The sequence below is a fragment of the Oncorhynchus mykiss genome, chromosome 30, assembly GCF_013265735.2.
Source record: "Oncorhynchus mykiss isolate Arlee chromosome 30, USDA_OmykA_1.1, whole genome shotgun sequence".
Classification (NCBI taxonomy): domain Eukaryota; kingdom Metazoa; phylum Chordata; class Actinopteri; order Salmoniformes; family Salmonidae; genus Oncorhynchus; species Oncorhynchus mykiss.
Genome location: NC_050570.1, coordinates 16,904,209 through 17,192,566, shown reverse-complemented (window position 1 = coordinate 17,192,566; position 288,358 = coordinate 16,904,209). Strand labels below are relative to the sequence as shown.

The 288,358-nt window shown below is 43.3% G+C and overlaps 10 protein-coding genes, 1 non-coding gene and 1 pseudogene across 29 annotated transcripts in view; 8 read left to right on the top strand and 4 right to left on the bottom strand.

Moving 5' to 3' along the window:
* tmek (MAPK /ERK kinase) overlaps positions 1 to 3,657 on the top strand; it is a 9,597-nt gene extending 5,940 nt beyond the window's left edge. The window contains exon 12 of one of the 2 annotated variants that reach the window (XM_021598370.2): positions 2,322 to 3,657. In XM_021598370.2, coding sequence (XP_021454045.1) covers positions 2,322 to 2,432 — 111 coding nt within the window. In that variant the 3' untranslated portion in view covers positions 2,433 to 3,657. 2 annotated transcript variants of the gene reach the window in all.
* Positions 3,658 to 5,169: 1,512 nt separating this feature from the next.
* LOC110521437 (zinc finger and BTB domain-containing protein 7A) lies at positions 5,170 to 24,164 on the top strand. 2 transcript variants are annotated; one of them, XM_021598982.2, is made up of 4 exons: positions 5,170 to 5,584; positions 15,450 to 16,001; positions 16,682 to 17,598; positions 21,420 to 24,164. In XM_021598982.2, exons 2-4 carry the CDS (start codon positions 15,528 to 15,530, stop codon positions 21,835 to 21,837), a joined length of 1,809 nt encoding a protein of 602 aa, XP_021454657.1. In that variant the 5' UTR covers positions 5,170 to 5,584; positions 15,450 to 15,527; the 3' UTR covers positions 21,838 to 24,164. The 2 variants fall into 2 exon arrangements, with proteins under 2 accessions (XP_021454657.1, XP_021454658.1); XM_021598983.2 differs by lacking the exon at positions 5,170 to 5,584 and adding an exon at positions 5,778 to 6,775.
* A 17,187-nt stretch (positions 24,165 to 41,351) lies between these two features.
* Positions 41,352 to 69,704, top strand: LOC110521434 (transcription factor E2-alpha). 8 transcript variants are annotated; one of them, XM_021598974.2, is made up of 21 exons: positions 41,352 to 41,856; positions 45,079 to 45,180; positions 46,626 to 46,698; positions 55,164 to 55,237; positions 55,708 to 55,780; positions 56,376 to 56,416; positions 56,681 to 56,816; positions 58,666 to 58,712; positions 64,126 to 64,225; positions 64,393 to 64,550; positions 64,692 to 64,833; positions 65,032 to 65,090; positions 65,205 to 65,283; positions 65,462 to 65,538; positions 65,648 to 65,854; positions 66,017 to 66,128; positions 66,296 to 66,437; positions 66,732 to 66,794; positions 67,361 to 67,596; positions 67,864 to 68,015; positions 68,107 to 69,704. In XM_021598974.2, the coding sequence occupies exons 2-20, from the start codon at positions 45,100 to 45,102 to the stop codon at positions 68,007 to 68,009; spliced, it is 2,046 nt and encodes a 681-aa protein (XP_021454649.2). In that variant the 5' UTR covers positions 41,352 to 41,856; positions 45,079 to 45,099; the 3' UTR covers positions 68,010 to 68,015; positions 68,107 to 69,704. The 8 variants fall into 8 exon arrangements, with proteins under 8 accessions (XP_021454649.2, XP_021454653.2, XP_021454651.2 ...); XM_021598976.2 differs by having other exon boundaries at positions 41,354 to 41,856; positions 64,722 to 64,833; positions 65,645 to 65,854; XM_021598973.2 differs by having other exon boundaries at positions 41,354 to 41,856; positions 65,645 to 65,854.
* A 15,348-nt stretch (positions 69,705 to 85,052) lies between these two features.
* On the top strand, positions 85,053 to 98,721 carry LOC110521432 (methyl-CpG-binding domain protein 3). 7 transcript variants are annotated; one of them, XM_021598970.2, is made up of 8 exons: positions 85,053 to 85,227; positions 86,679 to 86,756; positions 88,745 to 88,904; positions 89,154 to 89,291; positions 89,420 to 89,510; positions 90,183 to 90,360; positions 90,515 to 90,658; positions 93,357 to 94,985. In XM_021598970.2, exons 1-7 carry the CDS (start codon positions 85,214 to 85,216, stop codon positions 90,651 to 90,653), a joined length of 798 nt encoding a protein of 265 aa, XP_021454645.1. In that variant the 5' UTR covers positions 85,053 to 85,213; the 3' UTR covers positions 90,654 to 90,658; positions 93,357 to 94,985. The 7 variants fall into 7 exon arrangements, 6 of the variants coding, with proteins under 6 accessions (XP_021454645.1, XP_021454646.1, XP_036825078.1 ...); XR_005040944.1 differs by lacking the exons at positions 85,053 to 85,227; positions 93,357 to 94,985 and adding exons at positions 86,044 to 86,344; positions 91,822 to 92,695 and having other exon boundaries at positions 90,515 to 90,703; XM_036969183.1 differs by lacking the exons at positions 85,053 to 85,227; positions 93,357 to 94,985 and adding exons at positions 86,044 to 86,344; positions 95,080 to 98,721.
* On the top strand, positions 95,396 to 103,050 carry LOC110522751 (annotated as a pseudogene).
* A 699-nt stretch (positions 103,051 to 103,749) lies between these two features.
* LOC110521433 (unconventional myosin-Va) lies at positions 103,750 to 109,533 on the top strand. 2 transcript variants are annotated; one of them, XM_036969184.1, is made up of 6 exons: positions 103,750 to 105,204; positions 105,346 to 105,567; positions 105,845 to 106,067; positions 106,170 to 107,347; positions 108,641 to 108,685; positions 108,867 to 109,533. In XM_036969184.1, exons 1-3 carry the CDS (start codon positions 105,037 to 105,039, stop codon positions 105,929 to 105,931), a joined length of 477 nt encoding a protein of 158 aa, XP_036825079.1. In that variant the 5' UTR covers positions 103,750 to 105,036; the 3' UTR covers positions 105,932 to 106,067; positions 106,170 to 107,347; positions 108,641 to 108,685; positions 108,867 to 109,533. The 2 variants fall into 2 exon arrangements, with proteins under 2 accessions (XP_036825079.1, XP_021454647.2); XM_021598972.2 differs by lacking the exons at positions 108,641 to 108,685; positions 108,867 to 109,533 and having other exon boundaries at positions 106,170 to 106,917; positions 107,233 to 108,192.
* Positions 109,534 to 112,684: 3,151 nt separating this feature from the next.
* Positions 112,685 to 199,816, bottom strand: LOC110522750 (protein unc-13 homolog A). Its single transcript, XM_036969182.1, has 42 exons — positions 198,759 to 199,816; positions 185,250 to 185,279; positions 185,050 to 185,149; positions 178,528 to 178,645; positions 173,708 to 173,831; positions 173,305 to 173,375; positions 173,015 to 173,066; positions 170,829 to 170,858; positions 170,450 to 170,657; positions 169,343 to 169,462; positions 164,745 to 165,509; positions 163,050 to 163,140; positions 160,188 to 160,234; positions 154,770 to 154,854; positions 150,228 to 150,233; positions 149,789 to 149,863; positions 149,433 to 149,652; positions 148,355 to 148,582; positions 147,360 to 147,501; positions 146,744 to 146,913; positions 146,381 to 146,496; positions 144,834 to 144,997; positions 144,470 to 144,623; positions 144,107 to 144,175; positions 141,441 to 141,530; positions 141,060 to 141,194; positions 140,251 to 140,384; positions 138,647 to 138,732; positions 138,343 to 138,469; positions 138,001 to 138,097; positions 137,015 to 137,158; positions 136,818 to 136,895; positions 136,606 to 136,683; positions 136,364 to 136,452; positions 135,991 to 136,140; positions 132,751 to 132,874; positions 123,137 to 123,193; positions 122,931 to 123,011; positions 121,968 to 122,115; positions 115,795 to 115,887; positions 115,466 to 115,625; positions 112,685 to 115,264 (listed from the first exon to the last, which is right to left on the bottom strand). The coding sequence occupies exons 1-42, from the start codon at positions 198,778 to 198,780 to the stop codon at positions 114,976 to 114,978; spliced, it is 5,367 nt and encodes a 1,788-aa protein (XP_036825077.1). The 5' UTR covers positions 198,781 to 199,816; the 3' UTR covers positions 112,685 to 114,975.
* A 375-nt stretch (positions 199,817 to 200,191) lies between these two features.
* Positions 200,192 to 210,277, bottom strand: hmg20b (high mobility group 20B). Of its 2 annotated transcripts, none has more exons than XM_021598962.2 (9): positions 210,074 to 210,277; positions 206,784 to 206,964; positions 205,812 to 206,015; positions 205,386 to 205,506; positions 203,564 to 203,619; positions 203,379 to 203,448; positions 203,066 to 203,281; positions 202,609 to 202,741; positions 200,192 to 200,798 (listed from the first exon to the last, which is right to left on the bottom strand). In XM_021598962.2, the coding sequence occupies exons 2-9, from the start codon at positions 206,913 to 206,915 to the stop codon at positions 200,786 to 200,788; spliced, it is 945 nt and encodes a 314-aa protein (XP_021454637.1). In that variant the 5' UTR covers positions 206,916 to 206,964; positions 210,074 to 210,277; the 3' UTR covers positions 200,192 to 200,785. The 2 variants fall into 2 exon arrangements, with proteins under 2 accessions (XP_021454637.1, XP_021454639.1); XM_021598964.2 differs by having other exon boundaries at positions 206,863 to 206,964; positions 210,074 to 210,271.
* An 8,388-nt stretch (positions 210,278 to 218,665) lies between these two features.
* On the bottom strand, positions 218,666 to 230,523 carry LOC110521428 (elongation factor 2). 2 transcript variants are annotated; one of them, XM_021598960.2, is made up of 13 exons: positions 230,386 to 230,523; positions 225,260 to 225,474; positions 224,971 to 225,152; positions 224,501 to 224,712; positions 224,114 to 224,292; positions 223,128 to 223,233; positions 222,575 to 222,827; positions 222,282 to 222,477; positions 221,730 to 222,096; positions 219,854 to 220,207; positions 219,555 to 219,737; positions 219,159 to 219,291; positions 218,666 to 219,019 (listed from the first exon to the last, which is right to left on the bottom strand). In XM_021598960.2, the coding sequence occupies exons 1-13, from the start codon at positions 230,386 to 230,388 to the stop codon at positions 218,826 to 218,828; spliced, it is 2,577 nt and encodes an 858-aa protein (XP_021454635.1). In that variant the 5' UTR covers positions 230,389 to 230,523; the 3' UTR covers positions 218,666 to 218,825. The 2 variants fall into 2 exon arrangements, with proteins under 2 accessions (XP_021454635.1, XP_021454636.1); XM_021598961.2 differs by lacking the exons at positions 225,260 to 225,474; positions 230,386 to 230,523 and adding an exon at positions 224,811 to 224,860.
* Positions 222,929 to 222,997, bottom strand: LOC118945928. Its single transcript, XR_005041081.1, has one exon. It is a non-coding gene; the product is annotated as a small nucleolar RNA SNORD37 (small nucleolar RNA).
* A 6,168-nt stretch (positions 230,524 to 236,691) lies between the features above and the next one.
* Positions 236,692 to 255,172, top strand: LOC110521427 (cyclic AMP-responsive element-binding protein 3-like protein 3-B). The gene is made up of 10 exons (XM_021598959.2): positions 236,692 to 236,868; positions 242,551 to 242,664; positions 242,832 to 243,072; positions 243,382 to 243,515; positions 243,820 to 243,930; positions 244,042 to 244,148; positions 252,436 to 252,504; positions 252,601 to 252,685; positions 253,175 to 253,265; positions 253,854 to 255,172. The coding sequence occupies exons 1-10, from the start codon at positions 236,848 to 236,850 to the stop codon at positions 254,177 to 254,179; spliced, it is 1,299 nt and encodes a 432-aa protein (XP_021454634.2). The 5' UTR covers positions 236,692 to 236,847; the 3' UTR covers positions 254,180 to 255,172.
* Positions 255,173 to 258,235: 3,063 nt separating this feature from the next.
* On the top strand, positions 258,236 to 260,683 carry LOC110521426 (relaxin-3 receptor 1-like). Its single transcript, XM_021598958.2, has one exon. The coding sequence runs from the start codon at positions 258,476 to 258,478 to the stop codon at positions 259,679 to 259,681; it is 1,206 nt and encodes a 401-aa protein (XP_021454633.1). The 5' UTR covers positions 258,236 to 258,475; the 3' UTR covers positions 259,682 to 260,683.
* The last annotated feature ends 27,675 nt before the right edge of the window (positions 260,684 to 288,358 follow it).

Genomic DNA, 288,358 nt, shown 5'->3' with positions numbered 1-288,358 from the left:
TGGAATAACTAGATAATTTCTTTGAGGATTACTTTTAAATTCAGAAACGTTTGCAAAGAAAAATATTTCACATTTCTGTTTTCTCAATGACATTCAAATCAGCATTGAAAAAAGGCCCAAGTTTAAGTTTGTTCCACCTGAGTGTGTCTGACCACAAGTCAGAAAGTCAGAGAACACTGATGTCACACCAAATGTGTTTAATGGATCACAGCAAAAGAGCAGGAATAGGCTTTTTTAGGCTACAGTCCAAACTATGTCTTCCAATGGTACAACTGCTGTTGGCATCCAAAGATTATCCAACTTGAATTAACGCTTGGAGGTAAGGATGACAGCAGTGGTGTAGTCTACGGCGATACGGATATCACTTATTATTGATGTTAATCACACTGCTGCGCTCTCATTTAGCTATTTGCGCCTTACGAATTGTGGTTGTTGTGGATTGCTGTTCACAAATCTAAATGTGTATTTGAACCCAATAACGGTTGAATTCAAGAAGTTTAAGCTGCTTATCAATCATCGTTTTTAAACCAGTGGACAGTCTGTGAAAAATGCGCTCTTGTAACAGCTGCACAGTGAGGATCCCAGCCTATGGAATAAAAATTGGGATTTCATTGCTCAATCTAATTCATGCTGATAAAAAAAAATTATCCATTGGCTTAATGGACACATGTTCCAACTCACACACTTTTGATAGACGTAAAGGTGCAATTTGTAGGTGCTGCATCCATTTTTGGACTTGTAAATTATATATATATCCATCCATAGATTGATTCTTGAAGAATATAACTTATAAATAAATGACTCATGAGCTTAGTTCAACTGTTACACTCCACAAGAACCCAAAATATAAGCTTGTTTTTCTCCAATGTTTGTAAACATTGTAAATGTAAACAACCACTATATAGCTTCATAACATGGTTAAAACAATCATTTTGATATAATGGATGGTCAGTCCTTGCATCCATAGCTCTGTCTATTAATTTGAGAGTGGTAACATTTCTCCAGGCCCATCCCTCAGCTTTTTACCAAAACACCAACAAAAGTTAAAAAGGCCTATAGCAAATGCAGCATTAATTTTTCACATGTAAATAGCACTTTGCAGTAGTGTTCAAAGCATGCCATTCCATGAGCGCAGCATTTATTTTTCAACTCAAATTAATGAGCCCAATTAGTCCTCCATGACAAAATCATAAACAACAGAGTAGGGCTGGCTAATAAGTCCTTAGTTTTGGGGTTATTCTCAGGTAAAACAATTTGGCTAATCTATATTTCCAAGTCCTATTCTTGAAGATCAAGGGGTATAACATTTTTTTGGAATGACTGGAATTCTGATGGATGGGTTTTTAATGTAAAGATATAATTGAATCGTATTATTTATTATATGTAGTAGAAAGCGATGGGTTAGAAGAATCCTACATAACCAATCCATAAAGTAAAATTTAACATATGGCCAGCCTTGTAAACTTGAACATTGATTTATCCTGCAATAGATGTATATGTTACCAATTGAAACACATTTGTCTTCTTCTAATTACTCTCTTAAAGGGAAAGTAATCTAAAAGTAATGGAATGTAATTAGATTGTCACTGAGTTTGGGTAATCTAAAAGTTACATTACAGATTACAATTTTGGATAGGTAACTGTAATGGATTACATTTAGAAAGTAACCTACCCAACCCTGCACAAAATACGCTAGTGCAACAGATTCGGCAGAAAATTGCTTCATTTTCATTAGATGACAACATAAGTGCAATGCACACAAGAAAATTAGTTTACAATGGAAAAAGCAAGGTATTTAAAAAAAAAAAAATAAATATTAAATGCAAAAATGAAACATGGCCATCATATCTAATGTTTGTCATAGGACATTTTAGCTGGCTACATTCTAATGTTTTGCTTTAAATTAATCTATCATTTTACCAGAGAAAAATAAGAGAAAAGTACTGGATAAAAGTATCTTCACATCAGTCAAAGCACTGTCAACTGATGGAATGCCTGTTCGAGAATGCAGGGATTTGATTGGTCTGATGATGAGAGCAAAGATTTCTCATCTGGTGGAGAATTGCAACAGAATCACAAAATTAATCTGAAGCCGAGCAGAAATTACAATAAGAAGCATTTCAGATCTACTTTGACAATAGGCAGCAATATATTTCTTATGCGTTTTATCTAAAATAATTGTGTGGAAAAACGCGTAAATTCTGCGTTAAAGCGACCACTGTGGCTATGTTACCTATCTACTGTAAATGCCCTTTGATATTAGCCATGAACTAACTCTGATATATTAACTAACTTGCGTTTGCTGTTTTGTTATTGTTTAGAACCACACGTTTATCAAGCGTGCTGAGGTGGAGGAGGTGGACTTTGCTGGCTGGATGTGTAAAACCATGGGCCTCAACCAACCCAGCACCCCAACCCGCATCACAGAATGAACAGCCCAACGCCAAACTGTTTCCCACATTAGGATCCATGGTGTCTCACTGTCACACACACACACACACACACACACACTTTGGCACCCTTTTCGTCTTGCTCTTTAAAAAAGATTTCAGCACTCTCTCTAAAGTACATATCATCAACAGGGCCAATTGACTCAATGTATGACCACACATTTTCCATACCAGTGGCAGGGTAGATCTACACACTAGTCATGATATTTTTCTCCCATCATCATATTAAAGAGAAGGTACAAGGCATGAAAGGGCTGCCAGGTTATAATTTAATGAATTGTCATTGATATCATCTTACCACATTTGTATTGATAAATTCTGTATTAATATTGACAAGAGAGTTGTTAATGGTTTGTGCAACTGCATATTAGTGAAGGCTGTAGAGGGGCCATCTTTGACAAAGAAAAGGTGTCCATGACAGAAATCACTGGAGTCAAAGTGCTTTGTATTCACAGGAGGACAGCAAACCAAAGAAGGTACTCATCGTGACTACTAATGTTTTGCATTTAATGCCTTATCAAAGTACTTCGTTTTGTACATTCATGACCAGTACAGTTTTGTGAGAGGAGTACTTTGAATGTTGACATTTTTATTTGACTATAATAGTAATTACGTAGTTATCAAATGTGCTCATTTTACAAAATGACATAATTTGCTATCTTATATATTTTCCAGACACTCAAGATCATGTTTTTGTTGTTGTTTTTTACTTGTATCTGTATCAACTGCCTGAAACGCACACCTGTGTCAAGTCAGAATACGTCCAACACCTTGACTAGAGACGCTCTGAAATGTTCCGATTTTTGCCAGTCGACTCAATTTATTCCCCCAAGTGTTTTTGGTTCTGCTCGCACTGTTCTGCTTTGCGTGAGTAAGTGTAACCTACACGCCAAGCTTTCTTTTGGTGAATCCGTGGTTACTGGCTCTGGTGGGGGTTGGGGTAGCATGTATTAATTAGCCTGTCGTCTGTAAGAGCCCCTGTGTATATATAATCTGCTTCTGGCTGACCTTTACAATTTCCAATAGACTTGCATTCGTTGCTAACAAAGTTAATGCTTTGTCGCCTGTATGTGTATAAAGCTATATAAACTGTACGCAAGTGCTATTTTGACTCGTTTAGACAGAAATGTAAGACATTTCGTTTTATCTAAAGAAAATGTGTTGGATATTGTTATAATGTAAAAAATAAAACGTATTTGTGAATGTATATGGCAATTTTGTTTTATGTGGGGAGAGTTTTGTGGTTAGTTATGGAACAAATGATAAATAGTGCTTTCTATTGGGCGAACTGAATGGCTTTGCCCTCTTGCAGGAGCGTTTCTTTAGAAACTGGACACTACCTGATACTTACGGAGGAAAGACGGGATGTAAGTGCCAAATGATGCTCTTGACCCAGGTTATGACACGCTACACATCCAAGGAGTCTTCAACTCTCGAGTCACGTACTGTAGTTATAACACAGCTCCCCGTTAAACTATACTCTGGATACTTATTTTAAAACCAAAACACTTTAGGAGATACATTCAATATTGCTCTTAAGTGTTTGATTAAAATTTCTCGCATTTGGCCTGAATTAAGTCAACCATGACTCAGCCACAAATGACAAAAGCAGAGTTGCTGGTGGGTGTTTGTGGTGGGTAAGGCTAGTTTATATTGGACTGTATTGTAATAAAAATGGCTGACATCATTTGACCTGCCAACCAGAAGGGAAAATTAACCAGTCTGATGGTTCGCTAATTATTTAAAACTTGTATAAAAACTGTATAGTTCAATCGTTCAGATGTACAATGTATTGGATGTTAAACTGCAGTACTGTTGGCATAGATTCATTTATTGATTTCTAGCTGTTATTCTAGTGTAAATAGTTTATATAAATTGTCCGTATAGCATGGGTATTCAAAAACCTAATGGTTTTCTGTTCTACCTGATAATGAGGTGCACCCACCTGGTGTCCCAGGTCTAAATCTGTCCCTGATTTAAAATGGAACAAATCCAGTGGAACACCCTTCGAGGTCCAGAGTTGAGTTTGAGGGATAGAATATAAAAAATATATACGTGTTTTGTCTGATTGTGAACTATCTCTGCTACCTGCTGTAGTGCTGACACTGCCCTCTAGGCTGGGTGTGTGTTACTGCCTCCCCCATGCTGTCACAGCATGCCTAGCCTAGTTCTTCTCACAGTGCCAAGCCATGCCACACTGTGTGGGGTGCAACAGATTCCAGTCAGACCAAGGAGACACCGGTCATGGCTAGCTGTTTCATCACAATACATAAGGTAAGCCATTTCACTTCATACATGATAATGTGTTCATACTCCGTGTGATGCCTGTTTAGAGTATGGAAGATCTCCATCCCACTCTGACTGACTGTCCAGGTGTGCAGTGTAGAACATTTTAAAAAAGTGCGTAGGCATGTTAGAAATCAGTCAAAATGCGTTGTCCTTATAAGAGATATAAAGCCGAACAATTGGATTTTGACTGGTGTCTTACACGTCACCTAAGAAGCGTTGGTAAAAGTGGGATTAGTAGGACGAGGTGAGGCATGTTCTGTGTAGTCTTACCTGTAAAAGGTACAGGTATTCTAGTACAACGTGAGAAGGGGGAGGGAGAGATTGAGAGTCTAGGGGGTTACTGGCAGCCCCTGTGTCCTGGAATGTACCAAGGCTTGTTTTTGGGGTGGGACACTATGACCTCAGGCTATGGGATGGGTGGGTGCGATTCGTTAGAAGAGAAAAGACTAAGGTAAGAACTACAATCAGTTCATGCCCAATTAATATGGACTCTGTTGTCAACTGTACCCACAGCAAGACGATGAAGTCAAGTGCTCATTTTGAATTATGTCATTGAGATGACAAATGTCCATTCTTGATCGCAGACAAATCTCTCTCTTATTTTTCTCCCCAGAGAGGAGAGCAAGAGAAACATCTAGTGGAATGCTGTTTCTTTAAGAGAGAGAGAGGGTGAGAGAGAGCGAGAAAGGGAGGGACCTCTTTGCCCTCCAGAAACCAGGAAGGGAATTGAGTTGATCTGCTGGCGCTTGGTTAGCGCATATGGGGCTTTGAGCAGCACGACAGTTAGAGAGAGAGGGAGGGAGAGGAGGGCTGACCCATAACAAGCACCACCACGGCCATCGCAGGTGAGCTAAAAGCACCCCCGCTTACACCCCGCTGTCCGCCCAGGGCCTGTCGACCGGAGGGAGCAGGCACAGAAGGAGAGGAGAAAGGAATGAGGGAGGGGGACAGAGAGAGAGAGAGGAGAGAGCAAGAGGGGAGGGGAGGGGAGGGGAGGGGAGGGGGGGGGGGGGGGGGGGGTTGTCGCAGACAGTAGTTATGGATATGTTTTTATTCCTGGTAAAATACTTATCTGATTCCTGCTTTTACCTTTTTGGGGATGATTCCGTTTCATTTGGTGTGTTTGAGGCATTAACTTTTTGGGCAGGTGGAAGCACTTAGAGGATGAGGTGGATGGGATGTTCAGGGGGGGGGGGGGGTTCTGAACAAGAGAAAGGAGGAACCAAAAATAATTATGTAGAACAAGGTACGATGACAAGCAAATGACAACTTTTCAGAATTTGTCATTCACTAAGAAATCATGCTTGGAGGGAAAAGTTACAAGCAATGTGTTTAAATATATTTTTGCTGGGTTGGTCCTTTCCTCCTGGTTTGGAATTGATCAGAATAGAAATGAGTCTTTAATTTGGTCAGGCCTCTTGAAGTGTGTTTAAAACGTAGACAGAGGGGTAGTCTTACTGAATACAGTGTTTGACTGTGACGGTTCTGGCCGAGAGCCTTTTGTTAGTATGCAGCACGGCCCTGTTTGATGGCTGATCTGTACTTTTAATACCTGGCATCCTGCTAGCAACATACTGTAGTGTATAATTCTGCCCTGAGTGCTTACGTTGGAACAGGCTTGGAGCAGTGGGGGTGGCGAGGGACGGAAAGCTGGGACTCGTAGTTCACAGCAAGGGCTGTGTAGCAGGTCAAATAGCATTTAAGGACTCTACATCCCAGAGTGCCTTGCCCTTGGCCATACAGAAAAGGGAACAGCTGCCAGCCTATCCCAGCAAGGAGGTGTGGTGAGTGAGCGGCTGTCAAGCCAATCACAGACGAGGAAGATATGCAAGAGCAGTGGGCTGAAAATAGAGGGGGGGAGTAGGTGTCTGCTTGTGTGGAATCAGGCAAGGGCTTGCCTGTATGACTAGGGCCACTCGGAAGTTTCCTGTCTGCAAAAGCTCCAGTACTGAGGCAGCAGGCAGGGCCCTACCCAGACACGGAGACAGGAGAGCCGGACAGGGCCTGGGGAAGGGACACGTGCTTCTGCCCAGCTGGTAAGAGCTCAAACTGCACTCTCTCCCCTGACACTGAGGAAAGAGAAAGGAGGAGGAGAGCTGAGGAAATAAATACCAGGTTCTCTCTCTCTGTGTGTGTGTGTGTGTGTGTGTGTGTGTGTGTGTGTGTGTGTGTGTGTGTGTGTGTGTGTGTGTGTGTGTGTGTGTGTGTGAGAGAGAGTGGGATGGGGCTTCAGAGCTCCTGACCCACTTGCAGATCATTTTTTTAAAGATGGTAAATAGGGCACTGTTCAGAGCAGGTAGATCACATCATGTTTATAGAGACTGTTGTCTTAAAGTTTGGGGAATACACACTGTGACATTTTAACACTTTCCTTACTGGGATGATTTAAAATGAGGATGATCTAAAATAATGTGATTGTGTGTAATGTTAATGGTGTAATGGTTATTAATGGTGTTATTAATGTAATAAGTGAGTCTGCTACAGATGATATCTCCCTCCTTACCCTCAGGCACAGCTGTGACATGATGGAAGAAAATGTGACACCTCTTGTGGACAATTTCCCCTCATTAGTGAAGTGTAGAGAATGAGCCGCCACTGGAAACTTTGCCCACTGCCCTTGGGAACTCCTGTATTAGTTTATTAACTTTCAGTTGTTCTTTTCCCCGGCTGCCCACACCCTCCTTCAGTTGTTCTTCTCCCCGGCTGCCCACACCCTCCTTCAGTTGTTCTTCTCCCGGCTGCCCACACCCTCCTTCAGTTGTTCTTCTCCCCGGCTGCCCACACCCTCCTTCAGTTGTTCTTCTCCCCGGCTGTCCACACCCTCCTTCAGTTGTTCTTCTCCCCGGCTGCCCACACCCTCCTTCAGTTGTTCTTCTCCCCGGCTGCCCACACCCTCCTTCAGTTGTTCTTCTCCCCGGCTGCCCACACCCTCCTTCAGTTGTTCTTCTCCCCGGCTGCCCACACCCTCCTTCAGTTGTTCTTCTCCCCGGCTGTCCACACCCTCCTTAAGTTGTTCTTCTCCCCGGCTGCCCACACCCTCCTTCAGTTGTTCTTCTCCCCGGCTGCCCACACCCTCCTTCAGTTGTTCTTCTCCCCGGCTGCCCACACCCTCCTTCAGTTGTTCTTCTCCCCGGCTGCCCACACCCTCCTTCAGTTGTTCTTCTCCCCGGCTGTCCACACCCTCCTTCAGTTGTTCTTCTCCCCGGCTGCCCACACCCTCCTTCAGTTGTTCTTCTCCCCGGCTGCCCACACCCTCCTTCAGTTGTTCTTCTCCCCGGCTGCCCACACCCTCCTTCAGTTGTTCTTCTCCCCGGCTGCCCACACCCTCCTTCAGTTGTTCTTCTCCCCGGCTGCCCACACCCTCCTTCAGTTGTTCTTCTCCCCGGCTCACCTCAAGTAGCCCTCTTGGCATTGTGTGATTTGTGTCACAATGTATTTTAGCCTACTGTCTGTCTCTGTCCTGTCCGTCTGTCTGTCTGTCTGTCTGACTGTCTAAAGACGTTGCAGGAAACATAACTCATTCTAATTCACGGATGCATATTTCTGGCAACCCATACTTGTTGGACTTGTTTTGAAGTGTGTGGGTAAGAGAGAGAGGATGGGGCATATTGTATTGTAATAAAGACACCCACAACTGAGAGGTGTTTAGATAGCTTTCAGAGGCAGTGTTTTTAAAATTATTCATCTGTCAAATGTCAAAGTGTTCTGATGTTACTTTTGCTACCCCCGAGTACCAATTACAAAAGGCTGCACTTACTTTCAGCCTGAATAAATTCCACTAAAAGGTTAAGTCGGGACGCTCCATGTTACCCACAATAGCATCCAGGGGAATTGCAGGGGACTTCAGTGGCTGTGGGTAGGCCCTAGACACCACCCATCAATTTGGCGGTGAGCATGTTGAATACAGTTTGATATTCTTGTATGTTGTGCACCATAATGCCCCAAACTAGCAGGTCCACAGTGACAGGAGGAGACAGGTTGCATGCATGCTTACTGACAGTCTTTGGAAGGCCTCATTTTGGGGTAATGTTGCTTTTGGGTGGTGCACTGAACTATAATCTGCCCCATTTATTAAGGGGGAACTCCCCTTGTCAGCAGCAAAATGTCCCACTGTTCTTGTCCCAAGTAGACAGGCACACAGACATGGCTCTGTCTGTTGTGTTGTTGTTGTGGAGTCTGGGGGGAGTGATAGGGGCTGTCCTGGGCCTGCTGGGTTATGAAGCAGCTCACATAACCTGATCAAATTAGAGGCTGAGATGCAGCCAGGGTAAGAATAGACCGTTGTGTTGTGAGTGGGACTTCACTTTTTACACTTTCCTTTTACGCGGTGGGTTGTCTCCAAGATGTCACACATTTTTGTCTGAGTAATCTATTGTCTGAGTAATCTATTGTCTGAGAAATCCCATGTTGACCTTGGTACTACGTATGGAGAGAGGAGTGGAGCTTATGTCTCCTGTGATCAGAGGGTAGCATATGACAATCTCATGGCTGGTGAGTTCCTGTCTCATTTCCAGACGTTGTTCTAGCCTTCTCAGCAGGCTGAAGGGGATGTGGGCGATGTGGTTGGCCAGCAGGGGCACAGCGCAGTGCAGTGTCTGGAAGAGAGAGAGAGAGGGATGGTCATCTGATAACAGAGCGGGTTCTGTTACACGCCTGTCACAGACACACAGGAAGTCCTCTGCACACAATGCACAGCCGCCTGCACAGAATGGCGCAGGGCTGAGGGCTACTGCTGCTGGGCCTGGCTCTACTAGGGGTGCAGCTGATTTTTGTGCTACTGTGAGTTTGGATCCACTACTTCCTGACTGACAATATGGCAGCGTTAGGGAAGTATAGTTCCAGCAGTAGAAGAGGTTGTGTCTCTGTTTGAAACGGTGCTGCCAGATTTGCAAGTCTGTTTCTGGACCAGCTAGCTCAGGCTGGAGGAGGGAGGCAAGGAAAGCCAAGTAGAGCCTTCACTTTGGTTTACTTTACTTTGCTAGGAGAAGGGGGATGGTACTGTAAACCCATACAATAGTCAGTTATTGATTCCCGACAGTGGCTCTCCAGCTATCTCTTGATCTCTGGGGTAATGGTACCCTTAAAGAACTTAGACCTTTGATATGAAATCATAAAAATCTCCCTCTTCCTCTTGCACTTAACCTTTATTGACAAACATGATATAAGGACTTTATATAATGGTGTCTAACCCCTCCTGCAGTGTGAAGGGTTAGTTTCTTACAGGGGCTAAGAAAAGGTTTCTCGAGTCTCAGACACTTTCGAAGTGCATTAAATGTACAGTATTCCTTGGGCTGATGTCACGGTTGTGAGTTTGTTTAAGATTGCCTCGCCCACTACCTTTCAGTCAGGGGCATTGTGTCTGATTCTTGGCAGCCGTCTGCCGTGTTTCAAGTTGAGCAGCACAGCCCCACCTCCAGTTTTATCAGTTGTTCGCCCTCTTCCTGCTCAGGACCTATCAGGCTTGTTATCCCGGGAAGCCTGGCAGAAATGATTCACACAGCCACACTAGGCCAGGCTCAGCCTCAGTCAGAATCATGTTCTTCTTGGAACTGGCCAGCCCCTGCCCCCCTCCTCCCCATAGTATTTCTGATTATCCTGTAATATCCTCTGTGACATGACCTTGAACCCTGGTGACCCCGGTCCAGTGATTCCCTTTCTCTGGGCTCAATCAACAGGGGGCTGGTCTTAGCCCGTGACAGTCAGCCAGGGAAAGACAACCTGTTTGCACTCTTGCTGTCTAACTATATCACCCACCCTATGCTTCTATGAGTTATACCCTAGTCTACTGTAATTGTTCCAGTGTGGTTGGAGTTAAATTATTCACAGATATACCACTGATCCCCCACACACTTGCACTGCTTGTTCTGCTAAGGATGCTTGTTTTCTGGTTTCTGTGTTGCTCCCTTCAGCAGGGAAACAAAGAAGTGTACGGTTGACTGCTCTTCAAAAGCATCATAGCAAAACACTCAGTTTCAGCGACTTTCATTTTGGTCATGTAAGGAACACCTGAGCTTGTTGTGGGTAAGGATGATAGTCATTTTACTCCAGGAATGAACGGTATGTGTCAGACAAAGACTGTAGCTTCTTTGATCCTGGTCCCTGTTGACCTGAGATTATATTTCCAATATAACGCACCACCCAGTGTATTACAGGTTTTATAACTACCAGTATAACCACACGGTGTCACTGTATTGGTCATTAAATAAGAAGGGTTCTATCTAGGACAGAAGCCCATTTATCACAGTCAAGTGTTAAAAGCCAAATAGACAAAGTTCAATAGAACTGAAACAAAGTCGATGTTCAGCTCAGTGTCTTGCATGGGATCGTCCCCGAAATCTAATCTTGATAGCTGTTCTCCACGTTTGCTGGGCACGCATGGTGGTGGTGGTGGGGGGGGGGGGGGTGTATGCAGCAGTAAGTAGTGGTTTGACTTGCAAAGCAGCACCCTGTGCGTGCAGAGTAGGATCTAGTGAACTAGGCAGGCAACGCTGGATCGGTGGTGGCCCTGGGAACTGAGACGTTGGGGACACCGTGTGGCACTGTGGCCGCTGTCACCCACAGCCATGAATAAGTGATAAGGAATGTTTCAAGCCATGAGTAGGTGTCAGGATCAGGTTTGTTTGCACTGTTGTTTCCTCCTCTTTCTCTCTGTGGGGCTCTCTGTAGGTTCATCCTGGCCCCGGCCTCTTCTCCTCTCCCCCTAGCTCCTGTGTACGAGACAGGACACCTGCATGCCTCAATGGTGACTGGGCTGTATGAGGTAGCCTATGAGACTGTTTTTAACTTCTCTCAGCCTCCACAGATCTGCGTGTGACCCAGGGTCGGGCGTGTATGTCCTGAGGATAATGTGTAAGCAGGTTTGCACCAGGGGCCAGCCCAGCAGCTTGGTGCAGTAAGCAGCAGCATCAGTGAGAGCAGGTTGACTTGGCTGAGGTCTCTGTGGGCTCACCCAGGATCTATTTCCACACTGTGAAGGACATGACCGTTAACCCTGCAGTTGCCTTCTCCGACTCTCTCTCTCTCTTTCGTCTCTCTCTCGTCTCTCTCTCTCGTCTCTCTCTCTCTCTCTCTCTTCTCTCTCTCTCTCTCTCTCTCTCTCTCTCTCTCTCTCTCTCTCTCGTCTCTCGTCTCTCGTCTCTCTCTCTCTCGTCTCTCTCTCTCGTCTCTGTCCTCGCTCCCCTCCCTCAGCATATTCAAATGAGAGGTGGAGGATAATCAAATGTTCCCACGTCAGACAGGGCAGTTTTATCAGAAAAACAATGGGAGAAGTTGTAGTGGCGGTGTGGTCAGGTGCATATAAAATAGTAGGGGGTTGAAGGAGAAAGAAAGTGCTCTAACTTGGCTTGAGCCGAAATGAAAGGGCATTGTGTCATCAATAAAAGACACAAACTACTCCACATGGAACCAAGTGGGGCAGTATTATTTCCATTTGCAAGCTTGTTTGTTTTAAGATTACTGCAAGACAGATGTACTGGTTTACCATAGTAAAGCATTTAAATGTCACACATTATGAGGTGGCATGATTGACAGGTCTTGTTAAGGATTTTTCCTCTTTGTTGAAGGATTGGAGTTAACATCAGAGAAAGTGCAATTAGGTTTCTAGCACTACCCAGAGTTGACTTTTCACAGAGTGTTACCGGAGTATGACCTGTGGTTAGTGTTGCTGCGGTGCCAGATCTCTAGGTGTGGAGAGAGGCGTTGCTTTGTGAGGAGGTGTGGGAGAGAGCCAAGCAGGCGAGAGAAGAGGCAGCCAGGTTGAACACAGCTAGTGTATATACCAAGAGGCTTAATCTGAAGGAATGTCATTTGAATGCGTTGCTCTTATAGAGAATAATCCCACTTGCCTCACCCCCTGCTGGGTCTCCCTGGCAGATGGAGAAGGGTGGGGGGGCTTTATTTAATGTGTGTGTGTGTTTGTCTGTGCTTGTGTAAGTGTGTTTGTAAATGGACAAATCAGGAAGGACTTGCGTTGCCGAGCCCCCCTCCCCCGCGCAGTGCAAGCTGCAGTCGATCATTTTAATCTTACCCACCCCCCACACACACACACACGTGAGCGAGGGGACAGCCTTCCTGAAACTTGGCACACAGTAAAGGGTGGGGTAACCGGCTCAGACCGGATTGACAACCTCCCTTTTTAATACCTTTCCCTCGCAGCTTGTGCATGTCCTCCTCCTCCAGTGAGGTTTTTCCACGGGGTCTGTAACCTCCGCCCCACTCCTCCCCCTTTCCTAACTGACACAGAGCGACGCACAGGCTGCTGTACAGTCCCGGCCCTGCTCCTCCTCCCAGCATGCACTCTGATCCTCCCTGCTCTCCCTCAAACGGCCCTTCACTCTCTCTCATGGTAATAGGTTCAGCAGTGGGCCAATACATCCAGCATTACAGATACAGCATGGATGACAGCTGTTTCAGCACTATGTATGGGAGATGTTGGCCAAAAAGGATGTATGCCATAGCTATACTGTAGTTTCTATTAGATTGGTCTGTGAAGCCAGTATGTCGGCTGTTTGTCAGTGAAATCAATGGTATCTGTAGTGTTTGTATGGTGGTGATGTTACAACATGGCTCACCTCCAGGCCCTTCAGGCTCTTTAATGAACTCTGGGGCCTGGTGTTGTAGAGGACTGTAGTGATGGGCTATTGGCAAGAGAACTCAGCCGTTTTGAAAACTTTCAGTTCTTCAGCTAAACTGGCCAATAGGAACTGACATGATTTAATTTAATTGATCAACAGTATCAACTTTTATACCACGTTGGTTCTAGGGCTGTGAAGATACCAGCATCGTAATGTTTTTTCCATGGCAAAAATGAAAACACGAAGCAGTTCACTCTTTGGTCCTTTTAAAAACATTTTGTGGGCTATAGTTTGGAAAATAATTAATCTGACTCTGGATGACAACATAATGATGTTTGTTTCCAACATTAGGGTTTTTTCCTAAAAAGGTCCTTGCCATTACACATAAACGAGCATCGCAATACTGGTATCGTTCCGGACCTAGTTAGTTCAACGTAATTTAATTGAAAGGACGTGGAATAAACACTAATTCAACCAGTGTGTGCCCAGTGGGTATTAATGGCACGCCACATTATTGTGGCATTAGTGAGCAACATTTCAACACAATATTATTTTCATCTATACTCTCAGGTGTGAAGGCAATTTAAATTACTTTCTTACACGATTTCTGAATAACCACTAGCCCTTACCCTGAGGCACTTCTTATATATCTGGGTGGATGGAAAAATTACAGAGAAAAGATCATTTGAAGATCATTTACTGCGTTTCTATATAAGGAGAAAAGAAAACGTTCAAATGCTGTTTAGAGAACAGCAAAAACAAGCTAGTGTAGGTTCATTCACCTCAGTCCATCTAGAAACACACAGCCTATTAGGAGAGCAGGCATGGTGGGAGGAGCTATAGGATCATGGACTCATTGTAAAGACTGGAATGGCATAGATGGAACGGTATCAAACATATGGAAACCACATTGTAGACTCCGTTCCAGTAATTCAATTCCAGCCATCACAATGAGCCCGTCCCCCTATAGCTCCTCCCACCAGCTATTAGCTATACCACTGTAATGTTATACTCCTGAAATATGAGAACTGAATCACACTGACACCTAGCATCAGCGACTGTTCAGTCAGTTGTAATGATGAATTGCATAAAATCATCAACTCTTTACATATCTCTTTTCTCAAATTACGTAGCGTTCACATTTGTATTCCGAGCCATTACTAATCAAGCTCCGCACAGACAGACGTCAATGGAGCACATAGATGATCGTATTATCAATCATTAGACTATTACTTACGGGGCCTCCAAAGTGGCGGCGTGGTCTAGAGTAGTCGCTACAGACCTGGGTTCGATCCCAGACTGTGTCCCAGACGGTTGTGACCGGGAGACCCATGAGGCGGCACACAATTGATAGGGGAGGGTTAAGCCGGCCGGGAGGTCCTTGTCCCATCGCAGTCTAGTGACTCCTTGTGGCGTGCACGGTGCATGCACGCTGACTTCAGTTGCACAGTGTTTCCTCTGACACATTGGTGCGACTGGCTTCCATGTTAAGCGAACAGTGTGTCAAGAAGCAGTGCGGCTTGGCAGGGTCGTGTTTCAGAGGACGCATGGCTCTCGACCTTGGCCTCTCCCGAATCCATACTGGAGTTGGACATGACTGTAACTACCAATTGGATATCATGAAATTGGGGAGAAAAAGGGGTCAACAAATAGAATATTATTTACGATTCTGTATTAATATCAGCGATGTGGTGGTAAAAAATGATGGGTAAACTATAAACTCCATGTGCTGCTAAAATGGCAAATCCGGGGGCGCAGGCGAACATAACGAGCAAACCACTGTTCATGATTCCATTCTTTTGCAAACAAGCAGGCGCGATTAGAACTCAGTCCTATGAAGAATACAAATGTTCTGAGCTTTGAGCAATATTTAGATTGATTTCCTTTAATACAAATATATATTTTGTACACAAACTTTTTTTCAAATTTGAAAAAAATACAGTGGTCCGGACCTCGGTGTCCTCAAATGTTTGTAATTATGGCCATGTACGTGGTGCTATTACCATATTGCTACTGTAATACCTACCAAATCCCTAGGACTTTGGGCTAGGAATTGAATTGGGCATCTGTGTATTGTGTTTTAAAGACTGAGAACTGATTCTCCCCTCCTTTTCTCCCCCTCTTCTTCCTCCCTCAGACAGGCAGACGGACAGACGGCAGGACGGACACGCGGGCGGCGGCTGTGATTGGCGGCTCTGCGGCAGGCTGGTGGAAGATGTCGTTGGGAGCCGGCGGAAGGGGCGGGCGGCGGCTCAGGGGCACTGGGGGTGGAGGAGGAGGGAGAGGGGAGGTGGCGGAGGAGGGCCTGGTGGGCATCCCCTTCCCCGAGCACAGCGCAGACATCCTGGGCAGCCTGAACAAGCAGCGCCTCAGCGGCCTGCTGTGTGATGTGCTCCTGGTCAACCAGGAGAAGGAGTTCCCCGCCCACCGCTCGGTCTTGGCCTCCTGCAGCCCCTACTTCTACAAGCTGTTCACCTCTGGTCCAACTGCCGACCAGCAGCACGTCTACTCCATCGACTTTGTGGCGGCCGAGGCCCTAGGCGCCTTGCTGGACTTTGCCTACACAGCCACGCTGACCGTCAGCCACAGCTCCGTGGGAGACATCCTGGCCGCCGCCCACCTGCTGGAGATCTCGCCCGTCCAGGAAGTCTGCACTCACCTGCTGGACACCAAAGTGCTCTCCCCGCCGGTAGGCTGGTCATCATGACAACGCTAACTTACCAACACTCCGTCAGCAGTCTCTGTCTTACCATTAACAGTCTCTGTCTTACCATTACATCACAGGCCTCGCATCAAAATATGGTCACTTAACAAACCTTATCCAAAGTTTCTGAAAGTTAAAATACATGTATTCAGTATGGCCTCTGTGGAAACTAGTCGAACCACTCTTGTTTTGAGTTGTTAAAACTATTGTGTTGCAAGTGCCATTCTGGAGCTCCATCCAAATGCGCCACCACAGACCACGTACCACACAACCTCATCGCGTCACGCTAACAAACTAACACTCAGTCATCGGTCTTTGTCTGGCCATCACATCATGCTCTTTATTAGTGTGTCTCTCTCACACACTGCCAAACACACATCCACACCCTGGGGTCACAATAACACTGACCTCAAAACATTTACCCATGCTAAGCCAACCTCAGTCTCTGAGTCTCAGGACAGGGTGCACTTTCACAAGCTGCATTCTACAGACAAAACCTATCGCAGTTAAGCTACAACATTTGCATGGCGGGGAGCGTGTAGAATAGCAGTAGCATGGCCATGTTCATAGTCATATATGTTTCTGTTGTGTGAATATGATATGCATGTGTCCACTCACATTCTATTAGACATTGTATGAGTGTAATGGAATCCTGTTTATCGTAGGCGGGCAGTGAGCGAGGAGAAGAAGAGGATGATGATGAGGAGGAGGGGAAAGGTGGAGGAGGAGAGGTGGAGCAGGGGAATCGGCTGCGGGCCCAGGAGTATCTACAGTACTTCCAGAGAGGGGCCCACTGGAGCAGCAGCTGCAGCACGCCAGAGCTCAGGGACATGCCCACAAACCTGCACTTTAATCATGGCAATGGGGCCCAAAGCAACGGGGCCCCTGGGGGCCCCAGAGAGTACTACTCTCCCCTGGACCTCGCCCTGACCCAGGCCCCCACACAGGACCCTGAAGATGAAGAGGATGAGGATGAGGAGGACGAAGGGGAAGTGGAGCACTCTGAAAGTGGCAGGGACATGCTGGCCTGGGCCAGGGGTAACGGAGGGGGGCCAGGGGCCTCTTTCTACGTCCCAGCCCAGAATGGACATTTTTACCTCCCAACGAAGCCCAAACTGGAGACGGAGGAAGAGGGGGAGGAAGAGGGGGGGCGGGATGGAGAGAGGGGCTCGGCCAGCGCCCTCCTGCAGAAGATGATGGACTCCATCGAGAGGCAGAAGGAGCGGGCCGCGGCCGGGGAGGAGCTGGGGGAGGGAGAGGACCCGGACGTGGAGTTTTACTTGAATTACTTTAACAGCACGCAGCACGAAGATGCCGCTGCCGCCGTCTCACAGGGACTGCTGCCCCTCTGGACGGCACGGGGCGGCTCTAGCCGAGAGAGAGAGAGGGGGGGAGGAGAGAGGGGAGGAAAGGGAGAAGAGAGAGGGGGCGGAGGGGAGAGGAAGATGCGCTCCAAGGCCTTCCAGAAGTGCCCCATCTGCTCCAAGGTCATCCAGGGTGCAGGCAAGCTACCCCGCCACATCCGCACGCACACGGGAGAGAAGCCCTATGAGTGCGCCATCTGCAAAGTGCGCTTCACCAGGTACGCCCCAATTAATGCATTGACCACCCATGTCACATCTACTCATGGTGAGGAGGCGTGATGGAGCAAAAACAAGACCACTGTTGTCCTACAGCCAAGGACAGTCTTACTTAGCATGAGCTATGTTAGCTTAGCCAAATGTTTGCTCTCTGTCAATTAATTAATTTACTAATTAATGTACTATCCTGAAATTAAAGTGAGAAACATAGCTGAAAGCATAGTAAGTCAGTTAAGAACAAATTCTTATTTTCAATGACGACCTAGTAACAGTGGGTTAACTGCCTTGTTCAGGGGCAGAACAACAGATTTTTACCTTGTGAGCTCGGGGATTCTATCTTGGAACCTTTCGATTACTAGTCCAACGCTCTAACCACTAGGCTGCCTGCCGCTCTGATGTCCCCTATCTATGTGGTAATGTAAATCATTTTGCCAAAACCTTTCTGGAAAATGTTAATCAGAGATGAACATGTTTGATATTTCATCTAGTGGAGGGAATCAGGGTGTCATGAAGACGTGTTTTATGAAGACATGGCTCATGGCAAAGTCCTGGAATGTTAACAGGTGGTATAAAAGAGGGTTGTGACACGTTATCTAGGAGGAAGCTGCTGTAAAGTTTTCTGTTCTGATACTGACGGGGATTACAAGCCGAGCGGTGCCCTATCTGTGCCAATGCCGGAATTTGAACTTGTGATCCCTGGTTTTGTTGATTATTGCCCACGACAAAACCGACTGGACCTCTCTCTCCTCTCCCAACCGACCAGCCCTCTCCTTCTCTCTCCCCTCCAAACCGACCAGCCCCCTCCCCCTCTCTCCCCTCCCAACCGACCAGCCCTCTCCCTCTATCTCCCCTCCCAACCGACCAGCCCTCTCCCTCTCTCTCCTCTCCCAACCGACCAGCCCTCTCCCTCTCTCTCCCCTCCAAACCGACCAGCCCCCTCCCCCTCTCTCCCCTCCCAACCAACCAGCCCTCTCCCTCTATCTCCCCTCCCAACCGACCAGCCCTCTCCCTCTCTCTCCTCTCCCAACCGACCAGCCCTCTCCCTCTCTCTCCCCTCCCAACCGACCAGCCCCCTCCCTCTCTCTTCCCTCCCAACCGACCAGCCCCCTCTCCCTCTCTCCCCTCCCAACCGACCAGCCCTCTCCCTCTCTCTCCCCTCCCAACCGACCAGCCCTCTCCCTCTATCTCCCCTCCCTCCCAACCGACCAGCCCTCTCCCTCTCTCTCCCCTCCCTCTCCCAGTCCTTAGCCAGCTAATGAAATCTGTCTGCTAACAGTCAGGCTGCCCAGCTAGCTACAGGCCAGGGTGGACTGCTAGATTAGCGCGCTGTGTCGCTGGTCTCCCTGTATTTTAAGAGCACTACCTCTTCCTTGAATCTATCTTCTTAATGAATGAGTCAATGGACTTGCATTGGAAATAGATGCACACTGGAAATACCCAGGACTAGGGTTGCAAAGGGAGGGTATATTACTGGAAATGTTTGAAGTTTACCAGAAAGCTACCAGAATGTTGGTAACTTTCAAAGAATATATTTAATTTTATCAAATGACATCTAGTGGGCTTTTGGGGTACTTCAGATTATCACAGGTGTGTGTAATTATCTCTGGCTCTCTTGTGTGGCCTTATCACATGTAAAATATATTTTTTAAATAAATACAGAATAATGACAAAGCTATAATACATTATTCTGAATATAAACCATCACCTTAGAATTTAATATGAGGGTTTCCACATGACATATCCTTTATATATACATATTTTGATATACCCTTTGCGCAGGCGGGCGAGCCTGATCTAAATGTGCTTGCTTCTAAATGCAGCCTATCGGCAGTGAAGTGGGAAGCGGGTGTTGTAATCTTAATCCTATTTGATCAGGGTTACGAGTGTGCTGCTTTCGCACTGTAATAAACCACTCCTGTCCTTTAAATATTTCACCCTGTGTCACTGTATGTGTGTAACCATGGTAGCAGTAGTGCCCCTATGTGGCTTGTGTGGGTGCTAAGTAGTTCTCTTAACTCCGGAGGTTTGTTTAGGTGCACTCTGGGTGCTAAAGGGCTGGATGGCAGAGAGACAGATATTATGACTGGGTGGGTAGGTGAGGGAAGCTGAAGGACTGATTCAAATCAAATGTTTTATTGTCACATGCGCTGAATACAACAGGTTTAGACGTTACTGTGAAATGCTTACAATGCTGTTCAAGAAATAGAGTTTAGAAACTAAAGTAAAAAATTAAATAAAAAGTAACACAATAAAATAACAATAACATGGCTATACGTATGCAGGGTTACCGGTATCGCGTCAATGTGGGGGGGTACAGGTTAGTCGAGGTAATTTGTACATGTAGGTTGGGGTAAAGTGACTATGCATAGATAATTAACAGTGAGTAGCAACAGTGTAAAAACAAAGGCGGGGTCAATGTAAATAGTCCGGTGGCCATTTGATAAATTGTTCAGCAGTCTTATGGCTTGGGGGTAGAAGCTGTTTAGAAGCCTTTTGGTCCTAGACTTGGCGCTCCGGTACCGCTTGCCATGCGTTAGCAGAGAAAACAGTCTATGACTTGGGTGACTGGAGTCTTTGACAATTTTTAGGGCCTTCCTCTGATAGCGCCTAGTATATAGGTCCTGGATGTCAGGAAGCTTGGCCCCAGTGATGTACTGGGCCATACACACTACCCTCTGTAGTGCCTTACGGTCGGATGCTGAGCAGTTGCCATACCAGGCGGTGATGCAACCAGTCAGAATGCTCTCGATGGTACAGCTGTCAACCTTTTTGAATATCTGGGGACCCATGCCAAATCTTTTCAGTCTCCTGTGCGGGAAGCCTCAATTAATAAAGTAGAGGGGCCTGAACTTGGCACTAGTAAGGTGTACAGCTAGCTGTCCTACTTTTACAAGATAGCACTTCTACAGACTGTAATCCTAAAGTGTATGTTTTGTCTTCTAATTTAATTTTACTGAAAACTTGCTGTTGATGTTTTAAGAGGAGCTATTGACCCATTGATTAGTCTCTGACCCATTGATTAGTCTTACTTTTTTGGGTTTGTCCAAAAAAGTGACAAGAGAAACTAACGCTTCTGCAACCCTTAATCTAAACTAAAGGTTCAATAAAGAAAATATACAGTTTCGTTCACAAGCATTTTTGTTTAATTGAGTTTATTTCCACTTTCCAGTGTTATATGTGATATTCTTTGAAGGTAGCGGCACCAGAAATAGATCTCCCCTGAACCTAGCCACACTGTCTGTGAACGTTGAGCTCCGGGCCAGGTCTCTACATGTACTTTGAGAAATGGTGTAGATAACTGTAAGTGAAAAGTGTGAAGGAAAAAATAAAGTAAAAAATAGTTCTACAAGCAAAGAATCCTCAATTCCAGCATGGCTGGACCTTTACGAGGCCTTTCTTCCACAATATCCACACTTAAGACCGTGTGACCACTACTATTATTTTCCAAACTTTTGTATTTATTCCTGGCCTGTCCTCAGATGACCTTGCTGCCATGGCAGAGTAAACAACCTGGAGGAGGTCCATTAGGTGTTATAGTGAAGGAGATAGACACAGGGAGACAAACACCCTACTTTAAGATCACAGAACAATATGTACTGTAGCCTATGTTGCAAAGTAGCGGAGCATTTTCTATTTTGTTTCAATGTCAACACAGACATGTTTTAAATGGACATTTTTCAAGATTGTGATTCTTAGCCTATCGTTTGGTTAATGGTTGTAGTTTGCTTCTTATTTTAACGACCCTTGTTGCTATCGGAGTTCCTACTGTACTAATCAATTCTGTTGTTTTTCTGTACTGAGCCTCTGTGTTCTTCCTCCGCAGGCAGGACAAGCTCAAGGTTCACATGCGTAAGCATACGGGAGAGAAGCCTTATTTGTGCACGCAGTGTGGTGCTGCGTTCGCCCACAACTACGACCTGAAGAACCACATGCGCGTGCACACAGGCCTGCGGCCCTACCAGTGCTCCAGCTGCTTTAAGACTTTTGTGCGTTCAGACCACCTGCACCGCCACCTCAAGAAGGACGGATGCAACGGCATCCCCTCCCGCCGCGGCCGCAAGCCTCGTGTGCGGGACCCCGGGCTCCTGGAGGTCCCTGTGGGGCTGGCGGGCCCCGGCCCTCGGAGTGGCAGGGGGAGACGGCGCATGGAGGCGGCTTCAGCTGCGGCGGTGGAGGGGGCCTCCAGGGCCCATGCACACAGTCCTCAGCCCCAGGAGATGGCAGGGGAGCCGGGGGACTGAGACAGGGAGGGACGCTGGACGCCATATTCATACTGGGACCCTGAGGGGCCGCCACCGAAACCAAGGGAGAAAAGAACACGCTATGAACAACGGCAAACAAAATAAACACAACAACTAACTATTCCTCTATATACCAAATCAGGGTGTCACCAATCTAATATTTTCCGTTTATTTTATCCCTTTGCTTTAGGAAACAGAGTAGACACACACACGAGTCAGCGTTCTGTTAAAGAGCAAAGAACGCTTCAAATCACACCTCCATGATGTCTCCTTTCTGGGTCATTTCTGTCTCATCTGGGTTTCTGTTCATTTGGCAAAAGTGCTTAAGCTTATGTATAACCAAACAACAGAAAAACCTGAGAAACTATGCAGTTAAAATAGATTCTATTGGTTTGGACTTCATAGCCTTTAAACTTTGAGGTGTCCCACATCTATTGGCTGCTGCATTGGTGAACGGAGTGTGATCTCTCATATTCAGATGGAAAGCAACCGATCTTTTTCTATTCTTTTGCATTTCTACAATGTACAGTTACTATAGAAATAGTAGTATTGTCAGAATATGACAATATATGCAAGATTAACTCAACCACACCTCTGATGCAGAAATAATCATTGTTTTCAAATGCTCCAGAAAGAATCAGACAAGGATTTGATTTAAGTGTCACTTACTCTTTAAAATATATTTTTAAATCTATGGTTAATCTTTTTAAAATGTTAAATGTCGAGTTGAATCCACGTTTGGGGGGGGCTCTTCCATTGCAGGGGTAAGGACCGCAAGAGCAGGGGGTGTGTTTCTAAAGCACTACTATGGTCATGTTGCCAGGTGACCACGTCGTTGACTACCAATCACAACCCTGACATTTCAGCCTTTCTATTTTCTTTTTGATTTGTCTTAATTTTTTTCCGTTGTTTGTTTCTTGTTTGAGTTGACTGCTTTGGGTACTTGACACTTTACAGTTGTATACATGTAGATACGTTAGGCGCTGATTATATTGGTCCCTTTTTAATGCTGAGATATATTAGCCTACCAATTGGGGTTTCCTTCAGCTTGATGTCAGATTTCTCACAGAGTGAAGCTTGTGGGTAAAAGAGAAAAGAAACTGTATGAATGTTAGAGTATATTGAATTGAGAAACCCATTGGTCCTAAACGTAACACTTGATTGAGATGTATAGAGTTACTGCCCAAAGAAAGAAGAGTTACTAGCTATGTGCTTAACTTTGTGCAGTTCTGACAGAATCTTCCCTGGTTTGAGGAGAGATGGCAGTGTCTAACCAACAGCAGGTTGAAAGAGACCAAAAGCAGGGATAGACAGAGATGAGATGAGCACCTTTTTTATACGTTTGCACAGCTTTACTAAAGATATCCAACAGAGAGATGTATATTTAAAGGGGGTCGTCAGGGAAAGGAGGTGTGTAATAGTGCGTATTCCAATCTTTTTTTTGTCCTGGGGACCACGAAAACCACGAGGCAACCTGTGTGGTGAAGAGAGCAATAAATACCTGTCCAAGTTGGGAGGCCAAATAAGTGCGCAGCTGGGTGTTGGGGGATGGGTGGCGAGGGGAGGGCGAGTGGAGGGGGATTTCACAATGTCTGTTGCATTCCAAAATATAATCTCCTCGGCACAGCCATGTTTCCAGGCAGAACGGGTTCAAATCAGGCCTTCTCTCTCCCACTTTAGTCCTCCAATGCCCCAAAACCAGCCTGTGGAGTGCAGGGTATTATAGAGCCCTGGGTAGAGAAGGTCTACTCAGTGGCTGACTGGACTGCTGCTGGGTGTTTGTGTGTGTGGCAGCCAGGGTCTTTTCTCTGGCCACATCAGTGCAGTGTGACTCACTCACAGACGGGCTGGGAGTGTCAGCAGCTCCTCCAGTTGTGGGCACGTTCAAACACGCTCCCCAAACTGCTGGCGCACTAAAAACCAGGCAGACACTAAAGTGGGCGAAAAACACGAGGGCAGCCACTAGGTGTTGCTCTACAGACTTATGACGTGTGTTCGGTATGGGCCACTGGCTCACATACATCTGGACATGTTTGTCTTGGTCAGTACACTCTTAACCACACAGAGGAGAGGGTGCCGTGCCAGTGACTTAGATCCAATTCCCCTGCCATTGCTGCAATGCGGTGTCCTGAGTATCAGTCCTTTGCACCTTAATGGGAAAGAAGCAGGTTCTGAATGCACTTTGTTACTGAGAAGGGCACTTTTGTCAAAGAAACGGGTACTTTGAAACAAAGTAAGGCGAATGAGCTTAATATCCCCAACGCAAGTGCTGCCGTTAAGCTTGTTTTCTGGTTTTGTTCAGTTTTTGACGACAAGCTGCCAAAAAAGAAAGAAATGTATGTGCGTTTTGGATCTTAAGAGAATTCCGGCGGGTTCAGAAATGAACATGTTGGGTTTTGTGACCATACAAACTTTTAAAAATACAAAATAACCCCATGTAACTGATTGCACTTGAAGTTAAGTTTTGGTTAAAAAAAAAATATATATATATATATATATATATATATATATATATATATATATATATATATATAGTCTATATTCATGTCTTAATGCAGAGCAGGGGACGAGTGGAGGGGGTGGGGCCGGAGTGTGTGTGAGTGGTTGTGCATGGCTGGAGGGTCTCAGGGCAAGCCTGGATAAACAAACTATCTCCACCCATCTGTTCACCAGCTCCCCTCTCATAGCTCCACATATTATCGCAGGGAAGAAAACACAGTCAGACACCAACTCCAACTGCACGGCAGTTCCATCATACACATACTATTTTCCAAGTAGTGGCTAACTAAGGGGTGTGGGAGTATACTTGAAACATCCACACACCCTAAACCATCTTTTCCATCGCTTTTCACCGCTTTGTATTCTGTTGCAATCTTTATTTCCCTGGGATTTGTTATTGAGCAGTTTGACTCCTTTTAGATGAATGTATTCATTAGTCTGTCAGTGTGGACATCTACAATGATCAAGTCAAATACTAGGAGGTAGTAAGGGGTGGTTGATATGTATAGCCTGAATGCCAGGAGCTCGGTGTAGGGTCATGTATATGCACAGGTCTGATGAAAGCCATAGTTCGGTAAGGTGTTAGGCTTCTAAGTTACCCCTCCCAAGCATATGTAACCATTTAAACGGGTGACATTCTTGGGCCTTAGTATTGTGATTTCAAGTTGTATTCCTATTTGATTTCTTTATTCTTTGGCTAAGCCAAAATTGACCCAGATTGCACATAGGACACACTTATAGAGATATGCCCTAGTTGCTCTTCATGTCTGGTGTATAATATGAAGGTATGAAAGTAATCCCAGACATTATATCTAGAATGAGACCGCCTCTGACCAAGCCACACACCAACGAAGCCCACCCCCTCTATGTATGCAGCAAATTGTGTGGAATCATACACAACATTTACTTGAGTTCACATTTCTCCCTTTATTTCTGTGGACTTTACAATGGTGGAGATGGAATAGCTTGTCCTTTATGTCTTTATGTAAAAAAAAAAAACATCTTAAAGGTTCTGCTACAGCATTCCTTCTTTTTCTAACCAACTTTATGGCTGTTTTTGTGTGGGTGGGGGTCAGGGTATGGGATGTGGTTTAGGGAGGGTGGGGTATTTTATGAAGTCGGGCAGAGGGGTGTTTTGGGTGGGGTTGGGGATATAAAGCCTGATAGCACTGGAAATAGTGCTATAGCTGAGACAACAAGAGTTTGCACTAAAGTCATGTCCTTGTCCTGCTAAGGGTAGGAGGGCATGAGACCTCAGCAAGGCCCTTGAGTTTCCATGAGCACAGAGTGTTACACACTCAGCGGTCCAACACACAGAGGTCATCCATTCCCCTAACCAGCAGACTTGATCATGTAAAGGTTCTTCTGAGAAGTATACCAACATTAATTAACCAAACCAAAGCAGAAAAAGACTTTGATAAGTCATTGCACATTTAAGCTGTCTTATCATGTTGAATGTATACAGCAAAGCCTAAAGGTGCTTTGAAAGTTGTAGAATAGTTCACACAGAGGAGACAAAAGTCATGTAACTACAGCGAATCTGAAACTCTCCCTCCATGTTTGAAATGTTGTAAACATTCAGACCCTATATATAACTTATATAGCTACCTCTGGGAGGTAGTATGACAACCCTCTGAGCAGTGTGTTCAGCAGCAGTGTCTAGATAAATTCAGGTGTCCTTTAGGTAGAGTGAGTGTTCTCTGGGACTCTGTGGCCTTGTCTGAGGACTAAGCTTTGTTTAATGGGTCGAGTAGCAGGCTGGGCTCTGTTTGTCTGTCTCGCCAGGTGGACATGGGATATGGGTGAGAACGTGACTTAAAACAGAAGGAAAGCAAGAACCCCTCCCTCTTTTTAATTGTAGAACACCTTAATCTAACTTCCTAATGGTCAGTTAAAACATGTGGATGTTGAGGAGTGTGGCTGAAAATCTCTGGTGAGCCACTCTCAATCAAACTCTCACTGTATTGTTTGATCAAACTACTATGACTTACTTATAAATGGTGAACCTATGACCTAATTGTTCTACTGGTTGATGGTGTGGTGTAGTTCTCTGCTACTTCCTTGCCCTATGTTCCCATGGTCCTACTCCTGGTGAGACCTCCCAGGCTCAGCCCCTGACCTCTGTTACTCCGACACACGCTACACTGACAAGGTGTCTCACAACTCCTTCAAGAAAAGACTTATTGTTGGTGTTTATCCAAATCGTCCTGTTTTGTTCCTAAGTTATTAAGAAAAAGAAAAGAACATATCTGAAAGCATTAAAAACTACGCAAAACATTTGATAACAATTATAACTGTAATAATCATAGAACAGGAGTGGGTAATGGTGGTGGAGGATATGTTTTGTTAGTGGTGCTGCACACCTGAATGTCCAGGCTGGTGAAGCACAGCAAGCTGAGGATGACATATGTAGTATGGCACAATGCACAGCGTGGCTCTGGCACTGGTACAGCTATCCCTGGGGCCTATCAGAGGCTATTGGCTGGTTGGTCGGCCAGTTTACTGTAGGAGTCACTATCTACGTCAGTGGGGTACAATGGTTTGCAAAAAGTGGGAGAGACCAGATCAGGGAAGTTGTGCTGTGCAATGGTTCAGGTTGCCCCTTCTTGTTGTGTTTCACTGGGAATTATATGATGTAGCAAAATGGTGGACGATATAGGGGAGTCACAGAATTGGTGATGGGGAAATGATCTACTTTTCTGTTAGTGCTTCTCAGGTGGAAAGCAACACTGCAATGCATTGCGTTTCAATTTCTGTTTCTGTTCAGTTTGTGATTTGACCCCAGTAACATCCATTTGTACAATTGCCAAATTGTACCAATGTTTAACAAAATGTTTCCCAGAACGTAGAGCGGGGAAACATTTGGTTCCCCATTGCCATGTGACTGTGACCCCTATTGCTTTACCTAATGTTGATTCAATGGCTTGTCTGTGGGAGGGAGAGTGCTGAGAAGTCTGTGTTAATCAGGTTGAAACATGCATAAAAGTATCTGGGTATGAGAAGCACAGAGGGGAGGGTAGAAGGGTGGGTTCTCTCTCCAGACCCTGGTTTCCATATCTCTAAAGACAGGCCTTTGATTAGAGATCACAGGCCCTCAGCAGGGGAAGCTGAGGGAGGGAGGGAAAAAGAGACTCACTCGTGGTTTAAAGCCACCAACCAATAGAGGATACATTCCATAACTTCATACAGTAATTCCCGCTTTTGAGTCTTGGCGTGGGGAGACGGAGGGGGTGGAGGGAGAGGAACAGTCAGCGTTTTACAGCCGAGTGTTTCAATCTGTCCATTCCACCTCCTACCACCCCCAGTCTGACAGACAGACAGACAGGCAGGCAGTGAGCTCGGCCTCTCGAGGCTTGGCCGTCCGACTGCCTGAATGTCTCAGCTTCTGCGATTGTAACAAAGCACTTTGCGAAAGGCCATCCAGAATATTGTTTGCTGTTTTTTGGGGGTTATTACTATTGTTATTATTGTTTATTCTTGTTGATATTTTTATTTCATTATGGATTTTTATTTAAATGCAAAGCTACATGAAAATGAGAACTTGAATATTTGATATTTGGGTTGAAATCCATTCGAGCTACCGCCCCACTAGGCCATACATACACCTCTGGCATACACACAGTCTCAGCTAATAGATGCAGCTCAGTGGGGATACACTCGGAGTGAAAGGGTTTTAAGGCAAGGTCTCCTTCATCTCCACATACAATCTCTTTGGAAAACAAGTCATATAATCTCATTGGGAGAGTTGCGCTGCACAGAAACTTCCATAACAGTTGAGAAGCTTTCTGAGAAGGCTAACTGGGTAGTTCTACTTAATGTCAAACATGCAGTACTTTGTAGGTTTAAAGCTCATTTATTTGTATCTCTCACGTCACTTACACATACTGGTTCATTAATGTATGTGGTGTCTCTTTGCTGTACAATAGTGCCCCTTGTGTAGCTAGAGTAAATTGCTGGATCTGGTATCCTCAAATCATTCTGAGACATGAAAATAGGAACGACCAAATTTTTCAGTCAAATCAAAATTAGTTTTAGCAAAATAGAGTAGTATGCAGACATGTAGCAGAGGTGTGAGGGAGAAGAGAGTGACTATCCATTGTAGATTGATTTCTAACTGTAAAAATCACTATCCATCCATTCTAGTTTAAAACGCAGGGGCAGCAGAGTATTCCCTGTCTGTCAGGCTTGGATGCTAAAAACGCTGTCCTCTTCAGAAAAGTCCTTTTCATTAACATTGTCTGTCAGTGTATTTTGGAAGCTATACAGGGCTATGCAGGGGATAGGTGGTTCTGGAGAATTTGCACTTTTGGCTACAAAAATAAATTGTATTGTATATGAGACCACTAAATCCACACCGTCTAAACCATATAATTCCATTTGTTTTGTTCTGTTTTTCTCTTTGTAATATATCCCAAAATGTCTGGCGTCCTTGGTTGAAAGAAAATACGATCTTTCTATTAAAAAAAAACAATGGTTGTGACTTGTTTGTCTGCATGCACATGTTTGTTTATAACTAAGAATGGACACTAGCAAATGCATTCAAGAGCAAGCCTCTGGCGTTTGTCATTTTGAATGTCAGGCAAATGGTTTCTGTCTCTATTATTTTGCCCACACACTAAAACCACATCAGATAGCCTTCCCAAGTATAAGTTTCTCATCAAATATTATCTAAAAACAGCTAATAGTACTGCAATAGTTTGCATAGTTAATGAATATGTATTTGTACATTCAGAATGTTTCACTTTAAAATCGTCCCACTGAAAAATACAGCAATCCAACCTGTTTGTGAATTTTTAATAATTAAGAATATTAGAAATTACACATGTACCTTAACTATCAATGTAATGTCCGAGAAATTATTGCTATCTTTTACAGTATTTTTCAATCGCGTTGGTGCTATTTTCACACGTATGTTGTGAATTATCAAAACTCTTAGTACAAAACTCCAAACTGGTAACACTTGTAATGCAGCAAGTCTCATATTCAAAACTTTTTCACTATTGAACCAAAATATACATTTACTGTGGAATACCATGAGCATAAAACAATGATATCTTCTCAAATGTTTTTCTTCTTTTAACAAGTTAGTTTTTTTCAATCGCTTTTGTGTAATTTTCACAAGTATGTGGTCAGTTTTCACAACTATTGTACAAAATTCATCTAGAAATACAGTTTTCACATTGCAATACATGTTCAAAAAAAGTCATTGCCTTTTACAATGCAATGCTCACATTACTTTTGTTATGATTCTTTTCTCATTTGTTAAAATACATTTTATTACTTAATCTGTTAGCTCTTAATTGATAATCACTAAATTGAACACAGTGGCCTCCATCATTCTTAAATGGAAGAAGTTTGGAACCACCAAAACGCTTCCTAGAGCTGGCCACCCGGCCAAACTGCGCAATCGGGAGAGAAGGTCATTGGTCAGGGAGGTGACCAAGAACCTGATGGTCACTGACAGAGCTCTAGAATTCCTCTGTGGAGATGGGAGAACCTTCCAGAAGGACAACCATCTCTGCAGCACTCCACCAATCAGCCATTTGTGGTAGAGTGGCCAGACGTAAGCCACTCTGTAAAAGGCACATGACAGCCCGCTTGGAAAAGGGCCAAAAGGCACCTAAAGACTCTCAGACCATGAGAAACAAGATTCTCTGGTCTGATAAAACCGAGATTGAACTCTTTGGCCTAAATGCCAAGCATCACGTCTGGAGGAAAGCTGGCACTATCCCTACGGTGAAGCATGGTGGTGGCAGCATTATGCTGTTGGGATGTTTTCCAGTTGCAGGGACTGGGAGACTAGTCAGGAAGCAAAAATGAATGGAGCAGAGAGATCCTTAATGAAAACCTGCTCTAGAGCGATCAGGACCTCAGACTGGGGAGAAGGTTCACCTTCCAACAAGACAAAGACCCCAAGCACACAGCCAAGACAACGCAAGAGTGGCTTCAGGACAAGTCTCTGAATGCCCAGCCAGAGCCCGGACTTGAACCCAATCGAACATCTCTTGAGAGACCTGAAAATAGCTGTGCAGCAACGCTCCCCATCCAACCTGACAGAGCTTGAGAGGATCTGCAGTGAAGAATGGGAGAAACTCCCCAAATACAGGTGTGCCAAGCTTGTAGTGTAATACTCAAGAATACTCAAGGCTGTAATTGCTGCCGAAGATGTTTCAACAGTAGTACTGAGTAAAGGGTCTGAATACTTATGTAAATGTGATATTTCAGTTGTTTTTTTATAAATCAGCAAAAATGTAAAAAAAACTTTTTGCTTTGTCATTATGGGGTCTTGTGTTTAGATTGACGGGGGAGGAAACAATTTAATCAATTTTAGAATGAGGCTGTAACCTAACAAAATGTGGAAAAAGTCAAGGGGTCTGAATACTTTCTGAAGTCACTGTATATACAGTGCCTAAAGACAGATTAACTAGCATGGCTTGACCAGCTTAACCAGCATAGCTACCTCAGCATTCTACAGCGATACACCACCCCATCTGGTTTGTGCTTAGTGGGACTATCATTTGTTTTTCAACAGGACAATGACCCAACACACCTCCAGGCTGTGTAAGGGCTATATGACCAAGAAGGAGAGTGATTGAGTGCTGCATCAGCTGACCTGGTCTCCACAATCACCTGACCTCAACCCAATTGAGATAGTTTGGGATGAGTTGGACCGCAGAATGAAGGAAAGCAGCCAAGTGCTCAGCATATGTGGGAACTCCAAGACTGTTGAAAAGCATTCCAGGTGAAGCTGGTTGAGTGAATGCCAAGAGTGTGCAAAGCTGTCATCAAGGCAAAGGGTGGCTACTTTGAAGAATCTAAAATATGTTTTGATTTGTTAAACCATTTTTTGGTACCAAAATGATGCTATATATAGTAATGTGCTTATTATAGTGATAACTATTATTAGTTTAATTCACAGTAAGTTTTAAAAAGTCTGATATTGACAAGATCAGATATGCACTTCATGTAACAATGCATCCCTTATACAGTAAACATGTATCCAAAAGGAAGTTGCTGGGGTGAGATTCACACTAAAAGTGTCTGCTATGTAAATGGCATATATTATGGCATTACAGGACTGTTTTGGCCAATGCAATTTTATAGTAAAGCAGTGTGAATCACACCCCAGGAGCTTCATTTTGGATACATGTTTACTGTATTGGGGATGCATTGTTACATACAGTACATCTCTGACCTTGTCAATATCAGATTTATTTTAATTTACTGTGAAGTAAAATTATAATAATCCTCATAATAGAACATTACAGTATACAGTGCATTGCGAAAGTATTCGGCCCCCTTGAACTTTGCGACCTTTTGCCACATTTCAGGCTTCAAACATAAAGATATAAAACTGTATTTTTTTGTGAAGAATCAACAACAGGTGGGACACAATCATGAAGTGGAACGACATTTATTGGATATTTCAAACTTTTTTAACAAATCAAAAACTGAAAAATTGGGCGTGCAAAATTATTCAGCCCCTTTACTTTCAGTGCAGCAAACTCTCTCCAGAAGTTCAGTGAGGATCTCTGAATGATCCAATGTTGACCTAAATGACTAATGATGATAAATACAATCCACCTGTGTGTAATCAAGTCTCCGTATAAATGCACCTGCACTGTGATAGTCTCAGAGGTCCGTTAAAAGCGCAGAGAGCATCATGAAGAACAAGGAACACACCAGGCAGGTCCGAGATACTGTTGTGAAGAAGTTTAAAGCCGGATTTGGATACAAAAATATTTCCCAAGCTTTAAACATCCCAAGGAGCACTGTGCAAGCGATAATATTGAAATGGAAGGAGTATCAGACCACTGCAAATCTACCAAGACCTGGCCATCCCTCTAAACTTTCAGCTCATACAAGGAGAAGACTGATCAGAGATGCAGCCAAGAGGCCCATGATCACTCTGGATGAACTGCAGAGATCTACAGCTGAGGTGGGAGACTCTGTCCATGGGACAACAATCAGTCGTATATTGCACAAATCTGGCCTTTATGGAAGAGTGGCAAGAAGAAAGCCATTTCCTAAAGATATCCATAAAAAGTGTTGTTTAAAGTTTGTCACAAGCCACCTGGGAGACACACCAAACATGTGGAAGAAGGTGCTCTAGTCAGATGAAACCAAAATTGAACTTTTTGGCAACAATGCAAGACGTTATGTTTGGCGTAAAAGCAGCACAGCTCATCACCCTGAACACACCATCCCCACTGTCAAACATGGTGGTGGCAGCATCATGGTTTGGGCCTGCTTTTCTTCAGCAGGGACAGGGAAGATGGTTAAAATTGATGGGAAGATGGATGGAGCCAAATACAGGACCATTCTGGAAGAAAACCTGATGGAGTCTGCAAAAGACCTGAGACTGGGACGGAGATTTGTCTTCCAACAAGACAATGATCCAAAACATAAAGCAAAATCTAAAATGGAATCGTTCAAAAATAAACATATCCGGGTGTTAGAATGGCCAAGTCAAAGTCCAGACCTGAATCCAATCGAGAATCTGTGGAAAGAACTGAAAACTGCTGTTCACAAATGCTCTCCATCCAACCTCACTGAGCTCGAGCTGTTTTGCAAGGAGGAATGGGAAAAAATTTCAGTCTCTCGATGTGCAAAACTGATAGAGACATACCCCAAGCGACTTACAGCTGTAATCGCAGCAAAAGGTGGCGTTACAAAGTATTAACTTAAGGGGGCTGAATAATTTTGCACGCCCAATTTTTCATTTTTTGATTTGTTAAAAAAGTTTGAAATATCAAATAAATGTAGTTCCACTTCATGATTGTGTCCCACTTGTTGTTGATTCTTCACAAAAAAATACAGTTTTATATCTTTATGTTTGAAGCCTGAAATGTGGCAAAAGGTCGCAAAGTTCAAGGGGGCCGAATACTTTCGCAATGCACTGTATATATCACACTTTATATGTTTCTACTTTACAGACCTACATTTTCATTATGTACTTCTCAAAATCTTTAGTAGACAAACCGGTTTAAAATAGGGTCACCAAGTGGTTAAGTAATAGTAACATTTATTTTAACAAATGAGAAGAGAATCATCAAAAGTAAAATGAGCATTGCATTGTAAAAGGTAATCATTTTATATGAAAATGTATTGCAATGTAAAACATGTATTTCTAGACAAAACATTGATTAATTAAGGATTGGACTCTTTTTTTCTCCAATTTTCGCCTAAATCTCATACCCAAATCGAACTGCCTGTTGCTCAGAACCTGAAGCACAGATATGCATATTCTTGATACCATTTGAAAGGAAACACTTTGAAATTTGTGGAAATGTGAAATGAATTTAGGAGAATATAACACATTCGATCTGGTAAAAGATAATGCAAGAGAAAGGCCATAATATACTATTCCAGGTTAGGCGCCATTTAGATTCTGGCCACTAGGTGGCAGTAGTGTATGTGCAACTTTTTAGACTGATTCAATGAACCATTGCATTTCTGTTCAAAATGTTGTATCAAGACTACCCAAATGTGCCTAATTGGTTTATGACTACATGTTCAAGTTCATAACTGTGCACTCTCCTCAAACAATAGCATGGTATTATTTGACTGTAATAGCTACTGTAAATTGGACAGTGCAGTTAGATTAACAAGAATTTGAACTTTCTGCCCATATCAGATATGTATATGTCCTGGGAAATGTCCTTCTTACTTACAACCTCATGCTAGTCACATTAGCCTATGTTAGCTCAACTGGACACTGATCCCGTATAGGTTAAATTAGGTGAAAAAAGTGGTTGTATGATTTTGTGTTGTACTTAGTCAAAAGAAGAAAAAAAACAATATTTAACAATTGAAAAATAAATAGGATATTCTGGTATTAAGAGCTCCCACCTCAACTATATATTTTCCACATGCAGTACTCAGGACATCAGTTCTGCCTCAAGATGGCAGTATCCTTTCTAGAATGACCTGAATACTGAAGCTACATCCCAGTGGTAACTTGCTACTGCACACACAAACATGCTGCTATTCATTCTGCTGAATCCACCACAGAGGAAGCCGGCCCAGCCATCAAATCAAATACATTGTTATTGGTCCAGTACACATGGTTAGCTATAGACGCTAAGCAGACCATGCTGAACATTCAAGTACAGTACTATATTTTTTACCCACTTAAGCAAATGCATAAACACACCACCATTATGCTTCTTGATGCTTTCTTACGTATTCTGAAATGTGTGCACTTTGACTCTTAACTTTAATTCCTCAATTTTTGCTAAGATCTTGTACTCTTCCCTGTCCACTTACACAGTTGTGTGTGTGTGTGTGTGTGTGTGTGCACGTCTGATTCCCTCAGGGTGTCCTGTGGGGTGAACGGAGTCACGTGACGGCTCCCTCCACTCCCCTCACTTCAGGCCCTGCTCAGCCTGCCCCCTCCCACCACCCCACAAACACACACACATCTAATGCTCTACTAATGACAGTTAAGAAGACTAAGAGTCCACTTTGTGAGTTGCATATTCCCACAAATGGTGTGTGTGGGTGCTCTCTCGTGTGTTATCCATGTGGTTATAAATGTTTCCTAGCTCAGCCTGTGATGAGAAGGCATACTGTCGGGAAAGTGTCCAAATTTCCACTTATTCTTCATCTTCACTGAGATAACGTCTATTTGTGCATGTTTGAGTATAATGAATCTAGTATTTTTGGTGAATACTTGAAGCTAACAATCTATTTTCAAACAACAAAACATCATGAATGGAGAACACCTACATTATACATGACTACAGTGAAGTGCAGAATGTCTTTAGGCTTGACACAATGAATAAATGTGTTCGGTATCTCCGACACAGTAGGATGTGGTGTTATTTTCCAGGTTTAGGCCCATGTATTGTAGTCTAAACATATTGGATAAGATGCACAGTAACACTGGGGGGGTAAGAGATGCCTGGGAGCTGTTGTCTACCGTCTCTGGTGACCACTTTGTGTGTGTGTCGTCTTCGTTATGACCTGAGGTAGTTGGGCACCCTGCTGTTTTCACAATGAACACACACAGAAGACATGTGTTCTTTCTTATGTTGATCAGGGACAGTGACCCTTGACCCCTGAACCCTGCCACCCTCTGCATCTACCCCCACTCTGCCCAACTCCCACCAGGAAGTATTTTGGGGACGGGGAGGCTTGGAGCCTTGCCGCTGGCCATTCCCCTCCCTAGAGGAGAGGACGGAGGTGCATTTAAACCACTGCGGCAAAAAACCCACCAAAACTCTGCAGTCATTAATATGCAAAAATGCAAATGAGGAGGTAATTAAGAGCCTGAGCTCTCTGGAGGCTCTTTGATTGCTAATTAATTCTAATCTGCAAAGAAAGGGGGAGGGGATGCAAAAAAAGGATGGAAGAATATAAAGATATAATGAAAGAGGGTCCAATACCTGAATTTCTTACATTTCTAACTTTAGAAATCAAAGTTATTATCTGGGGTCATACGCTTAAAAATACCCTAGTCATTTCAGCCAATAACAAAATGGTAGATATATAGGTCACAAACATTTTGGGAGAATAGCAATATGTACTTGATTCTTTTCGAAATAAAGAAATATAGTCTAGGCATTATTGTTATATTTTGCTGATGTAATTTTTACCTAAAGAGAGATTATGTTTTGAACAGAAAGGGTTGTGGTAAACAATAGAGTATCAATGTAACGGGAGAACGTTAGACATACTGAAGCAGATTAGAACACACGGATAAACACACTTATGGCCTGATGTGTGTCAGGGAAAAAACAGAAAAAGGTCAGGTATCTTGGCAGAATGTGTTCTACTGCTGCAGCAGCTGTGTTGTGGAGTAGAGGAGATGTCATTTCATCACGTTTGCAAGCAATAACACCCCCCTCTTCTATGCTCTTGCTCAGACACATGCACACACGAACACACACACACACGCAGGCACTCACTCACACAGACACACACACACTGCTGTTATTGTTGTTCCAGTGCTCCCAAGACACCAACAATCTCTGTCTCCCTCCCCCACTCGCTCCCATCTATCTCCCTTTCTCTACTTCTTTTCCTCCTCTTGTCCTGGATCTGCCTGACATGCCTGCTCCAATTGATTTAGAGTCAATTCAAACCTTGATCTGATTGTAATCATATGAATTTGCCCTCCCACACTTCCTACTCAGTATGTGACTATTACATTATATTTACAAAATGTCAAGCGACCAAAGATTGGGAAGTGTTGATATTGCCAGGGACCTCTCTCTCTCTCTCTGTCTCTGTCTGTCTCTGTCTCTGTCTGTCTCTGTCTCTGTCTCTGTCTCTGTCTGTCTCTGTCTCTGTCTCTGTCTCTGTCTCTGTCTGTCTCTGTCTCTGTCTCTGTCTCTCTTTCTCCGTATTTTGTTGCACTACCACATTTTTGCTCTCCTTCTCACTCATGGGACCGCAAGTCTGTTCCGTGGTGGGGGTTCTAATGTGCCTGCCTGACAGTGTTCTGTTCACCGTACCTGAAGTGTGGGTTGCAGAACAGGGGCTACCCATGGAATTACTGCGCAATAATGGGATTTCAAGATGGCAGGAGGGGTGTCAAAAATCACAAGAGAAAGGTAGTGGTCAGGAATCCACCTCATGTTAAAATGGGACAATAGGGTTTGTTGGGCTTTGTTAATAGACAGTTGATTTGTTTTTGTCTGTGACATACAGCATTATGTTCATTTTAGCTTTGGGATGGTTATGAGATTCATTTTAAAGTCAATCCAAAAAGCTCTGTGGGAATTATAGTTTCAGTCAAATGCAATATACTGTATTGGAAGTATAATACAGAACACATTTGTGTTCACATTTAACTTATTCTTTGTGTACCATGGGGGTACTTTGTGTACCATGAGGTTATCTACGAATTATTTGAATTTGAGGTGTCTTCACATCACATACAGTCTTAAACTTGTCTTTCCTCATAGCTAGCTGGCCTTGTAGCTTGTTAAACACTCTTCTCTGTGCACCTTGCTGATATTACACAGGTGGGCATCTGAGCTTGGATAGTTTCTGCTCTGTGGGGGTCAGTTTACCATTAGTACAGAGAGCACAACAGATAGGTCCTCCTCCCCTCCCCCTTTCTTTCTGCAGAGATAGACTCAAAATACAGGCATCCATCCAACGCTATCAATCTATCCCCTGCTACCTTCAGCCCCTTTCATTGGAGCAATGCTTTCAAGGGGTACGGAAATATGAATATTTGCCCAAATACATAAGGTTTATTCTCTAAACACACATGTTGTGGACCAAATGCTTTTTTATGTCTGGTTAATGACATTCTCTCAAGGGATTGTCTTGATCCTGTAACAAGTTGCAGTGATGGGAGTGGCTAGCGTTTGAAGTGTTGTCGGTCTTGGCCTAGTTTCTTGTGTGATCAGAACCCTATGCACCTCTGCCCTTCCCCCACAACCAATCCAAAGCCTCTACCATTACTCAGTCATTGACTGTTAGGGGCTCAGTGTAGTGAGCAGCTTGTCTCACTGCTGTGTGATATAACCTGGTGATGTGGTTTGCATGAGTGGCTTTCTATAGACTGAACAGAGAGGATGCTGGGGAGGAGGGCTGGATTTGAAAAAAATATGTAAGAGACTGTTGAGACAGGTAGCAGCAAACCACAAAACATAAAGAGGAAAGGTACATGCTGCCATTTGTTCAGTGTAAAATGGAACAAAGAGAACATTGGCCCACAAGGCTTTTTTCCTTGTTCTCCCAGGAGTGGTGAATCCCCCTTTGTTTATTTGTTTCTGTTCTTTACATAATTAATTTGATAAATACATCTAATATTGCATTATTTGTACACTTAGTACACAATTATTACTTACATGAATTGGTCTATATTCAAAGATTTGTATACATTTGAATATTTTATACATGTGCCCAAATATATGACCGATTAGCACCAATGTGCAAAATATATGCTAATTTTTATACGTGCATCTGGGGTTAATTACAGAGAGGAGGCAGGGAATGGCTTGGAGGAAGTAATGAGGGCAAATATGTCACTTTCTCGCTCCAAATACATTCTGTCTTGTCTATTGTACTATTAATGCATTTGAAGATTGTATATTAAATATACAGTATTTTGGTATCCATTTGTTCTTCCAGTGACAATGATATATGATTATCATGATCTGGGGCTGCCAGGCTACCATTCTGCGACCTGTTAATCATAAACAACCATTGCAATATGACGGATGGTTAAATGATGTGATTTTAAATCATACTTGTCTATTTCCCTGGCACACACATTATTGATACAACATTTACAGGTACACTTAACTCAAATCAATACTCCATTTTATGTTTCAAGTTCTATACAATGTCCCTTCCACTCCACCTTTATTTCTTGGAGTTCACTATCCACTCCAATTTTCTATGAATTCATGTCTTTGATCCTTTAGTTAAAGGTTTTCAGACATTTTTTTTATTCCCCCCCTCTCTTCACTCTGGCTGCCCTTGTACATGCTCTCCATGTCAGGCCCAGCTGTTAATACAAACTACTTGGAGAGCTTACAAGCCTCATTGCTAACACTGACAACAGCACTATTCTTACCCAGGGCCCAATAGTGGAAAAATATATTTTTTCTTCTGCCAATTCCTTTTCAAACAGATGTTTCCATCTGTTCAAATTTTTATTTTTGATGAATAGATACCTTAATTCCAGATTTTTCAAGTGGCTGTCAGATAAGTGAATCAGATGTCCTTTTTTGACAGCAGGGATAATTTTCTGTGTTTTTTCTCCCTGCCTTCCATCAATGTGTTCAGTGTGTTAGTAAAGGTATTTATGGCCCATATGTGCATTTGTAGGCAATAACCCCATTACATTCCACAGATGGTCCCTGGGACTAATTAATGCACTGTGCTGCCGAGACTCTCCTACCCAGGGGACACCGTGATTATTTACCTATATATTCTATTGGCAGCCAATCCCTCTCTCTCTCCTGGCTATCCTAAGTGAATGGACAGTTAGATATTTAGTTGATGCTTTTAATAATTTCCATACAAAATCTTTGCTTTCCAACTGTAAACTTTGGCCACAACTTGGACCACAAACACAAATGGTTGTCATCATCCTCATCCTAAACATCATCATCACATGTTTATCTACCCATTAGCCAGTCTGAACTTGATGTTGGTCATTGCATTCCTTATCGCATCCTTGCTTCATGGTTGATCTAAAGGGTTTGTAGTTTCTACACGCAATGCTCTCCAACCCTGTTCCTGGAGAGCTACCCTACTGTTTCGCTCCAACCCCAGTTGTAACTGAGCTGACTCAGCTTATCAACAGGCTAAATATTAGAATCAGGTGTGCTAGATTAGGGTTGGAGCAAAAACCTACAGAATGGTAGCTTTCCAGGAGCAGGGTTGGAGAACCCTGTATGACAAGGTTTAAGGCGGAGCCTCTGACATTAGTTATAAAGCAGCCATTAGAATAACATAAGACCAGCTGGAGTTGGTCAGCTGGTCTCAACACATAAGACATGCTATAAGAAACATATAAGCTGATTAAAACATACATTTCCAATAGTGTGTGATGCGCTTAGAGTTTACATATATATTGCCCTTCAGTGTCATAACATTTTGTTTTGTTTTATTAGGGGAAGTGAATTTGATTTAAAGTCATTGACATTCCAAAGCTGTGTATCTTTTGTAGTAATTTATATAAAGATTCAATCTAACTACCTAGCTATTAAGTCATATCTTTAAAAAAAAATTCTTAACTTCTTAATCACCAAAACGTAGACTTCAATATATGCCTCTTCGTCTCTCAACACATGCTCTCTCTCTCTCTCTCTCTCAGTCTCTCTCGCGCTCTCTCTGCAGCCAGACCTCCTCCCCTCCCCCCACATTCATGCTCTGTTAAAATCCTGTACTCTGTGATCCCATACTCTTTTCTTTCCCTCCTCTCTCAGTGGAGAAGACCAAGGAAGTTTAGTTTTATGGTTAAGGTTCAGCTTTTGTCAATAAATATTGTGTCCACAGTGAAAATAGCACGTAATCAATCAACATTATTTAGTGTCTAGAGAGTTTTCCCTGTTCATATCACCAGGTCAAGAAAAACTCAGGCCCAACAATAACATAGTTATCTATTATCTTTAAAAAAAATATTATTCATTGATTGGCAAACATTTAGTAAAAACGGGATAGATAGGCTTATCAATGGTGTGAGCAGTTTTAAGGTGAGAATTGAGAGGGAAACAATTGATTAGGTAAGAAAATTGTCAAAAGAAAAATGATTAAAGTCTAACGTTGTAATACTGTTAGACATGTGGTGTCTATCTGACCTTAAAAAAGAAAGACAAAAATTATAATAATATAGAAACTATTCCTATTACTCTGAGAAAGCATTGCAATACACCCACAATAATAGCTTTTTATTTATTTTAGCTTTATTTAACTAGGCAAGTCAGTTAAGAACAAATTCTTATTTTCAATGACGGCCTAGGAACAGTGGGTTAACTGCCTGTTCAGGGGCAGAATGACAGATTTGTACCTTGTCAGCTCGGGGATTTGAACTGGTAAATATGTGTGTGACCAATACAATTTAATTTGATTAAAGGCTAGATCATAAGGTCTGACATAACAATTTGGTGATGTCCACTCTGTTGATACTACGGTGCACATAGCCTATAAACCAATACAACTAGTATAGTGTGTGGTTGACATAGGCAATGAATGTTATTTATTTGACCATTTCACCCATCCGCTTAGAGTAGGCTAGGGCTACGCTTCCAAAATGTAGAGCGAGAAAAAAACGATAACCACAGCATTAAAATGATGTCAGAGTTTACACTGTAGCCCCCCTCACAGCCTTCATTATCACACAGCAAAAGCAAGCGTCAAGAAGAGGGAGGTTCCAAAATGTATTTCCGGTCGGCTATTGGCCTCTGTGTCTGCTTGTCACTCATACCTGCTTTTCTATTGGCTATGCTCTTACGGATTTATCAATCCATCTCGGGAAACTGCTGTGTAATCACAGTGAACTTTCCTACAATAACCTTCCGCTGAAAGGCGTAGTCCATTAGATCTCTTTTATTTTAAAGAGAACACCATAAACTGTTGACCAACGAACTAACATATGCGGTTGTTACATCAATGTAGATCGTTATATCTAATATATTTTTATTGTCCTATGAGAAAATAGGTTGTCTTTCTATAGGCGTTTGAAATCGGACACCGCTGGCGTTGGGGCCCTCATTTCATGCGTAGGGATACGTTGTTGCTTTTGACAATGTGGACGGAGGTGGTTAAGATGTCTACTAGAAGAATGAAATCATCTTAATTGTAACAACAAAAAGGAAGACGTGAGATTAATAACTAGATATTGTTTGGATTCGGACTGGTTACATTGTACTAATGATGTGAGTAGTGTAACAGAGCAAGGTTCAAGAGGAATAAGGAAGACATCTACAGCGATCCAATGTGTTTCACGCGCTGAGGTTGAAATTCTCTTGAAGTTTTATGTTTTTTCCCCCTACGATACTCAGCCTTTCTTTTTACTGTTGGATGCCAGACATTTGAAGATTAAAGGTAAAAATGTTTCTGTTTCACACTCGCATATAGTCGTTAAAATGCACGAATTCATTGTACCTAATGTAGGCCAATTGTAGGACGTATGACTCTACAATTATCAAAAGTTTTGGGAATGTGTGGTTGGAGCAGGGGGGTGTAAGTTTTTGTCTGGTTTCTAGTAAGGTGGCGAGTTCAGCCATCAAGTGTGTGATGGTCTCCGCACCAACCGTGTAGTGAGGGAAATTAGTCCTTTGTTCACCATAAATATATTGTTAGGTTATTCTGAATATGACACATTTTGATGTTTGCCAGCCTCAATTTTCCAATAAAGAAGCCTGTTATGTGGTTATGACGAAAAACGAATTGACTGTAGCCTAAATAATGTTGAGGGGCATTATAAACTTGTGCTTTCATTTGTTCACCCTGCCATTTTAAAGGTTCATAACAAATGTAAAGCAAGTAACAAACCTTTCTATAACCAATAATACACAAAACCACCAACCCTTAATTTAATGAAAGTGGTTAAGCGGCTGTTCACAGGCTAGACTTTAATTTATTTTATTGCACATTTGGCAGGAAATTCCTTATGCCCCCACCATCTCTCTGAACGAACTCAAATGCAAACTAACCTTGAGTTGTATTTTGTAATATTTAAAAATAAGCAACATATTTATTGCATTATTTCAAGGTCTTTCGCAGTTATTCAGAGGCCACTTTTTTTCAGTATCTTTCAGAAGCCCTTTTCATAAAGGTAAATCATTATTTTAAACTTTGTGTAGCTGGATATTCCACTACATAGAGCATTTTGAACCTGAATATCCTCCGGCTGAAAAGCATCCCTTTTCAGTATAGCTATATAGGACCTAGACGTGGCCTGTTATCATTGGAAACGGATAGCTGACTGTTTAGAAGAGTTTATAATCTGGAATAAATATTTACGTTGTTTCAGTCTTGGAAACTACGCGGAACAATGTGGGGTGAAATGTATTGTAACGAACTATCGTTGGACTGAGCTGATTTGTTTTTATACATTTGATCATGATGTCCACACTGCTTGCTTCGATTTCTGTCGCTGTTACATTCTGGTTGGCTACATTGACATTATATTCTGTTTCTAAGAAGCAACAGTTGAATTTAATTTATTTAAACTCAAACATAAGCAATTTGTTATGATAATAACACAACTATCCAAAGCTCACATTCTACTTACTAGTTGGTGATTTGGCTTCAAATTGCGCGAATATTTTGCGAAGTACGTTATCCCAATGGATTTTATTTTGCTGTTAGATCTCAAATATTTGAGGACTATTAGGTCCGTTTTATCGAACGTGTGTATATATTCATTTTTAGAAAAATGTGTTCCCTTTAGAAATACATTCTATAGGCCTAGTTTTGCACTTGGAGGACTTATTTCATTGTCTGTCTCGCATGTGTACAAGGCAACCATAGACGTAATCTGTTGCAACCGAATATTGTTTGTACGGTCAGTAGCAAAATATGCAATTCTGCATTACAAAATGTGTGTATCCACAAAGTCCTTTTAACTATCATGACATACCCACAACATTTTGGAACAGTAAATGTTTTTATGGTTTATGTTTGGCAAGGTTTGTGTATCCTTGGCCTACCACATTATCCGAAAGTCTGGCAAAACAACATTAGGCTTATTTACACTTGGGCCTAGTGTTATATTAGGGCATTACATTTGTTTTATTCAAGGTTAGGTTATGTAGACCTAACCTGCCTTCACTTTCAATACAAAGGCCTATTCCTGGTGGATCCTTTGCATGGTATATAGCCATTTGTATGGTCAAATTTGATCTCCTTTTGAATCTTTTTTACACAGGTATTCTCAGCCTTCAAAGAATATATTCAAGTTTCAATATGCTGAAGCATCATTTGCTGAAACTCCAAACACATAAATTCCTTGATCCCACAGTGTGGTCTTGGCTCTAAGGAACTAGGCCCTATGTGTGACAAATAAGAAGAAAGTAAGAATAGCTTTCATTTTGAAATGGATGTATTGTTACAAATCTGGTCTTTTACCTTTTACTTCTGAGAAGTTGCATTTATTTTCTGGTTTAAGCCCCTAAATGGTTGATTACAGCAAATTGCACTAGTAATGGATTACAAAGAATGTGGTAAAAGTACACCACCTGTTGGTGCCCTAGTGCTTCTTTCCAGTTGCACTGGCAGTGTTTTTGTGTGGCATGTACTGCTGCTGAGCATCCAAGCTCTACCCATGAGGCCTCAGGCGCATGTTGGAATGCAAAACACAGGGTAAATCCAGTATTCATGCTTATTTTTTTAATATATTTTTTCATTTGACAAGGTTCCTCTGCGCTGACATATGGTAATTTGGTAATGACATGTTTGCATACATCCATTAGCTCTGCCTTTCACCCCTATTACCCAGCGCAAACAATGGTCCCAATTATGTCTAATTGTAAACCTAATATACTTTACTTTCATATAGAATTGGATGATTGACGTGCGTGTGATTTGTTGTGGAAGCATCAGAAAGGAAGACATGGTCTCAGAAGTCTGATTACTCTTGCTAAAGGTTGGATAAGGGATACAAAAACTAAACAGGCCTATATGTTTCACATAGAAAGTCAGATTCTCTTCTTTGCAGCCTGTGTAGTGAGCCTCACTATTAGTAGCTTATTTGGTCATGCCCAAAGGAGTTGACATTCTCTGGTTGTTCTTTAGGTTGTAGTTGTTCATATGTTATTATTACCAATTAATGAATGCACTGGCCTAACTTTTAACTCTGTTACAACAAAATAGTGTTTCCCATTTTTCCGGTCTATTGTTTGAACAACCGTGTCCCATATGCCAAAATAGCCTTGACACCTCACCCACGTCTGACGACAATTATTACCATGAAAAAGTCAGAGGCGATCAGGCGGCAGTGTTAAGGTTGTAGGGCTTCTGGGAAATCATTTAGTAAGAGGGGAAGGATCTTTAACTATTAGTCTCTGTACTCAACTTCCGCCAATTCTATACTCATCTGTGTCCATAGATAGTGGTAGGTAAGGGTCAATGACAAGGCCGAAAAAGCAGTATGTTAGTATGTTCACTCATTTTCACAAGTGATAGAACTCTGAATTCTTTAGTAATATCAGCCAGTAATATCTAGTGTGATATTTTTTTTCTCAGTCACATTCAATGTGTTTGTACTCTCTAGTCTGGTTCCATTAAAAGTCAGTCTATCCTATTTGCGAATCTCTCTCGTAGGGTTGTTAGAGACTGAGGGGCATGAACGAGCAGCCGCAGCAGAGAATGGCTGCAGTGGGAACACAAGACAAGGAACTCAACGACCTCCTGGATTTCAGTGCGGTAAGAGAGAGTGGTCTAGGGGTCTGGGGCCAGGTCATAAGGGCTGCTGGGCCGGGTGGACGGTAGGGTGGACGAGAGAGATAAATGGGGAGGGACGGGCCCGTTACATCGCTCACCTCATGCTTTTTTTTATCCTTTAACTCCTGCATGGCAGAAGTAGCTTAATTTCCCCCCAGACGTTGTTTGGGGGGAAAATAATCTGTTTTACCCCATCCCACGTCAAAGTAAGGTCACCTGAATACAACACAAGTCCAAGGTGTTTATTCATTGGGTTTTAAATCAGTCTTTGAACATGAGAGAACATAATCTGCAGTAAGGTTGATTTATGGTTTGGGCTGACCTGAATGCTGAAGATTTATTTAGACTAGATGCATTTGATTCCTATGTTTGCAGTTATGTTTATATTTTGCTCCGAGTTTGGTTTATCTTATTTTGTGCACAACCTTGCAATAGTTTGATTGCTGATAAGTTCCAGGACTTTTAAAGGGATGCTCCATACTCTTGAGTGGTTCTGGCACTCTCAAAGTATACACAGCTGAAAAACCTTACATCATATTCAACTCGATACATGCTGTGTGAAATGGGGTAGCCCTGTCATTTGTGTCTCTTGAATAGCAGGTCTTTATAAATGGTCAGATGAATGGGATTTTGGTTAGGATTTTTATCCACTTGCTGGCATCGGCCTGTTTTTTTTTTTTTCCCCCCATTCATTTTTACCATATGATTTCTGTCTTGGGCTTTTGAGTTGACATTCATGTCAGTGTTTCTCTCTGAATAAATGTAATATCCTTAGTAAATCCATTGTTATGGAAAATTACCTTATACATCCATGGATTCAAGACCAGGAATTCTAATTAAGGTAAACGCTTGTCATCAGACTTGATGTCCCACATTAATTGATATCCCTCCACCAACCACAGCTTACTAATGTTATCTGCCCATGTATTTGATTTCCTCTCCATTATTTTAGCCTTATGATGTGTAACATTGGGAAATTCCATTGGTTCTGTTTCCTCTGTCAGTTAATGGGCCACTAGTGTGTGGAGCATCAACTATCATGCCCTCAATCAAGACCTTGGTTTGCTATGCACATCATTTGTGTAGCCACCACTCAAATCATAAACGCGTCCATGGTTCTATAAGTAGTAGCTAGGGAAGGAATCTAAACCCACTAGAGACAAAGGTGTGTGTGTGTGTGTGTGCCGTGCCGTGCTATGCCAGGATTGGCTGAAAATGCTGCAGTATGGCTGTCGCTGGCCCAGATGCCAAAGAGGCAGAAACATACAGTGGCTCATGAGATGGCATGTTAAACAAGCCCCTGTAACCAGGGATTAGGATACTTCACTCTTATCCGTGTCCAGCCCACATTTCATATCACAGATTATCTAGTTTTACTGTATGTTCAATGAAGGTGTATTTATGAATTTATTTCCCACCTCTTCTAGATGTTTGCACCACCTGTGGCTAATGGGAAGAACAGACCGACGACACTCGCTAGCAGTCAGTTTGGTGGATCAGGTAAGATTCTATTCAGAATGCAAGATCCTGTCATCCTGAGCCTTGAATATCCTGCAGGGCCATACTTAAACTGTATTGTATGAAGCTTTAGTTTTTTTTTTATAAGGTCATTAAGTAATGGAGAATGGTTATGTAACGACAAAATATTTTGGTTGGAAGTACTAGGGCAGTGGTTAGTGCTTTGGTTCTATTGCACTATGCCTTCACCCATTCACTTGGTTATATAATAAAGATGCTGTATATGGGGCGGCAGGTAGCCTATTGGTTAGAGCGTTGAACTAGTAACCGAAATGTTGCAAAATCAAATCCCCGAGCTGACAGGGTAAAAATCTGTAATTCTGCCCCTGAACAAGGCAGTTAGTTCTAAACTGACTTGCCTAGTAAAATAAAAATATAGATTTTTTTGGATTGACCTCTTACATCCTCTGTGTGCGGACACTATTTCATCACCTTTTAGTGCTGGTAGTAAGTTGGCCAGATCTAGTTACTTTGATCCGAGTTCTCCTCTGGAAACGTGAGAGCCTGCTCTGTCCCTCCATGTGTTCACATTTCCCCTCTTTGATCTAACCAAGATTATTCATCTGTGCTGAAGCTTCAGGACACTGTTGGTGCCTTTGAACGCTGTGTTGTTGGATGACACTTAAGAGAAAAGCTTTCTGGAGTTCAGCAGAATGTCTTCATTTATGGTTGTTGAATGAGACTCATCTTTTTTTGATGGGGTGATGAACAAGCTATCTTGGTAACCCTTTTAATTGATGGCAATATCTCAATTTAGGAAATGAGATCTATATATTTTATTTTCATTGCATCTTTTTCTAGCACCAATATACAAAAACTTGCTTGTATTTTCCCACCATAAACACCTGAAACCCCTGTGTAAGCTAGTTGCTTTTGCTGAATGTTATTAGTAAGTCATGTTCCTTCCCACTGTCACCCTGCCAACCTGCAGTGTGAAATGGAGTCACACTGCGCGGCCCCCAGAGTGAAAACTCTGCCACAGAGGAACAAAGACAGAAAAGGGCTTATGGACTTGAAACGACTCCCCCACCCCGAAGTGTAAAACACTCCTCCCCCAACTCCGCACAGGACTTTTCCCCCCACTGGTTCACAGGAAATGGCTTGAGCCTGAGACAATGCCCCTCACCCCCAGCTCTGGGGCACTTAACTGGCCCAGCATGGAGCGCTGGCTAGAGTAGGAGCCCTCTGAATGGGGATCAGTGGCAGGACTCAGTGTTTGTTTCTATTACAGCAGGCAATTACTTAGCAGTGAGGAGTTAATTCCTGCCCCCGTCCTAAGTGTGCCCCTTGGTCATTGACACCATTCGAATGTGATACTTCATGCTGTCACATTTAACTTTCAGAGAACTCCAGGTATCTCGTAATAGCATTTGAGTGCCACCGCACAAACCTCCATAGATGCCAACCTCTAGAGAATCTATATGAGATTGAGACAAGCCTATCAATCCATGGAGCAAAACAGGGTGTCCATAAACAACAATTCAGGCTTGTGTGTAAACTACAAAGTATTGCACTTTGATGTTTTTATCAGTCATGGAAATAAAAGTGCTGAAAACATGTTGGCTCACTATTTAAAAAGATGAAAAACAAGTTGTAGGATGAAAAAGTAGTTTTGTTGCAGTTACAGCTGACTAGCGCTAGTTAATGCTACCTAGTCCAAAAAATTACAAATTGGAGTCAGAAGTATCGCAATAATATTGTGATGTGTTACTGTCGATTTCTTTATTTTTTTTCCATCCCTCAATCCCCTTGTTATAAAATCAAATATAAAGTGCCTTCAGAAAGTATTCCTACACCTTGACTTATTCCATATTTGTTACAGCCTGAATTTCTCACCCATTTACACACAATACCCCACATTTATTGAAAATAAAATACAGAAATATCTCATTTACATACAGTACCAGTCAAAAGTTTGGACACATACCCATTCAAGGGTTTTTCTTTTTACTATTTTCTACATTGTAGAATAATAGTGAAGACATAAGCTATGAAATATCACATATGGAATCATTTAGTAACAAAGTGTTAAACAAATCAAATTATATTTCATATTCTTCAAAGAATCCACCCTTTGCCTTGATGACAGCTTTGTGAACTCTTGGCATTCTCTCAACCAGCTTCACCTGGAATGCTTTTCCTTCACTCTGCGCTCCAATTTATCCTAAACCATCTCAATAGCCCTTACGCAGCATGGAGGTGTGTTGAGTCATTGTCCTGTTGAAAACGAATGATAGTCCCACTAAGCGCAAACCAGATGGGATGGCGTATCGCTGCAGAATGCTGTGGTATCCATGCATTTGAAGTGTGCCTCGATTTCTAAATAAATCAGTGTCACCAGTAAAGCTCCATCACACCACAACCTCCTCCATGCTTGACCGTGGATCATCCGTTCACCTTCTGTGTCTCAAAGACACAGCGGTTAGAACCAAGAATCTCAAATTTGGACTCATTAGACCAAAGGACAGATTTCCACCGGTCTAATGTCCATTGCTCGTGTTTCTTGGCTCAAGCAAGTCTCTTCTTATTGGTGTCCTTTAGTAGTGGTTTCTTTGCAGCAATTTGACCATGAAGGCCTGATTCACGCAGTGTCCTCTGAACAGTTGATGTTGAGATGTGTCTGTTACTTGAACTCCGAAGCATTTATTTGGGCTGCATTTTCTGAGGCTGTTAACTCCTATTGAACTCATCCTCTGCAGTAGAGGTAACTCTGGGTCTTCCTTTCCTGTGGCGGTCCTCATGAGAGCCAGTTTCATCATAGCGCTTGATGGTTTTTGAGACTGCATTTATAAAAAACGTTCAAAGTTCTTAATTTTCCACATTGACTGACCTTCATGTCTTAAAGGTTAAAGTAATGATGGACTGTTGTTTCTCTTTGCTTATTTGAGCTGTTCTTGCCATAATATGGACTTGGTCTTTTCCCAAATATGGCTATCATCTTTATACCACCCCTACCTTGTCACAACACAACTGGTTGGCTCAAATACATTAAAACGGAAAGAAATTCCACAATTTAACTTTTAACAAGGCACACCTGTTAATTGAAATGCGTTCCAGGTGACTACCTCATGAAGCTGGTTGAGAGAATTCCAAGAGTGTGCAAAGCTGTCATCAAGGTAACGGCTGGCTACTTTGAAGAATCTCAAATATATTTTGATTTGTTTAATACTTGTTTGTTTACTACATTATTCCCTATGTGTTGTTTCATAGTTTTGATGTCTTCACTATTATTCTACAATGTAGTAAAAATAAACAAAAACCCTTGAATGAGAGTAGGTTTGTCCAAACTTTGGCTGATACAGTATATATTCCCACCCCTGAGTCAATACTTTGTAGAAGCACCATGGGCAGCGATTACAGCTGTGAGTCTTTCTGGGTAAGTCTAAGTGCTTTCCACGCCTGGATTGTGCAACATTTGCCCATTCTTTTCAAAATTCTTCAAGCTTTGTCAAATTGTTTGTTGATCATTGCTAGACATCATTTTCAGATTTTTGCCATAGATTTTCAAGTAGATCGAAGTCCAAACTAACTCGGCAACTCGGGAACATTCACTGTCTTGGTAAGCAACTCCTGTGTAGATTTGGCCTTGTGTTTTACGTTGTCCTACTGAAAGGTGAATTAATCTGCCATAATCTGGTGGAAAGCAGACTGATCCAGGTTTTTCCTGTGCTTAGTGACTCCCCAGTCCTTAACAATTACAAGCATACCCATAACATGATGCAGCCACCACTATGCTTGAAAATATGGAGAGTGGTGCTCAGTGATATGTTTTGGGCAAATCCAACACAATACAACTCTTTGTATTCAGGACATAAAATTAATTTCATTTGTTACAGGATCACTTTGTGCCTTGGTGTAAACAGGATGCATGTTTTGGAATATTTTTATTTGGTACAGGCTCCCTTTCTGGATGTCAGTTAGACATTGTAGTTACTGTATAATACTATCACAGCCATTAAACTCTGGAACATGTTTTAAAGTCACCTTTGGCCTCATGGTGAAATCCTTGAGCGGTTTCCTTCCTCTCCGGCAACTGAGTAAGGAAGGATGCCTCTGTCTTTGCGGTGACTGGGTGCATTGATACACCATTCAAAATGTAATTAATAACTTCACCATGTTCAGTGGGATATTCATGGTCAGCGTTTTTGAATGAATATACCAATATGTGCCCTTTGCGAGGCATTGAATAACCTTGCTGGTATTTGTTGTTGAATCTGTTTGAAATTCACTGCTTGACTGAGTGAACTGTGGGTTACAGATGTCATTAAAAAAATGCATGTTATAAACACTATTGCACATGAGTGAGTCCATGCAACTTATTATGTGACTTAAGCACATTTTTACTCCTGAACATATTTAAGCTTGCCATAATTAAGGGGTTGAATACTTATTGACTCAAGACATTTGTAAAAAAACAATTCTAAAACCATTATTTCACTTTGACATTATGGGGTATTGTGTATTATAGGCCAGTGTCAAAACATTTTAAATGTAATGCATTTTTAAATTCAGACTAACACAACAAAATCTGAAAGTCAAGGGGTGGGATACTTTCTGAAGGCACTATACAATCAAAGGGGAGTAGCCTCAATACAGGGATAGAATTGCAAACTTTAGCAGTTTTACATCAGTTTTTCCTCCTGACAGTGGACTTTTATTGAAGTAGGCAATGTTTGTGATTCATGTTAACTTTTTCCCCATGATATTTCCCCACTTCTTCCACTTTGTCCTGAAATGACAACTTTATTTGATTTATTAGGATATGTAGAGGCGGGCCTACACACCATACCTTAATGTCAAAGTGGGATGTTTTTAGAAATGTTAACAAATGTAATACTTTTTTTTTTTACTTGAATTGTCTTGAGGTATTCAACCTCTTTGTTATGGCAAGCCTAAATAAGTTCAGGAGTGAAAATTTGCTTAGCAAGTCTCATAAGTTGCATGGAGTCACTTGTGTGCACTGTTTTATTTTTTTTTTATTATTATTTATTTTTTTCCCCTTCTCCATTATGATAGGATCACAGGGCCATAACAAAGAGCAGCCTATTTTGTTCTTTATTGTTCTCCTGGTAACTTGTGTCAACTTCCTGTTTGCCTGGGCCAACTGTATCCCGTGACATCATGGCTTCAGTGTGCCTCTACTAGTAGATGACCCAGCGCGGGAAAGGCATAAGCAGAGCTATTCACCAACACAAAAGTACTCAGAGGGGTACTAATTGCAAAGGGAGCTCTATCAGGCGTCCCCTCACTCACCTCTGCAGCTGCTGGCCCCCGTCACCCAGCCAGCCACCCACCCAGGACAGCCCCCCCCCCCCCCAACCACAACAAACAACCCCCATTCACACGCACAGACAAATGCTCGTGCACGCACCCCCACACAAATATTTTTTCAGATGATTGTCATGGGGTGTTCTGATGTGCCCTATACTGCTGACACTAGAAAATGGCTGCTCTACTAGGTCTATATCTTGTTGTTAAGACATACGCAAGAAACAATCCAGGCTGCCTTTTGGCGGCATATTAGATTTTGCCATGTGAGAAGGTTTTGTGCCTCAAAATATGATTATTTCTTCAGTGGCTGGTTGCTCCTGTGCAGTGTTAGAATTGCCCTCATGGCCTTCACTAGATTCTCATTACTGAATCAGGTCATAAAGTTGAGGCGCAATGTTTCAACAGGTACAGAGTGAGAATAAAATGCAATTACACTTATATTATAACAGCATTACACAAACAATTAAATTAATATTTTCAAAAGAATGACGAGTGAACTTGGAACAATGAAGTCTGTCCTCTCGTCTCACACCGCTGTCCTTCTCTCCTCCCTGTGCCTTTTACTCCCTCTGTTCCTCCAGTCGTTCACCCTTGTCCCTCTCTCCTCCACTTGTCTTGTCTGTTTCTCCTCCCCCCTTCTTGTCCCCCTCTCCTCCTTTCCTTCAGTCCTTTACCCCTGTCCTCCCTTCCTCCATTGTGGCAGTAGGCTCAGTGTTTGGCTCCCACTTCTTAACATGGCTGGCTTTGTCATCTCAGCAGCTCCCCACCTTGTTTAATTGCCTTTGAGTTAATTACTCCACAAAGTGTGAACAATGTTGTCAGAGTTGTCCTCAGTAAGGCGATTCTATCTCAGACACTACCCACTCGTCAAATGAAGGCCTTTAAAAAAAATTGTAATTGTTACATTTTACCCCCTTTTTCTCCCCAATTTTGTGGTATCCAATCCAATGAGTAATTACTATCTCGTCTCGTCGCTACAACTCCCGTACTGGGTCGGGAGAAACGAAGGTCGAAAGCCATGCGTCCTCTGAAACACAACCCAACCAAGTCGCACTGCTTCTTAACACATCGCGCATCCAACCCGGAAGCCAGCCGCACCAATGTGTCGGAGGAAACACCGTGCACCTGGCTACCTTGGTTAGCGCGCACTGCGCCCGGCCCGCCATGGGAGTCGCTGGTGCGCGACGAGACCTGGGCGCTAACCCAGGGTCTCTGGTGGCACAGCTAGCGCCGCGATGCAGTGCCGTAGACCACTGCGCCACGCCTCAAATGGAGGCCTTTCTAAGTGGTGTAGGTCTAGGTGGGCACCAAATACTATTATTGAGTGGCTGCTGGACCAAAGCCATTGTAGACACTGGATAATGGAAAAGCTTGTTTTATAGACCTGGGGTTCCTCTTATTTGATCGTGTCTCAGTGTTGAGTAAACTAACTCTGCCAGCAAGGCTGTTTTAGATGAAGTGGTGTCCATGCAAAGCCTGTCTTACATATTTCGTTGTCCATCACTCCTGTGTGCTGTTGTGACTATATGTAGCTGTGTTAGGAGTGTGGCCTTTCTGCCCACTGACAGTGACTGAGTAAGGCTGATCTTTGGAGGTCCTGCTCCCCTGCTTCTCCATGCCAGTGGCATCAGCTCCATAGATCATGGCTGTCATAGCGTGTGTAGGTGCTTGCACCACTCTGTTAGCCTAATCAGTCATTTTTACTCGTCAGTCGCTCATCTCACCCAGACCCCCTCTCCCTCCCTCCCTCTCCTCACACTCTCCCTCTCAAGCACACATTTTTTTAATTAGGCAAAAATCAAAGGAGAAATATGAATATTCATAAGGCAACTACATTAATATGCACAATTATGCAAATTAGTATGCAATTAAGCCCTGTGTCTCCAGAGAGGCTTGGTAGCATTAACGGATAAGACTATGGGAGAAGGGGGTATTTGGAATTTCTGCTCCGCCAATCTTTCGAATCCTTGTTTTTCCTATGCCACAGCCACCACTTGTGAAATAATTTAACATATTCATATACGTTTTGTGTACTGAATATGTATGTTATTGGTTGTTTTATGGCTTAGCGTATGATGGCATCTGCAAAACTGCTGTGGAACGAATTTCAATGAGAAGCTGGACAATGACACATTCTGTTTATAGTTTGTTTTCTCAGCCAATCAGTGAAATGACCCCTCTATTAGACTGGTGATTTTCACTTTGATGTTTTCACATGGATATGTATGGAATCGTTCCTCAAAGGGATAGTTCACCCAAATGTACAAATACATATTGATTTCCTTACCCTACCTTAAATAGTCTCTGCCTAGATCTTTGGGATTGTTTACACTGCTTGTGGAAAACTGTCTATGGATAAGGTATGACAGCAATCCATGCTTTTATTTAGTTTCCCTGGCACTGTTTCCACATGCTAACATTTTAGCATTTGTGGCACAAATCCCTTTCAAGTCATGGGACCAATATTAACATTTTTTATGCATCATGTTCAAAACCTCTAAGTGACTTTGAGCTTCACAGTCAATTTTGAATACTTTTGGATAATTTGGAAATGAGGTGCTAAAAATGCTAATATCGGTCCCCTGACCTGAATGGGATTTGTGCCACAAATGTGAAAACGTTTGTATGTAGAAACTGTGCCAGGGGACCAATATTGCATGGATTTCCATCATACCTTGTCTCTAGACTGCTTACAAGTTGAAGAAACCAATGCCATGTTGTAAATTGGGTTAACTATCCCTTTAATTCAACAATGGCAGATTCTCTTAAAGATGACCTGTTGTCCCAGTGGCTTTGCCTTTAAACCAGTTAACTGTTGTGAATGACATACATTGGCTCACGGCCCTGCACTGCTGACAAGTTCACCTGAGTGATGGGTGCTAGCTTGTATTATGGCTACATGCCTACAGATAGGTTTGAGCTATAGGACCCTACCTCTAACTTCACTGTTGGTCGACGGTATTGCCCTGCTGCCACTCGATCCCACTGCTGACACCAAATGAACACTTGCACTAGTACTAGGAAGGAGGAACATGCCCACGGTCTTAGTATAATTTGTCCGGATCTAGTAGTTTAATGGAAGTTGTCTCTTCCATGTTCCAGCCAACCTAATGTGTGTTTTTAAAGCTGTCTATCTATACCAGTCAGTGAGTAACCCCACCGTTTCTCTCATCCAGCTCTGGACGAGCGCAGTAGCTCTGGATCCTGGGGCCCTGGAGAACAGAACAGCCCCTCCTTCAACCAAGGACGGGTAAGCATTACCAGGGACTCCTCATAGGCTCTCAAACTCTCTCACTCATACACGATAACAGCTGAGTGTGTTGGCAAACTTTAGATTCAGACTGGTAGTTTTTACTTTGTACCTAATGTTTTGGATCAGTGTCAGGTGTTGGCAGGCTCTGCGCTAAACTTTACATCTGTGGAAGCCCAACGGTAATTGCAGCTTCACAGCCACGGTAACTGTCTTGGCTCATTTCGGTGTAAATTTCAGGAACGGGGTATAGGGGGTGAAGATTGGCTGCAGCAAACTGTGATTACTGATTACCACAACTTGATGATTATGACATTTCTAGAGCCTGGATTCTGCACATTTCCTGAGCTCGCATGACAGTTTACAGACTGGGATGAACCAGTGCACTGGCCATGGCATGGAAGGACTTCAGTGAACTCTGCTGACTTGGACTCCAGTCCTCATCATGTGTTCTTCCTGTTTTCCCACAGGGCTACGGAGATAGCTCCCACTACAATGAGCATGAGGGCCTGTCATCTCCCTTCCTCAGTTCAGGAATCGGAGGTAGGCTACACTCAGTCTGCCGGCTTGTCTCTTTGTGTCTATCACTGTTGTAATGAAGTGGTTCCCAACCTTTTTCAGTTACTGTACCACCAACTGAATTTTGCTCTGCCCGGATACCCCTGAAGTTACCCTCTCGTGCATTTTTACCAGTAGGGCTGTGGTCTCATAAGTCTTTTCAAGTACCCCCTGTGGATAGGCCAAGTACCACCAGGGGTCCTAATACCCCTGGTTGGGATTCACTGTTGTAATGGGGATAGGTTGTAAATAAGTAGGGGAGGTTACTGTTGGTGTGTACATATTTTGTTATGACCATGAAATTGTTATCTGAGCGACAAAGTGCCAGAAACTGTGTGTGTAATGTGTATTTAGTGGGTGCTGGGGATGTTAGGAGCACTGAAGCAGAAATGCTCCCTTGGGGTTTGTCTGGCTAGCAGCTGAGCACTCTGAAAGGGGGAGCCCGCTTTTATCACTACTTTTGTATTTTAAATGGCTACTAAGAATTTTTTACTTTGTCATTTTGAAAAAGTACTCTGAATACCCAATGTGTAACTTCCATTCCATAAGGAACCTGCTAATTGTACTTTTTGTCTTGCAGGTAAAAATGAGAGGGTACCATACTCTTCGTTTGGAGGCCAGGTAAGAGTACTGCTGACCCCTTTGCTTAGACCCTGTTATGATCATAGTTTAGGTTGCCCACATCACCAATTCTAACTTGATTTGAGCAAAATTCATAGTCAGGTTTCAGTATAAGGAAGACCCTGTTTTCTCACTTCTCTTTTCACCCGAAACACATTGAATTAGAGCGTTCTGGATTTCTCAGAACTGTGCATTCATGTGTTTTTGTATGCATTCCTGCATGTGTTGTTTGTTAACCCCTTGCTCTTTGTGTTGTTCTGCCAGCCTGGCTTCCTACCCAGTGACATCGCCATGCCCAGTCCAGATTCCATGTCCCCCTCTGGGCTAAAGTCTGCCTCTCAGTTCTACCCCGGATCGTACCCCAACAACCCCAGGAGGAGGCCTCCCGATGGCCAGCTAGGTAAGAGAGGTGGATTCGGGAAAAGCTTTTCTTTGTAGAAATGTTTTTCAGGCTCTTCCCTTTTTATGTCAGATTATAGAACAAGTTGTCTCAGCCAAATATATGTGTAGCTTTAACCTTTTTAACTGGGTGAAAAATGCTAACAATACACAATAACAACGTTAATATGGTCAAATAATATTTTATTTTCAAACAAGACACTAACGGCTCTAATTTAATAAACCTAACACAATGGCAAATATTAGTGCTGGCGGAAGCGCTATAGGTCTGGGGTGTGCCAGAAATATTTGTGCTATTTTGACAGCAGGAATTATGAGCGCATTAACTGGCGGTGCTGCGAAAGGACTGGGTTTTGATGAATAAATTAATTGTAGGTGTGACAAGGGCTTGGCCACTCACTGGCAAATGAACGTGTTTCATGGCTTAATACTGCATGCCATTGTCTCAAATTCTGTAGGTTATTGATGGTCTTTGCGTTGTCGTTCAATTTGGCTGGGGGCAGGAATATTCTCGTCCTAGCCCCTTGTGGATTGATGCTACAGTTTATTAAATAGCATAGGCTACATAAACTGGTAATACCTGTAAAAAAAAAAAAAACATTCAGTGTTTGGAGTGTTGACAGAACATTGTTGTAATTGACTTCAATGAGTAAAGGCCTACATATCTTTATGCATCGCTCTTATTTCTTCTCTAACAAAGAATACTAGGCTTCTGTAAATTGTATTGTGTGAGGCACGTTCTCAATAAGCAAGATACATCCTTGGCCTACCGTTGATATGGCGTTATAGGACTGAATAATTTGAATACGTTTGGAAATGGGCTTCTTTGGTAACTAGACGAGGTGCTCTTTGGAAATGAGGATGGATACAACCTGATTGGAGTATGCACTGCAGGTAGGTCTATGTGAATAATGCAAAAGCATCACGAGTAAATGTTTTTGTAACCTTTTATGGATAGGCTACTTGGCTAATGCATGGCCAGGAAAAACACCTGGTGAATTGCTTTTGAAACAGCTGATTCTAATTCTAGTAGGGTAAGGGTTTCCTACTTTGTGCTTGTTTTGTTATCAAATGGAAGAGAAAACAAGCAATTGTTACAAGAAAATAACTTAAGTTTCTAAATACAATGGTCACCGGCATCATCTCAGCTCTCATTCTGTTATGGGCATATGGACATGTAGCCTACATTGAGTGTTTTTTTTACACACATCCAAAATAAAACAGGCGCTGGCTAAAATAACGTACATAGATACAAAGGGGATGTCCGCTCACTGTTTTTCTGCTTCAGAACGTGTTCTTCTAATAAAGCTTTGGTGATTGACATTTATTTCAAAGTGGTGTCACGAGCTTAACCCTTTATCGATAGTCTTGACTACTTGGCGAATGCATTGGGACAGACAAAAAAACCTGCCTTAGTCAAGTGAAACAAAGTGAGAAAATATTGTTTTGATGTTTCTCTACGAGGTTTACGGGAACAAAAAACATGTTTTCCTTGTACCATGTGCATAGGGCACTGTGTGGCACGCGTTATCATTAAGGCCAGGTTTTGGTTGGTCTTAAATATTCCCACCAGCGCTGTCTGAAATTGGCACTTTGGCGCATGTTTTTAAGAACATGCCTCAGATATTGCCACCCCTCCCACCTTGGCGCAAGCGAGCTCATGTAAAACAGTTCAATTACCAATCCTGGCGCAAGGGCTGGAAAATAGCAGAGCGCCGGCTTTAACAGGTCAAAATTTCCAACGAGCGTGCGTTTGACAATTGTGCTGTCTTAACACCAGCTGAAAATAGAGCCCTAACAGTCAACCTTTATGAAGCGTGCTATCTGATTTACCTTCTGTCTCCCTGTAGACACCCAACCGAAGAAGATCCGGAAACCCCCTGGCCTGCCTTCCTCGGTGAGTGTTCATTCTGCTCCCCTTCACTTCTCCCCACACTAACACTTACCACTCTGTCTGTCTGCTCCAGAAGCTCTCTGACAGACAGACAGGCAGGGCCAAAGGGCCTCTGCTCACTCAGACAAACAACTGGCAGGCGTGTGAGAGAGCTTCCAAACAAACATTTAGTCTCTACAACAGTGGGCTCAGACTACTGACAGAGTACCAAATGAATAACTTTAGTCTACATTGTGCTCCACTGACAAATGCTACAGATGCTGAGCAAGCCTCCAAATAACCAACAGTAGTAAATAACACTGTAGAGTTGTTTTTGTTGAACTAATGCTTGAGATTGCATGCCGTGTGGTATTTGCTTACCATGCCCTGTAAGATGGTCCAGTGTGTTCAGGGTGCCTGATGCCTTTTTAACTAATAGTGGAAGGCCCCCTGCCAGGGATCATTAAAATGATATATTGCCATTACACAAACATTTTCTGTAACCCAAACCATGGGCACATTCACTCTCCTGCGCTCTCGTATATGCATATATGACACCGCGGCGAAGACGGTCATAGTGAAACCTCTGTGGCCAGGGTTCGTGACTGCACCACATAGGCAAAATTAAACACCACCTGGGTTTGAGGCCCGTCTCTCAGCCGCTCCCACAGTTTGAGCGATGGCCATGTGGTTTTAGTGTAAATTAATGTAAAACCCCTGGCTGCCCCCCTCAACCCGTCCGCTTACGCTTCGCCACACGATGGTCTGGGAGGCCTCCTCTTATGAGTGACCCAGTTGTGAGGCGTGCTGCTCGCAAGTCCTCTTAGCCTGTGTCTGAGCCCAGATTAATGACTGCTGATGATCCTGTCTCCCTCACCCTGCTCTCCCTCACCCTGCTCTCCCTCACCCTGCTCTCCCTCACCCTGCTCTCCCTCACCCTGCTCTCCCTCACCCTGCTCTCCCTCACCCTGCTCTCCCTCACCCTGCTCTCCCTCACCCTTCTCTCCCTCACCCTCCTCTCCCTGCTCTCTCCCTCACCCTCCTCTCCCTGCTCTCTCCCTCACCCTGCTCTCTCCCCTCCCTGCTTCCTCTCCCTTTGCACCCTCAGCTCTGTGGTAGCCTAGTTCTAGCTCTCCAACCCAACTGCCAGACCCCTCAACTAAACTTCTAATACCTGTACATCAGGTCCTGCCCTAACCCCTAACCTCCATGTCACACACAACACAGGCCATTCCTCAGGCGTATTGTTACCCCTTAATATGGTGCCATCTACACTACATGAAAAGTATGTGGACACCTGCTTGTCGAACATTTCATTCCAAAATCATGAATATGGAGTTGGTCCCCCCCCCCTTAACTGCTATAACAGCCACTCTTCTGGGAAGGCTTTCTACTAGATGCTGGAACATTTCTGCAGGGACTTGCTTCCATTCAGCCACAAGCATTAGTGAGGTCGGGCACTGATGTTGGGCGATTAGGCCAATTCCCAAAGGTGTGAATTATATGGACCTCGCTTTGTGCACTGGGGCCTAACCCAAACTGTTGCCACAAAGTAGGAAGCACAGAATCGTAAAATGTTGTCATATGCTGTAGTGTTAAGAATACCCTTCACTGGAACTAAGGGCCCTGAACCATGAAAAACGGCCTCAGACTGTTATTCCTCCTCCACCAAACTTTACAGTTGGCACTATGCATTGGGGCAGGTAACGTTCTTCTGGCATCCGCCTGACCCAGATTTGTCTGTCGGACTGCCAGATGGTGAAGCGCGTTTCCACTGCTCCAGAGTGCAATGGTGGCGAGCTTTACGCCACTCCAGTCGATGCTTGGCATTGCGCATGGTGATCTTAGGCTTGTGAGCGACTGCTCGGCCATGGAAAACCACTTCATGAAGCTCCGGGACGAACAATTATTGTGTTGGTGTTGCTTCCAGAGGCAGTTAAGAAGTCTGTAGTGAGTGTTGCAACCGAGGACAGATGATTTTTACGCACTAAGCTCTTCAGCACTCGGCGGTCCCGTTCTGTGAGCTTGTGTGGCCTACCACTTAGTGGCTGAGCCGTTGTTGCTCCTAGACGTTTCCACTTTACAATAACAACACTTCCAGTTGACCGGTGCAGCTAGCAGGGCAGAAATTTGACAAACTGAAAGGTGGCATCCTATGACAGTGCCACGTTGAAAGTCACTGAGCTCTTCAGTAAGGCCATTTTACTACCAATGTTTATCTATTGAGATTGCATGGCTGTGCTCGATTTTTATACACCTGTCAGCAACGGGTGTGGCTGAAATAACCTAATTCACTAATTTCAAGGGTTGTCCACATACGTTCTTTAATACATGCATACAGTACCAGTCAAAAGTTTGGACACACCTACTCATTCAAGGGTTTTTCTTTATTTTTACTGTTTTCTACATCGTAGAATAATAGTGAAGACATCAACTATTAATTAAATCAGAGACAGTGTCACCAGCAAAGCACCATTACACCACCACCTCCATGCTTCACGGTGGGAACCACACGTGCAGAGATCATCCGTTCACCTACTCTGTGTCTCACAAAGACAAGGTGGCTGGAACCAAGATTCTCAAATTTGGACTCATCAGTCCTGAGGACATATTTCCACCGGTCTAATGTCAATTACTTGTGTTTCTTGGCCCAAGCAAGTATCTTCTTATTATTGGTGTCCTTTAGTAGTGGTTTCTTTGCAGCAATTCGACCATGAAGGCCTGATTTCACGTAGTCTCCTCTGAACAGTTGATGTTGAGATGCGTCTGTTACTTGAACTCTGAAGCATTTATTTGGGCTGCAATATCCGAGACTGGTAACTCTATTGAACTCATCCTCTGCAGCAGAAGTAACTCTGGGTCTTCCTTTCCTGTAGTGGTCCGGATTGACTGACCTTCACGTCTTAAAGTAATGATGAACTATTGTTTCTCTTTGCGGCAGGTAGCCTAGTGGTTAGTGTTGGGCCAGTAACCGAAAGGTTGCTAGATCGAATCCCCGAGCTGACGAGGTAAAAATCTGTCATTCTGCCCCTGAATAAGGCAGTTAACCCACTGTTCCTAGGCTGTCATTGTCAATAAAAATGTGTTCTTAACTGACTTGCCTAGTTAAATAAAGGTTAAATAAAGCTGTTCTTGCCATAATATGGATTTGGTCTTTTACCAAATAGCCCTATCTTCTGTATACCACCCCTACCTTGTCACAACACAACTGAATGGCTCCAACGCATTAAGAAGGAAAGAAATTCCACAAATTAACTTTTAACAAGGCACACCTGTTAATTGAAATGCATTCCAGGTGACTACCTCATGAAGCTGGTTGAGAGAATGCCAAGGGTATCCAAAGCTGTCGCCATGGCAAGTGGTGGCTACTTTGAAGAATCTCAAATGTAAAATATATTTTGATATAATAATTAATTTTATTACTACATGATTCCCTATGTGTTATTTAGTTGTTTTGATATCTTTATTATTCTACAATAGTACAAATTAAGAGAAACGCTAGAATGAGTAGGTGTGTCCAAATCTTTGACTGTTACTATGTGTATATGTAGTTCCTTAGACCAGCGTTTCCCAAAGTCTGTTCTTGGGACCCCAAGGGGTGCATGTTTTGGTTTAGTTGATTATTTGAATCGGCTATGGCGTGCTAGGGCAAAAAACAAAACTTGCACCCCTTAGGGTCCCGAGGACCGAGTTTGGGGAAACCGTAATTTAACCTTTTTATTTAACTAGGCAAGTCGGTTAAGAACAAATTCTTATTTTACAATGACGGCCTACCCCGGCCAAACCCTTCCCGAACCCGGACAAAGCTGGGCCAATTTTGTACAGCGCTATGGGACTCCCGATCACTGTGATACAGCCAGGGATCGAACCATGGTCTGTAGTGATGCCTCTAGCACTGAGATGCAGTGCCTTAGACCGCTGCGCCACACAGTGGTAATAATACAGACCTACAGTGGTTGTATTATTAATGTAGAGGATATTTTCTCTTAAGTTGATATTGCTTTCTACTAGGCCCATTCTATTGTCATATTATATCACTTGATTTACAAATGCTCACACAGTCAGAACCTGAATTACATTAAACCCCCATTAGTGAGAATCTTCCACAGAAATCCAAATTCTTTCTTCCTAAGAACACAATTATCCACCCGCAATCATTGTTTCATTCCCCCACACATCTATCTAGAGCAGAGGATTCGCTCAACATTGTTTCCCCTGAAAGACAAGCCTATTGTTAAATGAAGCCATCTCCGCCTTGTTCTCTCAAATTAACCGTGATGGTAGTAAAGCCCCTATTCACACACTGACTCCCCTGGCCATATCATGCTTTGTTTAAGTCATTTAGATTACCTTATTCTGTCCCCCACCCCAGCCTTATCTCTGCCTATTTCATAAATCATCAGCGCCTTAATTCCCCCCCCCCCCCCCCCCCCCCCCCCACACTCCCCACTCTTTGCCCCCGCCCCCTCCATTGCAACCTCGCTCTCTCTCGCTGACTGGCACCCAGCCCCCGCCTCTCTCAGCCCTCTCCCTCTCCTCGGCTCTCCTCAGCCCAGCTGCCTGTGGAGTTGGACCAGGTCCAGGAACAGGCAGATGGCTCTGTAATTAGAAGTGCATCTCTCCATTCCCTTTCCACTTCTCTCTGTTAAATCAAATTACAGAAAAAAAATCTGTTTTCTGGTTTAGCATTCTTTGCAGCATAGCCTCTCTCTCTTCCCTCTTTCACCCCGTACATGCCAGAAAGCGTGAGTGATGGGTTATAGTGTCAGGAAGCTGGGATCTTTGTGTCCATTTGAATTTTAGGGGAGTGATTTGATGTTTCTGACACATGCAGGGGAAAAAAGGTTTGGAATGGCTTGCCATTTTCAATGTAGCATTCATTGTGGTTCGGAATAACTTGATAGGACCCTTGAAGGGCCATTTAACCAAATGGCTATTAGAGTATTGGGTCACGGACCCATATCACCCCTAATTCAATAAATACAAATTCAATACATGCGTATTATCTATGCCCCTTCAGTTGTGCATATCTCAGTGTGTGAAAGGATAGCTTGAGGGGAGGCGCTGCAGGCTCTAACCTTGCTATGTCACTGGGCTCCTGGGAGAGAGGAAGTGCTGGCTGTGCTGTGGGATTGTAACCGTCACTGTGCCCAGCATGGCATGGCCACACTGTGCTGCTCTCGCATACGGCATAGGCAAGGGAGGCATGCCAGCCTCACCCTCACCACCTCCTGGCTGCTTAGTGCTACAACTGTTAGCTAAACATTAAAACCATTGATTAGTGGCAGTTGTGTATTTGTTATCTTGGCAATTGTAGATGTAAGGTGCAGACACCTTTTATTTTAGGGGAGGCTGACTGTAGGTATATATCATGGCACAAGTGTGCTTTGTGTTTTGTTGAAATGACGGCTAATGTGAAATTTGTTTGACCCATTAGGTGTATGCCTCTTCCTCCGGGGATGAGTATGCCCGTGACAACGGAGGATATCCTGGCACCAAACCTGGCTCTGTCTACCCAGGCTCTTTTTACATGCAAGGTAACTATGTTAACCACTTAAGCGCTGGAGTGATGACAGTCTATCCTCTTTTTTTATGTTAACTTAATGATGTAAGGTATATGAAAATGTGTTTTGAGTTCAAATGCACTGGAGTGAGTCATGTTTGAGTGAGTAAGTCCATTGCCTAACCCTGTTGTTGTTAACAGAGGGACTCCACCCCTCCTCTGACCCTTGGGCCTCCTCAGGACCTTTGGGTCAGTCTGGCTACTCTGCCATGCTGGGGAACTCTCCCCACATCGGCCAGCCCGGATCCTTCTCTGCCATCAACCCACAGGACAGGATGGTGAGGACAACCCCACACTATGTAATATTTCATATAATTTACATTCAAGTAACTGTTGTATTGAGTTCTGTGTTCTTTTTTTTTTAATGCTATTTCTACTCTCTGACGAATCCAACTTCCATACAAGTTGCTCTAACCCAAGCTGTTCTGTCTTCCCTCTAGAAGCGTCAACCCCTGCCTCTGTCCCCACAGAACTACCCTCTCCACGGCAGTGAGGTGAACGGCAGTCTCGCGCCCGGCTTCCACTCTGGGTCTGGGAGCTACAACCACACATCCTCCATCAACGGCGCAGACAGCATCATGGGTACAATAAAGGCTCACATGACAACTGTGCATTTTGTTAACCAGTTACCTTGTCCTTCTCCTGTTAAACATGTTGTGTTGCCCCTCGGTTTAACATTGTCTTTAAAGTGGTCTCACTAGCTTATTGGAGACTTTTTATATAGTAGTTGCTGCCTTTTTAAATAATGGGTGAGGTCAATAAGCTGTCGTTTCTCCACAGCCAATAGAGGCACCACTGCAGGGAGCTCAGGGGATGAGATTGGGAAGGCTCTTGCTTCAGTGAGTAATCCTCTCAACAACAAAAATCCTACAAACCTTTTGATTGAACTGCATTGTGTTCTTTCAGTGTTCTGCTGTTCACTGTCTAAAGACACTTTGTCCTGTGTGGGTTAGATCTACCCCTCGGACCACAACAGTAACAACTTCTCCTCCACACCCTCCACCCCAGTGGGCTCACCCCAGGGAATTGCAGGTATACATACTGGATTATATCTGCATCTGGTAGCTTGTATTAGTAAAGGGTTTGAATGGATCTCTGGAGCCCTGAAAATGGTTCTGGAGCTCCATCTACTGTTGGAAATCAGAGCTGTCATTTTGTTGGACAGGATTTTCTGTGTAAATATGGCACTTCTTCTATTCTCTCTCTGCAGGAGCGGCATCTCAATGGCCAAGACCTTCAGGGCAGTCTGCCCTGTCACCCAACTATGAAGGGCAACTGCATGCCCTGGTGCGCCCTCTTCACTCCAAATAATTTCAAAATGTATTATTTGATGTGATCGTATAGTAGTCAACATAGTGACTGAGATTTGCCCTGTACATCTGTCTCCTTGCAGCAGAACAAAATGGAGGACCGCCTGGAGGAGGCCATCCACGTGCTGCGTAGCCACGCTGTCCAAGGCCCTCCCGGCCTGGGAGGAGGAGCCCACTCTGACATGCACAGCCTGCTGAGCGCTGTGTCCTCTGTACACAACGGTGGCCTGGGAGGTCTCTCTCAGGCCTTCTCCAATGCTGGCCTTGCCCTCAGCAACAGACACCCTACCATGGTGAACACACCCTCTGACTCCAAGACTTAGCCCCCTGTTGTCTTACATTAGAGATTATGATGATGATTTGTATTGAACTTTCCAAGCAGCAGGTTTAATAAAGCTTTTGCCATCGCGTTGCATGTTGTGCTTGATGTCTCATGTTTTGTTACCGTTCTCCAGGGAGGGAACCACCAGGAGGAGCCCACAGGCCTTCCTCCCAGCAGTACCCTGTTGCACGGTCACCACGCCTCCGGACCCCCACAGTCCACTGGACAACCAGAGGGCTTCACCAGTGAGTTACACACTGATTCACTGCTCATCCCCCACATGACCTGTGACCTTTACTCCTGTTCCCTGATTTAATGTATAAAACATGGCAAGCCGTTAAGATAATGGGGCTACTTAATTGTTCTCTAAATCGGACATACTGAAGGTATGTGCTTCTGTGCTGCAACACAGGTCTGCCAGGAAGTGTGGCCCGCTCCACACACTCGTCCAGCGGCTCGGACATCAAGCGGGAGGACAAGGAGGACGACGAGAACTCCTCCATCGCTGACAAGTCTGAGGACGAGAAGAAAGAAACCAAACGCATCAGAGCAAGGTAGGTGATCACCAACCGTCTCTCACCCCGACTATTGACACTGGCAACTGTCAGATAATGCATTCCTGTGTATTACCATTGGTTGATGAACATACTGTAGACTATTTTATCCCACATAGGTGGAAATGTTGTAAAATTATGTTAGTGAAAGAAATACGAGGAGAAATGCATTACATTAGCCCTGATGTAGATGCACAATTTCAACTGCTAGTGAGCTGTGTTAGTTGAGTTGGTCACTAATTGAATTGGTAGCTAGTTGTGTAATGCCCTCCCCTCATGTCCCATTGTTTTCAGAAAGGAGGCGTTGACCCTCCAGATCCTCTCTGGCCTCTCAGGCCTGTCAGACCCGGGAGATGAGTAAGTCTCTCCATCCATAGGCCATAGTGCTTTGTGTGCTGAAAGCACACAATTGGGGAGCCAATACTGTATATCAAAGTCTACCGTTCTGCAAAGCCTAGCACATACATTTTCATTTGGTTTGATGGTAATAGACGTAAGTTGGAAAACAAAGCAACATTGAATAGCATAATCGTAAAAGATAACAACATTTCCAACCCATGTGGGATAAATCATTATTGTGTAGTATTTTTACCAAATAGTCTTATAATGCGTTTCACTGCAATTGGTAACTTATTTTCCTAGTCTTGACTAAATTAAATGTTTCTATTCGGATCAATTGTATGACTTAACAATGTATCTGGAGCTTCCTTTTAATACATTTACTTTCAGAACTACATAACTTCCTGGTGCTACCCAGGATTCTTTTAGAATGACAGCTAAATGCTTAGGTGTCTATGCTGCTTCGCATGTTTTGCTGAGGTGCAGCTGGCACATGCGGCCCAACTCTTTGAAAGTCTAGTTGCTTGGTTTGTGAGTGCCGTCCTCCCGTGGCTTCATTCCTCTCCGTGTCTTCCGCCTTCTAGTCAAGAGGATGAGGATGACGAGGACCTTCCTCCTGAGGTAAAGGTAGAGCGTGAGAAAGAGCGGCGAGTGGCCAACAACGCCCGCGAGCGGCTGCGAGTGCGAGACATCAACGAGGCTTTCAAGGAGCTGGGCCGCATGTGCCAGCTGCACCTCAGCAACGACAAACCTCAGACCAAACTGCTCATCCTGCATCAAGCCGTCAACGTCATTCTCAACCTGGAGCAGCAAGTCAGAGGTAACGCAGGGCTACTGTGGCCATATCTCTTGTATTGTCACTTTTTACATGTTGACCTCTGTATTACTTTGTCCCCTGTGTATATTCTTTTCTCAGTGGACCATCGAGAACCATCCCGAATATTTCATCCAGCTATTTTTCACACCAGAAAAATCTGTTTTATGTGTCTTTTTAATAAAGGATTGAGTTTTTATAGCACAGTGGAAGGTTGGATAAATGACTTGTATGCAATGTAAACTTTTATTCCCTGCTATCCCCTCTTGTCAGAACGCAACCTGAACCCTAAAGCAGCGTGTCTGAAGCGACGGGAGGAGGAGAAAGTCTCTGGGGTGGTGGGGGAGTCCCCCATGCAGCTCTCAGGAGGCCACCCCGGCATGGGGGGAGATGGCCATAACCCAGTCAGCCATATGTAATACCAGGTAGGTATCTCTTCATCCATATTTCATCTTTGTCAGTAATTGTAGTGCTTTCAAGTTTAGAAGACTGACACTATTGTATTTTCCTTTGCAGATCTGGTGGAATTCCTTTGGCTCTCGGAAGATGTGGCCTTGATCTCTTCTTCCACCCATTCTTCTCAGTGTGTACATATACTGATGTGTCTGTGTATTGTCATAATTCAGTTTCAAGACACACATTCACACACCCTTATCCACACATGCATACTGCCAAAACTGACACAGCCAATTTGCCGCACTCCTGACCATGACTACCAGCGCAAATGTGAAGAACCTTGTACTTTCTTTTTTTTAAAAATATATATATACACATGTATTTTTTTGCTTCCGTAACATGATGGATCACCGGAGTACTAGTGTCCGGCCACAAATGGGACTTAAAACACTGCCGAGAGGTGCTCTGTGAAAGACAGAAGCCTAACAAACTACAAATTTACAAAGGATTTGTGCCTAATTGTTACATATTTTATGAGACATTTAAGCAAATGTGTGGAACGTTTTGTTTCGGGGTTGCTTGTATGTATGAGCAAGTGTAGATTTGTCATTCCCAACTTAATGGTACAGTCTTACATATGTTATGTAACCAAATCCATGTGATAGAGAGGGCAGTTGACCTGCATCGTGGGACAGAGTTGAGGTCCCACCCCAGCTCTGTGGGCCCTGGGCCCAACATGAGAGGAGGCAGAAGGGGGAGGAACCTCACCTGCCTAGTTGTCATGTTCAGGGTTGTAGAAGACTCCAAGGCTTTTCTTCCCTGCCATAAACTAAATAATAGTATTTCAGACTCCAGTATTGTTTCAGCATCCCCTCGGTGTAGGTTAATTGGGAGACACCTGGCCAGGGGTAGAAAAGCAGTTTTACAGCACAAAAGAAACAGTAATTTTTCATCCTGCGTCTCACCCATTGGTTACTATTGATGCCATCAGAAACTAGAGAAGCTTTCTGGAAAGCTTGTGGCGTTAACCAGCCACTCTGTTCCGTCTAGTCATGAGACTGGAGGCTTGGTTTGGAATACTCTGATGGGCATCTTATGGCCATATTGTGTAGTGCCACCCTTTGAGTTTCAAATCAATTGACCCTGAACTCATGCCCCATGCATTGTCATTCTTAAAAAACTAACACTAGGCGCCAATTTGCAGGATCAACCATTGATACCCTTAATGGAATGAAATATCCTCTTAATACCAGATAAGCAATTTATTTGAAGTTCAGTTGTCTATTCTTAAAATTGAAGCTTTGAGCATTCCCAATGAACGACACTACATGGCCAAACGTGTGTGGATTCGGTTATTTCAGCCACACCTGTTACTGACGTATATAAATCGAGCAAACAGCCATGCAATCTCCATAGACAAACATTGGCAGTAGAATGGCCTTACTGAAATGCTCAGTGACTTTCAACGTGGCACTGTCATAGGATGCCACGTTTCCAACAAGTCAGTTTATAAAATGTCTGCACTGTTAGAACTTCCCCGGTCAACTGTAAGGGCTGTTATTGTGAAGGGGAAACGTCTAGGAGCAACAACGGCTCAGCTGTGAAGTAGACCGTATATGCTTACAGAACAGGACCATGTAGTGCATAAAAATCATCTGTCCTCGGTTGTAACACTGACTACAGAGTTCCAAACTCCGGAAGCAACGTCAGCACAGAAACTGTTGATCGGGAGCTTCATTAAATAGGTTTCCATGACCAAGCAGCCACACACAAGCCTAAGATCATGTACAATGCCAAGCGTCAGCTGGAGTGGTGTAAAGCTCGCCGCCATTGGACTGGAGCAATGGAAAAGCATTCTCTGGAGTGATGAATCAAGCTTCACCAATCTGGGTTTGGTGGATGCCAGGAGAAAGCTACCAGCTTGAATGCATAGTGCATTGGTGGCAGAGGAATACTGGTCTGGGGGCTGTTTTTCGAGGTTCGGGCTAGGCCCCTTAGTTCCAGTGAAGGGAAATCTTAATGCTTCAGCATTTATTTTATTTCACCTTTTTTATTTAACTAGGCAAGTCAGTTGAGAACAAATTCTTATTTACAATGACGGCTTACCCCGGACGACGCTGGGAAATTGTGTGCAGCCTAATGGGACTCCCAATAATGCTTGGTTGTGATAAAGCCTGGAATCAAACCAGGGTCTGTAGTAACTCCTCTAGCATTGAGATGCAGTGCCTTAGACCGCTGCACTACTTGGGAGCCCCAGCATATAATGACATTCTAGACAATTCCGTTCTTCTAACTTTGTGGCAACAGTATGGGGAAGGCCCTTTCCTGTTTCAGCATGACAATGCCTCCATGCACAAAGCCAGGTTCATACAGAAATTATTTGTTGAGATCGGTGTGGAAAAACTTCATTGGCCTGCACAGAACCCTGACCGCAATCCCATCGAACACCAGACCTGATCGCACAACATCAGTGCCCGACCTCACTAATGCTCTTCTAGCTGAATGGAAGCAAGTCCCTGCAGCAATGTTCCAACATCTAGTGGAAAGCCTTCCCAGAAGAGTGGAGGCAGTTATAGTAGCAAAGGGCGGACCAACTCCATATTAATGCCTATGATTTTGGAATTGAAAGTTTGTTGAGCAGGTGTCCACATACTTTTGGCGATGTAGTGTAGTAAGAGCTCATGCTGTGTCTTGACTATATTGTTAAAATGTCTGCATAATGAGACAATCTGATTTGTAAATCCACCTCAAGCATAAATTCAACTAAGGATATTGTTTCAAATGGAGCAAAATTAAATGCATATAAATATATATTTGTCTATACATTGTAGATTTTAAATCCATGACAATGTTAGTTTGAAGTTTAGAGTATCGTAGTTGAGCAGAATGAAGAGCTGATATTAAATCTTAATGTATTTTCAAAATGAACTCAAATTGGACTGTCAGATTTGCCACTAGAGAGGAAAGCTTAACTTAAACAAGAACACAGGCTCAGAAAGAGAAACGAAGACTGATGGGGTCAGTTGTAGGCTTAATTATCATTATGTATTTAGTGGCCATTAAGCTGTCAGTCTTTGGTGCATCCCATTTTGATGAGATTGAAACATTTGACAAAGGGGTACAGTGGCCTAAAATATTGATATTGTTCCTGTTTTTGTTATATATATATGAGTAAGGAAGTTTCTTTGTTCATTACCCAGATTCGTTATTTCTTTTCAAATGGGAACGTGTGGATGGAATTTATGCCACTGACTGTCCTATTGAAGTGTTCTTACTGAATGGTCATGTGGCTTCACAAAGCAAAGTCTATGAAGACGGGCACTGTCTCGAACAGTAATTATGCAACTGGTTTTGAATGTAACATTCAAATGTGGATTGCCTTCATTTTCAAGTACATATCCAGGTTTTGTCCGTCGGTTCAATGTTATTATTTTCTCTTCATTTCAAACGTTCCATTCTATTCTCTGCATTCGTCCACGTGGTCGTCAATGTGCAGCTACATTGTCCTGACATGTTATTTTGGAGTTTGTGTTTGGATGGTCTGAAAAAACAAGTGTTAATTCCTGTTGTAAGTTAATATCATGGCTTCAGACATGGTATAGCACCGACCTCTAACCACAGAGGCAGAAATGTACATTGTTACTTGTTGGTCATAGTATTGAGAAGGATTTAAGTTTACTTTGTAGAAAGTGAGGAAAAGAAAAGAAAAAGACAGTTTCAAATCAATAGTGTGGCCTTTTCATTCTCAAGACTAAAGATGTCATTACTGGAGAGTGATGCCTTATCAGTGCCTGAACTTGTATTTTCATTAACTATAAAGACAGTTCTTTTTTTAAACCATAACATTTCATGTATCGCCAAGATTAGAGGTACATCGGATGAACCACCCCAACCCTCCCTTTTCACTTTTCAGGAAGAAGTTGAACATTTAAAAAAATCAAACATTCTATGTATCTAGATAAATAAACATTTTAACTTTATGTAGATCTCTTGTTATTTTTATTTTTTTATTCAACTGGATTTGACCATACTACTGTTATGTTGTGGCTGTAGGTTCAAGTCCTGGTTTTGTTTGTCTGTTTCCCCCCCCCCTATTGATAAACCACTCAACACTACTGGGTTCTAAGATATGATGGGTTCTGCCCTTGTGATCTGCTTTTCGAAGCACCTCAAACTGTCTATATATGGCTTCAGCTTTGAAGTGGGGGGCTGTGTTATTTTGAGCCATGACAACTGGAGCTTTTTGTCACTAGAACTATCATTTCTGTGTAAAAGAGTAAGTCTCCTCCATTTACTTTGAGATCTTTTTTTTCTGATATCAATCTCCTTATTGACTTTGACAGTGACTTACTGTAAGGGGTATTGATGTACCTCTTCAGAGTTGATTTTGAATATTTGTTTCTCTACTATTACAAGGTGAAATATGTGTAGGCCTACTAAATATTGCAGATTTGTTCTGAGAAAATTTACTGATCTGATGTCATTACGTATTCTGTGAACATCCCACAATGACAAAATGTACAACCTGTATTCTGAAGTTGTTGGATAGGGGGAAAGATGGAGGGTCTTTTCTGTGTGTCGACCTGAAAATTGACACCGGCCCTGTTTGAATACTTAGAAGTGCGTCCATCCCGCCTCGCTTAATGACATGACTGGATAGTGTGAGTTGTATTGTCAACCTGTTTCAAATCTGACATGAATATAACTTTATTTGATTTAATTTCTTATATGAAAGAACCTTGCTTTCACCTACCAAATTATTTCAGACCATAGATCAATTCAAGGAGGAGGGCACTACTTTTTTTAAATTCAAGTATTCAAATGGGGCCACTCACTCACTGCTACAAAGCCTGGCATCTTACACTTGCAGCGAGGACACAATCAAGACTGAGCAGTGTTTTCAGAGTGCCTCCAGTCCCGGTCTTTATTATAATTTTTTTTATATATATAAAGTAGTTATTGAGAACTGTCCTGTATATAACAGTAATGTAGCAATAAATGTGCCATTTTTAATAACAGAATTATACCTTTTTCAATGTCTGGCTTTTGAATCTTGTAAACATGAAAGGAAATAAAGGAAAACATTGTAATAAAGGGTTTATCATAGCTTGGCAAATGAATGTCTCCTCTCAATGATCTCCCATTGGTGAGAAAGTATAGACCACAAGCCCTAACTAAAGTTTTCCAAATGGTTGAACTTGGTCTTCAATGTGATGTCCCTTAAGCCCAGACAAAGATAATGTTATTTACTAACCAGCCTCTTCCTCTCCGGCTCAGATTTAAAAAATAAAAAATCACATTAGAGATTTAGCCAAATTAGGCAGTCATAAAACTAGAATCTAATGGCATTGATTGATAGGGAAATATTGACCATCTAGTACCCCACTGTAAAATGAGCACTAAAACAACAATCATACAAACCATTCGCTATCTATAAATCAAGGCCTACTCACAATTCCAGTATGACTATCTGTACACAAGATTATGTATCTAATATATATGAAAAAATAAAATAATTTTATAGCTATATGTTGAATAAAAAGGAAATTGTGGCTTAAATAGTAGCCAATGCCGTAGTATTGGTATAGTCTTTGTAGCGTATGTATTTGACAACAATGGGTCAACAACTCAGGTTAGCGATCAAATCTCATTGTTATTCAAATGATAAACTAAACTGTACAAACAATTGTCACTACCTAATATTTTAAGAAACATTATTTTACGATGTTTATACTATTTGGAAATACTGTATTCCTTATGATGTATTTTGAAAGCTTTTTGAAACATGAATTTAAACAGACATTCCTGAGGTCCTACAAAGCAGCAGCCATCTGCGACGGAGGTGAGAATGGTGCAAGTGATAAACGAGTTAATGGGGGCAAAATACATTGCCATCGCCAGGACGTGGTAAGTTGAAGTCTGTATCATAACTTTGTGAATATTTATTTGACTTTAATAAATAGATTCTGACAACCGTCCAATGTGTCTCCATGAGCCATCACTCAGTTGGCTAGGTGTACTGATCTAGCTAGCTAACTTTACTGGTCTTTGCAAATCTGTTATCCAAAAGAGTTAATCTCGCTAACAATCTCAGGCCTCTGATTTAGATATGGCCTCAGTATTTACAAATTCCACCTTTTTGGAGTTTGTTTACTTTTACGAGTAGTAACACTAGTTACTGTAACTACCTAGCTAACGTTAGTTCCATAACAGAACAATGAGGCAGATGTTTCACCGGATGTACACATCTGAAGCATCCGGTTGGCGTTTATTTTCTGCTCGCCGCCAAATATAGTGATGCGAGGAAGCCCAGGGGCCGGCAGTGAGAGAAAATCGACCTAGATGGATTTTGGACGATATTCTGCAAATGTTTTTACCGATTAAACATGTAATCTCAATACAGTTCTGTTACGAACATAGTGGAGTACGTTTTGCAGACTCTTTGCCAAAGTAAAAAAAGTAAAAAAATTAAATAAGTGCAATTGTTGTTATTGCACGCGCATTTCACAGAGTAGGCGTTCCCTAACGTTCCCTAATATGCAAATACATGCAAGAACGGCACGTAGGATAGGATCTCGCTAGCTCGTGCTTGGCTCTCCCACTCTGCTTGTTCTGCCCACTGATTTTTATTTTATCTTTATTTAACTAGGCAAGTCAGTTAAGAACAAATTATTATTTTCAATGACGGCCTAGGAACAGTTGGTTAACTGCCTGTTCAGGGGCAGAACGACAGATTTGTACCTTGTCAGCTCGGGGATTTGAACTTGCAACCTTTCGGTTACTAGTCCAACACTCTAACCACTAGGCTACCCTTGCTCCAATTGCAAACAACATATTAACATATTTTGGTCTCTCTTGGAACAATTACCAACCAAGTGATTTATGGCCCTCATTAGCAACCTATTTTGAGTAACTTCCTTCTTCATATCTAATAAATAATTTATTCGGTTCTAGTCAAGAATGCCAGTAGTTTACAACATGAGCCTTATATTCTTATCTGTCTAAATAACTTTGGCTTTGATTCTGAGACTGACCACTGTTTTTGATTTGGCAGGCATTTCAATACAACTTACACCACTTAGTGATCTCTAGGTTTAGGGGTCAAGGGGTTAAATACTGTGAGGAAAAGATGATGTTGGGACTTGACAGCAGTAGTGAAAACTCCTGTAGTAGGATACTTGACTTCAAATATCTCCTCATGTTATCATTTGTCCAGGGTTCCCACGATGGTTGGTTGGGGATCAGTGGGCGGAGTTGCCCTTGTCCACTTCATGGATTGGAGGCTGATCTTGGATTGTGTCCCCTACATCAACGGAAAGTTCAAGGACAACTAGAGTCACCTCTGGCTCAGAATTGTAAGTGAACATAAAGCAACTGAACAACCCTTTCCGGGCCTGTAGTTGTAGGCTATTGAGTGGCCAACAGATGGCACTGTCGTTAAATCACTTTTCAGTTGTCCCCTAAGAATATAGGCTAGCAAATGAATTAATAAATGACTGGACCGCTAATGACTGGACTGTGTGTCTGTTTGCAGGACTACAACTTGGGGAAGGGAATGGTGGAATGCTTGCTCTTTCTGCGTTGCGAAAGTGTAATGCCCTGACACACCTATCATTCAGGGCTTGTAGAAGTTTTCCCAAAGGGATGTCTAGTTAGATTGTTCCAATGTTATTTCATGTGAATAAATATTTAATTTACTTACTGTCTGTCAAATTATTCTACACATTGCCAATCATTCCAAATATGTTAATGCAATGTTACCAGTGTGTGAAATTGTTATTTTGAGAAAAGGCTCTCAAAAAGTTGGTTCTTAATGCATAAAGTATTTGAAATCAAATGTTATTGGTCACATACACATGGTTAGCAGATTTTAATGTGAGTGTAGCGAAATGCTTGTGCTTCTAGTTCCGATCTAACAAGTAATCTAACAATTCCCCAATGACCAAGACATTTGATGTGGGGGAAAAAAGCTTTAAATACAGTATATTAGTTAACATAAGTACAGCACCAAATAAGTTAATAGTGTTTTTTGAATAGCATTTCATGCAAATAAATTGGTTGAAGTCATTAGTTAGGTTACCATCCAATTGGTGACAGATTTCCATGTGAATATGCTAAAATCGGAATAAAAACTATGCGCACATTTTCCCCCCAGAGATGTTGTGCGTGATGAGGAACTGCACATAAACAAGTACTTTGTGGTTAAATTCCAATTGACCGGATAAAAAAAAACTTGTTTAATGGGTTTCTATTGCATTTTCAACTCAACTGATGGTTTTCTCACCAAAACATGTGGGTTATATAGTGAGTGTTTTAAAAAAAAAATATTTAACCAGGTAAGCTAGTTGAGAACAAGTTCTCATTTACAACTGAGACCTGGCCAAGATAAAGCAAAGCAGTGCGACACATACAACAACACAGAGTTACTCATGGAATAAACAAGCGTAAAGTCAATAACACAATACGGTGTGTGCATATATATATATACGGTGTGTGCATATGGTGTCTATATACAGTGTGTGCAAATGGCATGAGGAGGTAAGGCAATAAATAGGCCATAGTAGCGAAGTAATTACAGTTTAGCAAATTAACACTGGAGTGATAGATGAGCAGATGATGATGTGCAAGTAGAAATACTGGTGTGCAAAAGAGCAGAAAAGTAAATAAAAACAATATGGGGATGAGGTAGGTATTGGGTGGGCTATTTACAGATGGGCTATCTACAGCTGCAGCAATCGGGTAGCTGCTCAGATAGCTGATGTTTAAAGTTAGTGAGGGAAATATAAGTCTCCAGCTTCAGCGATTTTTGCAATTCACTCCAGAGTGTGCCCACTCTAGTATTAGCACCTGTGCTCTGGCCAACAGCTTGCAGATACAGTGCAGGTTTAGCCTACATGATGAGATTATAGACAAAAGAGTGAGATTTTGTATTTGTCAAACGGCAGTCAAGCACCGTTCATGTCACCAGAATAGGACCTTCAACATTTATTGGAAAGGAGCATCAAGCTCATACTGTGCGTTTTCACCACCCTGTGAAGTTATTATATCTGTAGCCTAATAAACTGCATGGTTTCCTGAATCGTAGTGGGAGGACCATACACCATGTCATTGTGTGACTCTTAAGTTTACTTCTATTATGGTTATATCAATATTTGTGCATAAAGGCATTTCTACCGCAATGTTTTGCATAATTACACTGAAGAAAAATATAAACGCAACATCCCATGTCCCATGTTTCATGAGCTGAAATAAAAGATCCCAGAAATGTTCCATATGCACAAAATGTTTATTTCTCTAAAATGTTCTGGGATCTTGTGTTTAGTAAGCATTTATCCTTTGCCAAGATAATCCATCCACTTGACAGGTGGCATATCAAGAAGCACCTTGTGCTGGGGACAATAAAAGGCCACTCTAACATGTGCAGCTTTGTCACAAAACACAATGCCACAGATTTCTCAAGTTTTGACAGAGAGTGCAATTGGCATGCTGACTGCAGGAATGTCCACCAGAGCTGTTGCCAGAGCATTTAATGTTAATTTCTCTATCATAAGACTCCTCTGACATAGTTTTAGAGAATTTGGCAGTACGTCCAACCGGCCTCACATGTAGACCACATGTAACCATGCCAGCCCTGGACCTCCACATCCGGCTTCTTCACCTGCAGAACCGTCAGAAACCAGCCACCCGGACGGCTGATGAAAATGTTTGCTGAAGAATTTCTGTACAAACTGTCAGAAACCGTCTGTAACGGCTGTTGGAAGGGGAGGACCAAGGTGCAGCGTGGTATGTGTCCATATTTATTTAATGAACACAGCAATCACACCGCGAACGCCCGAAACAGTTCTGACTGGTGCAGACACAACAGAAAACAACTACCCATAGTAGGAAAACAGGCTGCCTAAGTATGGTTCTCAATCAGAGATAACGATAACCAGCTGCCTCTGATTGGGAACCATACCAGGCCTAAACATAGAAACACAACACCTAGACATACAACCTAGAATACCCACCCACATCACACCCTGACCAAACGAACACCTAGATATACAACCTAGAATACCCACCCACATCACACCCTGTCCTCACCAGGGTCTTGACCTGACTGCAGTTTGGCGTTGTAACCTTTGATGGCCACTGGCAAGCTGGAGAAGTTTGCTCTTCGTGGATTAATCCCGGTTTCAACTGTACTGGGTACATGGCAGACATCGTGTATGCTGCTGTGTGGGCGAGTGGTTTGCTGATGTCAATGTTATGAACAGAGTGCCCCCATTGTGGCAGTGGGGTTATGGTATGGGCAGGCATAAGCTACCGACAACAAACACAATTGAATTTTATCGATGACAATTTGAATGCACAGAGATACTGTGATGAGATCTTGAGGTACATTGTCGTGCCATTCATCCGCCCCACGTCTCAAGGATCTGTACACAATTCCTGGAAGCTGAAAATGTCGCAGTTCTTCCATGGCCTGCATACTCACCAGACATGTCACCCATTGAGCATGTTGGGGATGCAATGGTTCAACGTGTACGACAGCATGTACCAGTTCGCGCCAACATCCAACAACTTCGCACAGCCATTGAAGAGGAGTGGGACACAATTCCACAGGCCAAAATCAATAGCCTGATCAACTTTATGCGAAGTAGTTGTGTTGTGCTGCATGAGGCAAATGCTGGTCACACCATATGCTGACTGGTTTTCTGATACACACCCCTACCTTTTTTTTAGGGTATCTGTAATCAACAGATGCATTTCTGTATACCCAGTCATGTAAAATCCATAGATTAGGGCCTAATGCATTTATTTCAATTGACTGATTTCCTTATATGAACTGTCACTCAGTAAAATCTTAGAAATTGTAGCATTTTGTGTTTATATTTTAGTTCAGTGTAATTTTACAGATGCAAAAAGATCCCACCATGTTGAACGAACAAATGATGTCACCATTTATAAAATTGTACCAAAACATTTCCACCACAGCTTTTAATTCAGTATGACTTTACTCGCATAAACTGTGAATGGAAACGTGGTTAGTGAGAGCAAAATGATTATTTGTAAAATAGTCTTAAAATGTAATTAACACAATAGTTTACCCAACGGAAATACAAAGTGATATTAGCAACAACTGAAGGATCCGCCCTTTTTTTTTCTATTTTCACCTAATATGACACATCCAAATCTAACTGCCTGTAGCTCAGGCCCTGAAGCAAGGATATGCACATTCTTGGTACCATTTGAAAGGAAACACTTTGAAGTTTGTGGACATGTGAAAGGAATGTAGGAGAATATAACACTATAGATCCGGTAAAAGATAATACAAAGAAAAAAACAACCATTCTTTTGTATTTTTTTTGTACCATCATCTTTGAAATGCAAGAGAAAGGCCATAATGTATTATTCCAGCCCAGCTGCAATTGAGATTTTGGCTACCAGATGGCAGCAGTGTATGTGCAACGTTTTAGACTGATCCAATGGACCATTGCATTTCTGTTCAAAATGTTGTATCAAGACTGCCCAAATGTGCCTCATTTGTTTATTAATAACTTTTCATGTTCAAAGTTGTGCACTCTCCTCAAACAATAGCATGGCATTCTTTCACTGTAATAGCTAACTGTAAATTGGACAGTGCAGTTATATTAACAAGAATTTATGCTTTCTGCCAATATCAGATGTCCTGGGAAATGTTCTTGTTACTTACAACCTCATGCTAATCGCATTAGCCTACGTTAGCTCAACTGTCCCGTGGATGGGATACCGATCCCGAAGAAGTTATTAATACAGTGCCTTGCGAAAGTATTCGGCCCCCTTGAACTTTGCGACCTTTTGCCACATTTCAGGCTTCAAACATAAAGATATAAAACTGTATTTTTTTTGTGAAGAATCAACAACAAGTGGGACACAATCATGAAGTGGAACAACATTTATTGGATATTTCAAACTTTTTTAACAAATCAAAAACTGAAAAATTGGGCGTGCAAAATTATTCAGCCCCTTTACTTTCAGTGCAGCAAACTCTCTCCAGAAGTTCAGTGAGGATCTCTGAATGATCCAATGTTGACCTAAATGACTAATGATGATAAATACAATCCACCTGTGTGTAATCAAGTCTCCGTATAAATGCACCTGCACTGTGATAGTCTCAGAGGTCCGTTAAAAGCGCAGAGAGCATCATGAAGAACAAGGAACACACCAGGCAGGTCCGAGATACTGTTGTGAAGAAGTTTAAAGCCGGATTTGGATACAAAAAGATTTCCCAAGCTTTAAACATCCCAAGGAGCACCGTGCAAGCGATAATATTGAAATGGAAGGAGTATCAGACCACTGCAAATCTACCAAGACCTGGCCGTCCCTCTAAACTTTCAGCTCATACAAGGAGAAGACTGATCAGAGATGCAGCCAAGAGGTCCATGATCACTCTGGATAAACTGCAGAGATCTACAGCTGAGGTGCGAGACTCTGTCCATAGGACAACAATCAGTCGTATATTGCACAAATACAGGACCATTCTGGAAGAACACCTGATGGAGTCTGCAAAAAACCTGAGACTGGGACGGAGATTTGTCTTCCAACAAGACAATGATCCAAAACATAAAGTAAAATCTACAATGGAATGGTTCAAAAATAAACATATCCAGGTGTTAGAATGGCCAAGTCAAAGTCCAGACCTGAATCCAATCGAGAATCTGTGGAAAGAACTGAAAACTGCTGTTCACAAATGCTCTCCATCCAACCTCACTGAGCTCGAGCTGTTTTGCAAGGAGGAATGGGAAAAAATTTCAGTCTCTCGATGTGCAAAACTGATAGAGACATACCCCAAGCGACTTACAGCTGTAATCGCAGCAAAAGGTGGCGCTACAAAGTATTAACTTAACATAATTTTGCACGCCCAATTTTTCCGTTTTTGATTTGTTAAAAAAGTTTGAAATATCCAATAAATGTCGTTCCACTTCATGATTGTGTCCCACTTGTTGTTGATTCTTCACAAAAAAATACAGTTTTATATCTTTATGTTTGAAGCCTGAAATGTGGCAAAAGGTCGCAAAGTTGAAGGGGGCCGAATACTTTCGCAAGGCACTGTATGTAGGCTGCTTTGAAATTTCAGAAAGGTACATTCATTGTCTTTTTTCTACTTGGCTACATTGACACAGTGTGGGGGGGGGGGGGGGGTACTTTGCTTCAAGCCCCCGTTGATATCCATTATTTGTCTCTGGGTTCGTCAGGAAGTGCATAGAGGATGTTGTGCCTACAGTGACGATTAGAACATACCCAAACCAAAAACCGTGGATAGATGGCAGCATTCGGTCAAAACTGAAAGCGCAAACAACTGCATTTAACCAGGTAAAGTGACTGGAAACCTGAACAAGTATAAACAGACCTTCGCAAGACAAAGAGGCAAAAATAAAGTACAGGAACGAAGTGGAGTCGCAATTCAATGGCTCAGACACAAGACGCATGTGGCAGGGACTTCAGACAATCCCAGATCATAAAGGGAAGCCAGCCACATCGCGGAAACTGAAGCACCACTCCCAGACATGGTCAACACCTTTTTCACATGCTTCAAGGAAAACAACACAGAGCCTCCAATGTGTGTCCCCGCTGCTCACGAGGACTGTGGGCTACTAATCTCTGTAGCCGATTTGAGTAAGACCTTCAAATGTGTTAACCTGCACCGGATGGAATCCGAAGTCTGTCCTCAGCACATGCCCAGACCAGCTGGCTTGAGTGTTTACTGACATTTTAAACCTCTCACTATCCCAGTCAGTCCTCACTTGCTTCAAGATGGCCACCATTGTCCCTGTACCCAAGCAAGCCAAGGTAACTGAACTAAATTACTATCCCCCTGTAGCACTCACTTCTGTCATCATGAAGTGCTTTGAAAGGTTTGGACCATATCACCTCCCCATACCTGACCCAAATCAAATGTATTTGTCACATGTGGCGAATACAACAGGTGTAGACTTTACCATGAAATTCTTACTTACAAGCCTTTCTAACAATGTCGAGTTAAAAAAGTAACACAAATGAGCAAAAAAATAAAAAAATAGTAACACAATAAATAGGCCTTTATAGAAACAAGCCATTTTGCTACACGGGCCTGCCATCATTCACTTTGAACTGGATTATGTGTTTATAGGCAGTTTACAACAGCGCGACTTTAGATCATTGGAACGAATTCGCCAAAAGCCACAAAATAAACCTGAATGGATTTCTGCAAATATGTAAATACAACAGGAGTCCTCTTACATTTGGGAACTTTACAGTCCTATTGATCAAACAACCATGAAAAGGTAGGCTCCCTCTGTTATGCACATCAACAACAACAAGATCAACAACTAATGCTAGCTAGAGGAAGATGAGCTAAAATCTAACGAAGGAACATTAGATAAACCTTCTCAAACTGTAGGCCTATAGGTTCGCCACTGTGCAAACATGTCTATAATGTATATAAAGGCTGTTAAGATATTAATGTTTCAAGAAAGGAGTGTATATATTTGGCCTGGTGAAGTGGTTTCATGCATTGACTGAATGGAAGCTAAACACTGAGACAAGACACCGAGACAAGACCGAGACACTCAATAGATGGTCTCGATACTTGAGTGTCAGTGTATTATGTGTGTGTGGGCAAATTCCGGTGGTGAGTGTGCATAGTCAGTGCAAAAAAACAGGGTTAATGCAAAAAGTCTGGGTAGCCATTTGATTAACTGTTCAGCAGTCTAATGGTTTAGGGGTAAAAGCTGTTCAGGAGCCTTTTGATTCCAGACTTGGCGCTCCGCTTGATGTGCAGTAGCAGAGAGAAGTCTATGGTATGGGTGTCTGGAGTCTTTGACAATTTGTAGGGCCTTCCTCTGACACCATCTGGTTAAAAATATGGGTTGTTTATGAATTCAAAAGACAAATAAAAAGGAATTTAAAAAACTTAGTGGATTTTAGGCCAGTAGCAACCACCGAAGGGTGTTCATTTAGAACACTAGGAAGCAGTAGTTCCAGTTCAAGGTTTTAATGAATATCCACACACACGCATACAACACCAATCTCTCTGATACTAATTTTGGTTCTGTAAAGAAAAGGGGAAAACTTAGCACAGTATGGGAAAATACAGTATGCCTATTTGCATGTCATAAAACTAAACAGGCTAAGTGAACCCAAACACATGCTAGATGCACAAATAAACAACATATAATAAACATAATAAACATAATAATAAACATAATAAGCATGAGCATGAGTGATCTACAACCAAAAATAGCCTAGCGCCAAAGAGAAATGCTAACAAACACTATATCGCTAATAAGCATGCTAAATAGTAATGCCTTCCGGATGACAATACTAATGCAAACTGGAGTACGTGAGCTAGCTAGCAAGTTTAACATCCATGGTACATATTTTCAAGACACTATTTAGCTCCAGGACTTTGGGACTTACATTTATCTGCACACACAATAAAACATCAGAAAATAAAATAATTTATTTCTAAGGAGGTAGAGTAAGCAGGATGGAAAACCCGGTTAGTCATCAGAATGGAAACTACTGACTGACTGAGGCCTTGCCTGGTCGGGTCATACGCTAAGTCCCGTAAAAATAAAAATAAAGTACAATAATGATGATTGGGGTGACCTTATTTCAATAAGAAAACCAAAAGAAAGTTGGGGTCTTGGAAAAGAGATGAGCTGTTTTTACTTCTGGTATAGAGATCCTGGATGGCAGGGAGCTCAGCCCCAGTGATGTACTGCCAAGCAGTTGCCATACAAAGCAGTGATGGCAGTCAAGATGGTTCAGTTGTAGAACTGTTTGAGAATCTGAGGATGCCCTAGACCCACAAAAAATGTGCATACCGCCACAACAGATCCACGGACGACGCAATCGCCATTGCACTGCACATCGCCCTATCCCACCTGGACAAGAAGAATACCTATGTGAGAATGCTGTTAATCAACTACACCTCAGCTTTAACACCACAGGGACCTCCAAGCTCATCACTAAACTCATGGACCTTGGGTCTAAACTTCTCCCTGTGCAACTGGATCCTAGATTTCCTGTTGAGGCGGCCCCAGGTGGTGAGGGTAGGCAACAACACCGCCGCCTTGCAGATCCTCAACACGGGGGACCCTTAGGGGTATGTGCTCAGCCCCCTCCTGTACTCCCTGTTCAACCTTGACTGAGTGGCCACGCACGACTGCTACTTAATGATCAAGTTCGCTGACGATTCAAAACAGTGCTAGGCCTAATTACCAACAAAGACAGCCTAATTACCAACAAAGACAGGAGGTTAGAGCCCTGGCGGAGTGATGCCAGGAAAATAACCTTGGGCTCAACGTCAATAAATCGAAGGATCTTATCGTTGACTCCAGGAGACAAAAGAGGGCGCATGCCCCCATCCACATCGACAGGGCCGCAGTGGATGGGATCAAAAGGTTCAAGTTCCTTCGACGTTAACATCATTGTGGTGTGAACAGCGCCTCTACAAGCTCAGACGGCTGAAGAAATTTGGCATGGCCCCTAAGACCCTCACAAACTTCTACAGACGCACCATTGAGAGCATTCTGTCGGGTTGCTCCGCCTTCAACTGCATGGCTCTCCAGAGGGTGGTGTGGACAGCTCAACGCATCATGGGGCCACGCTGCCTGATGCACACTATATCACACAAAATGCACACACAAGCTATCTCACACGCACACACCTTATGCTCAGGAACACATTTAGTTACACACTCACACACTTTTACAGCCAACACTGCTGTCCCATGTTGTTCCATGTAATAGAAACATTAAACCACTCACTTCCCGTTTCACACAAATGCTGTATCACCTTCATAGCTTATTCTAACTCAAGATATAGTTTACCTTGTAAATTCCCCGGTGTACATATATATAGATTGCATTTTGACTGCTGGAGTGCAATTTGAGTTGTTAATTGGATTCGTACCGCCATTCTTGATGACTTGCCTTTTTTATTTTGTAGTATTGTTTGACATTTGACTGCATTGTTATGAGCTAGTAACAAGCATTTCGCTGCACCGCAATAACACCTGCTAAACAGTGTACGCGACCAGTAAACTTTGATTTAATTAGATTTTGTATTACCAGTCAGGTTTAAACTGGGAACGATTCTGTCTTTGCGCGGATAATGTCTTTCATTTCTATCATCGAAGGGGGAGGGGAATGAAAGAGGAGAAGGTAGAAGGGATTTAACACAGACTGAAAAGAGAGAAACCGAGATAGTATGCGAGATGGACAAAAACGAGTAAGTAACCAAAAAAGAAGACGAATACCAAGCTATATTTCTGCTTTTCCTGTCTGTGACATAAAATATGTTATGTTAGCAAAGAATTGTTGCACAATATATTTTTTTCATCGAGGGGTTTATGTTCTCGTGTGGGAGGCGTTTCGGTGGTCTCGAGTGTCTGCAAACCATAACTGTAGGCAGTGTTATGGGATTCCAAATGCAGTTACACACTGTTCTTTCTTATTGGTGTTGCAGTGTTTAACTTTTCTGAAAAGCAATGCATTTATTCAAAATAGGACGAGTAATTCGTTATTATTAGTTAGTACCAGTTATTCTCCTTCAAATGCAGTCATAGGTAGGCCTATATAATTCGTGAGATATCTAATAGATCATTGTTTTATACCTAATATTTGCAGACAACTCCTATAATTAATGTCGGTCTAGCTAGCTAATCAAAACTCCATTAAATGATTGTATTGCTTAGGCCTACTTTGTCCAATGACTGAATAAAAAGTGAGCATTGTCGTGATGAAAACGACTCCCACTGCATTCTCGAATTTCACCTATAGTCAGTGACATGAATCTTTGCCTAAATTATCTCCATTGTTGACGTTGTGAAATCATATTATGGTCATCTGTAGATATTTTGGGGATATATAATCCACAACGTTTGGAGCTAAATTGTGTGACATGCGGTAGTCTACCGCACGTGACAAATCAATGATTTATGTCATCGGATCAGGATGCAATAATTAATGTGTAGTCTACATGTATTGCGGATGTAGCTCTCATTGGCAGACAGGTAGTGATGTGGCTGAGGTTACGGCGGAGGGATATTATTTCTGTACGACAAAGAGATACGGTAAATCGGGGGAGAGAGAACCATGATAAGTGTGTGAGCCGAGATGTATGTCACATAGTAGGCCTAATGGACTTATTTGTATAAAACACGAATTTTAACCCCAAATATAATAACGTTAGGAGCAATCACTGAACACTTCAACGGAATTAAACTCTGGGAGAACATGGAGAAGAAACGGTGGGATTGCTCGGCTCTCCCCAAGGGCTGGCAAATTGAAGAAGTGACCAGAAAGTCGGGTTTGTCTGCGGGGAAAAGCGATGTCTATTATTATAGGTACTGAGCGGGCAGTATTTCAAGACGGCTAGGGCTGAATGGGTTTACTTGAGGGAGAGGGGGGTGACCAGGAGACAGAAAGTTGGGGAGGGGTGTAGCCGATATTAGGCTACTCTTATAAATTGTTGGATATGGAGCTTGTAAACCAATGTTTAGCCTATGTAGGCCTAACAGCCTGTCAATCAGCTAGGGTGCAGGCCTACATGCAACAATTTCGCATTCCAAATAGCCTAGCCTGAATCTAGGTCCATGCTATAACCTATATATAGCCAAGTCTTACCCTTTTATATGACCGGAGCAACAACCAAGAAACCATAAGCTATTCTTTTTTTAGCCGAGGTAAGGAAGAAGAAGAAGAGGAGGAGGAGCAGAGGCGAGAAAGGGGGGAGGCGGGTCGGTTGTATAGTTTGTGGTAGGCTACCATATACCGAATTTTCATTCTGTGGTGTGATGCACGCACGAAACTCGCAATTGTTGTCTACATTTTTTACATGAATTATCAGCAAGCACGAACGTTTCCATACTTTGGTAATCATTCAAAGTTTTCCATTTTTAGAAAATCATCGTGCATCAAAATAAACTGCATTAATATGCCTACTTATTTAAAATAGATATGCTGCAAAGTATCTGGTCGTTAAGGCGTCAGCATACTTCAGTTCAGCTGGCGCTAGCTGAACCGGACGAGTGTGCTCGCATACTCACTTAAAAGACAATTGGCTTGAAAAACAAGAAAAGTGTAAATAGTACTGTTTGTCCTTTTTGAGACGCTGTAGCCACTATACGTTTCAAAATATTTATAATTAATCAAAGGTAACTCAATATATCTGTCATTAATTTGGACATTTTGACGATCTTAGTTGTTAAATGTTAGGCTTACATTTAACTAAAATATATTTGCTGCAGTACTTTTCAATGAAAAACTGCGTGAAAACGAGTGGTCTCCTTTTCAATGATTAACAAAGACTTCGTTGAAGAATCCCTACTGTTGACCAATCACTGACGAAGGGGCGTAGACTTCAGCTCCGTTTTTCGGCTTCCCTCCAGAAAAAAATGTAATGTAACCAAACAGCCGAAAAACCCCTCAGCAAAGTCAAAAACGTAACAAAATGTCGTCATAATATGTGCACGAACTGTTTCGGCGGAGAATCATGCAGACACCTTTAGAGATGTTGATGGCCGGGTGCCAATATAATATCAGCACCGGCTTTTGTGGCATTATCACTTGTGTACAAGAGGGTTACCAATGTAACCGATGTGAAATGGCTAGCTAGTTAGCGGTGGTGCGGACGGAAGCTATACCGTTACACCAACATATTAAAATAATAGACATATTTTAAAACCTTAAACCTTAAAACCTTTTTATTTTGATGAATTTATTCATACTATTTCATAATTCCACGAGATCTAGTCCCAAAACAAATCTAGGGTTGCTACCCAAGCCGGCTGGTCATTAGTTCTACTGGTTCAGTTGCCAGAGACTCATTAAGTCTTTCTGTTCTAAATCTATGGACATGACCCAGTCGTTTGTTCAAAAAAATTCCATTGCAATGATGGCTGGCTACGTTCTTATCCCTTGCTTGCTTGCTAGCTAGCCAATTTAAGTTTGTTACTCACCAAACATGGAGTTTCACTGAGAAACTCTCTCTGTTTACTCCCGTTATGGCTGCCATGTACTTTCAAAAAGGTCTGCCCCATAGAAATGGATACTCTTTGCTATAATAACCATTTATATTACTAATTTACCAAAGCCTTTATCCACTGATTTAAGATGCAGATTAAATTGGGCCTGCCATTCTGCCCACTTTGTCTAGGACCAGTGAACATTAACTCTGAAACAATGTTTCCAATTGAACTTTAGGAAATGTTGTAAAATGTATTGCAATTGATCACCCTGTTACATTGTATCCCAATAGTTGATCCCTACTACTCCTTATTGAACAAATAAGTTATTTCAGTTAAGCCACCTTAAACTCTAAGGTCTATAATTTTAATGGCGAATTGGTTATACATTTGGGAATATGCTGCAATACATGAAAACGTATTCTACTGCTTAAATAGTTTATTACAATTAGCTACACACATTCAATCGGTCATAAAAATATGGATTGTTAAATACATGAATGAAATGCTAATGCTAAGACTCATTGTTCACACTCTGATTCCATACCATTATACATGAATAATCAGATGTCTGTGAATAGTTCATCCGTCTGTAGTCTTTTTTGCGGTTTTGGCTCTTGCATGATTGTTTTACATTTTCTCATTTTCTCACAGTTTGTTTGCAGCATAAAATATGTTTGTTGCTTTCCTGATCTATCTTGCTACTTTTCTCCTTTTGCTATCCCCTGGTCAGTTGTCCATATCCTCACACTGTGGTTTGTTGTCCTTTACCTCTCGTAGTCCAACCGGGAAGAAGTTTCGGAGCAAGCCTCAGCTGGCTCGTTACCTTGGCAACCAGATGGACCTCAGCTCCTTCGACTTTCGCACGGGGAAGATGCTCATGAGTAAACTGAACAAGAACAGACAGAGACTGCGCTATGACAACAACAATCAGACCAAGGTGAGAGGGCTGTCTCCTGAAATTAATATTTCCATACACGTTGGACACACTTTTCTAAATGACTTCACACTTATTTGCTGTCAAACCAGCAGTTAGAAATTAGAATGCTGAAAACTGTGTTTTAAGGCTTTCCCCAGGTGCAAAGGATAACTGACATATATCTAGCATTATCTAGTATTTGAGGAACATCTCTGTGGCTACGTAGTGTTGGTTGTCACTGCCAGCTGTTTATTTGTGCGTGTCTTCCAGGGCAAGCCAGACCTGAACACATCACTTCCCGTCAGACAGACTGCTTCCATCTTTAAGCAGCCTGTCACCAAGGTTACCAACCACCCCAGCAACAAAGTCAAGACTGATCCACAGAAAGCCGTGGACCAGCCAAAACAGGTAAACACAGCCATTAGCCTGTATGGTGAAACTGCAGTTACATTGGGGTATAATGCTTTTCTTCCTGAAGGTTATTTTGACTAAGGAGATACCAAAACTAAATTAATGTGCATTTGTTTTGTCCACAGCTTTTCTGGGAGAAGAAGCTTGGTGGTCTCAATGCGTTTGACATCGCAGAGGAGCTAGTGAAGACAATGGACCTGCCTAAAGGTTTGCAAGGTAAGAGAAAGGGCCATGTACACTGAGTACAAAATATTAGGAACTGACCATGTGAATCTACATGGAGGCTATAATCCCTTATTTATGTCACAGTACCCCACGGCACATTGACCCGGTACCCCAATAGCCTGTTGTATTTGGCGCATGTGACAAATACAATTTGATTTGCTTTAAATCCACTTCAAACAGTGTAACTGAAGGGGAGGAGATAGGATAAAGAAGGGATTTTAATCCTTGAGGCCATTGAGACATGGATTGTGAATGTGTGCCATTCAGGGTGTATTCAGAGTGTGAATGGGCAAGACAAAATATTTAAGTGTGTTTCAATGGGGTATGGTAGTAGGTGCCAAGCTCACCGGTTTAAGTTTGTCAAGAACTGCAACCCTGCTGGGTTTTTCACACTCAGCCGTTTCCAGTGTGTGTTAAGAATGTTCCACCACCCAACGGACATCCAGCCAATTTGTCACAACTGTGGGAAGCATTGGAGTCAACGTGGGCCAGTATCATGTGTGGAACACTTTCGACACTTGCTCTGACCAATTGAGACTGTTCTGAGGTCAAAAGGGAAGAGGTGTTCCTAATCTTTTGTACACAGTGTATAATCCCCATTTCCCATTATATTTTTTAATGTCTTCTCACTTCTGTGATTGTGAACACCTGTCTGTCCTACAGGAGTTGGACCTGGATGTACAGACAAGACTCTACTGTCAGCAATAGCCAGCGCCCTGCACACTAGTGCAGCCCCCATCACCGGTCAGCTCTCTGCAGCCGTGGAGAAGAACCCAGGGGTGTGGCTCAACACGACCCAGCCCCTCTGCAAGGCTTTCATAGTCACTGACGAGGACATCAGGTACATACAGGAGAGGACATGCGCTCCAGAGTCATATTAGTGCTATGAATAATTGAATCTGTGTAATTAAGAGTTTCCCCATGCTATTTAGCTAAATTGCAGTCCATATTTCTAACAGTTGTTTTTGTATGTTATCTCATCATTGTGAGTGTAGGAAGCAGGAAGAGCTGGTGTACAGTGTGAGGAAGAAGCTGGAGGAGGCTCTAATGGCGGACATGTTGGCTCATGTGCAGGAAGCAGCCAGTGAAGGCGACTCACTCAATGAAGGCAATGATGACATGGAGACTGTATAGCAGAGGTAGGCTACCGTTCAGAGAGACTGTATAGCAGAGGTAGGCTACTGTTCAGAGTAGAGGTCGACCGATTATGATTTTTCAACGCCGATACCGATTATTGGAGGATGACAATTAATGTAATAATGACAATTACAACAATACTGAATGAACACTTATTTTAGCTTAATATAATACATCAATAAAATCAATGTTCAATTTGGTTTAAATAATGCAAAAACAAAATGTTTGAGAAGAAAGTAAAAGTGCAATATGTGCTATGTAAGAAAGCTAACGTTTCAGTTCCTTGCTCAGAACATGAGAACATATGAAAGCTGGTGGTTCCTTTTAACATGAGTCTTCAATATTCCCAGGTAAGAAGTTTTAGGTTGTAGTTATTATAGGAATTATAGGACTATTTCTCTCTATACCATTTGTATTTCATTAACCTTTGACTATTGGATGTTCTTATAGGCACTTTAGTATTGCCAGTGTAACAGTATATCTTCCGTCCCTCTAGTTAGCTCGCGCTAACTAGCTAGCCATTTCACTTCGGTTACACCATCCTCATCTCGGGAGTTGATAGGCTTGAAGTCATAAACAACGCAATGCTTGACGCACAACGAAGAGCTGCTGGCAAAACGCACGAAAGTGCTGTTTCAATGAATGTTTACGCGCCTGCTTCTGCCTACCAACTTGTATGCTCAGTAAGATTATATGCAACGCAGGACACGCTAGATAATATCTAGTAATATCATCAACCATGTGTAGTTAACTAGTGATTATGATTGTTTTTTATAAGATACGTTTAATGCTAGCTAGCAACTTACCTTGGCTTACTGCATTCGCGTAACAGGCAGTCTAATTGTGGAGTGCAACGAGAGAGAGGCAGGTCGCTATTGCGTTGGACTAGTTAAATGTAAGGTTGCAAGATGGAATCCCCCGAGCTGACAAGGTGAACATCTGTCGTTCTGCCCCTGAACAAGGCAGTTAACCCACCGTTCCTAGGCCGTCATTGAAAATAAGAATGCGTTCTTAACTGACTTGCCTAGTTAAATAAAGGTATAAAAAAGTATAAAATAAATAAAATCGGCAAATCGGCGCCCAAAAATACCGATTTCCGATTGTTATGAAAACTTGAAATCGGCCCAAATTAATCGGCCATTCCGATTAATCGGTCGACCTCTAGTTCAGAGAGACTGTATAGCAGAGGTAGGCTACCGTTCAGAGAGACTGTATAGCAGAGGTAGGCTACTGTTCAGAGAGACTTTATAGCAGAGGAAGGCTACTGTTCAGAGAGACTGTATAGCAGAGGTAGGCTACTGTTCAGAGAGACTGTATAGCAGAGGTAGGCTACTGTTCAGAGAGACTTTATAGCAGAGGAAGGCTACTGTTCAGAGAGACTGTATAGCAGAGGTAGGCTACTGTTCAGAGAGACTGTATAGCAGAGGTAGGCTACTGTTCAGAGAGACTGTATAGCAGAGGTAGGCTACCATTCAGAGAGACTTTATAGCAGAGACAGGCTACTGCTCAGAGAGACTGTATAGCATAGGTAGGCTACCATTCAGAGAGACTGTATAGTAGAGACAGGCTACTGCTCAGAGAGACTTTATAGCAGAGGAAGGCTACTGTTCAGAGATCCTGTATAGCAGAGGTGGCTACTGTTCAGATAGACTGTATAGCAGAGGTAGGCTACCATTCAGATATACTTTATAGCAGAGATAGGCTACTGTTCAGAGAGACTGTATAGCAGAGATAGGCTACTGTTGAGAGAGACTGTATAGCAGAGATAGTCTACTGTTCAGAGAGACTGTATAGCGAGGTAGGCCACAGTGTCAGTGTTGTTGAAAGATGAGTGAGACCTTGCAGACTGTCGAAAAATAGGAATAAATCCAATACTGATGATGGCTTGATGCCAAAACATTTGTGCTCTGTTTTTCACCTTTAATTTATGCATTTTTCTGCACAACAAACTTTTAGGCATCATGATGCAGAAAATAAAACATCTATATATTTGAATTTTTTGGATGTATTCCTTTTTCTTATTTTCTACCTTTTTATTTTGACAGGGAGTCAATGCTGAGACCAAGGTCTCTTTCCAGATGATCTATGTTTAGCACAACAATACACATGAAAATACAGTCAACATCCTATTTTTCGAGAGTGTCGGGGTCTCCATCTCTTCCAGTATTTTGAGAACGGACACTATTTGGTTTAAAAGGACCTTTAAAGTGCGTAGACGGCCAGCCTGTTGTTGAAAGCACATATGCTGCTGCTGCTGCTACTGTTTATTATCTATGCTGTTGCCTAGTCACTTTACCTATACCTATATGTACATATCTACTGCCATTACCTCGTACCCCTGCACATGGACTCGGTACTGGAACCCCGTGTATATAGCCAAGTTACCGTAACTCATTGTGTATTTATTCCTCATGTTTTTATTTTTCAACTTTTATCTCTGCATTGTTGGGAAGTAAACATTCCACTGTAGGTCTACACCTGTACACAATTGTATTTTATCTGTAAAATGAGAGGGTTTTTCAGGCTTCCACAGCATTTATGGGCTCCCCCCAATTTCTCAACAGATGTCAGTATTTTAAATTCAGAGATGCAAATCATGCCACCCAAGGGATATGGTATGACACATGTATAATTTGATTTACAATCTGTATTATTTGTTTAGCTATTTCAACAAACGTCTGTCTTCATCCTCTCTTCCAGGGAGATGGGGTGTTATAGAGTAGTCTGGATGGGTTTTTCAACTCCTTGTCAAATGACAATGAAACCAGGAACCCTGTACCAATCCGACCAAAAGAACTGCCCACTTTCTGCCCACCCCCTTCCACGTGCTACCCCTCTGAAGCTCTGCCTACCTACTGTCCACCTCGCCCACTGTTTAGCCTCTTCTGGCACCAGCCCCATGAAAGTACTTGGACTCAGGAATTCTGAATCAAATTGATTATTAGCTAAATTAGCTTTCTTTTGAAAAAGATAGCATGAAATAAAATGTTGGCAGGGCAGAGTGAAAGAGATTGGTTTCGCACAGTATGATGAATTGAGTGTTCAAAGATGGTCTTTTTGTTTTGCAATACATTTTATGGATTTACTGAATGTGAGTTATGTATTGTGACGATCATGTCGTTGTCAACCCACCCCAAAACATGTTTTAAATTAATTGGGATATTCTGTTTTTTCCATGGGTTTTTCTTTTTGGGTGTCTAATGCACTCCATGAGGATAGATGGACCATATGTTAAAGGTACTTTGGCTTATTTTATAGGGCTATGTGAGAGGCTTTGGTAAGAGGGTAAGATACTTGCCTAAATGATGATAATGTGGCAGGTAGCCTAGGGGTTAAGGGCGTTGGGCCAGTAACCGAAAGGTCACTGATTAAAATCCCTGAGCCGATGAAAAATCTTCCCATGTGCCCTTGAGCAAGGCACTTAACCCTAGTTGCTCTGGATAAGAGTGTCTGCTAAATGACTAACATGTAAATGATGCACTCTAAATTCTAACGCTTGTGTTAGTCACAGGAGAGAGTATTAGTGAAAAATCACTGGATCATGTTCTCAAGAAAATATCCTTATTGTTGTAATGTAGTCCATATAAACCCCTTACCCAGTACTTATGAGTCAGGCCAAACTGTACGGCGTTATAATGGGTACAGTACTTATGAGTCAGGCCATAATGTACTGAGTTATAATGGGTACAGTACTTATGAGTCAGGCCAAACTGTACTGAGTTATAATGGGTACAACAGTTATGAGTCAGGCCATACTGTACTGAGTTATAATGGGTACAACAGTTATGAGTCAGGCCAAACTGTACTGAGTTATAATGGGTACAACAGTTATGAGTCAGGCCATACTGTACTTAGTTATAATGGGTACAACAGTTATGTAGAATGGACCCTCTGTCACATGGATCCTCTGCTACATGTTGTAGATTTTATTACTTTTAACACTCCCTGTATAGGTGCTCACTGAAGTTGTTGGTTTAATGTTGGTGTTTCTAGCCAATGCACACTTTTCCCATGGCCATGACTTCAGTCAACATATTTTTAAAATGTTTCCAATAATGTGTCAATGCCACCACAACACATGCTGCCTCCTTGTTATCTTGTTCACTGGGTGCCAGACAGTAAGCTAAGATTTTTTTTGTTTGAATAAAGGTGAAGATTCTCAGTGTTGAGAAAATTTAATGAGCTTTGAACATTTACCTACATTTCTCAAAGTTTGATGTATGTATGAAATGTCAAGCTCAATGCGATCCCTATCCCACATCAGCAGGCTGACTGCTGAACTGAATTGGATTGTGTTACTGAATAAAATGTATCTGTATTTCAACAGTAGTACAGTTTCTTTGTCGGTGATTGGTTCCATGTCTATATATATTGATGACATACTTGATACTCCAATGTCTTGTGTATCATTTGAATACTACAGGCGTTCCTGCAGTGCTGACAGGCCTCCACAGCTCAGGGTTAACTGCTGCTGTGAATGAGACCATAGAAGAGAAAGTGCTTGTAAATCCTTCCATCTCAATCACCTCCTCCTTGAGATGAACAGTTAACCTGGCTGCTCTGAGGTTTTCATTTCAGCCTGTCAGACCAGTGCTTGGACACATGATAGAAGGGGAAGAGGACACAAACTGTTTTAGACCTCTGCCTGTTGGAGTAACTTAGGAGTCTATCTACTCTGGACTTGGTCAGGGCCTTTGCAGACAGAGGCTTCGTGTCTGAGAAAGCAAAAAAAAATGATTATGATTGGAACTATTGAGTTGTACACCAAGGTAAGCGTTTGATCCAGCATATCTGATTGTAGCTGAGTAGACTTCATTTGTTGACAGTTTGTTTTCACTGACGTGTTCTTGGTAGAAATGGATTTGATATCATGTTGTCATTGTGAAACCCAACCCTGTTAGTTCATTGTTATCGATTTGATATCATGTTGTCATTGTGAAACCCAACCCTGTTAGTTCATTGTTATTGATTTGATATCATGTTGTCATTGTGAAACCCAACCCTGTTAGTTCATTGTTATTGATTTGATATCATGTTGTCATTGTGAAACCCAACCCTGTTAGTTCATTGTTATCGATTTGATATCATGTTGTCATTGTGAAACCCAACCCTGTTAGTTCATTGTTATTGATTTGATATCATGTTGTCATTGTGAAACCCAACCCTGTTAGTTCATTGTTATTGATTTGATATCATGTTGTCATTGTGAAACCCAACCCTGTTAGTTCATTGTTATTGATTTGATATCATGTTGTCATTGTGAAACCCAACCCTGTTAGTTCATTGTTATCGATTTGATATCATGTTGTCATTGTGAAACCCAACCCTGTTAGTTCATTGTTATTGATTTGATATCATGTTGTCATTGTGAAACCCAACCCTGTTAGTTCATTGTTATCGATTTGATATCATGTTGTCATTGTGAAACCCAACCCTGTTAGTTCATTGTTATTGATTTGATATCATGTTGTCATTGTGAAACCCAACCCTGTTAGTTCATTGTTATTGATTTGATATCATGTTGTCATTGTGAAACCCAACCCTGTTAGTTCATTGTTATCGATTTGATATCATGTTGTCATTGTGAAACCCAACCCTGTTAGTTCATTGTTATTGATTTGATATCATGTTGTCATTGTGAAACCCAACCCTGTTAGTTCATTGTTATTGATTTGATATCATGTTGTCATTGTGAAACCCAACCCTGTTAGTTCATTGTTATTGATTTGATATCATGTTGTCATTGTGAAACCCAACCCTGTTAGTTCATTGTTATTGATTTGATATCATGTTGTCATTTAGAAACCCAACCCTGTTAGTTCATTGTTATTGATTTGATATCATGTTGTCATTGTGAAACCCAACCCTGTTAGTTCATTGTTATTGATTTCTGTGTGCATATGTGAAGTTGCAAAGACATGTTGGACATTTCTGTCCATTACTGTGAGTCAGTTTGGATCAGCTAATGTATGTTGGCCTACGTGTCATGACATGTCAATATCGTGATAGAAAGGCACATAACTGCTGTATAAGCTCATGCTCAACGGGTTGGCAATGATCCACATTGTATGTGGTGCACAGGATCTTGTGCCAGGAGGTTGTCATTACGAGGATAGCTGGGATGATTGAAAAGATGAGTAATCCGAGCTGAGAGAAAAGGATGACAGACGTTCATTTTTAACGGCATTTAAGAGTGTTTTATGCTAATGGGAGACTGTATAGCAGAGGCAGGCTACTGTTCAGAGAGACTGTATAGCAGAAGCAGGCTACTGTTCAGAGAGACTGTATAGCAGAAGCAGGCTACTGTTCAGAGAGACTTTATAGCAGAGGCAGGCTACTGTTCAGAGAGACTATAGCAGAGGTAGACTACCATTCAGAGACTGTATAGCAGAGGTAGGCTACTGTTCAGAGAGACTGTATAGCAGAGGTAGGCTACTGTTCATAGAGACTGTATAGCAGAGATAGGCCACTGTTCAGAGAGACTGTATAGCAGAGATAGGCCACTGTTCAGAGAGACTGTATAGCTTTATGGCTTGATGCCTAAACATTTGTGCTCTGTTTTTCACCTTTAATTTACGCAACTTTTAGGCATCATGATGCAGAAAATAAAACATCTATATTTTTGCATTTTTTGGATGTATTCCTTTTTCTTATTTTCTACCTTTTTATTTTGACAGGGAGTCAATGCTGAGACCAAGGTCTCTTTCCAGATTATCTATGTTTAGCACAACAATACACATGAAAATACAATCAAAATCCTATTTTTCGAGAGTGTCGGTGTCTCCATCTCTTCCAGTATTCTCATTTTGAGAACGGACAATGGCCGACAAATGTCTTGCTTGGGTGGCACCTGGCAGTGTAACAGGGAAAGGCACATAGAGTAATAACAGACTGTAGAGTTGAGTGTCCTGTGTGATGTAAAATTATCCTCTCCAATTTCTACTCTGCAGCTGTGTGTTGGACCACTGGCTGTTGGGTCTGTCCACCTAGTGTAAACATTAGTATAGGAAATCCCCCTCAATGCACGCTCACTTCTTCACTAGGTGTCCTCTTATTCAATAAGCTCAACGTTTGTGATAATGTGTATTTCTGTAACAGGGTGCTCGTGTGTGGTTGCCTGACCCAGAGGCAGTGTGGGTATCAGCCAAGCTCCTCAAGGACTACAACCCTGGAGACGAGAATGTACTTCTGCAGATCAGCGCACATGCACAGTCAACAGCTATACTGTACTGTACTGTAGATGTGTTGTTAGTCACTCTTGATAAGCGTCGCAGGTGGCTGGTGGCACCTTAATTGTGGAGGACGGGCTCATAGTAATGGCTGGAATGGAATGAATGGTATTCCGCACATTATTATGAGCTGTCCTCCCCTCACCAGCCTCCTGTGATAAGCATCTGCTAATGTAAAATATTTCATGTGTCACCCTCATCCACCCCTCTCTCAAGGATGTGCAGTACCCAGTGATGCCTCCCTCTGGCCTCCCCCCTCTGGGCAACCTTGATATTCTGGAGGGGGAGAATGACCTCACTGCTCTCAGCTTCCTACAAGAGCCTGCTGTTCTTCACAACCTGAGTGTGATGAAAGGACATAGTGAGAGAGGAATGGTAGGAATAGGTTGAAGGAGAAAGTGAAAGAGAGAGGGGGTGTGGGTCTTTCTTCAGATTCTGTTTGGCCATAGGACAGATGCAGCTCCTGGTGCTCCTGCCTTTATGGTCATGACCTCATAAAGCCATCTTTACTAAGTGTTAAGTTAATTGGAGCAATTTCAATGTACACTGAGTGTACAAAACATTAGTAACACCTGCTCTTTCCATGACATAGACTGACCAAGCTTGTGGCACCTGGCAGTGTAATCTGATCCACTTCGATCTGTGTAGATGAAGGGGAAAGGACAGGTTAAAGAAGGATTTTTAAGCCTTGAGACAATTGCGACAAGGATTGTCTTTGATACCCCTGTACTGACGTCACCTTCTGGATGGAAGCGGGGTGAACAGGCCGTGGCTCGGGTGGTTGTTGTCCTTGATGATCTTTTTGGCCTTCCTGTGACATCGGGTGCTATAGGTGTCCTGGGGGGCAGGTAGTTTGCCCCCGGTGATGCGTTGTGCAGACCGCACCACCCTCTGGAGTGCCCTGCGGTTGAGGGCGGCGCAGTTGCCGTACCAGGCGGTGATACAGCCTGACAGGATTCTATCAATTGTGCATCTGTAGAATGTTGTGAGGGTTTTAGGTGACAAACCACATTTCTTCAGACTCCTGAGTTTGAAGAGGCGCTGTTGCATCGTCTTCACCACACTGTTTGTGTGGGTGGACCATTTCAGTTTGTCCGTGATGTGTACTCCAAGGAGCTTTAAACTTTCCATCTTCTCCACTGCTGTCCCGTCGATGTGGATAGGGGGGTGCTCCATCTGCTGTTTCCTGAAGTCCACAATCATCTCCTTTGTTTTGTTAACATTGAGTGAGAGGTTATTTTCCTGACACCACACTCCGAGAGCCCTCACCTTTAGGCTGTCTCGTCGTTGTTGGCTGTCTCGTCGTTATGTGTGCCATTCAGAGTGAACAGGGTATGGTAGTAGGTGCCAGGAGTACCGGTTTGTGTCAAGAACCACAACGCTCAACAGTTTCTCCGTGTGTATCAAGAATGGTTCACCACCCAATGGACATCCAGCCAATGCGACACAACTGTGGGAAACATTGGAATCAACATGGGCCAGCATCCCTGTGGAATGCTTTCGACACCTTGTGGAGTTCATGCCCCGATGAATTGAGGCTTTTCTGAGGGAAGGTGTCCTTGATATTTTGTGTATAAAAGGTCATAGAAAAAAAATAAATTTGTATTCCTACAGGACCTTTCATTCTACCAATAACACTGTAATTTTCAGCAACCATTCATTCCAGGTATTGTGTTAGTGGCTCTCAACCCGTATGACCAGCTGCCCATCTATGGAGCGGGCAGGACATGGCTGACATGGAGCCTCAGATCTTCTCTGTGGCAGAAGAGGCCTACCGCACCACGACCAGGTCAGGGGTTAAAGGTCAAGAGCCAGGGGTCACCCTCCTTGGCCTCCATTTTATATGCCCTTTGTTACTTCAAGACACTGCCGTTTGGCCTGCTTTTTGGGGGTTTGGGCGAGGGTTGCTGTTGTTTGTAAAGATCTACAGGTAAAATGTGAGTGACTTATGGATGTTCTTGGGTCTGAAAACAAGAGAGCCTTTGATCGAGTCTCTTCACCCTGTGTGACAAATTATTCTGGAAATAGGAATGGTTATTGAGTGTGTAGTTGTCTCTGTGTGCAGGGAGGATAATAACCAGTCCATTATAAAGAGTGGGGAGTCTGGAGCAGGGAAAACGGTCTCTGCTAAGTTCACCATGCTTTACTTTGCCATGGTGGGCGGAGTAGCCCAGCAGACCAGTGTGGAGGAGAGAGTACTGGCCTCCAACCCCATCATGGAGGTACATATGTGTGAATGTGTGATGAATTCTGCTTTCCTGCAATCAAATGACCTTAAATGCCCTCATGGGTGGAATATTAATATTTTTCATAATTAATACAAAAAAAACATGTAAACACCAAAGATCTGGTGTTTCTATGTGAAGCCGTTTTGATATATTTCAGTCTTGTGTGATGTATATACTGTAAAGTATAATATTGGGATGCAAACTCAAAATTGAATACATTTCAACTCTGTATCTGACATGGTGCAGGTGTCTTCTTCTTTTAAGCCCATAACCATGTGTGTGAAGTGTATACTTTTGTTTCAAAGTAGATTTGTTTAAGACTACCAAAATACCCTCTGCATGACCCTGATTTAGCCCACTGCAGTAAAAGTTTAACCTGTAAAGCTGTTCATGGTTTTCTTTTTGAAGAGTGTAATTTTGGAAAAAGCGTATGAAAAATGTGTACTGTATTGTGGCAGTATTCAGTTGTAAAGGTAATAACAAAAATGATGTAATCTATTGTAGTTATGATTATCTCCTTTACTCTTTAGTCTATTGGGAATTCTAAGACTACCTGCAACGACAACAGTAGCTGGTTTGTGAAGTACATTGAGATAAGCTTTGGATGGAAGGGAGATATCATTGGGGCCAACGTGAGGATGTACCTGCTGGAGAAGTCTCGAGTCGTCTTCCATGCGTCACAGGATAGGAACTACAACATCTTCTACCAGCTGTGTGCCTCCAGAGACCTGCCAGAGATGAGAGTCCTCAAACTCGGTGAGACTGCATAGAATTCATTAACCTATCACAACAATAACAGGGAGGACGTGAACATCAATGGGTCTAGCAGTGTTTTTCAGAAAGGGTTCATTATGTAAGTGTTTTGTTGTGTATCTCTGTAGGTAGTGCTGATTCCATGCAGATCCTAGTCACTGATGATGTAGTAGATCTGCAGCACACTCGCAATGCATTCTCTATACTGGGCTTACAGCATCTATCTTACACAATACACATATCTATGCTAACATGTTTACTCTGCATATAGTCCTATCCAGTATGATCATGCTGCTATGTGTGCTCCTACAGGTGGGCCTCCTAACCAGCAGATGGAGCTCTTCAGGATCCTGGCAGCTGTTCTGCACCTGGGCAATGTCAACATCCAGGCCAATAGGAGACCTGGTGATCGAAGTTACATTGTATTTTTTTCTTAACTTTTTCCACATTATTTCCCTGAAACACACAAAATTCTCTCAAATATCCCATAATCAGTGGGAGGAGTGTTCCCTGGCTGTGTTCTCCAAGCTGCTGTGGTTGGCCCACTGGCTGTGCTAACGCAGGCTGGCAGTAGGGGGAGACATGCTGGTCAAGCCCATGCCCGGTCAGCAGGCCCTGGAGGCCCGGGACGCCCTGGCCAAGCATGTGTACGGTCAGGTGTTCACCTGGACTCAACACAGCCCTCCTTGCCCAGAGGGATCAGGCCTAGTCATGTATTGGGGTGCTGGACATCAATAGCTGAGTAGTAAGGACAGGGAGTAACACTTGACATTAGGTTGGTCTTATACCTGTGTAGTGACATTGTGAATACTGTAGTAACAACATGGTATTAACATATTCCCCTCTTTGACCATTTGTTTTTGGCAGGTTTGAGAACTTTGAAAGGAACAGTTTTGTACAGTTCTGTATAAATTATGGCAATGAGAAACTGCAGCTGCAATTCAACAGGGTGAGTCACCAAGTGTTGTGTGTGCACCTGCAAGCATGCGCATAAATATTAGTGTCTGTCTGTTTCCATGAACTCGTTGTCCTCATGTCCCCTCAGTAACCCTTGGTCTCCTCCTCTCCTCTCCCTAGCACGTGTTCCAGTTGGAGCAGGAGGAGTATGTCCGTGAGGAGCTGCCATGGAGCAGGATAGAGTTCAGTGACATCCAGCCGCTCATCGCTCTCATCGAGGGACAGCTGGGCCTGCTGGATGAGGAGTGCAGGGTCAGTCAGTCACAGTCCTGGTTTCAATCGAGACCACATTGTGTTGTCTGCTTTGTGTTAATGTGTCCAAACCAGCTTGAAATACAATGAATAATGTAGTCAGGATATGATACTGAATCATCACCGTTTGCACTGGCAAGCCAAGAATGCTTTGCGGTGGATTTGAAAAATATACTGTTGTCTTAAGTCCAAAAAGCAAGTCCTGCCAGAAAAAGTATTGCTCTATTAAAAGTCAATCATCAAAGTATTTATATAAAAAGCAAAAGATTTCTCAAGTGTATGTTGATCCAGAAAAACCTTACCCCCATGGTGTCTGTTTCCTTGATCAGATGCCTAAAGGCTCAGAGGAGAGCTGGGCTAGGAAGCTGTATGATCAACATCAGACTAATGACCCAAGTCCACACTTCTGCAAACCTCACATGTTCCATCACTGACTTCATCATCCTGCACTTTGCTGGACTACAGGAAAAGGAGGACCGAGCATGCCGCCATTCTCATCGATGGGGCAGTAGTGGAGCAGGTTGAGAGCTTCAGTTTCCTTGGTGTCCACATCACCAACAAACTATCATGGTCCAAACACACCAAGACAGTCGTGAAGAGGGCACGATAATGCCTATTCCCCCTCGGGAGACTGAAAAGATTTGGCATGCATCCTCAGACCCTCAAAAAGTTCTACAGCTGCACCATCAAGAGCATCCTGGTTGCATCACTGCCTGGTATGGCAACTGCTTGTCCTCCGAACGCTAGGCACTACAGAGGGTAGTGCGTATGGTCCAGAACATCACTGGGGCCAAGCTTCCTGCCATCCAGGACCTCTATACCAGGCAGTATCAGAAGATGGCCCTAAAATTACCTAAGACTCCAGCCACCCTAGTCATAGACTGTTCTCTCTGCTACCGCCCGGAAAGCGGTACCGGAGTGCCAAGTCTAGGTCCAAAAGGCTTCTTAACAGCTTCTACCCCCAAGCCATAAGACTCCAGACTATTTGCATTGTCCCCACCCCACACCCATTTTTATCCTGCTGCTACTCTGTTTATTATCTGTGCATAGTCACTTTACCTCTACCTACATGTACATATTACCTCAATTACCTCGACTCGACTCCCCCACATTGACTCTGTACCGGTACCCCCTGTATATAGCCTCGTTACTGTTCTTTTATTGTTGCTCCTTAATTATTAGTAAATACTTTCACACTTTTTTAAAATGAAAACTGCATTGTTGTATAAGTGCTTGTAAGTAAGCATTTCACTGTAACCTGTTGTATTCGGCACAATTTGATTTGTACAGGCTATTTGACCAAGAAGGAGAGTGATGGAGGGCTGCATCAGATGACCTGGCCTCCACAATCACCCAATGAGTTTGGGATGAGTTTATTTATATTTATTTAACTATGCAAGTCAGTTAAGAACAACTTCTTATTTACAATGACAGCCTACCCCGGCCAAACACGGACGACACTGGGTGTGCGCAGCCCTATGGGACTCTCAATCACGGCTGGTTGTGATAGAGCCTGGATTTGACCCAGGGAGCCTGGATTTGAACCAGGGACTGTAGTGATACCTCTTGCACTGAGATGCAGTGCCTTAGACCGCTGCGCCACTTGGGAGGCCGGAGTTTGACCGCAGAGTGAAGGAAAAGCCAACAAGAGCTCAGCATATGTGGGAACTCTTTCAAGGCTGTTGGCAAAGCATTCAAGGTGAAGCTGGTTTCTACAATGTAGAAAATAGTAAAAAAAATAAGTAAATAAAAACTCTTGAGTAGGTGTCCAAACTTTTGACTGGTACTGTATATCCATGCTGTCTCTTTTCACTTAAACGCATTGTAAGGACTGCATGAACACTCTTAGAAACAAAAGGTGCTGTCTAGAACCTCAAAAGGGTTCCCAAAAGGGTTCTACCTGGAACCAAAAAGGGTTCTCCTATGAGGAGTCGAAGAACCCTTTTGAAAACCTTTTTTCTAAGAGTGTAGGGGTGATCTACAGCTTTCCCCTTGTCAACACTCTTGGCTCATTGTTGCAACCTCCTTGTCCTACTGTAAGTATTTGAGTGCATCTCAATAAGAGGTGTCCTCTTGTCATTTTGAGGGAGGCTTTACTGAGGAACCAGCTCTCAGCTGTCCACTTTTGTCAGTTTGTGGTGAAATCTCAGATCTCATCCTAGAGTGAAATGAAGGACAGTAGACGACGAGTTTTTTGAACCCACTGTAACCCTCTGTTAACCTTGTGTCTGTATTTTGTCTGTACATTGTCTATTGCTGGTAGCACCTATTCACTAAGTCAAATTCCAGGTTTCTGTAAATGGACTGGGCAAATAAAGTGATTGTGATTGTCTGTCTCTCTGTCAGTGTGAGTTGGTGGCTGAGCTTTTCCAGCAGGGGGCACTCTGTCCCTGTCAGGTGGGAAGTCCTCTCTGCCCAACCGCAGTCTGTGCTCTGGCCCTGGAAAGATATTTCACAGGGATCACAAACTGTGGGCTTCCAGGTACTGTGTCTCCCCCTGCTGTGGCCAGGCAACAATACAGCCAGTATCTACACCTATTATTGAAATGTATCTTCATTTCCAGTTTTTTTTCAGTTGACAGAATGTATTTGTTTGCTGCAATATAATGTCTGTATTGCTGTTCTGTGCACTCTGGGACAGGAGTGAGAGTTTCTGTGTTCCTTCATGTTTCTCTATGTATTTAATATATGTTGAATATTGTACCTGTCCTGTACCTAAGTTGATGAAAAACACGCAAGGTCTCAGACTATTTGTACTCACTTTGTGAAACTCTGTCTCCCTCCTAACTCGAACATCTTGGTTCCAGGTGGACCTATGCAGAGTTCTTTATCTGGTACCGGGTGTTGCTGCTGGGTGGGGTTCAGACCCAGTAACAGATTCAGCCGTCGTGCCAGCGGGCCCTGCTGGAGATCATCCCAGACCTGGAGCAGTACTGCTTTGTAAAGACCAGGGTGTTCTGGATGGGGCAGGTAGCTCTGCTGGAGAGGCTGAGGGCAGAGAGGCTGAGGGCTGTGGGGATAATCATCCAGAGCTGGGTCAGAGGCTGGCTGGGCCACAGGACATGCATCAAGACCCACTTGGGCAACACTCACCATCCAGAGACACACCGGAGGAGCCCTGGCCAGGCGGTGAGAGCAGAATAACTGACTGTGTGGCATGATAACACATCAGTGTTATTTGACTGTGTACTCGTACTGCCATATAGTACAATGTGGCAGGTTCTGTTTGCGATAATATAATGCGTCTCTTCTATCCTCCCTCTTCCCCAGGTGGTGGCAGAGCGGGCAGCGGTGCGTGGCTGGCTGGCCCGGCAGGCGTACAGGCGGGTAAGGGCAGACATGGTGCTGATGCAGCGCTGTGTGAGGCGGCGGGCAGCCACGAGAGAGCTGGTGAAGCTGAAGGCAGAGGACCGCTCGGTGGAGAAGTTCAGAGAACTCAACAAGGGCATGGCGGTCAAAAGGACGCAGCTGCAGCTCAGGGCCGACCAGGAGGTGAGCTACCAGGGTTATGGTGGGTGGTGAGAAAGGGGATGGGATGGTGCGTGGGTGGGTGGAGGTGTAGAAGGGTGGAGAAGTCTGGGAAGGAGATGTTGAGGGGGCTTCAGAAGACAATGGACTGGGGTGGTTTTGGATAGGTATATGAGACCAGGTGTTTGTAGTGGGCTGGTGAATTTCGATGAGGTTTTGGTACATCCAGGGTGAAAAAAATAAATGTGCGAAATTAATAATACAGAAGTGAAAATGTGTGTGTGTTTATGTGTGTCTTCAGATCAGAGATAGCAGTGCTCTGAGAGAGACCCTCCAGGCGGAGCATAAGGCCCACAGCTCTGAGCTGGACACCTGTGGTGGGCGCTAGTTAAACTGGAGAACCAGCTAGAGACACAGCTCCAGGCCCAGCAGTCCCATCCCAGCCCCTCCGTCACAAAGAAAGAGATAGATAAGAGGGGGGGGCAGAGGACAAAGCAACCCAGGAGATTCTACGACTCACACAGGTAGAAATTGTTGATCCTAATGGATCAGGAGCATTCCTTATGGTTTTCTGCAGAGTAGTGGTATTTAAGGTCACTGTCACTGTCCTCTTTCTCTGTTTACAGTAGGTGAAGGCCCTGCCCTGCAGGTAGAGAGGGACTCTTTGGGGAAAGAGAAGGAGGATCTGAGCACTCGCTTACTGAAGCAGGGGAAGGCTCAGGAGGGCAGTATTCATAATTGCTATATGTTCTGATTTAATGTGTGTATCTACATTTGTCTGTAATCGTATGTGTGTGCGTGTATATATATATATATATATATATATATATATATATATAGGTGGCCAAGGCAGGTAAAGCTCTGACAGCTGAGCTGCATGAGGAGGAAGTACCAGGACTTGCTCAGAGAGTTCACCAGGCTGGAGCAGAGGTACAACAACCTCAGAGAGATGAGCATGTTCACTGAGGTAGTCATATCCAACTCCCTTTTCCACTAGCTTGGGTGCCAACGTGAGGCATAAATGTAGCATTATAGAGTGATACCCAGGCTATAATATTCAACTTCTAAAAAAATAAGTATATTTTTCTGTTACCACTGCAGCGTACTAAGGGCCACAGATGGACAGATTCAAACCAGAGCCTGATCCTGGAGCCCCCATCCCCATCTCTGTCCCCATTGTCGTCCCCCTTTTCCGGTCTCCCAGCCTTCCCGGTCACACCTTTCTTCTTCGGCCTTCCTGCCCTCCCCTCTCCAGAGGAGCTGAGCAGGGTTAGCGTGACGTCCCCCACCACAGAGAGGCTGGCCTGGCTCAGCTGGGAAGATGACAAGAGAAGATCTGGGGCACGCCTATGATGCTGTATGAGTGCCCAACAAGTCAGTCCCTGTTTCCTGATCAATACCGTCACAGCAATAAATATATTTTATTGTGACATACACCGGATAGGTGCAGTGAAATGTGTTGTTTTACAGGGTCAGTCATAGTAGTACGGCCCCCTGGAGAAAATTAGGGTTAAGTGCACATCGACATATTTCTCACCTTGTCGGCTCGGGTATACGAACCAGCAATGTTTTGGTTACTGGCCCAACGCTCTAACCGCCAGGCTACCTGCCACCCTTTATACATTTACATTTTGTTACCAATAAACTAATGCAGATAGATTCTACCCCCTGTCTGTGTGTACCTGTCAGGTTCCTGGAGAGCCAGCTGCGGAGCCAGCACTCTCAGGAGGAGGCGGAGTTGGAAGCCCTGAGGCTGCAGGTTAAACTGACCTGCTCTGAACCCTCCTCCACTGCACACCAGCAGGTAGGGCCTCATTTCAGTGGTCTGGTATCTTGAGGTGGATTACAGTGCAGATACTATAACTTTGGGCACCACTGCCCAAAGACAAGACCCGGTTCCTCTGCATTGCTGCTGTCACTGCCATGAAGGGGGCTCTGAAGGTACACACACACATACACACGCACACACTCACAAACACTTTTCTGCTTTTACACTCAGGGCGCTCTTATCCATTCTTATCCGATCGTTGTGTTTATCTCCTATCAGAAACACTGTACTGATGTGGATATGACAGCACTGTGGCTGAAGAACACCTCCTCACACAGGATTAAAATGCTGTATATGTGAAGGATCTCTAGGATGGCGCTGTGGATCTGGTGCCATTGACCTTTTACCTCACTTTTTACCTCATTGACCTGAACCGTGCTCTGAGTGACCTCTTTATCCAGGACTATCAGCAGCTCCTGTCCATCTCCGAGAGCCGCCTGCAGCCCAACATTGGTACAACTGACTAACGATATGAGACGAACGATATGAAAATCAGCCAACAACCAACCAACTCAGCCAACAACCAACCAACTCAGCCAACAACCAACCAACTAACTCTGCCAACTAAACCTTTTATCACATAGTCATCTTTCTTACCATCCTGCAATAGCTCATATGTATTAACATTTAATATTATGTATTAACATGTAAACATTAATAGCTCATGTTCACCTTTCCCATAATCTAGAGTTAGTTTGTAAAGATGTCAGTTTGTGTGGGCTGCAGGCAAGGGGAGCTGTGGGCTGCAGGCAGGGGGAGCTGTGGGCTGCAGGCAGGGGGAGCTGTGGGCTGCAGGCAGGGGGAGCTGTGGGCTGCAGGCAGGGGGAGCCGTGGGCTGCAGGCAGGGGGAGCCGTGGGCTGCAGGCAGGGGGAGCCGTGGGCTGCAGGCAGGGGGAGCCGTGGGCTGCAGGCAGGGGGAGCCGTGGGCTGCAGGCAGGGGGAGCTGTGCCATGTTGGAGCCTCTCATCCAGGCCGCTCAGCTCCTGCAAGTGGGCAAGAAGACAAAACGCTGACACGCAGGCCCTCGTTCATACCTGCACTGCTCAGGTGGTTTTTAAGCTGGTATTGGTAGGGGGAAATGTTCAAAGTGTTGTAGATATTAATTCAATAGAATAAAAACCAATATTATTCTGTGAACATTATTGTCTTTACTAGAGAACCGTGTCCTTTCTATACAGTATATGTCTATGTCCAACCTCGTGAATGTTTCTTCCTACTGAACACACGCTTGCAGGGCTAAGCTAACTGTCTGTCTCTGTTGTGCCACAGATTGTGAAGACTCTGGCCCTGTACACCCCTCACAGTGACCTAGAGGTGAGAGCGACACTCATGTTTATCTGCACAGTGCAGGTACTGCAGGTACACATACAACAATAATGGAAATACGTCTAGTCATAAAATGTCAAGTCTGTCTGAATTCACTAGGGTTGTGGTGTGGTCTAGTTACCAGTACTGTGGTTGAGTTGCGTTCATCATCTCCTCTCTGTTCCATCAGGGTCTGCTGAAGGAGCGTTGCTGATGGACGTACAGCGTGTGTTCACCCAGACCGTCCGCTCTGACCAGCTGGACATCCCAGACTCCGTTAAGATGTGTTTCCTGCAACGGGCCTGAGAGGAAGCAGTAGTTATACAGGTCTTTCACTGTGGATTACAAGTCTTGGTACTGCTGCAGAAGTCTTTTCTCTGCAGGATATATAGTATATCAAAGTAATACGTGAGTAATGTGTGTGTGTAATTGTCTTATTTTGCATTACTCCTATCAGTAGCACATGTACAATCACAATATTACTGTTCTTAATGAGCTATTAGAATGCTCATATGGATTTTATTCTTATCTGTTTCATAGTATTGATTTTTGACAGACATTTCCTTATCTGTACTAAGATTACAGTATTGCCTATCTGCTACTAGACATTTCCTAATTGGAGGCATCCCACCTTCCTCAATGCCTACCTACGTGTACATTGGAAATGTGTGCTTAATACATTTAGAAATTGGTAATATGTTCCAGATATCAGAATACATTATTATAATTATACAAATGTAAACACAATAGTGTAAATATGTTTCTCACTCTGATCCAAATGGACACTATGAAAATGAGAGATTCTCTCTTAACATTTTATTGGAAGCAGAAACGCCCCCCCCCCCCCCCCCCACACACACACACACACCCCAATAAGAACACCCAGAATAAAACAAAATAGAAACATCTTCAGTATAAAAAAATCCTCTCATGCGAGTACTTTGTAACAGTCACACATCATCAGCAGTACATACATATATATATATATATATTCACAAACCTCTGAAAATGTTTAAATAATATTAAGATAAACGAAGAAGACAATTGCCAAATATAACATCAAATAACACGTGCTGGCACAATACAGGTTTTTTTCCCATCATGCACTGCGTCCTATGTACAGGGCTGGCATCACTGTGTGGTTGTGTTCGAAGATTGCAGTCGGCGACTGATCTACAAATCATCATCCTAATCAGCTACTCATTATTATCTGTAGATCAGTCAATTGATGCTCTTGAACACTGCCAACGTGTCTACCTATGTGGGCGTGTCAGTGACAGTACCTGCGTGTCTGTACCTTGCCTTCGTACCTGTCTGTACTACATACATGCAAACCAGAAAGGGTGCGATTTCCTATTTTACCTCAACACACAGACACTAAACGTCTGAAAGAGAATGGTCTCAGTGACCGAATATACTTGTATCATTGTCAACAGCAATAAATAAGATATTGTGCCATTCATTGCTACAGCTGCAATACCTGTACAGTTACAGTACAGCAGTCTGTGAGGCTGTGTATTCAGGGACTATAGACTCCTGTCTCATTAGATGACTAAGTAGCAGCATTATCACTTCATTCAGTGTAACTATTTCTAAATACATTTTCCATATATCTCGTGTATATATGTCTGGTACAGAAGTACTATTTACAATACCCATATGATGACGAGTATGTTGTTGATCCTCTCTACGCTGATTCTGTTCACACTGCTCTCCATGTTGTTTAGCCATTGTCCCCCGTTTCAAAACAGCATTTACACGTTCAACGAAAGCACTCTGTGCTGATAATTACTTGCATTGTAAACATTATACGACTGCTCCAAACCGACTGATCTAGATAGAAACTGTGCCGATTAGATAGACTCAAGTTGTACACATGTTTAAATAGGCGAACCACAATCAAAATCTGTGCTTTTCGGGGCTGGACCATCAGAGTAAGTTGTAATTGGTAAGGGCAGCTACTTGCAGAGAGTCTGAACAGAGTCACTGATATCCTGTTGTTTAAATGATACCTGGGGCAGATGGACCAAAACCCAGGGGAAGGGAAGGAGAGTTGTGGGCTGTAGAAGGAAGGGAGGCAGTACAGTGGGCCGTAGAGGGAAGAGGAGGCAGTACAGTGGGCTATAGAGGGAAGAGGAGGCAGTACAGTGGGCTATAGAGGGAAGGGAGGCAGTACAGTGGGCTGTAGAGGGAAGAGGAGGCAGTACAGTGGGCCGTAGAGAGAAGGGAGGCAGTACAGTGGACTGTAGAGGGAAGAGGAGGCAGTAGAGGGAAGGGAGGCAGTACAGTGGGCCGTAGAGGGAAGGGAGGCAGTACAGTGGGCCGTAGAGGGAAGGGAGGCAGTACAGTGGGCTGTAGAGGGAAGGGAGGCAGTACAGTGGGCTGTAGAGGGAAGGGAGGCAGTACAGTGGGCTGTAGAGGGAAGGGAGGCAGTACAGTGGGCTGTAGAGGGAAGAGGAGGCAGTACAGTGGGCCGTAGAGGGAAGGGAGGCAGTACAGTGGGCTGTAGAGGGAAGAGGAGGCAGTACAGTGGGCAGTAGAGGGAAGGGAGGCAGTACAGTGGGCCGTAGAGGGAAGGGAGGCAGTACAGTGGGCTGTAGAGGGAAGAGGAGGCAGTACAGTGGGCAGTAGAGGGAAGGGAGGCAGTACAGTGGGCTGTAGAGGGAAGGGAGGCAGCACAGTGGGCCGTAGAGGGAAGGGAGGCAGTACAGTGGGCCGTAGAGGGAAGAGGAGGCAGTACAGTGGGCTGTAGAGGGAAGGGAGGCAGTACAGTGGGCTATAGAGGGAAGGGGGGCAGTACAGTGGTCCGTAGAGGGAAGGGGGGCAGTACAGTGGGCTATAGAGGGAAGGGAGGCAGTACAGTGGGCTGTAGAGGGAAGAGGAGGCAGTAGAGGGAAGGGAGGCAGTACAGTGGGCTGTAGAGGGAAGAGGAGGCAGTACAGTGGGCCGTAGAGAGAAGGGAGGCAGTACAGTGGACTGTAGAGGGAAGAGGAGGCAGTACAGTGGGCAGTAGAGGGAAGGGAGGCAGTACAGTGGGCCGTAGAGGGAAGGGAGGCAGTACAGTGGGCCGTAGAGGGAAGGGAGGCAGTACAGTGGGCCGTAGAGGGAAGGGAGGCAGTACAGTGGGCCGTAGAGGGAAGGGAGGCAGTACAGTGGGCTGTAGAGGGAAGGGAGGCAGTACAGTGGGCTGTAGAGGGAAGGGAGGCAGTACAGAGAGCTGTAGAGGGAAGAGGAGGCAGTACAGTGGGCAGTAGAGGGAAGGGAGGCAGTACAGTGGGCCGTAGAGGGAAGGGAGGCAGTACAGTGGGCCGTAGAGGGAAGGGAGGCAGTACAGTGGGCCGTAGAGGGAAGGGAGGCAGTACAGTGGGCCGTAGAGGGAAGGGAGGCAGTACAGTGGGCTGTAGAGGGAAGAGGAGGCAGTACAGTGGGCAGTAGAGGGAAGGGAGGCAGTACAGTGGGCCGTAGAGGGAAGAGGAGGCAGTACAGTGGGCTGTAGAGGGAAGGGAGGCAGTACAGTGGACTGTAGAGGGAAGGCAGTACAGTGGGCTGTAGAAGGAAGAGGAGGCAGTACAGTGGGCTGTAGAGGGAAGGGAGGCAGTACAGTGGGCCGTAGAGGGAAGGGAGGCAGTACAGTGGGCCGTAGAGGGAAGGGGGGCAGTACAGTGGTCCGTAGAGGGAAGGGGGGCAGTACAGTGGTCCGTAGAGGGAAGGGAGGCAGTACAGTGGGCAATAGAGGGAAGGGTGGCAGTACAGTGGGCTGTAGAGGGAAGGGAGGCATTACAGTGGGCCGTAGAGGGGAGGCAGTACAGTGGACTGTAGAGGGAAGGGAGGCAGTACAGTGGACTGTAGAGGGAAGAGGAGGCACTACAGTGGGCAGTAGAGGGAAGGGAGGCATTACAGTGGGCCGTAGAGGGGAGGCAGTACAGTGGACTGTAGAGGAAAGGGAGGCAGTACAGTGGACTGTAGAGGGAAGAGGAGGCAGTACAGTGGGCAGTAGAGGGAAGAGGAGGGGGAGATCAGAGAGACCTGTCATTACAATCACAGACATAATATAAGCCAATCATGACATAACAGGAATACATACATTCCTCTTCTGCAGCCTCAACCTCCTCCAGGCAGTTTAATCAATAATAAAGGATTCAGGTGAAGGTCCTGGAATGGCACTAGATACAGCATGGTCACAATATGAGCTACTACACCTCCAAGGGTTCCCTGTGCTGAATAGCCTTCCATGTGCTGCTTCTAAATGTGAGTGCCATGAACAAGACGGCAAGTGTTCACATACACAGCCCTAGACACTGGTCCTGTCCCCACAAAGCGATCTCAGTCACCATCTATGGCAAGTCTCACTGTAGTGGGCAGGACTGGTACTATAGCCCTTGTGAACAGACCCTGTGTGCACAAAACCAGGACCAGACAGCCTGGTAAGAGGCCATTTTAGGTAAATGTGGTCATGTCTACGTTGTGTGCCTGCCCCAGCAGAGGGGAAGAAAGAGACCGTGGGGTTGCTATGGCAACGCAAGCGGTAAGAAACGTATCTGTCTTTAGTCTCTAAATGCTCTCCTCCACGCTGACACATATCGATCAGAGAGGTTGAAGGAGAGAGAGGAGGTGGCTGTTTTCCAAGGCAAACGAATGGAGATCTGTTCACAGACGTAATGTTTTACGATCAAACGAGCAATAAACCTTCCCAAAATTGCTTTACTTTCATTCCCCGAAGTCAAAAACACTTAGGACATTCTCAAAGAAACCAAATTTACAATAGAATACGCATTCTTCCACTGTATTGTGTTCTCTCCTCTCAATGGCTTTCTGTGATTAACACATTTACACAAGCAGGGAACACAGGTGTCTACATTATGTCACCGGTGTAATATTATGACACACATAAACAGTATGTACTCACACTCAATCAATTCTTTCTCTCAAACACACACACACTGATGAATCGCAGTGCTCCGAGGCTTGTCTTCATCAGGTTGCTCTCACTTTGTACTGAAGACAGACAACAGGTTTTACAGGACAAGGCCTTAGAGGGTTTCAGGCAGTGTGCTCTGTAACAGGGTAGACAAACAGACTTATAAACTGCGACACAGACAGGGACACTCTTTCAAGTTCAAAGTTTTCATATAGTCTTTAAATATATCATAAATTGACCGATAATATATCTCTATATAATATATATAAACATTTCAATCTATATTTAGTCCAGCCTGCTCCCCTATAGAAAACTCCACAGGGGAATTAAGAAAGGTCCAAAACACATAGAAATACTATCATAAACCAGTCTGTGTAAACCTGACTCTTTGGAATGGATGAGGCCTAAAAGCCTGATGGTCTGCTGTACACAGTTGGTCCTGTTAACTTGTGCTTGGGGCTTGACTTGACATAACGTTATTGATTGATCCATTGGCACTAGTCTAGATAAAGGAAGTGAAAGGGCAGGTAATATACAGTAAGTAATAGACGAGAGGTCAAGGCTACAAGATCTTGATCTCCAGGACCATTTAGATACCTATGCATGGAACTAGTCAATATTGGCAGAATCTAGTTCAAATGTGTGATTGGAAGAGCACAAATAGACATGGCCCATGCTATGAGAAATGGAGAGAGGGAGAGATAAAGGAAGACAATATACTCTATCAAGGGATAGTTCAGGATTTTGGCAATGCAGCCCTTCATCTACTTCGTAAGAGTCAGATGAACTAGTGGATACCATTATGTCTCTGCGTCCCGTATGAAGGAAGTTAGAAGTGGCTTGCGAAATTACCTCTAACTAATGTTAGCGCTAGGTTAGCACAAAGACATGAACTCTTCACGCTGTCTCCTCGACTAGTTCCACACGAAGAATTCAAGTCTTTGTGCTAAGCTATTTAGCACTGGCTGGAGAAACTACCTCTAGTTGCATTCATACTGGACACAGAGACATACAAATGGTATCCACGAGTTCATCTGACTCTGGGAAAGTAGATAAAATCCCAAACTATCCCTTTAAACTCTCTTTGTGTGAATGTGTTGTAGTAAGTTGGTCTGTTTTGTGAGTTTGTTGTGTTTATGAATATATGTAAGCAAAATGACATGCTTCATTATATTCATAATAAAGATATTGGTACTTTCAAGACAATGCCTGTAGATGGTATCACATGTCCTCTTCAATAAGATGTATGAACAGTACTATAGTAAAGAACTGTTTCTCTGTGCTTCACCAACACTCGAAAATCAAGGCAGTAGTTTGGCTTGCAGTCAGTCCGCATAAGGACTTCCTAGCCTGTAGATGGCGCTGAGCGAATAAAGACTTCTCATCCTCGGCCCTCCTCGGGAGAGCGCTGATCTGACTTGAGCTTGACGAACTCCTTTGCCACGTCGTCGTTGTTGCGCTGGGACAGGATGCGGAGGACGGTGAGGCCCGTCTCGTCCATGTGGACCCTCTTCCCCAGGGGGAGCCAGCACGCCACGCTGCCCCTAGAGGACATGTCCTTCAACTGCATTACGGCTATGCCCACGGTACGGTCCTCCCGGGCGAAGCAGTAGTCCTTCACACACACCTGCAGCTCGTAACACTCTGTGCCCACCTCGTTACTGAGGGCGCTGCAAGGAGAGAAGACAGAGACTCACAGCTTAGAGTCAATGACACGGATTCCACCACTTTGGAATGTAGAAGTGTGATCAGGTAACTATATGAAAAGCTGACAGGATTCCCTCTTTAATATTCAACATGGTCACTTCCAATAAGATGTCACCAAAATCGCAAGATGCTTTGTACCACTGAGGCCAGACTGTAATACTCACTATGTGAACGTTTCGTTGTATTTGGGGGCGTAGCTGTTGTTCTTGGATTTGGTGGCGTACTTCCTCTTCTTGTCAGCTAGATGAGGACCAATGATGTAGATCTCAACGAAGGGACGGAACACCCCTGTGGTCTGCCACCTAAGGTCATTGGCTGCCACCACTGAGACAGAGAGGGAGAGGACAAAATAAATAGATACAGGAGGTAATTTATCAACAAGGTTTTAACATCAAAGCCAAACAGACATTTTCTGTGGTATGAGTAACCTTCTGACAACAATTTTTAAGACATGGTAAAATGAAAGATCTGACATAATTGACTGGACACTGACCTTTGACGGTGACCTTGTGCTCTCCAGTGTTGGGGTGGGTGAAGATCTCCACGTGGATAGACACCTCTCCCACGGCGTCGTCCACACCAGAGCCTGACAGGGACAGGGGCACAAGTCACTCCTTTGTGGCCCAGAGTGGGGCCTCTTTCACTGCTGCAGGCAGGCCAACACTATAGCCAGAATATCTTCCCTTCAGCCCATACTCCCTCTGTACAATACAGTCATGATCGGCTGTATGCTTAAGTCTGGCAGATGTAACTGTCTGAGGGTGAAAAAAACAACATATTTCATAGGGCTTGAGAGAAGTAGGCTGGTATGAGGGGACAATCAGAGAATGCAGCTATAAGTGGTTTGGGGTTGTAAAGAACTTTTCAGTTAACAGTTCCAGGCAAACTAAATATGATAAGCATCTGATGTTATTAAAGTTCTTTGGATAATTTCATGTAACCACTCATAGCTGCCCTGTGACTCTGCCTGCCCAGCCCCAGGGGGTAGGAGCCTTTCAGTTAGGATGCAGCGGTGATGGTAGTGGGAGGCAGGTCAGAGGAGACTGGTAGTGAGAGAGGAGAGAGTTATCACAGTCCTCCTCTACTGCTGCTGGGCAGAGCAGAGTAGGCAAGTAACATGTTGAGATGGAGCCAGTCAGATGGACAAGCCCATTCCTTGCCGAACCCGAACCCTTTTTTAGAGCAAGCATGGCAACTAGAGGGACCTTGCTGTGGGAGCAGTCCAGCAGCCCAGTCACATTTATACTGAGGCAGGGTGCATTCATGTCTACTCTGTATGGTTCTGACGTAGAATATGTGGACAACCACAAATACCTAGGTGTCTGGCTAGACTGTAAACCTATTTCACAACAAAGCCTCCTTCACTCATGCTGCCAAACATACCCTCGTAAAACTGACGATCCTACCGATCCGTGACTTCGGCAATGTCATTTACAAAATCGCCTCCAACACTCTACTCAGCAAATTGGATGTAGTCTATCACAGTGCCATCCGTTTTGTTACTAAAGCCCCATATACCACCCACCACTGCGACCTGTACGCTCTCGTTGGCTGGCCCTCACTACATATTCATCGCAAAACCCACTGGTTCCAGGTCATCTATAAGTCTATGCTAGGTAATGCCCTGCCTTATCTCAGCTCACTGGTCACCATAGCAACACCCACCTGTAGCATGCGCATCAGCAGGTATATTTCACTGGTCATCCCCAAAGCCAACACTTACTTTGGCAGCCTTTCCTACCAGTTCTCCAATGACTGGAACAAATGGCAAAAATCTCTGAAGCTGAAGTCTTATATCTCCCTCTCTAACTTTAAGCATCAGCTGTCAGAGCAGCTTACCGGTCACTGTACCTGTACACAGCCCATCTGTAAATAGTTCACCCAACTACTTCATCCCCCATATTATTACTTACCCTCTTGCTCTTTTTCACCCCAGTATCTCTACTTACATATCATCATCCGCACATCCATCACTCCAGTGTTAATGCTAAATTGTAATTATTTCACCTCTATGGCCTATTTATTGACTTTACCTCCCTACTCTTCTACATTTGCACACACTGTACATATATTTTTTCTATTGTGTTATTGACTGTACGTTTGTGTACGTGTAACTCTGTGTTGTTTGATTTTGTCGCACTGCTTTGCTTTATCTTGGCCAGGTCACAGTTGTAAATGAGAACTTGTTCTCAACTGGCCTACCTGGTTAAATAAAGGTGAAATAAAAAAATTAAATGAAAACGTCTATAGAGTGCTTGTTATCTTGCGACAACTAAGGGGAATTGTGCCCAGAAAGCCAACAGGATTTGAACTGCACTTGACCAGGGAATGTGTGTACCTCTCCACACAACACAGGATAGCCTTGGGCCTGGGTTTGGGCTCTAGGGCTAGGAGTTCTTCGTTCCATGCTGATAGGCTTGGGAGTGGTAAGCGTTAGGGGGATACATTCAGGGCCCTGTAGCGGGCTCCAGTCAGGCACGGACATCGTTTGTCTGGGAGGGAGGAGAGATGATGGTGGAAATTGTAGGTAGGTCGGGTGACTGACTTTCTTTCCCTAAAATGTGAGTTTGTAATGATTTATGTCTTAATCAGTGGTGACTGAAAAACGTTAGTGTGTTGGTGAGTTCTATAGGAGGGCAAACAAGTTCTGTCTCTGTCCAGGGGCATGATGGAACTGTCAGTCCTCAAGTCACTCAGAGGGTGCAGCACAAAACTGTTTTATTTGGAATAAAAGCAAGCTAAACTGATTAGAATTAAACAGCTGCACAATACAGTACAAATTAGAGGGCTTCTTTATTGGAGAACTGTGTGTGTCTAAATCTCTGAGGAGGAGGAGACGTGAAATCAGACCCCCAGAAAGTCCCTCAGCTCTAATATACACTACCTGTCCAAAGTGTGGACCCACACACTCATTCAAGGGTTTTTCTTTATTTTTACATTGTAGAATAATAGTGAAGACATAAAAAACAATTAAATAACACATATGGAATCATGTAGTAACCAAAAAAGTGTCTTAAAAGTAGCCACCCAGCTTGACAGCTTTGCACAATTTTGGCATTCTCTCAACCAGCTTCATTAGGTAGTCACCTGGAATGCATTTCTATTAACAGGTGTGCCTTGTTAAAAGTTAATCTGTGGAATTTCTTTTCTTCTTAATGTGTTTGAGCCAATCAGTTCTGCTGTGACAAGGAAGGGTTGGTTTTCAGAAGATAGCCCTATTTGGTAAAAGACCAAATCCATATTATGGCAAGAACAGCTCAAATAAGCAAAGACAAACAACAGTCCATCATTACTTTAAGACGTGAAGGTCAGTCAATCCAGAACATTTCAAGAACTTTCAGTTTCTTCAAGTGCAGTCGCAAAAACCATTAAGTGCTATGATGAAACGAGCTCTCATGAGGACCGCCATAGGAAAGGAAGACCCAGAGTTACCTCTGCTGCAGAGGATAAGTTCATTCAAGGTAACTGCACCTCAGATTCCAGCCCAAATAAATGCTTCACAAATTTTAAATAACAGACACATCTCAACATCAACTGTTCAGAGGAGACTGCGTTAATCAAGCCTTCATGGTCAAATTGCTGCAAAGAAACCACTACTAAAGGACTCCAATAAGAAGAAGAGACGTGCTTGGGCCAAGAAACACGAGTAATGGACATTAGACCGGTGGAAATCTGTCCTTTGGTCTGATGAGCCAAAATGTGCGATTTTTGGTTCCAACTGCCGTGTCTTTGTGAGACGCAGAGTAGGTGAAAGGATGATCTCTGTATGTGTGGTTCCCACCGTGAAGCATGGGGGAGGAGTTGTGATGGTGTGGGGGTGCTTTGCTGGTGACACTGTCAGTGATTTAGTTCGAATTCAAGGTATTCTTATTTAGAATGCTACCACAGCATTCTGCAGCGATATGGTATCCCATCTGGTTTGCACTTAGTGGGACTATCATTTGTTTTTCAACAGGACAATGACCCAAAACACACCTCCATGCTGTGTAAGGGCTATCTGACCAAGTGCTGCATCAACCCAATTGAGATAGTTTGGGATGAGTAGGACAGCAGAGTGAAGGGAAAGCAGCCAACAAGTGCTCAGCATATGTGGGAACTCCTTCAAGACTGATGGAAAAGCATCCCTCATGAAGCTGGTTGGGAGAATGCCAAGAGTGTGCAAAGCTGTCATCAAGGCAAAGGGTGGCTACTTTCAAGAATCTCAAAAATAAAATATATTTAGATTTGTTTAACACTTTTTTGGTTACTGTATGATTCCCATATGTGTTATTTCATAATTTTGACATCTTCATTATTACTTTACAATGTAGAAAGTAGTAAAAATAAAGACAAACCCCTGAATGAATAGGTGTGTCCAAACCTTTGACGGGTACTGTACCCTGACAAAGAGAGCGCCACCGCTGATTTTACGATTCTGTGTTTTGCCGAAGGGGAGAAGGGAGGGGGAACTGTCACCTCCTGTCACTGCTGGAGGGACCTGCCCTGGGGAGGGATGACTGCATGCGTGTGTGTGTGTGGGGAACAGAGGGTATGGTATGGCAGGGAGCCCTTCCAGACAAACTGATCATCATCACTCCATCATTCAATAAGGAGGAGGGGTAAATAAAATAAGCAAAACAGAAATCCCCAACTATGCAGGAGACTGACCCTGTGGTTCAAATAAGATACCCTTTCAAACGGTCAGTCAGAGATGAACACCCACCCACTCACACACACTCCTTTTGTCCAGTCATTGTCTGACTCACTCACTCATTGTTTTGCATGCACAGTCTAAACGAGCCATGGGTCCTCTATGACGCAAGCTGATGACTGTCTCTGACAGAGCATGAGTCCTCACAGTCTTATAATGTGGTTCCCTTTGTCTGATGGCTACCATGTCGTAGCAGTTTCAGGTCATACGTACATACGTAGTACATACGCATGTCATACGCATGCAGGTCCTATGTGTGTGTGTGTTTGTGTGTGTGTATTGGGATGAGGTTAAGGTTGAGCAGGCAGGAGGGTAGTCTGAGGATGTGTATGTGTGTGGAGGTCTGGGTTCTTGGAGGCCTGTTGTTTTCAAACCCTTAGTGTCCACATACCCTTCTCTGGGTACACATCTTCACTAGCCGTGAAGTTTCCCGTCGAAAACTAGTGGACAGAGGGGGTCGAGGAGGAAGACGAAGGATAGAGAAAATAGAAGAGACATGGAGAAATATAAAGAGTGCAGAGAGTCAAACGAGAGTCAAACGAGAGTCAGAAGAGAGTCAGAAGAGAGTCAAACGAGAGTCAGAAGAGAGTCAGAAGAGAGTCAAACGAGAGTCAGAAGAGAGTCAGAAGAAAGTAAAATATATTCAGATATAGAACTTATGTTATCAGTGACGTCTAATTAAGTTTTCATTTTAATTGTAATTATTTTTAGCCCTTTTTCTCCCCAATTGGTTACATTTACAGTTACAGTCTTGTCTCATCGCTGCAACTCCCGTCCAGACTCGGGAGAAGCGAAGGTTGAGAGATGTGCGTCCTCTGAAACACAACCCAACCAAGCTGCACTGCTTCTTGACACAATGCCCACTTAACCCGGAAGCCAGCGGCACCAATGTGTCAGAGGAAACACTGTGGACCTGGCGACCGTTTCAGCATGCACTGCGCCTGACCCGCCACAGGAGTCACTTGAGCGCGATGGGACAAGGGCATCCCTGCCGGGCCAAACCCTCCCCTAACCCGGACGACGCTGTGCCAATTGTCTGCATCTCCATGGGTCTCCCGGTCACGGCCGGCTGCGACTCGAACTCAGAATCTCTAGTGGCACAGCTAGCACTGTGCAAAGCCTTAGACCACTGCGCCACCCGGGAGGCTTGTCTAGTGAAGTTACATCATTGTCGTCCAGTGTAACTCCTTTCAGTCTATGGTGGTCATCATTCACAGTCTATGGTGGTCCTTATTCACAGTCTATGGTGGTCCACACACACACACAGCTTTCCTTCCGGCTGTGCCATTGCTATGAAGTGTGGTTAAACATTCTCTAAAATCACCAATGATATTTATTCTAATTACATTTCAAATGATCATTCTTTCCTGCCAGAGGCATTTAGAGACCGTGACAATGTTTCCACCACCTAATACACCATCACTGTTATATCACGGGATGAGGAGGTATGAGGAGAGAGGATAAGAAAGAGGAGAGGAGAATCTCTCGTTAATTCAATCTCAAATACCTGTCTGATCACATAACGCGTTTCTCTTTAAGCTCCCGGAGAGCCTGACTAGAGAATGAAATGTTTTATAACCCGGAGAGAAAGCACCCCTCCAAAGCAGTTGGTTCTGCTCTACAACACCACTGAAATATTTAACAGGAAATAAAATAGTGGGTTTCTGGAAAACTCTGGAGTAACCACAACACAGGATATGTTAGAGAATGTCTCTGATACATAACAGCACAGAAGGCAAACAAGGACACACGGAGCTATGGCATCATATTACACTCAGTAAGTGGCCATCTTACACACATCAATGTCCATTAAGCACAGTGAGAGAGAAACTGACTGTACGGAGGTGGAGGAGAGAGGAAGGAAGTAAAGAAATGGAAGACTTGAGAGTGAGGTGAGAAGAGGCAGAAAGAGATTGAGAGAGAGAGACAGAGAGAGAGAGCAATAGAGAGAAAGAGGGGTTGGAGAGGCACCCTACCTTGTGCGATCTGAGATGAAACAAAGTTCTTGATGAGTTTGTCTGTGGCCTGGGTGTAGAGGGACAGGGCGTAGTGTAGAGACAACAGGTCAGGACTCTTTTCCAGGAAGGTATTTTTCAGACCCACCCCTCCAGCATGGAAGTATTGCTACAGTAAGGCAGAGAGAGAGCGAAGGAGGGAGAGAAAGAGAACGGGAGAGAGGGGGAGAGAGAGAAAGAGAGAGGGAGAGAGAGAAAGAGAGCAGGAGAGAGAGAGAAAGAGAGAGAGAGGGAAAGAGAAAGAGAGAGAGAGAGGACACAGAGTCCGACTATAGTTGTTTCCAAACTAGGCTGAAGTGTGTTGAGTGTGCACTACAAAACCCACACCCGTATGTCCTTGAAATAAATGACATGCAGATACATTTCAGACATTATACAGACATTTCAATCCTACTACTTAATTTTTCTGAAAGCCACACCTTGACGTTTCCTGATACACGACTATGTTAGCACACTATGGTTTCGTACTCCATAGGCATACTATACTCAGGCTGAGAAGTAGTTGCCATTGGCTCACTGACAAGCCCTTATTCAAATGACCATTATAAATAATCCGCATTTACCTCAGCTTAATCTGCCTTAAATCACACTACACAGGAAACCTTCACAAACTGAATCACAGACCTGTCTGCTACAGTTAGACAAGACATGGCTGGGAAAATGAGTCTTTCATACATCTTGAAAATATTTTTTCTAGATTAGGGTTGTTTAACTGTACTAGCCTAAAGCCAACACTTTTACTGACTTCAATGGAAGGCCTAAAATGACCACTCTATTCATAATACAATATGATGTATATTTTAAAAAGTCATAGTTGATCAGGTCAAAGTGTGTTTGTGTGTGCGTATATGTGTGTGTGTATGTGTGTATGTTTGTGTGACTGTAGCTTAGGTTCAGGAGAAAGACAGTAGTTTTGGGTTGTACCTTGATGGTGTCCAGGGCCAGTTCTATCACAGCACACTGTTTAGGGGACAGGGCTTTGGCCTCCTCACGACCCATGTGCTCCTGAGAAACAAACATATAGACAGGTTAACAACACAAAGAAATAACTCTTAAATGCAGATCGTATTAAATACAAAACTCTTAAATGCAGACAGTACTAATGTGGCGCGAGACAAGATGTGTGGTACCTTTATCTTGGAGAGCTGTCCCAGCTGCTTGGCAGCATTGGAGATGAGCTGAGTTCCCTAGAGGCGAGCAGAGGCAAAAACAGAGGGAAGAGGACTTCATTATGATCACAACACGGGGTAGCAGTCACACAGATTACCGTCATGTCACAAAAGACGGACAATTGTCACATTCACACTCCAAAACTCCCTCAACACCTTAAAGGACTTTCAGAAATACTAGCTGTCATACTGGTCATTATCTTTTTCACACACACACACACACACACACACACACACACACACACACACACACACACACACACACACACACAGAGAAGACAGGAGCTCAGCTTATTGTAAGTAAGAGCACACACACAGAGAGACACACACGCACACAATACACATTCACACAGAGAGTAAATGCAGAGGTTCAACCAAGCCAGCAAGCCCACAGCCTTCGCAGTAGCACTGTATGATATATCCTGTATCTATGATGACTCTGTGATACTCTGTTAGCAGAATATACCACTAAGTGCCCCACACAGCACCCATCACTCTGCGGTTACATCTTATCTCTAAGAGAACACTCTTCAAATAGAGAACAGACAAAACAAACAAATCCTTATACTCCTACGAAAAGACAACACCAAGAAGGGTTCCACTCTCATCTCATAAATGTGGCTTATCAAATCATTTATGCCATCATGGACGTTCAATGCAAGTCGGTTGAGGAACAGCGGTCATGGTCAGGCAACGAGCAAACAGCAGTCCTGTCCTTTGGGGTGTTTGTTAGTGTGCTAACGGTGTGTACTGTAACGTCAATGCTCCATGTGTCCAATAGTAGTTGAGCTGTGTGGAGGCTCGGATACAGGTAGCTCCAGGTACGTCTACAGGGGGTGGATTACAACAGACAGAACAGTACGAGAATCTGGCAAAGAGGAAAAGAGAGAAAAGATCGCTTCCACTGCTTTGAATATGACAGACAGGCGAGAAAAAAACGGAGAAAAGAGATATTGAGCTAGAGTGGGTTTAGTCCTTACATCACTGTGACAAGCAAGCTTCACCCTCCCCTGTAAAGAGAGGACATTGGTTAATACTTCAGGAAGGGTCCTGGCCCCACAGTTTGATTGGCTGACTGACTAATGGAGCGGACATCTTAGTAACTGTCCGTCTGCTAGGCTAATGGATATGGTTCAAAGCCAATCAGTCCTAATTTCTAATGAGTCAGATAATGTAATCCAGCAAAATCTACAGATCAAAATCGATGGATCAACATAATGTAATCCAGAGGTCTATGTTTTGTCATTGTCATGTTTTCATCATTTATCATTGAGCAGTCTTGGTAATGAGCCCATTCTAGCTTCAGATAAAGACGGAAGGCCACTGACGGCCAGAAACATCTCCACCAGAGATCAAACATTGAAAAAATATTTTTTTTTAACCTCTCTGGGGTAGGCGGGACGGTTGCATAAAAATCGAACTTTCATTAAATCACACATGATACCAAATTAAAACTACACTCGTTGTGAATCCAGCCAACATGTCAGATTTCAAAAAGGCTTTTCGGCGAAAGCACAAGATGCTATTATCTGATGACAGCACAACAGTAAACAAAGAGATAGCAGCATATTTCAACTCTGCAGGCGCGACACAAAACGCAGAAATAAAATATGAATCATGCCTTACCTTTGACGAGCTTCTTTTGTTGGCACTCCAATGTGTCCCATAAACATCACAAATGGTCCTTTTGTCCGATTAATTCCGTCGATACATATCCAAAATGTCCATTTATTTGGCGCATTTGATCCAGAAAAACACAGCTTCCAACTTGCGCAACGTCAATACATAATGTCTCAAAAGTTACCTGTAAATTTTGCCAAAACATTTCAAACTACTTTTGTAGTACAACTTTAGGTATTTTTAAACATTAATAATCGATCAAATTGAAGACGATGATCTGTGTTCAATACAGGAAGACAACAAACTGACTATACTTTTCGAGTCATGCGCCTCTCTCAAAAAGTCCACTTCAAGTGACAGTCATTCAATATGGCCGTACTTTTAAAGACTGGTGACATCCAGTGGAAGCGGTGGGAACTGCAAACAAGTCCCTTAGAAATCTGGTTTCCCAGGCCTGCCGGGTGGCGCAGTGGTTAAGGGTGCTGTACTGCAGCGCCAGCTGCGCCATCAGAGACTCTGGGTTCGCGCCCAGGCTCTGTCGTAACCGGCCGCGACCGGGAGGTCCGTGGGGCGTCGCACAATTGGCCTAGCGTCGTCCGGGTTAGGGAGGGCTTGGTCGGTAGGGATGTCCTTGTCTCATCGCGCACCAGCGACTCCTGTGGCGGGCCGGGCGCCAGGTGCACGGTGTTTCCTCCGACACATTAGTGCGGCTGGCTTCCGGGTTGGATGCGCGCTGTGTTAAGAAGCAGTGCAGCTTGGGTTGTGTATCGGAGGACGTTTGTCTCTCCCGAGCCCGTACGGGAGTTGTAGCGATGAGACAAGATAGTAGCTACTAAAACAATTGGATACCACGAAATTGGGGAGAAAAAGGGCTAAAAAAAGCAGAAGTGGGTTCTCAGACATACAGTAACAGTCAACAGTTTGGACACATGTCATGTCATGTCATGTCATGTCCTCCGATACACAACCCAAGCTCATTCAAGGGTTTTTCTTTATTTTTACTATTTTATACATTGTAGAATAATAGTGAAAACATCAAAACTATGGAACAACACATGGAATCATGTAGTATTTTGAAAGTTTGAAAGTTTCTTCAAGTGCCGTCGCAAAAACCATCAAGCACTATGATGAAACTGGCTCTCATGAGAACCGCCACAGGAAAGGAAGACCCAGAGTTACCTCTGCTGCAGAGGATAAGTTCATTACAGTTAACTACACCTCAGATTCCAGCCCAAATAAATGATTCACAGAGTTCAAGTAACAGACACATCTCAACATCAACTGTTAAGAAGAGACTGCGTTAATCAAGCCTTCATGGTCGATTTGTTGCAAAGAAACCACTACTAAAGGACACCAATAAAAAGAAGAGCCTTGCTTGGACCAAGAAACACGAGCAATGGACATTAGACTGGTGGAAATCTGTCCTTTGGCCTGATGAGTCCCAATGTGAGATTTTTGGTTCCAACCGCCGTGTGTTTGAGAGACGCAGAGTAGGTGAACAGATGATCTCTGTATGTGTGGTTCCCACCATGAAGCATGGGGGAGGAGGTGTGATGGTGTGGGGGAGCTTTGCACGTGACACTGTCAGTGATTTAGTTAGAATTCAAGGCACACTTAACCAGCATGGCTACCACAGCATTCTGCAGTGATATGGCATCCCATCTGGTTTGCCCTTAGTGGGACTATCATTTGTTTTTCAACAGGACAATGACCCAAAACACACCTCCAGGCTGTGTAAGGGCTTTTTGACCAAGGAGGAGAGTGATGGATTGCAATGAGTTGCAAGGAGGAGAGTGATGAGACCAATTCTTATTGCTTTTAGCCGCACCCTTATTCTACTCCTCCTATGTTCCTCTGGCGATGTAGAGGTGAATCCAGGCCCTGCAGTGCCTAGCTCCACTCCTATTCCCCAGGCGCTCTCTTTTGACGACTTCTGTAACCGTAATAGCCTTGGTTTCATGCATGTTAACATTAGAAGCCTCCTCCCTAAGTTTGTTCTATTCACTGCTTTAGCACACTCTGCCAACCCGGATGTTCTAGCTGTGTCTGAATCCTGGCTTAGGAAGACCACCAAAAATTCAGACATTTTAATTCCAAACTACAACATTTTCAGACAAGATAGAACTGCCAAAGGGGGCGGTGTTGCAATCTACTGCAAAGATAGCCTGCAGAGTTCTGTCCTACTATCCAGGTCTGTACCCAAACAATTTGAACTTCTACTTTTAAAAATCCACCTCTCTAAAAACAAGTCTCTCACCGTTGCCGCCTGCTATAGACCACCCTCTGCCCCCAGCTGTGCTCTGGACACCATATGTGAACTGATTGCCCCCCATCTATCTTCAGAGCTCGTGCTGCTAGGCGACCTAAACTGGAACATGCTTAACACCCCAGCCATCCTACAATCTAAACTTGATGCCCTCAATCTCACACAAATTATCAATGAACCTACCAGGTACCTCCCCAAAGCCTTAAACACGGGCACCCTCATAGATATCATCCTAACCAACTTCCCCTCTAAATACACCTCTGCTGTCTTCAACCAAGATCTCAGCGATCACTGCCTCATTGCCTGCATCCGTAATGGGTCAGCGGTCAAATTACCTCCTCTCATCACTGTAAAACGCTCCCTGAAACACTTCAGCGAGCAGGCCTTTCTAATCGACCTGGCCGGGGTATCCTGGAAGGATATTGACCTCACCCGTCAGTAGAGGGTGCCTGGATATTTAAAAAAAATGCCTACCTAACCATCTTAAATAAACATGCCCCATTCTCCCCAGACCTGACTGCCCTTAACCAACACAAAAACATCCTATGGCGTTCTGCATTAGCATCGAACAGCCCCCGTGATATGCAGCTGTTCAGGGAAGCTAGAAACCATTATACACAGGCAGTTAGAAAAGCCAAGGCTAGCTTTTTCAAGCAGAAATTTGCTTCTTGCAACACTAACTCAAAAAAGTTCTGGGACACTGTAAAGTCCATGGAGAATAAGAACACCTCCTCCCAGCTGCCCACTGCACTGAAGATAGGAAACACTGTCACCACTGATAAATCCACCATAATTGAACATTTCAATAAGCATTTTTCTACTGCTGGCCATGCTTTCCACCTGGCTACTCCTACCCCTGTCAACAGCACCTGCACCCCCAACAGCAACTCGCCCAAGCCTTCCCAATTTCTCCTTCTCCCAAATCCATTCAGCTGATGTTCTGAAAGAGCTGCAAAATCTGGACCCCTACAAATCAGCCGGGCTAGACAATCTGGACCCTTTCTTTCTAAAATTATCTGCCGAAATTGTTGCCACCCCTATTACTAGCCTGTTCAACCTCTCTTTCGTGTCTGAGATTCCCAAAGATTGGAAAGCAGCTGCGGTCAACCCCCTCTTTAAAGGGGGGGACACTCTTGACCCAAACTGCTACAGACCTATATCTATCCTACCATGCCTTTCTAAGGTCTTCGAAAGCCAAGTCAACAAACAGATTACCGACCATTTCGAATCTCACCATACCTTCTCTGCTATGCAATCTGGTTTCAGAGCTGGTCATGGGTGCACCTCAGCCACGCTCAAGGTCCTAAACGATATCTTAACCGCCATCGATTAGAAACATTACTGTGCAGCCGTATTCATTGATCTGGCCAAGGCTTTCGACTCTGTCAATCACCACATCCTCATCGGCAGACTCAACAGCCTTGGTTTCTCAAATGATTGCCTCGCCTGGTTCACCAACTACTTCTCTGATAGAGTTCAGTGTGTCAAATCGGAGGGTCTGTTGTCCGGACCTCTGGCAGTCTCTATGGGGGTGCCACAGGGTTCAATTCTTGGACCGACTCTCTTCTCTGTATACATCAATGAGGTCGCTCTTGCTGCTGGTGAGTCTCTGATCCACCTCTACGCAGACGACACCATTCTGTATACTTCCGGCCCTTCTTTGGACACTGTGTTAACAACCCTCCAGGCAAGCTTCAATGCCATACAACTCTCCTTCCGTGGCCTCCAATTGCTCTTAAATACAAGTAAAACTAAATGCATGCTCTTCAACCGATCGCTACCTGCACCTACCCGCCTGTCCAACATCACTACTCTGGACGGCTCTGACTTAGAATACGTGGACAACTACAAATACTTAGGTGTCTGGTTAGACTGTAAACTCTCCTTCCAGACCCATATCAAACATCTCCAATCCAAAGTTAAATCTAGAATTGGCTTCCTATTTCGCAACAAAGCATCCTTCACTCATGCTGCCAAACATACCCTTGTAAAACTGACCATCCTACCAATCCTCGACTTTGGCGATGTAATTTACAAAATAGCCTCCAATACCCTACTCAACAAATTGGATGCAGTCTATCACAGTGCAATCCGTTTTGTCACCAAAGCCCCATATACTACCCACCATTGCGACCTGTACGCTCTCGTTGGCTGGCCCTCGCTTCATACTCGTCGCCAAACCCACTGGCTCCATGTCATCTACAAGACCCTGCTAGGTAAAGTCCCCCCTTATCTCAGCTCGCTGGTCACCATAGCATCTCCCACCTGTAGCACACGCTCCAGCAGGTATATCTCTCTAGTCACCCCCAAAACCAATTCTTTCTTTGGCCGCCTCTCTTTCCAGTTCTCTGCTGCCAATGACTGGAACGAACTACAAAAATCTCTGAAACTGGAAACACTTATCTCCCTCACTAGCTTTAAGCACCAACTGTCAGAGCAGCTCACAGATTACTGCACCTGTACATAGCCCACCTATAATTTAGCCCAAACAACTACCTCTTTCCCAACTGTATTTCATTTATTTATTTATTTTGCTCCTTTGCACCCCATTATTTTTATTTCTACTTTGCACATTCTTCCATTGCAAAACTACCATTCCAGTGTTTTACTTGCTATATTGTATTTACCTTGCCACCATGGCCTTTTTTGCCTTTACCTCCCTTCTCACCTCATTTGCTCACATCGTATATAGACTTGTTTATACTGTATTATTGACTGCATGTTTGTTTTACTCCATGTGTAACTCTGTGTCGTTGTATATGTCGAACTGCTTTGCTTTATATTGGCCAGGTCGCAATTGTAAATGAGAACTTGTTCTTATCTTGCCTACCTGGTTAACCTCTTAGAGCTCTAGGGGCGCTATTTCATTTTTGGATAAAAAACGTTCCCGTTTTAAGCGCGATATTTTGTCACGAAAAGATGCTCGACTATGCATATTCTTGACAGTTTTGGAAAGAAAACACTCTGAAGTTTCAGAATTAAGGTTAAATAAAGGTAAAATAAATAAATAAAAATAAATCAGATGACCTGGCCTCCACAATCACCTGGCCTCCACAATCACCTGACCTCAACCCAATTGAGATGGTTTAGGATGAGTAGGACCTCAGAGTGAAGGGAAAGCAGCCAACAAGTGCTCAGCATATGTGGGAACTCCTTCAAGACTGTTGGAAAAGCATTACAGGTGAAGATGGTTGAGAGAATGCCAAGAGTGTGCAAAGCTGTCATCAAGGCAAAGGGTGGCTACTTTGAATAATCTCAAATATAAAATATATTTAGATTTGTTTTTACACTTTTGTGGTAACTACATAGTTTTGATGTCTTCACTATTCTATTCTACAATGTAGAAAATAGTCAAAATAAAGAAAAACCTTTGATTGAGTAGATGTGTCCAAACGGTTGACTGTTACTGTATGTCTACTGTATGTGTATGTGTGTGTCACCAGTACTAACCCCCACTTCTGGTATAGACCAGCGATGGTGAAAGTATATACCTTAGCTTATCGCTATGCTATTATGACTATCATTCTACAACAACAGAACATGGAACCAAACCAGGACAGATCAACACAGCAGGCCTGCAGAGACATACTGGGAGAATTACTACAGGGGAGTTGGGATAGGGGCAGGCACCAGGTATTAAGCCACAATGCCAGAGTCACACAGAAAGGGAACCCTGGGACAATATGCAAGAGAAGAACAAGGCAATATTGGGGGTGGAGCAGGGCAAAGGGCAGTAGGAGGCAGGGGGGCGTCCGATTGGTGGGTTCGTATGGGGGAGAGTGGGGCCTTCTCTGAGTCAGTCAGGAATGCACCATGCAGCTGTCACCTCAGAGAGAGAGACAGAGGTAGAGGAGGACAGGAGAAGAGAGGAGGACAGGAGAAGAGAGGAGAACAGAGAGAGGAGAGGAACAACAGAGCAGGTGGAAGACAGAGAGACAGATAGGAGGAGTGAGGATGTGGGGGTCAAAGGGGAGACAGTTTGCAGCCACATATAGCAGAGGACTGACCATCCTTCACTAACGAACTGTGGGACAGACAGACACAATGACACGCAGGATGTACCGTACTTACAATCATCTGTGGAGGAAGAGCAGTGGCAGTAGGATGTAATAACCAGATAGGAGGGTCAGTGATGCTGCACGGAGCCCCAGATCAATCCTCCAAGCAGCAGTAATACACATATCAAATGGATAGGAGAGAGGGACAGAGTAACCTACACTACTGAGACTGGAACTGTAACACCCCCTCTGTCTCTGCCCCTGTGGGACAAACCCACACTAGGCGGGTCTAACTGATAGAGATACAGGGCAACCATGCTACTATAGAATGATGTGAGGCTCTTTTGTTACCAAACAAAAATGACAACAGACATATCAAAAGCAAAATAAATATACCGGCTGCTGTCCAACATGAAAGGCTCAACAGTTGTATCAATGTCACTGTTGAGTTGGAAGTAGTTGAGTTTAGATGTTAGTTTGTGACTAGGAGCACCATCCTGGAGAATAGGGTTAGAATGACATTGTGCACTCCTTCCCATTTCCACTTTTGGGTTTCACCAAAATCTATGGAGTGAATGAAAGATTGAGGGTCTTTTTGTATGTGGCCTGGGGGCTGGGGAGAGGGGTATATCATTAATTAATAATCACTAATCAGATATATTATTATACAGTCACTTGTAAGCATCTTATAATGTAGACAAAATGTCTGCCATCTATCTCAGCCCTACTTCTTCCCTGTCTAATGACTGTCCTGGCTGCTCACTGTGTGCATATGTGGGAGAGTTTGTTGTCTAAATACTATACTCAGAACAGATAAAATATTCATTATAAACTGGGTGGTTCGAGCACTGAACGCTGATTTTCTGACCACTGTGGTATATCAGACCGTATACCACGGTTATGACAAAACATTTATTTTTACTGCTCTAATTACAGTATGTTGGCAACCAATTTATAATAGCAATAAGGCACCTCAGGGGTTGTGACATTATGGCCAATATACCATGGCTAAGGGCTGTGTCCAGGCACTCCACGTTGCATCGTGCTTAAAAGCAGCCCTTAGTCGTGGTATATTGGCCATATAGCACACCTCCTCGGCCCTTATTGCTTAAATATATCTCCCTCACATACCACATATCAGAGCATGAATCCCTTGAATAAACATAACTCTGATCTGTGTTGGTTCTCATCCCATACTGAGAAGTGGTGTGTGCCTGTGTAGCAGTTGGTAGTGTGGGCTGTGTGTGTGTGTATCAAAGAATGTGTGACTACAGGCATGTGAGTGTGTGTGACTGCGTGCATGTGAGTGTGTGTGACTGCGTGCATGTGAGTGTATGTGACTGCAGGCATGTGAGTGTATGTGACTGCAGGCATGTGAGTGTGACTGTGTTAATTTTGAGTGTATGTGACTGCAGGCATGTGAGTGTATGTGACTGCAGGCATGTGAGTGTGACTGTGTTCATTTTGAGTGTGTGTGACTGCAGGCATGTGAGTGTATGTGACTGCAGGCATGTGAGTGTGACTGTGTTAATTTTGAGTGTATGTGACTGCAGGCATGTGAGTGTATGTGACTACAGGCATGTGAGTGTGTGTGACTGCGTGCATGTGAGTGACTGCGTGCATGTGAGTGTGAGTGACTGCGTGCATGTGTGCATGAATATTTGCATGCTCAGAAGGGTGTGTGTTCGTACCGTCTGGTCGGTGAGAGGGGGCAGGACGATGGTCCTCTCCATAGTGTTCATCACCAGTTTCCACAGCTCCTTCAGAACACGTTTCAGCACCGTCTTTTCACAGATCTTAGCAAACAGCGTCAGGCTGGCAGAAGACAGAGCGAAGGTAGAGGAAGGAAGGAAGGAAGGAAGGAAGGAAGGAAGGAAGGAAGGAAGGAAGGAAGGAAGGAAGGAAGGAAGGAAGGAAGGAAGGAAGGAAGGAAGGAAGGAAGGAAGGAAGGAAATAATGAGCGACAGAAGGGAGTCCAACAGCGCACCAGCCAAGAATTGACAAGAAATGGTGTTCAAACCGAAAGAGAAGAGAGAGAGAGAGATGACAGAGGAGACACAGAGAGAGATGACAGAGGAGACACAGAGAGAGATGACAGAGGAGACACAGAGAGAGATGACAGAGGAGACACAGAGAGAGATGACAGAGGAGACACAGAGAGAGATGACAGAGGAGACACAGAGAGAGATGACAGAGACACAGAGAGAGATGACAGAGGAGACACAGAGAGAGATGACAGAGACACAGAGAGAGATGACAGAGGAGACACAGAGAGAGATGACAGAGGAGACACAGAGAGAGATGACAGAGACACAGAGAGAGATGACAGAGGAGACACAGAGAGAGATGACAGAGACACAGAGAGAGATGACAGAGACACAGAGAGAGATGACAGAGGAGACACAGAGAGAGATGACAGAGGAGACACAGAGAGAGATGACAGAGGAGACACAGAGAGAGATGACAGAGGAGACACAGAGAGAGATGACAGAGGAGACACAGAGAGAGATGACAGAGGAGACACAGAGAGAGATGACAGAGGAGACACAGAGAGAGATGACAGAGACACAGAGAGAGATGACAGAGGAGACACAGAGAGAGATGACAGAGGAGACACAGAGAGAGATGACAGAGGAGACACAGAGAGAGATGACAGAGACACAGAGAGAGATGACAGAGACACAGAGAGAGATGACAGAGACACAGAGAGAGATGACAGAGACACAGAGAGAGATGACAGAGACACAGAGAGAGATGACAGAGGAGACACAGAGAGAGATGACAGAGGAGACACAGAGAGAGATGACAGAGACACAGAGAGAGATGACAGAGGAGACACAGAGAGAGATGACAGAGGAGACACAGAGAGAGATGACAGAGACACAGAGAGAGATGACAGAGGAGACACAGAGAGAGATGACAGAGGAGACACAGAGAGAGATGACAGAGGAGACACAGAGAGAGATGACAGAGACACAGAGAGAGATGACAGAGGAGACACAGAGAGAGATGACAGAGGAGACACAGAGAGAGATGACAGAGGAGACACAGAGAGAGATGACAGAGACACAGAGAGAGATGACAGAGACACAGAGAGAGATGACAGAGACACAGAGAGAGATGACAGAGGAGACACAGAGAGAGATGACAGAGGAGACACAGAGAGAGATGACAGAGACACAGAGAGAGATGACAGAGGAGACACAGAGAGAGATGACAGAGGAGACACAGAGAGAGATGACAGAGACACAGAGAGAGATGACAGAGACACAGAGAGAGATGACAGAGACACAGAGAGAGATGACAGAGGAGACACAGAGAGAGATGACAGAGGAGACACAGAGAGAGATGACAGAGACACAGAGAGAGATGACAGAGACACAGAGAGAGATGACAGAGGAGACACAGAGAGAGATGACAGAGACACAGAGAGAGATGACAGAGGAGACACAGAGAGAGATGACAGAGGAGACACAGAGAGAGATGACAGAGACACAGAGAGAGATGACAGAGGAGACACAGAGAGAGATGACAGAGGAGACACAGAGAGAGATGACAGAGACACAGAGAGAGATGACAGAGGAGACACAGAGAGAGATGACAGAGACACAGAGAGAGATGACAGAGACACAGAGAGAGATGACAGAGACACAGAGAGAGATGACAGAGGAGACACAGAGAGAGATGACAGAGGAGACACAGAGATAGATGACAGAGGAGACACAGAGAGAGATGACAGAGACACAGAGAGAGATGACAGAGACACAGAGAGAGATGACAGAGACACAGAGAGAGATGACAGAGACACAGAGAGAGATGACAGAGGAGACACAGAGAGAGATGACAGAGGAGACACAGAGAGAGATGACAGAGGAGACACAGAGAGAGATGACAGAGACACAGAGAGAGATGACAGAGACACAGAGAGAGATGACAGAGGAGACACAGAGAGAGATGACAGAGGAGACACAGAGAGAGATGACAGAGGAGACACAGAGAGAGATGACAGAGAGGACACAGAGAGAGATGACAGAGGAGACACAGAGAGAGATGACAGAGACACAGAGAGAGATGACAGAGACACAGAGAGAGATGACAGAGGAGACACAGAGAGAGATGACAGAGACACAGAGAGAGATGACAGAGGAGACACAGAGAGAGATGACAGAGACACAGAGAGAGATGACAGAGGAGACATAGAGAGAGATGACAGAGACACAGAGAGAGATGACAGAGGAGACACAGAGAGAGATGACAGAGGAGACACAGAGAGAGATGACAGAGGAGACACAGAGAGAGATGACAGAGGAGACACAGAGAGAGATGACAGAGGAGACACAGAGAGAGAGATGACAGAGGAGACACAGAGAGAGATGACAGAGACACAGAGAGAGATGACAGAGACACAGAGAGAGATGACAGAGGAGACACAGAGAGAGATGACAGAGGAGACACAGAGAGAGATGACAGAGGAGACACAGAGAGAGATGACAGAGAGGACACAGAGAGAGATGACAGAGGAGACACAGAGAGAGATGACAGAGGAGACACAGAGAGAAATGACAGAGAGGACACAGAGAGAGATGACAGAGGAGACACAGAGAGAGATGACAGAGGAGACACAGAGAGAGATGACAGAGGAGACACAGAGAGAGATGACAGAGGAGACACAGAGAGAGATGACAGCGAGGACACAGAGAGAGATGACAGAGGAGACACAGAGAGAGATGACAGAGACACAGAGAGAGATGACAGAGGAGACACAGAGAGAGATGACAGAGGAGACACAGAGAGAGGTGACAGAGGAGACACAGAGAGAGATGACAGAGGAGACACAGAGAGAGATGACAAGATTGAAAGAAAAGAAAATAAAGAAATAGAGACTACAGCCAAAAAGGGATTAGCAACATTACAGGACAACTCTCTCTCACTTGCTGTCCAGGAAATCCATGATAGGCTCCAGAACTTTGTCAGCATCCTGGGCCACACTGCTGCAGTTGTTAGCTCCCACGTTGGTCCCCTTCACCTGGCCAAGGATGTCTCCCATTTGCTTCACATTGTCTTCAATCTGTGGCTGAAAACTACACACACACACATAAACACACGAGACATAGAAAGTGACGTAACTAATATCTCAGCTGAAGTGACATAAAAAGGTTAAATGCCATCATTTTGACATATTCGGATGAGACTACGTAGCAAGGAGAGAAAGGCACTGTGATATTAATGAAATATATAGTAGATGGAATGGCTGTTTGCTGCCTCTCTGTTGTCTGACAGTCCCCACCAGTGTGCCTAGCTCACCTGACAGAAAAGATCCTGCTGAGATCATCCATCACAGTGTTTAGCTTCAACTGCAGGTCTTTCAGGAAGTCACTGGCCTCCTTGCACAGCTGAAACACACACACCAATAGATACATGTACACACACCCATCCACGCACACACAAACCCGTCCACGCACACACAAACGCACACCCGTCCACGCACACCCGGACGGACGGACTGACTGATACTGGGGGCAAAAAGGGATATGAGAGCCACTCACATCCTTTCCTCCCATGGCCTCAAACATCCTCTCCAGTTGAACTCTGAGCTGCTGGATGTTGTTGATCAGGATGCATGGCTGCAAATAACACAAAGTCATTGTCCACTACACTATCGAAATACCACACATTTTCATTGAAATGCACAAACACTACACTATACTGATGAGCATCCCCACCCAACATGTGTCACGTCCAGTGATTGGGCACTCACCACTTTCTCCATGTTGACGTAGTTAGCAAAGCACTTGGAGATAATGTCCGAGTAGGATATGAGAACATTGCCAATTGTCTGAGGAGAGAGCAGGGGGAGATAGGAGTATGTCAACCACTGTCTCTGTGACTAGGCTCAGCTTACCATCATGAAGCCATGAATGAAGTGGCTATAGTGTGTAGAATACTGTAGTGTACCTTGGCGAAGCGTTTCATGCAGTTGCCTATGATCTGGGGGTCGGGACACTCCAGCTTGCGGATGATCTCAAAGCTCTGGTTGAGCTGAGAGAAGACATCCACCACGGAGCAGGAGAACAGAGCATGCTCCGAAGTCACCTGGAACTGTAGCGGGAAAGGAGAGAGAGAGAGCATTAAGAGAGAGATGGGAGAAGAGGAGAGAGAGACTGGAGAGAGAGGGAAAAGAGAGGAAAGAGTTTTCCTTAGCACAGCTGAGGGAGAGGAAGGAAGAGAGGGGAAGGAATAGAGGAAGAGGAGAGAGTGGTCCTTAGCAGAGAAGGGGAGAGGAGTAGAGATACCATTATGATTGGAGGACAGAGGCCATTGATTGTTAACATCAGGGGAGAGAGACGGGGGAGGAAGAGAGAGAGATGGTGTCTGGCCTGCTGGACCACTGAGCTTTGAGAGAGTAAATAGATATGCTAGTTGTCCTGAGGACCACTAGGGTCGTTTGCAGCCAGACAGCAGTCCAGACAGACGACCGGGTCAGGTGGGTCTGTCTGTCTGTCTGTCTGTCTGCCTCTAATTGGCAGACAGAGGTGAGTCTGTGGTGGCTCCCCCAGGTGCTACTGGGTAATGAGGGAAGGGCAGCTCCCATTGGTTGGGAACAGAGCTCATTAATCCACAGGCTGGTACAGTCAGACTTTATCTCCCTACCTGAGAAGAGTCTGCACAAATCTCTTTATAGCCTCTGTCTACTTTCTGAGAACATCTCTTTATATTCTAAACTCCCTACTTTCTACTTTGAGCTCGAGTCTCCCCTGCAACATCTGTGCTTCGGCATCCATTGTCTCAGGGAAGTCATTGATGAGTGCTGGAGACGTGTAGGAGAATAAGTCTGCCTGATAACTAGGAGGTTTAGTGAGGAGCTACAAAGGAAGGGATTACTTTCATTCTGCCACAACCAACACAACTTTCATTTTGAGGACATGAGGAGAAGAGTTTACCCCGTCCTTTTTGTCCCTCTCCAGTGCACCATGCAGGAAGTCTCGAGACACTTCCTCGTTCTCGTCCAACCACTGGATGACAAATGGCTCGAACCACCTAGGAGACATCACACGGGGGTGGTTTAATTTGAATCAACCCCACTGGAACTTTTGATTTCAAACTACTTCTGGGGTCTGAGAGAAAACCTGTTGCTGCAGTCCATCTGGAACTGCTTATGGGCTGTGCTGTATAGTACCAGGGAGGTAGTGTGTGAGTGCGTACATGTGTGTATGTGGGAATGTGCCTGCATGCATGCGCGTGTTTTAAGGTGAGTGTGTCATCATGGCACAGGTGGCACTTACGCCGGGTACTCAGGCACACGGCTCTTAAAGAAGGTCAGGTCTCTGCAGTACTCGTTGTATAGCCACTTGACCTTGAAGTGCAGGTTCATGTAATCTGCGCTCTTACACAGCCGGTTATTTTTATGCTCTGAGAGTTGAGCGAGAGATCGAGAGAGAGAGGAAAAGAGAGAAAAGAGAAAAGAGAGAGAGAGTGTGCCATATCTGCTTGCAAAAGCATTATAACAGCCCCATAAAAACAGAAAACAACTGCCAGGACAGATCTAGAACAACAGTGTGGTGAGGTGCAACATTATTCAGTGCTCACCCTCCATGGCGTACTTCATATCCTGAGCAAACAGGTTCCACATCACCTCAGCACTGATTTTACCCACGTTGAGCTCCTGAGGAAACCTGTGCGTGGCAGATGGTAAGAAACAGATACGGAGTTACATATGGATGTAAAGGTGGAGAGAGACAGAGAAAGAGACAGAGAAAGAGAGACAGAGAAAGAGAGACAGAGAAAGAGAGACAGAGAAAGAGAGACAGGGGGAGAGAGACAGAGAAAGAGAGACAGAGAAAGAGAGACAGAGAAAGAGACAGAGAAAGAGAGACAGAGAAAGAGACAGAGAAAGAGAGATAGGGGGAGAGAAACAGAGAAAGAGAGACAGGGGGAGAGACAGAGAAAGAGAGACAGAGAAAGAGAGACCGAGAAAGAGAGACAGGGGGATTAGACAGAGAAAGAGAGACAGAGAGAGAGAAAGAGAGACAGGGGGAGAGAGACAGAGAAAGAGAGACAGAGAAAGAGACAGAGAAAGAGAGACAGAGAAAGAGAGAGAGAAAGAGAGACAGAGAAAGAGACAGAGAAAGAGACAGAGACAGAGAAAGAGACAGAGAAAGGGAGACAGAGAAAGAGACACAGGGGGAGAGAGACAGAGAAAGAGAGACAGGGGGAGAGAGACAGAGAAAGAGACAGGGAAAGAGAGACAGAGAAAGAGAGACAGAGAAAGAGAGACAGAGAAAGAGAGACAGAGAAAGAGAGACATGGGGAGAGAGACAGAGAAAGAGAGACAGAGAAAGAGACAGAGAAAGAGACAGAGAAAGAGAGACAGAGAAAGAGAGACAGGGGGAGAGAGACAGAGAAGGAGAGACAGGGGGAGAGAGACAGAGAAGGAGAGACAGGGGGAGAGAGACAGAGAAAGAGAGACAGGGGGAGAGACAGAGAAAGAGAGACAAGGGGAGAGAGACAGAGAAAGAGAGACAGAGAAAGAGAGACAGAGAAAGAGAGAGAGAAAGAGACAGAGAGACAGAGAAAGAGAGACAGAGAAAGAGAGACCGAGAAAGAGAGACAGAGAAAGAGAGACAGAGAAAGAGAGACCGAGAAAGAGAGACAGAGAAAGAGAGACAGAGAAAGAGAGACCGAGAAAGAGAGACAGGGGGAGAGAGACAGAGAAAGAGACAAGGGGAGAGAGACAGAGAAAGAGAGACAGAGAAAGAGAGACAGAGAAAGAGAGACAGAGAAAGAGAGACAGAGAAGAGAGACAGAGAAAGAGAGACAGAGAAAGAGAGACAGAGAAAGAGAGACAGGGGGAGAGAGACAGAGAAAGAGAGACAGAGAAAGAGAGACAGAGAAAGAGAGACAGAGAAAGAGAGACCGAGAAAGAGAGACAGGGGGAGAGAGACAGAGAAAGAGATAGGGGGAGAGAGACAGAGAAAGAGAGACAGAGAAAGAGAGACAGAGAAAGAGAGACAGAGAAAGAGAGACAGAGAAGAGAGACAGAGAAAGAGAGACAGAGAAAGAGAGACAGAGAAAGAGAGACAGGGGGAGCGAGACAGAGAAAGAGAGACAGAGAAAGAGAGACAGAGAAAGAGAGACAGGGGGAGGGAGAGCGACAGTGAAACTGATATGGTTAGAGAGAGTGACAGACTCACTGGTTTAGGCAGGGTGTGTAGGAGTTCTTGTCTTCCTCTATGATGGACACGATGAGGGTGATGAGTTTGGACCAGAAGTCCAGGTTCTTGATGCTGGGACCCTGCTCCTCTGGAACGACCACTCCTAGCTTGGCCTGGACAAAACAACACACTCAGTCACTGGGATACTATCACATGGGCTACTATTGTAGCTACTATTGTAGTTTGTCTGATATATATCGCTTCGCTACCACGCAACTCCAATGATATCTATCTCTTCCCTACCACTCAACTCCAATGATATATATGTCTTCGCTACCACTCAACTCCAATGATATATATATCTTCGCTACCACTCAACTCCAATGATATCTATCTCTTCGCTACTCTAATGAGCTGATGAACCCATCAAATCACATGTAGCAAGTTTAGTGCTTTGAAGAAAGCTGACAAAGTCAGAAAAAAAGTATTCATACCACCGCAGAGGTTCAAACTGAAGAATGAACTGAAGATTCAACAAAATATTGCAAGGAACCTCAAGGTGGAATGTTTTATTCAAAGGAAAAATTAGCTTTTGAAATTCATGAAGGGAGTCGGAATGAATCGCCCCACTTTAATAACGCAAAAACAAGGCTTGTAAATCCATGTAAAAATCCTGTTGAGGCTTGATGGAGACCACCTGAGGTCCTAATGACACGGACAGAGAGAGAGACACACACACACACGCACGCACGCACACCTTCACACAGCACACCTTCACACCCACCCACCCACCCACCCCCACCCACCCACACACACACACACACACACACACACACACATACACACACCGGGTCTGTCTGGTACTCGCGGCTGTAGAGTTCGTGACAGTTGTTGAATATGTATTCGTAGGTGGAGTTGAGACAGGCCTTGACACAGTCCTTCACCACCTGACTGGCTCTAGGGGGACTCTGTAGCTCCTGTACCTGAGGACAGACACACAGACACAGACAGATTGAGAAGTTACTGAAACTGGGAAAGCCCATACAACCACACCGGGTCAAAGAAACTCAGTGAATGAAGATGCATGTTTGAAAAGAGCATGTAGTGTAGCGATACTGTACAGTGTAAACAAGAATGGATACATGTGGTACCAAACAGAGCAAAGTAGAGGTGATCCAAGGAGCGGATGGAGTGAAATGAAAGAGAAGAGAGAGAGAAGAGAGAGTTACCTTCATCCTGAAGAAGGTGATGCTGGTGAGCAGGTCCACAGTAGACTTGAGGTCCTGCAGCCTCTCAGGACTGCTGGCTGGGAAGTTATTCTGTTACACACAGATGATAGATCCACAGTGAGATGTGTGTGTGTGTGTGTGTGTGTGTGTGTGTGTGTGTGTGTGTGTGTGTGTGTGTGTGTGTGTGTGTGTGTGAGAGAGAGAGAGAGAGAGAGAGAGAGAGTCAGTAGAGATATTAAGCTAAACAATAAACTACCAGGATAAACTTCAACATCCCCAGGGGGCAGCAGTAACCTGAGTCAGGTGCTAAGCCAGGAAGTCCTGTGTAGACTTATTAAGCGTTGAAAGGGCACAGGTGCAAGGAACTAGAGTGAGCCATCTTGCAGAGCTGTGAGGCTTCTGGTTTTTCTTGGTAGCCATGTGCACCCTTGGTTTTGGATTGAATATTTTGTTTGGGCCTGTTTCTGAGCGAGAAAGATAACATTGCGTCATTGTATGGCTGGGTGCCAGCAGCATTTGTATGCGCAACAGAGTTTGGGCAGCCATTGCCTTTCCCTCTCCTACTGAAAAAGACAGTTGCGGTTGATATATTATTGATTATATATTTTAAAAACAACCTGAGGATTGAATATATAAAAAATGTTTGACATGTTTCTGTGGACATTAAGGATACTGTTTGGAATTTTCGTCTGCGTTGTCGTGACCGCTCTTTCCTGTGGATTCTGAACATAACGCGCCAAACAAACGGAGGTATTTTGGATATAAAAATCATCTTTATGGAACAAAAGGAACATTTATTGTGTAACTGGGAGTCTCGTGAGTGAAAACATCCGAAGATCATCAAAGGTAAACCATTAATTTGATTGCTTTTCTGATTTTCGTGACCAAGCTACTTTGATGCTAGGTGTTCATAATGTTTTGTCGAGCGATCGATAAACTTACACAAACGCTTGGATTGCTTTCGCTGTAAAGCATATTTTCTAAATCTGACACGACAGGTGGATTAACAAAAGGCTAAACTGTGTTTTGCTGTATTGCACTTGTGATTTCATGAATATAAATATTTTTAGTAATATTATTTGAATGTGCCGCTCTGCAAATTAGCAGTTGTTGATGAAAATTATCCCGTTAACGGGATTGCAGCCATAAGAAGTTAAATGTGCAAAAAGAGGGAAAGAAAACTCTGGACCACCTTTACTCCACACACAGAAATGCATACAAAGCTCTCCCTCACACTCCATTTGGCAAATCTGACCATAATTCTATCCTCCTGATTCCTGCTTACAAGCCAAAATGAAAGCAGGAAGTACCAGTGACTAGCTCAATAAAAAAAGTGGTCAGAGGAAGCAGGTGCTAAGCTACAGGACTGTTTTGCTAGCACAGACTGGAATATGTTCCGGGATTCCTCTGATGACATTGAAGAGTCCACTACATCAGTCATTGGCTTCATCAATACATGCATCGATGACGTCGTCCCCACAGTGACCGTAGGTACATATCCCAACCAGAATCCATGGATTACAGGCAAAATCCGCACTGAGCTAAATTCTAGAGCAGCTGCTTTCAAGGAGCGGGACTTATAAGATATCCTGCTATGGCCTTCGACGAACCATCAAACAGGCAAAGTGTCAATACAGGACTAAGATCAAAAAGTACTACACCGGCCATTACAGACTACAAAGGGAAGCATAGCCGAGAGCTGCCCAGTGACACGAGCCTACCAGACAAGCTAAACTACTTCTATGCTCTCTTTGAGGCAAATAACACTGAAACATGCATGAGAGCACCAGCTGTTCCAGAAGACTGTGTGATCACGCTCTCCGCAGCCGATGTGAGTAAGACCTTTAAACAGGTCAACATTCACAAGGCTCAGGGCCAGACAGATTACCAGATTACCTTGCGGTCAGTCAGACTGAGTGACACTACAGAGTAGTGCGAATGGCCCATTACACTAGGGCCAAGCTTCCTGTCATCCAGGCGGTGTCAGAGGAAGGCCCTAAAAACTGTCAAAGACTCCAGCCACCCTAGTCATAGACTGTTCTCTCTGCTACCGCACGGCAAGCGGTACTGGAGCGCCAAGTCTAGGTCCAAGAGGCTTCTAAACAGATTCTACCTCCAAGCCATAAGACTGCTGAATACCCAATCAAATGGCTACCCAGACTATTTGCATTGTCCCCCCCTTTTACACCGCTGCTACACTCTGTTGTTATCATCTATGCAAAGTTACTTTAATAACTCTACCTACATGTACATATTATCTCAACTAACCGGTACCCCCTGTATATAGTCTCGCTATTGTTATTTTACTGCTGCTCTTTAATTAGTTGTTACTTTTATTTCTTATTCTTATCCATATTTTTTTTAAACGGCATTGTTGGTTAGGGGTTCGTATGTAAGCATTTCACTCTAAGGTTTCACTACACCTGTTGTATTCGGCGCATGCGACTAATACAATTTTATTTGATTTAATACGCAGATTTCTCACATCGATGCACATCTTATATCTGGTTACAGACCAGTTAACTAGGCCTAAGACTCCTTGGTGAGGAACAATATTAGCAGGCTAGTTAATTGGTTTTGCAAAAGGGATCTAGAGGTAGGTAAGGACACAGATTGAAAAACACAGAGAGAGAGAAATAGAAGAGAGAAAGTTAAGAGTAGCCTACCCGGTACATGGACAGATCAATCCTAAGGGAGTTGTGGAGTTGGTCTAGGAGCTTCACAAATCGTTCTTTCTGAAAAAAACAAAAATATGCCACAACATATTAGCCTAAGAGCTAGCATACCCATTGGCTCACCTTAAACATTGAGTTGAGGCATTGCATCATATTATGTATCTGTCCATCCCTCATGAATTGCTTAGTGCTATCCAGAATCCATGGGACATCCCTACCCTAACTCTAACCTTAACCCCTACCCTTACACTAAACTTAACAATAAACCTTACGTAACCTTAACCATATTACATTTCAACTTCAATGGGGTAGGGATGTCCAAAAAAGGACCCTCATTCATTTGGGGCGACTCACTCCGAAGTTGGATGCGGCGAAACGGTCAGAGGCAGACACACTGTTGGTGGCCTGGGTGCTGTGGGCGTAGTATGCATTGATGTTGGCCAGCAGGGTACTCATTACCGCCGGCACCCCAGGGCACATGTACTTAGACGACAGGCAGGCAAAGTGACTGTGGGAGAATACACACACGGCATTAACATTATCACTTTAGTATTAATGAAGCTGCCCATGCATTCCCTTGTGATGTTTAGGGTGTACCACAGTATCATCCTAAACACAACCATACACTAGGTGTTCTCTCAATACATCACTCTGGTAATGTGTATGCTATTGCTGAGTGTCACTGACAGGGTGTGTAGGGTACTACATTGGAGCTCACGTCATAGCCTGATAGATTGACTCCACTCCGTAGCGCATGGCAAACTCATCCACTATCTCCTGAGGAGTCTCATCAAAGTACACCTTCCACGCATCATCCCCTTTAGCATCAGGAATCTTCACAACACCAGAACTCTGCACATCTGTGACAAAGTGGAAGAGGTTCTGTAGGCAGAGCGAGCGAGAGAGAGAGAGATAGAGAGAGAGAGGATGAAAGAGACGGGTTATTCAATCTAGACTATGATGTTAATGAGTTGAAGTTGCTAAGGCTGAATGAAGGGAGCTTTCATCATGATCTCTGTGTGAATGTGTCTGAGCAGGAGAGCAGAGTAGAATACACACACTATCTATCTGACTGACTGACTATCTGACTGAATGACTGGCTGACTATCTAACTGACTGACTATCTAACTGACTGACATACTGTATGACTGAGTATCTGACTGACTGGCTGACTATCTAACTGACTGACTGATTGTCTGGCTGACTATCTAACTGACTGACTCACTATCTGACTGACTATCTGACTGAATGACTGGCTGACTATCTAACTGACTGACTATCTAACTGACTGACATACTGTATGACTGAGTATCTGACTGACTGGCTGACTATCTAACTGACTGACTGATTGTCTGGCTGACTATCTGACTGACTGACTGACTATCTGACTTGCTGACTAACTGATTGACTGACTGATTGCCTGGCTGACTATCTGACTGACTAACTGATTGACTGACTGATTATCTAACTGACTGACTATCTGACTGATTATCTAACTGACTGACTGACTATCTAACAACTGATTGACAAACTATATAACTGACTGACTATCTATCTATCTATCTATCTATCTATCTATCTATCTATCTATCTATCTATCTATCTATCTATCTATCTATCTATCTATCTATCTATCTATCTATCTGTCTATCTATCTATCTGACTGACTATCTGTCTGACTATCTATCTCTCTGACTATCTATCTCTCTGACTATCTATCTCTCTGACTATCTATCTCTCTGACTATCTATCTATCTATCTAGATTGAGAGAATTTGGTACAGACCATTATTTACAGTACAATTGAATAGTAGCTCTTGTTAGGTTCAGCTGTTTGCAAACTATGTCCTGATATTGGACAGAGTAATGACTTGAAAAAGGGCAATGGTCATTTAGCATAAACATGGTAGACAGTTGCATATTTGAAGAAGGTCAGAGTGAGAGATATTATCTGTGGTATTTTATATCTGATGTGGTATTTATCTTGATAGAGCAATGCAGGCGGTGACACCTTTGTGGGATATTAACTTCTATTTCATCTGAAACAACAACTTCATTGAAAGACTGCTACATCAGTCAGCTAAATGAACCAAGATGACTGGGCTATTAACATCACTTAGCACCTGAAGGCAGGAGCATACACAGGCTCGCGTGTACACACAGACCACACGCACACACAGACCACACACTTTATGCAGGCAGGCACCCATGCTACGCACATGCTCTCTCACACGCACACACACACACACACACACACACACCTTACCTCGTGCAGACAGGTGTATTGGACATGATATGGAGCGACTGTTTCCTCTCCTTTGATCTCTACATTGATGTGCATCCTGATGGCACCAGACACGGCTGACTTGTCTGTACGCTTGTCTGCAGAGAGGGACCAGACACAAGACTCTCAATCAACACATACCACAGTCAACCTAACAACAACTATCTTTGATAAAGACCTCAACCATAATGATGACTCTTATATGAAAAAATCATTTAAAAAAATTAACCTCATCGTATGGATACCTAGAAAGTAATTATATGGACCCGAAGTGTCAGAGGCTCAATGATTGGGTTTATTAGCTTAACAAGTGGTTATTTCCCCCTGTACTGTGACTGTACTGACCCAGGTTGTACCAGACATCCATCTCTCCGCTCAGCGTGCGGACCTCGATGATGGTCTGACCCAGGAAGTCATCTGACTCCTTTTTGAACTTCTGCTTCACCCGAGACTTGATGTCATCATCCTCGTCCCACACCCGCACCTTGATTCGGTCCGAGGAGTTGTGGCACTCACTACACAGACAGACACAGACAGACACAGACAGACAGAGACAGAGAGAGACAGAGAGAGAGACAGAGAAAGAGAAAGAGAGAAAGAGAGAGAGACAGAGAGAGAAAGAGAGAAAAAGAGAAAGAGAGAAAGAGAGAAAGAAAGAGAGAGAGAAAGAGAGAAAGAGAGAAAGAGAGAGAGATAGAGAAAAAGAGAGAGAGAGCGAGAGAGAGAGAGGGGTGAGAGACAGAGACAGAGACAGAGAGAGGGGGAGGGGGAGAGAGAGAAACCCACCAATGTCATCTATTCACAATCTGTGAATACACAACCTTCAATGTTATTCCAGTCAGGTAATCCGTCGATGTGCCCTTGTGCAAGGCACTTAACCCTAATTGCTCCTGTAAGTCGCTCTGGATAAGAGTGTCAGCTAAATGACTAAATTGAAAAAGTACTTCCTCTCTCTACTCACAAGTTGAAGTTCTCCTCCCAGACAGGGTTGAGGTTTCCATAGATGGTCTTGGTCCTCTTCTTGGTCTTGCCCACCTGGACCGTGACGTAGGGGTCACTGGAGCCTGTCTTATCCTTCGCCTGGAGGCCCTGGGCACACAGCACTGTGGGAAGGAAGGAGAGCGACCAGGTCGGCAGCATCAGGTGGTCAGTATGGCCGACTACTGCATTCATCATTGTTTCACTAGTGAGCACAGTGGTCAGTCTAGTTTAGAGGCTAATAGTAGTAGTAGTTTATTACATTTTTACCAGTAAGCCGTACTTGGCAGCTAAAAGCTGAATTGCAGTACACAGCACATACAAGTAAAACATCTCAAGGAGTTTAAAATATGAATGACATGAGTATAGGTCTGGTCTACAAAGTTCGGAGTACTTCAAACCTCAAACAGATGGAGCGGCAGTCAATAGCACAAGACTTGAGCAGAGCCTAGTTAACCAGGCTAGGTCGAGAGTTCTCCCTTCTACACACTCCCATTGACCTATTCTGGTTCTTTGCCTTCTTGCCTACAGACAAATATCTCAAATCCCTCTTCATATGGGACCGTTATCTAATCTGTCTCCTTCATGTCAGACAGTGACTCAATGGTCTACAGCGCAGTATGACCTTTACAACAAATAGAGCTGGAACACAAACAAGCAAGAGGAGACAGAGGGTGGATGATGTGTGTTGTGATGGAGTCAGACTGCAAATGGCATCTGCCAGAGCTTTACAAATGGATGGTTCTGAAGTCATACTATTCACAAAGCGTCTCAGAATAGGAGTGCTGATCTAGGATTAGTTTTCCCTTTTAGATCGTAATGAATAATATTGTTTTTCTGCTGATATGGACATGGTGGACCTGGTCCTAGATCAGCTCTCCAACTCTGAAGCCCTGGTATATATATACATACATACACACATACACACACACACACACACACACACACACACATTCACACACACACACACACACACACCTGTGATGCTGATCTTGGCCGACCACTTGGAGGTGCCATCCAGTACGCTCTGTTTGATCTGCTTCATGTAGGTGACGTGAGTGACTTTGACCATGGCAAACACCTCCTGGATCAGCTCAAAGATCTCCGGCTTGTTCCTCTCTCGGATTTTCATCCTGTCTTTTAGAACCATGATGATGTTCTGGGTTCTGTCCTCCGCCCCATGCTTAGAACTCTTTTCCGCTGCCCCTGGGGTAGACAAGCGAGATGAGGGTCAGATTTGATTTATTGAGTTACAAGACAAATAAGGTCTTATGCTGTATTATTCTACAGCAGGAATGGGCAACTGGTGGCATGTGGCCAGCGTCCCCCCTTTTGTAGGCCACTGAATCAATTACCTAAAAATAAAAAATATATGAGTTTGGACACACCTACTCTTTATTTTTTCTATTTTCTACATTGTAGAATAATAGTGAAGACATCCAAACTATTAAATAACACATATGGAATCATGTAGTAACCATAGTGTTACTACTGAGAGATTCCTCAAAGTAGCCACCCTTTGCCTTGATGACAAGTTTGCACACTCTTGGCATTCTCTCAACCAGCTTCATGAGGTAGTCACCTGGAATGCATTTCAATTAACTTACAATTAACATACATAGTATACAGTGTGATTTCTCAATGAGTGCTCAGGCAGTATCTGCAGACCTGTGAAACGTTCACGAAGAGTTGGAAAGGGGGAGAGGATCTCAAGGAAAGACAAATGGCTTTTCATTTTTTTAAATTCATTTTTTAAATAAAAATAAAAGATAGAGAGTGCCTGAGACTGCAGAGTGAGATATTGGGAGGGAGGAGGACAAGGAGAGTGGGATGAGAGATGTAGGAGAGATGAGAGAGGAGGGAAAAGGCTGAAGTTTGACAGTCAAAGGGGAATGCCAGACAGCTATTTAACACTCTTATCCAAAGCAGCTTACAGTCTGTAGTCTCCCACACAGTTGGTGTTGTTAGGTTATGTTTTATCATTATATTATGTTTTAGCACCAACTGAACTAAACTTTACCACTCACTGAGAAAAGTTCAACATGGCTCTACTTACTTTGCAGACAGTCAGCATTGAGTAGGTCCTGGCACTTATCGTGACATTTGACCCCGCACTCGGTGCACCTCATGCCCTGGCGGGCGATGCCCCACAGCAGCCCCTCACACTCATAGCAGTAGGTGGGTGTCGTGGCCGTCCACACCTCAAAGTTATGGGGTGTGGTGCAGGAGATGGGGTAGATCAGAGCCTGTAGGGTCTTCTTGTACACATGGCTCTTCTACAAGAGAGGGAAACGTAGAGGACATATATACAGAGTCAGATAATTAGTGGAATCTATGACTACATGGAGAGAGGGGAAATGTCCACTATCTGGATATACTGAGAGTAGAGAAAAGAAAGAGCCAGAAACGCACCAGATCCTCGTTATTGAGAGTGCTGGACGCCATAGCTGATGTGAACCCTGCCTTCCTGGAGTTCTGAGCCAGGGACTGAGGTAGGCCAGGCAGGGGACAGAAAGAAAGGAAGGAATTCATGACTGATTAGATTAATATATAGTAGTTTTGTACATACTGCGATTGAAATACATTCAATAAGCACTTTTAAAACAAAGTGACAACTTTGATTTTGATCAAAGAAAGAAGTCTATTTCTCTTGCTACTTACTTTAATATATTTTAACATATCTCATTAAGGCAACAGGTGACAAAGCAATCCAGCTGTATTCTCCCCAAGTGTATACAATAAACCAGGGGTCATGGGTATCTGGAATGAAGTGCTTCTCTACACAAATTGCTATTCCCCTTGTCTTAACAACATTCTCTTTTCATTTGGAATCGGTCACAGTGTTACTCACCATAGCCTTTAGCATTACAGATGGAGGAAGGAAGAAGCAGGAAGAGAAACAAGTGTTAAAGGGGCCATATGTCAAACAACTCTAGCCACAGTCACAAACATGGCGACAATAGCATAGGGGTGATTTCAAAACAGATACAGAGTGATCGATCATGAGACAGAAAGATCACTATATCAGGGGAGAGTTATTCATTTTGTTGATGGAATACTGGGTGGAGGGAAAGGAGGGAGGACATTTCCATTCATTTAAATCTAGACCTATTAATCCCCTATTAATCACGTAAACAACCCAAAACATTGTGCCATCTAGAACCTAAAAGAGTTATTTAGCTGTCCCCATAGGAGAACCCTTTGGAGAACCCTTTTTGGTTCCATGTATAAACCTTTTCACAGAGGGTTCTACATGGAACCTTAAAGGGTTCTACCTGGAACGCAAAAGGGTTATCTTATGGGAACAGTCGAATAACCCTTTTGGAGTGTAGGACAAAAGCTCTTAGGAACAAAGTGGAAAACTCTGTATTTCCTTAACAATGATATGCGATGTTAAAAGATATACTCTATTTAAAACCCAGAGAGTTACAGGTGTAGGATTTCTAGCTAAAATATATATTCCAAATTTAGAAAGAGCGCTCTAATAGGCTACTTTGAAGCAATGCAAGACATGCCTCATTTGTATTAAAACATTCAGGTTTCAAACAATTAAGTATAACGTTTTCAAAATGCATACTGCTTCCAGCTCATTGCAAAGTGGTGTGTGGTGTGCTAATGAAGCCTTCCTGCCCTTGCTGTTTTGATGCAGTGTTCATAACAACTGGAAACTCATAAATCTCTGACTTCTGACCTCAGTGTTTTCAGGAGAACTGGGAACTGCCGATTAAACGAGCTCGGACTGGGAAAAATAGTTTTGAACGGTTTTTGAACTCGGAATTCCAACTCGGGAATTCAGGCCTCTTTCAAAAGATCCGACTTTCCGACCTGAAGATCACTGACATCATGATTTGACCTCGTATCGTAGTTGTCTTGAAAGCACCACAGGCAGCAGCTCTTGCGCTTTCTGACAGATTTTCCACTCAAGGGCTCTGTATCTGTATGCTGGTTGTGTGTGATAAATAAGATACATAATGAATATACTGTACATACATGCTAATTTAATTCCATACAATTATGCAGATGAACCTATAGACCGATAAGCACGACCAGACCACCAATGAATAGGCTAAAAAGCATTATTTCACAATGGGATTTTTTCTTCTCCTCCCAGGACAATTGGCCTGTGCTAATTTTATTCATCGGCTTTACTATTTATTTATTTTTTATCGGACAAAAGCCGGCTATTATGGCTAATGGAAACGCTGGTGTGTGTGTGTGTGCATATGTATCTGCATCTCCATGTGTGTGTTCATTCTCATGCAAGTGTGTGGGTTGTACAGTCTAACAGTGAACTGGATTCATAGAGACAAAGTACTGAGCTATTTAGTCCTGTATGGTAATTCTTCATTCAAGTGCGCGGTGGAGCTGAGCAGACCTCCAGCTTGTCAGTGCTATTCAATTCAAAGCCTGGAAGTCAGTTAAATTGGCAAGGGTGGATGGCACAAGGGCTAGGTCGTCTATTTAGTGTGAGTATAATACCTTAGTTATAGCACCTGCTTTGACAACTACTCTACCGTTCAAAAGTGTGGGGTCACTTAGAAATGTCCTTGTTTTTTAAAGAAAAGCTACTTTTTTGTCCATTAAAATAACATACAATTGATCAGAAATACAGCGTAGACATTGTTAATGTTGTAAATTACTTATTGTAGCTGGAAACGGCTGATTTTTTATCTACATAGGCGTACAGAGGCCCATTATCAGCAACCATCACTCCTGTGTTCCAATGGCACGTTGTGTTAGCTAATCCAAGTTTATCATTTTAAAGGGCTAATTGAGCATTAGAAAACCCTTTTGCAATTATGTTAGCACAGCTGAAAATTGTTGTCTTGATTAAAGAAGCAATAAAACTGGCCTTCTTTAGACTAGTTGAGTATCTGGAGCATCAGCATTTGTGGGTTCGATTTTACAGGCTCAAAATGGCCAGAAACAAAGATCTTTCTTCTGAAACTCATCAGTCTATTCTTGTTCTGGGAAATGAAGGTTAGTCCATGTGAGAAATGTGTACTACTCTCTTCACAGAACAGCGCAAACTGTCTCTAACCAGAATAGAAAGAGGAGTGGGAGGCCCCGGTGCACAACTGAGCAAGAGGACAAGTACATTAGAGTGTCTAGTTTGAGAAACAACTGGCAGCTTCATTAAATAGTACCCGCTAAGAGGCCTTCCGGGTGGTGCAGTGGTCTAAGGCCGCGACCGGGAGGTCCATGGGGCGACACACAATTGGCCTAGCTTCGTCTGGGTTAGGGAGGGTTTGGCCGGTGGGGATATCCTTGTCTCATCGTGCACCAGCGACTCCTGTGGCGGGCCGGGTGCAGTGCGCGCTAACCAGGTCGCCAGGTGCACGGTGTTTCCTCCGACACATTGGTGCGGCTGGCTTCTGGGTTGGATGCGCGCTGTGTTAAGAGGCAGTGCGGCTTGGTTGGGTTGTGTTTCGGAGGACGCATGGCTTTCGACCTTCGTCTCTCCCGAGCCCATACGGGAGTTGTAGCGATGAGACAAGATAGTAACTACTAACAATTGGATACCACGAAATTGGGGAGAAAAATAAATAAAAATAATAATCAAATAAAATAAAAATAGTACCCGCTCCACCAGTCTCAATGTCAACAGTGAAGAGGCGACTCCGGGATGCTGGCCTTCTAGGCAGAGTTGCAAAGAAAAAGTCATATCTCAGACTGGCCAATAAAAATAAAAAATTAAGGCAAAAAACAGACAATGGACAGAGATATACCGGGGGATGTGTATGAACAGCATCTTATGGAAAATAACAGCAGACTCGTACATTTCCTCAGCAAAAACAATGTACTGAGCAAATGTTAAATTGGATTTTTACCAAATTACTGTATGTCATGCCACATATTCACCCCGCAGATTCTAATTGACAAACAAACAAACAAACCAAACCAACCAAACCAAAACAAAGTCTTCTCATGCTTCGTTGATTTAAAAAATATTTTTGACTCAATTTGGATTGAGGGTCTGCTATACAAATTGATGGAAAGTGGTGTTGGCGGAAAAACATACAACATTTTAAAATCTAAGCACACAAACAACAAGTGTGCCTTAAAAATGTGCAAAAAAACACACAGTTCTATCCACAGGGTCGGGGGGTGAGACAGGGATGCAGCTTAAGCCCCACCCACTTCAACATAAAAATCACCAAATTTGCGAGTGCACTAGAACAGTCTACAGCACCCAGCCTCATCCTACTAGAATCTGAAGTCAAATATCAACTGTTTGCTGATGATCTGGTGCATCTGTTCCCAACCAAGGAGGGCCTACAGCAGCACCTAGATCTTCTGCACAGATTCTGTCTGACCTGGTCCCTGACAGTAAATCTCAGTAAGACACAAATAATGGTGTTCCAAAAAATGTCCAGTTGCCAGGACCACAAATACATATTCCATCTAGACAACGTTGACCTAGAGCACACAAAAAACGATACATACCTCGGCCTAAACATCAGCGCCACAGGTAACTTCCATAAAGCTGTGAACGAGAGACAAGGCAGGAAGGGCCTTCTATGCCATCAAAATGAACATACAATTCAACATACCAATTAGGATCTGGCTAAAAATACTTTAATCAGTTATAGAACCCACTGCCCTTTATGGTTGTGAGGTCTGGGGTCCGCTCACCATCCAAGAACACACAAAATGGGACAAACACCAAATTGAGACTCTGCATGCAGAATTCTGCAAAATGATCCTCAGTGTTCAACGTAAAACACCAAATAATGCATGCAGAGCAGAATTAGGCCAATACCCGCTAATTATCAAAATCCAGAAAAGAGCCATTAAATTCTACAACCACCTAAAAGAAAACGATTCCCAAACCTTCCACAACAAAGCCATCACCTACAGAGAAAGGAACCTGGAGAATAGACCCCTAAGCAAGCTGGTCCTGGGGCTCTGTTCACAAACACAAACAGACCTCTCAGAGCTCCAGGACAGCAACACATTTAGACCCAAACAAATCATGAGAAAACAAAAGATAATTACTTGACACATTGGAAAGATTACACAGACCCACAAAGAATTTGAAAACAAATACAATTTTGATAAACTCCCATATCTATTGGGTGAAATACCACAGTGTGCCATCACAGCAGCAAGATTTGTGAGCCGTTGCCACAAGAAAAGGGCAACCAGTGAAGATCAAACACCATTGTAAATATCATCTATATTTATGTTTAATTATTGGCCCTTTTGTGAGTAATGTTTACTGTTCATTTTTGATTGTGCATTTCACTATTGTTATCTATTTAATTTGCTTTGGCAATGTAAACATATGTTTCCCATGCCAATAAAGCCCCTTGAATTTAAATTGATAAGAGAGAGAGAGAGAGAGAGAGAATATAGAGTGAAATATATTTAGTATATGGTCAGAACTTACACTGACCAGGTCCCTGACCAGAGGCATGGCTTTCCTCTTGCGGAGGTCCGGCATGCTGTCGATGCTATACAGCGCACCACCCACCCTGCATGGGGAGAAACCACACAAACACAGCACTCTTGTTATCACAACATCCTCATCCCCACAAAATCCTCATTACCACAACATCCTCATCACCATACCGTCCTCATCCCCACAAAATCCTCATTACCACAACATCCTCATCACCACAACATCCTCATCACCACAACATTCACCACCACCATTGACATACTTGACCCGATTCAGGAAACTAGACGCATGTTGCAAGTCACGACTTCACAGGAGAGCTGTTTGAACTTTAAAAAATGATTTTTTTTAATCAAAATGCATTTTTGGCAAAAACTCCATCTCAACTAGTCTCGAACATGTGAACTTTCATGTGCCTTAATATCAAGCTTGTATGCCATCTGTAAATACAAATTAAATTGTTAAATTAAGAGCCTAGTTGGTTTAGCCACAGAAAAAGTGAGCAACCTTCCCGCTAGCCATGATTGGCTGAGATAATGAATGGACTGGACATGCCGAGAGATGCGTTTGGATTGGTCTGCCATATAGCACGCGTCTGTCTATTGGAGCTGGTCTTTTCAGTATTTTCATTTCAAGTTAGTGTACTGTTAGCTAGCTAGCTAACGTAAGCTGGCTGGCTCGCTAACTAACATTACGTCATGCGTTGGGATTCATTGTTTACCTAGCTAGCTATCTAGCTACATTTCACAACAAAAGACTCTCATCTTAGTGTGCCAGAGCGCAGAATAACTGATTAATTTTTGAATGATCAACACCCGTTGAATATGTCCAGTGTCAGTAAATGTCAGCAACAAAGCATAATTCAATTGTTGCCAGCAGCACTGTTAGTCACCACTGCTCTGTGTAACATGAAAACTGCCTAACCAGCTCTGCTAGGGGGAGTAACATGGTCAGAGTGGGGTGTTCTCTCATTATGTCTGGAAGTAGCTAGCCAATCTTAGTCAGTTAGCTTGGGTGCTTGACTGCGGTCAGAGCTTTCGGAACAACCCTACTTATTGGCCAGAGCGTCCAGTGTGCGCTCTGAATGCGAAACGCTCTGAAATTACAAATGGACAATCTGACAGCACAGTTGCAGTCACCAACGTGATGGAAAACATACTATAACAGCCTAGCCAGCTCTGCTAGGGTGAGTAATGTACAGTGAGCTGTTCTCTCTCTCTTAAATGTCTGGAAGTAGCTGGCAAGTTAGTACAGAATATACAGATCAAGCCTTAAAGAGATGTGTGCAGCTAAGGCTTAAGAGGGTGTGAACAACGTTGAATGGGTGTAGACAAAGAAGGGCTCTCCAATAGTTGTACCAAAACATTGAAAGACGGTTTTCTCAAAAGTGAGTTTACAAGTTGATCAACTTTCAAAGCAGAATTACTGTCCCATTGTTTCCTCAAATGCAGTGTATGATATACCATTTTGTAGCTCCAAGTCTCTACTTTTATCCAATGTAAAAAACATAATTTAAATGTTGATACATAAGACCGAATACAGGTGGTGAGTCACACATAGACACACTGGAAATTAGAGAAATAGATCCTCTAACTTGGTCCCAGATCCGTTTCGGCTGTATAGCCATGTTTGTATGACAATGACCATAGGCAACGCAGGTATCCTAGTGGTTAGAGTGTTGTGCCAATAACCGAAAGGTTGCTGGATTAAATCCCTGAGCTGATAAGGTAAAAACCTGTTGTCCTGTCCTTGAACAAGACAGTTAACCCATATCAATTATGCCAGCCCCCCGCACCTCTCTGACTCAGAGGGGTTGGATTAAATGCGGAAGACACATTTCAGTTGAATGCATTCAGTTGTACAACTGACTAGGTATCCCTCTTTCCCTAACAGATCTGGGACCAACTTAACTTTAACTGTTTGCTCAAAATGTCATGCAGTTCTGTATTATTCCATGTTTTGAAGCTTTGTAGCTCACTAAGCTAAGGACCATGGGACTAAACACCTCTCTCTGCAAATGGATCCTGGACTTCCTGACGGGCGACTCCTAGGTGGTAAGGGTAGGCTACAAAACATCTAATATGCTGATCCTCAACACGGGGGCCCATCAGGGGTGCGAGCTTAGTCCCCTCCTTTACTCTCTGTTCACCCATGACTGCATGGCCAAACATGACTCCAACACCATCATTAAGTTTGCAGACAACACAACGGTGGTAGGCCTGATCACTGACAACAATGAGACAGCCTATAGGGAGGAGGTCAGACAACTGGCAGTATGGTGCCAGGACAACAACCTCTCCCTTAACGTGATCAAGACAAAGGAGATGATCGTGGACTACAGGAAAACGAGGGCAGAGCACGCCCCCATTCACATCGATGGGGCTGTAGTGGAGCAGGTCGAGAGCTTCAAATTCCTAGGTATCCACATCCCTAAGGAATGATCATGGTCCACCCACACCTACACAGTCGTGAAGAGGGCACAACAATGCCTATTCCCCCTCAAGAGACTGAAAAGATTTTGAATGGGTCGTCAGATCTTCAAAAAGTTCTACAGCTGCGCCATCGACGCCTGGTATGGCAACTGCTTGGCATCCGACCGCAAGGCGCTACAGAGGGTAATGTGTATGCCCCAGTACATCACTGGACCTCTATACCAGGCGGTGTCAGAGGAAGACTCCAGCCACCCTAGTCATAGACTGTTCTCTCTGCTATCTATACATAGTCACTTTACCCCTACCTGCAGTACATGTACATATTACCTCAATTACATCGACTAACCTGTACCCTCACACATTGACTCAGTACTGGTAACCCCTGTATATAGCCTCATTATTGTTATTTTATTGTGTTACTTTCTTTTTACTTGAGTTTATTTAGTAAATATTTTCTTAACTCTTTTTTTATTGCATTGTAAGGTTTTCACATATTCATGTATTTGGAGCATGTGACAAATACAATTTGATTTGATTAATATTGGTTTATTTGTTTATTCTGATCCCTATTAGCTTTTGCAGAAGCAGCAGCTATTCTTCCTGGGGTCCACGAAAACACACACAACATGACAAGTAACAAAACACTGATAGACAAGGGCAGTCACTCAAATGTAGAATACAACGATACAAATAATACAACTAACACAACTATTATCAAAACAAATCAAATCACATTTTATCATATACACGTGTCTAGCAGATGTTATTGCGGGTGTAGAGAAATGCTTGTGCTTCTAGCTCTGACAGTGCATTTATATCTAACAGCTTCCCAACATTCACCCAAAATACACGTAAATCTAAGTAAGGAATGGATTAAGAATATATATACAGTTGAAGTCAGAAGTTTACATACACTTAGGTTGGAGTCATTAAAACTCGTTTTTCAACCACTCCACAAATATCTTGTTAACAATCTATAGTTTGGCAAGTCGGTTAGGACATCTACTTTGTGCATGACACAAGTCATTTTCTCAACAATTGTTTACAGACAGATTATTTCACCTAAATCAATGTATCTCAATTCCAGTGGGTCAGTAGTTTACATACAATAAGTTGACTGTGCCTTTAAACAGCTTGGAAATTACAGAAAATTATGTCATGGCTTTAGAAGCTTCTGATAGGCTAATTGACATCATTTGAGTTAATTGGAGGTGAACCTGTGGATGTATTTCAAGGCCTACATTTAAACTCAGTGCCACTTTGCTTGACATCATGGTGATAATTAAAAGACATCAGCCAAGGCCTCAGAAAAAAATTGTAGACCTCCACAAGTCTGGTTCATCCTTGGGAGCAATTTCCAAACGCCTGAAGGTACCATGTTCATCTGTATAAACAATAGTATGCAAGTATCAACACCATGGCCATCATACCTCTCAGGAAGGAGACGCGTTCTGTCTCCTAGAGATGAATGTACTTTGGTGTGAAAAGTGCAAATCAATCCCAGAACAACAGCAAAGGACCTTGAGATGATGCTGGAGGAAACAGGTACAAAAGTATCTATATCCACAGTAAAACAAGTCCTATGTCGACATAACCTGAAAGGCTGCCCAGCATGGAAGAAGCCACTGCTCCAAAACCGCCATAAAAAAGCCAGACTACAGTTTGCAACTGCACATGGGGACAAAGATCATACTTTTTGGAGAAATGTCCTCTAGTCTGATGAAACAAAAATAGAACTGTTTGGCCATAATGACTATCGTTATGTTTGGAGGAAAAAGGGGGATGCTTGCAAGCCGAAGAACACCATTCCAACCGCGAAGCACGGGGGTGGCAGCATCATGTTGTGGGGGGGCTTTGCTGCAGGAGGGACTGGTGCACTTCACAAATAGATGGCATCATGAGGGAGGAATATTTTACTAGGACAGGGAATTTTTACTAGGTTTAAATGTCAGGAATTTTGAAAACTGAGTATAAATGTATTTGGCTAGGTGTATGTAAACTTCCAACTTCAACTGTACAGATATGTCAGAGCGGCATTGGACTAAGATACGGTAGCATAGTATAGAGTACAGTTTACACATATGAGATGAGTAATGCAAGGTACGGAGACATTATTAAAGTGGCTAGTGTTTAATTTCCTTAAAGTGGCCAGGGATTCCTAATCTATATCTATAGGCAGCCACCTCTGATGTGCTAGTGATGTGCTAGTTTAACAGTCTGATGGCCTTGAGATAGAAGCTGTTTTTCAGTCTCTCGGTCCCAGCTTTGATGCACCTGTATTGACCTCGCCTTCTGGATGATAGTGGGGTGAACAGGCAGTGGCTCGGGTGGTTGTTGTCCATGATGATCTTTTTGGCCTTCCTATGGCATTGGGTGCTGTAGGTGTCCAGGAGGGCGGGAAGTTTGACCCCAGTAATGCGTTGGGCAGACCGCACCACCATCTGGAAAGCTTTGCGGTTGTGTGCGGTGCAGTTTCCGTACCAGGCGGTGATACAGCCTGACAGGATGCTCTCAATTGTGCATCTGTAGAAGTTAACCTTGCCCCTATATCGATGTTTATGCTGCTTGATTGCTTTGCGGAGGGAATAACTTCACTGTTTGTATTCCTCCATATTCCCAGTCTTCTTGCCCTGGTTAAATGCGGTTGTTCGCACTTTCAGTTTTGCGCGAATGCTCACCTCTATCCATGGTTTCTGTTTGGGGTAGGTTTTAATAGTCACAGTGGGTACAACATCTCCTATGCACTTCCTGATAAACTCTTTCACCGTATCAGTACTTGTGTCGATATTATTTTCTGAAGCTACTCTGAACATATCCCAGTCCACGTGACCAAAACAATCAAAACACTGCAGAGTTGCTTAAGAGCTAGTCGCAATGCTGCCATCTCTATTGGCGCAATAATCCGTCGGCGCCATCATTAGGCCATCGTTATACAGCTATTATCATGTACACTGGTGTGATAGTGACAGGCACTTACCCTGCTGATAGCAACAGGGAGCAAATCCCAACGGACTCCCCCCGAGCCTGTGGAGAGAGGGGGGAGACAGGTGGAGGAATGATTGGCACATAGTACCCCTGGAAATTGTTTTATTAGGTGTACTACATCACACCACTAGCTGTCTGTTTGTAGCTGTCTGCCCCTAGCTGTTCGCCCCTAGCTATCTGTCCACCCCTAGCTGTCTGTCTACCCCTAGCTGTCTGCACCTAGCTGTTTGTCTGCCCCTAGCAGTCTGCACCTAGCTGTCTGTCTGTCCCAGACAGCTAGGGGCAGACAGACAGCTAGGGGTGGACAGATAGCTAGGGGTGGACAGCTAGGAGCAGACAGCTAGGGGCAGACAGACAGCTAGGGGTAGACCGCTAGGTGCAGACAGCTAGGGGCAGACAGAGAGCTAGGTGCAGACAGACAGCTAGGTGCAGACAGCTAGGGGTCTGCACCTAGCTGTCGGCCCCTAGCTGTCTGTCTGCCCCTAGCTGGCTGTATGCACCTAGCTGTCTGCCCCTAGCTGTCTGTCTGCCCCTAGCTGTCTGTCTGCCCCTAGCTGTCTGTCTGCCCCCAGCTGTCTGCCCCTAGCTGTCTGCACCTAGCTGTCTGCCTCTAGCTGTCTGTCTGCCCCTAGCTGTCTGCACCTAGCTGTCTGCCCCTAGCTGTCTGCACCTAGCTGTCTGCCCCTAGCTGTCTGCACCTAGCTGTCTGTCTGCCCCAGCTGTCTGCACCTAGCTGTCTGCCCCTAGCTGTCTGTCTGCCCCTAGCTGTCTGCACCTAGCTGCCTGCCCCTAGCTGTCTGTCTGCCCCTAGCTGTCTGCACCTAGCGGTCTGCCCCTAGCTGTCTGTCTGCCCCTACCTGTCTGCACCTAGCTGTCTGCCCCTAGCTGTCTGTCTGCCCCTAGCTGTCTGCACCTAGCTGTCTGCACCTAGCTGTCTGCACCTAGCTGTCTGCACCTAGCTGTCTGTCTGCCTCTAGCTGTCTGCACCTAGCGGTCTGCCCCTAGCTGTCTGTCTGCACCTAGCTGTCTGCACCTAGCTGTCTGCACCTAGCTGTCTGTCTGCACCTAGCTGTCTGTCTGCACCTAGCTGTCTGTCTGCCCCTAGCTGTCTGTCTGCCCCTAGCTGTCTGCACCTAGCGGTCTGCCCCTAGCTGTCTGTCTGCCCCTAGCTGTCTGTCTGCCCCTAGCTGTCTGTCTGCCCCAGCTGTCTGCACCTAGCTGTCTGCCCCTAGCTGTCTGTCTGCCCCTAGCTGTCTGCACCTAGCTGCCTGCCCCTAGCTGTCTGTCTGCCCCTAGCTGTCTGCACCTAGCTGTCTGCCCCTAGCTGTCTGTCTGCCCCTAGCTGTCTGCACCTAGCGGTCTGCCCCTAGCTGTCTGTCTGCCCCTAGCTGTCTGCCCCTAGCTGTCCACCCCTAGCTGTCTGTCCACCCCTAGCTGTCTGTCTGCCCCTAGCTGTCTGTTTGCCCCTAGTTGTTCGCCCCTAGCTATCTGTCCACCCCTAGCTGTCTGTCGGCCCCCAGCTGTCTGCCCCTAGCTGTCTGTACCTAGCTTTCTGCCCCTAGCTGTCTGTCTGCCCCTAGCTGTCTGTCTGCCCCTAGCTGTCTGCACCTAGCTGCCTGCCCCTAGCTGTCTGTCTGCCCCTAGCTGTCTGTCTGCTCCTTGCTGTCTGTCCACCCCTAGCTGTCTGTCTGCCCCTAACTGTCTGTCTGCCCCTAGCTTTCTGCCCCTAGCTGTCTGTCTGCCCCTAGCTGTCTGTCTGCCCCCAGCTGTCTACCCCCAGCTGTCTGTCCACCCCTAGCTGTCTGCCCCTAGCTGTCTGCACCTATGGAGTCGTGACACACGGCTAGTCAGTTTGTTATCTAGTCTACCCCACTTTGTTACTATAAAGTCAAGAAAGATGTGTTTCATTGGGGAATAAAACAAACCATAATGTCAGCCATAAAACACAGGAGAGAGACAAGATCGGGGGTGATTTCGCCATCCATTGACGTCAGTCGGGAAATAATGGCCTTTGTGTTTGAAGGCCATGGTTGAAAGTGGATTTGTGACAGATCCTTATTTTTTTATTTAACTAGGCAAGTCAGTTAAGATCAAATTCTTATTTTCAATGACGGCCTAGGAACAGTGGGTTAACTGCCTGTTCAGGGGCAGAACAACAGATTTGTACCGTGTCAGCTTGGGGGTTTGAACTTGCAACCTTCCGGTTACTAGTCCAACGCTCTAACCACTAGGCTACCCTGCCGCCCCTAACGTTCCAGTAATTGTATCTGTGCTCTTTTTATCTCTGTGTGTTTAGAGCATGACACAACACTGACATTCACGTCATCATCACTTGCAGCACTCATGACCAACCACAAACACACCCACCTGGCAGTCGGCTCCAGCCCTGGCCAATCAGAACGGACAACATTCAAATCGCTTCGGAAGTGGCACAAAATCAAACAAACACAAATTATCTTAACAACATTAAGCCGGGCAAAAAGAACCACAGGATTACAATTTACAGAGTAAGAGAAGCTGACATGAATGACAGACCACCAAAGGATTGAGAAGTGAATGAAAGAAAGCTGAAAGGGCAAAGATGTCAGAAGAGAAACCTCAGGGCAGGGACATATGAAGGAGTGACAGCATTCTGGCGAGAAACAAAGAGAGCAGCCACATGGTTTCCATACACATCCACGTGCACGCGCACACACATACACACACAAGCATACACACACACACACACACACACACACACACACACACACACACACACACACACACACACACACACACACACACACACACACACACACACACACACACACACACACACACACACACACACACACACACACACAGGCTGTCTCACCTGCTGCAGCTGTAGTCGGACCTTGCTGCAGAGCCGTTGCCAGTTGGCCCTAGCCCTGTCTGGACCAGGATCCATGATAGGCCTCTGATAGCTGGCAGAGGAATTTACAAGAGCAGAGCTCAATATATTTACATGTTAGAAAATAATGTAACTTTTTTTTATAGGCAGTAGTGGCTAGTAACGGATACTAATAAAACTGTAGAATAATGTATTGTGTATATGTAGTGTGTATATAGTATGTAGTGTATATGTATTGTGTATATGTAGTGTATATGTTGTGTGTATAAGTAGTAAATATGTTGTCTGTATACAGTATTTAGTGTATATGCAGGCTGTATACAGTATGTAGTGTGTATATGTAGTGTGTATACAGTATGTAGTGTGTATATGTAGTATATATGTAGTGTGTGTATATGTAGCGTATATGTAGTGTGTACAGTGTACAGTATGTAGTGTGTATAGGTAGAAGATGTAGGGAAGTGAATACTTGTTATAGTATTAAATCTAGAATTGGCTTCCTATTTCGCAACAAAGCCTCCTTCACTCATGCTGCCAAACATACCCTTGTAAAACTGACTATCCTACCGATCCTCGACTTCGGCGACGTCATTTACAAAATAGCCTCCAATACCCTACTCATTAAATTGGATGCAGTCTATCACAGTGCCATCTGTTTTGTCACCAAAGCCCCATATACTACCCACCACTGCGACCTGTACGCTCTCGTTGGCTGGCCCTCGCTTCATAGTCGTCGCCAAACCCACTGGCTCCAGGTCATCTACAAGACCCTGCTAAGTAAAGTCCCCCCTTATCTCACCTCGCTGGTCACCATAGCAGCACCCACCTGTAGCACGCGCTCCAGCAGGTATATCTCTCTGGTAACCCCCAAAACCAATTCTTACGTTGGCCGCCTCTCCTTCCAGTTCTCTGCTGCCAATGACTGGAACGAACTGCAAAAATCTCTGAAACTGGAAACACTTATCCCCCTCACTAGCTTTAAGCACCAGCTGTCAGAGCAGCTCACAGATTACTGTACCTGTACATAGCCCATCTATAATTTAGCCCAAACAACTACCTCTCCCCCTACTGTATTTGTTTATTTATCACCCCATTATTTTTATTTCTACTTTGCACATTCTTCCACTGCAAATCAACCATTCCTGTGTTTTACTTGCTATATTGTATTTACTTTGCCACCATGGCCTTTTTTTGCCTTTACCTCCCTTATCTCACCTCATTTGCTCACATTGTATATAGACTCATTTTTCTACTGTATTATTGACTGTATGTTTGTTTTACTCCATGTGTAACTCTGTGTTGTTGTTCGTGTCGAACTGCTTTGCTTTATTGTGACCAGGTCGCAGTTGTAAATGAGAACTTGTTCTCAACTTGCCTACCTGGTTAAATAAAGGTGAAATAAATAAATACATAAAAAATATGAGAAGGTGCTCTGGCTACATTACACACACAAATAAAGGTGCTATCTAGAACCTAAAAGGGTTATCCTATGGCTGTCCCCATAGGATAACCATTTGAAGAACCTTTTTTGGTTCCAGGTAGAACCAGTTTGATTCCAGGTAGAAACCTTTAGGTTCCATGTAGAACCATTTTTGGTTGCAGGTAGAACCCTTTTGGTTCCAGATGGAACCCTTTTGGAACTGTTTTTTTCTAAGAGTGCAGTAGAGGAGATTTCACCTGACGACCGGGGTCTTCTCTGGGGGGACTTCTGCTGGGAGGCTCTCTACGACAGGGACCTCCTCCTCTAAAGTCAGAGGCTCCTCCACTTGGATGTCTAGGTGGATGTCATCCAGGGCATCAAACACCGGAGGCTGGGTATCTGGAGCAGGGGGCTGGGTATCTGGAGCAGGGGGCTGGGTATCTGGAGCAGGGGGCTGGATGAGGGATGGATGGATCATTGGGGTGAAGGTAGGCTTGGTGGAGGCTGTGGTGACAGGGGGCTGGAAAGGGAGCATTGAGTGGGCTTGAGAGGTGGGGGCCAGGGAAGAGGGAACCAGGGTGGGGGGTTGTGGCTGCTGCTCTCTCAGGGAGGCCTGTTTCTCCAGAGGAGGCCTGGCAATGGAGGCCTTGGGGGCCAGCGTGGAAACCATGCTTGTAGGGGAGGGGGTGTAGTGCAGCTCCTCGCTTAGCGTGCTGTCCATCTCCTCCTCCTCCTCTCTCTCATAGTCGTACTCCCCCTCTCCATCTTCGGGCTCATAAAGCTCACCCTCCTCCTCGTCATCTTTGATGTAGCCCCCCTCGTCACTGTACACCTCCTCGGGCGCGTCGGGATCCCAGCCGTAGCTGACAGAGGAGTGACAGGAGTGGTAGGCGTTGTCCTCATCGTAGAGCTCCACAGAGCCCCTCATGTTCCCCTCGACCTCTGGGCCAAACTCCTCACTGAGCTGGGAGCTGCCTTGACTCAGCTCCCCGGAGGAAGCATAGTGACTGCTGCCTGTAGGACTTTAGACACATGGACCACAGTCAGATACACAGACACACAAGCAGACTGTAAATGTTACACCCATCATTGCTTGTCACTGTGGCACACCATAGGAGGAGGAGGTAATAACAGGCTGCCACTGAGGCGAAGAGGACGCAGAGGAGCCACAGCCACACAGAACACACTAACACTTCAACACTGCAACTCACATCAATGTGGCACAATTGTTCCCCTATGCCTCCAGACTGGGGATGAAACACTATAAACACTAAAGAACCAAAGTGGCCCCATAGAGTGCATGTTAAAGGTGACATATTGGGATAAGGAGCCAGAGTGGGGACCAGAGGGCATGTTAAAGGTGACATATTGGGATAAGGAGCCAGAGTGGGGACCAGAGGGCATGTTAAGGTGACATATTGGGATAAGGAGCCAGAGTGGGGACCAGAGGGCATGTTAAAGTTGACATATTGGGATAAGGAGCCAGAGTGGGGACCAGAGGGCATGTTAAGGTGACATATTGGGATAAGGAGCCAGAGTGGGGACCAGAGGGCATGTTAAAGTTGACATATTGGGATAAGGAGCCAGAGTGGGGACCAGAGGGCATGTTAAGGTGACATATTGGGATAAGGAGCCAGAGTGGGGACCAGATGGCATGATAAAGGTGACATATTGGGATAAGGAGCCAGAGTGGGGACCAGAGGGCATGTAAAGGTGACATATTGGGATAAGGAGCCAGAGTGGGGACCAGAGGGCATGTTAAGGTGACATATTGGGATAAGGAGCCAGAGTGGGGACCAGAGGGCATGTTAAAGGTGACATATTGGGATAAGGAGCCAGAGTGGGGACCAGAGGGCATGTAAAGGTGACATATTGAGATAAGGAGCCAGAGTGGGGACCAGAGGGCATGTTAAGGTGACATATTGGGATAAGGAGCCAGAGTGGGGACCAGATGGCATGTTAAAGATGACATATTGGGATAAGGAGCCAGAGTGGGGACCAGAGGGCATGTAAAGGTGACATATTGGGATAAGGAGCCAGAGTGGGGACCAGAGGGCATGTTAAGGTGACATATTGGGATAAGGAGCCAGAGTGGGGACCAGAGGGCATGTTAAAGGTGACATATTGGGATAAGGAGCCAGAGTGGGGACCAGAGGGCATGTAAAGGTGACATATTGAGATAAGGAGCCAGAGTGGGGACCAGAGGGCATGTTAAAGGTGACATATTGGGATAAGGAGCCAGAGTGGGGACCAGAGGGCATGTAAAGGTGACATATTGAGATAAGGAGCCAGAGTGGGGACCAGAGGGCATGTTAAGGTGACATATTGAGATAAGGAGCCAGAGTGGGGACCAGAGGGCATGTTAAGGTGACATATTGGGATAAGGAGCCAGAGTGGGGACCAGAGGGCATGTTAAAGGTGACATATTGAGATAAGGAGCCAGAGTGGGGACCAGAGGGCATGTTAATGGTGACATATTGGGATAAGGACACAGAGTGGGGACCAGAGGGCATGTTAAGGTGACATATTGGGATAAGGAGCCAGAGTGGAGACCAGAGGGCATGTTAATGGTGACATATTGGGATAAGGAGCCAGAGTGGGGACCAGAGGGCATGTTAAGGTGACATATTGGGATAAGGAGCCAGAGTGGGGACCAGAGGGCATGTTAAGGTGACATATTGGGATAAGGAGCCAGAGTGGGGAGCAGATAGCATGTTAAAGGTGACATATTGGGATAAGGAGCCAGAGTGGGGAGCAGATAGCATGTTAAAGGTGACATATTGAGATAAGGAGCCAGAGTGGGGAGCAGATAGCATGTTAAAGGTGACATATTGGGATAAGGAGCCAGAGTGGGGACCAGAGGGCATGTTAAAGGTGACATATTGGGATAAGGAGCCAGAGTGGGGACCAGAGGGCATGTTAAGGTGACATATTGGGATAAGGAGCCAGAGTGGGGAGCAGATAGCATGTTAAAGGTGACATATTGAGATAAGGAGCCAGAGTGGGGAGCAGATAGCATGTTAAAGGTGACATATTGGGATAAGGAGCCAGAGTGGGGACCAGAGGGCATGTTAAAGGTGACATATTGGGATAAGGAGCCAGAGTGTGGCAGAACAGTTAACCTAAAGTAAGAGGAAAAATGTAGTGAACCAACCAAGGCAACCCAGACCAAGGGATGGGCTAGTATGTGTTCAGATGCATGAGTGTGAGTGTGGGTTGGGTGGTGTAGTTATGGGTCTTTATTTCAGTATTTTGAGATATTATTGGTGAATGCTTTGAATCCTACACTGGGCTGACATTAGTGGAGAAACAGTATATTTTTAGGATATATTTATTGTCTATGATGAATGAGGCTATTAGTGAGTAGGGAAAGAGAATGAGACGCGGCATGAGTTAGAGAGAGAGAGCAGACAGGAACAACACAAACCCCAACACACAAGTCCACCCGTTTACACACTATCGATTAGAGCAGTGAAGGTTCAATAATGCATGAGACGGGGGGACAGGAAAACAGAACACCTGAGGAAAGGACACCAACACGCACAAACACATACACACACGGAATATGCACAAAACCACATACAAACTCACAGACAGAATCCTGACCCCCAACCTGCTACTCAATCAAGAAGCGCACACACATGCAAACTCTTTGTTCGTCTCTCTCTTTTTATGTCTTTCTCTTTGTTTGTCTCTTCTCTTTGTTTCTCTCTCTCTTTGTTTGTCTCTCTCTTTGTTTCTCTCTCTCTTTGTTTGTCTCTCTCTGTGTTTGTCTCTCTCTTTGTTTGCCTCTCTCTTTGTTTGTCTCTCTCTTTGTTTGTCTCTCTCTTTCTATGTCTCTCTCTTTGTTTGTCTCTCTCTTTGTTTGTCTCTCTCTTTGTTTGTCTCTCTCTGTGTTTGTCTCTCTCTTTGTTTGTCTCTCTCTTTGTTTGTCTCTCTCTTTGTTTGTCTCTCTCTTTCTATGTCTCTCTCTTTGTTTGTCTCTCTCTTTGTTTGTCTCTCTCTTTGTTTGTCTCTCTCTTTCTATGTCTCTCTCTTTGTTTGTCTCTCTCTTTCTATGTCTCTCTCTTTGTTTGTCTCTCTCTTTCTATGTCTCTCTCTTTGTTTGTCTCTCTCTTTCTATGTCTCTCTCTTTGTTTGCCTCTCTCTTTGTTTGTCTCTCTCTTTGTTTGTCTCTCTCTTTCTATGTCTCTCTCTTTGTTTGCCTCTCTCTTTGTTTGCCTCTCTCTTTGTTTGTCTCTCTCTTTGTTTGTCTCTCTCTTTCTATGTCTCTCTCTTTGTTTGTCTCTCTCTTTGTTTGTCTCTCTCTTTCTATGTCTCTCTCTTTGTTTGTCTCTCTCTTTGTTTGTCTCTCTCTTTCTATGTCTCTCTCTTTGTTTGTCTCTCTCTTTGTTTGCCTCTCTCTTTGTTTGTCTCTCTCTTTGTTTGTCTCTCTCTTTCTATGTCTCTCTCTTTGTTTGTCTCTCTCTTTGTTTGTCTCTCTCTTTGTATGTCTCTCTCTCTGTTTGTCTCTCTGTTTGTCTCTCTCTTTGTTTGTCTCTCTCTTTGTTTGTCTCTCTTTGTTTGTCTCTCTCTTTGTTTGTCTCTCTCTTTGTTTGTCTGTCTCTCTTTGTTTGTCTGTCTCTCTTTGTTTGTCTCTCTCTCTCTCTCGCTCTCTCGCTCTCTCTCTGTCTCTCTCATCCATACATACATACATACATACATACATACAGACCCACACACACAGACCCACACACACAGACCCACAAGAACACACATTGGCCTGCTGTCCGATAGAAACCAGCATTTCTGTCGGACAGATGTGAGGAGGAAGATGAGGAAGAGGAGGAGGTGGAGAGGAGGTGCAGAGACCCACCTATTGGAGAGTGAGTGCCTACTGTCTAGAGTGTACTGGCGGCTGGTGTGCCGGCTTGAACCTGAAGCTGAATCGAGATCGCTGTGCCCGTTGATGGCTGAGTCTAAAGTATCATAGCATCTGGCAGGTTGGGGCAGGAGAGGAGACGCAGGAGAGGAGAAGCATCAGTACAGCCCAGCCAAAGGCTTTTCAAAGACAAACAGCAACGTACACACACCAAACTGAAACACACACTGCCCAGCACACCTACTGCATAAAGATCGCTGGCATGATAGATAGTGATGGGTTTTTAGCCATAGTGGACCTTGCAGGTTCATATCGCTTAAAACAGAATCACTGCTGATAGAAGCCTTTATGCAATAATGTGGCTGCACCTAGCAATGTATGAGTTTGAGTGAACTTGCGCCTTTGAACAACAGACAAAAAAACACACTTGTTTAGATTTTTTGGCAAAACAAGTTTCTTCATGATCACAGGGGACTGTATTTCAGCCAAACATACGCACACACACGTGTATACACACACACAATGATCATTGTGACAAGGTGCCAGTAAGGATCTTGACAGACGACCTGTATACAATGGGCTGCTCCTTCAGGCTGATATAGTGAGGCCAGAGACAGTGAAGTCACATTGGGACAACAGGTTACCATAAAACATCAGTGTGAATGTGAAATCAAACAAGGGTCTGACAATCAGTCTGCTTCACTCTGTGAGAACAGAGTGTTGATCTCCAGACGAGACAAAGTCAGTATGGATCCCTTGACTAAGAAAAGGAGGTGAGATCCATGCTGTGTGTGTGTCTCAATAGTCCAGCGTTGTTTCCTTTCCTCGTCTTCTTTCCTTCACCCACACAGATCTCAAAGAGCTGGACAGGGGAAATGTACAACTTATACATTTAATCTACCCTGCATGTTTTTTGATTAGTACAACTGTAGGATAGCAGCTTGTAAAGACATTACTCAAATGTAATTATAAAATGAAGGAAACAAGGAAAGGAAGGCACTTGGGCTTATTGGGACGAACCCCTTATTGAGACCCAGAGGACCGAGTAAACCAGATAATGAACCAGATAAGGAGGACAGGACATCAGAGAGGTTAGGTTACCTGATAGCTCTATGGTTGTCATAGTCCAGCTCTTGGATGGAGCCGTTGTAGGAGGTGTGCGAGGAGTAGCGCTGGTCTCTCAGGATGGGGTACTGGTGCATGGAGGTGTTGGGCTGAGACATGGTGTAGAAGGGAGGGTGGATGCTGTTACTGGTCTCACTGCGGTAGTCACTGTCTCTGTCGTCCATTGCACTGTCTGGGTCCTCATCTACACACACAGGAAATGGTTGAAATATTATGATTATTATAGGGGCTAGGTTCATTACCCAGGATGCTAGTGAGTGCTTGGTGACTAATTATAAAAACCTGCCAGTACAGGCCTAAAGCAGATACATCACATTTATAGTGCTAAACTGTGTGAAAAGCTATAAAAACTCACTTTGCTGGTTTCCCCACAGACTCCAGTTACCTACAGGGACAGGCAGTAAGAAGTTAACACAATGTTGATTTGGGCCTGAGATATGAACTTCAGGTTAAAGAATGTACAACCATATGACCAGGAAATAAACCAGTCAGGGTGAGGGTACTGAACCCCCGGGAACCATTCTGATTGGGGGGTACAACCCAGAGTGGAGCTGGAGACGGAGCAGGCCAGCGAAGACAAGATGGCTGACCTTGTGACGGATGGAGGGCCAAGGAGGGTTCAGGGTGTGGCAATTAGCAGAGCGCAGTGGGGAGTCAGCCATAACTCTCACCAGTAGAGCTGCCAACCCAGCGCCCCATGACTCATAGCCCATAAGCAGCCACCATCAATACACACTCACTGAAACACAGCACGTAGACACGCATGCATGCACACGCACACGCACAAGCACTCACACGTACACTGACCAACCTTCATGGCTGGTTGCTCACAAACCGTCTCTCACCCACGCACGCAGTCATGCAAGCAGGCACACACGCACACACACACCTACTGACAGACTGAAACACCCACCGCAGCCCAGACTCATCCACAGACGTCTCCGCCCACTCACCTGGGCTGTCATCATCAGACAGACAGGGCTGTGTCTGACAGGGCAGTGTAAGTATGTCAGCACACATCCATCACACAGCCAGCAGCCATAAATCACTGTGTGTGGAGTTGACGATGAGGCAGGCCTGCTGGCTTGATTCATCATGTCAGCTTTTCTCCTAATCCTTCCATACGCCTGCCTGCCTGCGGACAAGCTAAACACCTTCTTCACCTGCTTTGAGGATAGTACAGTGCCACCAACGCGGCCCGCTACCAAGGGCTGTGGGCTCTCCTTCTCCGTTGCCGACGTGAGTAAGACATTTAAGCGTGTTAATCCTCGCATGGCTGCCGGCCCAGACGGCATCCCTAGCCGCGTCCTCAGAGCATGCACAGACCAGCTGGCTGGCGTGTTTACGGACATATTCAATCTCTCCCTATCCCAGTCTGCTGTCCCCACTTGCTTCAAGATGTCCACAATTGTTCCTATACCCAAGAAAGCAAAGGTAACTGAACTAAATGATTATCGCCCCTAAAATCCTCACAAACTTCTACAGATGCACAATTGAGAGCATCCTGTTGGGCTGTATCACCGCCTGGTACAGCAACTGCACCGCCCGCAACCGTAAGGCTCTCCAGAGGGTGGTGCGGTCTGTCCAATACATCACCGGGGGCAAACTACCTGCTCTTCAGGACACCTACAGCCCCCAATGTCACAGGAAGGCCAAAAAGATCATCACGGACATCAACCAACCGAGCCACGGCATGTTCACTGCGCTACGATCCAGAAGGCGAGGTCAGTACAGGTGCATCAAGAGACTGAAAAACAGCTTCTATCTCAAGGCCATCAGACTGTTAACTAGCCATCACTAGCCAGCTTCCACCAGGTTATGCAACCCTGCACCTTAGAGGCTGCTGCCCTATATACATAGACATGGAATCACTGGCCACTTAATAATGAAACACTAGTCACTTCAATAATGTTTAAATGTTTACATACTGCTTTACTCATCTCATATGTATATACTGTATTCTACTGTGTTCTAGTCAATGCCACTCTGACATTGCTCGACCTAATATTTATACATTTCTTAATTTCATTATTTTACTTTTAGATTTGTGTGTATTGTTGTGAATTGTTAGATCCTACTGCGCTGTTGGAGCTAGGAACACAAGCATGTCGCTACACCCGCAATAACATCTGCTAAATATGTGTATGTGACTAATAAAATATGATTTGATTTTTGATTTGATTCGCTGCTTCCCCTCAAATCAGGAGGTGGAGAGTGAAGAAGAGGGGGAGAGGGAGGAATAAAGTGAAGTGAAGTGGAGGAGGAAGAGGAGGATGAGGAAGAAGAGGAAGGGGTGGAGAAAGAGGAGGATGAGGAAGAAGAGGAAGGGGTGGAGAAAAAGGAAGAGGAGGAATAAAGTGAATATGAGAAGAAGGAGGATGAAGGGGAGGATAGCAAAGAGGAAGAGTGAGAAGGAGGAAGAAGAGGGCCATGAAGAAAGTTAAAAGAAGAAGGAAGGATGAAAGGGAGGAGGATGCTGTATGAAAGAGGGGAGAAGGAGACTGAAGACGATACAGGTAGTATCAAGTGTCTACTACTCACAGCATTGTGTTGATGGTGCTTGAAGTGGTCTCTCCTCTTCCTGGTATGTATACTGTAACACACACACACACACACACACACACACACACACACACACACACACACACACACACACACACACACACACACACACACACACACACACACACACACACACACACACACACACACAAGGTCTATATCATATTTAATGCATCGAGTAAGTTAGGACTTTTGGAATTACTGATAGCCCTGCCTTGTAGCGGGTAAGATGTAAGCACAAAGAGAGGGGAGGAGGAAGTGTGCCTTACGCCCTGGTCCCTCATGGAGTTGAGCTGCTCCAGTTTCTTGGCCCAGTATTGAGCCTCATCCTCTGGAATGTCTGAAGCAGAAAGACCCATTTACTGGTCAGGCACTTAGGACACACACACAGACAACTGTATATGCACAGACATACGCGGGCACGCACATACATACACACACACACACACACATGCACGCACACACACGCACAGATGCACACACAATGCTCGGTTCCAAATGATTGCAATATACTTTGACACTCATAGGCTTCCATTGTCCGTGAGTATATTCAGATATAATGATGTAGATATACTGTAGGTAATAACAAGGAGATAGGGTTATAGTTCACTTTCAAGGCACAATAGAGAGCACATTTGACATGAGTGAGTCATTTGACATGAGTCATCTGACCTAATGGCAGTTCAAATCGGCTGTCCAGCAGCACGCGGTGGAAGGTGGGGTCTTTGGTGCCTGTGATCTCATTCTCAGCCATGATGACCTGGGAGTCTAAGGTCAGCCACTGCCCCGGCCCCTCCTAAAACACACACACACACACACACACACACACACACACACACACACACACACACACACACACACACACACACACACACACACACACACACACACACACACACACACACACACGTACTGTTACTGTACGGGGCTAGGATGGGGCTAGGGCTAAAAATAGCCCTAGCTAAAGTATTTTGGAGGCGGGGGAGATACATCCTGTTACAACATTGTCCCCTGGTGGCACTGGTGCCACTAACTTTTTCAGTTGGTGGCACCAGCCCATGATTGGTGGCACCCCGCAGCATCACACAATAGAATACACTTGAACCATCATCTTATAAAGTAATTATAAATTCATTCACAATGCTTTATTAAGAAGAGTAATAGACCACTGAGAAGATATTCAATAAATAAGTTGTTAAATCTAACATGTATACGCAGGAATGCATGATTCAAACTATTTTGATATACAACCTAATCCAGTGGTTGCCATGAATTCTGGGTTGACAATTAGGCTTTTAATTTACTGTCATAATAGGTCTCCATCATTTTTTTTCAATAGTGTCGTGTCTTTACTATCATTAAATTGAAGACTTAGTTTTTATCAAAGATTCTCTGTAATTAGTCGGGGCACCAAGGAAAATATTCAGATTACAAAGTTAGAATTTCCCAATATAACCTTTCAGATATTTTCATATCTGATCAATAGTCTTCTGATTAATGAATTATTTATTTTACCTCACTTTGGTCTCATTCCAAACGTCAGAAATTGTTGGTTATCTGCATGAACCCAGTCTTCACTATGAGTCATCCATACATCAATTGTCTTAAATCCTTTATTTATTACTAACTAAGTAATTCACAGAAATGCATAAACAAAACAACAAAGTAAATATGGTTACAAGAAATGATAGGAGAATGTGCCCTAGTGGGCTAAACCGGCACGGCGGCTTGTTAGACAAAAGGGAAGTGGGGGTCGACTAAGAAGTCACTACAGAGTTGATAATTATAACAATTGAAATGCTAATCCTTTGCACATGAACGCTCACTCATTCGGGAACAATTGCAATCAATATATATATTTACGCTCAGTGTGTCGTCTTGATCGCTGTTGAAAAGTTTGTTTATTTTGTAGAATTGTCCGTCTCTCTCTCTCTGTCGTAGTTATAGTGGATAGTTCAGAGTGACATTCATTCATGTTGTTGTAGAATAGATGTTTTGGCGGTTGTCGTTCTTCGCGTTCAATGATACCGAATTCCTAGCTGCAGACTAGTAATTCATATCAAAGACTTGTTCTTATTCTGTCGGTATCGATAGTCTAAGAGTTTAACCACGTGGTATGGTTAAAAGATTCAGCAATGGTCTGCAACCTTTGTCCTCCCGTGATTGAGAGAAACATGGTCTGGTTGAAAATATCTCAAAGTTGGGTTTAATTCGGAATTGCAGAAAAGGGGCTGTCCCAGGATGCCTGACCCTAACTGGGCTCATGGGCGGTCCTCTGATTTAGTTCAACTCAAAAGGTAATTGGAGTTTCCATCATTAAACAGTCCAAAATCACATTACACAATTTTACAAACAGTATCATCCTCACTCATTCATCTTATACAACAATTAGATGTAAACCTCATATCTGAGGCTATTATATAAACAGCGTTATGGTAATGTGGCCGCACCGTCTCCCATGAGCTTCCCCAAGTTGTAACAAACGGACCAGTTCGTAGCTGGATTCTTCACCGATCTTTTATACCTTCTCCGGAACGTAAACGTTGTTCGGACCTCAAGTTCTGTGAGGTGGAAGAAATTCCTTTGTTCTCTATGAAACTTTATATCTATACTGTGTGGCCATGTGGCAAGGACTTCCCAAGGAATTTACAACCTCACTCTGACCACAGCAGTCTGGTTGTAGAAGCAGAGAGCGGGGGATGGTGCTCGCTGTACCCAAAGAAGGCAACGTCTTGACAATAGGGATGAATTTGCCTTCACCTTTACGTGCATGGCTGACAGCCATGGTATATCAGGCTGTATACCACAGGTATGACAAAACAATTATTTTTACTGCTCTAAAACCCTCACAAACTTTTACAGATGCACAATTGAGAGCATCCTGTCGGGCTGTATCACCGCCTGGTACGGCAACTGCGCCTCCCTCAACCGCAGGGCTCTCCAGGAGAGTGGTGCGGTCTGCACAATACATCACCGGGGGCAAACTACCTGCCCTCCAGGACACCTACAGCACCCGATGTCACAGGAAGGCTCCCCCCGCTATCATCCAGAAGGCGTGGTCAGTAGAGGTGCATCAAAGCAGGGACTGAAAAATTGCTTCTATCTCAAGGCTATCAGACTGTTAAACAGCCATCAATGACACAGAGAGGCTGCTGCCTACATACAGACTTGAAATCATTGTCCACTCTAACAAATGGATCACTAGTCACTTTATTAATGCCACTATAATGATGTTTACATATCTTGCATTACTCATCCGATATGTACAGTGCCTTGCGAAAGTATTTGGCCCCCTTGAACTTTGCGACCTTTTGCCACATTTCAGGCTTCAAACATAAAGATATAAAACTGTATTTTTTTGTGAAGAATCAACAACAAGTGGGACACAATCATGAAGTGGAACGACATTTATTGGATTTATTGAACTTTTTTAACAAATCAAAAACTGAAAAATTGGGCGTTCAAAATTATTCAGCCCCCTTAAGTTAATACTTTGTAGCGCCACCTTTTGCTGCGATTACAGCTGTAAGTCGCTTGGGGTATGTCTCTATCAGTTTTGCACATCGAGAGACTGACATTTTTTCCCATTCCTCCTTGCAAAACAGCTCGAGCTCAGTGAGGTTGGATGGAGAGCATTTGTGAACAGCAGTTTTCAGTTCTTTCCACAGATTATCGATTGGATTCAGGTCTGGACTTTGATTTGGCCATTCTAACACCTGGATATGTTTATTTTTGAACCATTCCATTGTAGATTTTGCTTTATGTTTTGGATCATTGTCTTGTTGGAAGACAAATCTCCGTCCCAGTCTCAAGTCTTTTGCAGACTCCATCAGGTTTTCTTCCAGAATGGTCCTGTATTTGGCTCCATCCATCTTCCCATCAATTTTAACCATCTTCCCTGTCCCTGCTGAAGAAAAGCAGGCCCAAACCATGATGCTGCTACCACCATGTTTGACAGTGGGTATGGTGTGTTCAGGGTGATGAGCTGTGTTGCTTTTACGCCAAACATAACGTTTTGCATTGTTGCCAAAAAGTTCAATTTTGGTTTCATCTGACCAGAGCACCTTCTTCCACATGTTTGGTGTGTCTCCCAGGTGGCTTGTGGCAAACTTTAAACGACACTTTTTATGGATATCTTTAAGAAATGGCTTTCTTCTTGCCACTCTTCCATAAAGGCCAGATTTGTGCAATATACGACTGATTGTTGTCCTATGGACAGAGTCTCCCACCTCAGCTGTAGATCTCTGCAGTTCATCCAGAGTGATCATGGGCCTCTTGGCTGCATCTCTGATCAGTCTTCTCCTTGTATGAGCTGAAAGTTTAGAGGGACGGCCAGGTCTTGGTAGATTTGCAGTGGTCTGATACTCCTTCCATTTCAATATTATCGCTTGCACAGTGCTCCTTGGGATGTTTAAAGCTTGGGAAATCTTTTTGTATCCAAATCCGGCTTTAAACTTCTTCACAACAGTATCTCGGACCTGCCTGGTGTGTTCCTTGTTCTTCATGATGCTCTCTGCGCTTTTAACGGACCTCTGAGACTATCACAGTACAGGTGCATTTATACGGAGACCTGATTACACACAGGTGGATTGTATTTATCATCATTAGTCATTTAGGTCAACATTGGATCATTCAGAGATCCTCACTGAACTTCTGGAGAGAGTTTGCTGCACTGAAAGTAAAGGGGCTGAATAATTTTGCACGACCAATTTTTCAGTTTTTGATTTGTTAAAAAAGTTTGAAATATCCAATAAATGTCGTTCCACTTCATGATTGTGTCCCACTTGTTGTTGATTCTTCACAAAAAAAATACAGTTTTATATCTTTATGTTTGAAGCCTGAAATGTGGCAAAAGGTCGCAAAGTTCAAGGGGGCCGAATACTTTCGCAAGGCACTGTATATACTGTATTTTATACCATCTATTGCATCTTGCCTAGGCCGCTCGGTCATTGCTCATCCATATATTTATATGTACATATTATATGTACTTATTCCATCCCTTTACTTAGATTTGTGTGTATTAGGTATTTGTTGTGGAATTGTCAGATATTACTTGTTAGATATTGCTGCACTGTCTGAACTAGAAGCACAAGCATTTTGCTACACTCGCAATAACATCCGCTAACCATGTGACCAATACAATTTGATTTAATATTTCCGTTTTTAATTTTAATATATGTGCTAAAATTGAAATAAACCTGTTTTTGCTTTGGCAGTATGGGGTATGAGGGGAAAAAACGAGTTATAGGGTAGCAAAATGTGAATAAATGGTCACAGTCTGGAGCCCTGCCTTAAACTCCTTTCATCCCTGATATGAATTGTGTTCCACCTTAAACACTTTGAAATGCTGTGACAACAAACAGTATCAGTCTAGTGTTGTGATGTACTTGTGTCTGAGCCTCAGATGTGCTGCTTGTAAAACACCTTGTACACCCAGGAGGGTGAGGTGTGGTGGGGGAGGAGAGGGGGGCGCCAGGGGGGGCATACCGTACCTCATCAGACTGGCGGATGTTTTCCAAGGGGATCCACAAGGTGCCCACCATGGTGTCCCAGATTAACCCTTTGTTCCACACCTCCACTGTCAGCCCCAGATCCAGCCTGTTGATCTCACTAGAGAGAGAGAGAGAGAGAGAGAGAAATGAGGAAGCATAACAGAGGGATTGAGAGAGGGAAAGGAGGTATGAGAGAGGATGGCAGGGCAGAGAGAGAGATAGAGAACGAGTATGAGACAACAAGAGACGTGATGAGATGAGGAAATGAAACAATATAACCCACCGATATAACCGATCTCACAAATAAATTAATTTTACAGCGCCTTCAGAAAGTATTCACACCCCTTGACTTTTTCCATATTTTGTGATGTTACAGCCTGAACTTAAAATTGATTAAGATGAGATTTTGTGTCACTAGCCTACACACAATACCCCATAATGTCAAAGTGGAATAAAGTTTTTAGGAATGTTTACACATTTATTAAAAATTAAAAGCTGAAATGTCTTGAGTCAATAAGTATTCAACCCCTTTGTTATGTCAAGCCTAAATAAGTTCAGGAGTAAAAATGTGCTTAACAAGTCACATTATAACTTCCATAGACTCACTCTGTGTGCAATAACAGTGTTTAAAATACTTTTTGAATGACTATCTCATCTCTTTACCACACATCCAACTATCTGTAAGGTCCCTCAGTCAAGCAGTGAATTTCAAACACAGATTCATCCACAAAGAACAGGGAGGTTTTCCAATGCCTCGTAAAGAAGGGGGCCTATTTATAGATGGGAGGGAAAAAAGCAGACATTGAATATCCTTTTGAGCATGGTGAAGTTATTAATTACACTTTAGATGGTGTATCAACACACCTAGTCACTACATGAATGAATGAATGAATTAATTAATTAATGAAATGAAATGAATATATGAATGAATGACATTTTATTTTTGTGTCAAATCACCAGTGTGCATCGCATAAAAAATGAAATAAAAAAATACATCAAAATCAATACATAATAATAAATAAGGTTATACAAACAATAATTATATCCATAGAGCAGTAAAAAATACACATATATACACATACATACATATACATACATATACACATACATACAGTGCCTTCGGAAAGTATTCAGACCCCTTGACTTTTTCCATATTTTGTTACGTTACAGCCTTATTCTAAAATGGATTAACAAAAAAAATCCTCAGCAATGTACACACAATACCCCATAATGACAATGCGAAAACAGTTTTTTCATTTTTGTTTCTCTCTCCCCCCAAAAATTAGAGAAATACCTTATTTACATAAGTATTCAGACTATGAGACTCGAAATTTAGCTCAGGTGCATCCTTTTTCCACTGATCACATGTTTCTAGAACTTCAATGGAGTCCACCTGTGGTAAACTCAATTGATTGGACATGATTTGGAAAGGCACACCCCTGTCTATATGTCAGAGCAAAAACCAAGCCATGAAGTCAAAGCATTTGTCCACATAGCTCCGAGACACGATTGTGTCGAGGCACAGATCTGGGGAAGGGTACCTAAAACATTTCTGCAGCATTTAAGGTCATCAAGAACACAATGGCCTCCATAATTCTTAAATGGAAGAAGTTTGGAACCACCAAGACTCTTCCTAGAGCTTGTCGCACGGCCAAACTGAGCAATTGGGGGAGAAGGGCCTTGGTCAGGGAGGTGACCAAGAACCCGATGGTAACTCTGGAAGAGCTCTAGAGTTCCTCTGTGGAAATGGGAATACCTTTCAGAAGGACAACCATCTCTGCAGCACTCCACCAATCAGGCCTTTATGGTAGAGTGGCTAGACGGAAACCACACCTCACATCGGCTACCGAGAGCGTTATCCCACAGTCGTCCAGAACATCTGGTGCTCTCGTGCATGCTTCAGTGTTGCTTGCCTCGAAGCGAGCATAAAAGGCATTTAACTCGCGTCTGGGTTTCCCTTTGTAATCCGCAATAGTTTTCAAGCCCTGCCACATCTGATGAGTGCCAGAGCCAGTGTAGTAGGATTCAATCTTAATCCTGTATTGACTCTTTGCTTGTTTGATGGTTCGTCTGAGGGCATAGCGGGATTTCTTATAAGTGTCCAGATTAATGTCCCACACCTTGAAAGTGGAAGCTCTAGCCTTTAGCTCGATGCGGATATTGCCTGTAATCCATGGCTTCTGGTTGGGATATGTACGTATGGTCACTGTGGGGACGATGTCGTCGATGCACTTATTGATGAAGCATCACTAATGTGGTATACTCCTCAATGCCATTGGATGAATCCCAGAACATATTCCAGTCTGTGCTAGCAAAACAGTCCTATAGCATTTGACCTCTTCCATATTGAGCGAGTCACTGGTACTTCCTGCTTTAGTTTTTGCTTGTAAGCAGGAATCAGCAAGATAGAATTATGGGCAGATTTTCCAAATGGAGGGCAGGGGAGAGCTTTGTATGCGTCTCTGCGTATGGAGTAAAGGTGGTCTAGAGTTTTTTCTCCTCTGGTTGCACATGTGACATGCTGGTAGAAATTAGGTCAAACCGATTAAAGTCCCCGGCCACTAGGAGCGCCGCTTCTGGATGAGCATTTTCTTGTTTTCTTATGTCCTTATAGAGTTGGTTGAGTGCAGTCTTAGTGCCAGCATCAGTTTGTGGTGGTAAATAGACGGCTACGAATAATATAGATCATTATCATAAGCAATATCTCGAGACTTCGAGCAATACCTCGAGACTTCTTTAATATTAGACAACGCACAACAGCTGTTATTGACAAATTGACATACAACCCCACCCCTCGTTTTACCAGACGTAGCTTCTCTGTTCTGCCGGGGCATGGAAAATCCCACCAACTCTATATTATCCATGTCGTCATTCAGCCACGACTTGGTGAAACATAAGATATTAGAGTTTTTAATGTCCCGTTGGTAGGATATTCTCGATCGTAGGTCATCGATTTTACGTTGGCCAATAGAACGTTGGACAATAGAACAGATGGCAGTGGGAGTTTACTCGCTCGCCTACGAATTCTCAGAAGGCAGCCCGACCTCTGCCACCTTTTCTTCACGCTAATGACAGTGATTTTGGCCTGTTCCCAGGAAAGCAGTATATCCTTCGCATCAGATGCAATAAAATGCTAATTAATTACTTAAAAATCATACAATGTGATTTTCTGGATTTTTGTTTTAGATTCCATCTCTCACAGTTGAAGTGTACCTATGATAAAAATGACAGACCTCTACATGCTTTGTAAGTAGGAAAACCTGCAAAATCGGCAGTGTATCAAATACTTGTTCTCCCCACTGTACATACATACATTAATACATACATAAATAAATAACATATACAGATAAATAAATACATAAAAATGAAACAGAAGGCATTTGAACCCAGTCTGGCACAAATAGAAGATTAGTGTGGGAAACAAGCCTATACACAATCTAAGCTAAATATTTGTATAATTTAATTATAGGTATCCCTTTTTCTTTTATTCCAGGCTTTATCTAAATATTATGCAAACGGAACTGCACAATGGACAAAAAAACATTTTAGTTTCTCTTCATCGCTCAGCCACATAATGCCAGAGTATATCTGGTGTGCATTCTGGAATAAGAGCAAGCGTATATCGTGGTAGAAAGAGCAATAGAGGACACAATTAGCTTCATTCACTATTTCTTTGAGATTCAGGCATCCTTCCTAACTCAGTTGCCAGAGAGGAAGGAAATCGCTCAGGGATTTCACCATGAGGTCAATGGTGACATTGAAACAGTTACAGAGTTTTATGGCTGTGATAGGAGAAAACTGAGGATGGATCAACATTGTAGTTACTAAACAAGAGTGAACAGAAGGAATCCTGTACAGAACATGCATCATGTTTGCAATAATGGCATTAAAGTAAAACTGCAAAGAAATTGGAAAATAAATTAACTTTATGTCGTGAATACTGTTGCAGATTGAATCGGATGCCACGTGACCACTTAGGGGACACACAGCCCACTCACAGCAGTGGGAGAACAGGAGATCCCAGCTCAATGCACTACAAATGTACAGCTCCGAGTTAACTCGAATAAAGAAGGATTTATGTTTTAAAGAACAGTTATTTCCTTTAGTATTTCTTAGACAAGAAGATACAGCAAATACAAAGCATTATGTTTGGGGCAAATCCAACACAACACATATTTTCAAGCATGGTGGTTATGCTTGACTATGGAGTGGTGCCAGGAAAATAACCTCTCCTTCAACATCAACAAAACAAAGGAGCTTTAAAATGTTTGTCTAGCAATGATCAACAACCAACTTGACAGAGCTTGAAGAAATGTAAAAATAATAATGTGCAAATATTGTACAATAAAGGTGTGCAAATGTAAAGGACGTTGCACTGGTTGCTTAGCGAGTACATCTCTGCCTTGCTAGCACACATTACCGCCCTCCTGAGGTGTCTTAACAGTTGGCGCCGCGCAAAAAGCTAGCTATTCGCTGGAGCACTTCAGGCTGAGGAGTAGGTTTCACACATCCCCATGTGCTACACAAACCTATTAGAGACTTACCCAGAAATACTCAAATCAAATTGTATTGGTCACATACACACATTTAGCAGATGTTATTGAGGGTGTAGCGAAATGCTTGTGTTCCTATCTCCAACAGTGCAGTAATATCTAACAATTCAGAACAATACATGCAAATCTAAAAGTAAAATAATGGAATTAAGAAATATATAAATATTAGGACGAGCCATGTTGGAGTGGCATTGACAAAAAAATATAGTAGAATAGAACACAGTATATACATATGATTTACAAATGAGTATGATATACAAATAAGTAAACAGTGTGTAAATATTATTTAAAGTGACCAGTGATTCCATGTCTATGTATATACTACAGGGCAGCAGCCTCTAAGACGCAGGGTTAAATAAACTGGGTGGTAGCCGGCCAGGAATGGCTATTTAACAGTTTGATGGCCTTGAGATAGAAGCTGTTTTTTAGTCTCTCGGTCCCGGCTTTGATGCATTTGTACTGACCTCGCCTTCTGGATGATAGTGAGGTGAACAACCCGTGGCTCGTGTGGCTGATGTCTTTTTGGTCTTCCTGTGACATTGGGTGCTGTAGGTGTCCTGGAGGGCAGGCAGTGTGCCTGCGGTGATGCGTTGGACAGACCACTCCACCCTCTGGAGAGCCCTGCGGTTGCGGGCGGTGGAGTTGCCATACCAGGCAGCCCAACAGGATGCTCTCAATTGTGCATCTGTAAAAGTTTGTGAGGGTCTTAGGGGCCAAGCCTAATTTCTTCAGCCTCCTGAGGTTGAAGAATGGCTCTTGCGCCTTCTTCACCACACTGTCTGTGTGGGTGGACCATTTCAGATCGTCAGTGATGTGTATGCCGAAAAGTCATGTGTACGCTGAGGAACTTGAAGCTTTCCACCTTCTCCACTGCGGTCCTGTCAATATGGATAGAAGCGGGCTCCCTCTGCTTTTTCCGGAAGTCCACGATCAACTCCTTAATTTTGTTGACGTTGAGGGAGAGGTTACTTTCCTGGCACCACTTCACCAGGGCCCTCACCTCCTCCCTGTAGGCTGTCTCGTCCTTGTTGGTAAGCAGGCCTACTATGGTTGTGTCGACAGCAAACCTGATGATTGAGTTGGAGGCATGTGTGGCCACCTAGTCATGGGTGAACAGGGAATACAGGAAGGGGCTGAGTACACACCATCAGGAAGTCCAGGACCCAGTTGTACAGGGCGGGGTTCAGACCCAGGGCCCCAAGCTTGGCATTGAGCTCGGAGGGTACTATGGTGTTGAAGTCTCAGCTATAGTAAATTTACATTTTTCTTACATAGCTATTCCTCTTGTCCAGGTGGGATAGGGCAGTGTGCAGTGCAATGGCGATTGCATCGTCTGTGGATCTATTGGGGCGGTGAGCAGATTGAAGTGGGTCTAGGGTGTCAGGTAAGGTAGATGTGATATGATCCTTAACTAGCATTGACTCAGGTGGTCGAATACTTATCTAATCAAGATATATTAGTGTTTCATTTTTACTTTTTATTTTTATTTTTTACAAATGTTAGAATTTTTCTTGACATTACAGAGTATTTTGGGTAGATTGATGACAATGACAATTAAATCCATTTTAATCCCACTTTGTAAATCAAGGGGTGTGAATACTTTCTGAAGGCACTGTATATGCCATGAGAGCAACCAGCTATAATCCAATAGAACGGAGAGACAATATGATTCATCCTGTGGTGGATGTGAGTCACTGAGACACAGAGAGCTGTAGGGAAAAGGTGAGGTCAATAGGGCAGAGTGGAGGAGACCAGTATTATTTCATACAAGGAAAAAATATGTGAATTCTAGCAGGAAGGAAGCGTATAGAGCCAACTGGGTCAGGGAGGGAGGGAGGGAGGGAGAGAGAGAGAGAGAGAGAGCGAGAGAGAGAGGTAAGATGAGGACTAAAGACAAAGAGGGGGAGAGACAAGGAAGATGAGGAGGAAAATGAGAAGAAAGAAGGAGAAAAGGAAGAAGAAGACTCACAACATGAAGTCCTGCTCCCAGCATGGCTGGGCACCACGCACAGTGATGGTGGTGCTCTTGACGTTCTGCACTTTCAGCGTCACGTAGGTGTTAAATTTCTCTGTGGAACATCAAGGAATATCAGTCTTATTGTAAAACAAACCAGTGTTTCTAAGACTTTTAATACTAAGTCAAACATGGACAAACATGTCTTGACTCACCTTGGGCCCCATCGAGTTTGGCTTTCTTCACTGCAAAACACACCGAGAGAAACAAAGAATGAGCCATACTGTAATGTGATCAATGGGTCAATCAATCTAGAAATTCAGGTTTCTAAAAACAAACCTATTAATAACCCACATCTCTCTGGACTGAAAAGCTTTTCTGCATAAGAAGTGATTTAGATTTGTATTTATAATTTTTTTATGTATTTTTCATTTTTAACTAGGCAAGTCAGTTAAGAACAACTTCTGATTTACAATGACGGCCTACCCTGGCCAAGCCCTAATCCGGACGACGCTGGGCCGACTGTGCGCCGTCCTATGGGACTCCCAATCACGGCCGGTTGTAATACAGCCTGGAATCGAACTAGGGTCTGTAGTGACGCCTCTAGCACTGAGATGCAGTGCCTTAGACCGCTGTGCCACTCGGGAGCCCAATATGCAATATGCATATAATCAGCATATGCAAATCAGCACATGTGGGGTTTGTGAGTGATTGACAAGACCCTGGCATTTCATAGGAGGAGAAGTGGAATGCACTCCCTCTGATGGCAGAATGCCTGGATCTCAATATCAAAGCCTGCATTAGTCAACAGATGTGGAAGGCTCTCAGCATTATGCTCAGGAGAGAGTGGTTCAGAGAGGTGCGTGCGTGCACCAGTGGGGTAGTGTTCTTTATTTTTAATGTGATTGAGGGCAAAACTGTTTTTTAAATGACGTCATCAAAGTTTGTAGCCTAGAGAATAGCCTATCATTATAGAATAAACATAACACGCATCCTCCAATTGCAACGTCTGCCTATGCCCAGATATGGACTATTCTGCTTTAGCTAACCATCTTAAAATCTTGTTAGAATTAAGGAGGTGTTTTTGGTGTAACAGTAACGTTATAGGCCTACTATGCTATGCTATTATATTTGGTTATATTATTTAAAATACTAATGAATCTTTATGTGATCTGGCGAGACATTGATTCACCTTTGATCTAACTTTACTAAACTAGCACCATTGTGAGAAGTGATGATCTTCTATTTGTAATAATAATAATAATAATAAGTGATGAGTAGGCCTATTAAGCGTAGGCAACAGATCTTGATGAGATGTCATTTTAAGCGATTGGAGAGTCATTCGGGGTGCTGAAAGGACAGCGCCAGGATCATGCAATGACGTTGAACAAATGTGTGGTGCTGAAGGACAGCTTAAGGATAGCTCTGCCGTTCGGTCAGTTCAGGAACAAACAATAATAATTTGAGGTGGGCCTATAGCCTAATAGACATACGACTATGTGGTACAGCTAGCTATTTGTAGGCTATAGCCTAATGTAAATACAAATACATATATCTTAGTATCATTGCACTGTTTGTGAGGACAGCTTTATTGCTGTAGCTTACACTCTGTATTGTAAATAAACTTTTATTTGATTAGCTTGAACACATGGCTACAATATACCCCATTACAGAATAAAAGAAAACAGAGAGGTGAACTATTAATTCATATAATTTATTAGCGTAGCTTAAACATGCTACCAAATCAACTGACAAAGTAGTGAACCTAATTACTGCAAAGAATTGAAGGAAGTATTAAAACAGCCACAAAATCAAGTTTTGGTGTGGTGTATTCGTGCATCTCAATAAACTATAACCTAAATGCATTATTACCTCCAACTTGGCCTATTTCACATTTCCAATTTCCTACCCTGACATACCAAGTTAGAACAAGCCTGGCGTCTCAACCAATAGCCAATGTAGGCTAAATATCCCAACCAGGGCTACAGCAACTTCCAGAGAGGGTCAGTCTCCTTGGGCTTTTAGGAGGACACTCTAGTTTGGCTGTCCTCGGCAGAACAGTGTCACCGTAACCAAGTGGTCACATATCGTTCTGGGTTCCTCTTTGCAAGAGTGGGTTCGGGGAGTTTTATGAACATCAAGGCAGACGCACAGAGAATTTCTTTTCAACATTCTGATTTGCCAAAGTGATCAAGCCTCCGACGAGTCTTCGCAGTGCACACATGCAGCTTATAGTTCATCATCATTCTCGCCACTGCCAGACAGAAGACCATAATTTACCTACCTCTAGGCTGCTATACATATTTATTTGGTTTGTCATTCTATCGCTTTATCTTGGCCAGGTCGCAGTTGTAAATGAGAACTTGTTCTCAACTAGCCTACCTGGTTAAATAAAGGTGAAATAAAAAGGAAACCCTGTGTTAAGGTAAAGTTACCACTATCATCTCTTATGGGCTCACTTTAGGCAACCAGGACTTTTTTAAATCACGCACTCTGACGTCAACTGGCTCATTCATTATTAATTCATCCCGCGCCCACCCGCCTGCCCTGCCGATGCCATGCACCCCCATGTTCAGGGCATTAATATTCAAAGGTTTCCATCTAATCCCCACTGCTCGCCTCCTTTCACTTCATCTCCAAAAGCTGCAGTTAAGAAAAGGAAAAGAAGGAAAGTGGTCCATTTGGAATCCCGGAGTTGGCTAAATGAACCTCAAAGGATTTTATCTGAGGGCACAGTGGAGCGTGACACTGATGCCCGCAAGCAGCGCAGGCGCGGAGAGTGCTGAATATCTACTAACCCATTTTCTATAATTATGGGTTCAACTGGAGCCCTCTCACCTGTATGAATAATCCATATCATAATTATGAAGCCAATTAAGATTTTAGTTGTAACCGAAAGGTTGCACGATTGAATCCCCGAGCTGACAAGGTAAAAATCTGTAGTTCTGCCCCTGAACAAGGCAGTTAACCCACTGTTCCTAGGCCGTCATTGAAAATAAGAATTTGTTCTTAACTGACTTGCCTAGTTAAATAAAGGTTTTAAAAAAGCATCATGACAATAGTTGATGTACTTAAAATAGCTCATCCCAACAGAAGCTGATGATGATGTTTGTTTAATCTGAATATCAATCTAACCTGCTAGTGTGCAGGGGAGGAGGAGTTAGACCAGGGGTCGTTAACAGGCAGCGCCGTTTTACAAACTTTTTAGGACATCTGTATTCCCCCACACACACAAAAGATGTGATTGTGTGTCAATGTATTGAAGGTATGAAATTAGTGTTATTTTCAAATACAATCTCTTTTTAGGCTTAGTTGTGGACAATTTGCAGTGTACAAATTATAATTATGTTGCGGACCCCAGACCATTCGCTCTGAGTTAGTTGCCTGAGTTAGAGAATGCACTTAACCATCTTCAGAGCTAAGTCTTTCATGATATCATTACTCAATCTAAAAGCCTACTTAATCCCCTTTGGTGTAATTCCATGGAACACCGCAAAATACAAACAACAAAAGAGACTTTGAGCTCCATTGTTATCCCCCCAGGATTCTACTCAGTCATTCTGCCAGCCTGTTCAGCTGTCTATTCCTCAACACCTCTGCCTCAGCCAACCATGTCCCACCCACCCTCCAACGCAGTGCCTTCCCCATCATTAGCCTTGATTCACTGCCTGTATTTCCCCTTTCTCTCGCCCTCCTTTCTCTATCTATCTCTCTCACTCCCACTCTCTCCTCCTGCCATGTGGTGTGTGTATATATTTTTCTTGTGCTCCATTAATCTCTCTGTGCAGCCAAGCGAGGGAGGAGCAGAGCAGAGCCACGCAACACCTCCACCACTAAAAAGAATTGTAGCGGATTGGAGGTTGGGGGTGGTGGTGGGGAGGGGAGAGGGGTAGGAGAGGGGAACTCACACAGCTCACAGGCACAATGCTAAAGCATCTTGGCTGTGACGGCAGGAGGGTTTACAAAAAAAAACTAAGCCAACATTTCGTACAAACCCTCCGAAATGTGTCCTCTTCCTTACAACAGCAATTACAGATTCTCTTCGCAGCAAATAATGCTGCTCTCGGCCAACAGAGGAGCGCCAAGGTTTTATTGCCTGAGATTTTCCAATCAAAAGCTTACAAGCACCTCATACTTCAGAGCAGTTGTATTTGTACCAAGAGCAAGCAACAGCAATATAATTCAAACCTGTAACCTGCAGGAATTCTATAATGTCGGAGGAATTCTCAGTTGTGAAGAAACAGAAGCTAGAAGCTAGCTAGAAGGAGCTAGAAAATAAAAATGATCTGAAAGGCAGGAATGAGACAACATAATGTATTAATCCCACCATATCATCTTATTCTATCTAATTGAAGGGAAAATCAAGTCACCCACTCACCCCATACTCAGGGGAGTATAGTGAAATTAATCTTGATTATAACGTGATAATAGTAAGCATAATCAAAGGTCAAGGCTGTATAATTTAACAGGATCCAATTAAATGCACCCTTGTGAAAAATAATTTTAAACATTGAATCCACAGAAATTGAAAAATGAAATGAAAGCCAAGGGCTTGCTCTCTTTCAAAGAGAAGCCTGGTTATTGCCTTCTCCGTGTCAAGGTACAGGCGTCATGTATTCAGAACGTAAACAGAGCATGAGATAATGTAATATCGTGTCTGATTATATGGAACTGAACAGGCATCGGCTGGCGCAAGATAATTATCCTTGCATTGGATTACAGCATTATTCATGCTAGCTAGCTGTGCCACTGAACACATTATTCATGTGGGAAGAAGAAATGACTGAGGGTTTCTCAACTAAAAACAAGCCCATTACAGCAAGGAAGTGTGTGTGTGTACTGTTTGACATGGTAATGTGTCTCTAGGCACAATGCAGCTAGGAATCTACTCTATCCCAGAGCACTGAGCAAGCCTCTTCCTTATCACTAATGATCTGAAGATATGCAAATAGACCTACAGTGCCTTCAGAAAGTATTCATACCCCTTGACATACTCCACATTTTGATGTGTTACAGCCTGAATTCTTTTTTTTCACCCATCTGCACACAATACCCCATAATGACAAAGCGAAAAACATGTTTTTAGATTTTTTAAAAATGAAATAGGACTACAGCAATATCTAATTTACATAGGTATTTACACCCCTGAATCGATACTTTGTAGAAGCATCTTTGGCAGCGATTAGAACTGTGAGTCTTTCAAGGTACAGTACCAGTCAAACGTTTGAACACACCAAATAATTTGAAGGTTTTTCTTTATTTTTTATTATTTTCTACATTGTAGAATAATAGTAAAGACATCAAAACTATGAAATAACACATATGGAATCATGTAGTAACCAAAAAAGTGTTAAACAAATCAAAAAGCCTTGATAACAGCTTTGCACACGCTTGGCATTCTCTCAACCAGCTTCATGAGGTAGTCACCTGGAATGCATTTCCATTAACAGGTGTGCCTTGTTAAAAGTTCATTTGTGGGCCTCCCGGGTGGCGCAGTGGTTAAGGGCGCTGCGACCGGGAGGTCCGGCTGCGACCGGGAGGTCCGTGGGGCGACGCACAATTGGCCTAGCGTCGTCCGGGTTAGGGAGGGATTGGTCGGTAGGGATCTCCTTGTCTCATCGCGACTCCTGTGGCGGGCCGGGCGCAGTGCGCGCTAGCCAAGGTTGCCAGGTGCACGGTGTAGCCTCCGACACATTGGTGCGGCTGGCTTCCGGTTTGGATGCGCGCTGTGTTAAGAAGCAGTACGGCTGGTTGGGTATCGGAGGACGCATGACATTCAGCCTTCGTCTCTCCCGAGCCCGTACGGGAGTTGTAGCAATGAGACAAGATAGTAGCTACTACAACAATTGGATACCACGAAATTGGGGAGGGGAAAAAAAAAAAAGTTCATTTGTGGAATTTCTTTCCTTCTTAATGCGTAATCAGTTGTATTGTGAGGAGCAGAAGTATCTGAGGACACACTGAAAAGGAATGAGATGGATTGAGGAATGCATTCGGTGTGTATTCGGCCCAAGCTAGATAGCGACTCCACTTTTGTGGTTGGTGGTTGGTGGGTGCAGGCATTCCGTCTGATGTCCCCGATTCGAAACGATATCTTCCGGGATCCCATACCTGTTGGAAAATGCACTTGGCAATTTCCATGGCATTAGGTAGATGCGGAAGGGTGATGAGTTGGCACATCTTGGAGAACCGGTCCACTACAACTAAAATAGTCATGAAGCCTGAAGAGTCCAGCAGATCCATGAGGAAATCCATGGCGACTATGGTCGGGACTATGGTCTGTGTGGTGTAGGTAAAGGCCGGTAGGTAGTTGGCGAGGGCTCTTTGCCCAAGCACAGACGGGACAGGAAAGAACATAATCCTGGACGTCGGCTGAACTTGCGCAGTAGCTCCGTGGTCCGGGTGATTCTGGGATGCCGAGAACTCAGCGAGGTATGGCACCATAGCATTAGTTAAGTCTTGCCTGCAGGGGTTCCTGGAGGTGCTGGGTCGTGGCGTAGAGCCTCTTGGATGGCTGCTTGGATTTCCCACTGTATGGGTCCCACGACACAAGATGGCGGCAGGATGGGCTCGGGAGCTGGGTTAGAGAAAGAGGCGTCAAATAGACGGGATAAGGAATCAGCCTTCACATTTTTCTTGCAGGGCAGGTAGGTGACTATGAAGTTGAATTGGGTGAAGAAGAGTGCCCAGCGAGCCTGTCTGGGGTTGAGCCTCTTAGCACATCTTAAGTACTCCAAATTGAGGTGGTCGGTAAGAACAAGGAATGGGTGATGAGCTCCCTCTAACCAGCAGCACCACTCATCGATAGCCAGCTTAATGCCGAGAAGCTCTCGGTTCCCGACATCATAGTTCCTCTCAGCAGGTGACTGTTTCTTGGAAAAGAAGCCACATGGGTGTAATTTGGGAGGTGTCCCGACCCGCTGAGAGAGAACCGCTCCCACGCCAACCTCGGATGCATCCACCTCCAGAACAAAAGGAACGGTAGAATCTGGCTGCCTAAGGATGGGTGCAGAGGTGAAGAGGCATTTGAAGGTCTCAAATGCAGTAAGGGCAGTGTCGGTCCTTTAGGTGTGTTGGGTCATTGTCCTGTTAACAACCCAATTGAGATGGTTTGGGATGAGTTGGACCGCAGTGAAGAAAAAGCAACCAATAAGTGCTCAGCATATGTGGGAACTCCTTCAAGACTGTTGGAAAAGCATTTCAGGTTTAGCTGGTTAAGAGAATGCCAAGAGTGTGCAAAGCTGTCATCAAGGCAAAGGGTGGCTACTTTGAAGAATCCAAAATATATTTTGATTTGTTTAACACTTTTTTATTACTACATGATTCCATATGTGTTATTTCATAGTTTATGTTTTCACTATTATTCTGCAATGTAGAAAATAGTAAAAATATAGAAAAAACATTGAATGAGTTGGTGCGTCCTAACTTTTGACTGGTACTGTGAGTCTCTAAGAGCTTTCCGCACCTGGATTGTGCAACATTTGCCCATTATTCTTTAAAAAAATCTTCAAGTTCTGTCAAATTGGTTGTTGATCATCAGTAAACAATACTTTTCAGGTGTTGCCATAGATTTTCAAGTAGATATACAGTTGATGTCGGAAGTTTACATACACTTAGGTTGGAATCATTAAAACTTGTTTTTCAACCACTCCACAAATTTCTTGTTAACAAACTATAGTTTTGGCAAGTCAGTTAGGACATCTGCTTTGTGCATGACACGTCATTTTTCCAACAATTGTTTACAGACAGATTATTTACCTTATAATTCACTGTATCACAATTCCAGTGGGTCAGAAGATTACATACACTAAGTTGACTGTGCCCTTAAACTGCTTGGAAAATTCCAGAAAATGATGTCATGGCTTTAGAAACCTCTGATAGGCTAATTGACATAATTTGAGGCAATTGGAGGTGTACCTGTGGGAGTATTTAAAGGCCTACCTTCAAACTCAGTGCCTCTTTGCTTGACATCATGAGAACATCAAAATAAATCAGCCAAGACTTCAGAAAATATATTGGAAACCTCCACAAGTCTGGTTCATCCTTGGGAGTAATTTCCAAATGCCTGAAGGTACCACGTTCATCTGTATAAACAATAGTACGCAAGTATAAACATCATGGGATCACGTAGAAGTCATACCGCTCAGGAAGAAGATGTGTTCTGTCTCTTAAAGATGAACCAACTTTGGTGCGAAAAGTGCAAATCACTCCCAGCACAACAGCAAAGGACCTTGTGAAGATGCTGGAGGAAACGGGTACAAAAGTATCTATATCCACAGTAAAACAAGTCCTATGTCGACATAACCTGAAAGGCCGCTCAGCAAGGTTTGCAACTGCACATGGGGACAAAGATCATACTTTTTGGAGAAATGTCCTCTGGTCTGATGAAACAAAAATAAAACTGTATGACCATGATGACCATCGTTATGTTTGGAGGATAAAGGAGGAGGCTTGCAAGCTGAAGAACACCATCCCAACCATGAAGTACGGGGGTGGTAGCATCATGTTGTGGAGGTGCTTTGCTGCAGAAGGGAGTGGTGCACTTCATGAGGGACGAAAATTGTATGGATTTATTGAAGCAACATCTTGAGACATCAGTCAGGAAGTTAAAGCTTGATCGCAAATGGGTCTTCCAAATGGACAATGACCCCAAGCATACTTCCAAAGTTGTGGCAAAATGGCTTAAGGACAACAAAGTCAAGGTATTGGAGTGGCCATCACAAAGCCCTGACCTCAATCTTATAGAAAATTTGTGGGCAGAACTGAAAATGCATGTGCGTGCAAGGAGGTCTACAAACCTGACTCAGTAACACCAGCTCTGTCAGAAGGACTGGGCCAAAATTCATCCAACTTATTGTGGGAAGCTTGTGGAAGTCTACCTGAAACGTTTGACCCAAGTTAAACAACTTAAAGGCAATGCTACCAAATACTAATTGAGTGTATGTACACTTCTGACCCACTGGGAATGTGATGAAAGAAATAAAACCTGAAATAAATAATTATCTCTACTATTATTCTGACATTTCACATTCTTAAAATAAAGTGGTGATCCTAACTGACCTAACACAGGGCATTTTTACTGAATTTAAATGTTTTTGGCTAAGTTGTATGTAAACTTCTGACTTCAACTGTAAGTCAAAGTGTAACTCAGCCACTCAGGAACATTCAGCAACTTGAGTGTAGATTTGGTGTTGTGTTTTAGGTTATTGTCCTGCTGGAAGGTGAATTAATCTCCCAGTGTCTGGTGCAAAGCAGACTGAACCAGGTGTTAGGATTTTGCCAGTGGTTAGCTCCATTCCATTCAAATTACAAGCATACACATAACATGATGCAGTCACAACTATGCTTGAAAATATGGAAAGTGGTACTCAGTAATGTGTTGAATTGGATTTGTCCCAAACATAACACTTTGTATTTAGATCTTTGCCAAGTATTTTGCAGTATTACCTTAGTGCCTTGTTGCAAACAGGATACATGTTTTGGAATATTTGTATTCTGTACAGGCTCCCTTCTTTCGCTCTGTCAATTCGGTTAGTATTGTGGAGTTACTACAATGTTTTTCATCCATCCTCAGTTTTCTCCTATCATATCCATTAAACTCTGTAACTGTTTTAAAGTCACCATTGGGCTCATGGTGAAATCCCTGAGCAGTGTCCTTCCTCTCCGGCAACTGAGTTAGGAAGGACGCCTGTACCTTTGTCGTGACTGGGTCTATTGATACACCATCCAAAGTGTAATGAATAACTTCACCATGCTCAAAGGGATATTCAAAGTCAAATTTTTATTTTTACCAATAGGTGCCTTTCTTTGAAAACCTCCCTGATCTTTGTGGTTGAATCTGTTTTTGAAATGCACTGCTCAACTGAGGCCCCTTACAGATAATTGTATGTGTGAGGTGCATGCAGAGATGAGGTAGTCGTTCAAAAATATTTTACAGCACTATTATTGCATACAGAGTCCATGGAAGTTATGTGACTTCTTAAGCACATTTAGGCTTGCCATAACAAAGGGATGTAATACTTATTGACTCAAGACATTTCAGCTTTTATTTCTTTAATTAATTTGTAAAAAACATTAATAAAATAATACTAATTCCACTGACATTATGGGGTATTGTGTGTAGGCCAGTGAGAAACGAAATCTGAGTGTCATCCATTTTAAATTCAGTCTGTAGGACAACACAATTTAGAAAAAGTCAGGGGTGTGAATACGTTCTTAAAGCACTGTATAGGCCGAGTTATAATCATACATTTACAAGAAATGGTAACAGTGGAGACGCTTCCTCTCTCCTGGGTTGTTGTCGCTGCCATATCTACATGTGTTAAAGACCTAGAAATGTCCATGTGAAGTCTCTCAAGCTCACCGTGGCAACTGGATGTTAACCAAAAATAACCACTAACATAGCTGTACACTCAATGCTAATGGGAAAGCACCCAAATGCCAGGGAATAGAGGGTTGCTATGCCAACAAAGCTTGAGGATATTGAGGGTACATCTGGGGATCTGTCTCAATCCTGACATCTGTGCAATCAGCTTGTTTATACAACTACCGTGCCAAGAACATATCCTGTCACAAACACTTTGGAGTGGGCGGTTTGGGTTGCTGAGGGTGGCATGTCGCTCTACCTCTACATATAGTACCTTGATATGTGACAATAACATAGAACTGCCCTAATCTATAACAGGCAGGCTACTAACAAATTAAAATAGTTACAGAGGGAGCAAAAAGGGTCAAAAGGATTCACAAAACTGCTGATATTCAAACAACCTGACCCAAAAACAGACTTGTCACCAGGCTGCTCGTTATGGCGCACACCTGTCACCATCGGTCCACGCATCAGCGCATAATGACAATCACCTGGACTCCATCACCTCCTTGATTACCCTCCTTGATTACCCTCACCTCCTTGATTGCCCTATATATGTTACTCCCTTTGGTTCCTTCCCCAGGCGTCATTGTTTCATGTCTGTGTGCTGTTAGTGTGTCTTGTTTTGTATTATGTTCTGTTTATTTTAATAAAATACTCCCTCCCTGAACTTGCTTCCAGACTCTCAGCGTTACAAGACTATTCCAAAGGTGCTCTGATGTCAGTTAAACAGCTAGTTTTGGTTGAAATTTGGTTGAATTGTCAACTAACATGAATTCAACGTGAAATCAACAAAATATTTCACCATGACATTGAATTTAAGTTAAAAGTTGGGTGAAGAAAAAGGCTAAATTCCCTTACCTTGATCACTATTTGCAAATCCAATCAGTTTTGCACATTGATTCAATATCAGCACTCTGAATTGCTTTGTTGAAATTAGGTGGAAACAATGTTGATTCAACCAGTTTTTTCCCCGTTGGTTTTGCTGTTTTAAACTTACAAAACATTTGCTTTTGGGTGTTTTGTTTGGAGAGTAACTGGGAGAGGAAATTGCTTAGGGATTCACGCCAATACCCCATGGCCCAGGGTAAAATCTCTTGGACACACTTTTATCATCCGCTGAGAAATGTATTTCACACAAACAATCAAATCATTTTAGAAGGGGTATATGGTCAACAACACTGATTCAACATAGTAGGCTAGTGCTAGAGGCAATCTACTGTGGTCACGGCACTGAAAGGCTGCATTCAGCAGATTTCCTTGGAAACTCATGATTTCTCAAGAGGAAGGCTGTCATAAGGAATGCAATCATCATTAGATGACCAAAAGCGACACAGTCCACTGGGCACAAACTGGTTGAATCGGCATGATTTCAATGTAATTTGTCAACGTATTGTGATGTGGAATCTGTGGAAAATACATGGATTTGCAAAAAGTCATCAACTGTTGTTTTGAGGGCAAAATTCAACAACAGAGTTATGTCATCATGGTAAGCAATTTTCAACACAGACAACCCTTGTTAGGGTTAGGAGTTAGGTTAAAGGGTTAAGGTTAGGTTTAGGGTTAGCTAAAATGGTTAAGGTAAGGGTTAGGGGAATGGTTAGCTAACATACTAAGTAGATTCAAAGTAGCTAAAAAGGAGTAAGTAAGTTTTTAATTAGCTGAAATTCTGATGATGAGATTCGCCTACCCATCCACCCCGACCAACCACCCTCCTTTTGTTATTGCCTTAAGTAACCCTCTGTCTTATGTAACCATACCAAACAAAACTTATCATACTAATTTTAGTGTCTCAGATTACATTTACTATGTTACGTCTAGTCTGAGACCAGGCTGCCCATCCAGGGTTTTAATCAAGCCCAGCCATATTTAGCTTTGATATTTGTCTGACTACTGCCAATGGGCTATCGTGAGAATGATTATTGAGAGATCTCATTACTAAATATATATTCACTGTTGCTATCAAAGTCATTCCAAAGGGAAGGTTTAGCAGAGCAAATTAAATGTAACCATACTCTCTCTCTGTCATATATCATCAATGATAATATTTAGGCCTATAATATTATAGCATTTGCGAAGTCATCAACAGCTACTGTTTCAATTCAACCCAGGGTTCAACAAAAAATAGACAATATATATAGGCCCAGGGTTTCAAGCTTTGGTTGATGTCAAATGTAATATTCAAGTTAATAATGAATATATTGGATTCACATCCCTATTTCAACCAACAATTAACCAAAGTTAAAGAATAGTAAATCAGATCAAACTTTATTAAAGTGCATTTAAAGTTTGATTTGATAGGATTTAGTCCTATTCTTTAACTTAGATATGTTTGGTTCAGAAAAACTGGAATTAATGTCAGACTAAGTCAGTGGTACAAAATATACATCTCCTTCCAATGTTGATATTTGGTTGCGTTGACAACCAAACACAATTCAACATCACACTATTTACTGTATTGCAAAAGTATGAACTTCTCAACAAGTTAACAAATTCTATGTTAGGATTCACGTCTCCAACTAAACCAAAAGTTAAAGAATATTATTAAGCCAGTGGTTCAGATGAAACTACCCAAGCATTAGATACATATCATTTAAATGCTGATATTTGGTTGCGTTGTCAACCTAACACAGTTCGATATTACTTTTGTAATACAGTAAATAGCCTTAACTTTAGGCTATTTTACAAACTAATGTAAGCGTTTTTATTAAACATTAAAATGGGTAACTCATCCATGGCCACATTGAGGTTACTGTAACTATAAAAGTTTTATGTAATCATAGAAAGCGTACATGTTCAAGATAGCATGCAAAAACTGCACAGCGGGAAGCACTCGTTTTAATGTTGCTGTACTACTAAGACAATTAACCTTAATCAAAAATCTAGTGAGGGGATATGGTAAAGAGGACAATCTACTACAAATCAGACATTTTGATACCACAGGCCTAATATGAGGTTTTCGAATTCTGTTCAAATCATAATTTGGTACGGTGAATAGGCTTATGACAATCGAAGTGTTTAGGATGACATTGGTAGCCTATTACGCTTCTTTATCACTAGAAGACACTCATATAATTAAAAGAAGAATTAGACCAATTAAACAACCATAAAATGTTGGCCACAAAATACAAACCTACTGTCAGTTTATTCAGTTAACAGCAAACTTAAATCACATTTAGTAAAACGTGCTTAATTTATGAAACCACAATTTATACATTTTATAGCAGAATCAGCTGCAACGAGATTCATTGAAGAAAACAGCCCGCGAAGCAGCTGGTTACCCGACTTAACAAGAGCATTTCTCTCGACAGCCAGTAGGCTACGGCAAGCTTGAAATATGTTTGTTTTTATCGCTTACCTCCAACACACAGCAATGACATCTCTTAGCTCTGGCTATGATCGCTCCCAGATGTCCACCGGCTTCAAACCGGAGTAGATTGCTGTCTCTATAGCCTGTATAAATAGGTGGACGTGATCAGCTCCGCTTCACAACTAAGCTAATGCGTGTCACTGCTATGTGACAATAAAAAAAAATAAAAAAAAAATCTGACCTTTCCCTCTCACCCACTGAGTCAGGATCAATTTGGGGGGAGGAGGGGGGGTATATTTCATCCTCCTCAGCTCTCCGCTCCCCGACTCACAGCCATCTTGTTCAGCACCACCACTGTAAGGACAGTTCCCAAGAGTGACGTCAGGGTAGTGAGGATGGGATGGACCAATGCTGTTTGGCAGTCGGAACACTCTACCACGTTACGTGGCACCGCTGAAAATCTCAAATGTAGACTACAACATCTTCTAATCTCAGTTAACTGGACCTAAAATAGGATTATAAAGACTCTTCAAGTCCACTACCAAGGATGACTACAAGCAAGTATATTTACCCTAGTGCGTACTTGGTGTAAAAAAGAAGGAATACATTAAAGTAGAGAAGTAAGCTATTGAATATCTTACATGCCATATTTACCCTGACATAATTATATTCTGCGCCTAGAATTACTCTGCCTCTCCTTGTTCCAATCCAAGCTTTTAGAAACATATATTACCGGGCATACTTTGAGGAGAAAACTGGAATTTGTTTTGTCCTAGGAATTTGTCCTAGGAAAATCAGCTGTTGCTATATTCACTGTACATTTTTTCACTTAAAAATGTATGATTTGCACCCATTTATTCTTGAAGAATATAATTTATAAATGCCTCACGAGTTTAGTTCAACTGTCTCACCTCATCAGAACCCAAAATATAAACTTGTTTTACGCCAATGTCTGTAAAGAAACACTCTATTTTTCCTTAAAACATCCATAGCTCTGTCTATGAATTTGAGTGGTTACATTTCTCCAGCCCCCAGATTTTAAACGAAACGGGGACAACACTTTGTTATCGTTTATACTACCGATTGCTGCTTTAATGAAGTGTTTTCTATAGTAAAAACACATTGGGAAAGGCCTACAGGGAATCAAGAAGATCTAAACAAATTAAACCTGTCAATACTGAGAGTGGATTGAAAAGTCAATTCATGAATGGAAAATTATGAAATTAACTCAAATTTAAAGAAACTGTGTACAACCCAATCAAGCTAACTGACGTTTCTAAATGGAGCTATACCACCCTCTGGTGGGGATCTAGCAACTAAGATCAGATAAGTCTGTCCAAAATAATTTCTGTCCATTGTAAAGTGGGGCCAACAGGTGCTATCGGCGGCTATTGAGTCATCAGGCCATTTCAGACAACATCCTCCATGCGTCACTATAGGCTCTATGTGCGTCACACTCATCCTTAATGACATCTGGAAAATTACACACATTTACTTTTATTGCAAATTGATAAAACAATTACAAAGAAGACAAACATCCAATTTGAATTAACGCAAATAAACCATGACAAAAAAAAATCCCTTAATCCAAAACTACCCACCACAAAACTAATATCAATTACAATACGAAAACATATTCTGAAAACAATGCTATAATCTTTTCCAGTTCATTTTGCCTCTCATTGGACACCAGTACACTTCCGCAACCTCCTCATTTCCAAGTAGCTTCACCTGAAAAACTCTTAATTCACTCCAAATGCCATAAAAGGCATGTCAAATGTTTCTTCCATTTAACAAACCAAATTAACTACAAATGGAACCAGTTAAGGCAGTTGACATAATGACTGTTCACACCAAGCCTCAAAGGCTTATATTCGCCACCAAAACTGTACCAGACTGTACACACATGCAGATGTACCACAGAGTAATGGTATATGGACTGAACGTTGTGTTTTATCTGTTACATCAGATAGACATCCCACCTATCCCTTGACTACACTGCGATGGGCACTGATTGGACCTGTCGTTGCACCATCTGGGATCCACATCAAGTGGGAATGGGTGTGGAGGTCGTCTCATAGTTTCTCACTGAAAATAAGGTGAGGGAGGAGACTGTTAGAACAGTGTGACCATCCATAACAACAAGGTAAGTTGTTGTACTGTATGCATGCAGATCTAGCAAGTGTTTAAATTTGACACAACATTATACAGTGCGGCAAAAAAATATTTAGTCAGCCACCAATTGTGCAAGTCCTCCCACTTAAAAAGATGAGGGGCCTGTAATTTTCATCATAGGTACACTTCAACGATGACAGACAAAATGAGAAGAAAAAAAATATCCAGAAAATCACATTGTAGGATTTTTAATGAATTTATTTGCAAATGATGGTGGAAAATAAGTATTTGGTCAATAACAAAAGTTTCTCAATACTTTCTTATATACCCTTTGTTGGCAATGACAGAGGTCAAACGTTTTCTGTAAGTCTTCACAAGGTTTTCACACACTGTTGCTGGTATTTTGGCCCATTCCTCCATGCAGATCTCCTCTAGAGCAGTGATGTTTTGGGGCTGTTGCTGGGCAACACGGACTTTCAACTCCCTCCAAAGATTTTATGTGTTTGAGATCTGGAGACTGGCTAGGCCACACCAGGACCTTGAAATGCTTCTTACGAAGCCACTCCTTCGTTGCCCGGGCGGTGTGTTTGGGATCATTGTCATGCTGAAAGACCCAGCTATGTTTCATCTTCAATGTCCTTGCTGATGGAAGGAGGTTTTCATTCAAAATCTCACGATACATGGCCCCATTCATTCTTTCCTTTACACGGATCAGTTGTCCTGGTCCCTTTGCAGAAAAATAGCCCCAAAGCACGATGCTTCCACCCCCATGCTTCACAGTAGATATGGTGTTCTTTGGATGCAACTCAGCATTCTTTATCCTCCAAACACAACGTGTTGAGGTTTTACCAAAAAGTTATATTTTGGTTTCATCTGACCATATGACATTTTCCCAATCTTCTTCTGGATCCTCCAAATGCTCTCTAGCAAACTTCAGATGGGCCTGGACATGTAGGGGGACACGTCTGGCACTGCAGGATTTGAGTCCCTGGCGGCGTAGTGTGTTACTGATGGTAGGCTTTGTTACTTTGGTCCCAGCTCTCTGCAGGTCATTCACTAGGTCCCCCCGTGTGGTTCTGGGATTTTTGCTCACTGTTCTTGTGATCATTTTGACCCCACGGGGTGAGATCTTGCGTGGAGCCCCAGATCGAGGGAGATTATCAGTGGTCTTGTATGTCTTCCATTTCCTATTAATTGCTCCCACAGTTGATTTCTTCACACCAAGCTGCTTACCTATTGCAGATTCAGTCTTCCCAGCCTGGTGCAGGTCTACAATTTTGTTTCTGGTGTCCTTTGACAGCTCTTTGGTCTTGGCCATAGTGGAGTTTGGAGTGTGTGACTGTTTGAGATTGTGGACAGGTGTCTTTATACTGATAACAAGTTCAAACAGGTGCCATTAATACAGGTAACGAGTGGAGGACAGAGGAGCCTCTTAAAGAAGAAGTTACAGGTCTGTGCGAGCCAGAAATCTTGCTTGTTTGTAGGTGACCAAATACTTATTTTCCACCATAATTTGAAAATAAATTAATTTAAAAAAATCCTACAATGTGATTTTCTGGATTTTTCCCCCTCATTTTGTCTGTCATAGTTGAAGTGTACCTATGATGAAAATTACAGGCCTCTCTCATCTTTTTAAGTGGGAGAACTTGCACAATTGGTGGCTGACTAAATTATTTTTGCCCCACTGTATATGAATGGTAATGCACAAGACTGTAGGTCATGTATGTCCCCTGACATAACTCAGTACAACTCAAGGTATTAGATCTTCTCACAGGTGTGTTACCTGTCAAGGTGAGAAAGGACATCGTGAAGCTGAGCCAGCAAGGCACGGTGCTCATGAGGATTGCTCTCCAGAGTACCACTCAGGCGACTCAGGTAAGAGTCCAGGGTACCAAGAGAGGGGGTCTCACCCGTGCCTGGAGAGAAAGTGTAGTGAAACTAAGGATTAAATTCCTATATGGACAATATTGGGGGTTAATGTAAGAAATACTAAAATATTGTAGTTTAAAATATTTTGAAAACATTAGAACCAAATCTGTATGTTTCAAAATGTCTTGCTAAGGACAAGTCATCAATGTTGATTTTGGCCAATTCATCAACAAACACGTTATGTTTTTACGTCTACAAACTACTTTCATGGTAAGGAAACTTCAACATAAGTAAAAGCAGCCAAATCATACAGGGAGACTGTGCTATCAGGTTCCGAGATGGATGAGAGGGCCCAGTGACATGGTTCTGACCTGGCAGGGCCACAGTGGACAGGCTGCTGACGAGGGTGTGTTTGATGGCCAGCAGGTGCCTGTGCAGAGCCTGCGTCCGGAGCTCATCCTGCCCCAGTTCAGCTTCCAGTCTCTCCTTAGCGCTGTACATGTCTGAAATGTGCTTCTGCAACACTGCGTTCTGCTCCTCAAACTCCACATTTGCTTTGCGTAAACGCCGCAGCTCCGCTTCCCGGGCTGGGAGCAAAGAAACAACCATTAGTAAGGAAATAGCTAGAACTTTCTTCACTGAAACAGTGTTTGTCCCAGAGACGCTCGTTTGCCTGTCTCATACCCTTGTTCTGGTCCAGGAATTCCTCTGTAAATATTGGAACATCAAATCTGTTGGACAGATGATCTGAACCCTAGAGGACATAATTCAAAACAAATCAACCCGTTAACACATTGCACAAAATCAGAAGTCAGCCTACTCATAACCTCTATTCAGAAACACAACACATTATGTAAGGCTAACTGTACCTTCAGAGCAGCTGATCCAGAACTGTTAGCATTGATAATGACAGATGGAGACTCTTCTGAAAAAGAAGATCCCATTATTTAAATGCTCAAAGAAGAAAAATGAACAAAAAACAAAAACTGAAAGGAACAGTTTTAACCACCCTGTCAAACTAACGAAATACAGTGGGGCAAAAAAGTATTTAGTCAGCCACCAATTGTGCAAGTTCTCCCACTTAAAAAGATGAGAGAGGCCTGTAATTTTCATCATAGGTACACTTCAACTGTGACAGACAAAATGAGAAAAAGAAAAATCCAGAAATCACATTGTAGGATTTTTAATGAATTTATTTGCAAATTATGGTGGAAAATAAGTATTTGGTCACCTACAAACAAGCAAGATTTCTGGCTCTCACAGACCTGTAACTTCTTCTTTAAGAGGCTCCTCTGTTCTCCACTCATTACCTGTATTAATGGCACCTGTTTGAACTTGTTATCAGTATAAAAGACACCTGTCCACAATCTCAAACAGTCACACTCCAAACTCCACTATGGCCAAGACCAAAGAGCTGTCAAAGGACACCAGAAACAAAATTGTAGACCTGCACCAGGCTGGGAAGACTGAATCTGCAATAGGTAAGCAGCTTAGTTTGAAGAAATCAACTGTGGGAGCAATTATTAGGAAATGGAAGACATACAAGACCACTGATAATCTCTCTCGATCTGGGGCTCCACGCCAGATCTCACCCCGTAGGGTCAAAATGATCACAAGAACGGTGAGCAAAAATCCCAGAACCACACGGGGGGACCTAGTGAATGACCTGCAGAGAGCTGGGACCAAAGTAACAAAGCCTACCATCAGTAACACACTACGCCGCCAGGGACTCAAATCCTGCAGTGCCAGACGTGTCCCCCTGCTTAAGCCAGTACATTTCCAGGCCCGTCTGAAGTTTGCTAGAGAGCATTTGGATGATCCAGAAGAAGATTGGGAGAATGTCATATGGTCAGATGAAACCAAAATATAACTTTTTGGTAAAAACTCAACTTGTCGTGTTTGGAGGACAAAGAATGCTGAGTTGCATCCAAAGAACACCATACCTACAGTGAAGCATGGGGGTGGAAACATCATGCTTTGGGGCTGTTTTTCTGCAAAGGGACCAGGACAACTGATCCGTGTAAAGGAAAGAATGAATGGGGCCATGTATCATGAGATTTTGAGTGAAAACCTCCTTCCATCAGCAAGGACATTGAAGATGAAACGTGGCTGGGTCTTTCAGCATGACAATGATCCCAAACACACCGCCCGGGCAAAGGAGTGGCTTCGTAAGAAGCATTTCAAGGTCCTGGAGTGGCCTAGCCAGTCTCCAGATCTCAACCACATAGAAAATCTTTGGAGGGAGTTGAAAGTCCGTGTTGCCCAGCAACAGCCCCAAAACATCACTGCTCTAGAGGAGATCTGCATAGAGGAATGGGCCAAAATACCAGCAACAGTGTATGAAAACCTTGTGAAGACTTACAGAAAACGTTTGACCTCTGTCATTGCCAACAAAGGGTATATAACAAAGTATTTAGATAAACTTTTGTTATTGACCAAATACTTATTTTACACCATAATTTGCAATTAAACTCATTAAAAATCCTACAATGTGATTTTCTGGATTTTTTTCTTCTCATTTTGTCTGTGATAGTTGAAGTGTACCTATAATGAAAATTATAGGCCTCTCTCATCTTTTTAAGTGGGAGAACTTGCACAATTGGTGGCTGACTAAATACTTTTTTGCCCCACTGTAGAAGGTAGACGTGTCACATATTTCATCTAATAAGTTAGATGCGTCACAACTCTGACCTCTCTTGACCTTCTTGTCCTGGATCTTGGCACTGGTGATCTGATAGGCTTCACTCTGTTGATATTCTCTCAGCTCCCGGGCATACTGCAGCTTCTCTCGCTCTGCCTCATCCAGGAAGCGCTATCAGGTCAGCACACAAGCAAACTTCAGTTCACTCCAGACACACACAGAAGAGATCTCAATACACTGGTAGCTTGCATTCCCAGACTTCTCCTCAACATTATAGCCTGTAGTTGTGAAGGCCGACCTGGGCTTATCAAACAGATCTGGCTAGTCTATAAATATGAATATAAATATAACTATGCATAAAATGATGCACAATGCTACTGAATGCACTGCCACTAAATACAAAGCTGGGGCAAAAAAAGTGTGTAACTGTTCCTACAACTACATTTCTCTTTCCGACCCATAAAGCCTGAAGGTACCTGTTTGTCATGAGGTGCTAAGCGGCTCCACTCTGCACCCAGCCTCTTGGTGATTTCTGGAAAGGGCAGGTCGGGGTGTTTGGCACGGATCTGCTCCCGCCGTTCATTCAGGAAACGCACATATCCTGTCACTGGTGCCTTGGGACCATTGGGCAACACCTTCTTTCTCTTCTTACCCTTGGGCCAACCTCTCTTCTTCACAGGCTGTACAGAAAGAGAACAGATATGCGATCCAGGATGAAATTATAAAATGCTAGCAATGTGAAAGTGTGTATCAAAAATCAGGAAACATAGCATGACATCATCACAATGTTTATGCTCTTCTCCAATTTAAAGGGCCAATGCAGTCAGAATTATGTTTCTCATGGGTTTTGTATCATATTGTACAACAGCTGATGAAACTAACACTGTAAAACTGTTTAGAAATTTGATCAGTTATTTCCTGATAGTTGCTGGTTGAAAACACAATCTACACAGGACCTTCTAATCAGCAGGTTTTGCATGGGTGGAGTTTTGGCTTGCCTGGTGCCGTTGCCAAGTGGTATAAGTTAATACAGACCAATAGGTAAGAGTTCCAAACCGCTAGTTTTTAGATTACATATCGGAAAAGACTAAGTGGGATCCTTGGTATGTCCAACTCTGACATCACCCCATTCAAGTTGAAATGTAAAATGGTTAAGGTTTATGGTTGGCATGTCCCAAGGGGCCTGAATTACACTAACCATTACATATCCCTCTCCACTCAGACCACTCCAGACAGTCCTAGCTAAATTCTTGCTTGGGAAATAGTTTTTTGGTGAAAAGCTATTTGTTTCTTTTTGACCAATTTAATGGAAAATTATTAGAGTAAGGGACTTAAACTGTTACACAGAAAGTATTTGATATTAGGATAAAAACGGTTGCATTGGGCCTTTAAGCTAGATCAGGTCATAGAATGGTAACAATATGTAGGAAACAATGAGATAACCATACAGTGGGTAGTCTGTGTATACACAGAGTAGAGACAGTACTGTTATTCATGTCAGTATGGGGCCAATTCCCCTTCTCTTGCCTCTTCTTGTACTGCATCAGAGGACTGCGTGCCTCTTGGTGGAGGTCCATCATTTTGCTCCTGCTTCACACCACCCATGATATCGTTATCCCAGTGATTGATCTGCAAGTGGGATATATTACATATGATTCGAAAACAGGTCTAGGAAGTTATTAGTACTTTATACTCACTCATTGAGTTTGTCAGAAGAATATGGTTATATGAAGGACGGGACTATATCAGATCTGTAGTTTGTTATTCTAAATATAACCTAGCTCTTGATCATGACTCTCAGTTCCTTTACATTACACATACGAGTCACTGGACGAAGGCGTCTTCTGTACGGGGGAGTTTTGTTAAGAGCGCCGATGCTCAGATTGAACATTACCACGCATCACTTGAATTACGTTTTAGGAAGCATAAAGACCCTATCTTTCATATCAGCGAGAAATAATTTTCAAGAAACAAAAGGTTAAATTGATAAACATCTTTATAGGGTTTGGGTTCCCAGACGGTCATATTTCCATGCTAAAGCGCTTAATTACGGAAAAAATACAGAAGACAGAGTGGACTAGCTATCTGAGTCTTCGAACACCGGTGTAAACGGAAAATAGATGCCACAAAAACGTTGTCACTGAAAATGACAGCCGACTGCTACTGTGTTAAAACCGGTTCAAACAGTGTACAGTAAGTGGGTGTTTTGCATTTGTGAAATTATTTTGATTTGAAAGTATGGGGATTTATGTTTCTAGAACTGTACCGCAATTTGAGATTCGCGTTTAGATTAAAGTAATTGGCTGTTTTGGCTTCCAGAGCCAATTTGCCTTTGAACAGAATATACATATAAGCTAGCTAGCTACAAGAGTGGTGTTAGCCTGCTGCACAGACCCTATGGACACTAGCCTAGAGCACCAAGTTAAATTGTACTTAGGAGCATTTTTAAGCTCTCTCCACAGTTACAGTAGGAAGAAAAATATGTAATTGTTGTAAAAATGTGTGAGTGTGCTACATTTACTATCATTATATATTAAATACATTGAATTACTTTGACATATTTAAATTATGCTATATTATGCCAAGTTTCCTATGGTGGACAGAACGTGTTTCTACATTAGCCTACACAGACTAAGGTTTTCACCACACAATAATTACAGGAAATAGTTCAAATTGCTGACATTAGTATTAAAGATTATAGTCACCACAATCTCACAAAATCGATTGCTTAAAGGTGCACTATGCAGAAATCGCCCTGTCATTTCCTGGTTGCTAAACTTCTAGTTTGTCTAATTTCAGTTTGTGACAAAACAATCAAGTATAGTGTAGAGAATCATTGTACCATCTAAACCGCTGTGAAATATATTTTCCATAACCAAAAATATTGTTGTTTCAGCTGTTTGAAGCTGGTGTACAAAACCAAAAGTAAAAGACACAAAAATGAAAATTATGAACAGAATCATAGAGAGAGAGAGAGAGATAGCACATAACAGATCTGCTGCTTCTTAGACTTGCTTTCAATGAGAATGAGCCCTATAACTCACATTTCTATGTGAATTTGGTCAGGTCGCTCTGTCGGTTGCTGAAATTCTACGCTGTTTGCTCAATTTCTATTTATGTGAGAAAACAATTACTGAATAGTATAGGAAATCATTGTACAATTTAAATCAATGTGAAATATATTTTCAAATAACAAAAAAGCTGGTGGTCCAAAACAGTTGTTTTGAAGCTGGTGGACCGAAAGTAACTTTTGGTTTTGGTCCACCAGCTTCAAACAGATGTAAAAAAACGTTTTTTTCGTTGTTGAAAAGATATTTCACATCGATCTAAAACTGAAATTGCGCGAACAGTGTAGAATTTGTGCAACCAGGAAATGACAGCAGTTTCCACTAGATAAGACAGCCACAAAGTCAGAAATCACAACCCTGTTGGGTAAGTAATGCTATGAAACACTATCATTCCATTAGCGCCAGATATTCTGGTCATTTTCTGAAAGTATAATGCAAAAAAAATAACATATCCTGTGTAGCACCTTTTAGAACATATCCATATATTTGGTTTAATAGAAGTGTATTTGTCGTATGCGCCAGTACGTAATGGGACTGACTGAACGCAGCTGTAACGTTACTTTTTAGACCACAGTTTTAGAAAAAAATCGGGCGCTCCTCCCATAAACGTCTCTAGCCAGACACTAATTCGTGGATTTGAGGGTTAAGCTATCATTCAAATGAAAGCCAACCCCTGTCGCCATTTACATTTTAGTTATTTAGCAGACGCTCGTATCCAGAGCGATTTATAGTAGGGAGTGCATACATTTTCGTACTTTTAGAAACCGATGTGAGGGTGATGATTAGTTGAAATCATAAGTCAAGTGTTCTTTTTCCTTATTGGCCATCTACCGAAATAATTTCCTCACTGAGATATAAATGGCTACGACAGGTTGTAATCTATTGAAATATATAAGCAGTATACCCAAGTTCATTGAGGTCTGTCTGTTAAGAGCGCAAACGGTACACGTCATCAAAGTTGTATCAATGTGAGTGATTTAATTTGCGCGCGCTATTGATTACAGTATAACAACCCTAATAAATTCCAGTTGAGTAACCACTTGGTAAATATTGGTGCGTGTGCAGTTTATACGGTACTCATTTAGCGAAATACAAGTAACGTAAATCTGAACACAAGTGTGTAGTAGGGAGTAACTTGTATGTATTGGGTTTAACAATATCACAATTTATTTCAGCATATCGATTATGAATTTGTACACTTAAAACCGTTTTTTTTTTTACAAACTCAGCCATAAATAGAAAAAGACATGACAACAGGAAGCAGCAACAGTATCATTTGCAATGTATGTTTTACGAATATAAATTATACTTTAAAAATTATTTAACATAATTTAACTTAAATCAGGTCAAAACTACTGAATGAGCCTACTTAAATAGTCCAAAAAATATGATTTATTGATTTTGATTATACAAGTGTAATCGTGAAGATATGTTTGGCCAGGCTATACTCTAGAGCGAGCTAAATAAATAGCTAGCTAATTTTGGCTAGCAAACATCGATGGAACGGACAATGGGAAACGGTCAGAACACTCCCTGAACAGGAGGTACATATGCGTCAAAGATGTGATGAAATATGCCAACAATAACATTTATCTAACAATAATATTCATTTTAATATACATTTTTTAATGTAATTATTTAACAAACCTACATAATATTTTATTACTCACCCCTTATCATGGGCTCTCAACCTAACGCCAGAGACGGAAGATGGAGCGAGACATCCCACTCCCTATTTTTTTTCTGTTCTAATGGAAGTCGATTAACTAAGTAGAACAGACACAGCCGCTATCGCATTTGTGTACTGTCTATGGGAGAGCCACCCCCTTAAGTAGACCGGAACTGACCATATTTTCCAATGGTAAACGGCCCGAATTAATCTTTATTTATCGACCATCTTTGATATGACTTCAGGAAGAGCGTATTCTCATTGACGATTGGCTGACACAATAACACCCACATGATTGGTTAGTTAATTCTGAGCTATATACACAACGAGGCAAGTGCTGCGTTCAGTACGTTTGTACGTTCTGTAACGTTCAATTGAACGATGCTGTACTGAACGGCCAGTTGAAAAACGGGGAGATTGTGGTTTGGTGAACGCTGTCAGGATGGCCAATTCCTCACAGATAGAACAATGAAACAGATATTTCACTGGATAAATAAAAGTGAAGCATCCGCTTGGTTTATCCACTCGACTACCCAAATGGTAGTGAGTGGAAGCCCACAGCCGGCAGTGGGCGAAGATGGAACGAGATTGATTTTGGCAGACATTCCGCAAATTTTCTCATCAACATTTGATGTCAATTACAGTTCTGTTCCCAAAACTGTAATATGTTATGAACAGAGTGGACTTTACCTTTAGCAAACGTTTTTAAAAGTTGTGTTGTTTAGGAGTGCAAAGGCAAATTGATTGATTTTTTTTTTCTTCACATGCGCACTTCACAAAGTAGGCGTTCCGTAATGGAAATATGCAGATGATAGAAGTCGCCAATTGGAACTCGCTAGCTCGCACAAGGCTCTGCCCACCTCCTTGCTTGTTCTGTCCACTATGACTCATTTATTCCCATTGGAAGCGACAGGCTGTGGTCTATCTTGGTTTAGTTATACACATTTTTGACTTCTTAGGGTAGGAGGCAGTATATTCACATCCAGATGAAAAGCGTGCCCAAAGTAAACTGCCTGTTACTCAGGCCCAGAAGCTAGGATATACATATAATTAGTAGATTTGGATAGAAACCACTCTGAAGTTTCTAAAACTGTTAGAATAATGTCTGAGTATAACAGAACTGATTTAGCAGGTGAAACCCCGAGCATAATCCATCCAGGGGAATTTCTTTTTGAGGTCATTGTGTTTTCCTATGGTTTTCTATGGGAATCCTGATTAATTAGGGCTCAGATTGCAGTTCCTATGGCTTCCACTAGATGTCAACAGTCTTTAGAAATTCAATGTTTTCAACGTTTTTCTTTTGAGAAATGAAGATGTGCTATTCATTCCATGTGTCACTCTTAAGGTCCCTACTATTTTGGTGCTCGTGAACAGGAACGCGCTGCATGTTGTTTTTTTATCCGGTATTAGAAACAGTTTATTCCATCTTAAATTGTATCGATTATTTACATTTTCGGATACCTGAGGTTGGATTAGGAACGTTGTTTGAAATGTTTGGACCAAGTTTACAGGTAATTTATTAGATACTTTGTAGTCATGTTGGGCGAGTTGGAACCGGTGTAATTCTGAATCAAATGCGCCAAATAAATTGACATTTTGGGGATATAAAGAAGGAAATTATCGAACAAAATGACCATTCATTGTGTCAATGAGACATTTGGGATTGCAAAAAGAAGATCTTCAAAGGTAAGGCATTTATTATATTGTTATTTCTGACTTGTGAATATTGATATTTCTGTAGTTTGAATTTGGCGCTCTGCAATTTCACTGGATGTTGTCAAATCGATCCCACTAAAGGGATTGGCACGTGAAGGGATCCCTAAGCCACACCTCCATGGAGTGAGATACCTACCAAAAGGTTGAATGTACGTGTCGTTAGGATCGTAATAATATCCATACGTAAATTAAAGGATTGCAAGAAAAGCCATGCATGAAATGTAAAGGTGAAGTTTCATCTGTGAACATACAAACTCCATGTTACAATTACAGACTATTTACCTTTGCTGTTGATCTGGGATTGATTTGCACTTTTCGCACCAAAGGACATTCATCTCTAGGAGACAGAACGCATCTCCTTCCTGAGCGGTATGACTTCTGCGTGGTCCCATGGTGTTTATACTTGTTTACTATTGTTTGAACAGATGAACGTGGTACCTTCAGGTGATTGGAAATCGCTCCCAAGGATGAACCAGACTTGTGGAGGTCTACAATTTTTTTCTGAAGTCTAGCTGATTTCTTTAGATTTTCCCATGATGTCAAGCAAAGAGGCACTGAGTTTAAAGGTAGGCCTTGAAAATACATCCACAGGTACACCTCCAATTGACTCAAATGATGTCAATTAGCCTATCAGAAGCTTATAAAGCAATGACATCATTTTCTGGAATTTTCCAAGCTGTTTTAAGGCACAGTGAACTTAGTGTACGTAAACTTCTGACCCACTGGAACTGTAATACAGTGAATTATATGTGAAATAATGTCTGTAAACAATTGTTGAAAAAATGACTTGTGTCATGCACAAAGTAGATGTCCTAACCGACTTGCCAAACCATAGTTTGTTAACAAGAAATTTGTGGAGTGGTTAAAACAAGTTTTAATGACTGCAACCTAAGTGTATGCAACCTTCCGACTTCAGCTGTACATTCAATCTTTTGGCAGCTATCTGTCTCCATAGGAGCGTGCCAAATTTGACTGCAGCATGAGCGAGATTCCCAAAAGCTGGAGCATCTTTCTCGCCTGCTCCAGTAGCGCTCACTTCACGAGCTCAGGGATGATTATGATTCATGATTGTCTATCATGGTCAGCAAAGTCATTTTCTGTAGAGTTTAAAATGTATTACGTAGTCATTTTCTCTATGATAAATGATATAAAACATTGTATCGCATGCCATTGTGACGAAGCTTATTCATATTGCACTCTAATAAGACTGCTTTCAAGAATAAGCACACGTAATCACATCTACTACCATCTGACTGTTTTCTAAAATGGGGTCACAAATGAGAAAATTCATAATTTGTCACATCCACGACAAATCCATTGTTGCCAGTGCCAATGAAATAATTGAAGAGATAGATTTGTATTTACTTTTAAATAAGCTGATAAGAACAAGACATTTATGTCAAGCTTTTTCTCTCCATTTTGTAAATTCAAATTACTTCCTGAATTGACCCCAACTCATGTAGGTCTATTAAATTAACACATATAGGCCTCCATACACAAACAGTAACAGTATAAACCAAATTTACCAATAACAGCAAAAGCACTGTTGCATACCTGATAAAGCAACAAGGTATCTCTCCAATAGTGAATAGATCAAATTGAAGGTTGATTCACCAAGCTGAGTCCAACCAAGGTGTGTGTAAATGTCCATTGTCCTATTTCTCTGGTTGAAGGGATATGACGCCCCTGCCCTTTCATAGGTAGGCCTGTTAAATGAGCGATTTCTGTCAGAAATGCTACGCAGCAATTGGGAGGTTGGAAGGAGCACAAACTGTATAAAACTGGTGAAAAGTGTATTTAATCCTCATGTTGTGCTTGATTAGGACTTTAAATAAGACAGGACTTCTAATAAGACAAAAGCCAAGTAATAATCACTTGTATTTTCTCAGAAATTACAATTTGGAGAGATGGGCTATGATCTATGAATCAGTCCAAAACCCAAGAGGTGAACCTTTGAATTGATTGCGACCAAGGTGGGTTTGATAAAATTGTTGGAAGACTATGCATAATTGGGGTGATATAAACATATAGCAACATGATTTTACAAGGATACTACCTCAAAAATATTTTATTTGTCAGGCCAAGTGATTGACCTCGTGCATTTTTTGGCACATGTCAAGGCTGGACTTGGGCTGATTTAAATGTGCAAAGGTGACCCATTGCAATCATCATTAGGTTAATCTAGGCCATTAACAGGTATGCTCATCCATGATTGTTTACATTGCATTTAACACTGGAAACAAACATTAAAAAAAGTGTTAACGTTTGTCTTTACAAATGATATTCAACAAAACAGCAGTACATTAATTTGTTTTGGAATTAATATAACATGCAGGACCTCCACTTCACTGATCCTCAACACTGGGGCCCCAAAAGGGTGCGTGCTCAGCCCACTCCTGTACTCCCTGTTCATCCATGACTGCGTAGCCACACACACCCCCAACTCAATCATCAAGTTTGCAGATGACACAACCATAGTTGGCCTGATTACCAACAATGATGAGACAGCCTACAGGGAGGAGGTGAGGGCCCTGGTGGAGTGGTGCCAGGAAAATAACCTCTCCCTCAATGTCAACAAAACGAAGGAGTTGATCGTGGACTTCAGGAAAAAGCAGAGGGAGCACGCTTCTATCCATATTGACAGGACCGCAGTGGAGAAGGTGGAAAGTTCCTCAGCGTACACATCACTAACGATCTGAAATGGTCCACCCACAGACAGTGTGGTGAAGGCACAACAGCGCCTCTTCAACCTCAGGAGGCTGAAGAAATTTGTTTTGGCCCCCAAGACTCTCTCAAACTTTTACAGGTGCACAATTGAGAGCATCCCGTCGGGCTGTATCACCGCCACCGCCATGTATTGCATGGCAATGATGTGGCAACTGCACCGCCCAGAAATGCAAGGCTCTACAGAGGGTGGTGCAGTCTGCCCAACGCATCACCGGGGGGCACACTGCTTGCCCTCCAGGACACCTACAGCACCCGATGTGATAGGAAGGCCAAAAATATCATCAAGGACGTCAACCATCCGAGCCACGGCCTGTTCACCCCGCTATCATCCAGAAGGTAAGGTCAGTACAGGTGCATTAAAGCTGGGAACAAGAGACTGAAAAACAGCTTCTATCTCAAGGCCATCAGACTGTTAATTAGCCATCACTAGCCGGCTACCACCTGTTACTCAACCCTGCACCTTAGAGGCTGCTGAAATATACAGACAAGGAATCACTGGTCACTTTAATGTTTACATACTGCTTTACACATTTCATATTTATACAGTGTATTCTCATCCTAATATTTATATATTTCTTAATTCCATTATTTTACTTTTAGATGTGTGAATTGTTAGATATTACTGCACTGTTGGAGCTAGGAACACAAGCATTTCGCTTCACCCGGAATAACATCTGCTAAATTTGTGTATGAGACCAATACAATTTCATTTGATTTTAAATGCATGTGTCTATTACGCAGTCCCCCTCAAACTACACATATTTGGTTAGTAGAGACCCTGTTGAGTGTTTTCCACCCCACTTTAGCTGAGACAGGTAGAAAAGTTCTATACAAGCCAATAAGTATCCCATTGTACCATGTATTTCATGGCAATGAATGGAGTGGGTGGCGTAAGGAGTCACCAGTACTCTGTATTAAACCTGTTGCCCAGCAAAAGTGTATTTCTTTAAATATAGCCTACACAATAGCTTTCAACATACCATTCTTTCTCTTGGGTACGTTTTTGTGAGGATGAGTGTGGAGTATGCATAAAACATTACATTTGCTAAACACTCGCACTCCCCCTACTGTATTACCTAATGCTGCACCTCCCCATTCACTCAACCTTCTTCCAGCCAGGATAATGCCAACAATAGACGAGACACAAAGCAACCATTTTACTTTATAACTATCAGCTAGCTATATTATCTTAATGTAGCTAACCAGAGATAAATGAAACGAATATTATGCTAGATATGTCAATTCTTTGTGGCTTTCTGGTTAGCTAACAGCAGTAGCTAGCCCTATTGACTTCTGGGCTTGCGATCTACTGTACGTAGACAGATAAATATGCCAAAATTAACAGAGCATGTATTAACGTATCAAGACAAAATATTGGTTAGGCAAGTTTATTTTCTCTCACTTCAGCTCAAATAATGTCCGATATTGATTAAGAACTTTTGCGTCATTTTTTACATGGTTGTGTCATATTTCTTTGTATACTTTCCGTTGAAGCTTGCTTCGATGCATGCTTGAAAATATGTAAAAACGGAGTACACATGAGAAGTGCCCTCTTGTGCTCTGTTTCGCATACTCCAATCCCTCAATTTGCGTGCCTCAATATGCATTTTGAAAAACACCCTGTATTATTGCTTTTAGACAACGGATTACTATCATTACAAATGAAGATTTACCAAACCATACATTTTTCTACAAAACGTGATGCTACAGTCACTGATTGTCAAGTGGCATTTTAGGCCTTCTCTGGCCGTTAGTTATACACTGCTCAAAAAAATAAAGGGAACACTAAAATAACACATCCTAGATCTGAATGACTGAAATATTCTTATTAAATACTTTTTTCTTTACATAGTTGAATGTGCTGACAACAAAATCACACAGAAATTATCAATGGATATCAAATTTATCAACCCATGGAGGTCTGGATTTGGAGTCACACTCAAAATTAAAGTGGAAAACCACACTACAGGCTGATCCAACTTTGATGTAATGTCCTTAAAACAAGTCAAAATGAGGCTCAGTAGTGTGTGTGGCCTCCACATGCCTGTATGACCTCCCTACAACGCCTGGGCATGCTCCTGATGAGGTGGCGGATGGTCTCCTGAGGGATCTCCTCCCAGACCTGGACTAAAGCATCCGCCAACTCCTGGACAGTCTGTGGTGCAACGTGGCATTGGTGGATGGAGCGAGACATGATGTCCCAGATGTGCTCAATTGGATTCAGGTGTGGGGAACGGGCGGGCCAGTCCATAGCATCAATGCCTTCCTCTTGCAGGAACTGCTGACACACTCCAGCCACATGAGGTCTAGCATTGTCTTGCATTAGGAGGAACCCAGGTCCAACCGCACCAGCATATGGTCTCACAAGGGGTCTGAGGAGCTCATCTCGGTACCTAATGGCAGTCAGGCTACCTCTGGCGAGCACATGGAGGGCTGTGCGGCCCCCCAAAGAAATGCTACCCCACACCATGACAGACCCACCGCCAAACCGGTCATGCTGGAGGATGTTGCAGGCAGCAGAACGTTCTCCACGGCGTCTCCAGACTGTCACGTGCTCAGTGTGAACCTGCTTTCATCTGTGAAGAGCACAGGGCGCCAGTGGCGAATTTGCCAATCTTGGTGTTCTCTGGCAAACATCCTGCACGGTGTTAGGCAGTAAGCACAACCCCCACCTGTGGACGTCGGGCCCTCATACCACCCTCATGGAGTCCGTTTGAACAGACACATGCACATTTGTTGCCTGCTGGAGGTAATTTTGCAGGGCTCTGGCAGTGCTCCTCCTTGCACAAAGGCAGAGGTAGCGGTCTTGCTGCTGGGTTGTTGCCCTCCTACGGCCTCCCCCACGTCTCCTGATGTACTGGCCCGTCTCCTGGTAGCGCCTCCATGCTCTGGACACTACGCTGACAAGACACAGCAAACCTTCTTGCCACAGCTCACATTGATGTGCCATCCTGGATGAGCCGCACTACCTGAGCCACTTGTGTGGGTTGTAGACTCAGTCTCATGCTACCACTAGTGAAAGCACCACCAGCATTCAAAAGTGACCAAAACATCAGCCAGGAAGCATAGGAACTGAGAAGTGGTCCCCACCTGCAGAATCACTCCTTTATTGGGGGTGTCTTGCTAATTGCCTATAATTTCCACCTGTTGTCTATTCCATTTGCACAACAGCATGTGACATTTGTCAATCAGTGTTGCTTCCTAAGTGGACAGTTTGATTTCACAGAAGTGTGATCGACTTGGCATCTGTGAACGACAGGTGCATATCGATATTCCCAGTCATGTGAAATCCATAGATTAAGGACTAATTCATTTATTTAAAGTTGACCGATATAAGAACTATAACTCAGCAAAATATTTCATTGCATGTTGCTTTTATATTTTTGTTCAGTGTAGTATACCAAACATTTAGGAATGTCTTCCTAATTTTGAGTTGTGCACCCACCTTCAGAACACTCAATTATCAGGGAATGACTACAAGATGTGGAAAGCTTTCCACAGGGATGCTGGCCCATGTGGACTAACACTTCCAGTTGTCAAGTTGGCTGATGTCCTTTTAGATGGTGGACCAGTCTTGATACACACACACGTAACTTATGGAAAAACCCAGCAGCGCTGCAATTCTTGATAAACCAGTGCACCTGGAATTACCACACTCCTTTCAAAGGCAGTTATATATTTTGTCTTACCCATATCTCAAGACTTAAAATCATTATTTAACTAGTCTTCTCCCCATTCATCTACACCAATTATTTAACCAGGCAAGTCAGTTAAGAACAAATTCTTATTTACAATGACGGCCTACCCTGGCAAATTGTGCACAGCCCTATGGGACTCCCAATCACGGCCGGTTGTGATACAGCCTGGAATGGAACCAGGGTCTGTATTCACACCTCTAGCACTGAGATGCAGTGCCTTAGACCGCTGCGCCACTCGGGAGCCCAAATTGAAGTCGATTATTAAGTGACATCAATAAGGGATCATAGTTTTCACCTGGTCAGAGTCATGGAAAGAGTGGGTGTTCTTCATGTTTTGTATACTCAAGTGTATGAAATGTGTATATATTGATCCACCTGTTACCGGTAATCGCAACGACAGTCCTCACACAAATTTCCGGTCCTACCACCCTCTCCAAAGAATGTCGAACCAGTTTATATTTTCCATTTTTATTTAATTTATGTTTACAATTCTTCCTAATTGTTTCTCTTGATAAGGTCTTTGCTTTCCTTATGGAAAATGTTTGTGCCCATGGTGATCTGTACAGTTCTGGTCTCAGTGTTGGGGTGGGGGGGGAATGAGAGGGTAGCCTTTTACAATTTGTCCAGGTAGTTATCCAATGCAGGAATTCCCTCCTTGAGCCCCTTGCGTTTACGTGTGTCAGCCACAATCTGGGATATCTTGGTGGATGCGTCCTGGGGATCTCCCTGGAGGATCTGCCAGTGGTCAAACACACACTGGGGGAAGGCCTGGCCACCGGTGTTGGAACGCAGGTCTGCTGTGAAACCTTGAGAAGGAACACAGGTATTAGCATATATCAATTTGTTTTATACAATACACATTTACTACAAATCAGGGCTAGACAATTCCCTGAGAAATGCATATCAGATAAGGGAAAAGTGGACTGCACTTGGTGGGTCACTCACCGAAGGACTCGTTGACAGGCAGGTAAGCCTTGACGATGAACATGGGGGTCCCCATGACCTGGGACTCCTCGAAAACGTGACCGCGCTTCCTGTTCAGCACACCATAGATGCCTCCCACCACCTGCTCAGGACACTGCAGGGAGAGGGGGAAACAAGGTTAACACCATTGAATTTGATGGTTAACGCCAACCTGTCCAAGAAAGCTATGCTGTTCAAGGTTGTAGCATTTTTCTAGTCAACTTACATTATCCTGGAGATGAGCTCATTTCTAGTCAAGTATCATATTTTATGGATTTAGCCATCACTTGTTCAGTGTGGTGCATGATTTCACATCAGACAGTCCTTGTTGAAACCAAACATTTAATGAAACATTTTAAATGTCAATTGTAGGCATACCTGAATCTCCACCAGGTAGACAGGCTCCATGAGTCTTGGCTGAGCTGTAAGCTGGCATGCATACAGCACTCTGCGGGCTGTGGGAATGATCTGACCACCACCCCGGTGGATAGCATCTGTGTGGAGGGTCACATCGTGGACGTCAAAGCGGACAGCACGCATATTCTCCTCGCACAGGGCACCCTGGAAACAAAATAGTAATGTTTAAGGTATTGATACAAGCACTTCAGTTTGCGTGACAAATCTACATTCTCAGAAAACTACCCTTGGCGTATTCCCCAACACAGAATTGTGCTTACCTCCTTGACAGCCCACTGGAAGCCAGCCACCACACTGTCCTTGATCTCGTTCAGGTACTGGACTCCCTTGGTCACGTCCATCAGCAGGTTGGGGCCGGTACCGTCGGGGCCGAAGCACCAGATCTTACGGGCCTCAGACACATCCCACTCGTACTTGTCGGCCAGGAAACGGGCACGGACCTTCAGTTCCTGTCTGGCACTGACGTCACCCTTTTCGATGTCCTCAGCCAGGCCGTCGGGGAAGGGACGGGCTTTCATGTACAGACGGTTGTGTTTGTTGGGGGACTTGGACAGGCACATCTGGTCAGACTCCTCAGACACAGTCTCCCTGTAGGAAACCACCGGGTCGGATTTCTATGTGGGAGAGTGGAGGGGGTGTTTAATTATTAAATACATCAGTAGGATAACACTGCCGTAACGTAACACCATTGTAAACTCAGCAAAAAAAGAAACGCCCTCTCACTGTCAACAGCGTTTATTTTCAGCAAACGTGTAAATATTTGTATGAATATAAGATTCAACAACTGACAAACTGAACAAGTTCCACAGACATGTGACTAACATAAATGGAATAATCAAGTCAAAACAGTCAGTATCTGGTGTGGCCACCAGCTGCATTAAGTACTGCAGTGCATCTCCTCCTCATGGACTGCACCAGATTTGCCAGTTCTTGCTGTGAGATGTTACCCCACTCTTCCACCAAGGCACCTGCAAGTTCCTGGACATTTCTGGGGGGGAATGGCCCTAGCCCTCACCCTCGGATCCAACAGGTCCCAGACGTGCTCAATGGGATTGAGATCCGGGCTCGTCGCTGGCCATGGCAGAACACTGACATTTCTGCATTGCAGGAAATCACGCACAGAACAAGCAGTATGGCTGGTGGCATTGTCATGCTGGAGGGTCATGTCAGGATGAGCCTGCAGGAAGGGTACCACATGAGGGAGGAGGTAGTCTTCCCTGTAATGCACAGTGTTGAGATTGCCTGCAATGACAACAAGCTCAGTCCAATGATGTGACACACTGCCCCAGACCATGACGGACCCTCCACCTCCAAATCGATCCCGCTCCAGAGTACAGGCCTCGGTGTAACGCTCATTCCTTCGACGATAAACATGAATCCGATCATCATGCCTGGTGAGACAAAACCGCGACTCGTCAGTGAAGAGCACTTTTTGGCCAGACCTGTCTGGTCCAGCGACGGTGGGTTTGTGCCCATAGGCGACGTCTGGTTAGGACCTGCCTTACAAGCCCCCAGTCCAGCCTCTCTCAGCCTATTGCGGACAGTCTGAGCACTGATGGAGCGATTGTGCGTTCCTGGTGTAACTCGGGCAGTTGTTGCCATCCTGTACCTGTCCCGCAGGTATGATGTTCAGATGTACCGATCCTATGCAGGTGTTGTTACATGTCTGCCACTGCGAGGACGATCAGCTGTCCATCCCGTCTCCCTGTAGCGCTGTCTTAGGCTCTCGCAGTACAGACATTGCAATTTATTGCCCTGGCCACATCTGCAGTCCTCATGCCTCCTTGCAGCAAGGCTAAGGCATGTTCATGCAGATGAGCAGGGACCCTGGGTCAGTAGAAAGGCCTCTTTAGTGTCCTAAGTTTTCCTAACTGTGACCTTAATTGCCTACCGTCTAAGCTGGTAGTGTCTAAACGACCGTTCCACAGTTGCATGTTCATTAAATGTTTATGGTTCGTTGAACAAGCATGGGAAAGTGTTTAACCCCTTTACAATGAAGATCTGTGACGTTATTTTGTAATTTAAAAATTATCTTTGAAAGACAGGGTCCTGAAAAGGGACATTTCTTTTTTTGCTGAGTTTAGAAGGGATCATGTGAAAGCCCTACATGTAACAAGGCATGGAGGACTAGTGTACCTTCAGTGGAATGCAGGCATGGTCCTCCTCCAGATCCTTGAGGCAGATCTCCAGATGCAGCTCACCGGCTCCAGCGATAATGTGCTCTCCAGACTCCTCGATGATACACTGCACCATGGGGTCAGACTTGGCTAGACGCTTCAGGCCCTCCACCAGCTTAGGTAGGTCAGCAGGGTTCTTGGCCTCCACAGCCACTCTCACCACAGGGCTGACGCTGAACTTCATCACCCTCATGTTGTGGGCCTGCTCGAAGGTAGTGATGGTCCCGGTCTTCACCAGGTACTGGTCTACTCCAACCAGACCAACAATGTTCCCGCATGGCACATCCTCGATGGGCTCAATGTAACGTCCCATCATCAGAATGGTCCTAATGAGGAACAGGGGAGAGTCAGTCAACTGTTCAATACTGGGCAAGAGCTTATCAGCATTTAAAATGTGCTACTCCCATGCATGTGCTTACTGGATGATCACAGATTTACATGGTTTTCATGGATTGCGAGAGACAAATTACAAAGTATGGCCATTAGAAGTGCAGCGTTCCAGAGTACCAACCTCTGAATTGGTTTAAGGTAGAGGTCCTCTTTCTTTCCAGGGGTGAAGTTTGGTCCCATAATGCGCACCTTTTGGCCGGAAGACACGCAGCCAGAGAAGACTCGGCCAAAGGCGTAGAAGCGACCCTTGTCGGTGGTGGGCACCATCTTGGAGATGTACATCATCAAGGGAGCCTTGGGGTCACAGTTCTTGATACCTTAGAGGAGACAGTTGGGTTAACAGACCGGTATATGGTACTATCCATGTTTCCAGATGAGTGCAGATGAAGGAAAGAAGAGCGGTTGTAGTCTTACCCATGGCAGCTTCATCGTCACCAGGTCCTTCATAGAGCAACTCACAACGGTACTTCTGGGCCGTGACGGGGGAGGGCAGGTGGATGGTGATCATCTGGAGCAGGGCCTCTCCGGCTGGCAGCCAGCGACGCATCACAGCCTTCAGCAAGGGCTTGCCCTCCTTCTCCTTGTCCTCATTGTCCAGCTTGATGTCCAGCTTCTCTATCAACTTGGCCGTCTCCTCCTTCTTGAAGTTCATGATGGCGTCAAACACCTATAGCAGAAACAGCAGTTAAACGTAAAATGGGTGGACCATACAATAAAATACAGATGGCTCATATGGGGAGAGGTAACTATAGAATTGCCTTTGCCATGCGTCAGACTGCAGTTTAACATCACTGGACAATCAGGTCAAAGTGAAGAATGTATTAAGTCATCATTCATAGGCATGAAGCGCTAAAAGGCACAATACGAAATGCACTTTCCTGGTCTGATCTTATCGGTACATGGCTAGTATGTATCCCCTCTCACCTGGCCTAATGCTAAACATTGTTAAAGTCATGTCTCCACTCACCTTGAAGATGGGGTCTAGGACGAGCTGAGAGAAGGTACGGGGGAGCTTCTTTCCATCAGGTCCGTTGGCAGACTTGCTGAACTTGCCAGTGGCTGGGTCGAAAAACCTGAAGGGGAAAAAAATATCACCATTTAACCTCACTAGGGTAGGGGGAAGCATTCTGAATTTTGGATGAAAAGCGTGCCCAAAGTAAACTGCCTGCCAGTCAGGTCCAGAAGCTAGCATATGCATATAACTGGTAGATTTGGATAGACACGAGTCCAGCGTGTGACCGGGAGCGCGCCTTTGTTTCGCCTTTTCTATTGACGAAGCTTTTGTCCAGTTGAAATATGATCGATTATTCATGACAAAAACAACACAAGGATTGATTAAACATCGTTTGACATGTTTCTACGAACTTTTATGGTACTTTATTGATTTTTCGTCTGTCTGTTGTGACCGCTCTTTGTTCCAATGTATTACTGAACAAAACACACCAACAAAACGGAGGTTTTTTAATATAAAGAGGGACTTTATCGAACAAAACAAACATGTAACATGGAGTCTTCGGAGTGCAACCATATGAAGATCAAAGACAAGTGATACATTTCAACATTTACATTTTGACTTTTGTTACTCCTCTTTTTGGCTGCTAACTGTAATTATGTCTGCTGGGCGCTGTTCTCAGATAATCGCATGGTTTGCTTTCGCCGTAAAGTCTTTTTGAAATCTGACACCGTGGTTGGATTAACAAGAAGTTAATCTTTAAACCCATGTATAACACTTGCATGTTTCATACATTTTTATAATGAGTATTTGTTTTTGAATTTGGCACATTGCAATTTCACTGAATGTTGGCCAGGTGGGGCGGTAGCGTCCCACACCCCCTAGAGAGGTTAACTACACTGTAAACTGACAAGCCTTGACATGTACCAGGCAATCTGGCAGGAGCTAGTTCAGGAAAATGTGGCAGATGATTACAAGGTTGACAGTGACTGGTCCCTCACCTTTCACCCCACAGCTTCTTCATCATGTCCTCCACCTTCTTGCAGCGCTCTGCAGGTCCTAGTTGTGCATCACCCTTGGCAGCAAACTTCATCACGTACATTTCAGCAAACTGCTTCAGGGTGAAGGCCCATCCGTGGAGTCCCGACCCAAAGCCAACAGTTCCAATGACCGGGTCAATCTGTAAGAGAATAGTTATTACTACTAGGGCAGGGTTGATACCAAGCCATGAAACTAGAACTCCATTTCCAGAGAAACACTTTCAATATTCATGTAAACAGCAGTTTTGTCATTAGGTGCAAAACAGAACTGGAACAATGTCACAATTTCACAGGTGAATTGTCAACAATTTCTGACAAGGCATTGTACAGCCAACATAAGTAGCTTACCATGATAGCGCCCATGGGACCACTCTCATCCTCTCCGTAAGTGGCAATGATCACGTTGACATTCTCCACGATGCGCTGGAAGGTCTGGAACAGATCTTCTGGCTCCAGCTGCAGCTCCAGCAAGGCCCGGTCCATCTTGTTCATCATCAGCACGGGCTTGATACGCTCAGCAATGGCCTGCCTGAGCACGGTCTCTGTCTGCACACACACACCTGTGCAGGGACGGACAAGAGCAGATAGTGAGCTAGGAATATGTTGAGAACAAATGGATTGGTTTGTTGACTGACTCCTACTCCTTTTTATAATATACCTCGTAATCATGGAACCTAGCATCAATATGACATCCTGTATGACAGATGTCTGAAAATAAAGAAATACTTGTTCACAAAAAGTATAGAACATGCCATCATTTTTTACAGAAATGAAAGCATGATCGTGTCCGACATAACTAGGGCGCAAGTCGTCCTTACCTGACACGCAGTCCACAACAACCAGGGCTCCATCAGTGACACGGAGAGCGGCTGTGACCTCAGAGGAGAAGTCAACGTGGCCTGGAGAGTCAATCAGGTTGATGAGAAACCCAACGCCATCTTTGCACTGCTTGATGAAGGCCATGTCATTCTCAGAGAGTTCGTAGTACATGGAGATGGCACTGCAGTGGAAGAAAGTGTTAGTCCACTCAACTGCCAGCCCAAACCTCTCCTACTTCTGCCCAGTCAGAAGAAATGTTAATAGGCAATCGGCCAGGTGGACACTCACGTTGACTTGATGGTAATGCAGCGCTCCTGTTCGTCCTTTCGTGTGTCGGTGAAACGGGTCTCTCCAGCACGGGATCCTGCGATGATACCAGCCTTCGACACTAGTGAGTCTGTCAGGGTGGACTTACCATGGTCGACGTGCGCAATCACAGACATGTTACGGATGTTGGACTTCTTGTCCATGATGGCACGGATTTGGTCTACGGTAAAGTTCACCTACAGAGAGGGGGGGGGGGGGGGGGGGGGCAGGATTATTAATGTAGAGCTGTGACGATAAAACTGAAAATTAGACGTCAACCATACCGATCACTTACCACAGGCATTTTGCTAACGCCACTCATTGCGACAAGTAGACTATACTAGGGAAATGTGAAGTTTGAAATGAAATAAGTTTGCTAATACATTTGATGGCTACACCCTAGGGCTGGGCTATATAAAATTATTTCAAATGTAAGTTTTACACAATGTTCCAAATGCCTGTATCACAAAAGTCAAAGGTTCATTTCTCTCTCTGTTTTTATGAGTGTTTATTTTGTCTTGTCCCCTTTAACAAGCAGTTTCAACACACTATTTACATTTGAGGATTGATCCAACATAAAAATCAGTCATATGGACACCAAAATAGTATTTTACTGTAATAGAGAAATTAACCTTTGTAACAATACCCTTTTAATGTCTCAACTCCCAAAATGTTGATCAGAGCAGACCCTACTAAGAGAGGAGTATCATTGGACAGGATTGTGGAAAATATATGCTCAGTTTCTGCTGCGTGCAGCAGGCCTACCGCAATAGGCCTGGTAGTCGAGTAGTGCGCACGGTGTTGTAGTGGGTACTGTGTTGTGACAGAGTTGAATGAAATGAAATGGCATGCAATATTTAACTGAATAACTGCCTTAACTTCGTCGGGCTAGGGGGCAGTATTTGGAAGTTTGGATGACTGAGGTGCCCAAAGTAAACTGCCTGGTACTCAGGCCCAGAAGCTAGGATATGCATATAATTGGTAGTATTGGATAGAAAACATTCTAAAGTTACCAAACTGTTAATATAATGTCTGAGTATAACAGAACTGATATGGCAGGTGAAAACCCAAGGAGAATCCATACGGAAAATATACATTTTTTTGAGCTCACTCATTGAAATGGCTGTCTATGGGAATATCAACAGAATACCTCCCAGATTGCAGTTCCTAGGGCTTCCAGTAGATGTCAGTCTTTAGAAAGAGTTTCCGGTTAGTTTTTTGAAAAATGAGCCAGAATTTGTAGTTTTTCTGAGTGGCTCCCATTTTGGCTGTAGTATTGTGGCGTGCGTGGATGACAGTGCGCACCTAGTTATTTATCTCCGGTAATAAACATACTATTCTCTGTCTTAAATTTGATGGTTTATTTACATATCAGGGTACCTGTGGATCGATTAGAAATGTTGTTTGACTTGTTTGGACGAAGTCTATTGGTAACTTTCAGGATTCATTTGTATGCATTTTGAACAAGGGAAACCAGTGGATTACTGAGTCAAGCGCGCCAACTAAACTGACTTTTTTGGGATAAAGGACTTTATCAAACAAAAGGACCGTTTGTTATGTAGCTGGGACCCGTGGGATTGCAAACAGGAAGAGCTTCAAAGGTAAGTGATTTATTTTATCGTCATTTCTGACTTGTGACGCCTCTGCTTGTTTGGAAAATGTTTAATGCTATTGTATGCGGGGTGCCGTCTTAAGATAATCGCATGGTATGCCTTCGCCGTAAAGCCTTTTTGAAATCTGACAAAGCGGCTGGATTAACAAGAAGTTAAGCTTTTAAATGATGTAAGAAACTTGTATTTTCATGAATGTTTAAAACCTCTTGAATTTACCCATCCCGGATCCTGGAGCGTTGTCATCAACTACAGTAATTAGCATAGCGCAACGGACAAAAAAATCTTTCCTAGAAAATATTCATATTCATGAAATACAGTGAAACACAGCTTAGCCTTTTGTTAATCACCTTGTCATCTCAGATTTTGAAATTATGCTTTACAGCCAAAGCAAGACAAGCATTTGTGTAAGTTTATCGATAGCCTAGCATAGCATTATGCCTAGCTAGCAGCAGGCAACCTGGTCACAAAAATCAGAAAAGCAATCAAATTAAATTGTTTACCTTTGATGAGCTTCGGATGTTTTCACTCACGAGACTCCCAGTTAGATAGCAAATGTTCCATTTTTTCAAAAATATTTATTTTTTGTAGCCGAAATAACTCTGTTTGTTCTTCAAGTTTGGCTGAGAATTCGACCGGAAATTGCGGTCACGACAATGCCGAAAAATATAAATAATAGCGACAGAAACATGGCAAACGTTGTTTATAATCAATCCTTAAGGTGTTTGTCAAATATCTATTCGATAACATATCAACCGGGACAGCTGTATTTTCAGTAAGACCGGGAGGAAAAATAGATACCTCTGTCTATTACGCAATAATTACTCAGAGCCCTCAGCCGGACACTTACGCAATGTAGTCGCTTACACTCATTTGTCAACATAAAGGCGCGAAACTACGTCAAAATGCTGTAGACACCTTGGGGAATACGTAGAAAGGGGAATCTGGTTGATAGCCCATTCACTGCTCAATAGGGACGCAGAGCTTTCAAAACATGAGTCACTTCCTGATTTGATTTCTCTCAGGCTTTCGCCTGCAATATCAGTTCAGAAAAGCTAGTCAACACAGCTAACAATCACTTCAAACAAGCTGGAAAGAGTGCAAACTAGCACTTAATTTCATTTGATGTTTTTACATTTAGTTGTATATTTCCATAAAAATGATGACCGCAGATTCATGATTTCGACTGGCTGGGAAACGCTGCCTGCCTGTCTCGTCCCGACACGGTCATTACTATGGGACACCTGGAGATCAAATTTGAATATTGAAACAGGTTTATACAAATTTCCGCGGTTGAAAACAATGTTAGTCCAAAAGAAATGAGAGAATGTCTAGATGCTTTTTATAGTGGAGATCATGTTTATAAATTGCCTGGCTGGGCTGATATGGAACAGTAAATAGGCCTTTTTAAAGTAATTGATTTAGCAGGTGGTAACTTGTGGAATAGACACCGGCTGCAATGTGGTTTTAACCAATCAGCATTCAGGATTAGACCCACCCATTGTATAAACTCATTAGGTAGGGAGGTCTAACAAAAGGTATGAGAATGGCTGATTCTGCATGGCTATAAACCGTGGAATGCAGTACCATTAGAACAGATATGACGCACTGAAAGCTGATGCATTGGGGCCTGAGCATGCAGACAGTAACGAGTATACTTGCCAGTTAGCTGACAGAGCTTTATTGACCAACTTCATGCATTAAATCATTCAATGCTAGGCAACCAAAAACAGTAAACTGCAGTAAATGGTGTGTATAGGTTGGCAAGGTGCACCGGGTGGAAAATTTAACTAGCCATCACAAAAGGCTCTCGAGTGCGCTACTAAGTTAATTAAGCAATTAGGCCTGAGGTGGTGTGGTATATGGCCAATATACCACAGCTATGGGCTGTTTGTTATGCATGACAAAACGCAGAGTGCCTGGACACAGCCCATGGCATATTGGCCATATCACAAACCCGAGGTAACCAACATAATTAGACCAGTAAAAATAAATGTTTAGTCATACCCATGGTATTCGGTCTGATATACAGTGGTGTAAAGTACCTAAGTAAAAATGCTTTAAAGAACTACTTAAGTAGTTTTTTGGGGTATCTGTACTTTACCATTTATATTTTGGACTACTTTAACTTCACTACATTCCTAAAGTAAATTATGTACTTTTTACTCCATACATTTTACCTGACAGCAAAAAGTACTAGTCACAATTTGAATGCTTAGCAGTACAGGAAAAAGGCCAAATTCACACACGTATCAAGATTATGTCCCTGGTCATCCCTACTGCCTCAGATCTGGTGGACTCACTAAACATAAATGCTGCCTTTGTAAATTATGTATGAGTGTTGAGTGTGCCCCTGGTTTGCTAAATATAAGCACATTTTGGTATAGCATTTACTTTCCCTCAAGTATGACAATTGAGTATTTCTTCCACCACTGCACATTCAAAATCTGATACCTTTAGACTCGTAGTATTTTATTGGGTTAATTTCACTTTAGTAATTTTATATAAGGCATCTTTTCTTTCACACAAGTATCACAATTGAGTACCCCACCCAATCTGTTGATATACCGTGGCTGTCAGCCAATCAGCATTCAGGGCTCGATGACCCAGTTTATACCTAAGGTTAGAAATCTACGTAACCGGTGAACGATCAGACAAAAGTAGGCCTCGATGCAATCGGCAGAAAAATAAAAACGTCAGCTTATTACACCTGGCTGCCATTTAATACCACCAAGTAGCGGGATAGCGAGTCATATAGACAAAACACCAGCTGTTTCTGAATAGTAAACCGAACAGATTTAAACTCGAGAGCATAGCCATTAAGGGTAGATCGTCATTGTAAATAAGAATGTGTTCTTAAAATGACTTGCCTAGTTAAATAAAGGTTATAAAAAAATAAGACATGAATTATTGCCAAGAGACGACGCTTTGACAGCGCAGCCTGAATAGGCCACGTATACAAACAGCTAGCTTTTATGACATGCCGGCATCCTGCACACGCCAGTATTTGAACATAAGTTAATAAACGAACGCTTGGCCAGTTAACACGCAAACCTCGGACAAACAATTTGTAAACATAACAAATACAGCGTTAGCTCTTAACGTTTGCGTCACTGGATATGGGACCAATACTAGAAGTACAAGACATGACAATCGACCGCTAAGGGTTCAAAGCCACTGACCGGTACTTCCAACACTTAGATTCATGCTAGAACCTCATTTTAAAGGACATTACAGGTAAAGGTGGCCTCTGGCATGGGGCATCATCAAACAGGGGGAAAACTGGCATAGTTGGGACCATTTGGGTGTCTGCACTACTGTGCAGAAAAAGGTCTGTTCACACAATTTGGGTGCCATTTTGTTCAAAGCCCAAGTAACCACATACCATCTATCACCTTAGTGTCAGACATTTTACACTTTAATGTTATGACTGAAGTAGCAGAACACATGATTATACTATACTACTATTCCCAAAACGAAAATACTTATCCAACTCACCATTTTGACGGATGGTTAAGGATTCGCTTCGTGGAAAAAGAGTCACGAAATTTTACACTGCCCACCTCTCGAGGGCATAGGCAGGGAAGAGAGTGTTTACGTCAACAGGCACGGTTTTATACTGCTCACGTGCTGCGTAAGGACGCAAAGTCTTGACGCGCAGTCTACTGAGACAGAGACGTGCATTGTTTTGGCATTTTGTGACAGAAGAAACAAACACTTTCTCTGATGACCATGTGTAGCATTTTACACTGGTGGGCAATGGCCTACAAGCATTGACGAATAATTATACTTCTACGAAATTAGGCTGAATTAACGTCAAACAGTCATCGCTAGAGGGTTCCTTACGCGCCACACCCAGGTACAACAATAGACGTTCCACTGCACACATCTTCACTCGCCCTACCTGACTAGCCCAACCAGCCGTTTATGACGTGAAACGAATAACAGTGCCATCTGACGGATGGTTGGTCTACGACCTGACCTGACCTTGTAGTCAGAACTTCAGAAATTGTTGAACTACAGTTACTTTAGCAATATATAGTTTAGCAGTTCGGCAGTATCTTATAGGTGTAGTGGAATCTCAAGTATGTTTATCCATGTAAATTATACCCAAAGAAAATGCACTTCTATTTGTTTTGACCTCAATCACAAACAAAAATATTTAGATTGGATTTTAAATCAAATGGTGCATATCTTTCCCATTCATTTTGCATTGAGGCCAGCATGTTAGGGTAGCTCTAATGCAGATAAAAGGGAAGCGATAGATTAGAGTACACAATTTGAATTTGATGAAATATCCTATGTAAAGTGAAAGCTATGGAAAAAGCTATGGAAAAATGTCGTAGCTTTAATTCAAACAATGTCTTGTTATAATTGCACTCCCACTGTCAAGGTCTGCCAGTTGTCACGTTAATTGGTCAAGTCATCCAGCAGGTGGTGCCTCTTTGCTGAGTTCAGACCTCATTCTGCATCACTAGCGAGTTACAACTACATTCTAACTCTCAACCTGAAGTGCCATAAAACAGTGTGTGAAAGCTATGGAAAAATGGCTTTGCTTTAATTCAAACAATGTCTTGTTAATATTGCTTTCCCACAGTGAAGGTCAGCCAGTTGCCACGTCACTTGTTCAAGTCATCCAGCAGGTGGTGCCTCTGTGCTGAGTTCAGACCTCCTGCATCACTAGTGAGTTCCAACTACATTCTAACGCTCAACCTGAAGTGCCATAAAACAATGGTGTTACCTAAGGTGTTATCTAAAGATAGAACAGTAAAACATAGATTTATACACCAGAATGTCCTGTTCCATACCCAAAAGGCCATTATAGGGCAAAAGGTCACGTGCCATTGTTAGAGCTGTTTAAGGAGCTTGACATACAATACCAGTCAAAAGTTTGGACACGCAGAAGGCTTTTTTTTTATTTATTTTATACATTGTAGAATACTAGTGAAGACATCAACACTATGAAATAAAACATATGGAATCATGCAAAAAAAGTGTCAAACAAATCAAAATAGATTTAATATTTGAGATTCTTCAAAGTAGCCACCCTTTGCCTTGATGACAGCTTTGCACACTCTTGGCATTCTCTCAACCAGCTTCATGAGGTAGTCACCTGGAATGCATTTCAATTAATAGGTGTGCCTTGTTAAAAGTTCATTCGTAAAATTTATTTCCTTCTTAATGCTATTGAGCCAATCAGTTGTGTTGTGACAAGGCAGGGTTGGTATACAGAAGATAGGTAAAATACCAAGTCCATATTATGGCAAGAACAGCTCAGAAAAGCAAAGAGAAATGAGAGTCCATCATTATTTTAAGACATGAAGGTCAGTCCATCTGGAAAATTTCAAGAACTTTGAAAGTTTCTTCAATTGCAGTCACAAAAACCATCAAGGGCTATTATGAAACTGGCTTTCATGAGGACATATCTATGCTGCAGAGGGTAAGTTCATTAGAGTTACCAGCCTCAGAAATCAGGAATTAATTTGCTGGTGACACTGTCAGTGATTTATGTAGAATTCAAGGCACACTTAACCAGCATGGCTACCACATCATTCTGCAGAGATTCGCCATCCCATCTGGTTTGCGCTTAGTGGGGCTATTATTTGTTTTTCAACAGGACGATGACCCAAAACAAACTTCCAGGCTGTGTAAGGGCTATTTGACCAAGAAGGAGAGTGATGAAGTGCTGCATCAGATGACTTGGTCTCCACAGTCACCCGACCTCAACCCAATTGAGATGGTTTGGGATGAGTTCCAAGGCAGAGTGAAGGAAAAGCAGCCAACAAGTGCTCAGCATATGTGGGAACTCCTTCAAGATTGTTGAAAAAGCATTCCAGGTGACTACCTCATGAAGCTGGTTGAGAGAATGCCAAGAGTGTGCAAAGCTGTCATCAAGGCAAAAGGTGGCTACTTTGAAGAATCTCAAATATAAAATATATTTGAAATTGTTTAACACCTTTTTGGTTATTACATGATTATTCTATAATGTAAAAAATAGTTTATTTTATTATAAAACAGCCTAAATCCAGACAAACTTTTGAATACTTTTAGATTTACTTTCACTGAGATGGAGACATCTGGTCAATATGATGAGGCGTGCATCACGCTGATATTCAAAACATTGTATGTGATTGAAATTCCACATTGTGTATTGGACGGTCACAAGACGCAGGCCTCCTAACTGTCCCTAGAATTTCTAAGCAAACAGCTGGAGGCAGGGCTTTCTCCTATACAGCTCCATTTTTATGGAATGGTCTGCCTACCCATGTAAGAGACACAGACTCGGTCTCAACTTTTAAGTCTTTATTGAAGACTCATCTCTTCAGTAGGTCCTATGATTGAGTGTAGTCTGGCCCAGGAGTGTGAAGGTGAACGGAAAGGCACTGGAGTAACGAACTGCCCTTGCTGTCTCTGCCTGGCCGGTTCCCCTCTCTCCACTGGGATTCTCTGCCTCTAACCCTATTTCAGGGGCTGAGTCACTGGCTTACTGGTGCTCTTCCATGCCGTCCCTAGGAGGGGTGCGTCACTTGGGTGGGTTGAGTCACTGACGTGATCTTCCTGTCTGGGTTGGCGCCCCCCCCTTGGGTTGTGCCGTGGTGGAGATCTTTGTGGGCTATACTCGGCCTTGTCTCAGGATGGTAAGTTGGTGGTTGAAAATATCCCTCTAGTGGTGTGGGGGCTGTGCTTTGGCAAAGTGGGTGGAGTTATATCCTGCCTGTTTGGCCCGATCCGGGGGTATTGTCGGACGGGGCCACAGTGTCTCCCGACCCCTCCTGTCTCAGCCTCCAGTATTTATGTTGCAGTAGTTTATGTGTTGGGGGGCTAGTGTCAGTCTGTTATATTTTGAGTATTTCTCCTGTCTTATCCGGTGTCCTGTGTGAATTTAAGTATGCTCTCTCTAATTCTTTCTTTCTTTCTCTCTCTCTCTCGGAGGTCCAAGAGGCCTAGGACCATGCCTCAGGACTACCAGGCCTGATGACTCCTTGCTGTCCTCAGTTCACCTGCTTGTGCTGCTGCTCCAGTTTCAACTATTCTGCCTGCGGCTATGGAACCCTGACCTGTTCACCTGTCCCAGACCTGCTGTTTTCAACTCTCTAGAGACAGCAAGAGCGGTAGAGATACTCTGAATGATCGGCTATGAAAAGCCAAATGACGTTTACTCCTGAGGTGCTGACCTGTTGCACCCTCGACAACCACTGTGATTATTATTATTTGACCCTGCTGGTCATCTATGAACATTTGAACATCTTGACCATGTTCTGTTATAATCTCCACCCGGCACAGCCAGAAGAGGACTGGCCACCCCTCATAGCCTGGTTCCTCTTTAGGTTCCTTCCGGCCTTTCTAGGGAGTTTTTCCTTGCCACCGTGCTTCTACACCTGCATTGCTTGCTGTTTGGGGTTTTAGGCTGGGTTTCTGTACAGCACTTTGAGATATCAGCTGATGTAAGAAGGGCTTTATAAATACATTTGATTTGATTTCTGCTGATTGGGCGAGAAGTTGAACGCAGACTGATTATGATTGTGCATAGACCAAGACTGTTCAAAACCATTCAGAGTGACCAAGAGAATAACCAGTAACCTGCTCTGACTCAGTCTGCAAAGTGCTCTCTTTTTTTTCAAGTATCATTCGGACCAAACAGATGCTCAACATTCATTTTCTTGATCTCCATTTATGCTCCATTAACAGTGTCGTTCGGTCCTTTACATCCAGCCAATTTAACATCCACTTGCTTTTGACTCACACTCACAGTTGCTTTTGACTCAGTTACTTGTCTTCATTTTTTTTTATAAAATAATTTTTGCAAAGACTGTATTGTAGCAATTGGATGAAAACTTTAAACAAACAACACGTGAACGTTTGCTTGTAGCTTGTAGGAGCAATGACCGGTTATATTCATGAGGGTAATCCCAAAGCCCCAGAGTCTGAGAGTAGTCATAGCTATATTGCTTTTCAGATGTTGTAACAACGTACAAGTGGAACTTGCAGGCTAAGAACAGGGTTTTAACCTTTGGACCCATTCCCCATCAGATAGAGGAGCAATAATGATTATGTAATGCTGACACAATATGAAGACCATCATGGTTATTGGCAGTGATCTAATTGCAAATTGAAGACACAGCTCGCAGGACAGTGACAGACGAAAGGAAAGAGTGACAGATATTGTAAGTGATACTATGAGTAAGGAGAGATAAAGGGTCAGGCTTTTTGGACATAATAGAAAATGAAGACGTTGACAGCTCACATGAGACGGAAGAGAAATAGTGTCTGATAGGAGAACAATTAGATGTAATCTGTTTTATGAGAAATATGAATAAATGGTGCATAGCTTCTCTACTGTATGTGCTTTATTAGCATATAGACGTTGGAGAAATAGCTCTGTCACTATCGAGATGTTCAGACTAATGGCCTTGCCAAAATAATCTACCATCAACTTTTTAATGACATTAATAAGGCCTTCTGATATATATTTTGAGAACAGAAACAGACAAATCAGTTTTGGAATTTGACAAAGTGAGATTTTAATAGATTGTCTTGCACATTAAAACACTGAGAGTGTCAGTTCATTCCTTTTTCTATTTTCCATGCAGAGTCACCATTCCAGTCTGGGATCTTTGCATCTGTCTTTATTGCAACTAAAATGGGAACACGTTTGAATGTATTTTAGAAAAGAGGACACATCAAAATATCCCAATGGGTTGATTGTTATTGATTTATGCCTATGCTGCAGTCCTAGTCATAAGCCCAAATGAATCCCAGTAATAACAACAGGTGGAGCCTTCCAAATGCAGAAAGAACAACTTCTTGGAGATCTACATATTTTTTTTTTTTTTGGGGGGGGGGGGTAATTTTGAGAGTTTTTTTTCTGGTCAGACTTGAATGAATTGATCGATTTAAATCAGTTATTTGTATGAACAAATAATGATTAGGTTATAAAAGCAGTATTTCATTTTCATGGGGATTGTTTCAAATGGATACATCTTATCATATAGTGCATTGATTACTTTTATGAGCTCAGAACTGTTTGCTAATGAAGGATGTTAGAGCCGATTTGGACATATTTGTATAAAAGACTGAACATACTGAAATATTAGGTACGTACCTTTATGATTTATATTTACCTGATTGAGATATATTCATTTGTTAGTGTAATTCAGTGTTTGGCCCCCTCTTTCCCATTCATTGTATTGTGGTAAGTGTGTTAGGATAAAGGCAGGAAGTTGGGCCTTCGGGGGAGTCCTTGCTAGATGCGGGAGCGGTATAGTTTTTTGAACATACATACAGACAGGTCATGTTATGTATTTTCCATATCAAGTATTCTATGCTTTAAGTTGGTTCATTTCTTTGTTAGATATAAGAAGAATAAACATTTTTGTTGCACCATATCCCTGGATGTCATTGAATGTTTGGCCGTTTGGAAACCTTGAGTGTGGACTGTATGCGTACCAAACTACCCCGCTTCAGGCTTGGGCAGTGGCTATGGTAAAGAGGAAAGGAAGCCACTACAAGGATGTTCAATCAAGCTCTCATTGACAGGCCATAAAGAGCATCTCTATACCATATGAATTAACTAAAATCACACAGAAACTGTGTCAAAGGGTACCCTCATTCCCTGTCAATCTGCTATCAAACACAACAAGAGGATAGGAAAGTAAGTATAAACTCTGATCTATTCATCCATGAAGGTTCTTTTCTAGACAGACAGACTTTCCTTAGTTGTCAGTCTTTCCCTGGCAATCAAATCTTTACAAACTGGCCAATGGGATGACAGCCCTGGAGTTGATTACTGGGTGTGCTGTGTTGGAGTTTAAACTTTGGACCTCAGAACAAGAGCAGGGAGATACAGTAGAGACATGGTAATCTGGAACAGAGCTCCTTCACAACAAAGGAAACAGAACACTTAACTGGATTTGTCTTATTTTGGGGAGTTCTGTCCTGTGCCACCCTAGTGCTGAAATTATGGACCACTATTCAGACCAGGTAACAGGGCCCATGTCTTAGTTTCTGTGTTTTTAGTGTCTCCTGGTTAATTTGTTTAGTAATTTATGTTATTAGGGCAGCCAAGTTTATACGTATCGTCAAACAAGTTCAGAGGAGGTAACACACTGTATCTACGTGCCAGTGAATGGGGGTGGGTGCTTTGTGTAGTCTACAAAGGAATATGGGTGCTTGTGTAGTCTACAAAGGAATATGGGTGTGTTGTGTAGCCTACAAAGGAATGTGGGTGCTTTGTGTACAGAAGCCTACTAAGGAATGTGGGTGTGTTGTGTAGCCTACAAAGGAATGTGGGTGCGTCGTGTAGCCTACAAAAAGAATCATAAAACACGGGACGAGATGTTAAAAACTGTCCATTGTGCCAATAGATGGAATGCACTCACATGAGATTTGCCGTGATGTTGACAGAGTGGCATGGGAGGTTTATTTCTTAGACTGGGTTAAGATGTCAATTTTGGGACACATCCTCAGTAGTGTGCCTTCGAATCAGTGGGTGTTTCGGCCTTTAATCACTAAACACTCTCATCAAAGGTGGCCAGCTAAAGGGTGATCAAGCCTTAGCTTGTGTCCCATGCCCAATTAAGATGTCCCACGGGACTATGCAAGGCAGGGGCGTCCTCTTCCCTGAGCCAGTCCGACAGCTGACCGCATACCTCATATGCCCTCCTCAAGTTGGAGGGATCTGAATTGGGTTCTCAGGTGGGGGTGGGGGGTCATGAAGTTATAGCCCAGCAAGGGTCCTTCCGTTTAATCCAGATCCACTGGCTGCCTCTTTCAGCTGCTTGAGAAACTGCTCTGACGGTCTGCCGCAGAGCCTGTCCATGGATTCCAAGTTCTTTCAGCAACCTGATGGTGGAAGAAGCCACGAATCCTCTGCATCCCACTTCAACTGGCCAGACTTTTGCATTCCAGCCACGCTGAGTTGTGTCTGCTGCCAACTCTGTGTAACGCAGTTTCTTACGCTCGTAGGCCTCTTCAACAGAGTTTTCCCACGGGACTGTGAGCTCTATGATGTACACAGCCTTTCGTGAAGGGGACCAGAGTACCATGTCTGGCCTAAGGTTGGTAGAAGCAATCTCAGGTGGAAAAATTAGTTGCTGGCCAATATCGACAAGCATCTTCCAGTCCCGGGCCATGGCTAGGTGTCCAGTTTCTGGCTTTGTAGGAGGATACTTGGGCCTTTTCTGTCCCTCCCGGATGAATGTTGTTGTTTTGACGGGATTGCTTGTTTTTGGAGGTAATGAATTGGTTGCACTCCTCTTGGTCTCAAGTGCTGCAGCCAGGCTCTTGAGGACCTGATTGTGCCTCCAGGTGTAGCGGCCTTGTGAGAGGCTGGTCTTGCAACCTGTCATTATATGCCTGAGAGTCGCTGGAGCTGGGCAGAGGGGGCAGGTCGAGTCCTCGCCATACCATTGATGTAGATTTTTTGGTGATGGAAGCACATCATAAACAGCTCTTATGATGAAGCTGATGTTGCTTGCCTCCATTTGCCAAAGCTCACTCCAGTTGATCTTTCTCCTCTCCAGGCCTTCCCACCGCGTCCATTGCCCTTGTTTAGCAAGAGAGACAGCCTTTGCACTTCTTGCAGTCTCCTCCTGTCTGCGCACCTCCTCGACCACCAGCTTCCTGCGTTCAGATGTTGTTGCCTTATGGAACGTTGGTTTGCTTGCTGCCAGGCCAAAGCCTCCTCTTCCATGCTGGATATTCCCCACAATGTCTTGGTGTCTCAGGGCTGATGTTGCTTGCTGCACAACCTTGGATGATGTCTATTTCCGTCCAGTTTGTAGGGGAGGTGCAGCCTTGCTAATGGTCTGGTCTTTAGAGTCCTTCAATGTCATCTGAAGTCTTACTTTAGAGCACTTGTACTCCTCCGTTAGACTTGTAAGAGGTAGTTCAAGGACCCCTTTGCCATAGAGGCCGATGTTACTCAAGCATCGTGGGACACCCAGCCATTTCTTCACGTATGAGGTAATGGTTCGCTCCATCTTCTCCACTGTTGTTATTGGGACCTCATAGACGGTGAGTGGCCACATTACCCGGGGGAGAAGTCCAAACTGTAGGCACCAAAGCTTGAGCCTCCCAGGCAGTAGGGTCTTGTTGATGTTCTCAAGACCATCGGCGATGTCCTGCCTTACTTGCTGCACTTGATCTTTATCCCGGAGGCTTTCGTTGTACCATCTACCCAGGCTCTTGATGGGTTGCTCAGACACCGTTGGTATCGGGTCATCTCCAATGCAGAACCTCACATCTTTAAGCTGTCCCTTGACTATGGAAATGCTTCGAGATTTGCTTGGCTTGATTTTCATCCGGGCCCACTTGATGTTATCCTGCAGTTTTGCAAGTAGCCGCCTGGTGCATGCTGCAGTGGTGGTCAGTGTAGTCATGTCATCCATGTATGCTCGGATAGGTGGGAGACGGAGCCCCTCCTTAGTTCTCTCACCGCCGACCACCCATCTCGATGCCCTGATGATGACTTCCATGGCCATAGTGAAGGCCAGAGGAGAAATTGTACAGCCTGCCATTATGCCTACTTCCAAGCGCTGCCATGTTGTTGTGAAGTCAGGTGTTGTGAAACACAATTGCAGGTCTTGGAAATAGGCCTTTACCAGTGTAGTGATGGGTTCTGGTACGTGGAAAAAGTTGAAGGATTCCCAGAGGAGTTCATGGGGAACTGAGCCAAAGGCATTGGCCAGGTCGAGGAAGATGACATAGAGGTCTCTCTTGTCCTTCTTAGCTGTTTGGATCTGGTGCCAAATCATACTAGTATGTTCCAGGCAACCAGAGAAACCAGGAATGCCTGCTTTCTGTACAGATGTATCAATGTACTTGTTCCTTTCCAGATAAGTGGACAGCCTCTGTGCTATTATACTGAAAAAGATCTTCCCTTAAACGTTGAGAAGGGAGATTGGTCGGAATTGACTGATGTCTGTCGCATCCTTCTCTTTCGGGATTAGCACACCACCAGCCCTTCGCCATGCCTTTGGTATTATTTCCTTCTGCCACACTATCCTCATGAGCCTCCAAAGAAAGCGTAGAACATCCGGGGCGTTCTTGTAGAGCTTGTATGGTACTCCATTAGGCCCAGGAGCCGAGGCCGCTCTTGCTCTTCGGACAACGTTCTCTACTTCCCTCCATTTTGGAGGGTCAGTGTCCAGATTGAATTCTGGTGGTTGAATAGGTGGGATGTCATGTGGGATGATTATCTGCTCATGCCTTTTCATGTCCTGGTGGACCTTTTCCAGATGTTCTTCCAGTTCAGGCTTTGGAGTTTTTAGGATTCCACACTTTTCCTTTGCGAAGAGATCTTTGACAAACTTAAAGGGGTTTTTATAGAACTGTGTTCTTGAGTGTTCCTTCTTCCTACGAAGTTTCCTTAAGTTTTCCGCTCTTCGCAAGGTTGCCAGCCGACATTTAATGTCTGCTTGGAGTAGCATGAGACCTTCTCTCTCTGCATCAGAGGCCTTCTTCCACTGCTTCCTCAGCTGCCTTCTCTCTCTGACAAGTATCTCGATCTCCTGCTGCCTCCTAGATTTGGCTGGTGCGGGTGGCGTCTTGCCACTTCTCCTTTCGTTTACTCCAAAGCGCTCTTCTCCGTAGTGGTAGATAATGTCTCCCATCCTTTCAAGCTTTTTCTCTGCTGTTCCTACCTGTTGTTCCAAGATTTTTGTCAGGTCGTTGTTGATTGTTTCCCACTCTCTCTTTTCAACAGCTTTGGGCCACTTCACACTCGGTCTGTGCCCTTTGATCTTTTCCTGTTTTAGAGGTCTCTGTGGTTGGGTGAGTTCATCCACCGGCATTTCTGTGCTTGTGTTATCCTCCTCGGTTACAGGGGTGCTGATGCTCTGCGAACTTTGGTTTGCGTCCCGTCGCTGTGCTTCATTCGACTGATTTGACTGGCTGCTTCGTAAGAAGTACTGGTCAATGCGAGGTCCCTGTCTCTGCTCTCCCAAGCACCTTTTCCTCCCTTGATGGATCCTTAACCCCCTTGCCGATGTTACTCTCTCCCAACCACAGCTGCACGCCTGAAGTGTGTGTCCTGCTGCTGTTATGGTTGTCTCATGTGTTGTGTTCCTACTCGTAGTCGTTTCCGTTCCTGGGTCCGTAACCATGTGATCAGTCGTTGAGCCATCTTGCGCCCCAGCTCTCGCAGGCTCTAGGGGTATGTTCCTTTGTTGACTTTCAGTAGCACTTAGCGGGTGTCTCCAACATACTGAAATAGCGTCGGAGACTGCCAACATGGGTAGCTAGCCCATGACAGCCCCAGTGGGGTCTATTCCCTCCGGTCAGCTGTCTCTCCAAGCTGTCACACAGACTTTCCTATGTTGTCAGCTGTCCTTTCACAGCAGTCACTGGACTGGTCCAGATGATCAGAATCATAAAACACGGGACGAGATGTTAAAAACTGTCCATTGTGCCAATAGATGGAATGCACTCACATGAGATTTGCCGTGATGTTGACAGAGTGGCATGGGAGGTTTATTTCTTAGACTGGGTTAAGATGTCAATTTTGGGACACATCCTCAGTAGTGTGCCTTCGAATCAGTGGGTGTTTCGGCCTTTAATCACTAAACACTCTCATCAAAGGTGGCCAGCTAAAGGGTGATCAAGCCTTAGCTTGTGTCCCATGCCCAATTAAGATGTCCCACGGGACTATGCAAGGCAGGGGCGTCCTCTTCCCTGAGCCAGTCCGACAGCTGACCGCATACCTCATATGCCCTCCTCAAGTTGGAGGGATCTGAATTGGGTTCTCAGGTGGGGGTGGGGGGTCATGAAGTTATAGCCCAGCAAGGGTCCTTCCGTTTAATCCAGATCCACTGGCTGCCTCTTTCAGCTGCTTGAGAAACTGCTCTGACGGTCTGCCGCAGAGCCTGTCCATGGATTCCAAGTTCTTTCAGCAACCTGATGGTGGAAGAAGCCACGAATCCTCTGCATCCCACTTCAACTGGCCAGACTTTTGCATTCCAGCCACGCTGAGTTGTGTCTGCTGCCAACTCTGTGTAACGCAGTTTCTTACGCTCGTAGGCCTCTTCAACAGAGTTTTCCCACGGGACTGTGAGCTCTATGATGTACACAGCCTTTCGTGAAGGGGACCAGAGTACCATGTCTGGCCTAAGGTTGGTAGAAGCAATCTCAGGTGGAAAAATTAGTTGCTGGCCAATATCGACAAGCATCTTCCAGTCCCGGGCCATGGCTAGGTGTCCAGTTTCTGGCTTTGTAGGAGGATACTTGGGCCTTTTCTGTCCCTCCCGGATGAATGTTGTTGTTTTGACGGGATTGCTTGTTTTTGGAGGTAATGAATTGGTTGCACTCCTCTTGGTCTCAAGTGCTGCAGCCAGGCTCTTGAGGACCTGATTGTGCCTCCAGGTGTAGCGGCCTTGTGAGAGGCTGGTCTTGCAACCTGTCATTATATGCCTGACAAAGGAATAGTCTTACACTTTTCTCCTTTCAAATTAATCAGAACTAGATCAACTTAATTTAACTCACGCATTGAAAGGCATAGTCAAATTGATATTTTTTTTTAGATAGGAGTGCCATGAGATAATGGTAATAAAAAGCATTAGTCCTGGGTATTATTGCTTTTACAGCCATCCTGTAAGGCTCTTTGTATGTTGTCTCTCAGTTGTAAATGTAGAGCAACATGTCATTAAGTGGCCTGTTCTGTTCCAGGGTTGCGACGGGATTGAGCTGCTTGATTTGCTGTTTGATCAAAACAATGGTATCCTCCGTCACGAGGAGATGGGACACCATGACAACCATGCCTGGCCAATCCATGAGCCTAACGTGAGTGGAGTGAAATATCTAACTCTGTGATTTTTATCCTGCAGTGTTTCTAAAATGTCCCCTTACCTGTGTCTACTACGTGATTCACATGTCTAGCCTGCCATTCTCAACCACTCTCTCCAGTTTGGCTGTACAATAATTGTCACTTTTGGTATGTCATTTGGCAGGTGTGTCCAGCAGAGCAACAAAGCGAGGACTTCCTGAATGCCCTCCTGAGTGGCAGTGGCTCAGTGTCGGGGTCCCCCCTGTGGTCTCCCTCTCCTAGTGACAGTGGCATCAGTGAGGACCCGCCCTCGGATCAGATGGACAGCCCCCAGCGCCCTGAGAGCCCTCCCATGGAGCCCCACTTCATCCCCCCTCAGCCACAAACCAAGGTCGCCCTGGATGCCAACTTCTCCATTAATATCAGTAAGACAAAGCTGGCACAAATTACTAAGCACAGAAAGTATAACACAAACTTGGTTTAAAGTTTCATGATAAAAAGAAGCAACAGAGGCAGTTACATTATTACGCCATGCTGAATATGTGATTAAGTATTGCAATTTGTTAATGTCAAACATTGGAACAGAAGTTCATCCTTTGAAAGCAACACAGTCTGTGTTCTTATGCTCTATGTATTCATTAGGCAAAGGCCTACATTGTCTCAGTATCAACACATACACAGACAAATGATGGCACTTCTGTCTGGTCCCATCACGTCTCTCTGTGTGGTTACAGATGGCTGGGACTCAGGCTTCTACCCAGGCAGGACTGGGGGGACAGAGTGTTCCTCTGATGCACACACAACCCAGCTGTCTTCTGGATTTCCCCTCACTGTCAAGGACCTACTGCTCTCTGGCACATCTGATCCGGTGAGTGATGATGAAGGGTGTGTTTGTGTGCGCTTGGGGGGAGTGTGTCTGTAATTGTTTGTATATAGGTGAGTGAGTGTGTTGGAGTAGAGAGAAATGGGTTAGAGGGGTACAGTCATTCTATAAAAATCAGGTAATGTAATTGGCATGAGCAATGCATGAAATGAGAGGGATCGAGGGCTATGCTGTCTGCCGTGTAACTCTGCACTCCCTCCATTCACTCTGAAAATCCCATTGCAGCTGGCCACTGGTTGTGATGCTGTGCGTATGACTTACTGTATTAACATTTTCATCTCACTTCCAGCCCCCACAGCATTCCCAACAGTCCTTCCAAGAGTTGATTCTTAATGAGGATGAGAAAAAACTGCTGGCCAAGGAGGGGGTGACTCTGCCTAGCCAACTACCTCTCACAAAGGTCAAACTTTTTTGCACACTTTGCAACTTCACAGAACAACTTATGGCTCTTGAGTATTACCAAAGTGTGTAAACACGTTAAATATGTACTTCCTTTGTCTGTTTCTATTAGTATGAGGAGAGGATTCTGAAGAAAATTCGCAGAAAGATCCGAAATAAGCAGTCGGCTCAGGAGAGCAGGAAGAAGAAAAAGGAATATATTGATGGTCTGGAGAGCAGGTACTGGCAATATGCACTAAATAAATGGATAAGGCAGGGACTCACAGACCTCAATTCAAAGTAGACATGATCAATTCTGACTAGAACTGCCTAAAATCGATAAAGCACTTCTACAAACTAACAAGATATTTGGAACATGTCACAGGGTGCTGAGCACAATAAGTTAAAATCAAAGGTCCAATGCAGCCATTTTTATCTCAATATCAAATAATTTATAGATAACAATTAAGTACCTTCTGTGATTGTTTTCAATTAAAATGGTAAAAAATAAAGACATAACTTCTGAGTGTGGAGGGGAAAACTAAAAACAAGCTGCTATTGGCAGAAAGGTTTGGAAGTCACATTCTTAGTCTTCAGGCTAGGGTCTATTTTTCTCCACTTCCTGTCTGACTGACATGCCCAAGTAAACTACCTGTTGCTCAGGCCCTGAAGCCAGGATATGCATATAATTGGTATCATTGGAAAGAACACACTCTGAAGTTTGTAGAAATGTTAAAATAATGTAGGAGACTATAACACAATACATATGGTAGGAAAAAATCAAAAGAAAAACCAACCTGATTTTTTGTTGTTGAGAGAGCCCATGCTTTTACAATGGAAAGTATAGGGGCATATCCAAATCCAGCTCCCAGATTGCAATTCCTATGGCTTCCACTAGATGTCAACAGTCTTTATTCAAAGTTTCAGGCTTGATTCTTCCAAAACGACAAAGAATAATGAGTTTTGGTACTGGGATGCAGACTTGGAAATGTGTGTGTGCGCGTGCGACAAACTGGATGCACACCTGCTAATATCGGTTTCCTATTGAACATACTTCTTTCCGTATGAAATATTATAGTTTAATTACATTTTAAGGTATCTGAGGATTATTTAGAAATGTGTTTTGACTTGCTTTAACAAAGTTTAGCAGTAGCTTTTTAGATTCCTTTCTCTGCATGTTGAATGAGTGGACTACTCAAATCGATGGCGCCAACCAAACAGACTTTTTGGGATATAAAGAAGGATTTTATCTAACAACATGACACCACATGTTTTAGCTAGGGCCCTTTGGATGACAAATCAGAGGAAGATTTTCAAAAGGTAAGTGAATATTTAATCGCTATTTGTGAATTTATGAAACCTGTGCTGGTGGATAAAGATTTTGATGTGGGGCGCCGTCCTCAAACAATCATATGGCATGCTTTCGCTGTAAAGCCTATTGTAAATCGGACAGTGGAGTTAGATTAACAAGAATTTAAGCTTTTAACCGATATAAGACAGTTGTATGTACCGAAATGTTTAATATCCATCATTTTTATGATGATTTATTTGAATTGCGTGCCCTCCAATTTTACCGGAAGTTAGCGGGACACCTAGGCCTAAGAAGTTCTAACTAATTTACCACCTTGCAGGTGAAAACTGCATCCCACCAAATAAGTCAGAAATTTAAGCCGATCTTTTCAAACAGTTCTTACACTAAAACAGTAATATCATAATTTTCACAATTTCACAGTATTATTACAACCTCATAGTGTGGAAATATATATAAAACACAGGAAAATTACATTTTTGACTGCACTTGGCCTTTTTATACACTGCTCAAAAAAATAAAGGGAACACTAAAATAACACATCCTAGATCTGAATGAATGAAATATTCTTATTAAATACTTTTTTCTTTACATAGTTGAATGTGCTGACAACAAAATCACACAAAAATTATCAATGGAAATCAAATTTATCAACCCATGGAGGTCTGGATTTGGAGTCACACTCAAAATTAAAGTGGAAAACCACACTACAGGCTGATCCAGCTTTGATGTAATGTACCTAATGGCAGTCAGGCTACCTCTGTGCGGCCCCCCAAAGAAATGCCACCTCACACCATGACTGACCCACCGCCAAACCGGTCATGCTGGAGGATGTTGCAGGCAGTAGAACGTTCTCCACCGCGTCTCCAGACTGTCACGTCTGTCACATGTGCTCAGTGTGAACCTGCTTTCATCTGTGAAGAGCACAGGGTGCCAGTGGCAAATTTTCCAATCTTGGTGTTCTCTGGCTGTAAGCCCAACCCCCACCTGTGGACGTCGGGCCCTCATACCACCCTCATGGAGTCTGTTTCTGACCGTTTGAGCAGACACATGCACATTTGTGGCCTGCTGGAGGTGTGCAAAAAAGTAAATAAAAACAACATGGGGATGAGGTAGGTAGTTGGGTGGGCTATTTACAGATGGGCTATGTACAGCTACAGTGATCGGTAAGCTGCTCAGATAGCTGATGCTTAAAGTTAGTGAGGGAGATATAAGTCTCCAACTTCAGCGATTTTTGCAATTCGTTCCAGTCATTGGCAGCAGAGAACTGGAAGGGAAGGCGGCCAAAGTGTGTGTTGGCTTTGGGGATGACCAGTGAGATATATCTGATGGAGCGTGTGCTACGGGTGGGTGTTGTTATGGTGACCAGTGAGCTGAGATAAGGCGGAGCTTTACCTATCAAAGACTTATAGATGGAGCCAGTGGGTCTGGCAATGAATATGTAGCGAGGGCCAGCTGACGAGCGCATAAAGGTTGCAGTGGTGGGTGGTATATGGGGCTTTGGTGACAAAACGGATGGCACTGTGATAGACTGCATCCAGTTTGCTGAGTAGAGTGTTGGAGGCTATTTTGTAAATGACATCGCCAAAATTGAGGATAAGTAGAATCGTCAGTTTTACGAGGGTATGTTTGGCAGCGTGAGCGAAGGAGGCTTCTTTTGCGAAATAGGAAGCCGATTCTAGATTTAATTTTGGATTGGAGATGCTTAATATGACTCTGGAAGGAGAGTTTACAGTCTAGCCAGGCACCTAGGTATTTGTAGTTGTCCACATATTCTAAGTCAGAACTGTCCAGAGTAGTGATGCTAGTCAGGCGGGCGGGTGCGTGCAGCGATCGGTTGAAGAGCATGCACTTAGTTTTACTAGCGTTTAAGAGTAGTTGGAGGCCACGGAAGGAGTGTTGTATGACATTGAAGCTTGTTTGGAGGTTTGTTAACACAGTGTCCAAAAAAGGGCCAGATGTATACAGAATGGTGCCGTCTGCGTAGAGGTGGATCGAGGAATCACCCGCAGCAAGAGCAACATCATTGATATATACTGAGAAAAGAGTCGGCCTGAGAATTGAACTCTGTGGTCCCCCATAGAGACTGCCAGAGTTCTGGACAACAGGCCCTCCACTTTGACACACAGAACTTTATCTGAGAAATAGTTGGGGAACCAGGCGAGGCAGTCATTTGAGAAACCAAGGCTGTTGAGTCTGCCGATAAGAATACGGTGATTGACAGAGTTGAAAGCCTTGGCCAGGTTGATAAAGACAGCTGCACTGTATTGTCTTTTATCGATGGCGGTTATGATATCGTTTAGTACCTTGAGCTTGGCTGAGGTGCACCTGTGACCAGCTGAGAAACCGGATTGCACAGAGGAGAAGGTACCGTGGGATTCGAAATGGTCAGTGATCTGATGGATTTAGGTCTGTAACAGTTTGGGTATAAAGTGTCTCCCCCTTTAAAGAGGGGGATGACCGCGGCAGCTTTCCAATCTTCAAGAATCTCTGACATTACGGAAGGGAGGTTCAACAGACAGTAATAGGGGTTGCAACAATGGCGGCGGATAATTTTAGAAAGAGAGGGTCCAAATTGTCTAGCCCAGCTGATTTGTATGGGTCCAGGTTTTGCAGCTCTTTCAGAACATCTGCTATCTGGTTTACGGATTTATGGTTGTACCTGGTGGGTTCCTTGATAATTTGTGTGAGATTGAGGGCATCTTGCTTAGATTGTATGGCGGACGGGGTGTTAAACCTATCCCAGTTTAGGTCACCTAACAGAACGAACTCTGAAAATAGATTGGGGGCAATCAATTCACATATGGTGTCCAGGGCACAGCTGGGAGCTGAGGGGGGTCTATAACAGGTGGCAACACTGAGAGACATATTTCTGGAGAGATTCATTTTAAAAATTAGAAGCTCAAACCGTTTGGGCATAGATCTGAAAAGTATAACAGAACTGCAGTAGATTGCAACTCCTCCCCCTTTGGCAGTTATATCTTGATGGAAAATGTTGTAGTTGGGAAGGAAATCTCAGAATTTTTGGTGGCCTTCCTAAGCCAGGATTCTGACACGGCAAGGACATCAGGTTTGGCGGAGTGTGCTAAAGCAGTGAGTAAAACAAACTTAGGGAGGAGGCTTCTAATGTTAACATGCATGAAACCAAGGCTTTTACGGTTACAGAAGTCAACAAATGAGAGCGCCTGAGGACACACAGGGCCTGGGTTAACCTGGGTTACATCACCCGAGGAACAGAGGAGGAGTAGGATGAGGGTACGGCTAAAGGCTATCAAAGCTGGTCGTCTACTGCGTTGGGGACAGAGAATAAAAGGAGCAGATTTCTGGGCGTGATAGAATAGATTCAGGGCATAATGTACAGTGGAGTTAAACCTAGGCATTGAGTGACGATAAGAGAGGTTGCATCTCTCTGGAGGCATTAGTTATGCTAGGTGAGGTCACCCCATGTGTGGGAGGCAGGACAAAAGAGGTATCTGAGGCATGTTGAGTGGGGCTAGGGGCTCTGCAGTAAAATAAAACAATGATGACTACCCTAAACAACAGTATACAAGGCATATTGACATTAGAGAGAGACATAAAGCAAGGCATAAAGCAATCACAGTTGTTGATTGGGAAAGCTAGCTAAGACAACGGGTAAGACAGCAACAGCTAATCAGCTAAGACAACAACAGGTAAAATGGTGATGAATGGGCAGAGAGGGTCAGTTAACTACACACAGGGCCTGAGTTCGAGGCTGGGGCAGACAGATAAACAAAACAAACAAAATGGAGTCCCGTGATTAATGAGCAGTCCAGCAGGCATCCGCTATGTAGCCAGGTGATCATAGGGTCCAGTGAACAGCAATAGATGAAACAGGGAAGTCGTTACTACGCTGGCAAGCAGGAGACACGGCGTTCATAAAGTTAGCAGGTCGGGGCTAGCAGAAGCGTCTTCTTCGACGTCCGACAAAGGCCGGTTGATGGCACATCAGATGGAATTACGTCGGCAGACCAATCACGATGGATCTGAGGGGCTCCGTGTCGACAAGGGGTCCTGGCCAATTGACAAAAGAGGTAATGTAGCTGGAGTAATACCGTTTGCTAGCCGGGAGATGCACCTGTCTCAAGGCTAACTGGTGCTAGCTTCGGGTCAAGGGCATTAGCCACTATAGACACTCGGTAGCAGCTAGCTAGTTGCAATGATTCGATGCAAAGGTCCAGAGCTTATGGCAGGAATCCGCCGATGAATCTAGTCGTGTTAGTGAAGAGTCCGGGAGGCATCAGCTGTGTAGCCGAGGGATCATAGGGTCCACTGAGCTGGCCGGGAGATATGCCTGGTTCAAAGGCTAGCTTCGGGGCTGGGCCACTCGGTAGCAGCTAGCTAGCTGCGAGGATCTGTAATAATGGTCCAGTAATCTGGAGCAATGGTGTATAAAAGCAGTCCTGATATGCTCTGGGTTGATATCTTGCTGTGCAGACTGGCGTTGTGCAGACTGACGGGCCGATGGGCCGCCCCCAGGTGTTGAGGGTAGGTAACAACATCTCCACCCTGCTGATCCTCAACACTGGGGCCCCACAAGGGTGCGTTCTGAGCCCTCTCCTGTACTCCCTGTTCACCCACGACTGCGTGGCCACGCACGCCTCCAACTCAATCATCAAGTTTGCGGACGACACTACAGTGGTAGGCTTGATTACCAACAACGACGAGACGGCCTACAGGGAGGAGGTGAGGGCCCTCGGAGTGTGGTGTCAGGAAAATAACATCACACTCAATGTCAACAAAACTAAGGAGATGATTGTGGACTTCAGGAAACAGCAGAGGGAGCACCCCCCTATCCACATCAATGGAACAGTAGTGGAGAGGGTAGTAAGTTTTAAGTTCCTCGGCATACAGATCACAGACAAACTGAATTGGTCCACCCACACAGACAGCATCGTGAAGAAGGCGCAGCAGCGCCTCTTCAACCTCAGGAGGCTGAAGAAATTTGGCTTGTCACCAAAAGCACTCACAAACTTCTACAGATGCACAATCGAGAGCATCCTGTCGGGCTGTATCACCGCCTGGTTAGGCAACTGCTCCGCCCAACACCGTAAGGCTCTCCAGAGGGTAGTGAGGTCTGCACAACGCATCACCGGGGATAAACTACCTGCCCTCCAGGACACCTACACCACCCGACGTCACAGGAAGGCCATAAAGATCATCAAGGACAACAACCACCCGAGCCACTGCCTGTTCACCCCGCTATCATCCAGAAGGCGAGGTCAGTACAGGGGCATCAAAGCTGGGACCGAGAGACTGAAAAACAGCTTCTATCTCAAGGCCATCAGACTGTTAAACAGCCACCACTAACATTGAGTGGCTGCTGCTAACACACTGACTCAACTCCAGCCACTTTAATAATGGAAATATATGTAAAATATATCACTAGCCACTTTAAACAATGCTACTTAATATAATGTTTACATACCCTACATTATTCATCTCATATGTATATGTATATACTGTACTCTATCATCTACTGCATCTTTATGTAATACATGTATCACTAGCCACTTTAAACTATGTCACTTTGTTTACATACCCTACATTACTCATCTCATATGTATATACTGTACTCGATACCATCTACTGCATCTTGCCTATGCCGTTCTGTACCATCACTCATTCATATATCTTTATGTACATATTCTTAATCCCTTTACACTTGTGTGTATAAGGAAGTAGTTTTGGAATTGTTAGGTTAGATTACTCGTTGGTTATTACTGCATTGTCGGAACTAGAAGCACAAGCATTTCGCTACCCTCGCATTAACATCTGCTAACTATGTGTATGTGACAAATAAATTTGATTTGATTATCCAGGGTAAAAGCGGCTGGTGTCTGAGCTAGAGGTAAAAGCCGCTAACAGTGGCTAACAATGACTAAATAGCTAGTAGCTAATTAGCTGGTTAGCATCTGATGGCTAGCTTCTGATGGAGTTTCTAGCTATAAGGTCTACAAATAGCGGATCCGTATCACTTTGGGTAAGACGTGTTGCCGGAAGGTATTTCTAATTTAAAAATGGAAAAAGAAACAGTGTGTGAAAGCTCAGACACACTGGTAGGATTGTCAAACGTTTGCGTGCCAACAAGACTTAGCACCTCTGAACAGAGTGTCGGCAGTCAATCTTTATTGTGTTCACACAGCAAAGACCTTGGAAGTTGTCAGCCACTCAGCCATGTAAAATACTCCAAACCAGAAGGTGTCAATAGCGTTGTTTGGCAATGCATATCCGTGCGTATTGCCTGTGGTCTAGATTCCAAGCTATCTGTGCTAATGTTTCTATTTTGTAGAAAGCCCTTGTTGGTACTAACCAGATGGCCACAGCTAGATAACTACCTGGCAAAACGATGAAGAAACTAAATTAAATAACTATAATAACTAAACTAAATTTATAACTAAACTAATAACTAAACTAAATGTAATTAAATTCACTCTCCATAATCCCAAACCGTGCCAGCCCATAGCCAAATATTTCACTAGCTAGCTAATGTTAGCATATTCGCTAGCTAGCACAAAATAGCTAGCTAGCTTAGGACACTGCAAAAACTCACTAGCTAACACTGGCAGCTGTTTCATGGAAACTAGCTAATCCATTGTGATTTAATTACAACGGCAATACTAGCTACAGTGTTTAGATAGCTTGGAGAAAGTATTTAGTGTTGTGTGCATTGCGTCTGTGCACTTAACTAGCTCCCATCCCATAGTCATTATTGTATATGAAGTGTGACTGGCTCATCCGTGGATGTACGGAGAAAATGACACATTTTTTTCATTCTTTTGTTGGGGTACGTGCTCTCTGATTGGATCAAAGTTAAGTTGTTGGCCACTGACGAGCATTGCGATTCTACAAGTAGAATTGGTAGGTTTGTCACTACAGGGTCAGCACGTCCCATTTTAGTTCTAGCAAGAGATAGAACGGCCTCCCACTGTGATATGTACTTATCGGCAGTCTATCGGTAGTGAGATTCTTGATGTGTTTCTGCTTAAGTTGCGTGGCACAGAGAAACTTCACAGTGCCCACTGCTGTCAGAAATGTGTAATTCAGTATACTTGACTGTCACATTATGATCTAATTCTACAAAAGGGCTTTTCAGTGTGGTAGTTAGAGTGACAGCTAGCTAGTATGTTTGTTGGACTGATCAAGCAGCAGCAGCTCGTCAGTCTCATCTGGGAAATTCCCTTGTTGTTTGTCTTCCAGGATGGCTGCCTGCAACACACACAACCAGGAGCTACAGAGGAAAGTGTTCCAGCTGGAGAAATGCAATACGTGAGGGACCTCCACACTAATCTGCTCTCCCTGCTCTGTTTCTGCCTCCGTACACCCAGTCGCAACATTTGCTAATTGAGCCTTTGTGTCTCCCAGGTCTCTGATGGGGCAGCTGCACAGGCTGCAGACTCTGGTCATGGGCGGCTCCAAAAAGACCGCCCAGACTGGGACTTGTGTCCTGGTAAGGAGAAGTGTCACTTTAAGATACAGTTTTACAAGATCAGGCCATACACCATGTGAAATTAGAGAGAGACCGACAGGTGGAGTGAGAGAAAGATGTATGCCAGATATACAGATGTAAATAGACACAGATACACTCCAGAGAGGCAAACCATTGATTCCCTTGTCTACAACATAATTGGACAGAACACAAATCACACCACATCAGTGCAAGCAGTAATTAGACTTGTAAATCCACTATGAATATGAATGAGTTTGTATCTCTTCTAATGCCGTTCGGAAAAGGCAAACATTTGAATTATAAGGATAGTGTGTTCAAGCCTTGTGACTTTGATGCCCATGTACGGGGATGAGATGAAAAGTTCTGAACAACAGTTAGTGTCTTCCACTCTGGAACTCCACCGGGGAGTGGAAGCTCTCCCTAATGGCTAAACCTTATTCACTTTGGCAAAGAGCAAATTGTGATTTTTACCCTTCTCTTTTTCCCCAGGTACTGCTCCTGTCCTTCTCCATCATCCTCTTCCCCAGCCTGAACCCTTTTGCCAAGGTCAGCCAAGGAGGGGACTTCAGCCCAGTGAGGGGTGAGTCAGCCTCCTGCACTGTCTGGCCAAACCTCGCCCTGCCACCCCATACCTCCTGCCTCAAATCACAGCTGGAGAGCTGAATAGACTAGAGCTCCTCTCACTCCTACTGCCAGATGCTGCTACGACGCCACTGTTAAAACAACTCTGCAGAGCAAGGCGGCCCACCAATTCACATCAAAGAGCTGAGCTGGCAACCCTCAGCACAGAAACCATGTATTATTGAGCACTCTTCTCATCAGCCTGTCTGACTGTAAAATTCCTCTCAACAGTTGGAGGAACTGTTGAATAAAATATGAAATGGACTTCAAAGATATCTAATGGTCTCATCAATGGTTTAAGATTGGGAATTACTTAAATGTAATTTGTCATCTTTACCGACTGTTTGTTAGCTCTATGAATATTATAAATTCCTAGTTGTCTTTAGGTAATTGTACAACTGAAGACCAAGGTACAAGATTGTTGAGGGTGGCTTACAGTTAACGACTTAAAGTTGGACTGGGGATGTATGTACTGTCACACATACATCAACATTTAATGACTGGAATACATACTCACCTGTAACCTGTGTCCCTCTCGCCCCTGCAGTCCAGTCACGGTCCCTGCACAACCTCCAGTCCTCCAGAGTGCTACATGTGATTGACCAGCTGTACCAAACTGCAGACGACAAGGCCAAGCCTCCAGACAACCATGTCCTGGGAGACCAGGGTGTGGATGCGATTATGTCTCTGCTGGGAAAACTGGGCACTGGTCATGGCAGCCAAGGACTGCCCAATTTTGACCCCATGTCTCAAAATAATAGCATGGACGAGCAAGTCCATTTCCAGGGAGACCCCATTACTGGCCATATAGCTACAGTGACTTGGAATCCACACCGCAGAGCCACACTACGCCCACATGCTGATGACATGTGATTTGGAGAGAGTATTCCCAGCAGGATTTCTCTGTTCTGCTCCCATCTCCACACTTCATATCATGAAACAGAGTAGCACACGCCTAAGGCTCTCCTAAGGCTCTCTTTACACTATGAGTTGGGGAATAATAAATACATTATTTTGCCTGTTATATTATATACTGTGTGTGTGTGTGTATATCCTTTTTTTTTCTTGTTTGTTATTCTGTTTTGTATTGTTTTAAATGCGGAAGACACATTTCAGTTGCACAACTGACTAGGTATTCCCCTTTCCCTTATTTGACCAAGTTGACTTGAATGACTTGTGTGTGTGTGTGTGCATGTCTGCAGACGCACACCCCAACGATTGTTTGTGTCAATCGTTATCTGCCGTGGTGCCTCTCATCTCTCAGCCTTTAATCATGGGGAGAGTAGCTCAGCGACCAGCATTTTTAATCAGCTTCTCTGTGACCCACTTTGATTGTCCATCTTCCACCAGCATAGTGGGATATGACCCGTGGTAGGAGAACTCTAAGTCAGACCCTGAGAGAGGGACAAAAAAAAAGGACACAGTCAAAGAGATGTCCTTGTTTTCACTTGTTTAAAGGGGCAATCCAGGATTGAAGCATACATTTTTGGACTTTTAAATTAACATTACCATTGATTATTTCAGAATTGAATTTATAAATGCTTCACAAGATTATTTCAACTCTCTTAACCCATTAGGACCCAAAATATAAGCTTGTTTTACATCATTCAAACACTGTGTAGATTCTCATGGATGGTCAGTCCATGCATCAATAGCTCCTTGCATCAATAGTTCTGTCTATGAATTGGTGAGTGGTTACATTACTCCAGCCCCATCCCTCAGCTGTTTACCAAAACAAGTGGCAAATCCCAGATTGCCCCTTTAATTCTGCAAATTGCTTTTCTGTTTTAAAGTGCATTGCTGAACCAGATAAACTCAGAGCTTGTATTAAACTCCATTAACAGCTATTGAGTGGCTTAAACTTTATTTTTGCTTATTTATTTTTGAATGAGAGTCACATGGGTAAATGAAACCAAACCAAACATGATTAATACCTCCTTTCACTTTGGTGGAGTAAAATTTCATTGCCTCCATCAGGAAAGGGACAACAGAAAGAAAAGTTCAATTTGTGATTTCATGCCAAGTTGTGGTTCTGTTCACTTCTGTTTGAGGTGTATGGTATGATTCAACAAATATTACAGATGCAAAAATAGCTAGCTAATCACTGAATGGACGGTCCGAGATATGCAATAAAGAGATTAAAGTCTGCAGGTTTATCGAACTTCACAGGTGCGCTCATCTTGGTGTTTGATAGGATTAACCTGTGCCGTGGCCTTAGTGTCTATGTGATGTTACAGCTTGACTATCCTCTGTCTACTGACATAATGCTTTACAAAATGTCAATATCTGGCCATCTGTGCTATACTATAGGCTGTGCAAATGCCAAACACTAGCTACTGGCTCTCTCTTCCCGGAAGTTCCTACCTTGGGATCTGACATGAAACATGTCCTAATTAGCTTTCGACAGGATAATAACATCCATTTTAGTTTCATTCATTTGAATTGATACATTTGACAATAGCATACTGACTCTGCAAGGCTCACTAGTTCTAAGTGACTATTACTGTGCCATAATATTCAGATCCAAGAACAGCACTTTAGAGCAATGGCAACCCCACTGTGAATCACTACGACTTGTGTCTAACCCAGGCAGCACACAAGATAAACACCATGCTTTTACTGAACGTCTCTAGGACACACACCACTCTAGTTCACAAACCACTCTAGGTCACATACCACTCTAGGTCCACCTTACTAGAGGCCACACGCCACTCTAGGTCACACACCACTCTAGGTCACACACCAGTGTAGATCACACCACACAACTGGCATTTCTCCAGTACTGTAAAAAGAAACATTCTAGGAAGGAAGCGATCAGCGCCATTGTTAATCATAATGTGTTTGGGAAACCCCGTTCCAGACTACTTTTATCATGGAAGATTTGAATATGTTTGATTGCTCTGTATATTGGAATACAAATTATTTACAATTAATTTATTAGTTTCTCATAGACAAGCTCTCTTCTGACCCTGTTGCTTCGGCTTCAACCATGCTGTGCCGGAAAGATAGTCCTAATTTTACTTTGGCTGCCTTTAACAGTCTAGATCCTCTTAAGGTTTCTTCCTATAGCCAGGAGTTTGTTTAAACTGTTACAAACACAATGGTTACTTCACTGAATAGATTATTGATAAAATATTGGATATTTAACAGTCTACTGGTTGTCATTGGTTGTATATCTATCAGCTTTTAGTTGAAAAAATTAAAATTAAATCACTTATTTATTCTCAGAATGCATCCACAGTTTCACTCATGATGACCACTTTCATCTCTACCTTCTGAAACATCCTGGTCTCAGAGCATTGCGTATTATTCTGTACGTAAATCTGAGACACTCCATTTAGTATAATACAATACGTTACATTTCTTATGGTATGTATTAATTTGTGGATGTCCATCATCCATTTCGTACGATATGTTACGAATTTGCTAAATGTACAATATGCTACAAATTAGCAAAACGTACAATATGTTAAGAATATGCTAAATGAATGATTTGTTATGAATTGCAATTTGTTGTGGCTAACATTAGCTAAGTGGCTAACGTTAGCTAGGCTAGGGGTTAGGGTTAAGTTTAGGAGTTAGGTTAAAGGGTTAGGGTTAGATAAAAGGGTTAAGGTTAGCGTTAGGGGAAGGGTTAGATAACTTGTTAAGTAGTTGCAAAGTAGCTAAAAAGTAGTAAGTAGTTGAAAAGTTGATAATTAGCTCAAATGCTAAAGTTGGCCCTGATGAAAATCAAACATGCAACCTTTGGGTTGCCAGATGTTCGCATTATACGCCCACCCACCCTCCTTTCGTTTTTGCCTTAAGTAACCTTCTGTCTTTATGTAACCATGTCAAAAGTAACATATCATACTCATTTGAGAAACTGGATTTACATGTATTCTTTTACGTCTAGTCTATGAGACCTGTCTGAAAGCACTGGGGAGAATCTGCCAAGGTGCGCCAGGAAAACATTTCAGATGAAATAATATGACAGCTTTATCCTTCTAAACACCTGCTATTAATCCCTAGTCCCATGACTGTCTGATTTCTAAGTGTAACGAAAGTGGTTAAGCAAACCATACTCATGTGCCATGAGACCTGAAAACGTGTGTTAGCTCCCCAAGCTAATGTAATGCCTAGGCTTTAGGTCAGCAGGCTAATACAGTCTTGTGGCACAAAGACGACCTGGGTTAAAACCCAGTCAATCACATTCGTGCGTAGACTCGGTCAATTGATGCCTATCAGCTGCAAGGGTTGTTGTGGATAGGGGGTTAAAGAACAGGTCATTCTGTAAAAGCATGCTCTTTTGATGATTAACCTTGCCTGAGAGTTAAAGAATTGAGTCAGTTGGAAACAATATTGGTATTTTTGCTGTTGTTGCCCTTTATAAAACAACTATAAAGAGCTGGTATTTTTTTATTTTTAAATTGGTTATATCTGTTAATTTTCCAATTGTCCAATTTGATCCCAGAGGTAATAACTTGAGCAGTAGGCTAACAGTGTGCCGCCCCTTTTCTCTCCCCATACTCTCTGTTCCAACACGTTTCAAGCGCTGAGAAAAAGAGAAGTAGAAGTTAAAATACCTTGAGTCAAGGCTGATAATATCTCTGTTTATTCTGAGGATGAGAGGGCAGTTCAGGTGAATAAATGTGTTGTTTGTTTGTTTTGTTTAATCCCAAATTAATTCAATAACGCCACGGAGCTCACCCCATGACACATTTACTCACACCAACCAAATTGAAGACACACAGCAAACAAGATTTAAATTCCAATGTCAGAACATATTGAGATGTATTTATGATGAATGGGATATGTGCACAGACATTGCAGGACGACCATGGCATTATCTGGGTTGTTTCTAACGGAGACAGGCGAGAAACTGTGGTGGTGATTACGAGCCTGAAACTTGCGCGCGCCTGCGGAATCTATAAAAGAATGAGAAGTGCTTCCACCGAGCTCAGTGAAGTGAATGAGAGACGATACGTGTTGCAGAGGACAGACCTATACAGTGGAGAACAACTTGGATTTAGCAAAAAGACAGCTCCACAGAGAAAATTAATAGGACAGGTACGTTTTAAGTAACATGTAGGTTGCTTTTTTCCCCCTCATCATGAATGTGGCATCTCCTACCAATTTCTACTCCTGAGCATAAGAGGTCTCCAACATGCCATGCTGAGTGATTTGTGAATGAATAAGTTAGCCATGCAACCAAATGACAGTGCGCAGACCCTGGTACCAGAGGTGTGTGAGCAAGTACTGGAGGATAATGCAGGACTGGGTTACGGTGGCTCTACTGGCAACCTGTCGCTGCGCTGCTGGCTACACTTCTTAAGCAAGGAATCTATACTGGAGCTACAGGGAGATGGTTCCAGCATCACAGTGCGTGTAATGATAGCTCTGGTGTACTCTGTCGTGTGTGCACTGGGGCTAGTGGGGAACTCTCTGGCACTCTACCTGCTTCACTCACGCCACAGTCAGACGCAGTCCTCAATCAACTGCTTTGTAATGGGCTTGGCTCTCACCGACCTGCAGTTTGTTCTCACGCTCCCCTTTTGGGCTATTGACACGGCTCTGGACTTCCGCTGGCCCTTCGGCAAAGTAATGTGTAAGATCATCAGCTCCGTGACCATCATGAACATGTACGCCAGCGTCTTCTTCTTGACTGCCATGAGTGTGGCGCGATACTACGCTGTGACCTCAGCCCTCAAGATGCACAGCAGGCGGACGGCGGCAGCCAGCGCCAAGTGGATCAGCCTGGGCATCTGGGTAGTGTCACTGCTAGCCACCGTGCCCCACGCCATCTACTCCACCAGTGCCCAGCTATACGACGAGGAACTGTGTTTGGTGCGATTCCCTGAGTCAGGCAGCTGGGACCCTCAGCTGCTCCTGGGGCTGTACCAGCTACAGAAAGTACTGCTGGGCTTTGTTATTCCCTTGGTGGTCATCACTGTGTGCTATCTGCTGCTGCTGCGCTTTGTGCTGAGCCAACGCATTAGTGGAGCGGCCAGCTCAGAGGGCTCGGAAGGCCGCCACAAGCGCCGGTCCAAAGTAACCAAGTCGGTGGCCATCGTGGTTCTGTCCTTTTTCTTGTGCTGGCTGCCCAACCAGGCGCTGACGCTGTGGGGCGCGCTGATTAAGTTTGACCTGGTGCACTTCAGCAACGCATATTACAACGTCCAGAACTACACCTTCCCGCTGACTGTGTGTCTGGCTCACACCAACAGCTGCCTCAACCCTGTGCTCTACTGCATAATCCGCCGTGAGTACCGCGCGGGCCTCAAAGAGCTGCTGCATGCCACACCCACCTTCAGGAGCCTGGCCAACCTGCTACCCCGCAAGGCCAAGGTGGCAGAGGCTCCCCCTGTCATGACGCTGGTCCAGATGGATGTCTAAAGGTGGGCGTCTCAGGGTCTCTAGTAGACAATGGGCAACAACAAGGAATGCACTCAGCTCTCCAAAATACCAGTTTCATGGAATTTGATTGTTGTAGTTGATGGAGCAGCATCACAAGGCAAGCCCATTGGGATGTGTGCGGTGGAAATTAAATAATAATTACATACTATACTATTTAATTAGTCATACTATGCTGTTTTACTTGGATAATTGTCTGTTGTTATATGTTAGTATTTTGCTGATACAGGTTTGTCTTGTGTGACATAGTCATGGGTCAGGGCCTACAGATAAGAGCCATTTGGGTGTGACTGTAGTATGTGGCATCCTGTTTTAACAATCTACAGGAACTTAGATGTGTGGAAACATGCAGGAAGGAACGGTCAATGGTGGCAACGTAAGCTATCTTAATCTGCACAGACAAGCTAAATCAGCTTTTACACACCATGTTCCGTCCCTGTTTCCACCGATCTGCTAAACTGCCACGTCGACAAAATAGGTTGTTCTTTTTCTATGAGAGGAGAGAGACAACTCTTTTCGTTGAGCTTTCCTAACAATGCACTGTTGAGTGGTTGTTATTGATTGCTTCATTTTTGCAAATCTTATAAATAGTTGTTTTGAAGAATACAGTCTCTCCCTTTGGTTATAAATTCCACGACATGTGCCCCAGTTTTCTCCCCCTACTCAGATTCTCTTTGCCAGATGTCTTTTTCCTCTCTCTTCCACTGCTTCTCTGCTAGCTAGAGATACATTTAGCAAGCTAACGTTAGATAGCTATCATGATGGTAGCTCGGCTACATAAGGTTACATAACATTCAGATATGTTGGGCAGTCATTGAACTTTATTTCCCGAACTCACATCTTCTTTGTCACTAGAAGCCAACTCCTTGAACATACACTATATAAACAAAAGTATGTGGACACCCCTTCAAATTAATGGATTTGGCTATTTCAGCCACAACCGTTGCTGACAGGTGTATAAAATTGAGCACACAGCCATGCAATCTCCATAGACAAACATTGTCAGTAGAATGGCCTTACTGAAGAGCTCAGTGATTTTCAATGTGGCACCATCATTTCCAACAAGTCAGCTCGTCAAATGTATGCCCTGCTAAAGCTGCCCCGGTCAACTGTAAGTGCTGTTATTGTGAAGGGTAAAAGTCTAAGAGCAACAACAGCTCAGCCGGAAAGTGGTAGGCCACGCAAGCTCACAGAACAGAACCGTTGAGTGCTGAAGCGCGTAGCGCATAAAAATCATCTGTCCTCGGTTGCAACACTCACTACCGATTTCCAAACTATTTCTGGAAGCAACGTCAGCACAAGAACTGTTTGACGGGAGCTTCATGAAATGGGTTTCCATGGCCGAGCAGCCTCACACAAGCCTAAGATCACCATGCTGAACACCAAGTGTCGACTGGAGTGGTGTAAAGCTCGCCACCATTTGACTCTGGGGCAGTAGAAACGCATTCTCTGGATTGATGAATCATGCTTCACCATCTGGCAGTCCGACGGACCAATCTGGGTTTGGCGGATGCCAGGAGAATGCTACCTGCCCAACGCATATTGCCAACTGTAAGGTTTGGTGGAGGAGGAATAATGGTCTGGGGCTGTTTTTCATGGTTTGGGCTAGGCCCCTTAGTTTCAGTGAAGGGAAATCTTAACGCTACAGTATACAATGACATTCTAGACATTTGTGTGCTTCAAACATTTTGAGGAAGGCACTTTACTGTTTCAGCATGACAATTTCCCTGTTCACAAAGTGAGGTCCGTACAGAAATGGTTTGTTGAGATCGTTGTGGAAGACCTTGACAGACCTGCACAGAGCCCTGACCTGAACCCCATCAAACACCTTTGGGATTAATTGGAATGCAGACTGCGAGCCAGACCTAATTGCCCAACATCAGTGCTGACCTCATTATTGCTTGTGGCTGAATGGAAGCAAGTCCCCACAGCAATGTTCCAACATCTAGTGGAAAGCCTTCCAGATGAGTGGAGGCTGTTATAGCAGCAAAGGGGGGACCAACTCCATATTAATGCCCATGATTTTGGAATGAGTTGTTCGTCGAGCAGGTCCACATACTTTTGGTCATGTAGTGTATATGGTTGGATTTGTTGGAATTCTCTCTCCAGATCTTCCTATAGGGAAGCAAATCTTCCTTGCGATGTAGTTAGACACAAAGCTGCTCTCGCTGTCAGAGACGTCTGTGTAGCCCATTGTTCAAATGGTGATGTGTGTGTGTTTTTGACCGAGCTAGTATAAGCCAGCATAGTACATGCCCACTTATGCAACATAATGCCTGCCCTTCGACCTTACGCCTGCGAAAGTTCAAGTAAATCACATGATGAATGAGGTGAAAAGGAGACTGGAGGCCGTCTTTAATAACTTGTGCTGCCTTCTCATAATTTATCATAAATATGTAACACGTAGCACTCATGTGAGGGGTCTTAACAGGTTCAAGCTGTACTGCTTTACTCTCCACTTTTTACCTGCGAGATAAATACAGATCGTCAATCCCCCCATGATCTCCATTATGGAGGAAATAAATTATCAATTTGTTTTCACTCATTTGAATCAGTGAACTTACTCTCTATAGAAAATACTTTTAGCAGCTTATTCTATTCATGAGATGTTGAATTGATGAGAGACTGTTCGTAGGATGTTCGTAGGAGTTCATTCAGATAGCACACTAACATGATGTCTGTGTAGGGTGTTATTGTCATGCAATTCAATACCTTGTTATTATTAAAATTGGTCATGTCCTCCTGTGCTATAACTGTCCTTAGTGGGTAGATCCTTTAATTCATCAAATAAAACAAACTCAATTATGGCCTCATTGTATATTGTTTTGATTCAATTTATGTGGTGAACTGTTATTACCAGAGCCTTATACACATGTATGTATATATATGGCACTGTTAATTACTCATAAGATAACCACTGATGAAGGGAAAAAGAGGAGGTCTTCATGAAATTACCTCTTTGCTTTGGGGTCAGGTCAGGTGTTGAATAGAAGCCCATAAAGCCATTTCTTCAAGCTTTCTGGACAAATGTCTCGCTTCAAGAAGCTTTGTTGTGTGTGCAAGCAACAGATTAGTAGTTGTATTGTTTTACTCCAATGGACATAGAAACATTTAGTGTGGTGGTAACATACTGTATATGTGATTGAGGTAAGGAATGTACCAGAGGAACATACCAGAAAACAAGTGGTAAGTCATTGCCATGCACCACAAGCTGATCATAAAAGGAAAACATTTCTCCCAAGTGTTAACTACAGTTGTATGCAAGGTCAGGGTCTCTTTGTTTGTGCACTAGAATGTAAGAAAACAATTATATTTGAAGGAATGGAGAAATTGCATTACAACAAAAATACAACCTTGCTTTCATTGTTACGGACAGAGAGCTGCTCTCTCCCTCTCTCTCTCTCTCTCTCACGCACACAGGCACACAGGCACGCACCCAGACTGAGTCACTGCTTGCTATAAGAGATACAAAGTGAATGTCATATTGGATATCATCCTCCTACCCATTCATGCATCTGTATTCAGAAATCAGTTTGAAGGAAATATATTCAAATATTGAAATAGTCTAAACTTTCAATGGGATATGAATAAAAAAAACACAAGACTGTGAAATCATGTACTGTAAAGATTATACTGCAAAAGCTCTACAGTATTACTACTGTGATTCATCATTCTCTGTCATTTTGTTGCCTAGGTATATCGTCATATAAACAGTTTTTCTATGTAATTATGAAAATTACAAGTGAATACATGATCTGCATTATGTAAGACTAATAAATAAACCACTCAACTTGAACATTCTCTTTTGATTAATTGGGCCGTGTTAGAATTCAGAGCATGCTGATGGGGATGTGTTATCTATTGTTTATCTGACTGGCTGGCCGCTGAGGGTCCCAGTGATGGAGTGGCTCTAATTATGCTGTTAAATACTTGACATTCTCAGCATGTAGACAGGAATGTGGCTCTCCCCTTCCTTCTCACGTAGCGTTCATTCTGGGTTCACCAGGCTATTCTTCTCCTGCACTGAAATACAAATTCTGGTGTTCAAATCTGTCAAACCATACCAAACTTTCAGCCTGAGAAATGATGAGGATTTTTTCTTTTGTCAACCTGTAACAAATAAAATGCTTTGACACCAGCTGGCCATCAAGAGCTGCTGTATCGACTTAAGGAGCTCCTTTCCCAGGCACCGTGATTTATTCATTAGTCATTGACGGACCAGGGTCCACTGCATATCCATAGAAAATGTATTTGGTATCACCTTCCACTTGACTTTTAGCACTTTTTCTACTTAGCCTGACATTGCCTTATAGCAATGCTTAGCTAAACTTTCAGATTCATGATGAGCAAAGAATTTTCAAACCATCTAAGAAATCTAGAATTGGTCACGTTGTGATTGAAAGTGCAAAATCACCAGATGATAAGTAAATTAGCTGACGACAGTCTAGACGTGTGAAATCTCTCCAATAATGGTATTACATATTTAGGCTGATGAATATTACAGGAAGCCCTACTCAAAAAATCTTGTAGGATTCCAAGAAAACAAATCTAATAGAAAATCCTAATCAGATTTTGGGACCTAGCCTATATTTATTTATTTATTTATTAATTTCACCTTTATTTAACCAGGTAGGCTAGTTGAGAACAAGTTCTCATTTACAACTGTGACCTGTCCAAGATAAAGCAAAGCAGTTCGACACACACAACAACACAGAGTTACACATGGAATAAACAAACATACAGTCAATAGTACAGTAGAAAAAGTATATATACAGTGTGTGCAAATGAGGTAGGATAAGGGAGGTAAGGCAATAAACAGGCCATGGTGATTTTAGGCTATATGAATAGGCTATATGATTTTAGCTAATAGAATATAATCCTATAGGAGTACAATAGGACTGGTTCCAAAATCTGATAGGATCTTTCTATTGGATTCTTGTATTGGAATCCTATAGGATCCTATAAGAAAATCCTGGTTCCAAAATCTAATTGAAATGTTCTATTGGTCATGTTGCAAATGAACTTGTCTGGAATCACTCTTAATATTGTAATGGTGCGTTGAAGAGGTTGAGAAGCTCAGGGAATTATCGCTGGTGTGACGGGGAAAAGATAAAGTATGTGCTCAGGAGATGTGTGAGAGAGGCTGTTCCTCAGTCTTTAATCATGATTGCAGTTTAACAATTAAAAAAAAAGTTTAGCATTGAAATTGTCCAATAAAGCTGTATTTATCCAAATGTAGTGTTCATACAATGTGGTCTGAAATAACAATGAAAAGAATAATATCAATACTATGGCTTGACAGGTTATAATACAGTATGTAGGCAGGGTGATTGTCAGTGTGGGAGATCTTTCTAGAGCGCCCGGTTAAATTGTGCATAAGAGCATTTAGTAAATTTAAATGGTTAAACTAGTGAGAAATACTGTATGTGTACACTATCATCATAAATTGAAATGTTAATTTATTTGTACATATTCTATTATTTCATATTGTGCTAAGTTTGGACCTACTTACTAATTCAAGGGTTTTTCTTTATTTGAACTATTTTCTACATTGTAGAATAATAGTGAAGACATCAAAACTATGAAATAACACAAAAGGAATAATGTATTAACCAAAAAAGTGTTAAACAAATCAAAATATATTTTATATTTGAGATTCTTCAAAGTAACCACCCTTTACCTTGATGACAGCTTTGCACACTCTTGGCATTCTCTCAACCAGCTTCATGAGGTAGTCACCTGGAATGCATTTCAATTAACAGGTGTGCCATGTTAAAAGTTCATTTGTGGAATTTCTTTCCTTCATAATGCGTTTGAGACAATCAGTTGTGTTGTGACAAGGTAGGGGTAGTATACAGAAGATAGCCCTATTTGTTAAAAGACCAAGTCCATATTATGGCTAGAACAGCTCAAAAAAGCTAAGGAAACGACAGTTCATTATTACTTTGAAGGTCAGTCAATACAGAACATTTCAATAACTTTAAAGGTATCTTCAAGTGCAGTCGCAAAAACCGTCAAGGGCTATGATGACACTGGCTCTCATGAGGACCACCACAGGAAAGGAAGACCCAGAGTTACCTATGCTGCAGAGGATAAGTTCTTTAGAGTTAACTGCACCTTAGATTGCAGCCCAAATAAATGCTTCACAAGTTCAAGTAACATACACATCTCAACATCAACTGTTCAGAGGAGACTGCGTGAATCAGGCCTTCATGGTTGAATTGCTGCAAAGAAAGCACTTCCAAAGGACACCAATAAGAAGAAGAGACTTGCTTAGGCCAAGAAACACTAGCAATGGACATTAGATTGTTTTTTATTCCAACCGCCGTGGCTTTGTGAGACGCAGAGTAGGTGAACGGATGATCTCCGCATGTGTGATTGCCACAATGAAGCATGGAGGAGGAGGTGTGATAGTGTGGGGGTGCTTTGCTGATGACACCGTCTGTGATTTATTTAGAATTAAATTCACACTTAACCAGCATGGCTACCACAGCATTCTTCAGCGATACGCCATCCCATCTGGTTTGCGCTTAGTGGGACTATCATTTGTTTTTCGACAGGACAATGACCCAAAACACACATCCAAGCTGTGTAAGGGCTATTTGACCAAGGAGAGTGATGGAATGCTGCATCAGTGGCACCAGAAAGCCTAGTGGTCAGAGCGTTGGGCCAGTAACCAAAAGGTTGCTGGATTGAATCCCCAAGCTGACAAGGTAAAAATCTGTTGTTCTGCCCCCGAACAAGGCAGTTAACCCACTACTCCTAGGCTGTCACTGTAAATAAGAATTTGTTCTTAACTGACTTGCCTAGTTAAAGAAATAAAATATCAGATGACCAGGCCTCCACAATCACCCGACCTCAACCCAATTGAGATGGTTTGGGAGGAGTTGGACCGCAGAGTGAAGTAAAACCAGCCAACAAGTGCTCAGCATATGTGGGAACTCCTTCAAGACTGTTGGAAAAGCATTCCTGATAAAGCTGATTGAGAGAATGCCAAGAGTGTGCAAAGCTATCATCAAGGCAAAGGGTGGCTACTTTTAAGAATCTAAAATATTTTGTTATTTGATAGTTTTAAAATGTCTTCACTATTATTCTACAATGTATAAAGTAGAAAAAAATAAGAAAAACCCTTGAATGAGTAGGTGTGACCAAACCTTTGACTGGTACTATATGTGTTACTCACATTTTGACCACATCGGTTGAGTGTAATTGCACATCCTTTTTTTACCTTAGATTAGTGATATAAGAATAAAAGTTTATGCTAATCACCATGACACAAAATTGCTTGAAACAGATCATTATCATTGGTTTTGTACAGTTGATTTAGTTATATGCGCTGGCTGTCTTAGGACTTCTACTATCATCAAACTCAAATGGTAAGGAACATTTGTGATGCGCTCTGTATAATAGTTCCCGGCCACGCACCTATACATGGATTTGAGCGTCAAACTATCATACAAATAACAGCCAACACTTGTCACTGTTGATATGCTATGTCGGGTCGTGATTTGTTTAAGGTAAATAACAAAGCAACTGATTTGTTTCCTTTCCCGTTTTGGCAGCCTGCCAAAACTTCCATCCGGCATTCTAGAATTTAGATGACTGCGTTCAGCAAATTCTCTTCTAACCAGTGTTTTAAAAATTATTCTCATAATAGTGTTAGTTTAAACAGTGCATGCACCCCAAATGTTGGCCCCTGCTCTATTGATTTCAAATTGATATGCGTTGTGCTTGCCTTTGCACATTGGTGACCCAGTTGAAAGCAAAATGCAACAATCCAAAATGTTGCTGGTTGTCTTCTACAAGTTGTCCTCTAACCAGTGAGATACATATTATTCCAATATTCTGTATGTTTTTTTAGTAAGGCTAGTTTGAACAGGACCTGCATCCCGACCCCTCTCTCATTCTATTGATTTCAATGTGACATCAATATGAGTGACTGACAAATAAGTGTTATGTTTCTCTTTCCGTTTTGGCAACCACCAAATCAAAATGCATTACTCCAAAATGTAGCCGGTTGTCTTCAGCTGGTTGTCCTCTAACAAGTGATGTAAACAATATAAGTTTCCATGTGGTTTTTGACTTGTGTTAGTTTCAACAGCACATACAACCTGATTTCCCCCCCTAATCAATATGAGTGATTAATTACAACTTCAAAACTACTGTGTTTTTTTGGTGCATATGCAGTTTACAAGGGGCTTGTTTAAAAAAAGAATAAAGTAATATGATTACTATTGTGGCACATGTATGTGTAAGTAGTACATTTTATGTAGGTTTTCAATATATCACAAACTGTTTATTGATTTATCAAAAGTTATTGTGAATGGGAAGCAGTGACAGCATCATTTTCGACTTATGTTTTAGGAATATAAATGGTAGTTTCAACATTCATTTCTAATAGTAGTCTACTCAATTAGGTAAAAACTGCTGAATGATTCCAAAAACATTATGTCATTTATTTATTTTGATGATCTACCAGAAATCATGAAAACGGGGTTGACTCGCCTATAATAAGGCACATATATTTAGCAATAACAAAAAATAAAAACATTTATCATCGGCTATAAAAATACAGTGACTTAAAAACAACATACAAATTGGTACAACTTAGTTAGCTAGCTAGTCAGCTGACAGGCAAATGTGACTAACATTAACGTTAGTTTCTTAGCTAGCATAAAAACACAAGCATAAAATACTGTACAATGACGAAAATATTACTAAAACATTGACAACTTCATCAGGAAACATAAGGAAACATACACGGTACTCACAGTTCCTGCATTCACGCACATTGAAGGACAAAACAGTTAGAATAATAATGTTAGACAAGCAGAGATTCTCTGCACAGCCACAGGTGGTGAGCTGACCTAGAGAGTTAGGTTAATTAACACGGCAAGCTTCTGCTGGCTGTGAGTTCATCAGTCACTCTTAAAGGGACAGGCTTTCTTATAGGTGAATATAGAAATGAATATAGGTCTGCTGTTTCAGATCAATGGAAATGTAATTAATGTTGTTGTATTGTACTTGACCTAATGACAGCAAACTATAATTTAATGGGTTCAATTAAGAAAAAAAAGTTATAATAGGATTCTGATTGGGGAGATACAAAATCCTATAGGATTGCTCGAAAAATATATGGTCTAATATGATTATTGGACGATTTTTGATGCCACGTTCTCCGGGTGAGAGGCTGCCCGGAAGCTAATCCAGCTTTGGCAGGACTCCCGCAGTGTAGCTGATTATGTGGTTGATTTCCGCACATTGGCAGGGGAGAGTGCTTGGAATCGATATGTTCCTGCACAGTGTCTCGGAGGAGGTCAAGGATGAGCTTGCAGCCTGGGAGTTACCTACGGAGCTCGATTCCCTCATCGCTTTTACCATCTGTATCGATGGGCGATTACGGGAATGACGGAGGGATAGGAAATTGCCCAGGAATCCCATCTTGCCATCAAGTCATCCCTGAAGCTCCCAACGGTCTCAATGCCGAGAGAACCCGAGGCTTCCCGACCTGCCCCTAGGGCTGCCGAAGATGGCCTGAGTCACCGCTTCCTGAGCCTACGCCACTAGGCAGAGCTGGGCTGTCTCCAGCATTTTGTGTCCTCTTGTCCTTTAAAAAAAACAGGCTCACCCTGGACCTCAAGCTACATCCCTGCGTCTTCTTTTCCCACCGCCTCAATGTCACGGAAAATAACTATGATGTGGGGAATCGTGAGCTTCTCGCAGTGAAGATGGCGTTGGAGGAATGGAGGCACTGGCTGGTGAGCGCGGAACACCCATTCATCCTGTGGACCAACCACAAGAACCTGGAATATCTCCACACCGCCAAGCGCCTCATGGGCCCTGCTGTTCACACGGTTAAACTTCTCCCTCTCATACCGGTCAGGACCCAAAATGTCAGGCCGGGTGCACTGTCCGCTGCTGTAGCCGCACCGGTACCACTCTGGAGCCCGAGACCATTATTCCCACATCATGCCTGGTGACAGCACTCAACTGGGGTATAGGGAAATAGGTCTGGGAGACGCAGCGGTCCCAGCCGAAACCTGGGGGGGGTCCTGATAACCGGATGTTTGTGCCTGACGCTGTCCGCTCTGCGGTCTTGGAGTGGGCCCATTCCTCCAGGCTTGCTTGCCACCCGGGCTCCCGTCGTACCCTGGCCTTTGTGCGACAACTCTTTTGGTGGCCTATGATGGTTCCGGATGTCGCCATGTTTGTCTACGCCTGCATGGTCTGTGCTCAGAATAAGACTCCTCGGCAAGCTCCGACTGGTCTTCTGCAACCACTGCCTGTCTGTCACCAACCCTGGTCCCACATATTACCGGATTTCGTCACAGGTCTCCCCCCTTCTGAGGGCAACACTGCCATCCTGACTGTGGTCGACTGGTTTTCCAAGGCCGCTCACTTCATTCCTCTCCCCAAACTACCCTCGGCCAAGGAGACGGCCCAGCTCATGGTGCAGCACGTCTTCCGGATCCATGGACTGCCCGTGGACATGGTCTCCGTCCGGGGGCCTCAGTTCTCGTCCCGGTTCTGGAACAAAATAAGAATTTGTTCTTAACTGACTTGCCTAGTTAAAAAAAGGTAAAATAAAATAAATCATCGCAGATTTTCAACACTGACACCCCGGTCAATCAGGTATGGCAGGGGTGGTGATCTGTTTCACCTGTGATTGTCTCCACCCCCCTCCAGGTGTCACACATCTTCCCCATTATCCCCTGTGTATTTAGACCTGTGTTCTATGTTTGTCCGTCGCCAGTTCGTCTTGTTTGTCAAGTCACCCAGCATTTTTGTTCTCAGCTCCTGCTTTTTCCAGTCTCTCCTTTTTCTAGCCCTCCTGGTTTTGACCCTTGCCTGTCCTGACTCTGAGCTGCCTGCCTGACCACTCTGCCTGACCCTGAGCCTGCCTACCATCCTGTACCTTTGCCCCACCTCTGGATTATTGACCTCTGCCTACCCTGACCCTGAGCTTTCCTGCCTTGACCTGTCAATTGCCTGCCCCTGTTGGAATATTAAACCATTGTCTATTCAACGTGTCTGCATCTGGGTCTTACCTTGATTCCTGACATTCAGAAGCTTCCCAGAATGTATGGCTTTCCTGGGTAAATGTACTGTATACTGTAAATAACATCTGCTGTGGTTCCTCTCACCAGAGTTGTTTTTGTTTTTTCCCCATTTCCTATCAAACTATTCTACCTCTTCTGACCATTCCAACAACACACACATCCACATCTTTTCAAGTCAATGATGTAATTCAATTTACTCTTATGTTGTCCACAGCACGAGAAGGTGCTTATCTTTGAGCCCATTAAAGGAAAAGTCCACTCAAATTGTATTTTGGTATTTTCTTTATTAGACCACTGTTGATACAGTCCTCAAATGGTTTGCTTGTCAGCAGTCAAGTTTTCAAGATATTGCACATTCAAGAAGAAAAGTGTCACCGGCCACATCATTATGATGATTCAAAATGCAAAATACTGTTCTTTAAGAACTGTGCCAAGTAAACTCTCACAGTCCTAAAGCATACTATTAATCCCCGGCACTCTCCTCCCAACTTTTCATTTCCAATAACAACCCCCTCTGTGTCTTCCTTCCTCCCTCTCCTGGTTTATCTCACTTTCTACTGCAGCTTTCATCCAACTAAGTATGAAGGAAAAAGGAAACCGCACACTGCTCTTGATAGTATCACCGATCTTAAATAACCTTACGTATCAGCCACACGGCCTTCGTCAGAGCTTTAGGGATTTTTTGAAAGTTGCACCATTATGTGGACCTAGCCCCTCCCACATCCGTTCTACACATCGAAGGGGGTTGGAGGCAAAGGAAAAATAAATAAGTGCTACCAAATATAACAATATGCATTTCATAAATATTACAAAAGTGTATAGACAAGGTGTATTAAACACGTCTGTAAAATCTCAATAAGGACATAGCAAGTTTTCATTAGTCATAGGGTACATCATACGAAAAACGTCAGAATAATCTACAAGAGACACATATTTCATGTTATGGAATATCTCCACACCGCCAAGCGCCTCATGGGCCCTGCTGTTCACACGGTTCAACTTCTCCCTCTTATACCGGTCAGGATCCAAGAATGTCAGACAGCACTCAACTGGGGTATAGGGAAACAGGTCCGGGAGGCGCAGCGGTCCCAGCCGAAACCTAGGGGGGTCCTGATAATCGGATGTTTGTGCCTGACGCTGTCCGCTCTGCGGGCCTGGAGTGGGCCCATTCCTCCATGCTTCCTTGCCACCCTGGCTTCCGTCGGACCCTGTCCTTTGTGCGACAACTCTTTTGGTGGTCTATGATGGTTTTATCCAACTAAGTATGAAATCACTACAGTTTTCTAAATGCAAACTTCAGGCACACTTTTTGTGCCCACGCAGATTCATGACAAGGTGTGTCAGGGGCAGAGATGCTCCCTTTTGACATCAAAGTCACTTTGACGTGACTCAAAAGTACATTGTAGCTCTCAAATTGAAAATCTCACTGGGGAACGTTGACATTTCTTTTCAAATTCCACCCCTGCTGGTACTTACAGATGGCATTATTTCATGTCTGTAAACTTGAAATATGATTTTCGGAAAGTAGATTTTAACCCAACATGGCTCCCAGTTGTAATATCTGGGACTTGCTATGGTAAAGGCCTGCTTCTGTTAAAGTAATATGCCAACCCAAGTGCAGCACATTACGACCAGGTCACCTATATTTGAACCTCTAAGAGCAGTGCTATGAGAGCTCCAATGCCTCTTACAGGATGTCATAATGGACACGTGGTTAGTTTAACAAATAAATATCTCCTGGAAGTCACAAGTGGAGTCAGCAGAGCAGTTTAGAGGGTGACAGAACCAGTCTGATAGCCTTTCAGCTCCTGAGGCAATTCAGCACTAGACAGCAGCCTTTTAAAGTGGAACTGACAGTGTTTTAGCAACATAAAATCTTTTTTTTTTTTGAGAAGCAAGCACTTAGATACGGTCATTTTCACATTTTCATACTTTCATAGAATGTTTGGGAATTACTTAGAGTAAGGTATTTTGTGAAAATTCTATAGTAATATAGAGTTCGTAAGCGGCCGAAGATTGGACAATTTATAGATACTGCAGTCGATAAAACGTAATAAAAACGTGTCAGTCTTGTCTAGGACCAAACTCTACACAGACCGGTGCGCCATAGCCAATCAGAGCTACAGTAGGCCTATATGCAATTAAGCCATTTTCCACACGGGCCTGCCATCATTCATGTTGAACTGGACTGTGTGTTTACAGGCAGAAGCAACAGTGCGACTTTAGATTAGTAGAACGCATTCGCCAAAAGCAACAAAATACACCTGAATGGATTTCTGCAAATATATAAATACCACGGGAGTCCTCTTACATTTGGGAACGTACAGTCCTATTGATTAAACAAGCATGAACAGGTAGGCTATCTCTCCTTCAGTTGCCTATGCACAACAACAACAGCAAGATCAACAACTAATGTTAGCCAGAGCGAGATGAGCTAAAATCTAATGAGGGAACAGTAGATAAACCCTCTCAAACTTTTTCAGCTTTTAGTTGGCCGTCAAAACTACTCTGATAAACAATGGGTAGTACTGTAAGCTAACACATCGTGCTGTAACGTACAATTGACCTTATTTTAGCGCCCCAAAAACATAATTTTTCCAGATCAACTGTAATATGAATACCATTGTATTCAAGCATGTATGAGCACAATTTCTCCCCTTTCCAGCCAAATCAATGACGAGACCTTCATGCTGCCCATCTCTGCATGATTGAAGAATGATTGAAGATCCGTCGGGTCTTTTTAAAACTGACGTGTGGGGAAGCGAAACCTACTGTGTGATAGGGAAAGGGGGAGGGAGATAAGCTGTGTGGGGAAACAGCTTTTTTCACCCGATCTGTCCAACTTATCACCTCTAAAATGTAAATGTAAATAAAACACAAAAATGTAAATAAAACACTAAAATGTAAATGTAAATAAAACACTATAAAGAGTTTATATAACGTGTCATTTCAAACCTATATGAAGGTTTGTGTCGAATTTGAATCGGGATTTTAGGGATTTTGCGTCATCTTCACAAGTAAACAGCGGCTGTCGCGGCTTTTGAGAGTCATGACGGCTTGTAGTGATGACGGAGAAAATGAATGCATTAGGTTGTAAAATTGACTTGGTATCCCCCCTTACCCTGTCCCTTTCTTATTTTTAACTGCGAGAGAAGTTGGTGGAGAGAGGCTGTACAACACAGAATTAGTTGCTTTATAAGTGCTATATGTCACAATTTAATGAGTTTTTTTCAACTTTTTCCCAATACTATCAGTCCATTACCATGTCAATCAATGCTTGTAGTTCACACCCCAGATTTTTGATGCCAACACAGTCATTACTGTCCCATTAGTTTTCATTACAGCCTTGTTTGAATGCCGCGGTTGCGCAAATTTGTATGGAATGGTTAGTCAACAGTACTAGTGGTAGCTTGTTCCAACCCATGTTTTGACAACTGAAGGGGAACTTGCCTGCATGCCCTCCAATTTGATTGATGCCAAATAAATTTGATTGACAACTGTGGATCGTCGTACAAGTTCAGCATAGCTATCTAGCAAAGTGTTTCACATTTCTTGCTAGCTAACCAAATGACACCTGCATCTCTTGTAGCCCCGAAAAACGATATGGGGAAAAAGTTGGCCACTCACCCACACGTCCAATGACATGACATCCTCCAAACAGCTAGCTAGCTAGTTAGTTAACGTTTGACGTGTTTTTAGCATGCTAATTAAATAGCTACAGAAATAGATAAGTTAGCCTATTAGCCATGTTATGACTGACTTGTGGTCATTGCCCTTGCTAGTTTGATTGTATTGGTATTCCAAGCCTTAGTAAAATTTGTCAGTTTTTGTCCAAAATATTGATTAATTGAAACTGAAACAGTGCATCCCGAATGGCTGCAGGCAGCAAACAATGTACCAGGCCAGCTGTGATTTGCAACCTGATAGCAATATTTGTTGGATTACCAAGAAATGTATTGGTGAATTAGCTATATTAATCATGCATTGAACTGCATCCATCTATTCTGACAACAATGCTTCACTGTACGTCATGGAATTTGTCAAATATAATCAATTTTTAAAAGCTCTTGTGAAGTTGTTTTTGTAGCGTAAACCAACGTGGTCTCAGAGCATTACATTTTATTCTGCACGTAAATCCGCGACACTCCATTTAGTATGTATGATATGTTACATTTTATATGGTATGTATTAATTTGTGGATGTCCATCATCCATTTTGTATGATATGTTACAAATGACAATTCGTATGATATGTTACGAATTGCAATTTGTACAATATGTGTCACGTCCTGGCCATAGAGAGGTTTTTATTCTCTATTTTGGTTAGGCCAGTGTGTGACTAGGGTGGGCATTCTAGTTTCTTTATTTCTATGTTGGTGTGGTTCCCAATCAGAGGCAGCTGTCTATCGTTGTCTCTGATTGGGGATCATATATAAGTTGTCCTTTTTCGTTTGGGTTTTATGGGTAGTTGTTTTCTGTTTAGTGTCTGCACCTGACAGGACTGTTTCGGTTTTCCCTCTTTGTTATTTTGTTTGGGTGTTTTGAGTATTAAATTTATCATGAACACTTACCACGCTGCGTGTTGGTCCACTCCTTCATACGACGATCGTTACAATATGTTACATATTGTACGCCCACCCATCCACCCGACCAAATAACCTTCTTTCTTTCTTGCATTAAGCAACCTTCTATCTTATGTAACCATACCAAAGTTAAAATGCTGTCAGTTCCACTTTAAAGCCATATAGAGTGCAAGGACCCATGAAAAAAAGCTTAAGAGATGTGATGACTCGTCTGTAATTGCATGAATCATCGCACGAATGCTAAATGTTCGGCTCATATGTAACCTACAGTGCTTTCAGAAAGTATTCTACCCCTTGACTTATTCCACATTTTGTTGTTACAGCCTGAATAAAACATTTATTAAATAGATGTTTTCTCTCACCCATCTATACACAATACCCCATAATGACAAAGGGAAAACATGTTTTTAGAACTTGTAGTAACTTGACAAGGAATGCCCACACACATTTCAATATTACTTTCCTTGACTTTCAACCTAAGAAATAAAAGGTGTACAGCCATGTACAAACGGTACAAATACAGCAAAACGATACAGCCCATTGAACAGGTGGTAGAGTCGCATTGTGCAGATCCTCAAAGGGGAAAGGTCAATGCCAATGCCAACAATAACCATATACACATGAATAGCAAACATCCTATACTGCAGGTAAGTACAATAAATATTCCATGTAATTATTTATATAGTGTCCACACAATAACAGAACTTTAAGTAAATTAAATACAGAAATATTTCATTTACATAAGTCTTTACACCCTTTGAGTCAAATATATGTTAGAATTACCTTTGGCAGCGATTACAGCTGTACGTCTTTCAGGGTAAGTCTGTAAGGTTATTGTCCTGCAGAAAGGTACATTTGTCTTCCAATGTCTGTTGGAAAGCAGACTGAACCAGGTTTTCCTCTAGAATTTCACTTCTTAGCTCTATTCTGTTTCCTTTTATCCCAAAAATGTAAGTAGTCCTTGCCGATGACAAGCATACCCATAACATGATGCAGCGACCACCAAGCTTGAAAATATGAAGTGGTACGCAGTGATGTGTAGTGTTGGATTTGCCTCAAACATAACGCTTTGTATTCAAGACATAAAGTTAATTTATTTTCCATTTTTTTTGCAGTTTTACTTTAGCTTATTATTGCAAACAGGATGTATGTCTTGGAATATTTTTATTCTGTACAGGCTTCCTTCTTTTCACTCTGTCAATTAGATCAGTATTATGTAGTAACGACGATGTTGTTTATCCATCCTCAGTTTTCTCCTATCACAGCAATTAAACACTGTAACTGTTTTAAAGACACCATTGGCCTAGTTGTGAAATCCCTTAGTGGTTTTCTTCCTCTCCAGCAACTGAGTTAGGAAGGACGCCTGTATCTTTGTAATGACTGGGTGTATTGATACACCACCCAAAGTGTAATTAGTAACTTCAACTTTGCTCAAAGGGATATTCAGTGTCTGCTTTTTAAAAAAAAATTCTGTGCCCTTTTTTTTTACCAATAGGTGCCCTTAAATGTGAGGCATTGGAAAATCTCCCTGGTCAGAGATAAGAGAAAACCTCCCTACAGATAATTTAATGTGTGGGATACAGAGATGAGGTAGTCATTCAGAAGTCATGTTAAATACTATTATCGAACACAGTAAGTCCATGCAACTTATGGGACTTGTTAAGAACATTTTTACTCCTGAACTTATTTAGGCTTGCCATAACAAAGGCGTTGAATAATACTTATTGACTCAATAATTTTCAGCTTTTAATTTCTAATTAATTTGTAAACATTTCTGAAAACATAATTGCATTTTGACATTTGTGTGTAAGCCAGTGACAAAATCAAAATGTAATCAATTTTAAATTCAGGCTGTAACACAGCAAAATGTGGAAAAGTCAAGGGGTTCTAATACTTTTCAAAGGCACTGTAGGTAATGAATATGACAGAGCGCTAGTCATCCCGTAACTGCGTGATAATAATTGGGATCTTGGGGTATGGCCTTGTTGCTTCAGTTTGATGGTGACCTTTACCAGATGCTCCGGCTTTGATAATGATCGTGTCCAGCTTGGGGACAATAGAGCAGCTGAAATACCAGCCCAGTCAGTGTTTCAAGCCTTATCGCTCTGTCACATTGTAATAAACCTCTTTCTCTCTCCCTCTGCACCAGCCAGCATCAGGGGAGGCTTAGCTGATGCTTTCAGCCTGCTCCTTGCCATCATTATCACCTGCGTCAGGACAAGCAACGGAGACAAAACAACTTTACAAGCTCAATCCAGGTGTGCTGTCAAGGCCCATAAAGGTTGATTTGTGACATTGTGTCAACTTGACCTTATCATGTTTTATAGCTTGATGATATTTGAACCTATAAACTACACATGACAAGTGTTAGAAAGTGATCCCATTGAAGTACACATTTTGGTATTTACACTGTATACACCTAGGCTACCCAAAAGTTGAAAGTAATTAGAAATGAATAGAAAACCTCTCATCTAGTAAAAATAATTGATTCATTAACTGATTGGGTTTAAATTGAGCTTTTCCTGATGCTCAGGGGGTGGGATGGGGAGCAATCAAAAACACACTTTACTTAAAGCTTTGAGAATATCATTGTTGAGTGTACGCAGGCAGGTAGCACCAGTAATACGTATCATTCCATCCAAGTCATATTTCCGGATGATGACATTTAGTATGCTGAATTATGGATGATTCAATGCTTTAGCTGTGCCATGTGAGTCATGTGGTGGCTTGTTTGTTACTTGACCAATGTATTTCCATTAGTACTATAACTAAAGTTCTGTCACATTGACTAACTCTGTTATTAAATCAACCACACAAAGATTATCAGCAGGTTTTCTCTGCTGTTTAAGTCACTTCTATTTGAATCACATTAATCCAGCTATTTTTGACGTGAGTTCACCCACGGATATTTCTGGGAATCAGCGATTGAGCGACGTCTGTGAAAACACCTCCTTCAAAACCAGGGCAGGGAGCTTCACAGGATGTTCAGTTTAAATTATAGCAATACATTCTCTGTGAAATGATTTGACTTCTGAGCAAAATGAGCATGTCGTCCAGCTTCTCACTGTGGCTCAGGAAAGACAACATTTGTCCTATTTTCAAAAGAGCTTTTTCTGTTTCTGAAAAATTGCTGTAGCCTATATCTGTGAATGGGTCCCCCTGAGCAGGAATTCATTAATTAATTATTTTTTCTTGAGAGTATTTTGTTAAAGTTCTCAAGGGGAAAAAATTACCTTCATTCATTATAACTCAGAACTTAATTACAACTCATTCACTTGCCAGTTTGAATAGTTGTGAAGACATTTAAGAAAAAATAAAGCAAGTAAAGTTAATTGGTAATCGCTGAAGAATGTAAAGTAATGCAAAGCTATGTGTGAATTACAGGGGCCCAGGGACATGAGTCCCCCTGTCTCTAAATATTGCTAATTGAGCCATTCTCCTATTTGTTTCAAATGCAATTTGCACTGCTACAGCGGTCAATATGAAAATGAAAACGTATTCCAAATTAAACTAACACACCCACCTATGTGTCAACAAAAATGTATCCCCATGTGGCTGCACTTGTCATTCTGGGACAGCCCCGTCTCTCAGCCCCTTTTCAGGTTTCGCAACTTTTCTTTCTACAAAAAATGTCCTTTTGTCAACAACTTACATGATAAAATACCACAATTTAATATAGAGTACTATAGTACTTACTATATAATTATATAGTTAACTGGAGTTTAATGTAGAATACTATACAACACTTTATAAACTAGGCAGTTTGAGCCCTGAATGCTGATTGGCTGACGGTCGTGGTATATCAGACCGTATACCACGGGTATGACAAAGCATTTATTTTTACTGCTCTAACTACATTGTTAACCAGTTTATAATAGTAATAAGGCACCTCAGGGGTTTGTGGTATATGGCCAATATACCACGGCTAAGGGCTGTATCCAGGCACTCCGTGTTGCGTTATGCATAAGAACAGTTCTTAGCCGTGGTATATTGGCCATATACCACACCTCCTCTTGCCTTATTGCTTAATTATAGTATCCCTCAATCAGGAGTAGTACTTACTATAGATATAATGTTGTAGTATACTGTAGAATACTATAGTAAATGATACAGTATTATCCACAAAGACACTGTAGTAAATACTATAGTAATATCTGCAAAAAAACTACAATAAATACTACAGTATACTACAGTCCACAAAAATACTACTGTAACTACTACAGTATAGTAAAGTCCACAAAAACAATTAATATAATATATACTACAGTTCTGTTACTACAGTATTTATACTATAGCTAACTGTAAATACTACAGTATACTAAAGTAAATACAAAATTATTCACTGTAGTGTTTTTGCTTTGACTTATAGTATAGTATAGTCTGCAAAAACACTCCAGTGAATGCTATAGTATTTATATGATAGTATACTATAGTATTTTTATGCTATAATATTTATATCAAAGTATACTATAGTATTTTTTCCACTTGGGTGTGTTTTGTAACCAATGTCTCTTTCCATTCATCAAATGGCTTGAGTGCACAGTGCACTGTTTGGATGCTGACATTATTTTGAAGTGGATGAACATTCGCAGGTAGCCTACTTTTTGAAGTATTTTGTTTGACAATAAGATGAAACCATCACGACTGGATGTGTTCATGCCAAATTAAAAGGTAGTAAAACATTTTTTACCATTCAATTCAAAAACAAAATTACTGGCATGGTCAAACGCGTGCACACATAGGAGGTCTGTGAAAATAATGTTACGGTATACTTTTCACTCTGATGCGAAACAATTGGAAACTAAATGTGCACCTCTCAAGGTTGCTTTACCGTGGAAACAAACTGAATGCCTCTGAAGCTAACTCATTCTGACATTGTGTGCAAGTCAAAAAGAAACCTCAAGATCATTTTTGCCTTTTGAGGAAAGTAGAAAACTGGAACGGCATACATATGAAGTAGCAGTTGCTTCCTGGAAAGATGTCCGTTTTTGATGTTAAAATAAACATGTAACCCTTTGCTGTTGTTTGCACACCATGTTGTGACAGGCTGTGGCTTAGATTCCTAATGTGGGATCAGATTAATGTGAATTTAGGACATGCAAATCATTCAAAGTTTTCAGATGCAAAATTCATTAACCCTAAAAGCACCATCCTATTTTTCGCTTAAAAGCATCCAAATGTCAGACAAAAAGCAAACAGTGTTTGTTGTTTGAAGTAATGTCTTTGTTGTTATAATGTCGCAAACGAACATGTCAGTTTCACAGCTACAAATTCCAACTTTTAAAAAATCATGGTAAATGATGCTGTTTTTTTTGTCAGTAACTAGCTGCTTGACAAAGTCCTAACATTTCAATATGATTTAAAAAAGGGTTTGGAAATGATGGTTCATTATGGTGGATTGAAAAATAACTGAATGTACAACTGATGTAGATTGACATTTGCCAGCAGCAGTTCCAGTGTCAACTCAATTCTCAATCCAATTATGTGGTAGAGCCACTGTTCGAATCTGCTCTCAAATGGTCCAAGAGATGAACACTAGATTTAAAGGCCCAGTACAGTCAAAAACACGACTGTTTTCAACCTGTCCTCAGGTGTTTTATTACATTTCAGCCTGTTTTTGTGGGATGGAGTTTTGGCCTTCCATGCAATACATTTGTTAATAGACCAATAAAGAAAGAGAGTTGCAAATCTCTCAGTTTTCCCCTCCCCACTCAGACATAGCAAAATTCTGGCTTAAGAAAATGCCCTTTGTTAAGAAGCTATTTTTGTTTATTTTTGACAATTTTAATTAAACAATCACAGTAACCCAGAAACTATTTGCAGCCCAAATAAATGCTTCACAGAGTTCAAGTAACATCTCAACATCAACTGTTCAGAGGAGACTGCGTGAATCAGGCCTTCATGGTCGAATTGGTGCAAAGAAACCACTACTAAAGGACACAAATAATAAGAAGAAACTTGCTTGGGCCAAGAAACTGTGATGTGATGAGGTTGGACCCAGGTGCAGAGAAGAGACCAATGACAAACATAATACTTTACTGGGAAACTGTAGCCGCAGGATCACAGTACACTTGAAAAACAACAAACACTAAGTCTCAAAAACCCACTCAGGAAATGCACGCACAGGAAACAATTCAAGCTTCTGCAAAGGACAACAGAAAACACACCTCTTTTAACAAGGAAATCATAATGAGTAACACACCTGGAAATCTGTCCTTTTGGTCTGATGTCCTTTGGTCTGATTTTTGGTTTCAACCACCATGTCTTTGTGAGACGCAGAGTTGGTGAATGGATGACCTCTGCATGTGTGGTTCCCACCGTGAAGCATTGAGGCGGTGTGATGGTGTTGGGGTGCTTTGCTGGCGACACTGTCAATGATTTATGTGGAATTCAAGGCACATTTAACCACCCTGGCTACCACAGCATTCTCCAGCGATACGACATCCCATCTGGTTTGCAATTAGTTGCAATTAGTTGTTTTTCAACAGGACAATGACCCAAAACACACCTCCAAATCAAATGTATTTATAAAGCCCTTCTGACATCAGCTGATATCTCAAAGTGCTGTCCAGAAACCCAGCCTAAAACCCCAAATAGCAAGCAATGCAGGTGTAGAAGCACAGTGGCTAGGAAAAACTCCCTAGAAAGGCCAAAACCTAGGGCGAAATCTAGAGAGGAACCAGGCTATGATGGGTGGCCAGTCCTCTTCCAGCTGGAGATTATTTTAAATGTACCTTTATTTAACTAGGCAAGTCAGTTAAGAACAAATTCTTATTTTCAATGACAGCCTAGGAACAGTGGGTTAACTGGCTGTTCAGGGGCAGAACGACAGATTTGTACCTTGTCAGCTCGGGGGATCGAACTTGCAACCTTCCGGTTACTAGTCCAAAGCTCTAACCACTAGGCTTCGCTGCCGCCCCATTATAACAGAACATGGCCAAGATTTTCAAATGTTCATAGATGACCAGCAGGGTCAAATAATAATAAACTGGAGCAGCAGCACAGCAGGCTGTGTAAGGGCTATTTGACCAAGAAGGAGAGTGATGGAGTGCTGCATCAGATGACCTGGCCTCCAAAACCACCCAACCTCAACCCAATTGAGATGGTTTGGGATGAGTTGGTCCGCAGAGTGAAGAAAAAGCAGCCAACAAGTGCTCAGCATATGTGGGAACTTAGCTTCACTAAGCTTGACCTGCGGAATGCATACCATCTTGTGCGGGTCAGACACGGTGACGAGTGGAAGACCGCTTTCAACACGCCTACTGGTCACTACGAATACTTGGTGATGCCCTCCGGCCTGTGTTCCAAGCGCTCATAAACGATGTGCTTAGGGATATGCTTAACATCTTCGTGTTTGTTTACTTGGATGACATCCTCATCTTTTCGAACTCCCTTCAAGAACACACAAAGCATGTCAGACAAGTACTCAAACGCCTCCTAGACAGCCATTTGTACGTTAAGCCGGAAAAATGTGAATTCCATTCCTCCCGAGTACAATTCCTGGGATTTGTGGTGGAACCCGGTCGAGTCCAAATGGACTCCAGGAAGGTAGGGGCGGTAGCGGATTGGCCGATTGGCAGGACCTCCTTTCCAAAACACAAACACATGGAAACAAACACCCACAAACCAAAAGTGAAACCCAGGCTATCTAAGTATGATTCTCAATCAGGGACAACAATTGACAGCTGCCTCTGATTGAGAACCATACTAGGCCGAACTCAAAAACAAACATAGAAAAACAAACAGACTGCCCAACCCAACTCAAGCCCTGACCATACTAAAACAAAGACAAAAACAAAGGAACTAAGGTCAGAACGTGACAGTACCACCCCCCCCCCCCCCCCCCAAAAGGTGCGGACTCTGGCCGCAAAACCTGAACCTACAGGGGATGGTCTAGGTGGGCGTCTGACCCCACGTCACCATAGTTTTTTTGCGCCTCTTAGCCCGCCTCCATGGCCTCTTTAGAGCGGCGACCTCTCTTTAGAGCGGCGACCTCTTTAGAGCGGCCGCCGACCTTGGACTGGGGACCCACGCCACGGGTCCCGAATGGATGGGAGATTCCAGCAGCGCCAGATAGGCGGGAGACTCCGGCAGCGACGGACAGGCGGGAGACAGACAGGCGGGAGAATGGATGGGAGACTCCGGAGTGAAGGATGATTATGGCATCGCCGGCGTGACAGGCGGCTCTGGCAGCTCCTGGCTGACTGATGGCTCTGGCAGCTCCTGGCTGACTGACCTGTAGGGAGGAGACGGAGAAACAGCCTGGTGCGGGGGGCTGCCACCGGAGGGCTGGTACGTGGAGGTGGCACCGGATAGACCGGACCGTGCAGGCGCACTGGAGCTCTTGAGCACTGAGCCTGCCCAACCTTACCTGGTTGAATGCTCCCCGTAGCCAGGCAAGTGCTGCGAGGTGGAATAGCCCGCACAGGGCTGTGCTGGCGAACCGTGGACACCATGCGTAAGGCTGGTGCCATGTACGCCGGCCCGAGGAGACGCACTGGAGACCAAATGCGCAGAGCCGGCTTCATGGCACCTGGCTCGCTGCCCACTCTAGCCCTGCCGATACGGGAGCTGGGATGTAGCGCACCGGGCTAAGCACGCGTACTGGGGACACTGTGCGCTCTACCGCATAACAAGGTGCCTGACCAGTAGGAAATCCTCTCTCTCCACGGTAAGCACAGGGAGTTGGTATAGGTCTCCTACCTGACTTCGCCACACTCCCCGTGTGCCCCCCTTAATACACTTTTGGGGATGCCTCTTGGGCATCCAGCCGCGCTGCCGTGCTGCCTCCTCATACCGGCGCCTCTCTGCTTTCGCTGCCTTCAGCTCTGCTTTGGGGCAGCGATATTCCCCTGGCTGTGCCCAGGGTCCTTTGCCGTCCAGAATCTCCTCCCAAGTCCCGTTCTCCAAATGTCGCTGCCTCTCCTGAGGCAGCTCGTTACCACGCTTGCTTGTCCTTTGGTGGTGGGTGTTTCTGTAGCGATCTGGGTGTAGTGGGTGCGAAGTCAGGCGCAGGAAACGGAGAGTTCAAGGTAGTGCTCTTTAATGCACACACGGCGAATTTAGGCCACCCCACGAAACACTGGGCGCTCACAAAAACAAATGCCCCAAACACGGGGACTAAAACAGTCCAACCAAACCCACAAACAGGAAAAAACACGTTTGTCTCAAACATGCACAAATGTCACACAAACCAAAAGTGAAACCCAGGCTACCTAAGTATGATTCTCAATCAGGGACAACAATTGACAGCTGCCTCTGATTGAGAACCATACTAGGCTGAACTCAAAAACCAACATAGAAAAACAAACAGACTCCCCACGCCCTGACCATACTAAAACAAAGACAAAAACAATGGAACTAAGGTCAGAACGTGACAATGAGTAGTTGTGTCCAAACTTTTGACTCTTACTGTATATACTCTAAGTTGCATAGACTCACTCTGTGTATAATAATAGTGTTTAACATGATTTTTGAATGACTACCTAATTTCTCTACCTCACACAGACAATTATATGTAAGGTCCCTCAGTCGAGCAGTGCATTTCAAACACAGATTCAACTACAAAGAGGTTTTCCAATGCCTTGCACCTATTGGTAGATGAGTAACATTTAAAAAGCAAACATTGAGTATCCCTTTGAGCATGAGTATCCCTTTGAGCATATTAATTACACTTTGGATGGTGTGTCAATAGAGTTTTGTGTTGCTTTCCCTGGCGTGACATTTTGATGACCATGGAAATCTCTCTCCGATTTTTATCAAAACATTCAGCTCTATTTACTCTGATTTGAAAATGCTAATTAGCATCAAAGTAGGCATCGTGCAAAACTACAAATCCCTGCAAGCTCCTGCACATCATCTCTAGCTGACAAACTTTCCTGACAGGTATTGTGTCAATTTAAAACTTGCACAAGACAGTTCACAGAACTGTCCATTTAAAGAAATGTATCCAATTGATTAATTTCTACATTTAGCTAACATTAGATAGTTTATCCAGAGATTCTTACCTTTGCCTCGATTTAAGCAGTGGAAAAACTATTGGAACCATTTTCCTGTTTGACTTCTAGGTTTTATGGCTATTATGACTCCTACTGTAGTACTCTATACACCCAGTCACTACAAAGATACATTAGGTATGCTTCCTAACTCAGATGCCAGAGAGGAAGGAAACCATTCAGAGATTTCACCATGAGACCAATAAAGACTTTAAAACAGTTACAGAGTGTAACAGCTATGATGGAGAACTGAGGATGGATCAACAGCATTGTAATTAATCCACAATACTAACCTAAATGACAGAGTGAAAGACGGAAGCCTGTACAGAATAAAAATATTGAAAAAACATGCATCCTGTTTTGTAAAAATGTGGCAAAAAAATGAACTTCATGTCCTGAGTACAAAGTGTTATTTGTAAATGTCACACAGGAATATGGTGCAAATCTACCTTTGTGAAACCAGCTTTTGGTATATTAAGCTTCAACGTGGTTAGGCAGTATAACATTTGAGGTATTGGGTACATGGATCTGTTGGAATCTGACTGACAGACCTGTTTACACCTGATACCAAACCTTTATATGTACGTTTTCCTAGGTCAGCACAGGATTTGCCTCTTCTTTTTTTGTTTAAAATCTTGTAGCCCTTTCCTGGAGTCCAATGAACAAAGAGCCCTCTAGTGGCCTCATGAGTGGAATGTTAATAATATGTTTCATAATTTCAGGATTAATATACATTTAAAAAATCTTAAAATGTGTTGTTTCTTTGTCAAATAGTTTTGTTATATTTCAGTCTTCTGTGTTGTATATAAAGTGTAATGTTGCAAACTCAAAATCAGAATACATTTCAACTCTATATCTGACATGGTACATACAGGTGCCTTCTTTTTTTAAAGCCCACAACTATGTGTGAGGTGTATACTTTTGTTTAGAAATAGATTGGTTTAAGACTAGCAAGAAACACTCTGCGCAACCCTGATTTAGCCCACTGCAGTAAAAGGTTAAATGTGCTATTGTTAATTAAATTGTGAATGCAGTATAATTTCAAGTAGTTTGAAATTTATTATTTATTCTTTAAACTGAAACCCACAGAAGGCAGAACCAATTATGAATCATTTGTTTGTTCTTCCTGAGGAGCTGATGCAGATGATCACTGCAGCCTTCACGATGACCCACTTACAAGATAATAGCCACAAAACTCAATCTGTGTCGTGTGAAGTAAGCCCTTGATAATTATTCTCCTTTCAACAGAAATGGGTGTAGGAAAAAAGGAGATACACTACATGACAAAAAATATGTGTACTGATCACCTGCTCGTCGAACATCTTATTCCAAAATCATGGGCATTGATATGGAGTTGGACCCCGCTTTGCTGCTATAACAGCCTCCACTCTTCTGGGAATGCTTTCCACTAGATTGCTGTGGGGACTTGCTTCAGCCACAAGAGCATCAGTGAGGTTGGGCTGATGTTCGACTCCAATTCATCCCAAAGGTGTTCAATGGGGTTGAGGTCAGGGCTCTGTGCAGGCCAGTCAAGTTCTTCCACACTGATCTTGACAAACCATTTCTGTATTGACCTCGCTTTGTGCACGGGAGCATTGTCATGCTGAAACAGGAAAGGGCCTTCCCCAAACTGTTTCTACAAAGTTGAAGCACAAAATCGACTAGAATGTAATTTTACGCGTTAAGATTTCCCTTCACTTGAACTAAGGGGCCTAGCACGAACCATGAAAAACAGCCCAGACCATTATTCCTACTCCATCAAACTTTACAGTTGGCACTATGCAATGGGGCAGGTAGTGTTATCCTGGCATCCGCCAAACCCAGATTCGTCCGTCGGACAGCCAGATGGTAAAGCGTGATTCATCACTCCGGAGAACGTGTTTCCACTACTCCAAAGTACAATGGTGGCGAGCTTTACATTGTGCATGGTGATTAGGCTGTGCGGCTGTTCGGCCATGGAAACCCATTTCATGAAGCTCCCGACAAACAGTTGTTGTGTTAACCTTGCTTCCAGAAGCAGTTTGGAACTCGGTAGTGAATGTTGCAACCGAGGACAGGCGATTTATACTCACTACACTCTTCAGCACTCAGCGGTCCCGTTCTGTGAGCTTGTGTGGCCTACCACTTTGAGGCTGAGCCATTGTTGCTCCTAGAAGTTTCCACTTCACAATAACAGCACATACAGTTGACCGGGGCAGCTCAAGCAGGGCAGAAATTTGACTAACTGACCTGTTGGAAAGATGGCATCCTATGACAATGCCACATTTAAAGTCACTGAGCTCTTATAGATGGCTATTCTACTACCAATGTATACCTATGGAGATTGCCTGGCTGTGTACTTGATTTTATACACCTGTCAGCAATGGGTGTTGCTGAAATAGCCAAATCCACTAATTTGAAGGGGTGTCCATATACTTTTGTATATATAGCGTATTTCATAAAACACTTCAATAACTTAAGACTACATTATAGCTTGCTGCATTAACATAAAATCTATCACAGACCATTCCCATATCGCTGCGTCTACTTCTCAGCCAGGAGTAACTTGTGTTGTAACCTTGTTTTACCTTTCCCTTCTCAGTGCTTTGGGGGGGGGGAACGTAGGTTCTCCAGAGTGATCACATAGTATTGTGAGGCAGTTAATGCATGGTTGAAGCGTCACTTCCCATACCTGAAGATAAAGCAAGAGGAGTCTCAAGGCCTGTCTGCACACTCTCTGAACTCATCTCTACAAAGACACACACCAAAAACAGTCACATCTTTGAGAGAGCAAAGCGATGTGTTCTTGTGTCCACCAAAACACCCAGTCTCACTTTAATCTCCTAATACGTTTCTTTCCCCGGTGCATTTATTTGATATTTCTTGGAGTGGGCGATCCCTCTGATCATCTGGTTGTACTACCTGTGGATTATACTACAAAGCCTCTTTAAAGTCTTTGCAAAGCCACGTGAATAATAAGCCATTTGGTCTAAGAACAGTGGAGCTGAACTGAAACATTCCTTCGGGACTGCAGAAAAGTACC

Bases quoted from the DNA above. Each gene is read 5' to 3' on its own strand.
- LOC110521434 (XM_021598973.2), top strand. From the start codon at position 45,100: ATGAACGAGCAGCCGCAGCAGAGAATGGCTGCAGTGGGAACACAAGAC. The intron at 65,284-65,461 runs GTATACATACTG...CTCTCTCTGCAG, and splicing joins CTCACCCCAGGGAATTGCAG to GAGCGGCATCTCAATGGCCA. The intron at 66,129-66,295 runs GTGAGTTACACA...GCTGCAACACAG, and splicing joins ACAACCAGAGGGCTTCACCA to GTCTGCCAGGAAGTGTGGCC.
- hmg20b (XM_021598962.2), bottom strand. From the start codon at position 206,915: ATGATGGACCTCCACCAAGAGGCACGCAGTCCTCTGATGCAGTACAAG. The intron at 203,282-203,378 runs GTATGAGACAGG...CTTTGCTCCCAG, and splicing joins ATTCCTGGACCAGAACAAGG to CCCGGGAAGCGGAGCTGCGG. The intron at 202,742-203,065 runs GTCAGAACCATG...CTTTCTCTCCAG, and splicing joins GTCCACTGTGGCCCTGCCAG to GCACGGGTGAGACCCCCTCT.
- LOC110521427 (XM_021598959.2), top strand. From the start codon at position 236,848: ATGGACCACTATTCAGACCAG. The intron at 243,931-244,041 runs GTCAAACTTTTT...TGTTTCTATTAG, and splicing joins GCCAACTACCTCTCACAAAG to TATGAGGAGAGGATTCTGAA. The intron at 253,266-253,853 runs GTGAGTCAGCCT...TCGCCCCTGCAG, and splicing joins GGACTTCAGCCCAGTGAGGG to TCCAGTCACGGTCCCTGCAC.
- LOC110521432 (XM_036969183.1), top strand. From the start codon at position 86,235: ATGGAGAAGAAACGGTGGGATTGCTCGGCTCTCCCCAAGGGCTGGCAA. The intron at 86,345-86,678 runs GTACTGAGCGGG...TTCTTTTTTTAG, and splicing joins AGCGATGTCTATTATTATAG to CCGAGGTAAGGAAGAAGAAG. The intron at 88,905-89,153 runs GTGAGAGGGCTG...CGTGTCTTCCAG, and splicing joins ACAACAACAATCAGACCAAG to GGCAAGCCAGACCTGAACAC.
- LOC110522750 (XM_036969182.1), bottom strand. From the start codon at position 198,780: ATGTCATTGCTGTGTGTTGGAG. The intron at 163,141-164,744 runs GTGAAATCTCCT...TTCCTCTGCCAG, and splicing joins GAGAAGACCCCGGTCGTCAG to CTATCAGAGGCCTATCATGG. The intron at 160,235-163,049 runs GTGAGACAGCCT...CTCTCTCCACAG, and splicing joins TCCGACTACAGCTGCAGCAG to GCTCGGGGGGAGTCCGTTGG.
- LOC110521428 (XM_021598960.2), bottom strand. The intron at 224,293-224,500 runs GTAAGCTACTTA...ATTCTCTTACAG, and splicing joins GTCCCATGGGCGCTATCATG to ATTGACCCGGTCATTGGAAC. The intron at 222,828-223,127 runs GTGAGTGGAGAC...TTTCTGCTATAG, and splicing joins TCCTAGACCCCATCTTCAAG to GTGTTTGACGCCATCATGAA.
- LOC110521437 (XM_021598982.2), top strand. From the start codon at position 15,528: ATGTCGTTGGGAGCCGGCGGAAGGGGCGGGCGGCGGCTCAGGGGCACT. The intron at 16,002-16,681 runs GTAGGCTGGTCA...TGTTTATCGTAG, and splicing joins CCAAAGTGCTCTCCCCGCCG to GCGGGCAGTGAGCGAGGAGA. The intron at 17,599-21,419 runs GTACGCCCCAAT...CTTCCTCCGCAG, and splicing joins TGCAAAGTGCGCTTCACCAG to GCAGGACAAGCTCAAGGTTC.
- LOC110521433 (XM_036969184.1), top strand. From the start codon at position 105,037: ATGGGGCAGGTAGCTCTGCTGGAGAGGCTGAGGGCAGAGAGGCTGAGG. The intron at 105,205-105,345 runs GTGAGAGCAGAA...CCTCTTCCCCAG, and splicing joins GGAGGAGCCCTGGCCAGGCG to GTGGTGGCAGAGCGGGCAGC. The intron at 105,568-105,844 runs GTGAGCTACCAG...GTGTGTCTTCAG, and splicing joins AGCTCAGGGCCGACCAGGAG to ATCAGAGATAGCAGTGCTCT.
- LOC110521426 (XM_021598958.2), top strand. From the start codon at position 258,476: ATGAATAAGTTAGCCATGCAACCAAATGACAGTGCGCAGACCCTGGTA.